We start from the raw sequence: 288358 nt of genomic DNA, 5'->3' as shown, positions 1-288358 counted from the left end.
CCCTTGCAGATTTATATCGGCTGTGTTTTAACATTATTCTGATGAAGTTTGAAGCAAATCGAGTAATAATAAGATGCTGAATTCAAATCATTTTGAAAATGACACACTTCCTTCTGCCAGTTGGTGGCGCTATAACTTTGACTCCTAATAGTCACATATATGCGATCGACATCATACAACGAATAATCTGATGAAGTTTGATTAAAATCAGGAAATGTATGTGGACGGTATTAGACACTTCCTGTTTCTCATTTCTCGCCATAATTTCAACGCCTCGCCACGAGCAAACCGTTCGAGATATCAAAAATCCCCTGGCAATTTTTCATCCCCAGTGTCTTGAGATCATGTTGACCAAGTTTGGCGGCAATCGAGAAAAAAACCTATGACAAGTATTTCAAATTCCAGAGCATGCGCTTTTTACATAACTCTAAAGAGCTGACTTCCTGTTGGGTGGAGCCTATGACATGCAATACGAAAGTTGTTCGGCACGATGAGATCTATATGTGTACTGAGTTTCATATGAATATGTGCAAGTATGTGTGAGCTATACATCAACATTTCTGACTGTGTTCCAGGGGGCGCCGTAGAGCCCCTGTGCCACGCCCGGGTCCCAGCCTCTGCAGGCTCCTAAAGGCCACAGATTCCAAAGTGTGCGCAAATTTTCAAGAGTTTTTGAGTATGTTAAGGACCCCAAAAGCCCCCACAACTTTGACGAAAAATTTGAATACTAAACCCTAAATAGCCAACTTCCTGTTGGGCGGAGCCTATGATATGCAATACAAAAGTTGTTTGGATTGATGAGATTTATATGTGTACCGAGTTTCATTCGTCTACGAGCAAGAATGTATGATATATGGCCCTCCATATTCCAGGGGGCGCTGTAGAGCCCCTGTGCCACGCCCGTGTATCAGTCTCTGCCCGGCCCTAATGGCCGCAGGTTCCAATCTGTGTGCCAATTTTCAAGACTTTTTAAGCACGTTAAGGGCCCCAAAAGCCCCCGAGACGTTGGAAAAAAAAATAAAAAAAAATAATAATAATAATAATAAATAATCCTAAGGAAAACAATAGGCCTCTCGCCCTTTGGGCTTGAGCCCTAATAATAATAATAATAATAAATAATCCTAAGGAAAACAATAGGCCTCTCGCCCTTTGGGCTTGAGCCCTAAAAACAAAGCAGATACAAGAGGGTCCTCGCACCTCGGTGCTCGGGCCCTAATAATAATAAACAGAGCAGATACAATAGGGTCCTCACACCATCGGTGCTCGGGCCCTAATAATAAACAAAGCAGATACAAGAGGGTCCTCGCACCTCGGTGCTCGGGCCCTAATAATAATAATAATAATAAACGGAGCAATTCCAAGAGGGTCCTCACACCATCGGTGCTCGGGCCCTTATAATCCTAAGGAAAACAATAGGGCTCTCGCCCTCCAGGCTTGAGCCCTAATAATCCTAAGGAAAACAATAGGGCTCTCGCCCTCCAGGCTTGAGCCCTAATAATAATAACAGATAATCCTAAGGAAAACAATAGGGCCCTCGCCCTCCAGGCTTGAGCCCTAATAATAATAATAATAAATAATCCTAAGGAAAACAATTGGGCTCTCGCCCTCCAGGCTTGAGCCCTAATAATAATAAGAAGAATAATCCTTAGAAGAACAATAGGGCTCTTTGTCCCTTCGGGCTTGAGCCCTAGTAAGAATAATCCTTAGAAGAACAATAGGGCTCTTCGCCCCTTCGGGCTTGAGCCCTAATAAGAATAATCCTTAGAAGAACAATAGGGCTCTTCGCCCCTTCGGGCTTGAGCCCTTATAATCCTTAGAAGAACAATAGGGCTCTTCGCCCCTTCGGGCTTGAGATCTAATAATCCTTAGGGGAACAATAGGGCCCTGCGCCCATTGGCTCGGGCCCTAAAAATAATAATCCTAAGGAAAACAATAGGGCTCTTGCCCTCCAGGCTTGAGCCCTAATAATAAACGGAGCAATTCCAAGAGGGTCCTCACACCATCGGTGCTTGGGCCCTAATAATAATAATAAACGGAGCAATTCAAAGAGGGTCCTCGCACCATCGGTGCACGGGCCCTAATAATAATAAATGGACCAATTCCAAGAGGGTCTTCGCACCATCGGTGCTTGGGCCCTAATAATAAACAAATTAGATACAAGAGGGTCCTCGCACCTCGGTGCTCGGGCCCTAATAATAATAATAAACAAAGCAGATACAAGAGGGTCCCCGCACCTCGGTGCTCGGGCCCTAATAAACAAAGCAGATACAAGAGGGTCCTCGCACCTCGGTGCTCGGGCCCTAACTAGACGGATGTACTGTTACTTCCTCTACAGTCAGAAATCTGGGTGTTATATTAGACAGCAATTTGTCTTTTGAAAATCATATTTCCAATGTTACAAAAACTGCATTCTTCCATCTTAGAAACATTGCCAAGCTACGAAACATGTTATCTGTTTCTGATGCAGAAAAGCTAGTTCATGCATTCATGACCTCTAGACTGGACTATTGTAATGCACTTCTAGGTGGTTGTCCTGCTTCGTCAATAAACAAGCTACAGGTAGTCCAAAATGCAGCAGCTAGAGTCCTTATGAGGTCAAGAAAATATGATCATATTACCCTAATTTTACAGTCTCTGCACTGGCTACCTATTAAGTTCCGTATCAGTTACAAATTATCATTACTTACCTATAAGGCGTGTTACGACCCTTCTTTAGCTCTTAATAATCTAGGGATTGAGAAGGGGAACATTAAACCAGTTCGGGCACCTGTCAACCATATCACTGAATGAAATGAGAAAACAGAGAGACACGAGAATCACATGAAGTTAATTTTAATAATTGTAAAATAACCATTTTACATCAAGAAAACCAATATTTAAACAAAGATAATTTTTAGGAACTGAGGAGGACAAAGGGGAAACCTGGATTGTGCCAAATAAAACAACAATCAAAAAGGAAACTAACTAAACCATTTCCATCTACTCCTAAACTAAAAACAAAAGATCAAAAAGAAAAAGTCTTCAACGTCCGTGACGTCGTAACTAAACTACTCTAACTAATCAAACCAAAAATACAGAGGGTGGCACAAATCCCTAAACTAGTGTGCATAGACAAAATTAACTCTAAATGTGTGCAAATGTATGTCACGTGACATGCTTACCTAAACCCCTTTTTCTCCTTCCAACTTAACCCAGCTTTGAAGAGTTTTTTAAAACTTCAAAAGCTCACACATAAGGAGTTAAATCACAACAGGCAATATTCACATGACAAACTTACTTAACAAAAGGCACAGCACAAACAAAATCAAAGCAAAAAGTCTCTCTCTTGCACTGGCAGTAGCATCTCACTTAAATAGCTCTTCTCCAGGTGTCAGGCGTTGGGATGATTAGGATCACGCCCTCACAGGGCACATCCAATCAACTCGTCACAGATGATTGACAGGCCAAACAGCAAATCAGCAACGGCCTGTTAGCGACAGTGAAAGAGAGGCAAAAAGACACAGAAGAGAAACAAAACACACAGAAATGCTAACAGTCCCTAAGGATGTAACACCCCCACATTTAAAATCAAACTCATCGTTTGATAAAGAAAACAAACACTAAACAAGGGAATTCCTATCATACCCACATACCTAAAAATCAACCCCTAGAAAGAGCATCGGCAAGGATGTTCTCCGAACCTTTCTTGTGATGAATTTCCAAGTGATAATTCTGAACAAACAGAGCCCAACGCATCAATCGTTGGTTTGCATTGTACATGCGAGACAGAAACACAAGGGGATGATGATCAGTAAACACAATTGTAGGCAAACTGGAAGAACCCAAATAGACTTCAAAGAACTGTAAGGCTAGTAGCAAGGCTAGGGTTTCCTTTTCAATGGTAGAATAATTTGATTGATGTTTATTGAATTTACGTGAAAAGAAACAAACTGGATGGTCCACACCATCTTCACCCTCCTGAATCAGGACTGCTCCAGCGCCTACTGCGCTTGGGTCGACCTCCAGCTTGAACGCACGATCAAATTGAGGAGCCGCCAGAACTGGACTGGTACACATCAAAGCCTTAGCATTCTCAAAGGCCACCTGACACTCTTCAGACCACACAAAAGTCTGCTTGGGGCTGAGGAGGTTAGTAAGAGGAGTTACTACGGTGGCAAAATTCTTACAAAAACCTCGGTAGTAACCAATCATACCCAAAAATCGTCTTAACTCTCGCCGTGTAACAGGTACAGGAAACTTCGTAATAGCCACCACTTTTTCTTCTACCGGCTGTACTTGCCCATTTCCTACCTGCTTTCCTAAATAGGTCACAGTGGCTTGACCGAACACACACTTAGCGAGGTTAAGTGTTAAAGACGCATGTTTTAAACGTTCAAACACCATACGCAACAATGACAAATGCTCTTCCCAGTCATTAGAAAAGATCACCAGGTCATCCAAATATGCCTTACAGTTTGGTACCCAAGCAAGGACGATCTGAATCAATCGCTGGAACGTAGCAGGGGCATTTCGTAACCCGAATGCCATAACCTGATATTGTAAAAAGCAATCCGGAGTTACGAATGCAGATATGTCGGATGCCTGTGGGGTTAATGGAACCTGCCAGTAGCCTTTAAGTAAATCAAGTTTGCTAACAAACCTGGCAGAACCAATACTGTCGACACAATCCTCCATTCTAGGGAGCGGATAACAATCAGGCACTGTGATCGCATTGACTTTTCGGTAATCCGTACAAAAACGAAAAGAACCATCAGGTTTCTTAACGAGAAGACATGGGGAGCTCCACAGACTATAACTATGGCGAGCTAAATCATTCTCTAACAAATAGTCAGTTTCTGTCTTCATAGCAGTTCTCTTAATCTCGTTAACTCTATACGGATGTTGTTTTATCGGTTTCGCACCTCGAACATCAATATCATGCTGTAACACCCTAGTCTGGGAGGGGACATCAGAAAATAGAACGGGAAATGAGGTGATGAGAGCTGCCACGTCATGTCTTTGCCCATCAGGTAGAGAAGATAACTGAGAAGTCAGATTGGATAGAATAACGGAGTTATCCAGTTTACTACACTGTTGAGGAGTATTTCTCACCACCAATCCATCCTCATCAGCATTCATGTCACCTTCTACAACAGACAAATCTTTTGATGTTATCAATACGGCTGAATTGTCAGTGACCAGCTTAACAGGTTTACATACATCCCGATCATGGTATGCTTTAAGCATATTAATGTGGCAAACACGAGTCTTGCGCCGCCTTTCGGGAGTGCATATAACATAATCCGTATCACTTAGTTTCCTAACTATGCTATACGGACCAGTAAATCTAGCAGACAATGCAGACCCTGGTATTGGTAATAATACCACCACCTTGTCATCAGGTTGAAAAGACCGCGCAACAGCGTGTCTGTCAAATCGAGCCTTCATCTCCGACTGCGCATTTTTCAGGAACTTACATGCAAGATCACATGCACTTTGCAGTTTCTCTCGAAATCGACTAACGTAATCTAGGACATTCGTTCGTTTCTCCGTTTTACTCTCTGTCATCTGTTCTTTTAAAACCTTTAAAGGTCCCCGAAGAGTATGTCCAAAAACCATCTCAGCCGGACTAAAACCAAGCGATTCCTGCACACTCTCACGTACAGCAAACAATACTAAGGGAATTCCTTCATCCCAATCTCTACTTGTGTCCATACAGAATTTTCGAAGCATGGATTTTAAGGTCTGATGAAACCTTTCGATTGCACCCTGGCTTTCTGGGTGGTATGCACTAGAAACCCGATGTTCAATAGACAAAGACTTTAGTGTTTGAGTAAAAACTCGCGACAAAAAATTTGTACCTTGGTCTGTTTGGACAACTTTAGGAAGTCCAAAGGTAGAAAAGAACTTAGTCAAAACTTTCAAAATGACAGGAGCCGTAATCTTCCGCAATGGAATAGCTTCAGGAAATCTGGTCGCTCTACACATTATCGTACATAGATATTGATTACCTGCTTTCGTTTTCGGTAATGGTCCGACACAGTCAACCAGTACCTCTTCAAACGCTTCTCCTATAACCGGGATAGGAGACAGTGGAGCAGGTGAGATAACCTGATTCGGCTTTCCTGCAATTTGACAAGTATGACACGTACGACAAAATTTGGCGACGTCCCGCTTCAACCCAGGCCAAAAAAAATGCTGAAGAATACGCTGGTAAGTTTTCGTTACCCCCAAATGTCCAGAGAGCAAATGTTCATGCGCCACACACAATACATGAGAACGATATTTATTTGGAACTACCACTTGATATACCACATTCCAGTCCAAATCCTCCTCAACCTTAGAACACCACTTCCGCATAAGTAAACCATTGTCTATGAAGTATGCAGTATTTTTTTTCTTTGCAGCCTCTGGGCTAATTACAGCTGATAAACATTTACTCAAAGAGGGATCACCGTTCTGTGCAATAACGATTTGAGAACGAGTAACAGGCAGATCTAATGAACTACAACTTTCAAGTAAATTATCAGAATTTTTCACCTTAGAAACATTTTCACCATTTATCTTAGTTCCACAGGGTTTCCCATCACCTGCTAACGCCGATCCCATCAGTGAGTCAGCCAAATCAACTTCGTCCAATCTTTTACCTGACTGAGCACGAGTAACTGCACAAGCAGAAAACACATCAGGATGCAAATCAACCACATCAACAATTGGACAAACCTGCGGAACATCAGTCACCTCTGGAGCTGGCAACACTTTGCCTCCAGCCAAATCGTTTCCTAAGATGAGTGTAATTCCTTTTATAGGGAGTGAAGTACGAATTCCAACTCGCACGACACCTGAAACTAGTGTACATTGTAAATGGACACTATGTAGAGGTACAGACACTACCTGCAATTCTATCCCACGAATCAAAATGTTTGAGCCACAATAGGATTCATCCGAGAACGGTAATACATCAGACAGCATAATTGACTGCATAGCCCCTGTATCTCGGAGAATGCAGATTTCTCTCCAATCCTCTTCCTTTCCAGATAAGGAAACAAACCCTGGCATAACAAAAGGTTTATAATTTGTGTCACAAACATCAGTACAACATGATAATTCAGACGGTGGTAAAGTCTTCACTAATGCAACACTCTTGGGGTTCTTAGACTGCTGCTTACGTATAAGCACCGGGCAATCAGCAATCAAATGTCCGGGTTTATGGCAGTAAAAACAATCCCTTAGCTCTTTCGATTTCGACATCCCAGACTTCTCCCGAACACCCTGAGTTTGAGATGGACTAACAGTCACGCTCTTTTCAGTGCGTGTCACAAAAAAGACACCCTTATGAGTGAGCATGAACTCATCTGCTAAAACAGCAGCTTGCGACAACGAACTAACCTTCTGTTCGTTCAAATAGACAACCACACGTTCGGATAAACATCCCTTAAATTCCTCAAGCAGAACTAATTCTCTTAAGGAATTAAAATCATCAGTTTTAGTTGCACTACACCATTTATCAAAGAGAAGTGCCTTCTCTCGGGAGAATTCAACAAAGGTTTGAGAAGAATTCTTCTTATGGCCTCTAAACTTCTGCCGATATGCTTCTGGAACTAACTCGTAGGCACGTAGAATTGCTAATTTTACAGCATCATAGTTCAAACTGTCCTCTAAGGAAAGGGTAGAGAAAACCTCCAATGCTTTACCACATAAGCGACATTGCAATAACAAAGCCCAACATTCTTTTGGCCACCGAAAAGACATAGCAATGCGCTCAAAGGCACTAAAGTATGAATCTACCTCAGTCTCACGAAAATGTGGCACTAAGGTAATATTTTTACCAACATCGAATGACTCTGTTGCTACGGATGAAGCAGACGTCGGGGCAACAGTAGGAGTAGGCACTACAATGGGAGAACGTTCAACAGTGGCAGCGGGACTAACTCGAGGGAGATCTGGTAGCACAGCGGACCCTCCCACAATTCGCATTGCGTCAAGCTCCAGCTGTCTCATTTTTACCTGCGTCTCCGCCTCGATTTCAAACTTACGAATTTGTAACCGCAAATTCATCTCTGCCTGCCGAGCCTGCACCTTTTCCTTTGAGTCAAGTTGCAAACGGGCCAAACGGACCTTAAGTCTCGTTTCCTCTTTTGAGCAGACAGACATAGGGGAGAATGGTTCAAATGGAGGCAACCCCTCTCTGACCTCAGCCTCCGCCATAGGCGTTAGCTCCTCCTCACTCACATTCTCACTCCTACCAAAAGTATCCACCTCTACACTGTTCCCAACTGTAGCATTCTCCGGCAACACAAGCACATTCAACTCCACTAATCGATTATATACCACAGACTTAATCTCTTTTTTAAGAGCATTTTTATTTACTGAAATCTGAAAATGACTTGCTATCATCACCAAGTCATCCTTCCTACAACTATCTAACTCTTCTAGCGAGGGACTTTCAAGAAACCTTTCCAAACTAAACATAACCATCCTGATGACGCTGTTCAACCGCCATACAAATTCTCAATACACACAGTGATACAAGAGACGGTGTCCTGAACTGGTTCCTTATTAATTCAGTTGAATCCCGGACGAGCCCCCATTATGTTACGACCCTTCTTTAGCTCTTAATAATCTAGGGATTGAGAAGGGGAACATTAAACCAGTTCGGGCACCTGTCAACCATATCACTGAATGAAATGAGAAAACAGAGAGACACGAGAATCACATGAAGTTAATTTTAATAATTGTAAAATAACCATTTTACATCAAGAAAACCAATATTTAAACAAAGATAATTTTTAGGAACTGAGGAGGACAAAGGGGAAACCTGGATTGTGCCAAATAAAACAACAATCAAAAAGGAAACTAACTAAACCATTTCCATCTACTCCTAAACTAAAAACAAAAGATCAAAAAGAAAAAGTCTTCAACGTCCGTGACGTCGTAACTAAACTACTCTAACTAATCAAACCAAAAATACAGAGGGTGGCACAAATCCCTAAACTAGTGTGCATAGACAAAATTAACTCTAAATGTGTGCAAATGTATGTCACGTGACATGCTTACCTAAACCCCTTTTTCTCCTTCCAACTTAACCCAGCTTTGAAGAGTTTTTTAAAACTTCAAAAGCTCACACATAAGGAGTTAAATCACAACAGGCAATATTCACATGACAAACTTACTTAACAAAAGGCACAGCACAAACAAAATCAAAGCAAAAAGTCTCTCTCTTGCACTGGCAGTAGCATCTCACTTAAATAGCTCTTCTCCAGGTGTCAGGCGTTGGGATGATTAAGATCACGCCCTCACAGGGCACATCCAATCAACTCGTCACAGATGATTGACAGGCCAAACAGCAAATCAGCAACGGCCTGTTAGCGACAGTGAAAGAGAGGCAAAAAGACACAGAAGAGAAACAAAACACACAGAAATGCTAACAGTCCCTAAGGACGTAACAAGGCGCTACATGGTTTAGCTCCTGCATACCTAACTAGCCTTCTACCACGCTACAACCCATCACGCACCCTAAGGTCACAAAACGCTGGACTTTTGGTAGTTCCTAGGATAGCAAAGTCCACTAAAGGAGGTAGAGCTTCTCACATTTGGCTCCCAAACTCTGGAATAGCCTTCCTGATAATGTTCGGGGTTCAGACACACTCTCTCTGTTTAAATCTAGATCAAAAACACATCTCTTTCGCCAAGCATACGAATAATGTATCTTTTAAATTGTGAGTGTAGTTGCATCTGATCAAAGGTGCATTTTTATTCATTAGCTTTGGTTAAACTAATTTTACTTTGTTGGATCAGCAGCTATGCTAATGATGTCTCTATTTTGTTTCTATGTTTTATGATTTACATCCCGTGGTAACTAGGATTTACACAAGCTCCAGTCTGGATCCAGAACACCTGAGAAGAGATGATGCTGACCCTCAGAGGATCTCAGATGATGCTAACCCTGAATCAACAAACAGAACTAACAATTATTGCTACATGTGTGACTGCATCATATAATAACTTAATTAATAATATTGATAGTTCATCGTCTAGCTGACTATGTCTTGTATTATTATTATATATTTTTTTTCTAAAATCCTGTCAAATGTGCGCAAACTACTAGCTACTACTAAATATTGTAGAAACATAATTTTCTGTAAAATTGCTTTGTAACGATTTGTATTGTAAAAAGCGCTATACAAATAAACTTGAATTGAATTGAATATTTACAAATGCCACAAACTAAGAGGAAAAGAGTGAACACATCTACATTAGTAGTACCATCAATGTTTATAGAAATGTATATGGATGTATTTTGCATGTATTTTATTATTTTTTTCCTTATGTATATTTGTATTTTTGTTTTGTTTGTTTCGGTTGCACTTTATTTTACAGTACGTCTACTTACATGTACTTATAGTGTACTTACAGTGTATTTATCTAGGAAAGCTCTGGTAATTCAAGGTAACTACATGGGGTAGGGTTAGGTTTAGGGGTAAGTTCAGGGTTAGTACCTAGTTATTACATAGTTATTGTAATTACTATAATAAGTACATAGTATGTACATGGGAAACAGGACTGTAAAATAAAGTGCTACCTTTGTTTCTATTCTGCTATGTACAATGCTTTGGCAATATGTACCTTTGTATGTCATGCCAATAAAGCAATATGAATTTGAGTGTGTGTGTGTGTGTGAGAGAGAGGGAGTGTGTGTGTGAGAGAGAGGGAGTGTGTGTGTGGGAGAGGGTGTGTGTGTGTGAGAGAGAGAGAGAGGGTGTGTGTGTGTGTGTGAGAGAGAGGGTGTGTGTGTGTGTGTGAAAGAGAGAGAGAGGGAGGGTGTGTGTGTGTGAGAGAGAGGGTGTGTGTGTGTGTGTGAAAGAGAGAGAGAGGGAGGGTGTGTGTGATGGGGAGAGAGAGAGGGAGCGTGTGTGTGTGTGTGTGTGTGTGTGTGAGAGGGAGTGTGTGTGTGAGAGAGAGAGAGGGAGTGTGTGTGAGAGGAAGTGTTTTTGTGTGAGAGGAAGTGTGGGTGTGTGTGTGTTAGAGAGAGAGGGTGTGTGTGTGTGTGTGTGTGTGAGGGAGTGTGTGTTGTGTGTGTGTGAGAGGAAATGTGTGTGTGTTTGTGTGAGGGGGAGAGAGAAAGTGTGTGTGTGAGAGAGAGGGAGGGAGAGAGAGAGTGTGTGTGAGAGAGAGGGAGGGAAGGAGTGTGTGTGTGTGAGAGAGAGTGTGTGTGTGAGAGAGAGGGAGGGAAGGAGAGTGTGTGTGTGTGTGTGAGAGAGAGAGAGAGAGAGATAGGGGGGGGGGATTGTGTGTGAGAGGGAGTGTGTGTGTGTGTGTGTGTGTGTGTGTGAGAGAGAGAGAGAGAGAGAAACTTATTGAAAGCGGCATAGGAGGTAAAACCTATGACCCAACGTACGAGGTATCTTTCCCAAGAGCGTGGTGTGAGACAGGGCTGCTGCTTAAGCCCAACATTATTTAACATCTACATCAATGAACTGGCAAGCAGTCTGGAGCGATCCGCAGCCCCTGGCCTCACACTACACACCTCACAGATCAGATGCCTGCTGTATGCTGACGATCTTCTTCTGCTGTCTCCCACTCAACATGGTCTACAGCAGAACCTGGACCTGCTAGAACAATACTGCCAGACCTGGGCCCTGACAGTCAACCTGAAGAAAACCAAAATCATGATCTTCCAGAAAAGATCCAGATCCCAGGGAACACAACACACATTTACATTAGGCACTAACCCGATAACACACACATCACACTACAACTACCTGGGTTTGAAAATCACATCCACAGGAAACTTTAATCATGCTGTGAATGAACTGAGAGATAAAGCACGCAGGGCCTTCTACGCCATAAAACGGCAATGTCCTATAGAAATCCCTATTAGAATTTGGCTGAAAATATTAGAATCAGTAATTGAGCCCATTGCACTCTATGGCAGTGAGGTGTGGGGTCGACTGACCAATCCAAATCAAGATTTCACCAAATGGGAAAAACATCCAATTGAGACCCTGCATGCAGAACTGTGTAAAAATATATTACACGTGCACCGCCACACAACAAATAACGCATGCAGGGCAGAATTAGGCAAATATCCTCTAATCGTAAAGATACAAAAAAGGGCAATTAAATTCTGGAAACATCTGAAACTCAGTGACCCCCAATCATATCATTATAAAGCCCTTCAATACCAAGAGATGAGCAAAGAAAGCAGTCCCCTCCCTCAGCTGATCCAGAGCTTCAGTACTGATGCTCCACTAACATCTACTGATGCTCTGAATCACATCAGAATCAATCAGATTACTGCACAAATCAAACAGAACTACATCACTCACTGGCAAACCCAAACAGATCAACAGAGTAAAATGCGATGCTATCTGACTCTAAAGAGAGAGTACAGTATGGCAGAGTATCTGTACACAGTGTCAGATCAGAAACTGAGGAGCACACTGACCAGATACAGACTCAGCGGACACAAGCTGATGATAGAGACGGGCAGACACAGAAAAACATGGCTGCCAGCGGAGCAGAGACTGTGTTCACACTGTGATCTGAATCAGATGGAAACAGAACTGCACTTCCTAACAGAATGCCCCAAATACACGGACATACGGACAGGGTTCTATGATAAAATACAGCAGATCCATCAGACATTTAAAACTCTTCCGAACCAGGAGAAACTGCCGTATCTGTTAGGAGAACACAAGAACTGCTGTGTATTTGCTGCTCAGTATGTGTCTGCCTGTCATGATGTTAGAGAAAACACTCAACCTGCCCTGACCTGATGTTTCCAGCACATGTAGATTGTGTTATGCCATATTACTGTGTTGTATTACTTGGATGTATATTTTGCCTCTGTAAATCTAATACCATATTCTATTTTATTTTATTTCTAACTTATACATTCACATACACTAATTCACTTTGCACTACATGGTTAATACTTTTTATATATTTGTATTATTACTATTACTCTTTTTCTTTCTGTAAATACATATGTGCACTATTTGTAAGCAGCCCAGCTGCAACTGCTTTGGCAATACAAATGTACAGTTTTTGTCATGCCAATAAAGCTCACCTAAATTGAAATTGAAATTGAGAGAGTGTGTGAGAGAGGGAGGGAAGGAAAGTGTGAGTGAGTGTGTGAGAGAGAGACTGTGTGAAAGAGAGGGGGAAGGAGAGAATGTGAAAAGATTAAAGACAATCAGAACCCCCTGGACTTTCCAATCACAGTAAATGAGCTTACCGATAGACTACATGTGCTAAAACCCAACAAGGCATGTGGCATCGACGGAATATTAAACGAAATGATAAAATACACCAACAACCAATTAAAAAAGGCAATAATCAAATTATTCAACCTTGTTTTGAGAGTAGGATTTTCCCCCGACACCTGGAACCAAGGCTTAATTACACCAATATTTAAACAAGGAGACAAATATGAGCCAAACAATTACAGAGGCATATGTGTCAATAGCAACCTGGGGGAAATATTCTGTTCGATTATCAATATCTTTGCTTGCTTTATTGACTTTGAGAAGGCTTTCGACTCTATCTGGCATGAAGGACTCTTTCGAAAACTCCTGGAGAATGGGATTGGAGGGAAAACTTTTGATTTGATAAGCTCCATGTATAAAAACAATACATGTGCTGTAAAAATAGGAAATAAACAAACAGAATTTTTCTCCCAACAATAAGGAGTCAGACAAGGGTGCCCATTGAGCCCCACTCTATTTAACATATATATATCAACGAATTAGCCAAAGCCTTAAATAATTCGACTGCCCCCGGCCCAACCCTGACGCAATCAGAAGTTAAATGTCTCCTCTTTGCAGATGATTTAGTGATTCTGTCAAAAACGAAAGAGGGACTACAGCAGCTCCTCGACGTCGTACAGACATTCAGTCAAACGTGGGCTCTCAAAATTAACCTCTCAAAAACTAAAATAATGATTTTTCAAAACAGATCCAGATGTAAGGAAAATAAATACATCTTTCGAGCAGGAAACCAAGTCCTCCAACACACCCATGAATACACCTATCTGGGACTAAAACTGAGTTCTACAGGGAACTTTAATCTGGCTGTGAATGAATTGAAGGCAAAAGCACTGAGAGTCTTCTACATGATTAAAAACACTATTCGACATGAAATTCCAATTCAAACCTGGCTAAAAATCCTAAAATCAATAATTGAACCATTTGCTCTGTATGGCAGCGAGATATGGGGACCTCTAAAAACCCAAGATTTTTCAAAATGGGAAAAAGAAGAAATCGAAACTCTGCATACACAAATTTGTAAAAATATCCTAAAAGTAAACAGATCAACGGCAAGCAACTCGTGCAGAGCTGAATTAGGACAATACCCCTTATTGATCAATATCCAAAAGAGAGCGGTGAAGTTCTACCAGCACCTGAAGCACAGCGAGCCGAGCTCATACCAGGCTGAAGCCCTGCAGTGTCAGGAGCAGAACCTGCAGAGGAGCGCTCTCTCAGAGCTGATGCTCAAACTACAGCCAGACCAGCACAGCACCATCCGGCCAAACCAAATTATCCAGTTACAAAAACAGAATTACATCACCTACTGGAAACATGCTACTAAATCACAGAAGAAGATGGAGCTGTATTTAGACCTGAAGAAAGATTATAAACCAGCAGAATACCTGAGCTGTGTAAAAGATCCCAAATTAAGAAAAACACTTACAAAATACAGACTGAGCGATCACTGTCTGGCTGTAGAGAGAGGACGACACAGACAGAGATGGCAGCCGAGAGAGCAGAGAGTGTGTTCACTGTGCTCTCAGAGAGAGCTGGAGACAGAGGAACATTTCTTACTACACTGTGATTACTATCATAACATAAGAGCTGCATATTTCCACAAATTCCAACAAATTAAACCAAATTTTATGGCATTACCAAATAAAAAAAATGTAATCACATTTTAGGGGAAAATTCCAAAATGATCACAACAGCAGCAAGATATGTATCAGCCTGTCACAAACTAAGACTGTCAGCCAGTGGACAAAACTGAAGCAAGAGCATGTAACGGATATGCAGATCATCGATTCATGTGTTTAATTCAGATTTTCCAAATGAAACCCTTTTTGCACTAAATGCCTGGGCCTGGCACCAGCCTGGCTGGACTTAAATTATTTACGATACCCATGCGAGCTTCAAAGGACACCTGAAACCCCCCCCCCCCCAAATTCCTCAAATACACTGGAGACAAAGGAAACCTTTCGTAAAGTTCCTTACTTTTGTAAGTCCTTATTAATATGTATTTTTAATAATTGTGTATTGCATAAAAATGGTTAATCCTGGGTAAATGGTTAAAGTGCTGACTTATAAGTGGAAATGTTCTCCTCAGCCTAACTCTTTCTCAAATAGTCATGTGTATGTAACCCCCACCTTTGCAGGTCGTAAAACTTTACGACCACCCTGGACAACAGGAGAGGAGAGAAGCCAAATCACTGGTTTCTTTTCCCCAATGCATTCTATGGAATGTATTCATTACCTTTTTGTTTTTATGTTTTATAAATGTATTACGTATTCCTTTTTGGTACATTAGATGTTTCCCATATAAATTGGGACTATCTGCAGTGTTATCATGTGTTAAGCAAATCTTTAAATATGTGTAATTCTGCATTTGAATGTAACTTCATGTTTTGATCATTTATATATATATATTATGTTTAGTATTGTTCTAATCGTCATGCTCTGACAGACCCATTTATCTAGAGCAAAGTAATGAAAAATCTATGTAATCTGAATTACAAACTTGCTAGAATAATCCCTGGAAATTGGACAAGCCCTAGATCACCAGGGGGTTGTCTCCACAGAGACAAAGGAACTTTTCCCTCCGCTTCAGATCGCGGACGTTCATTGGCTGTTCACGCGAAAAGAGGCGGGGACCATCTCAAGCCATAAGAACGACCGAACAAGGTCCGCCTTCTCTCTTCTTATGCTGACTCCCTTCCCTCCTGCATCGACCAACGTTGCTTCCGCACGGCCTTAGGCCGCGCTCATAGCACAAGCCCCCTCAGCACAGGGGCTGAGAGAAAAAGCCATATTAATGGCTCCTTTGGAAGCTTTCGTTTTTGTTGTTTCTTTTCTTTTCTTTACTAAGTTTATTCAACTATTCGCCTCTCCACACAAGGAAGACGAATTCTGGAACATTGTTTGTTGAACCTTTCAAATACCGCGCGAGGACAGAACAAAGGACCACGTGCTCCACGCTGATGCCAAGATCCAGCGCAGCGTGAACGCGCGTCACATGGCCTCCAGGACCACGCACGCTGTTTTCAAAAAGGAACAGCGCGCAAAGCTCACACGCGCGACGCCGATCTCACGCCACGCACACTGGGCCATGCAAGTATCAGTTTCTCTATGGAGATTTAAATGCTGCTTTAAATTGTTGCTATGATCTGATCGTTGTTGGCTTCCAAAAGTTACTGACTATGATTTCCATACCTGAGCTCCTTATGTGATCTCATTCTATTCTCTCTCTCTCTCTCTCTCTCTCTCTCCCTATTATCTGTACCAGGATGCTGCTGTTGTTTCCCATGCCGTGCTGTCAGCCAAAGAGAGGACAGCTGCCACCGAGAAAACCGCTGAGACTCCTGACTACCGATGACAGGGCACACTACCCAAGCACTGTAACCGAATACAGCTGTACAAGGTTCCGATGGAGAGAGGACTCCCTCACTCACACTGAGGCCGATGTCAAACACATGTTCAGTCAACATGAGAAAGTGACTGTTACACAAATGGAGTTAAGTGGACACCACCACCGCTCCAAACAGTTCCCGGGAGCTTTGCTTAGAGCCGCTGCTGCCGCCAGAATGTTTAACATTGTTATGTCCAGTGTCAATGCAGCGAACCAGACCGTAAACTCCTTGAAACCACTGTTTACTGTCTTCCAGAAGGACTTTACCCAGACTCAGCTGTTTACAGCGTTAACAACAGACATGCTATGGGAGGTTAGCACAGTTGTGTTAACTGTGCTGGCTTACACCATCACCATGCCAGCTGACCTGCTACACATACACCTGGCCCACTCTCTGGATAGCGCCTTCCTACGGCACGTCAACCCCAAACAGAGAGAAGTGAACGTGCTCCTGAACCAACCCATCAGCGAGTCAAGCCAAGTCTACAGACCTAAAGACATTGTCAGTGTCAGGATGTGGAAAAGCAACACCCACACCAAAACACACATTCCAAATGTGGTGGCCTACCACGACAGCGACACACAGCTGTACCTGGCCCCAAACATGCACATGTGTGCTTTTTCCAAAGACATTCATTATCTCTGCCTTAGCAAACCCTTCCTCAGACACAACTCTGAAGGAATCTGCGAGCTGCAACCCTGGGTCAGCGATACGCGCTGCCCTGCCGAAGCCAAGCCTCGTATACAAGTCACAGAAACGCAAGCAGAGATTGTGGGTAACAGATGGCTCGTCAACACTCCTGTGCGCTCAGCTACGCTGACCTACGACCAGCATGACACCGCCACCCGTGCCAACCTGCTTGACCAAGTACTGAAAGGTACCACCCAACACATTGACATTACTCCTGTCGACACAGCCCTCCAAGCACAGCCTCGACAGCCCGTTCTGAACCCGTCATCTGCGGTCCAAGTCTGGACTGCTCCCGACACTGCACGGTGCATCTCCACCGTCATTGGTCCCGTCCTGACTCGTGGCGTGACCTTCATCCTATACAGGATGGAATCCCCGGAAAGGGGGTGCCAAGTCAAAGACAACACCGAACCTCACCAAGCTGAATCCTCAGCTCCAGGAACCACCTGCCATCTTGAACCACCTGCCGTCATGATCCACCTTTCATCTGCCCATCCTGATGATTGCCGTCCGATGATGTCCACACAGGGACTTCATCTGACGTAAAGGGGAGGTGTAACGGATATGCAGATCATCGATTCATGTGTTTAATTCAGATTTTCCAAATGAAACCCTTTTTGCACTAAATGCCTGGGCCTGGCACCAGCCTGGCTGGACTTAAATTATTTACGATACCCATGCGAGCTTCAAAGGAGACCTGAAACCCCCCCCCCCCCCCCCCAAATTCCTCAAATACACTGGAGACAAAGGAAACCTTTCGTAAAGTTCCTTACTTTTGTAAGTCCTGTAAGGACAAAAGAACCTGAGATACTTTGATCTCCTGAGAAACAGACTATACAAACATACACGAGCATCTTCGAGACACCCCACGGAGTGGAGGAGCAGGAGACCTCCTCCCCTTCTGGCCATTTGTTTCATTATAAATCCCTTCACCCATTCTTCCTTCTACTCAGTCTGCTCAAAATGATTACATGAAAATATCAATGCAAGTGAACTAACATTCATGTCTAGTAACATTGGAAATGTCTCAGTGCAACTGGTACAATGGTCTCAATCTTACAAAAGTAGATTAGAAGATAATACAGATCTGAAGAGTCAAGAGATATCTTGATTACTGTGATGGGAGTGTCCTTTCCTAGGGCCCTCCATGTAAATTACCCGCTTTTCCCATTGAGTTGTAAAACCACCCAGGCTTGGGACCTGAGTTAATGCAAATTCCAATTGTTAGTTTCTGTCTTCATCTCGGGGGATGTTTGTCTTGGTCTGAGGTATTTAAAGGATTGCAGCAAAAGGATCAGGGCGATTTCTGTAGCCAGAAAGCCCGTAGTGTGTTGTGTGTCTCTTCACTTCATACTATGTATTTTCTAAGGTCAGGTATGCATATTTTACTTTTAGATTCATCTTTGAGAATTTGATGTTTTGTATTGATATGATTTGATGTGTTTCAATTGGATATGTAATTGGCAAAATACATATCTACCTGACTGTAAATAAATTGTTACATTTTGATTCTATTCTGTCTTACTCTGTAATTATTGACTAGTAGATTACGTTGTATCCTTGTTAGCAACATGAGCACCCGAATGAATGAGTTAATATAAAAATAGAGTTAACTAGAATAATCAAATGTCAGAAGAATATTAATTAAAAAGGCATACAACCAATTTGCATTTCAACCTAAATTCGAGGTCATACTAAAATGGAGTCAGATTAAATAATAAAATGGGGTCTTCTCTCTTCTTACGCTGACTCCCTTCCCTCCTGCATCGACCAACGTTGCTTCCGCACGGCCTTAGGCCGCGCTCATAGCGCAAGCCCCCTCAGCACAGGGGCTGAGAGAAAAAGCCATTTTAATGGCTCCTTTGGAAGCTTTCGTTTTTGTTGTTTCTTTACTTTTCTTTACTAAGTTTATTCAACTATTCGCCTCTCCACACAAGGAAGACGAATTCTGGAACATTGTTTGTTGAACCTTTCAAATACCGCGCGAGGACAGAACAAAGGACCACGTGCTCCACGCTCACGCCAAGATCCAGCGCAGCATGCACGCGTGTCACATGGCCTCCTGGACCACGCACGCTGTTTTCAAAAGGAAAATTTATCATAAGGATAGGATAATGTTTTCATGGCCAGAGAATATTTTTCCTTGAATTATAAGGCGTGATAACTTTATTGAAAATTGATAGGTCAACAGTGGTTTGCTGGACAAACCACTGTTTGATTTGCAGTAATTTACAGTAAGAGATATCACAATAATTGGTATGAAGAATGGAATATTGACATATTAATGAGTAAGTTACAGTGCCCTGTGATTATTTATTGGTATAGGCAATTGAGCTATTTTTCATAATCAATCAAATTTAATGTAACTGTCATCTGAGATATAAATTAATCATATTCCTGATTAATTATTCAAATTCCCTATATATCATTTGAGTTAATTATTGTGTTAAACTCATTGTTGTTACAGAATGGTGGAGGATAACGCGGCCATTTCAAACTTCGTTTTGTGAGCAATCAATCTGTGTATATAGTATTTTAATAATTTCTGCACGTGCGCTATGAAATTATGTAACGTTACTTGTGAGATAAGTCGCAAGACGCTAACTCACTCAACTGACTAAGGCAAAAAGCTGGTCAGTCAGCGCGCTAGATATTTGTAGAAACTTAACAGTATAGTCACTGTATTTTTAATGAAAGTAAACTGCAGTATAATGTTAAAAAGTATCCTGTTAAGAAAGACCAAAATCTTTTTACAGTGAGAACATTTTAATATGAATAATTAAAAGATAAAGAAATCTTTTATTAGTTGCAACATGTAAATCTGAACATGAGCGATGTTCCTCTATTTCAGTTAAAAAGGCCTTGCTTATTAAATATCGTTATTGAATTCGTGGTAAACCACATGATATTCAAAAAAAAAATAAACGATAAAAACTCCTGGTCTAAAATTGGCTTAGCTACCCGATTTTTAAACCTAAAACATTTAAATCATAAGTGCTATTTTCATAAATGTTTATTGGAGTCAACAGTTGGAAAATTCCTGTTTTTGTTACATTTGTGGGAAATTGTAATTCCGCTATCTAAACACCAGAGGGAACGCGTGGGTTAGAAATTTCAGGGTACGCCCTGCTTTCTGATTCCAGCTTGCATGAGTGCAAAGCTGCCATCCTGTGGCCGTTTCAGATAATGCGCTCTGATTGCTAATTTATAATCCCCTGTGATGTATTTGAATTAGATGTTTAAATTCTCAATAATTATTTGCATTTACAGCTTTGCTCGTGTGAATATTATTACAGGGAAACAAAAGAATTTTCCCTGCCTTTGACTGTTTACATTTACTTTGAGTTTGGTTCAAACATGATTTGAATTAAAATGTAATTGTTTAATAGTGGAAATCTAGATGTTTCAGGTCAACCACTGATTGACCCACTTAGAAGGTAAGCCATCTAGTGGCAGTCTCCTGTTAAATCGACAAACAGACCTCTGTCTTTTCCATTCTGTTTTGAATTGCATGTCCACTTTTACCCTTTTTGATTAATCTCACCCTGTTTGATTAATTTCATAATTATTAATGATAACTTACAAGCTATCATGGGTTATTATAGGATATTATTCAGATTTTCCTTTTAATTCTTACATGCTTATTTTAAATTTTGATTTTAAACCAGTTTTGAATTTTTAATTTGAATTAAGTTTTCTGCTCAGCAGGTTAAAGACAGAGAAGCAGTACTTCCCCCCCCTTGTGGTGAAAACCACCTACTCCTTCTCCCTTGTTTCATTCCTGTCTTTTAATTTGATGTTTATTATTTTTCTTCTCTCTTTTGACTTAGGTTATTTTGATAATTACCATTATTATCATAATTCCTTTGTTTTGTTTTATTATTATTATGTAAAGCTGTTACCTTTCCTCTCTACATATATATTTACTCAATTGATGTTAAACAAACCAAACCTTAATTAACTTTAAGTTTCCTTTGTTCATCCTTTGTGTATTTGATTGTAGAACTCCCTCGGTGATTGGACAGTCATCTCAGGTTTCCAGTGAGCAAGGCTGCCCGACCGGTGTTACCGATACTGGCTGCGAGTGAAACTCGGTTCCTCTTGTCTCAAGAGACATCAGCAATTTTGGCACTCCAAAGGTTGTGCTAAAAGTCACAAGCCGTTCGAGACGGCGCCACGCCAGAGTAACGGAGGACCGGGGACACTGCGGTTGAGTGTTTGGGGAGCACCGGAGAGGTTGACCAAGCCACTGGTTCCCACCTGAATGACTTCAATTCAACCAGGTGAACCAAAAGTGATAAAAACCTATCCACTTATTATAAGCCACAGAATATTAGATATTCCCCCGGATATATTTTAAGTGTTTGACCCTTTTGCTTCTTTAAGCCACACCATATCTCTAGGTTTCCTACCCAGATAGCCCACTCACCTGTTGGCCCTATCTTAAAACCTAGCAGTAGGCTTAGGCCTCCTCATTCTCACTAACACATTGTGTTTCTATTGTTTTCATCTCATTTCAAGTGTTGTGTTTCACTTTGATCTTTTTCTACCCTCTGTTCTGTTGTGATTTGTTTCTTTCATTTCATATAGAGACAGTAACCTGGGAGCCACCAACGAAGTTAAATAGTAGAGCGACCACCAGCAGCCGGTGTCATCACACGACCCGCTAGGCTACTGCCTGTCAAATCTCCATTTCAGGTCCTTCGTTGACCCAAGTTAATTGGCTACTTAACTGTCTGACTGTTTGCATCAGTTAGCCCCAAAATTCTCATAAACGGCACAGCCCGTATGAATATAGCTCGTTAAACGTAGAACGAACTTGCATTGGTCTTTTTGTGTGTGTGTGCTGTGCTTCTCTCACCGACAGAGAATCAGGATGTTCCAGGCATCCAGTCCAGCAGTCCACGGGGGCCACCTCTCGACATAGTTGAAAGCAGTGACGACCCCCTTCCTGCCCAAGGATGCCAGTAACCTGCAGCACCCAGAGCAACTAGACACCGAGCTAGATGAACTGATGGCACGCGATCCAAACCAAAGCGACTACTACAGAGAACTCGCCAGGATCTTCGGAAGCCTAGTTCACATTCTCGTCGCCCAGGCACGGCTCAGTGAATGGAGCAACATCGCGGAGGAGGCCTGGATGGACCAGGCCCCAACCCAGAGTCATCTGGATCAGCTCCTCCTCGAGACCCAGACCCAGCGCGAGAAAGAGGACGACACAGATCCAGAGCTACAGAAAGGAGTTGAAAGACTTCACAATGCCCTGCAAGATCTTCGCCTCGACACAGATCAAAGAGAACAGCTGGAGAGAGAAGCCAGAAAAGAAATCAACAAAAAACTCCAGCAAAGCGACGCTCTCCTAAAAAGAGCAGAGACTGAACTGAAAGAAAGAGACTATAAAACCTGGGGCTGCAAAACACACTTGCAAGCGGCCCGAGCTAAATTCAGCTGGATCAGAGTGGCTGGATCGGAGAAACGCACACCACAAAATTTCTCCCGGGCTGCCACTCCAACCCTTTCAGCCAAGAACCCAGAGCTGGAAAAGGGGGTGTAAGCCCACTTCTAAGGAAATCACCAGCCAGCTTACAAGAACATCTGTCAACAACGGAGGGGACAGAACCCTTCCAGAGAACGCATGTCACTAAACCCTGCACTGCTCACAGAGAACTTCACAAGCTAGCCAGAAGCATCTCTACATTCAATCCAGATCCTGCAGGAGGACATGACGTTCATGCTTCTTTACAAGCCATTGACTTTCATTTGCAAACTGTCGCCAACATGACAGATGTGAACACATTGTACCTGTTAAAAATCACGTCCAGCCGTGATGTGCATTGCTTTCTGGATCGTCAACCAGAGACTGTCAAAGTGTACTACCAGCAACTGCTACAGACTTTGATTCTTGAATTCTCTGATCCAAACTCAGACCATGGGCTCCTTACTGCTATGGACCTCAAACAGGGCCGATTTGAAAACCCACAGACTTTCTGTAGTCAGCTACGAAACACCTACTTTGGAGCATGCAACGAACCAGGTATGGAACAGGATTTCAACTTAAAAACTCTGGTCCTCCTAAACCTACATGCCAGTTGGAGTTTTCATCTCAGAGTCCCAGCGTGTCCCCGTAACAGGACTACACAAGAGTTACTGAACTTAGCCCACAAAGCTTGCACCAAGCAAAAGACTATTTGTGAAAAAACCCAAAGTCTCTGTCTCTGAGCACTGCTCGGAGTTAACCCTAGATGGCGCCCTACAACACCACAGTCACAGACATTTTTACAGAGAGTCAATACCGTTCCAAGCCAGCAGAGGGCAACACAGTGCAGCCACGTCTGAGACAGCAGAGATCCTGAGGGTGCTGAAAGTGCTTCTTCACATGAAAACTCACAAGGAAGATGAGCCAAGCACCCAGAACACTGCCCGTCATCTACAGACCACAGAGCTAACTGTTACAGCACAAAGTGACAACAACACCCAAGCTCCACAGTCAACAGCTGCACACCCTGAACGAGACAGCACAGGTCCTCACACCAGGTACCACAAACACAAGGTACCAGAAAATGTTGTTTTGACTACCTGCCTTTACAGCGAGCAACACAAGACCGGTCCTCACCACCCACCAATCGTCACACCTGCCCTGATGCCAACATTCCTGGGCAGCCTTGTCAAAAAGGGGTGGGCCGAAAAGGAGTCAACAGGGAAGACCTGATCGACACAGGATTAAACCTGACGGTGATCTCATCTCACCTTTTCAAAAGACTCCAATTTGAAGCTAAGAGACAAGATCGAACTCTTACACCTCAAACTTATGAACTGAATGTACAGGTGTACAGACAGGATGACATCCAGTTTGAACAGGTTGTTTCCATTCACCTGACAATCGTTCCGATGAGTCTAATACATCCCATGTATGTCCCACCAATGAACACTCATACATTGCTCATCGACAAAGACCTGCTAGAACACTTTGACCCTTTTCTGAACTTCAAACAGCTAAAAGACTTTGCTCAAGTGCGAGAACCTTTTTCTCTCCAGCCACACAGGTTGCTAGAGCCAGACTGTCAGGTCGCAGAGGTCACGGGAACTCCCACAGAGCCAGACGGTCAGGTCACAGAGGTCACGGGAACCCCAGCAGCCAGCCATGAGTACAACGCCCTAACGACAGGCTCAAGTTCATGCCTCTGTACCTTAGTCAACAAACAGGGTACGGTGGTACCATCTTACACCAAAGGGGTCGCTGTTCGGCTCAACCTGCAATGTGATCAAACCTTACACCACACGCTGCGTTTCTTCCAACCCTCACCTGAATGTGTAGAACTCGGACTCACACTAGCAAACAACAAGCATGTCAAACACCAACACCTGTTCCAGCAAGGTGATTACATCACAAAAACACACAATGTGATCGGGTACTGGAAGAAGGCAAAAGGACACTCGAAGTTACCAAGTCTAGACAAGGACTTTAAAGATCACACTGACACCCTTGCCAAAACTGGCACACTAAACAACATTCTGTGGTCTCTCCCAACCCACCCACCCACATTCAAGGTTGAAGTGATTACACACAGCATAAGAACTTTACTAGCTAAACTGCCTACCTCAGAATCACTCACGCTGGCTCCGTTGTCAACACAGACCAACATAGCGGACATGCATGCTTCTGAAAACTTGATAATGACTTTGCTTTACCACCTTTCAGACCCCTCCATCCACCCTGGCAACCAGTCTACAGTCACTGACAACCAAAGCCCCAGACCACTGCATGATACACAAACCATGCTGCGTGCACAGAACAATATTGTGGGTTGTGCACCGTCTGACATCACAATGCCAGGGCTTGTAATGCCACGGAGCAAAAGGGGGATAATGCCAATATATTTCCATGACGCAGCATGTGCTGCACCACGCAGCACCAGAGCCACTGACAAAACACTGAAGCAAGTGTCATGCCAGCAGCAAGATGTGGCAAAACATGGGCGAGGGCGAGCTAAACCCAGTCGCCGCCCACTAAGCAAAGAGGCTGCCCTGTCCAACCAAAGACAGCCCTCGTTTGTTTCTTTCTCCCCTTTCTCTCTCTCTCTCCCTATTATCTTTACCAGGATGCTGCTGTTGTTTGCCATGCCGTGCTGTCAGCCAAAGAGAGGACAGCTGCAACCGAGAAAACCGCTGAGACTCCTGACTACCGATGACAGGGCACACTACCCAAGCACTGTAACCGGATACAGCTGTACAAGGTTCCGATGGAGAGAGGACTCCCTCACTCACACTGAGGCCGATGTCAAACACATGTTCAGCCAACATGAGAAAGTGACTGTTACACAAATGGAGTTAAGTGGACACCACCACCGCTCCAAACAGTTCCCGGGAGCTTTGCTTAGAGCCGCTGCTGCCGCCAGAATGTTTAACATTGTTATGTCCAGTGTCAATGCAGCGAACCAGACCGTAAACTCCTTGAAACCACTGTTTACTGTCTTCCAGAAGGACTTTACCCAGACTCAGCTGTTTACAGCGTTAACAACAGACATGCTGTGGGAGGTTAGCTCCTCCAATGACAGCCTAACCACGAGTAAAACCCCACCATACATGATACCCTTAAGCCTTGTGTTAACTGTGCTGGCTTACACCATCACCATGCCAGCTGACCTGCTACACATACACCTGGCCCACTCTCTGGATAGCGCCTTCCTACGGCACGTCAACCCCAAACAGAGAGAAGTGAACATGCTCCTGAACCAACCCATCAGCGAGTCAAGCCAAGTCTACAGACCTAAAGACATTGTCAGTGTCAGGATGTGGAAAAGCAACACCCACACCAAAACACACATTCCAAATGTGGTGGCCTACCACGACAGCGACACACAGCTGTACCTGGCCCCAAACATGCACATGTGTGCTTTGTCCAAAGACATTCATTATCTCTGCCTTAGCAAACCCTTCCTCAGACACAACTCTGAAGGAATCTGCGAGCTGCAACCCTGGGTCAGCGATACGCGCTGCCCTGCCGAAGCCAAGCCTCGTATACAAGTCACAGAAACGCAAGCAGAGATTGTGGGTAACAGATGGCTCGTCAACACTCCTGTGCGCTCAGCTATGCTGACCTACGACCAGCATGACACCGCCACCCGTGCCAACCTGCTTGACCAAGTACTGAAAGGTACCACCAAACACATTTACATTACTCCTGTCGACACAGCCCTCCAAGCACAGCCTCGACAGCCCGTTCTGAACCCGTCATCTGCGGTCCAAGTCTGGACTGCTCCCGACACTGCACGGTGCATCTCCACCGTCATTGGTCCCGCCCTGACTCGTGGCGTGACCTTCATCCTATACAGGATACTCAACGAGATGCAAACCTCTACAGCCAAACTCACGACAACTGTGGCTGGAGGTCTCCGATGGAATCCCCGGAAAGGGGGTGCCAAGTCAAAGACAACACCGAACCTCACCAAGCTGAATCCTCAGCTCCAGGAACCACCTGCCATCTTGAACCACCTGCCGTCATGATCCACCTTTCATCTGCCCATCCTGATGATTGCCGTCCGATGATGTCCACACAGGGACTTCATCTGACGTAAAGGGGGAGGTGTAACGGATATGCAGATCATCGATTCATGTGTTTAATTCAGATTTTCCAAATGAAACCCTTTTTGCACTAAATGCCTGGGCCTGGCACCAGCCTGGCTGGACTTAAATTATTTACGATACCCATGCGAGCTTCAAAGGAGACCTGAAATCCCCCCCCAAATTCCTCAAATACACTGGAGACAAAGGAAACCTTTCGTAAAGTTCCTTACTTTTGTAAGTCCTTATTAATATGTATTTTTAATGTTTGTGTATTGCATAAAAATGGTTAATCCTGGGTAAATGGTTAAATTGCTGACTTATAAGTGGAAATGTTCTCCTCAGCCTAACTCTTTCTCAAATAGTCATGTGTATGTAACCCCCACCTTTGCAGGTCGTAAAACTTTACGACCACCCTGGACAACAGGAGAGGAGAGAAGCCAAATTTTATAAATGTATTACGTATTCCTTTTTGGTACATTAGATGTTTCCCATATAAATTGGGACTATCTGCAGTGTTATCATGTGTTAAGCAAATATTTAAATATGTGTAATTCTGCATTTGAATGTAACTTCATGTTTTGATCATTTATATATATATTATGTTTAGTATTGTTCTAATCGTCATGCTCTGACAGACCCATTTATCTAGAGCAAAGTAATGAAAAATCTAATCTGAATTACAAATTTGCTAGAATAATCCCTTGAAAAAGCCCTAGATCACCAGGGGGTTGTCTCCACAGAGACAAAGGAACTTTTCCCTCCGCTTCAGATCGCGGACGTTCATTGGCTGTTCACGTGAAAAGAGGCGGGGACCATCTCAAGCCATAAGAACGACCGAACAAGGTCCGCCTTCTCTCTTCTTACGCTGACTCCCTTCCCTCCTGCATCGACCAACGTTGCTTCCGCACGGCCTTAGGCCGCGCTCATAGCGCAAGCCCCCTCAGCACAGGGGCTGAGAGAAAAAGCCATTTTAATGGCTCCTTTGGAAGCTTTCGTTTTTGTTGTTTCTTTTCTTTTCTTTACTAAGTTTATTCAACTATTCGCCTCTCCACACAAGGAAGACGAATTCTGGAACATTGTTTGTTGAACCTTTCAAATACCGCGCGAGGACAGAACAAAGGACCACGTGCTCCACGCTCACGCCAAGATCCAGCGCAGCGTGAACGCGCGTCACATGGCCTCCAGGACCACGCACACTGTTTTCAAAAGGAACAGCGCGCAAAGCTCACACGCGCGACGCCGATCTCACGCCACGCACACTGGGCCATGCAAGTATCAGTTTCTCTATGGAGATTTAAAAGCTGCTTTAAATTGTTGCTATGATCTGATCGTTGTTGGCTTCCAAAAGTTACTGACTATGATTTCCATACCTGAGCTCCTTATGTGATCTCATTCTATTCTCTCTCTCTCTCTCTCTCTCTTTTATTTGGATTCCGTTATGTCTTGTATAAAGCTTACTGTTTGTAGTGTCGTACGCATATTTACTCTGTGTGATTTGTAGTTTGATGTATTACTAGTTTATTTATTAAAAACCCATATACTTACGATTGGCTTGGACTCCACCCCACTTACATTACGAGTCACTGAGATGTCTGATCTTTAGCTACAAGCTTTAAATTTAGAAACTAAATTTATCATAAGGATAGGATAATGTTTTCATGGCCAGAGAATATTTTTCCTTGAATTATAAGGCGTGATAACTTTATTGAAAATTGATAGGTCAACAGTGGTTTGCTGGACAAACCACTGTTTGATTTGCAGTAATTTACAGTAAGAGATATCACAATAATTGGTATGAAGAATGGAATATTGACATATTAATGAGTAAGTTACAGTGCCCTGTGATTATTTATTGGTATAGGCAATTGAGCTATTTTTCATAATCAATCAAATTTAATGTAACTGTCATCTGAGATATAAATTAATCATATTCCTGATTAATTATTCAAATTCCCTATATATCATTTGAGTTAATTATTTTGTAAAACTCATTGTTGTTACAAGCATTTCTTACATGTACTGTTGTGCAAAGTTATTATTATTATTATTTATTTTATAAATTTTTTGTTATTTGTTGTTGTCTTTTACTTGTTTCTCGTTTGAAGAAAAAAAGGAGAAAGTATACATATACTTAATTATTTTACAAATCTGTTTTTGTTTTATGTATTATATAATTGTTTATTCCTTATTCATGTAATGTACAATGCTTTGGCAATACTGTGCAAGTCATGCCAATAAAGCTCATTTGAATTTGAATTGAGTGTGTGTGTGTATGTTTGTGTGTGTGTGTGTGTGAGAGAGAGAGAGAGAGAGGGAGAGCGAGAGTGTGTGAAAGAGAGAGGGAGGAAAGGAGAGAGTGTGTGTGTGTGTGAGAGAGAGAGGGAGAGTGTGTGTGTGAGGGGGAGAAAGATACAACTTTGCTTACTATGTAATTTTGCTATTTCATTTTGCTCAGTGTACACTATATATGGTTGTCAACATCAAAGCTGAGTAACTGTATATTACTTTTCAGCCATTTCCAGTTCAGTCAGATGGACAGAGCGGTGGGATATTCATGCTTATGGTAAACTTGTACTATTTCTACTGTTCTACGGTTTCCTGTTTGATTCCTAAATCTCCATAATCATTATTTTCTCTTTAACAGTATGCCCTCTGCATCTGTACTGGTGCCATGGTTCACTTTTTTGGATGTAAATTGTAATTCATGGAATGCATTGTATCCAAGAATGTTAAAAAACAAACAATGCAAGACTCCAATATTACATGTGTATTACAGACTGACATACCATCTATTCGTAAGTAGTGGTGTCTCCAGATTCTGGAGAAATTCTCGATTGCAGGGTAGGACACATTTCAAGCAGTGAAACACTGCTCTGCTTTACAATTATGCTGGATTAAAAGTACCATACTTTTGAATAGGCATGGACAGAACTTCGGGCAAGAGCTTTGCCTTCTGGACAGAGGAGGCAGAACAGCTGATGGCAGGCACCCTACCACCTATTTATAGGATTTATTGATCCCAAATAGTCAAGGTATGGCCAAACTAACCAGACAACCATTTTCACATATGCATTCTATATAGGTGGGTCTAAAAAATGAATATAGTGGAAAAGTGTGTGAATTACAGAATTAAATGTAAAACTTGAAACTGGTTGGAAACTGATACATTATTTAGATTTATACAACATGTTACATCATGTGATGTATTCAAAAATAGAAGATCGTAACAAACATTTCAAGTCAAGTGGGTCAAATGTACACCAATAATGCAATTCTTTCCAATCATCAGAGTAAGGAGTAAGATGTTTACATGACTGGAGCAAACCTTTTCACTTCTACATGCAGTTTTTATTTTCTGATTATTCACACATAGCCTAGCCATAGAGAGGTAGTGTGTGTGTGTGTGTGTGTGTGAGAGAGAGGGTGTGTGTGTGTGAGAGAGAGAAAGAGAGGGAGTGTGTGTGTGAGAGAGAGAAAGAGAGGGAGTGTGTGTGTGTGTGAGAGAGAGGGAGTGTGTGTGTGTGTGTGTGTGTGAGAGAGAGAGGGAGGGTGTGTGTGATGGGGAGAGAGAGAGAGTGTATGTGTGTGTGTGTGTGAGAGAGAGAGAGAGAGTGTGTGTGAGTGTGTGTGTGTGTGTGTGTGAGAGAGAGGGAGTGTGTTTGAGAGAGAGGGAGTGTGTGTGAGAGGAAAGTGAAAAAGAAAGTGAAAGTGACATTCAGCCAAGTATGGTGACCCATACTCAGAATTTGTGCTTTGCACTCTCCCCACCCACAATTCCTGCCGGCCCGGGACTCGAACTCACAACCTTTTGATTGGGAGTCCGACTCTCTAACCATTAGGCCACGACTTCCCTAAATGCTTAGTATGTGTGTGAGAGAGGGTTGTGTGTGTATGTGAGGCAGTGTGTGTGTGTGTGTGTGTGCGAGGGGAAGAGAGGGTATGGGAGAGGTAGGGAGGCAGAGAAAGAGATTTTGTGTGTGTGTGTGTGTGTGTGTGTGTGTGTGAGAGAGAGAGAGAGAGAGAAAGAGAGAGAGAGAGAGAGAATTTTTACTCTTTAATAAAACTTCTGTGTGCACACATGCTTCTTTCAAGTCATTTCCATTGTCAGTTTGAAATACTCTATAACGTTTTCCCACATTTGTTTGTCGCTCTTTCTTCTTGTAAGTGCAGACAGTCTTGGCAGAAATGCATATTTTGTTCCTTATTGTCTTCTGTAAACAACATTGAAGGGATTATGTTCCTCATTTAGATATTAGCCTATATATATATATATATATATATATATATATATATATATATATATATATATATATATATATATTAGCCTATATAGACCCATTCTAATACAAAATTACTCAACTTAAAGGTTAACTATTAGTGAAGTCAAGTCAAGTCTGCTTTATTGTCAATTCTTCCATATGTACAGTACATACAGAGAATCGAAATTGCGTTACTCTCAGACACCGGTGCTACAGATACACTAACAGTAGAGCCTAAAAATCTAGATCAAATATAAAATGTAGATACAACTATACAATCAGGGAATGTAAAAAAGACATAATAAAATTAAAAATCAAGTTAAATAAAGCAGCGCAAGGCACATGGCAGATAGAGTGCAAATCAGTGAAGTGAAAAACAAGTGCAGATAAAAGATTTTTTGTGCAAAAAGAAGCTTATTCAGTCTGATTAAATTGACAAAGGGCTCAAGAGCAGTTATTTTATTTAACTGACTGATGAGTTGGTAGAATGACGCCAGTTCGATTAGAAGTTTTTAATAAAAAATAAATAAAATAAAAAAAAAACACACAAACCGCCTTTGACAATACTACTGACCTCAGACCAAAACACGGCAAGTTAAGTAAGTTAAGACTAATACCAGCAATGAATCGCAATGTATGGAACGACTCGCAAATCCTTTATTATTTTGGATTGGCAGCCACGTAAACACATAGTACTGCATAGCGTAAGTTACATTTAAAAGCATCAAACTAGACCCGCTGTTAAATGTTAAACACAATACAACTAACGTTACACAAATTTGCCGCAAGTTGTGCCGCCTTGCTGTTAAGTGTTTCCTTCCTATATACCGATAGTGTAGGGGAAACGGTGACGTTTTCTACTACGTAATTACGTGCATGCGTGAAATGAATCGTGCTGAGGCGACCATGTTTGATAATAATCGGGGGTGCTCCGAATTGTGTTTGAGAAGATCGGGAAGTGCGAGATTCGATCAGTCAACACCTCACATTACCACATAATCCGCGCCGAACATCGGGACAGATCGAGGTGCTCGACAAGTTGTTTGCTCCAATTCTCGGGAGGGGGAGATAGGGGCTAAATCGGGCTAAAAATCCTGTAGTGTAAGCCTTGCTTAAAAGAAATTAATAACTGGGTTCGCACACACAGATAAGCGCGGCATCAGCCCGCTGTCGTGAACCAACTCGGGGCCGACGATTGATGACCTTGAGAAGAGCACTGACCGAATTATATCGGCATCCGCCTGGCTGATGTTTTATAGATGTTTTAAGGCGGGCATACACTGTTCGATTTCTGTGCGATTTCGGCAAGGTACCAACTCACACTGTACGGGTAGATCGCATGCGATGTAAAGCCAAAGCTCACGATTTTTGTGCGCTCACTGTACGGTCCGATTGCCGAGTTGCGATTTGACTGCTCACACTATACGTGAGGAATCAACCAAATCAACACGTAGGATCCCTCAGAACCCGGATGTTTGTGGCTGTTTCAGAATAAACATGCTTTCCCGGGATAAACGCACTGCATATGCGCAAAGCGCAATTATGTGTGCTGAAACGTCCAAAAAAAAAAAAAAAAGGCGTCGGCGTATCTAGACGCGTAGGTGGCTGGGAAGACGTGGCCAATATGATCAATCCATTTTGCAACGCGAACTGGAGGTAAGCAGGCGTTTTTTCCCCTCTTTTATTTTTAATTTTCTTTGCATAACTCCACAAGTTATCCCTCCATCACTTCAGTCCACACTACAAGCTGTGTCAGGTGTCACCATGGTTTCGTTTATGGTTTCGCGCATGTGCAGTGAGGGAAACGCGGAAAATCGGTTCGTAGCCCTGCTTCAATAGTGCGATACCTCACGAGAGGCGACCAAAATTTCTGACATGTCAGAAATCCATCCGACCAACCGATTGCCGGTTGGGAGAGGCTTATCGCCTCTCGTTTCCCCTTGTACACTGCACGAACACTGCACGACAAACGACGCACGAAAATGCTGAAATTCGGCCCGACCTGAAAAAGAGTCACATGAGTCAGAATTCGGCTCAAAAACGGATGAAAATCGCACAGTGTATGCCCGGCCTAAGGAATGATGCCGACGTTTCGACTTCGGCCAGACATGTGCTGTCTATGGAAAAAGTGATTTAGGCCGCTACAGTAAATCACTATTATTTGGTAGGCAAATAATTAAACATATTTCTGTATATTCCACTGCATCTCGCTGTACCAGGGTTGCTGTTTTTATTATTTTTATGTCTTGTAAAAATAATTAAAATTTCTTAATTGGGTTAAATTCCTAATTTGCTCGACAGTAATGAAACTTTTTAAATGCAACATAAAAAAAGCTTACAAAAATAGAGTGTTTGACAAAACAAAAAACAAACAAGAGACAAAACCTAAAAAATAAGCAGTTATAGCCAGCAATTGTTTTGAGCAACTAGAGTAGAGCTAAATACATGTATTTATAAGGTTAAACAATGGCTTTACAATATGAATATTATCTTTCTGGCCACCAAATGCCTCTCTAATTTGACTCTTTTCACTGGAATTTAAAATTGTCTCTATTTTAACCCTAAACACTAAACTAATTATAAATAAATAATAAGCATATTAGAAAATTTTATATTTTAAATGGAATAATGGCATATTATTAAGTACCATAATCTCTTCAAATTAACTAAACAGGTCTGAGCTAAAAATTAGTACACTTATTTTATTGGTTAAATTACACTGAAGGTGTTTGATAACATTTGACTGTCAAAGAGTATAAGAATATAATGATGTTTCATTCCCCAGAATAATGCTATTGTAAAGCATAGTCAGCGTAGTTATCCATGCAAAATCTATGCAAATTAGGCCATGTGTTAATAATTACTAGAGATGACTGCAAATATAGTGAAACTGCTGTCTGTCCCAATCAATCCCATTCAAAAGACAGCGCGATTAGTACTATTGATAGCTCCCTGAACCACGTGACCGCGTGGCGGTGAGATCAAAGCATGTCTCAAATGTTTCTCAGTAGCTCATCTACAGCGAGTTTACTATGTAATAATCAATATGGAAATATGAAATATGGTGCATTATTTTTCTGCCAGATAATAGCCTACCTGAATGACAAAATGAATGCAGTATCTTAAAATACTGTAGAAGCGAAGGATTCAGTGAAAATTGTTTGCCATGTTTTACAAATAATTGATACATATGCATTAAACACGACAATTTTCTTTCTTGGCAAATTGCGATGACTGGCGATGTTCGTCCGGCCATCGACAAATAAAATGTCTTCATTGTCACCAAAGCCCATCCGCTGGCTCTGCGTTGCGTTCTCACTTCTGCATATAAGTGCACGAGTAAGTTTTGCAACAGGAATACTGCAAAAAGAGTAGCAAAAGTCAAAGCGCTAGGATTTGAGAGGTCGTAGGTCAGAGAGGTCGTAGGTGCCGACTTGACGTTGTGCAGCGAAACTGAAGTAAAGTGCAAAAGTAAATATGTCGTAAACATTGTGTTATTAATCTAAAAACTTCCAATTCAAAACAAGATTCAGCTTTTCACATCAGAGCTGTGAGTGTAAATTTCAATTTACAAATACGAATTTTAATATGACAAATTATCACATTCACATTTTCAACCTCTCGAGTTACTGATACACCTCCATGTCATGAATGTCAGGAGGAGGAAACAAGCACATCTATATCATATAAGAAATACAAGGATAGAGTTCAAGAATCACGTACGGGAAATAGGTATAGTTTAGTATAATGTAAAAAATATAGTAACATGTGGAAATAATGACAAGGACAGGAGATATTGGTTTCATTTTTTTAAAGACTGGACTGGAAGGACGAATTTAATTAAGATAAAGTAAGTTAAAGTGAGACAGCAGATGGCAGTAATGCAATATTGGCAACGGCCAAACTGCCGTAAAAATCAAACGAAGAAGAAGAAGAAGAAGAAGAAGAAGAAGAAGAGATCCGGATAGTGGCTTTTGGCTACACAGGAAGTGTGATCGGTGGACGGAGAGCGCGCGTCGGACTGGAGTGTGGTGGCGACTGATGGCAGGAAATGACGCTAGTTCTGGTAGTGAGCCGGAAATGGAGGATGAATCCTGTAGCGGGAATGCTGGGGGAAATAAATGGTGGAAAATAGTTAATCGGAAAAGGAAGAAAACCGGTAGTCAAGGATCATTTACGGATAGTGGAAAGGAGGAAGAAGTAGGTAGGAAAAATGTTGAAGAATTTAAGGTAATTTTGAAATTTGCGGAGTCTGGCATAACAGTAAATCCCATAAAATTGACTAAAGCTCTGAAAAAAGCTGTAGGAGATATAAATAGTGCAAAGACGCTTAGAGATGGAAATTTGGTTATCATGTGCAAAGATGAGAAACAACAGAAGAGGGCCCTCAGTATAAAATCGATGCTTGGATATCAGGTATCATGCACATTGTATAATAGGAAACCTTGGGTAAAAGGTGTGATTACAGGAATCCCAACTGATGTGTCTACTGATACAATTAAGAGCTGCATTGATGGAGGGAAAGTTATTGGAGTGAAAAGGCTTCAATATGTTAAAAATAAAGAAAGAATTGATAGCATGTCGGTCATGCTGCAGTTTGATCAGGAAAGAATGCCAGACAGGGTTAAATTAGGCTACATTAGCTACCTAGTAAGACCATATGTTCCTCCTCCTCTGAGGTGTTTCAAGTGTCAGAAGTATGGGCACGTTAGTGCGGTTTGCAGAGGCAAACTACGATGTGCGAGATGTGGGGGTAACCATGAATATGGTAAATGTGATGAAGGAGCAAAGGTTAAATGTTGCAATTGTGGTGGTGAGCATAGTGCTGGATTTGGGGGATGTAGTGTTCACAAGCATGCAGTAAAAGTGCAGAATGTTAGAATAAATGAGGGAATGACATATGCTGAGGCAATCCAAAAAGTAAAACAAGTTGAGCAGACACAGGGAGTGAACAAAAATAATGAATGGACTAGGAATGTTTTGGTTCAGAGAAAGGTAAATGAGGATAAGTTGGAAGTTGGGAAAATGGAGTTTGTCTCATTTATGGCTGAAGTGATAAACTGTTCTGCTCAAACAGAAAGTAGAACAGAAAGAATTAAGATCATTATTAGGGCAGCAGAGAAATACTTAAATGTAGATGGAGTGACTGTGGAAAAAATAAATGATAAACTGAAAATTCAAACAGTCACTCAAACTCCAGGTAGAATTACATAATTCAATGGTTTTAACAATTTTGCAATGGAATGCGAGAAGTCTTATTGCAAATGGGCTAGAATTTAAACATTTTATAGATCAACTGGATGAGAAACCACATATAATATGCATTCAAGAAACTTGGTTAAAGTCTCATTTAGATTTTGTCATACAAGGGTATGGTGTAGTTAAGAAAGATAGAAAAGTAGGAAATGGGGGTGGAGTGGCCACTTTTATTCAGAATCAGGTACAATACAGAGTCATTAATGAGTTTGAAGAGTATGAAGTAGTAGCTATTGATATATATGCAGAAAAACAGAATATTCAAGTTATTAATTTTTACAATCCTTGTGATAGATTAAATAAAGGTTTAGAAAAGGTTATTGGGTCAAGATCAGGATATAAAGTTATTTGGTGTGGGGATTTTAATGCACATAACACATTATGGGGAAGTATTAATGATGATCATAATGGGGAAGTTATAGAAGAAATTATAGATAGTCATGCACTGGTATTGTAACGCTGAGTCAGGGGCGTTATGATCCATAAGCAGCTTTATTTCAATAATCAACAGAGTAAACAGAAACAGATCAATCAGGGGCATAAGATACAACGTAGACAAATCAGAATCATAAACCTTGACAGAGTGTAGAATCAGGGCTGGCGGTTGGCAGGCAGAGACGAGAGAACAAGGCAGTGGTCGGTAAGGCAGGCGGCAAAGAATAAGAGTCCAATAAGCAGTCCAGGTCATACACGGGAGATCAAACAATGGGAAAACGCTCGGTAATGTCTGCATGGGCAAAACAAGACTTTGCGTTTGAGAGAACAGGGCGAGTTCATTAAATAGGGGATGGAGATGAGCGACACCTGTGCAGGTAATCAGCCCCAGGTACGGGGTGTATTGGGAAATGGAGTTTTGAAAGAGGTTAATACTCGGGCGACGGTTCCCTCTGGTGGTGATCGGAGGGAGCCACAGAGGTTGTGTTTGTGACAGAGCCCTCCCCCTGCGAGCGGCTCCTGACGCGATGAGGTGATCGTCGCCGGGGTCTTCCTCGGGGTCTAGGAGCGGGTCTGTCTGGGTGATCTCGATGGAAGTCCGTGATGAGAGTGGGGTCCAGTATGTCATCAGCATTGACCCAGGACCTCTCCTCCGGACCGTACCCCTCCCAATCGACCAGATACTGTAGGAATCGGCCCCGGCGACGTGAATTCAGGATTTCGTGTACCTGATAGGCCTCCTGGCCATCGATGATGAGGGGAGGCGCTCTCTGGTCACCAGCCTCCTCTAGGTTCTCCGCTCCTCTCGGTCCACCAGCGGGCTTGAGCAAGGAAACATGAAAAGTGGGTGAGATACGGTAATGAGATGGGAGAGATAGTCTAAATGATACTGGGGTGATTTGACGGAGGATTTTGAAAGGGCCCACGTACCTGGGACTAAGTTTCTTGGATGGTAGTCTGAGGCGAAGATCCAATGTGGACAGCCAGACCCATTGTCCGGGCTGGTAATCCGGATGAGCTCTGCGGTGTCGATTGGCCTGATTTCTGGTCCGACGAACTGCTCGGAGAAGGTGAACATGAGCGCTGTCCCAGGTCTCCTCACAGCGTCTCAGCCAAGCATCAACTGCAGGTAATTCGGATGGTTCGCCAGACCATGGGAAGAGAGGAGGTTGAAATCCTAGGATGCACTGGAAGGGAGTCATGCCAGTGGACGGTTTTTGAAGGGAATTTTGTGCGTACTCGGCCCAGAGAAGGAAGCGGCTCCAATCATTTTGATTCTGGTTGCAGTAGGATCGAAGGAAACGGGAGAGTTCTTGGTTCAGACGTTCGACCTGTCCGTTGGATTGTGGGTGGTAACCTGATGTGAGACTAACATTGATGCCCAACTGTTGGCAGAATGCCGACCATACTCTGGAGGTAAATTGGGGACCCCTATCGGAGACAATGTCCTCCGGGAGGCCATAGAACCGGAACACATTCTCACAAAGTGCCTCTGCTGTTTCGAAGGCAGTCGGGAGTTTGGGTAATGGGATGAAGCGGCAGGCTTTGGAGAAGCGGTCGATCACAGATAGAATTGTGGTTTTGCCCTGCGAGAGAGGCAGATCAGTAACAAAGTCGATGGCTATGTGGGACCAAGGACGTTGAGGAACGGGTAACGTGTGAAGACCAGCGGGTAATTGATGGGATGATTTGTTGGTGTTGCAAGTGATACAGTTTCTAACGTAATTGATGGTGTCTGCTTGCATTGAGGGCCACCAGAAGCGGTTAGATAGGAGCTGGATGGTGGCGGTTATACCGGGGTGTCCTGAGCTTGGGGTAGAGTGGACCTGATGTAGTACTCGTTGTCTCAGTGTTTGAGGGACGAATGTGCGATTCTGGGGAGTCTCAGGAGGTGGAGGTTCGATGCGTTGGGCCTCAATGATCTCAGTCATAATGTCCCATTGGATGGGTCCAAGAACGATCGTGGGAGGAATGATGGGTTCGTGGTCTGGAGTTTGGTTGTTGGTTTCGTAGAGACGAGAGAGTGCATCTGCTTTGGTATTCTGGGAACCCGGACGATAAGTGACTTGAAAATTAAATCTTGTGAAGAAGAGCGACCACCTGGCTTGTCTGTGATTCAAGCGTTTGGCTGACCGGAGGTATTCAAGGTTGCGGTGATCCGTAAGGACTGTGGAGGTGTGTTTAGCCCCCTCTAGCCAGTGCCTCCATTCCTCGAATGCTGCTTTCATAGCGAGGAGCTCGCGATCTCCAACATCATAATTCCTCTCGGCTGCGTTTAGTTTCCGAGAATAAAAGGCACATGGGTATAATTTCGGTGGATCTCCCTGACGTTGTGAGAGTACAGCCCCGGGACCTGAACTTGAAGCGTCTACTTCCACAATGAATTCCTGCTCTGGATCAGGATGATGTAAGATGGGCGCTGTGGTGAATCTATCCTTGAGGGCCTGGAAGGCGTTGAGGGTGGCGGAGGACCAGTGGAGACGCTGAGAGCCCTTCTTAACCATAGAAGTCATTGGTGCTGCGATGGAGCTGAAGTCGCGGATGAACCTTCTATAGAAGTTAGCGAAACCCAGGAAGCGTTGTAGTTCTTTGAGAGTCTGGGGTAGGGGCCAGTTGACTACAGCGCGAACCTTCCCCTCCTCCATGGCTACTCCTCCAGCGCTGATTACATAACCCAGGAAGGAGATAGTCTGCTTGTGGAATTCACATTTCTCCAGTTTAGCATACAGTTGGTGCTGGATTAGGCGTTGGAGGACGGCTTTGACCTGTTTCACATGTTCTGTATACGTTTCGGAGTAGATGAGGATATCGTCTATGTAGACTATGACCCAACGATTCAACATATCCCTGAATACGTCGTTCACAAAGGCTTGGAACACGGAAGGACTGTTGGAAAGGCCGAACGGCATGACCTGGTATTCGTAGTGCCCAGTGGTGGTTGAAAAGGCCGTCTTCCACTCATCCCCTTCTCGAATTCGGATCAGGTTGTAGGCGCTTCGGAGGTCCAACTTCGTGAAGTACTTTGCTCGGCGTAGTTGCTCTAGAGCCGCTGGGACGAGTGGCAAGGGATATCGGTACTTCACCGTAACGTCGTTGAGGCCGCGGTAATCTATACAAGGGCGGAGTCCTCCGTCCTTCTTCTTCACGAAGAAGAATCCTGCAGAAGCTGGTGAAGTTGAAGGTCGAATGAATCCCTTGGCTAATTCCTCCTCGATATACTCCTTCATGGCTGCGGCTTCGGGTTGAGATAATGGAAAAACTCGGCCCTTGGGTGGTTGAGCGCCTGGCATCAGCTCAATGGCGCAATCGCCTGGTCGATGAGGAGGTAGTTGCGCAGCCTTGGTTTTACTGAAAGCCTCCTGGAGATCGTCATACTCCTGAGGCAGTTGAGAGGCCGATGAGGAAGTAGGAGTGATCGTGGGTCGGGTGCAGGAATGGAGACAATGTTGTTTGCAGTAATCTGACCATTGTGATATCTGTTTCTTGGACCAGGAGATGATTGGATTGTGTTTTTCCAGCCAGGGCAGTCCCAAGATGATGGGGTTATGAGGAGATTGGAAGCTGTAGAGGTGGATCTTTTCAGAATGGAGGGCCCCGACGGTGAGTTCTAACTCCTCAGTGATGGTTTGGATGCGACCGGAGCCCAGCGGTCGCCCATCTAGAGCTGCCACTGCCAAGTGAGAGGTACATGGAATACAAGGGATGTTATGAGTCTCCATGAAAGTGGTATCAATAAAACTTCCCGCAGCTCCGGAATCAATCAATGCCCTCACCTCGATGCTAATTCCCTTAACATATAACATGACTGGTATTTCTAACATAGAAGAAGATCTAGAAGGATAACTCACCGCAGCTGAATGTCGCGGCGGTCGAGTGGGGCATGAAGCCCGTAGATGTCCAGCCAAGCCACAGTATAAACACAAGTTGTGCTGTCACCTGCGTGACTTTTCCTCCTCGCTTAATCGGGTAACTCCGATTTGCATGGGTTCTGGATCCGGGCTTGAGCTGTTGACTGGGGTGAGTGATGAAGTTCAGTATCGGGGCCGACGTGCCCGAATCAGATTGTCTACCTTGATGGACAGATCGATGAGTTGTTCGAGGGTTTTGCCCTCATCTCGGCAGGCTAGTTCGGTCTGCAGCTCAGCATTCAGTCCCCTCCTGAAGTGCAGGCGTAAAGGGTCGTCTGGCCAGCCAGTTTGTACAGCTAGGGTGCGGAATGAGAGAGCATAATCTGCGGCCGATCTTCCTCCTTGACGGAGTGCAATAAGCTGTTCGCCAACCTCCTTTCCTCCCGCGGGATGTTCGAAAACCTCTCTGAATCGGAGCAGAAATGCTGAAAAGGTGGTGAAAACTGATCGATCACCGTTCCAGATGGCTGTGGCCCACTCTAGTGCTCTCCCCGTGAGCAAAGAGCACACAAACGAAATTCGGCTGTCCACTGTGGGATATAACGAGGGCTGCTGGTTAACAAACATCGAACATTGTAATAGGAACCCCTTGCATCTGGCAGGTGATCCATCGAACTTTTCTGGGAACGCCAAGCGCGGGCTTACTGAAGCGGGAGGTGTGGCCACGGCGGCGGCCATTTGCTGTGGTTGAGGTGCTGCTGGAATATTTCCCTCCGGGGTTTGCAGGCGGAGTGATTGGAGGGTTCGGATCATTTCTTCGGTGAGAGAGGTGAGTCGATTCAGCTGCTGCTGATGGGCTGTCAGCGCCGCGGCTTGAGCGGATACTTCTGCCGTGATCTGGAAAAAAGCCGTTGGATCAATATCTGGCAAAGTCTTCTGTAACGCTGAGTCAGGGGCGTTATGATCCATAAGCAGCTTTATTTCAATAATCAACAGAGTAAACAGAAACAGATCAATCAGGGGCGTAAGATACAACGTAGACAAATCAGAATCATAAACCTTGACAGAGCATAGAATCAGGGCTGGCGGCTGGCAGGCAGAGACGAGAGAACAAGGCAGTGGTCGGTAAGGCAGGCGGCAAAGAATAAGAGTCCAATAAGCAGTCCAGGTCATACACGGGAGATCAAACAATGGGAAAATGCTCGGTAATGTCTGCATGGGCAAAACAAGACTTTGCGTTTGAGAGAACAGGGCGAGTTCATTAAATAGGGGATGGAGATGAGCGACACCTGTGCAGGTAATCAGCCCCAGGTAAGGGGTGTATTGGGAAATGGAGTTTTGAAAGAGGTTAATACTCGGGCGACGGTTCCCTCTGGTGGTGATCGGAGGGAGCCACAGAGGGTGTGTTTGTGACAGGTATGCTTAAATGATGGTAGAAACACAAGAATTGATGTAGTTCGGGGAATTGGATCAGCTATAGATTTAACTCTGGTGTCAGAAGAATTAGCAAGGAGCTGTGAATGGGATGTGTGTGAAGACAATAGTATGGGAAGTGATCATTATATTATCATTTGTAATGTAGGGATGAGTGTGTTAGAACAAAATTTGAAGCCTGCTCCAGGATGGAGATTTAAAAAGGCTAATTGGGAAGCATATGCTTTTTTAAGTGAGGTAGGACTTACAGCAATAGAACCAAAATCAATGGAGGAAGTGGATGAATTTAATGATAGGATTTGCAAAGTATTGTATGATGTAGCTGATACTGTAATAGGAAGAAAAGTACAAAGTAGAAAGAGGAAATCAGTTCCCTGGTGGACAGAACAGTGTAGTAAAGCTGTACAGGACAGAAATAAAGCATTTAGACAAATTAAAAGAACTTATTTATTTGAGGATTTTATTAAATATAAGAAAACACAAGCTGAGGTCAGAAGGACTGTTCGTGCTGCTAAAAAGAAATACTGGAGAGATTGGTGTAGTACAATTGGAGATGATGTTGATATAAGTGAAGTGTGGGGGACAATAAGAAAAATGGGTGGAATATATAGAAGTCAAACTCTTCCAGTTTTAAAAAATGATGAAGGAATAATAGCAGTAACCGACAATGAAAAAGCTGAAATGTTGGCTAAAGTGTTTGTCAGAGTTCATAGTGATGATAATGTATCAGAGGAAGCAAAAAGACTTAGAGAGCAGAATAAGAATCAGCACCCAGATGTGATGATTAAAAGGAATCCTTCTGGAGACGCTTTAGATGCAGATTTCACTTTATATGAATTAAAACGAGCTCTAGGTGGAGTTAAACATACATCTCCTGGAAAAGACTATGTGTGTTATATAATGATCAAGCATTTGACTGACAGATCTTTAAATATGATTTTATGTCTGTTTAATAGGATTTGGAATGAGGGAAAGATTCCACCCTCTTGGAAGCATGGAATAATTGTTCCAATAGGTAAACCGGGTAAAGATAAATCAAACCCAACTGGTTATAGACCAATTGCTTTGACTTCCAATTTGTGTAAATTGATGGAGAAATTGATTATATACAGGCTAAACTATGTTCTGGAAAGTAAAGGACTTATGTCACCATACCAAAGTGGATTTCGGGAAGGGAGAAATACAATGGATGCTGTGTTAAGCTTGGAAGCTGATATCAGAAAAGCTCAAGTAAATAAAGAAGTTCTTGTTGGGGTTCTTTTTGACATTGAGAAGGCATATGATATGCTTTGGAAGGAGGGCCTTCTAATAAAACTTAAATGCATGGGGATCGGAGGGAAAATGTATAACTGGATTATGGACTTTCTTCTTGAAAGAACAATACAAGTAAGGGTAGGAGTAGAGTATTCCAAGACATATAAGATAGATAATGGGACACCTCAAGGAAGTGTTTGTAGTCCAGTGTTATTTAATATAATGATAAAAGATGTTTTTAATAATCTTAAAGGTGATATAGGTAGGGCATTATTTGCAGACGATGGGGCAATTTGGAAAAGAGGACGTAATATTATTTGTGTGTCAAAAAAGTTACAAGAATCAGTGGAAGCTGTTGAAGCTTGGGCAAATAACTGGGGCTTTAGGTTGTCAGTAGCAAAAACTCAAGTTATTTGCTTTACAAAAAAGAAAAGAATACCAGTTGTTAAATTGAAATTATACAAACAGGACCTGGAGCAAGTTACAGCAGTTAAATACCTTGGAGTATGGATGGATCAAAGATTGACTTTTGGTACTCATGCTAAAAAGTTAATAGAGAAGTGTAAAATAGGAGTTAATATACTACGATGTTTATCAGGGGTTGAATGGGGAGCTTGCAGAATATCGCTGAAAAGAATATACTGTACATTAATCAGGTCAAGCCTGGATTATGGAAGTATTATCTATGGATTTGCATCTGAAACCTTACTTAAAAAGATTGAAACTATACAAAGTCAAGCTCTAAGAATTTGTTGTGGTGCCTTCAAAACATCTCCCATTGCAGCCTTGCAGGTAGAACTTGGAGAAGCTCCTCTTTACCTGCGAAGGTATAAGCTTAGAATGAATTACTGGGTTAATATAAAAGGGCATAAGGAAAGTCATTCAGTAAAAGGAGTTATGAAAGAATGCTGGGAACATGGGAATAAGACTATTAAAAGCTTTGGATGGACTGCTAACAGGGAAGCATTAGAAGCTGGTATTGATGGATTAGAAGTTAGCCCAATAGTGTCTGTATCTAATATTCCACCATGGATATTCCCAAAGCCATTAGTTGATTTTCAAATTCAAACGCAAATTAACAATGACAAGGATATCCCCAAGAACATTATTGCACAGCAATATATAGATCAAAGCTATACATCGTGGTTGCACATATACACAGATGGTTCTAAAGATCCTGCCTCTGGAAGAACTGCTTCTGCAGTGCATATCCCTAAATTTCAATGTGATATCAGCAAAAGATTAACTGATAATGTATCGGTGTATACAGCAGAACTTATTGCCATTCTGGTAGCACTTCATTGGGTGGAGGAGGTAAAACCTAGGTTAGCAGTCATCTGTTCTGATTCTTATGCAGCACTTTCAAGCCTTGCAAGTGGACTAAAATCAACTAGGCAAGATATTATTTTTGATATTCTAGCAAGTTTATTGAGAAATAGTAATACTAGTCTTATTATGTTTCTGTGGGTCCCTGCTCATGTGGGAGTAGAGGCTAATGAAGTGGCTGACAAACTAGCTAAGCAAGCTTTAAATCATGCAGATGTTGACATACAAGTGGCTCTTAGTAAAAAAGAGGTTCAGGCTAAAGTGAAAGAAGTCACTCATAGTAAATGGCAAGAAGCATGGGATGTTGATAGCAAGGGCAGACATCTTAATAGCATCCAACAACTTGTAGGAAATGGAAGAAGTGTATATAAGAACAGGAAGGAAGATATTATCATTTCACGTCTTAGAATTGGACATTCTGGACTAAATCATTCCCTTTTTAAAATAGGAAAGCATGCAACAGGTAAATGTAGAAATTGTGATGAATCAGAGACAATAGAGCATATTTTATTTTCATGTCAACTGTACGAAAAGGAAGGAATATTGCTTATTCAAGAAATGGAAAAATTGGACATTAACACTTACAATATACAAAGCTTTTTGGAATGTAATTTTGAGCAATGGAAGAAGTATAGAGCCATTATTAAATTTATTAAAGACATAGGGTTATACGGGATAATTTAGTTTTTTTTTTTTTTTTTTTGTTTCATTTCCTTGCTTGTCTGAGCTCCACACTCCAGTTTGGTAGGTGGCGGTAATGCACCATAAGCTGGTTTGCCAACCGCCATAAAAATTCAGAAGAAGAAGAAGAAGAAGAAGAAGAAGAAATGGAACACCACATACGTAATTTCCCGTGCCAGTAGTAAACAGGAAGCGCACTGATACCGTAAGGAGACGTCGATTGAAAGGTACTTTTTAAATATAATAATATCGAATAATTGTTTCTTCTATGAATTTAACCATATGAGATGTTGTTTTTGCTTGGAGGCAGGTAAGAATCTATATCCTTAGCTATATATTTTGAACTTTATTGAGATCTTGAAAGCTATACATTTTTGTTACAGATAGTGAATGGAGCTAACGTTACTGACAAGGCAAACTTTGATAAATTAAGTCAGAATACGACATAGAACTTTAGTAATCTAGATTTCAACCATGAAAATACCCGAATAAATGTAATATTTGTTAAAGTTATTTGTAATGCCGTTTGAATTGCTATGAAATAAGCACTTGTATATTTATGTATCGAAGCAATACATTTTTGTGCAACATTCTCGAAAATTATTATATGAAAATTAACCATGGTTTTATGCTAGTAAAAGTCTTTTATTTTTATTTTTTTTTAATTTTTTTCCATATTGATTACCTTTTGTATAACCACAGTTTTACAACTAATACTATGGTTAATGTAGCAAAACAATGGTTGATTAGTGCTTACCATGGTTTAACTATAGTTACCATGTTTTTATTTTTTATTTTTGGTAAAACCATGGTTAATTTTAATAAGTACTTTAAATATATGTAAGATAATTGAAATGATTTTAAAATAGCTCGAAATAAATTTAGACATAATAGAAAATTATTTGACAATGTAAAGATTTAGCATTACTATATGGGGAAAAACGTTAGAAACATCTTGGATGTGTGTATGTCTCAATCGTATGTCTCAATTATTAAAAAAATAAAAAATAAAGGTAAATCCTTATCTTAAAGCAAGAGTTGGGATACAGGAAGAAAAAAAAATTCAATGGACAATCAAAATATTTCAGAGGTAGAAACAGAAGAGAATTTTTTTTACAAGGTTATGGTCAGGACTTCTATTCAATTCTAAACAATACAGTATTTCTCATGAACAAATCAAATAAAGATAAATATGAGATGTGTTATATATATATATATATATAATAGAAACAAATGAGAACAATAGAAGCAATCAGACCAACAAGAGAACAACAACAGTATACAAGTTCCACGACAAGTCTCAGTATAGCGCAGTTCACGGAGCTATGATTTTTATTTTATTTTTATTTTTAGAGAATAGAATAGAAATATAAGTGCTAGTATTAGTTGGTCAAGTGCTGGCGATAAATATGTGTCTTTTAGATGTTTTTTGAAAGTGACTGAAGACTCAGCTGTTTGAATTGAGATTGGGAGGTCATCCCACCAGCTGGGCACAGGCCAGGAAGAAGTCAGTGAGAGTGATTTTGAACCTCTTTGGGATGGCAACACAAGGCGCCATTCACTTGCAGAGCGCAAGCTCTGGAGTGCACATCATTTTGAACTAGTGAGTTTAGGTATATTGGTGCCGCGCCAGTGGTGGTCTCGTAGGCAAGCATCAATTCCTTTGATTTTGATGTGTGCAGCTACTGATAGCCAGTGTAACCTGATGAAGAGATGAGTAACATGAGCTTTTTTTTGGCTCATAGTATTATTTTTTACAAAATTATGCAATAATTGAAAAACAAAAACTGCCTGTAGATGGTTGTAGAAATGTCTTAAAAGTCATTCCTTTATTCATATTATTCTTACGACTGATTTATTTAGGAATTAAGTAAATGGCTCTCTTTATGGATGGGCAATTGAATCATTGGTTCTAGGGCTGGGATAAACGATTATTTTTTTAAACGATTAATCTAGCGATTATGTTTTCGATGCATCGATTAATCTAACGATTCATTTTTTCAGACCGATTCGATTTTGATTATCTCCCCATTAATTGACTACTAACAATTTATACATGTTGTTTTACATATCTGAATGAAAAAAAACATGAATTCCTTAACATTGCAATATATGTTTATTGCTCTAAAAATTACAAAATAAAAGACTAAGAATACATTACTTTGCACTTGTATAGAGATATAGCACTCAATAAAACCTTGAAGCCTTGAAAACACATAGCTTACTGAAACAAGCTTACTGAACACATAGGGCCTAGCTTACTGATAAAAAGTTCTTCTTTCAGATGAAAATAACAACAACTTGAAGTCTAGCATTCAATAACAAAGGTCACCCAAAATACTTGTTTAGAGCAATTGAAAGAATACAGTAACCAATGTAAACTTGAGGGCTTTAAGCTAATACAGAGAGTGCTTTTCCAATAAATAAATAAATAAAAATTAACAGTGGGAGCCGGCAGCCTGTCATGGAGAAAAAAAAAATCACCGAATGCTCCACGTGAAAATTTGGCGTTCTGCCCTTTTTCTATCGTGTCTAATGATTTTGGTTAATATGCACGAGGGAGAGAGAGAGAGCAAGACAGCGCTAGTGTAGTTTGAAGACTGTAAGTGTGCGAGCGCACGTGAAACTTTGGCGTTCTGCCCTTTTTCTATCGTGTCTAATGATTTTGGTTAATATGCACGAGGGAGAGAGAGAGAGCAAGACAGTGCTCGTGTAGTTTGAAGACTGTAAGTGCGCGAGCGCGCATTAAACTTTGGTGTTTCGCCCTTTTTCTATCGTGTTTAATGATTTTGATTAATATGCACAAGGGAGAGAGAGAGAGAGAGCAAGAAGTGCTCGTGTTGTTTGAAGACTGTGAGTGCGCGCGCGTAGCCGGGGCTCTCTCTCGTATACGCCCTTGTCAGGCGTAGCAGTCATTCTATTCTACCAAAAAAAAAGATCAATGCAGAAAACCCCCTTGATTGGTTATATAACGTTGGACAGAATGTTGATCCGGTATATTCAGCGCACATAAGGTAAACGTTTTGCAAACGTATTTTAGAGAAATAAAAACAGGTCGACGAATCGATGCGCATATTTTGCGTCGATGTCATCGATGACCTCGACGAGCAATTTCTTCAGAATGCGGATTCATTTAGAAATGAGTCACTGCTGTGTTTTGCTCACAGATGCACAACAGTTCTGCTTTATGGGTAATATTGCTTTATGGGTAATATTGTCATTGGAAAAACTGAGCAAAAACAGACAATATTGTGTCAAAAATATGATACAATATTAACTTCCTGAACTGCATAAAATCAGTATAACATTTGCTCTCAAGCTGTTTTGGATAAAAACAGCATTGATACTGCAACTAAATCATATGGTATAAATATTTTAACTGGATTCTATAGGCTACATCACACAGAGTTGTTTCCCTAAATAATGTTCATCACCAGTCACCTACTTGAAATATAAGATGACCTACGCAGGTCTGGGGCAAGGTGTGTGCGTTAAATGCATTAAAAACATTTTAAATCGACAGCCCTAATTTTTGGGCTGTGGGATGAGTGGGGCGTGGCCGTGGGAATGAAGCGAGTCCCACGAAGGAGATGGAAGGATACAAAAGAGGAGCGACGACAGTGAAGGATGGGAGAGGACCAAGGGCCCATTTCACAAAGGAGGTTAAGTGAAAACTCTGAGTATGTTAACCCTAAAATGAGATGAAACTCTAGGTTTTCTGTTTCAGAATGGGAGGTTTGTTAAACCCGAGAAAGCAGGGTAAGTCGAGCCTGTTTCTGAAAGAGAGGCAACTTATACTCAGAGTTAGTTACTATGGTAACTTACTCTATGAATCTAACCTGGGGCCTGTTCTTCGTACCTCGCTAACTCAGTTAGCTGGATTTAAATGTTGACGCTTCTTCGAAGCTCATCCCGGAGTTGATGTCATAGCAACAGGTCCGTAAGCTTAAACCTGCTTGGGAGCAGGCTTATTTCATGTAAACAGGATTAGATCGCTTCTTTTCAACCAGAACTGATACTTAAAAAATGTCTGCTACCACCGCTACTTTATTACAAGAGTATCGAACTGATCCAGGGATAATAATTTAAAATAATAATCATTAAAAAAATTATTTAAAAATAATATAAAAATGCTGTGTAGTCCATAACAGCCTACCATAGACAGCCAGTTTTACTCACTAAAATATTTATGTCATAAAATTATTACTTCATAATTGTATTAGAGTCTTACACACATGCTATACAGATAATAGAGTCGTGCATTATTTTGAGTGATGACTGCTATTATAAGAGTGGCTTGATGGAGCTCAGGAGATGCAGATAACATGATATTGACCCTTAAGAAACCTTCATAAATGCTGTTACGTGACAAATCTGTCCAAATATAAAATGAAATGAATAGATAATTTCTACATTGAAATAAAAATGTAAAGACTGCACAACTATTATAACTTGCAAATCTAAATAATTGGGAATCATAAAAAAAATTATAATAAAATAAAAACATGTATCTATTATCTGTTTCATGTATCTATTATAACATTTATGTAGTTTTGTTTGCTTGGCTGTTTCCCTATAAAAGTCCAGAAATTTGTCAAGTTTTTCGTCGGGTGTCATTTTAAATTATATGACGTCATTACATTGCCGTCTTGCCACCAGCCAATCGCTGCACTGCTCATCATTGTTTCGAGTATCGATACATATCCCCTTTTAAGCCAACACATGAACACGCAATTATCTCAGATAACTCAATCCAGCGATACTAATCATACACAACATGTGTGTTCGAAGAACCCAATTAGCCGGAACATGATTAGCACGATGATATCATCTTGGATGCGTCATTTGATCTCGGATGTAATAAGCGACGTACGAAGAACGGGCCCCTGGTCAGGAGCAGGTTTTCTTCAGGAAACACAGATTTTCTTTCGGTCTCCTCACCCTTTTTAAACACATTAATGCACGCTGGAAAAATGCTCTTCTTACTAAGTGCCCCCCCAGAAGTACAAATATAAAAGAATTAAATAAAGATTGATTTTCTATATAAGAAAATTTTATAAGATACTTAATCTTGTTTCCTGAGGGGGATCTAAATTAAGTGTTTTTTACTTAAGTAAAATGATATACCAGTGTGGTAATAAAAATAATCTTTATGCAAATGGAAAACAAGATTATTCTGAGTTTCTATTACTAAGTGCAAATCTACTGTAGCTCCGCCCTTCATCGACATCGAAGGTTAAATACGACACATGAATAACAGCTTCAATGGTGTAGGCAATAATGTTTTGGGCACGGAAAACTAGCTTGTAACGTGATTGATTGGGTTAGAGTCCAGCTTTTGCCGAACTATTTGTAATTGTAATAAATATAATCATTTACAATCTGTTATTATTGCATCCTTTTAATGTAAAACAATACTGAGGTGCAAATGTATCTGCCAGTATAAAGTATAACTAGCATCTTATAATTATTTACACTTAGCCTGTTGCAAAGAACTGCTACTTTTACATGGTAAATAGAATATATCACGATTTTCACTGCACATTTTTTTCTGTAAATAGCATCTAGAGCTACTTGCACTTAGCCTACTGTAAATAGGATCTATCACTAAGAAAGTATGTTAATTCCACTTAGTGTAAATAGCCACTGCCGTATTTTTCTTACTCTATTGGCAGATCATTTGTAAAATAAGACAAATGCACTTAAAATATTACTATTAATATTATGTTTTTATATATATTTTTTACCCATGAGATTCCATAAAATGATTAGCTATTAGTTTATTAATCTAACCTTCTGCCAGTTTTCACCTGTGGTATTATAACACTGAGAAGAATTACATTTGTATTGAGTCGGAAGTATGCAGACGGCTTTTTGGTGGGAGCTGTTGCCATGGTGAATCGTAATATTGACGCTCCATTGATAATGGCTTTTTTAAGTTGTGGTGCACGTGCTTAACTCAGAGTCAGTCAATTTAGAGTTGATTAAACCAACTCATTTCAGCTGTTCTGTAACCAAAAGAGTTTCCCATCTCAGGGTAAGTCAACTCAGAGTTGGTTGAACCTCCTTAGTGAAAACGGGACCCAGGCCTGGATTTATTTTATGTTTTGATTTTGTTTGTGCACGGCAGTCGTCCGTAAGGGGCTGCAGCATTGTTTTGTCTTTATTTTATTAAGTTATTATGTTTATCTGCCGGTTCCCGCCTCCTTCTTCCCCTGAATTGTTACATGTATTTAAAATTAAAAAGTAAAATTCTCTTTCACTTGCCCCTTAACAAAATCCACTTGTACACAAGTGCTAATGTTGAGCCCTGTGTGTGTGTGTGTGTATATAATATATATATATATATATATATATATATATATATATATATATATATATATATATATATATATATATATATATATATTATGAACACATAACTAACTAGGTACATATCCTTAAAGCTATTTTAATGGTATGTGTATTATGCTCCCTACAGAAACATGGAGGGTTTGAAGTTTTCTAGCAACACCATGCAGGTGAGTTTTGTGTGTCAGCGCTGCAGTCAGCCACTGAAGCTCGACACATCCTTCAACGTCTTAGACAGAATGACTTTCCATGAGCTCACAGGTATGGCCATACAGCTCATCACAACTTTAAACTGGTCTCTTTCCACAAACAGAGACAGCTGGAGCTAATCAAATAAAACATTTGACTCATCTTTTTTTTTTTTTTTTTTGCAGCTCCATTATTGACTGTGACAGCCAATAAACAGTCAGAAAGCAGTGAGGGCAGCCGTTTTCCTGAGGTGAGTGTATCACACCAGCAAGACTGCTTTGTGATCTTGTTGGCTCTTATGTGTACAGATGCTCTTCCATACAAACAAGAAGTGGTGCGGATGCAGTGGTTGCTTTGGTAACAAACAATGATGCCTGCACATAATAACATCCTGAATCTGACATTATAACCACACACACACACACACACACACACACACATATATATATATATATATATTATATACTGGGCTCAACATTAGCGTTTGTGGACAAGTGGATTTTGTTAAGGGGCAAGTGAAAGAGAATTTTACTGGCTGGCCCAATCACAGGCTCCACCCCTCACCCTCTGTTTCTTGGGCCAGATGCAGTCAGTGCAGTGGCTCAGAGACCGAAATCTGGACTTAGGATGGAGAAACAAAAGCGCAAAGGGGTTGCAGAGAAGTTGCGGGCCAAAAAAATAAAAATTCTAGAGGTTGATGCCTCAACCTGTGCAAAAATAACCAACATGTTTAGGGCTGTAGCTTCAGTTTCCAAGCCTACAGTACCTGACGACATTTTGCAAAAACATGTGAACATAGCACATGGAGGTGACTAGCCATTGCAGCACCGGCGGCACCCAGGCAGAGGAGCAGGTGTCTGATAGTGAAGTCAAGGAGGGACAGAGTGAGCAGAAGAGTGTAATAGAAAAGGTAAGCATGGTAGCTACATGATTAACAGAGAGGGAGTGTTAATCAGGGCGGGTGCAGGAGAATAGTGTGATGATTTAACGTTACCTTAATTAATGAATATTATAATAAGACAACAAAATCGTTGTCGCTATTATAAAGTCTGTCAGATTGTCACCCACTGCACTAGCCACTCAGTCAGCTAAAGTCAAATAACACCGCTTAAGCTATTTTGCATTGTTTTTGTAGCTAGGTTAGCAGCGTTAACTTATTCAATTGCAACTTCGGCTGACTATTCTAATGTTAACCATATAAAACCCATAATGTCCATACGGCCCATCTCTAGAAAAGCTTAAAATGATGCTATTTGATTATTTTAATTATTACTCAGATTGCCTGTGTCAAAGCGCCCACGACGAGTTACGCATTGGAAGAGGTAGCTAACGCTTGATATTTGGGGATTAAAACCGGTCTTGCATTTTGAAAGCTGTTTATTTTTGTTTAGCTGTATATTCAATGAAGTAGATGTTTTTAATGAATTTCCAATATCATTAATATGCAATATTAACGGTGATTGAATAATATGAATATAATATATATTATTATATGTAATTTGGTAGTATAGTTTGTTTTTCTTTTTTTTGATGGGAAGTATCTCAACAATGAGAGGTAAATGTTGTTTGGTGTCATATTAAAGAGGGTTTTGTGCTCTTTAAACCAAAGTACCGGTAGCCTATACTTGCAATTGTAAACTAGTTTTTCTGCTGTCTGGTTCATTGAAAAAAAACAAAAAAACATTTATTTTTAGAATTAGCAGTATTCTAAATCCACATTCTATTGGGTTCTAAATGATTAACTAGTTTTTTAACATGGAGCACATTGTCCATCTTGAAATCCTGCTCTTCAAGAATACAGGACTATATAACCAAAATCGATCCTTACTAAGTGTACTTTTAATAACTCTTCCAAATAATTGTAATCATCTCTCTCTCTGTCCTTATGTATAGTCAAGCCAGGTTGAGTTAGCAGTGGAGGAGAGCACCTTTGATCACCAGGGAGTCAGTCAAGAGAGAGTGAGTACACTGGTCCATCGCACTTAGTTCTCAGCTTTTTAGGGTTTTTTGGGAATGGAACTGTAGATATGCATATCTACAAGGACCGCAAAGATGGTGTACTGGTTGGTTATGTCCGACGGATTGTGGTGGGCCGGTCTGAGCAAAAATGCCAGGGCCCTTTTTTTGTCCCAGTCCAGACCTGACCAGGAGTGATGTTTTCCTGACTTTAAGCTCGATTGCAAATGTGATATTGATTTTATACAACTTTAGTTAAATAAATAAGTAATTTTAACTGACTTAAATTTTAGACAGATAGGATTGTTTTTGCTCCATTTCACTAATAAAAATAGTTCTAAGCAAAGCCACAGCAGCACACTCCCGCATCTCAGAGCAACTCACAACAGTCTTTTGTTACTAATTGATTAATTTTTGAATGAGTCAATGATTCAGTGAGCCATTTATAAAAACGGTTACTTGTTTCATTTATTGAATGAATCAGCAGTTTGAAGGAATCTGTTGAAACAATGATTCACTCATTAAGACTTGCCACCACCTACTGGTGGTTTAATTTCATATTTAAAGGGGGGGGGTGAAATGCTCGTTTTCACTCAATATCCTGTTAATATTGAGTATCTATAGAGTAGTACTGCATCCTTCATTACTCCAAAAAGTCTTTAGTTTTATTATATTCATAAGAGAAAGATAGTCTGTACCGATTTTTCCCGGAAAAACAGGAGTGGCTGGAGGCGTGACGTGTGGGCGGAGCTAAAGAATCACGAGCGCCAGTAGGCTTTTGCGTTGAGCGCGTCTGGAAGCTGTGACACCGTGAGGACAAAACCAACCAAAACAAACCACGGCTAACAGTCAGATTCAGCGTATATTTATGATCCAGAATCAGATCCAGAGGCTGAAATTGAACAAGAGCAGCATCAGCAATCAGTCTCTATGTGGTATGTACTGAAACTGTATATATTTGCTTAGCGGTTTTGGAAAATGACTAAGTTCCACTTTCTTTGTCGTCTTTTTTTTGTTTTTTTTTTTTTTAAGCTGTACATGTGGAAAGTGCAGTTTGATGACAACATCGCATGTTGTTTACTTGATGTGCTTACGCGCCGATAGCTAAGTTAACAACACAGAGATATTTGAAGCAGTTTTACTCGTGCAGTTTGATAACAACATCGCATGTTGTTTACTTGATGTGCTTACGCGCCGATAGCTAAGTTAACAACACAGAGATATTTGAAGCAGTTTTACTCACTGCATGCGGTTCCAACACACGATCGTGACCCTTTTTCGTTGGGACTGCATTATCCTTAAGAAGTAAACGATGTGCAAATCCGGCGTCAAACTGGGCCTTGTTTGTAAAACAAGCATCTTCGAAATGCAGGGAACAAACACAAACACTTGCACAACTCCGTTGATGCTCTGTAAAAATAAACTCCATCCACTGGTCCCTTAATGCTGTTTTTTTTTTTTGGTAATCTATGCAGGGTTGTCTTGCCCTGGCAACCAAAAACACACTTCTTTTATGACATTTCGCGACGCTCTCGCTCTGATCAGTGAATGTCTGTTGTGCTCTCAGTGCTCTGCTATACAGGAGCGTGCGCTTTTCCGGCAGAAGTGCCCTTAGGACCCATATAAGGAAATTCCGCTCCATCTAACGTCACACAGAGCCATACTCGAAAAAAACTTTCCGAAACTTGTGACAAACCGAAAGGAGTATTTTTGGAACAGAAATACTCCTTCAAACGTACAACTTAATTTTTGAAACTTTGTCCATGTTTAGCATGGGAATCCAACTCTTTAACAGTGTAAAAAAATCTGTATGCATGAAATAGCATTTCACCCCCCCTTTAATGTCGAGCCCTGATATACATATGCAGTCATGGCCAAAAGTTTAAGCAGTGACAAAAATGTTGTTTTGCAAAGTTTGCTGCTTCAGTATTTGTCGATAATTTTCCACGTTTCTATGGTATACTGAAAAACAATGATAAGCATATCAGTAGTTTTAAATGGCTTATTTTGGCAAAAAAAAAAAAAATAATTATAAAGTATTTTACCTTAATTATAAATATAATTATAAAGTATTTTACCTTGTTCTTCATAACCCAGATATGGGCAATTAAGTGGTATACGGTGACTTGAGTCAAATTTTTATTGACTTCAGGCTTGGCTCAGACTCAACCTGAAATGACTCCACTGAGCCTGGTTTCTCCCAAGGTTTTTTCTCCATTCTGTCATCGATGGAGTTTTGGTTCCTTGCTGCTTGTCGCCTCTGGCTTGCTTAGTTGGGGTAAACTCATTTACAGCGATATTGTTGACTTGATTGCAAATGATTGCACAGATACTATTTAAACTGAACTGAGATGATGAAATCACTGAATTCAACGATGAACTGCTTTTTACTGTCATTTTGCATTATTGACACCCTGTTTTTCTAATTAATGTTGTTCAGTTGCTTTGACGCTATCTTTTTTGTTTAAAGCGCTATATAAATAAAGGTTACTTGACTTGACTCCAGACTTGACTTGAAAGACACCATCTGGACTGAAAGGGATAACACAGCACCATTTTAAATAAGCAGTGCGTAAAAACAGTGCAGTGGATCACATAACAAGCGTTTAGGGTTGTCCTCTAATATTTTTATCAAAATCCAAATGGGCTTTATTCGAGTCCTTTCAGCTCCGTGTGCTGTCTCTCTTTCTCCGGATGTATGCTGGTGCCAAGTTCTAGAGCTGCAGATGACACCGTTATTTTAACCACAACAACAAACAATCGAACACACCTGGGGCCTGTACCATGAAGCTGGATTAGGTGGCTAGCCAGCTATGTTTCAGCTTAGTTGCCGCCAACCCTGGGTTTTAGGTACTATGAAAGTAGCTCGGCTTTAATCGGTGTTCGTTGCCATGGTATCTTACGCTGCACGGCTAACCTGCTCCGGGGCAGGTTATGTTCTGGATTCAAGATCTCAAACTGAAGGTGAACCAATCAGATGTGAGAGAAGTGACATATGTCTGACACAAAGTCACTCCAGTTTATCTTGCTCCAAATTAAAGGTCACTTATGGTTAAAAAAAATAAATAAAAATTGAAGTCTGGCTTTAATGATAATAGTCATTTTTTGATTTATATAATTATTGTGATTCATATGATTATTTATCTCTTACACGCAAGCAATTTTAGTTTAACAGTTTTTTAAAATTATTTTAAATAAATATTAATGTATACAGATCATGTAATATAAATAAGCTGTAGTATCAAAAGATTGAACTATTTAAAAAATTACAAATCTGAATTTACATGTTCAAGTCTCTATCACTATATATTTTCAAATGTATAAACTAAGTTAACAAGTTCCACTTGTGACTACACTGATGGAGCAAGATCATTTATTTTATTAGTCCTCCGTCATTTTTCATATGACATTTAAATTTGTCATGATCTCTCAACCTTTAGCAAAACCTTTAACTTTTAGTTTTCAATCTCGCTAGGTCTCTCACGAGAAGTAAATCAAACTTGCTTTGTATTGCAAGATTGGCTTTTCGCCAGTGATGTCACGCATTCAAGTGAACGCGCTCCACAAACTCAGGATCAAAGCCTGAATTGACAAAGAAAGTTGACGAACAGCATCATGGTACCAACAAAGCCAGATTGGAGAGGTTTGGTTTTGTCAACTCAAAACTAATCCTGTAACTCTGAATTTGTTCAGCTACCATCATGGTACAGGCCCCAGAAAACAGCAATGCTGCAAATATAGTTATTTTTCATACTCTATTTATCAATCTATAACCTATATGATTCTGACTGTTCAAACTAGATGTGACAAGACTTTTCTGATTTAGCATTATTATTCTGTAGGCCAAGAACATTTCAAATTAATCATGTAATTATAATTTGAATAATTGTTGTTAGATTGCTAATATAGATCTTAAACTTTGAAATTGCTAGTTGTCTTTCTTTTCTGATCAGATGAGAAAGTTTTGATTATTGTAGCTACATTTGTTTTAAGTGAATGCCTTTAAATAGGCTAAAATAATTAAATGGTATAAAATCCAGAACAGAAACTGTATTTTTTTCTGTCACATGGCCTCAAATGTATCCAAATGTAATAATTAGAGGTCGACCGATTTTTGCCGATACCAATAGCTAGGTTGGACCACACTGTCCGATACTGTCTAATTAACTGATAGTTTTTAAAACGGATATTGAACAAAAACTAAAATAGTGCTTTATTAACAAAAAAAAAAAAAAAAAAAAAAAAAAACTACTGAACCGTACTACTAGTAGTAGTAGTAGTAATAATAAATGTTTTTTTTTTTTTTTTTTTTTTTTACATCAATTTAATAAAAGTTTAACAAAAAATACATGTTTAGGGCCCTATGAAATGTTTTATTTTTTCTCACCATATTTTTTATTGTTACCACATTCTTCTTTAGAATGTCTAATTATTTGAATGCATATAACAACTTAAAATTTTTTAATTTTTTCTTAACCCTTGTGCATTGTTCAAATTCACTACCCTTAAGTTATGTTCGGGATGAAAACATCCACTCAATTAAACTGCTGTGAAAATGTATCAGGTTCATTTTTTTTTTTTTCATATTTTTTTTTGTTGCATAAATCTTTTAATCAACTTCAGTCCTGATCAAAACTACCAAATGTTTTTTTAAAAATCCAAGATTTTAACTCTTTGATTGCCAAGTTCATAAATGATGTCACTGATTTGGCGGAAAAAAAACACAAAATGACTTATTTTCAATATAAAAGTAATTGTGGCTGGATTTGTTTTTTACTTTTTATAACAGTCTTGGGAATGTCAAAGATTAATAGTAACATTGGCTTTGATGCATTTTTAGTTTTTGTGCAGCATTAGATTTTTATTTTTTCTCCCTCATTTACTGTACTTGGCTGTTTTTGCCCCATTGACTTCCATTATAAATACATTTTTTGATTGCAAAGCCATGACACCATATAATCATGCATTCTTGATTGTTTGTGGTTTTCCCTTTTGGGAAGAGGTAAATTTTTTTATTTTTACAGTTGATCACTAGGTGGGACCATTAACCCTTTAGATAGACCTGTGCAAAAAAAAAAGGCCTAGATTCTGGCTTGTATGTGGAGTTATATGGAGTATAACAGCAAATTATAGTGTTTGTGTGTGTGTGGGATTCTTGATTGTTGGTGGTTTTCCCTGTTGGGAAGAGGTAACATTTGTAATTTTTACAGTTGATCACTAGGTTGGACCATTAAACCTTTAGATAGGCCTGTGCAAAAAAAGCTTAGTTTCTGACTAGTATATGAAGCTATATGGAGTATAACAGCATGTTATATTGTGTGTGTGTGTGTGTGTGAGAGAGACCTTTGCGCAATTACCTTGATGTATTTGATGTACCTCGGCTCTTAGAACTACATGGAGTAAACAAAAGTGTATTTATGCATCTGCTGCCTTTAAATGGTGGTGATAAGTATAGACTAAACAAAAGCAAAGTATGTAGATTTAAACACTTGCATGCCATCCTGCTGGTCATTTAATGGTGAGAAGAGCAGCAAGCAACACGACAAAGGGCTTGACTTGTACTGAAGTTTTAGAAATTATTATTCATCTTGACCCCTCCAGCGGGCTGCAGCTTATTTGAAGTTGGTATCGCATTTTGGTTCATTTTGGTGCCGCAGCGGTAACTGTAATTCAGTCGCTTGTTAAAATCATTCGCGAAACTACCGCCAGGTGGCGCAAAGGGATGGATTGCGAAATGAATGTAATTGTAAAATTAGATAAAAGGAAGTAAAACAACAATAACATTATGATATAACATTGTAACATTAAAAAAAAAAGTCTTAGGCTACATTCTACTAAACATAAATTAAAAAGACCTTTACACAAAGGATCATATGCATGCTATTTTTATTAAACAGTAAATAAATATAAGGCCTGTGTGTGTGTGTCACATATATATAGGCTAAATGTTTTCATTTTCATTTCGGTTCATTCTTGGTTTAAAAAAAAATCTTCAGGTTCCGTATGAAGAGCGAAATGGGAATGGTCCAGCATTTAGCAATAATTAGTATTAACTCTTTTATTATTCTTGATATTTCAAACTACCAACATTTAGCATTTTTGAATTATGCCTTATGTGTGACCAAAAATTAAGTATTGTTTGTTTCAGCTGTTTGATCGCTCCGGTGCCTCGTGCACATTCACTGGAAACTGCAGTCGTTCACCAGACATTCAGCTTTAGCACTTTGACATATTGTTAATTATGATTTTTTTTCAATCTATACTGAAACATGCGTGAACTACACAACCTATTTACTTCATGAATAATAGTTAAGCTTCAAATGGGCAACATCACGAATATGGAAACGTTTGGATTTCTCCTGAATGAGAAAGCCCAACCTTATGCTTAGCTTTAAATTATTATTATTATTATTATTATTATTATTATTATTATTTATTTATTACTAAACATATATTATTATATACTGCGATTATATTTATCCATTAGAATTATATATTTTTCATCTGAAAATGACTTTGTTCATCACATTTACTTCATGCGCTCTGGCGCAGATCAGCCTCCCGCGATGCTCAGCTGTGGACAATTTAAAAATGTTTGATATAAAGGTTGCTGTCTTATTTTATACAGGAATTGTTAATTTAAAATAATCAAATTTTATTGTTAGTTCTAATTGTATTGTTAACACAAGTTAATTTAGGCTATTTAACATGCATTGTGACATTTTACCATTTTTTACTTATAAACTCCTTGAGAATTTAAAGTTAGTTTAATAGTATTTAAATTCAAGTAAAAAAAAAAAAAAGGTTTTAATTGCTTAAATTATTTTTATTAATTAATAATATGTTATCATTGTTATTCTTTAAGAAAATAAGGGAAAAAATAAGGGATTATCCGAATGCTTTACCTATGTATGGAGGCTACAATTATTCAAAAAAATAAAATAAAAAATAATAAAATGTCATAAAAAAATACCATTGGCCTGAGTAATTTTGACCATTGTAGAATTGTGACTTTAAAGGTTAATTTATGGAAATTACTAATGGCATGGATTTTAGAGCATATAACAACTGAAGGTTTATGAAACAGCCAATTAAGCATTTATTTTTTTTTAAATAACACAACTTAAAGTTGTGAACTAAAATATTATTTCGACCATACAGCATGTGAATAAATAAAATGCATACTTTTCATAACATTTCATTATTCATAAAATGCATAACGTTTCTGGTGTTTGGATTTGTACTTCAATATAATGAGCTCCAAGTTTAAGAATAGCCCTAGACTAGTTTCTCTCTCTTTCTCTCTCTCTCTCTCTATTTAAAGGGGGGGTGAAATGCTATTTCATGCATACTGAGTTTTTTACACTGTTAAAGAGTTGGATTCCCATGCTAAACATGGACAAAGTTTCAAAAATTAAGTTGTACGTTTGAAGGAGTATTTTTGTTCCAAAAAAACCTCTTCCGGTTTGTCACAAGTTTCGGAAAGTTTTTTTCGAGTATGGCTCTGTGTGACGTTAGATGGAGCGGAATTTCCTTATATGGGTCCTAAGGAACTTCTGCCGGAAGAGCGCGTGCTCCCGTATAGCGGCGCACTGAGAGGCTGAGCACAGACAATCACTGATCAGAGCGAGAGCGTCGCGAAAAGTCACAAAAGGAGTGTGTTTTTGGTTGCCAGGGCAAGACAACCCTGCACAGATTACCAAAAGAGAAACAGCATTAAGGGACCAGTGGATGGAGTTTATTTTTACAGAGCATCAACGGAGTTGTGCAAGTGTTTTTGTTTTATTCCCTGCATTTCGGATTGCACATCGTTTATTTCTTAAGGATAATGCAGTCCCAACGAAAAAGGGTCACGATCGTGTGTTGGAACCGCATGCGGTGAGTAAAACTGCTTCAAATATCTCAGTGTCGTTAACTTAGCTATCAGTGCGTAAGCACATCAAGTAAACAACATGCGATGTTGTCATCAAACTGCACTTTCCACATGTACAGCTTAAAAAAAAAAAACATAAAGTGGAACTTAGTCATTTTCCAAAACCGCTAAGCAAATATATAAGGTTTCAGTACATACCACATAGAGACGCCTTTGCTGATGCTGCTCTTGTTAAATTTCAGCCTCTGGATCTGTGTCACAGCTTCCAAACGCTATCAAAGCAAAAGCCTACTCGCGCTTGTGATTCTTTAGCTCCGCCCACACGTAATGCCTCTAGGCGCTCGTGTTTTTCCGGGAAAAATCGGTACAGACTATTTTACTCTTATAAATATAATAAAAATAAAGACTTTTTGGAGTTATGAAGGATGCAGTACTACTCTATAGGTACTCAAGATTAACAGGATATTGAGTGAAAACGAGCATTTTACCCCCCCCTTTAACAGCATTAGCTAAATGATATACGTCTTCCTTCCGTTAGAATGAATGTTTTCCTGATTTGCTAAATGTTGGGCTTGTGATGAATAAGTTTTATTCGCCTCAATTTGATTTAGTAAAGTCAAACCGCAGACAGTGAAGCTGCATCACTGAGCGCGAGTCCCGCTGGCCTGTGAGGCGGGAACAGAGGATTCTGCTTGGTCTTAAAGCCTTCCGCAAACACCCACGATCACAAATAACAATGATTTTCGTAAAATAATGATTAATTATTAATTGATGATTTGTTATTATCATTATGGTCCTGTGAAAATTATAATATGGACTGTGAGAGTGAATACAAAGAGTAGATGGCAACGGAAAGACCACTAATGGGCTCATTCAGCTAAGTTAAACAGTACTGTTCAAAGGTTTCATGAATTCATGCCAAAACATTAATAAATTAACTGTTATAACATTTTAAATCTCATTGAGTCAATGTTTTCCATTTTGTTCATACAGATATATCAGTTTTTACAATTTTGCCACATGATTACAGTTTAACCTGAAAATGACATCTAAACTCTTAAAAAGAGAAGACTTGCAATAAGTTTATTGTCACCTATCACTTATTTAATGCTTATTGAGCAGTGGTTCCCAACCTTTTTCAACTCGCGGCCCACACAACCAAACAAATATGTTTGTGCGGCCCACTGCAAAAAAAATAAATAAATAAATAAAATAATTGACCCCGCTATTGTTGGGTTAATAACTTAGTACTCAGAAGCTAGATTGTTAACTTGTCTTCATTGAATGAACGCTTAGTACAACTGTTGTTGTTCTGTAACATATGCAGCAAAAATATCTAAGATAAATTGGAGATTTATTCTTAAACCAATCAGCGAGCTTGAATAGTGTAATCATAATTACAGTTTAATATTTATTTTTTTGTTATTTAATAATATATATATGAAATGATGTTATTATGTTACAACTTAGACATTTTTACATATATGAACAACATTATTATTTATTTTGATAGTAACTGGCGGCCCACTTGTAATACCATAGGTTGAAAACCAATATTAATTGTCACGCGAGGAGCACAAGACAGACACAGTGGGCGTGGCGTCAGGCCTCGGAGAGGCTTTTATTAACAGAAATCATAAAACAAAGGGAATAAAAGTGGCCAAAGGGGGAAAGTGTCCAAAGTAACAGGGAATCTGGTGTCCTCGTCGTGCTGCGGGATTTGTGTAGGTCGGGCAGTGTTCATCAAGGAAGGGTCCAGGCAAGGGGCGGAGTCCGGCGGCCGCACGCGCTCCCCTCCTTGGTCCGGGGCGCGAGGGGCGGCGGCTTCTCCTAGCGGCCGCGTCTCTCTCGTTGGCCGCGGCGCTGGTAGGGGATGGACGGCCCGGCATCCTGGCCCGTCGGCCGTGTATACGGGTGCGGTTCCCATCCGGATCGCGGGTCCGGCAGCTCACGTCTTGGTGGCGCGGGAGTCCCTCAACGCACCCTTCCTGGACCCACGAGGACACCAGTGTGCATGCACGGGGAAGAGACCGGTCTCCTGAGGAGAGGCGCGTTGGGCTTTTAAACAGCGGCGGTAATGAGGCTCCACTTCCTTCAGGTGTGCCCCATCACACGCCGCCAGCCCTGACTCGTCCAGCGCCCCTCCTCTCACACACCCACTCCAGTCGGGAGCCTGGTGAAGGGCGGCGATTTAGGACGGGGTGCCGGTGACAATCAGGGAGGAGGCAGCTGACTCGTCACATTCCCCCTCCCAAGCGACATCCCCGTCCCCAGGGCGCCACCCACACGGGAGTGCTACCATCCTCAACCAGGCTCCAAACGGTCGGAGTGGGCGGGGCTTCCTCTCCGGGCGGTCCTCCCTCTCGCAGCGCACCAGAACAGGGACAGAGAAACCGGGTTTTAGTGACAGCCTCAACCAACCACAGGGTAAAATGACAATGGAAAAGTCACTTACCCCTTGTGTGGCTGGGAGGCTGTCCCCAGTTTTCCTCCGTCCCAGTCTGGGTTCTCACGAACGTTTGCAAGCGAGAGGGGGGTGACGTCACCAGACGTTTCCCAACTGCGCTGTCTAGGCTCCGCCTGCCCGCATTCTCCACCAGTGTCACGGGAGGAGCACAAGACAGACACAGTGGGCGTGGCGTCAGGCCTCGGAGAGGCTTTTATTAACAGAAATCATAAAACAAAGGGAATAAAAGTGGCCAAAGGGGGAAAGTGTCCAAAGTAACAGGGAATCTGGTGTCCTCGTCGTGCTGCGGGATTTGTGTAGGTCGGGCAGTGTTCATCAAGGAAGGGTCCAGGCAAGGGGCGGAGTCCGGCGGCCGCACGCGCTCCCCTCCTTGGTCCGGGGCGCGAGGGGCGGCGGCTTCTCCTAGCGGCCGCGTCTCTCTCGTTGGCCGCGGCGCTGGTAGGGGATGGACGGCCCGGCATCCTGGCCCGTCGGCCGTGTATACGGGTGCGGTTCCCATCCGGATCGCGGGTCCGGCAGCTCACGTCTTGGTGGCGCGGGAGTCCCTCAACGCACCCTTCCTGGACCCACGAGGACACCAGTGTGCATGCACGGGGAAGAGACCGGTCTCCTGAGGAGAGGCGCGTTGGGCTTTTAAACAGCGGCGGTAATGAGGCTCCACTTCCTTCAGGTGTGCCCCATCACACGCCGCCAGCCCTGACTCGTCCAGCGCCCCTCCTCTCACACACCCACTCCAGTCGGGAGCCTGGTGAAGGGCGGCGATTTAGGACGGGGTGCCGGTGACAATCAGGGAGGAGGCAGCTGACTCGTCACATAATATATTAGTCTAATCATTTACTTTCAGTGTGTGTGTCTGTCTGTGAGCCTATTCTCCATTTTGGATGTGTTTAACTGTCATCCATACATCCAGGTTGGCCGAGACCACCCCAGAGGCCTAAAATACTTGAATCCCGGTAAATGCTGCTTGCAGCTTTAATTATTATTAGGGGTTCAAGCACGCAGTGCTGAAACCCTATTGTAATTGTAAGGCTTTTTATTATTATTAGGGGTTCAAGCACGCAGTGCTGAAACCCTATTGTAATTGTTAGGATTTTTATCATGAAGTTGGCTTGAAAAAGCTAACTTACTGATCTACTATTTATGTTCGCTTGGCAACAAGCCAACATACTGTAATGCTATTTAAACTTATTTTTATTTTTATGTTGGCTTGGCAACAAGCCAACATACTGTTATGCTATTTAAACTTATTTTTATTTTTATTATTATTATTCTTTTGAGACAGAATTACAAACGTATCTCCTCCTAGGGCTTTTAAGCCACAAGCCCCAAACTCGGCAGACACCTGCGGGATATAGCGGTGCAGGTTGCTATATCTTTTCAGAGTGATCAGACTTAAAGTTCAGACTTTTTTTTTAATTAATTTTTAAATGTAAAAATACATTACCCATAGACTTACATTGTCTGAGAAAAATTGCGCCCCTACAGTTGCAATGAAATTTAGGGGAGGAGTCGGGTTTCGTTTCACTTTTAAACCGGTTAAAAATACAAGTAAATAATACAATTTCCTTCAAACTGACAAGCTAGACCAACATATCTGATTAGTACAGGGGTTAGGGCTCATTAGTAATATATTTCTGGGCAGAGAGCAGTCAGAAAGACGGGAGAAGAATCACGGCTGCTCAGCTCAGGCTGTCTCCACGGAGCTCACAACGAGCGAATTCATTCTTATTTAAGAACTTTTAAAACGGCGATTTCACGCAATCCACACGTTAGAACACACCAAGAGCTAAATTCAGATGTCTCGCGGCGTCGAAACGACGTTGATCTCCGACGTCGATCCAACATCGTTTTGCTCATCGGGTTAACGTTGATCCGATGTCAGGCGCGCCATTCAAAAATAACGGAAAATCGACGCAATTGGTTGTCTTACCTAACGTTGAACCGACGTCGATTTTCAGTCAGTTGAAACGACGTCAGAGAATCAATACGTTTTCAACATAAAATCGATCTAATTGGTTTGCTTACCTAACGTTGAAACGACGTTGATTTCATTTTGGTAAAACTACTTTACTATTAACATTTTCTGCTTGTTTTAAAAATCTCACACCTTACTACTAAATAAATTAGCATGTATAAGTAAAACGTTATTAAACACATCACATTCAGTCACAATTTCTTTATTATTTATACAATACAGTTTATACACAGTTACAAATACACAAATAGGTATAAAGTATATTATATGCTAATATAAATTGTGTCAAGTAACAAATTAAAAGCTATATTCACTGAATAAAAAATAAAAAAAGACCAAATGTCTTTGACTTATTTTCAGTGGGTCACAAAAGAAGATGCAAGGCAGAACCTTACAAACTGACAGCCTCAGTCACAGTTCACTATCATTGCTTTTCTAAATATATATTATATATATACACATATAAAAAAATAATGGTGACTGAGGCTGTCACTCTTTGCTTTTGTGTTCCACAAAATAAAAGACATATGAGTGAGATGATGGTTTATAAAGAAGACAGAGGTACATAGATCAATCAGTTTTCATTTGCAATCAAAACTTGAGTTGTTTGTAATATCAGAGATGTGACCTTATCAGGTCAGGTTTGATCGTGTAGGCCACAATTGAGACACTTTGTACATTATTATAACAAATTTGAGCACTTGTGACATTGGAATTTCAATAAATCATAAAGAAAATGTTTTTGGAGTTTCAAGATTGTATTTTGTATCTTTCTCTCTCACAAACACAACAAAACCTTCTCAAAATCTTCATTACAGGTGCATAAATCCTATTCTACAAAATAACAAATTCACAGGCTCAGTTATACCAGATTTTTGCAGGGCTGCATTTCACTTTGCTCATATTATTGAATATTTTTTTCCTGAAATGTGTTTATTAGAACTGGACATATTTACAGACTTTATGAGAATAGTAATATTTGTAGACAAGATCATGGTAGAATGACCAGCCTTTATTAATTTGAACAGCTGAGTCTTAAGACATTTTCCAAAAGCACTTACCTTTTCTATTCAGTTAATTTATATTCACTTTGCTCTAATTTGTAAAAAAAACAAAAACAAAAAAAAACAGTAAACAACTTGTGTAGTGTGCTAGACTAAAGCCCCTTTCAAATGCATGGTGGTCCCCAAAAAAAAGGCAAATCAATGTTTGTGACGAAAAAATATGTGCGAACTGTAATGAAGCAGAGATCAATTAGTTCCTCGATATCCGTTCTGAGGCTGACATCGTTTGCCAGCTTAAGTGAAACAAAACACGTCACATCGTAATGTCGTGTCTTTACGGAATCTTTATGGTTTGTGTGTGAATGCACACACAGATTCAGGAAAATAACTGGCAGTGTGAATGAACCAAAATCTAACGATCCGGGAACAACTGCCAGGACACATTACCCGTGTATTATCTAGAATCTCAGTGTGAAAGGGGTCAGAGGTGGGTAGTAACGAGTTACATTTACTTCGTTACATTTACTTGAGTAATTTTTCGGGGTAACGAATACTTTTCGGAGTATATTTAAAGATGGGTACTTTATACTCTTACTTGAGTACATTTTTTGGGAAAAATCTGTACTTTTACTTCGTTACTGTGGGCGACGCCCCTCTCGTTACTTTATCTTAATGCAATAAATGCTTCAGTTTATTCCAAACGCGCCGTCTACTTTTCTCTGGACAATGAGCGATGCCCATTCGCGAATGATTCATTCTTTTGAGTCAACTCTGTTCAAAGGCTTGATCAAACCAATTGGCAAACGAGTGAATTGGTTCATGAATCAGTTTGATTGAGTCGTTCAGTTCCATGCTGCACGCGCTGAGCTCTGAAGCGGTTCACTCAGAGTTGTAACGTTTAAGAATATTAGCAGCGTTGAAAACGTGGCTATGGAACTGCACTGAATTGAAAGCTAATCTGCAAAGGCTATTCTTTGCTTGCGATGGAGATCCTTATTAGATGAACGCGTGTGCTGTCTACTGTTTAACAGGTAATAACTTGGGCTACATTCGATTACAGTACACGATACCACTGTGACATTAGTTTGTTGTACGTGTGTGGCTTATAACAGGTTGAATGCAGCTTCCAAAAGACAAAGAATAGCCGATTAAGATTTTATTAATTTTAATACAATCACACCAGTGCGAGTACGTTCAGCAAGTCATATCATCAGCTGCTAAATTCAGATCTGTGATCGCTTGCTGGCGCTGAGCCAGAGACAGACGCGTTTTTACAGCGCTGCGCATTAACCAATCACACACGGTTCTGTTGAGCTTTTGAATGCAATGGCCAATCAGAGGTGTTCCGATGAGTCATCGCTGAAATGCCGGTGCTTCCTTCACTCGCTCACTTACTGAATACCTCTTTCTGCCGAATTCTCTCGTCAGAAACAACAAAGTGCAGATGTGTGTACGAATCTATAATTAAGATATTGATTTCACAGTGTTAACAGTTTCAGTGATTTTAATGGTAGTTTCTGAGAGTGAATGAAATCTAGACTGTCAGTGAAAATTATGTTTAATAATGTAAATGTTATTTGCTCTCTTTCTGAACAATGAAAGATTAGTAGCAATATTTATATCACATTAACTTTCAATGTTTAATTCACATTTAAAATAAAGTCAGTCGTATTAAAAATATGTTATGGCATGACACCTATATTTGTTACTTAAATAGACAGGGTTTTATAATAAATTACATAAATTGGATTAAAGGCTGATGAAATATATACATTTATACACACACACATACATTACATACATTATTTGTCTATATATCTATATAAAAAAAGGCTCCGTATATATGACCCAAAGTAACTAGTAACTAACTACTTGAGTAGATTTTTTATCCGATACTCTTTTACTCTTACTCAAGTAACTATTCAAGACTAGTACTTTTACTTTTACTTGAGTAAATATTTCTAGAATTACTTTTACTTTTACTTGAGTAAAGTTTTTGGGTACTCTACCCACCTCTGAAAGGGGTTAAACTGAGCACTTGTATAGACCCTTTGCAAACATGTGACTATGACCACATGCCTACGCCATGACAGACGGCAGAATCACCGGAAGCACAAGCTAAATAGTAGTGGAAGTTTCAATCAGTTTAAAATAAAAAACACTAAACTTTATGACTTCTTCTATTGAACAAGCTGTTCACTGGGTGTGCCAATGCAACTTTCTAATGCAGTTGATCTACTGTATAACGTTTTATACCAAGTACCACCTCAGAAAATATTTGGCTGTCCAAGTACCACCACAATGACCAATATTAAAATTACAGTAGCATAGTAGGCCTAACTATTCAGCTAACGTTACTGCTCTGCACAGTTAAAAAACGATGCAATTTTATTCCTAATAAGAATATTTATTGTTGTCAGCTACTTTAACATTGTAATTACACAGTTTGACCATTATCAAACTGTAGTGAAAAAAAGTAAAAACAAAAAACATTACACGAACGAACACGAACTCGTTTGACTTGCGGTCCATCCTACAGCAAAGCTCTTCTGCCGTCCATCATGGTGTTCACAATTCGCGAGTAGAGGGTGACGTCACATGCAAAGGGTCTATACTGTTGTTCTCTTATTTGTAGAATAGGGTTTGTGCACCTCAGAATATGAAATGGTGTAACTGTTGTGTTGTGTTTGCTGGAGAGAATGTTAAAAAGAAACATTGTTAGTACTAAAAAAAATGTATCTGTGACTTTCAATTTACAAATATGAATGTGTGACTATTCATTACAACATTTCCACTGTCACAGGTGCTCAGGTTTCCTATAATAATACCTTCACAGAACATAATAGTAGTAGTTAGCTATCCATGCAAAGAAGTCAGTGTGGTGTACTGTAGGTACAGCTGTCCAGGCCAACATCTGATGTGCTGATCTCTTCAACGGTCATCCCAGGAAACCTTCAATAAAAACAAAATTCATCATACATTAGCAATATAACAGGGATATATAATCCTGTTCCTGGAGATCTACCTACCTGCAGAATTCAGATCTGACCCTGATCCAACAAACACGTCTGTAACGGTTAACTGCTTCCACTGATGTTCTGTTAAGTAGATTTGCTGACAAGTTCCTCCCTGAAAGTACATTGATAACACTGTGAAACTATATTTTCATAGAGGATCGTTTAATAAAGTGACAATATTACTGTAACGGCATCAGAAATGGGGAAGCGGGAATCGGCGGACAATCAAACATAGCTTTAAAAATAAAATAAAGACAAAACATTGTGCCAGCCCCTCGCAGACGACTGTCACGCACAAACACAAAATAAAGTCCAGGCCTGGTCCTCTCTCATCCTTCACTGTCGTCGCTCTTCTTTTGTATCCCTCCCATCTCATCCGTGGGATGCGAGACCGGTGAGTGGAGCAGGTATCCCTCATTTGTAGGGTTGGGTATCATTTTTATCGATTTCGATTCTGATTCTGCTTCGATTCCGATTCTTATCGATTCCTAGTTTAGATTCCAATAAGATAAAAAATCCAATATTTTAAAAAAAAAAATTAAGTCAAACATTTAGATGTCAAATATGTATTCTGTTTTTTACAATGTATACTGTTGCAGCTGAATAACATGAGCAAAAATCAGCAGCCTACAAAATACTGCAAGATGAATTTTGCCTGTGCGTTAAAAAAAAACCATAGCAAAAACAACTAGATTATTATACATTTCAAATATTAAAACCCCTTTGCGTGCAAACATCGCTGACGGCCCCAGTTTATTATTGTTTCACTTTCACAGCACATTAAACATCACTGTCTTACTTCATCTGGACAAACTATGCATCAATTGAAAGTTTAAAGACTCTAGCTTCGATATTTGACCAATATTTTGATAAAACATTGTTGCAGTGACAGATATTTAGTGATTTATGTCAGGAGTGCAAAATAATAAATCCGTATTATGCCACATTTTGAATAGAAATTCACCTCTCAGTCATATTCAGTCACGTCAAGAGCGGTTTATTTGTGTTCACATAGACTCACTGAACAGCGTCAATAAGGATTTACAGACCAAAGATGCATATCTGCGGAGATATATGGATATATTTACTGATGTTTACTTCATATTTCTTCAGACAGAATCGTCATTTCTATTAATTTTCCACGGATTTACGCGATCAGATGATAAACAGCCTCTCCCAGCGATCTGTGTATGTGTTTGCTGTGCCGGCAGCTCGTGCGGTGTGTGACTCAGACTCTGATTGGGCCTTCCCAAAAGTCAATCTGAGAGTGTAATATCTGGACACCGCCCCATCGTGTCACATGCTTCCTGCACACTTCCTGGTAGTTATCTGGCCAAAACAACACTGAAACACCTCTGTACACACAAAATATCCGAACAATAAACCCGCGATTACGATAGTAAAGCTTGGTATGAGAATTTCTTGAGATCTGGGGCGTTTTTATAAAAAAAATCGAAAATGTACATCGGAAATGCTAACTTGTGCAGCGATGAAAAAGGCTACAAATAACATATTTTTACAACAGTAAACGACCAAATTCCACCCCTGATCGCTAAAGGAAGTTATTATAAACACTCGATCGGGGTTTAAAGTGAGTTTTTAGTAAAAGTGTACTAATAATTTCATAAATTGTCAGATGTAGCTTGATGCTAACGTTAGCACCAATGCTACTAATAGCAGGTGCTTTTCTTCTTCATAATGCATTTTTGTCTCAAGAATTCACGTAAGGTCGTAAGAAAATGTTTTGTTGTATTTTTATAGTAAGACTTTTGATAAATAAGGGCTAAATGCAAACAGAGACTGAAGTGAGATTGCTGCTTTGTGTCTTTGTAAAGCCTGAAAAACCACAATCAAGGCTAATAAAGGTGGAATAAAAACAAAAGAATAATGATAAAAGAATAATGCGGATAATGTGTCATACCTGGCGGAGGTGTGAAAGACTCGTTTGGTGAGAACAATGGAATAACAGATAGGGATTAATCGGGCAGTTTTCACAGCCAAACACACAAAATACACTGGAGAGTTTACATGTGAGATCTCACAGAGATGACAAGGGCCATAAATCAATCTGATTAGCCTTCTCTAAAAACACACATGAAATGGCCTTAGAAAATATTTCATAAAATTCACCGTTTTACAGATTCGATTATGAATTTTTTTATGAAGGTTTGGAAGACTTGTGGCCTTAGCTACACTGTGTTTTCAAACTCATATCCTACATCAACAATTTTTTAAATACATTTAAAACATATGTTTTTTATATTTTTATTTTTGTTTTTATGTTTGAGCTTATATATCTCTATTATCATGACAGTCTGAGTGATTCTGATTCCTGAACAGTAAACTTTAAAGTGTCAGCTTTGTGAACAAAGTTTGATTATATATCTAGTCAGAAAGAATCATGAGCAGAAACCTTTTTATTTTGGGTATGTAATTTCGGTCTCCATGCCAAAAAAGGGGGGTTACTAGTAAGGGGTTAAAGTCTTAAAGACAAGTAAACAGTCAGTAATAAGATAGGAACAAACAAATCAATAAGCAATATCATAAATAAATACAACTAAACAAAATTTCAGGTACAGACACTGTAATTAAAAGTTTAAAAAAACCTCATCGTTTTCTTTTTATAAATAAAATAAAGATTAATCAATTAAAGTTATTAAATATATTCAGTCAAGATCAGTGAATGGTTTTCTTTTGTTCTTTGATTAACATTAATGACAGGCATCGCATTTATTAGGCTGTTGTCTCTTTAAGCAAAAATACTGTACACGTGTGTTTTCTTTCTCATCTGTTTACGTTCACGTAAGACAAAAACGGCTGTGTTTATGATGATATACTGATGTGGTTTTCTGTATATTGGTCAACAAATATGAAAGAAGTCAGTTTCGACTCTGAACAACCTTTTCTACAGTGGAAATACACAGAACAGTCCAAGAGCGGACACAAACCGGGAACCCGCAGCGCGACCGCTGCTCTCTGTGCACGCGCTTGCGCTTCATGCATGCAGCACACAAACAGGGCGCAAATTATTTCTGTTCCTGCACTTAATCGTTTTTAATCAAATTGGAATTCAAACGCTGGAATCGTTAAGCAGAATCGAAATGCACGCGTCTTATTGAATACCCGGTTCTTGGAAATTTGGAACCCGTTCTAAAATGGAACCGGTTTTCGATCCCCATCCCTACTCATTTCCCAATCACTCCACCAGCCTCGCTCCGTTCCCAAGGCTCTTGGCCCCACCCCACTCGTCACAATTACTTTTTTAATGATCTCAGTAATAACCTCTTTAAATAAAATTAGCATTGCTAACAGGCGAGCGCTTATGAGAAAGGCATGCAACAGCTTTTTATGTTCATTTACATTTGTATCATAAATACATAGGAGTACAAGCAGAAAATGTAGGAGCACACCTTAAATCACCCTGAAAACTTACCTTTTAGGGCAATGATTACAATTTAAGGATTATTTATCAGCTTTGCATGTTCATCTATAGTTTCCATCATCTGAAATCTTTGTGAGGTCTGGGATCTTCTGAAGTCTCCACACGCGAGGATGGAGAAACAAGAAAACAAAAGGAGAAAGATTAGCATAGCTGTTCATATTTCACACAAAAGATGATTTATTTCATCACATTTAACAGAAGTGAAACATGAAATGTTTTCTTTGTGAATACCTGTTAAAATGTAATTTAACGTTCACAGTGAGCTTGATTGACAGGTGATCTGACCCATCATAACGCCAATACTGCCATCTTGCCTGACAAAAAAATTTCCATATTTTCCACACTATAATGTGCATCTAAGAGCCTTTCATTTTCTCAAAAATTGGGCGTGCACCTGATAATTCGTTGCGCCTTATGTGTACACTGAGTTCCAAAATCTGTAAAAATGTTGGTGTGCGACTTTGGTAAGCGCTCCGTTTACCTGACTGCCGGAACATTTCCCGTTGACACAGGGACGTAATACATACACTACGTACACTGGCAGCGATCAACCATGATGAGAGGGAACCCGGCATGTTTGATGAAGAAAGCTGTTCAAAAGCTGTTGCCCAGCTGTTCAATTCAGACACAGAAGATGAGGACTTTGATGGATCTGTGGGAGAAGATTGATTAAAAAAATAATGTGAGTGTATTGTTAAATAGTAGAATAAAGTTCAACTGAACTCACTGTTTTGAGACTGTGTATTATAATCCGGTGCGCCATATGGTGCAGAAAATACGGTAGACAGGAGAGTAGATTAACTTCGGTGGACTTAAAACTTGAAAAATGTTGTATAAAGACGTGTGACATCTTTTATTTTGTGCTTCAATTAAATATGAATCAATCGGTTCATGTGTGCTGCTTGAACTGAGGCACTACAGCGATCTGTAACACATTAAATCAGCACAAAACACTATTTATTGTTTGAATTTCTTAAAAAGAAAAAAAAAGAAAAAAGGGGGCCAAATTTAAAAGCTGAACACTTGTTTCATACCAGAAGTGACCTTCTCTGTCTTCTTCTGTCAGTTTCCTATTTGGTCCACGATGTATTTTTCACTGTGTGAGAACAAGGTGTGTACTGTGAGAGCAGCATGGCGTGTCAGACATAGCTACAGTTTTTAAGGAGGGACAGTTGTTTTGCGAAGGGTCAGTTGATTGCTATGATCAAAGCTGATTTTTCAGCATCATTACTTCAGTCTTTAGCGTCATATGATCCTCCAGAAATCATTATAATATGCTGCTATTTGCCAAAGAAACACTTCTGATAAATATGAATGTTAAAAAAACAGCGCTGTTTTATATTTTTGTGTAAACCGTTTATAACAGCATAGAGTTTATTTATTAATTTTAATGCTTGATTGTTATATAGACCCCAGACTTCTAAATGGTAATGTAGACTACATTTTTAAAAATAAATTCATATTTTTATTCAGCAAGGACACATTAATCAAAAGTTAGTGTCAAGAAGAATTTTCTACTTAGCAAAGAATTCTCTCTCTCTATATCTATCTATATATATATATATATATATATATATATATATATATATATATATATATATATATATATATATATATATTAGTGCTGTCAAAATTAGCGCGTTAACGCATTCGGTTAATTTGAAATATTTAACGCGTAAAAAAAAAATAACACAATTAACGCGGTTGCCGTTTTTTTTATTTCCAGTTGTGGCCTATGTGTGTTCAACATGCAAAGAAATATGGTTAAGACCAAGGAAGGACTTTTAGACGGAAAGTTTCAGTATAAAACTCTTCCGGATTACTCTTCAGTCTGCCACAAGAAACAGCAACATTAAAATCATGAACTCAAATGTCATTGTTTAAAAAAAAACAAAAAAACAATGCCTGTAACAGTGCGTAAATCAGACCTTTCTGTAACGCTAACGTTAATAAGCTTAAACGAAAATAACGAAATAATTGTGTAGCGGAGTATTTTTTGTACACAGTGCCGCGAACTGTCAATCACTCCTGTACGCATGCATCACTGTCCTCCTCAGCTGCAGCAACTTGCGCTCTCTCTCTTCATCAAGCTTTAAAACAAAAAGGGGTCAAAAAGATCATATTGTCTTTGTGCATAGGCTATAGATTAATTAGATAAATGAATATCTAAATTTGTGCCTTGCCGTCTACGGTATTTTTTTAGAACTTAGAAAAAAGATGCTGCAGCCAATGAACAGCCAGCGGGGGCTGCAGGACGACTCAACCTCCGCAGGCAGTTTTTAATGTTTTTCAGACAATAAATACTCAAGATTTTGCTTTAGTATAACTCACAACGAGTTTCACACACCTTCTCCGGCCACGTTGAGTTGTTGACACTTAACAGTGGGAAAAGCGACACGTGCGCTATTCACTTGTATAACTTAAGGGTGAATGGGTAATGTAGTTTCTGCTCTGGGTGGGATGAATTAGGAAGCTTGCATTGTGAAGGGCGCTCTGAAAATCGGCAGTGCAGGTAAAAGATTAAAACCTCTATTAAAACAGATGTCCAAATGAGCGTACCGGTACGCTACAAGCATGTTCTGGGCGCACGTAGAGGTGGCGGTACGCTCAAGAGCTATATTTGGATGTGGCGGTACTGAGTACCAGTGCGTACCGGCCCACTTAAAGCACTGGCAATGACTATACTTTGGAATTTTTTTGCAGTCCACTTAGAATTCAACATGGAAATCATTTTTGTTTTTTATTGGCATTGATTGTTTTGAAATTCAAATGGTACTTACATGCCTGTGTTTTTATTTCTGTAATAAATATGGCTTTCAAGCCAACAGTTAATTTGGAGGATATTGATAGTTTATTGCAGGTATGTTGTTTACATGAGAAAATCTGTGTTACAAGTTAAACAAAAATTCCAATAAACAATCATATTTTGAATTTAAATAGTTTCTTTGTCTTGAGTTTACATATCCAAAAAGTTTCAGTCTTTTAATTGCGATTAATCGCGATTAATTTTAAAAAATTTTGCGATTAATTAGTTAATTTTTTTTAATCGATTGACAGCACTAATCTATATATATATATATATATATATATATATATATATATATTGCAGGTATGTCAATCACTCCTGTACGCGTGCATCACTGTCCTCCTCAGCTGCAGCAACTTGCGCAGAAGGGATGCAGAACGCCATCAAACACTAGAAGAATCTAGAAATATAACAAGCAATCTGTCACAGAGACAACAATATTCAGTATACATCGACAGTTTTATCACAATAAACCAAGCAACTAGAAATGTAGAAAATAGAAAGAATATGTATTTAATAAATATTCTGAACAGTTTTTATCAATATTTGTTTATCATTAGACAAGATCAAAATGCGTTTGAACTGTGACGGATGTAATGACGTCACTGATTAACGGTAACGTTAGTGTATATTTAGGTAAAAAAAAAAGCCTATTTTCAATCATCCATTGGAAAATGACCAGAAAATATTTTACAGAACTGTCAATGCCTCTCATCTACACATAAATGTGTTATTAAAATCCCAAACTCTTCATAAAAGCTCAGTTAGCATACGTTACTTCCTCTGATAACGGTTCAGATGCTCACGGGCTTGTTCGAAAACACCTAAACCATTAATATGAAGTAAATTCAACAGTTGCTGGTCAAATACAAGCAAAAGAGATGTCAGGAACAGTGGCATATGATATTTGTGCAATTTTAATTTACTAAACTTACCGAAATCAGTGAAAACAGCAGCGAGACACGGAGCATGCAGCTTGCCAGTGTTGTCGATCGCCCGTTTCCATGCCAACTCCCTCCGCTCCAGTGTTTGAATCTGAATGAACGCGCTCCAATGTTCAGCGCGCGCTCATTAAAACACGCAGAATTTACAGAAACACTCAATCCCCGATGAGCTCATTACAAAATCGGCTTGGGTGTGTGTATACTATGAGACCTAATAGTTGACTTGAACCTCTAACGCTGGCACTCTATTTGTTTGTTGTCAACGCTTGTTTCCTTAAAAAAAAAAAAAGAAAAAAAAAATCCACTTCAGACTTTAAGTAACTTAGCCTATAATATTCAGTGGCAGACGGACAACCCACGAAGCTATATAAAATAATGAATAAAAATACATTTAGTTACTCTTTTTCTTTCTGTGAGAGTGCACACGCAGATCTCCGATGCCTCTGATCAAATTTCAACATAGATCTGACGTTATGATTTCGATCAGATGCGTCGGCTGTGTCGGTTGATGAGTCAATGTGATTTCGACGTTGAATCGATGCTTTATTTTCCACTAAATAACGTTCTGATGTTCCGACCAAATAGTGAACGTTGAGCCAACATCGAAATTTGATCGACGACCGATACTGACCTTTACAACCAAAAATCGACGTTGAATCAACGTCTGCTTGCTGTCTGGGACATGATATATTCGCGGCAGCCAACTGCTCGCGATGTATTTCTCTGAACACTTGAAGTCCACATGACAGCCGCGTTTCGGGGCGAGATCGGACAAATAAATATAGGCTACACATTTCATTCACACTGACAAGCTAAACCAACATATGTTATTATTACCGGGTCAGATCTCTATGTCTCTGGCCAAAGAACAGAGAGAAAGACGAGAGAGAAATGAGCGCTTCATCAGCATTTTTTAAGAGCTTTCAAAAATATCACAGCAAATGCACTAATCCACCCATTAGAACACAACAAGAGCAGAATTCAGGTGTTTTGTAGCTGTTTATGTGTGCAAAATAAAAAATAATTTGACAGCGTGATACAGCTTATGAATACTGGAAGGAAAAAAAGTCACGACAGCCTTTTAACTCTGGAGTCGATTAACGCATATAGCCTACGCGTTTTGAGTCATTTTCTCCTGATAACCCCGGAAATTACTTAAATTACACTTTCAGTTTTAATCGTACAGATAAGAGCAATACATCAATCGAATCTGTAAAGGGTTTACTTTTTTTTTTTTTTTTTGATACAAACATAATAACAACAAAACTTTGTGCACTGTGGCGAGTGGGGCGGGGCCGAGAGGCGTGGGAACGAGGAGTGAGGCCAGGTGTAGTGATTGGAGATGAGCTACACCTGCGCCCCACCGCCGGTCTTGAGTCCCACGTAGGAGATGGAAGGATATAAAACTGGAGCGACGACCGTGAAGGACGAGAGAGGACCAGGCCTGGGATATTATTTTATGTTTCGGCACCACTGTAACGATATGCAAACTTCCTAATCATCCGGAAGAAGGAGGCGGGAACCGGCGCACAATCAAAATACATTTTAATAATCACAAAATAAATACAAAACAGCGCACCAGCCCCTCGCGGACGACTGGTGCGCGCAAATAAAAACCAAAACATAAAATAATGTCCCAGGCCTGGTCCTCTCTCGTCCTTCACGGTCGTCGCTCCAGTTTTATATCCTTCCATCTCCTACGTGGGACTCAAAACCGGCGGTGGGGCGCAGGTGTAGCTCATCTCCAATCACTACACCTGGCCTCACTCCTCGTTCCCACGCCTCTCGGCCCCGCCCCACTCGCCACATGCACAAAATAAAGATAAAAAACAAGGTGTGCTGTCTGCAGCCTTGGTCTGCGCTGATCTTCATTTACAAATACGTCATTAAAATGAACTGTAACTCCATGAATACTCAACGAAGAGACATGGGAGATATATCTATAGAAAGCTTGACATGTCTACTTTTAAACTAAACAAGTGCTCCCGAACAAATATTCTGTGATAAAGTAATCCATATCAAAACAACGCAATGTCATTTTTTCACGTCTCCCTTCATTATATCTAATGTGTATGGAAGGCCAAGAGGGTCAAATACACATGAATTTTAATGCGTCAACAACACGTTAAATACGTGTATTTCATGCGTAGACAACGCGTATTTAATATTATTTATTTATCGGCGCTGCACAACATGGTAAAGTCATTTATATATATTTTTAAGAGCTTCTTAAAATACCATATTACTCCGATATTATATCCAGTATTGTTTAACGCGTTAAATACGTTGTTTACTACGTGTATTTCACGTTTTAAATACACGTGAAATACACGTGAAGTACACATTAAAAATCAGTTTGAAGAGGTCAATGTCATTGGCTGCTGAAGACTTGGGTCAAACCACTTCTGTGAGCTTAGAGGGGTGTACCATTCATAGACAGGCAACCACCATTTAACATGATCAGCTTATTCAGCCTTATTATTTAGTCTTTTTTCTTTTCTGTTTTGTATAGCCTATAGAAATAATATATTTTATTATTTTTATTATATAATAATATTTTATGAAATATTTATTTTATAATAAATATTAACTCAAATTTTGTGGTGATAGTATAAAGTTTATAAAAGTTACAGTATTTTGTAATGAAACAGGACTTTTTGTTTAGCTCTTGACTCGCCGAAGTATACTATATATAGTGTCCCTTCTTTAATTTTTCAGTAATGTGTGATAACTTAAAATATGTTGTCAGTACTATTAAAATAAGATTAAATTGAATGGTATTTAGGAGATTATGGTTTTTGCATGACTTATTTCGCATTCAGCTAGACAACCCTGTCGTAGCTGTTATCATAGCCTAGGCTTTTTATTAAAAAAGAAAACAGCAAGGGACCATGGAAAAAGACTGTTGCAGGTGTTTTTTATGGTATTATTATTTTAACATATGGGAAGTCGTGGCCTAATGGTTAGAGGGTTGGACTCCCAATCGAAGGGTTGTGGGTTCTAGTCTCGGGCCGGACGGAATTGTGGGTGGGGGGAGTGCATGTACAGTTCTCTCTCCACCTTCAATACCACGACTTAGGTGCCCTTGAGCAAGGCATCGAACCCCCAACTGCTCCCCGGGCGCCGCAGCATAAATGGCTGCCCACTGCTCCGGGTGTGTGCTCACAGTGTGTGTGTGTGTGTGTGTGTGTGTGTGTGTGTGTTCACTGCTCTGTGTGTGTGCATTTCGGATGGGTTAAATGCAGAGCACAGATTCTGAGTATGGGTCACCATACTTGGCTGAATGTCACTTCACTTTCACTCACTTTTTTTTATTTATTTTTTTTGCAGCGGGGCAACTCAAGAATGTTGGGCACACAAGTACTGTGGCTCTTTTGCCCCATGGCCAAGATGGCCAAGCCAACATCAAAGTTAGTTCACTAAATTTTAATTCTAGTTCTGTAGAATTTAAAGAATTTAAATAGAACTTCTGCTATTTAAAGAAGAAGTTTAAATAGCATAACAGTATGTTGGCTTGTTGCCAAGCCAACATACTGTTATGCTATTTAAACTTCTTCTTTTTATGTTGGCTTGGCAACAAGCCAACATACTGTTATGCTATTTAAACTTCTTCTTCTTCTTCTTCTTTTTCTTATTATTATTTTTCTGACAGAAATTCTGAACGCTACTCCTCCTAGGGCTTTAAAGCCACAAGCCCCAAACTCGGCAGACACCTGCGGGATAGAGCGGTGCTGGTTGCTATATCTTTTCAGACTGATCAGACTTAAAGTTTTTTTTTTATTAATTTTTAAATGTCAAAATACATTACCCATAGACTTACATTATCTGAGAAAAATTGCGCCCCTAGTTGCAATACCCGAGATTAAGGGAGGAGTCGGCCGGGTTTCGTTTCACTTTTAAACCGGTTTAAAATACCAAGTAAATAATACAATTTCCCTCAAACTGACAAGCTAAACCAACATATCTGATTATTACAGGGGTCAGGGCTCATTAATAATTGATTTCTGGGCAGAGAGCAGTCAAAAAGATGAGAGAAGAATTACTGCTGCTGTCTCCACGGAGCTCACTGCGAGCTAATTCGGTTTACTTTCACTTTTAAATCGGTCAGAAATTCCGTAAATAATACAATTTCCTTCAAACTGACAAGCTAATCCAACATATCTGATTATTACAGGGGTCAGGGCTCATTAATAATTTATTTCTGGGCAGAAGAGCAGTCAGAAAGACGAGAGAAGAATCATGGCTGATCAGCTCAGTCATTGTCTCCACGGAGCTCACAACGAGCGAATTCATTCTTATTTAAGACCTTTAAAAACGGCGATTGCACGCAATCCACACGTTAGAACACACCAACAGCTAAATTCAGATGTTTCTGAACTGTTTAAAGTAATAACATGATATATTCGCGGCAGCTGCCCGCGAGCTCGCGATGTATTTCTCTGAACACTTGAAGAGAATTTACAGCCTGTCACATTAAAACACTGCAGCGAAACGGAACAAAACAATTAGAATAATATATTATACACATGAAAATGAATGTTTATATGTGCTTATGAGATGTTCTCTGTCTGACTGAACGTCACAGCGATTGCTCAGCGTTGCATGACATGGTAAAGCAGGGAGCTACACTGCGACAAAAATGATCGCATATGCATCACTGATTATTTTTGTACCTGCTTATGTGTTATGCTATGATTTAATATGAGCATTTATTAAAACAGAAATGTGTATTTTAAGAATACGTTTTATAACGTGCTCTGAGCATTCAACACATCAAGTTGGCTTCAAGAGATTCCAAAAATAATATCACAGCACTAATCCACCCATTAGAACACAACAAGAGCAGAATTGAGGTGTTTTTGATATGTTTATGTGTGCAAAATGACATATAATTTGACAGCGTGATACAGCTTATGAATACTGGAAGGAAAAAAGTCACGACAGCCTTTTAACTCTGGAGTCGATTAACGCATATACGCGTTTTGAGTCATTTTCTGCTGATAACCCTGACAATTACTTAAATTACATTTTCAGTTTTAATCGTACAGATAAGAGCAATACATCAATCGAATCTGTAAAGGGTCCACTTTTTTGTATAAAAACATAATAACAACAAAACTTTGTGCACTTATAAAATAAAGATAACAAACAAGGTGTGCTGTCTCCAGCCTTTGTCTGCGCTGATCTTCATTTACAAACACGTCATTAAAATGAACTTTAACTCCATGAATACTCAATGAAGAGACATGAGATATATATCTATAGCAAGCTTGACATGTCTACTTTTAAACCAAACACGTGCTGCCGAACAAATATTCTGTGATGAAGTAATCCATATCAAAACAACGCGATATCCTTTTTTCACGTCTAATGTGTATGGAAGGCCAAGAGGGTCAAATATACACGTTAATTTTAACGTGTCTCTGTAAAGGGTCTATTTTTTTTTGGATACAAACATAATAACAACAAAACTTTGGGCACTTATAAAATAAAGATAACAAACAAGGTGTGCTGTCTGCAGCCTTGGTCTGCCCTGATCTTCATTTACAAACGCGTCATTAAAATGAACTGTAACTCCATGAATACTCAAGGAAGAGACATGAGAGATATATCTATAGAAAGCTTGACATGTCTACTTTTAAACCAAATAAGTGCTGCCGAACAAATATTCTGTGATAAAGTAATCCATATCAAAACAACGCAATGTCCTTTTTTTCACGTCTAATGTGTATGGAAGGCCAAGAGGGTCAAATACACGTGAATTTTAATGCGTCAACAACACGTTAAATACGTGTATTTCATGCGTAGACAACACGTATTTAATATTATTTATTTATCGGCGCTGCACAACATGGTGAAGTCATTTATATATATTTTTAAGAGCTTCTTAAAATACTATATTACTCCGATATTATATCCAATATTATTTAACGCTTTAAATACGTGTTGTTTACACGTGAAAAATCAGCGGGTATTTAAGGTGTATTTCACGTGTTAAATACACGTGAAATACACGTGAAGTACACGTTAAAAATCAGTTTGAAGAGGTCAATGTGATTGGCTGCTGAGGACTTGGGTCAAACCACTTCTGTGAGCTTAGAGGGGTGTACCATTCATAGACAAGCAACCACCATTTAGCATGCAGCTTATTCAGACTTATTATTTAGTCTTTTTTCTTTTCTGTTTTGTATAGTCTATAGAAATAATATATTTAAGTTTCAGTTTTATGAAATATTTATTTATTAGGAGGTATTTAGGAGATTATGGTTTTTGCATGACTTATTTCGCATTCAGCTAGACAACCCTGTCGTAGCTGTTATCATAGCCTAGGCTTTTTATTAAAAAAGAAAATGGCAAAGGACCATGGAAAAACACTGTTGCAGGTGTATTTTTTTATGGTATTTTTTTTGCAGCGGGACAACTCAAGAATGTTGGGCACACAAGTACTGTGGCTCTTTTGCCCCATGGCCAAGATGGCCAAGCCAACATCAAAGTTAGTTCACTAACTTTTAATTCTAGTTATGTTGGCTTGGCAACAAGCCAACATACTGTTATGCTATTTAAACTTCTTCTTTTTCTTCTTATTATTTTTCTGACAGAAATTCTGAACGCTACTCCTCCTAGGGCTTTAAAGCCACAAGCCCCAAACTCGGCAGACACCTGCGGGATAGAGCGGTGGTGTGTGCTATATCTTTTCAGACTGATCAGACTTAAAGTTTTTTTTTTAATTAATTTTTGAATGTCAAAATTCATTACCCATAGACTTACATTGTCTGAGAAAAATTGCGCCCCTACAGTTGCAATGAGGTTTAGGGGAGGAGTCGGGTTTCGTTTAACTTTTAAACCGTTAAAAATACAAGTAAATAATACAATTTCCTTCAAACTGACAAGCTAAACTAACATATCTGATTAGTACAGGGGTTAGGGCTCATTAATAATTGATTTCTGGGCAGAGAGCAGTCGAGAGAAGAATCACGGCTGCTCAGCTCAGGCTGTCTCCACGGAGCTCACAACGAGCGAATTCATTCTTATTTAAGACCTTTTAAAACGGCGATTGCACGCAATCCACACGTTAGAACACACCAAGAGCTAAATTCAGATGTTTCTGAACTGTTTAAAGTAATAACATGATATATTCGCGGCAGCCAAATGTCCGCGAGCTCGCAATGTATTTCTCTGAACACTTGAAGTACACATGACAGCCGCGTTTCGGGGCGAGATCGGACAAATAAATAGGCTACACATTTCATTCACACTGACAAGCTAAACCAACATATGTTATTATTACCGGGTCAGATCTCATTTATAAATTATGTCTCTGGCCAAAGAACAGCGAGAAAGACGAGAGAGAAATGAGCGCGTCATCAGCATTTTTTAAGCGCTTCCAAAAATAATATCACAGCGAATTGCACTAATCCACCCATTAGAACACAACAATAGCAGAATTCAGGTGTTTTTGAACTGTTTATGTGGGCAAAATGAAATATAATTTGACAGCGTGATACAGCTTATGAATACTTGATGTCTGGGCAGAGAGAAGTCAGAAAGACGAGAGAAGAATCACGGCTGCTCAGCTCAGGCTGTCTCCACAGAGCTCACAACGAGCGAATTTATTCTTATTTAAGACCTTTTATAATTAAATTATATCGGCGATTGCACGCAATCCACACGTTAGAACACACCAATAGCTGAATTCAGATGTTTCTGAACTGTTTAAAGTCATAACATGATATATTCGCGGCAGCCAAATGTCCGAGAGCTCGCGATGTATTTCTTTGAACAAGTCTAAATAGAGAATTCACAGCCTTTCACATTAAAACCCTGCAGCGAAACGGCACAAAACACTTAGAATAATATATTATACACATGAAAATGAGTGTTTATATGTGCTTGTGAGATTTTATCTGTCAGGCTTAAGTTCTGAACGTCACATCAATTGCTATCCATCGTCACAACATGATAAAGTCATTTATATATATTTTTAAGAGCTTCTTAAAATAAATATTCCTGCGAATGCACACAATCCACCCATTAGAACACACTAAGAGAAAAATCCAGGGGTTTTTGAGCCGTGTATGTGTGCAAAATGCAATATTTGACATCGCGAAGGGAAAAAAAAAGTCACATGACAGCCGCGTTTGGGGCGAGATCAGACAAATAAATAGGCTACACATTTCATTCACTCTGACAAGCTAAATCAACATATGTTATTATTACCGGGTCAGATATCTCATTAATAAATTATGTCTCTGACCAAAGAACAGAGAGAAAGACGAGAGAGAAATGAGCACTTCATCAGCATTTTTTAAGAGCTTCCAAAAATAATATCACAGCACTAATCCACCCAGAACACAACAAGAGCAGAATTCAGGTGTTTTTGAGCTGTTTATGTGTGCAAAATGACATATAATTTGACAGCGTGATACAGCTTATGAATACTGGAAGGAAAAAAGTCACGACAGCCTTTTAACTCTGGAGTCGATTAACGCATACGCGTTTTGAGTCATTTTCTGCTGATAACCCCGACAATTACTTAAATTACATTTTCAGTTTTAATCGTACAGATAAGAGCAATACATCAATCGAATCTGTAAAGGGTCTACTTATTTTTGGATACAAACATAATAACAACAAAACTTTGTGCACTTATAAAATAAAGATAACAAACAAGGTGTGCTGTCTTCAACCTTGTCTGCGCTGATCTTCATTTACAAACACGTCATTAAAATGAACTGTAACTCCATGAATACTCAACGAAGAGACATGAGAGATATATCTATAGAAAGCTTGACATGTCTAATTTTAAACTAAACAAGTGCTGTCGAACAAATATTCTGTGATAAAGTACGCGATGTCCTTTTTTCACGTCTCCCTTCTAATGTGTATGGAAGGCCAAGAGGGTCAAATACACGTTAAATACGTGTATTTCACGCGTAGACAACACGTATTTAAAGCGTTAAATACGCGTTGTTTACTCATGAAAAATCAGCGTGTATTTAACGTGTATTTCACGTTTTAAATACAAGTTAAATACACGTGAAATACAAGTGAAGTATGCCTTAAAAATCAGTTTGAACAGGTCAGTGTAATTGGCTGCTGAGGACTTGGGTCAAACCACTTCTGTGTGCTTAGAGGGGTGTACCATTCATAGACAGGCAACCACCATTTAACATGCTATAGATCAGCTTATTCAGCCTTATTATTTAGTCTTTTTTCTTTTCTGTTTTGTATAGCCTATAGAAATAATATATTTAAGTTTCAGTTTTATGAAATATTTATTTTAAATATTAATTAAAATTTTGTGGTGATAGTATAACGTTTATAAAAGTTACAGTATTTTGTAATGAAACAGAACTTTTTGTTTAGCTCTTGACTCACCGAAGTATACTATATATAGTGTAACTTCTTTAATTTTTCAGTAGTGTGATAACTTAAAATATGTTGTCAGTACTATTAAAATAAGATTAAATTGAATGGTATTTAGGAGATTATGGTTTTTGCATGACTTATTTCGCATTCAGCTAGACAACCCTGTCGTAGCTGTTATCATAGCCTAGGCTTTTTATTAAAAAAGAAAACAGCAAGGGACCATGGAAAAAGACTGAAATAAGGTGTATTTTTTATGGTATTATTATTTTTTATTTTTTGCTGCGGGGCAACTCAAGAATGTTGGGCACACAAGTACTGTGGCTCTTTTGCCCCATGGCCAAGATGGCCAAGCCAACATCAAAGTTAGTTCACTAACTTTTAATTCTAGTTCTTATTATTATTTTTCTGACAGAAATTCTAAACGCTACTCCTCCTAGGGCTTTAAAGTCACAAGCCCCAAACTCGGCAGACATCTGCGGGATAGAGCGGTGGTATGTGCTATATCTTTTCAGACTAATCAGACTTAAAGTTTTTTTAAATTAATTTTTAAATGTCAAAATATATTACCCATAGACTTACATTATCTGAGAAAAATTGCGCCCCTACAGTTGCAATAGCCGAGAGAGATTTGGGGGAGGAGTCGGGTTTCGTTTCACTTTTAAACCAGTTAAAAATACTAAATAATACAATTTCCTTCACACTGACAAGCTAAACCAACATATCTGATTAGTACAGGGGTTAGGGCTCATTAATAATTAATTTCTGGGCAGAAAGCAGTCAGAAAGACGAGAGAAGAATCACGGCTGGTCAGCTCAGGCATTGTCTACACGGAGCTCACAAAGAGCAAATTTAATCTTATTTAAGACCTTTTAAAATTAAATTATATCGGTGATTGCACACAATCTACCCGTTAGAACACACCAAGAGCTAAATTCAGATGTTTCTGAACTGTTTAAAGTAATAACATGATATATTCGCAGCACCCAACTGCCCGCGAGCTGGCGATGTATTTCTCTGAACACTTGAAGTCCACATAGAGAATTTACAGCCTTTCACATTAAAACACTGCAGCGAAACGGCACAAAACAATTAGAAGAATATATTATACACATGAAAATTAGTGTTTATATGTGCTTGTGAGATGTTCTCTGTCAGACTGAACATCATAGCGATTGCTCAGTGTTGCATAACATGGTAAAGCAGGGAACTACACTGCGACAAAAATGGTCGCATATGCATCACTGATTATTTTTGTACCTACTTATGTGTTATGCTATTATTTAACATGAGTATTTATTAAAACAGAAATATGTATTCTAAGAATACGTTTTATAACATGCTCCGAGCTTTCTACACATCAATTTGGCTTCAGCCCCGCGATGCGGGAAAGCTGAACTGAGCAGCTGGTGACTCGCGCTTTGTTCGGTGCGAGAGAGAGAGCCGCATCTCGCGAACAGCAACACTGATCCGAGCTCTCCTTCAGGACGTTCACGTCCTCCGGCACCTGAACGAACAAATACAAATCGCAGTTTAAACATGCAGAAAAGGATGTGAGAGAGATTAATTCAGCACCGCGGTGTTCTGGTGTTCAGGGAGCAAGCAGAGACGTGTCTCAAAGTCTTTTTGCTTTTGTACCGAAAACAAATACATACAAAATATGTCGAAATACCCGTCTTGGAAAGTGTGTTCAAAAAAGTATGTGGTTATGTCTTAAGTGAAAGTAAAGAGTTGCATAAAAAATCGGATGTGTATCATTATAATGGATGCGTTTGTCTCTTAAAGTGACCGCGCCTAATTTACTAGTTCTGCTGTCAGTGTCTTTAATGTATGAAAATGAAAGTAAATCACTCCCTGCTCTTGATTGAATTACTTTGTAGTTTTAACAAGAATTTATCCAAAGTCAATCTAAAAATCTGATAGAATTGTTTTACTAGTGGGTGCAGGCCACTAGTTCATTTATGTAAGTGAGTATGGCAAAATAGTGATCTGTGAAATATTATACCCAAAAATTGTTCATACTGTAGGCTACCAGTGAAAAAAAATAAAAATAATTAGGGACCTGACCATGTTTTGCTTAAGTGTTTCTTTCTTTAATTGCTAATGCAACCTTTTCACACCACAGACTGAACCAAATTAAGCATTGCTTGCTTGGTAACTGTTCAACAAAGTATTGATAGTTGTGTAAATAATGTCATACTGACAGTTGTCTGAATTTTTGGTTGATTCCATTACATATCTTTTTATCAAAGTTATCCGACATTATCAAGATGAATTTGTTCTGAGTTATTGTCATATTACCAATTTCTAAACTACAGCAAATAAACTGTGATAATGTGAGAAATGTTGAAGGTGTCTGAATACACTAAGTAGTAGGGGTGTCACGATTCTCCAAATCCTCGATTCGATTGCATTTTCGATTCTAAGGTCACGGTTCGATTCGATTCTCGATTTTTACATTTATTCTTTTTAAAGCACAGATTGTCATTTTTCAAACTATACTTTTATGTAATATAATATCTGACCTTTGTTTGCAATGTACCACATTACACTGTCAAATTTAAAACTTTTATTAACAACATAATGTAACAATAACTTATATCTTTAGTCAATTGAAAACTTAAAATAAACTGCCATCCAGTTTCTCTTTTGTAAGTGCAGTCACAAAAGATGACATTCAAGTTCACAACAAAACAAACAAAAACAATAAAAAATGACTAAACTAACCTTCAAATATTACGATGTATCTATTTAAAAGATTAAAGATAAAACACTTGTTAAACACGTCACTGTCATTCATTTAGATTTAGATTTATATATATATATATATATATATATATATATATATGTATGTATGTACAGTATGTGTGTGTGTGTGTGCATCATTAAAGTCTGTAAAATATGTGTATTTCTTATTACAAGACTGCAATCACTAGCAATCAGAATAATTCCAGTTAATCAAGTATCTACAAAAGATCTACTCTATAAACAGTGCATTAAATTACATTAAAGACAAAAATAAATTAAACAATCAAAAGAAATGATTACTCGCATGTATCTGGTCCACTGATGAAGTCATGGGTCAAGTCAAGTGAATTATTAATCATTTTCGACGATCCCATCGACGATTCCATTTTTTATTTCGAAGTTTGAGACTGTGACTTAATTTTGATCGATTTCGATTTAAAATCGAAATCGTGACACCCCTACTAAGTAGACATCGAAAACGCCTCTTTTAATGCCAAGGGTACCGCGGCGGTATAAAGTGCATTTGCAGCTTTTGACCACTGAGTGGCGCTTTAACCAAGTTATCAAACAAGCGCATCAAAGCACATTTTCGCAAATAGACATCAGTTTTGCCTCGCTGATGTGTTACATTTGATGGCTTCAGTCATGGAAAATGAAAGAAAAACACTATAGTTTAAATATTTAATATATTTAATATTCACTGATGAAAGTTTGATATTTATGAAGTTATGTGCATTTCTTAGAATGAGAAAGAGAAAGAGTCTGTGCTTATATTTTCTAAGCTACATGGTATTAAACCATATTTTAGATTGGACACATTTAAAAGGTGTGCAGTATTATTTATATTATATTAATTATGCGTTATATTATTCAGAAATTGAGATATTAAGATTAAGAAATTGTTGCATGTTTAAATGTGAAGCACTGTATAATTTCGTTCCCATTATTTAGGCCTAATTTGCCTAAAACAAGAAACTAATTAAATTAAACGGCACGATTAAATCTTTGAAACTCTAAAGAATTAATAAAACGTCCTCACGATTAAACTCAAGTTATCTCATTATAATCAACAACATTCACACGATGTAAAAAAGAGCTTTAGTAATTGACAACTAAAGTAATTTTAATGTAACGTAAGTAATGTTAGAGTCTGCGCTGCAGATCATTTCAGAAAGTTAACCGCTTTAACACCAGTATTAAAGACTTTTTAAAATAAGTTGAGCTCAAAACTCACTCTTAGTTAGCAGCAAGTGTTTTAAATAACTTGATCCGATGTGGATTATAATCACTAAACAAGGCAGAAATATTTAGAAGCGATGTAAAAGACTATGCACGCTAAACATTAACGTTACCATAGTAAACATGGTAAATATGACCGCTTGGATAAATCAGACGTCAGCTTCTTATTCCCTATCACAATTGTGTATTTATTAAGTAACATTTAATCTGTCGTCTTGTTTCGTGAGTTTAGCTCCACGTTACATATCATCAAAAAATATAATAATGATATTTGTTCGGGAGCTTTTATAAAAATAGAGAGTCTGCGCTGCTGATCATTTCGGAAAGATAACAGCTATAACACCAGCATTAAACACTTTTTTTAAATAAATCAAGCTCAAAACTCACTTTCAGTCAGCAGCGAGTCTTTGAAATAACTTGATCCAATGTGTATTATAATCACCATACAAGGCAGAAATATTTAAGCGATGCAAAAGTCTGTGCACGCTAGGCATTAACATTACCATAGTAAACATGGTAAATATGACCGTTTGAGGAAATCAGATGTCAGCTTCTTATTCTGTCACAAGCCTCATCTCCAGAGTTTAGCTCACGTCATAAAAAAATATAATAGCCTAATGTTTTTGTTCGGGAGCTTTTATAAAAATAGAGATATTATCATTCATTCTAAATGTGACTGCTACTGTGGCTAATAAACAGAAACAGACTCAAATGAATAAGCAGGCTATTTTCATAAGCGTTAAAAATAAATAAAATAGAAATAAGTGTATTTATGTGTGATTAATTTTGAGTCCTGATAAATTAAATCAATAGCCTATGATCAATGTATCACTTATTCTACATCGATGCTTTTGAATGTGAATATATAACAAAGCATGCAAACAAACGGCCGCTTTTATCATCTTCGTTTTGTGATACCGCATGTTCCAGTGACTTTTTCTGATAACTTCTCTATGTTGGTGAAATAATAAGGTTGCATGATGTTGAGAGGCATGTAAAGGGCGTGTTTTAGTTATGCGCAGCGGAGCTTCAGGCTCCACTGTGGAAACCCTGCGCTATTCTGGCCTCGGTGCTACTGGCCCGAGGCTATGAGCCCCGCCCGGCCCGCTTTAAGCCCTGGCTCGCACTGGCCCAACAGTGGAAATGCGGCTATTGATACCAGAAACACGCTCCGCCTTCACTCCATGAATAAAGTATTTCAGTATGTTTTGAAATGTTATGTTCATAACATAGCATATAAAATAATGATAATAATTAAAAAAAATAACAGGAGAGTTTCAAAGTGGCTTAAGCTATGTGTAAACTTTTTTCCCTATATCACATGCCAGACTAATCTTTAATTGCTGCTTTCTGCTGTGAAAATTTTGTTTGTGATGAAAATAACATCTTTGTCAGTTATTTTATCTAAACAGATCGATTAACTTCAAGATTTCAAAATCCGATAGCATATGCTGATAATGTAACACTGTAAGATTACATTTGTTTGAACGCATTATTGCGAAAGCGATTGAGTGTGAATCTGTTTAAAATATGCTTTAACCCGAAAATAATCAGTAAAAGAAACAGACAAACTCTTAACATCCCGCTCGACTCTTGCAGTCAACCTTCTGTTCAAGCTAAATGTGTTGGCAGTTGGCATGAATTTTACTTGTGATAAGCTCATATTCAAGTGTTTGTGCAAAAATTATTAATGTGCATTAATGACAGGGAGGCGCCATCTAATCACTTTAATTTTTCATGATAATGAATGTATAATTTTTTAATTAACATAATATCGTGGTGTCTCACATAGGTACATTAAAAATATATCTACAGAAAGCTTTAAAATGTTTCTAAGCGAAAACAAATTGTGTAATCTGTGAATGTTGCATTTCTCTCATCGGAGAGAGCCAGCACTGTGAATATAACCAAAACAACAGTCCTATATAAACCGTTTCAGCAAGTGAAAGCCTCATTAGACACTGTCCATATGTAAGAGCAATTCACACCTTTATCTCGACCGCACAAGCCATGAATAACTATCCAAAACCCAACCCCCTCCTGCTGAACAGAATTCGGTCTGTGTTTTGGCTCTGTGGAACGGTGTGTTACTGGGCTGAAACATGCCTGCACTCAGCAGCACTAGGCTACTATTTGTATTCAGAATTTTCTCGCAGCCCATATTATTATTTTCACAAGACCATAATGATAATAACAAATCATCAATTAATAATTAATCATTATTTTACGAAAATCATTGTTATTTGTGATCGCAGATGTTTGCGGTAGACTTTAAGACCAAGCGGAGTCCTCTGTTCCCGCCTCACAGCGCGCGGGTCTCGAGGCTTCACTGTCTTTACTGTTTGACTTTACTGAATCAGATTGAGGCGAACTTACTGATCATGAGCCCAACATTTAGCAAGGCAGGAAAATTCTAACGGAACGAAGACTTATATCATTGAGCTAATGCTGTTAAAGAGAGAGAGAAGTCTAGGACTATTCTTAAACTTGGAGCTCATTATATTGAAGTACATATCCAAACACCAGAAACGTTATGCATTTTATGAATAATGAAATGTTATGAAAATTATGCATTTTATTTATTCACATGCTCTATGGTTGAAATAATATTTTAGTTCACAACTTTAAGTTCCGTTGTTTAAAAAATGCTTTATTGGCTAATGTTTCATAAACCTTCAGTTGTTATGCTCTAAAATCCATGCCATTATTAATTTCACAGCATTTTTACCACTTAAATGACTAATCTTTAAAGTCACAATTCTATAATGGTCAAAATTACTCAGGCCAATGGTATTTTTAATGACATTATTTTATTATTATTATTATTATTATTATTATTATTTGAATAATTGTAGCTTACATAAATAGGTAAAGCAAAACAAATATTTGGATTGTCCCTTATTTTTTCCCTTGTTCTCCTAAAGAATAAACACATTTTTTACAAGAATAAACATAACATATTATTAATTAATAAAAATAATTTAAGCAATTAAAACCTTTTTTTTTTAACTTGAATTTAAATACTATTAAACTAACTTTAAATTCTTAAGGAGTTTATAAGTTAAAAAAAAAGTGAACTAAATGAACTTGTGTTAACAATATAATTAGAACTAACAATATAATTTGATTTTTTTAAATGAACAATTCCTGTATAAAATGGGACAGCAACCTTTATATCAGTGGTTCTCAACCTTTTTTCCAGCGGGCCGCACTATGGTCTAAGTGCAAGTCTACGCTTATAATTTACATATTACGTCAGCAATACAAACCAACCTGATTTATAATATTATAGCCTAACTATTATGATATATAATCTATTACATTCATTGAAATAAACAATTCTACTCCCCATAAATAAAACACCTGATGCTGTCGGGAGCTGACCAATTTTGTGAGATTCAGCTTGAAAGGAGTAACACAAAGAAGTTGCGATTTGTAACGCCTGTGTTATACTTTCCGTATGAGCAATCCGGACGCGTACACGGCCAGCGCGGACGCAGACTTCTTCAATTTATACTTCTGAATGCGCAGGCTGATGGCCAGCTCTGCAGTTGCCTAGAATTATTGCACATCGCTGTCTTTATATTCTTTTATTGACGGATTGCACAGGCTCGAGTAGCAACGAGCTTCTTCACTCTGCCTGCACATGTGCAATTTTGCTTTTGGAGCCTACTGACCACGCACACCTGTCCGCCTGGTCGTCGGCTCAGAGCCTCGGCACACACTCTCCAATGACGATTTTTACGTCACGCCTACCTAGCGGTCCATAGCGGACTCGCGGACGCAGAAAGTTTGACAGAGGGTTTAAGATTGCATGACCTGACGCACAACATTTCAGAAAATGTGCATTCACAAATGTAGCCTATTTTGATCCAAATATGGAAAGTACTTTTGAATTTAATAATATGAGGTTCTCTCTTGAGATATTTTGCCACATTTCTTCAATTAAGGATTGTTACATAGTGTATGGTGTTTCCATTTATCTGAACTTTAAATGAGTTGCGGGGCAAAAAAAAAAGAAAAAAAAGAAACGAAAATCCAGCACTTCTCCTTCAATACTGATACTGCAACTATTTACAGTTTGTACATGTTCACTGCTGGCATTTTTTGAATTTCTTTTTTTTCTCCCTTAAAAAACTAATTTGTCCATTCTGATGCACTATTTTACCTTAAAGGCAATTTACCTAATGGCTGTTGATGACTATTTGAATTGAATTCTGCCAAAGGTTATGTGTTCGTTAAATGCTTATGCCAGTGCTCATGTTAGGATATAGCTTATATTTCATTAGTAGCATATATTTGTTTTTTAAATTGATGTAAACAATAAAATTTTACAAATTGAGTTTTTTTTTTTTTTTTTTTTTCAGCATGTGGTGCAGGCCGCATTAGAATTCGTGACGGACCACGGGTTGAGAACTACTGCTTTATATCAAACATTTTTAAATCATCCACAGCTGAGCTTTGTGGGAGGCTGATCTGCGCCAGATCACGTGAAGTGAATGTAATGAACAAAGTAATTTTCAGATGCAATGAAAAAAAAACAAAAAAAACATGGATAACCTAGATTAGTCCCAGGCTCTGTTCTGAAGTAAAATAATTATAATTACTGTTAACCACAAGTAACACATTTTAACAGATTAATCGCCTATTTTCATTTGCTGAATGTTTTCTTTATTTTTTATTTTTTAAACATGCTAAAAAATAAATTACGTTTGTCAGAGGAAAAAAATATGAGTCGTGTATAGGTTTCATTTTAACGGATCAATCACCTATTTTCGTTTGCTGCATGTTTTTTTTTTTTTTTTAAACACGCTATAAAATAAATCAGAGTTTCTGAGAGGAAATAAATAGGCTATTAGAAAATATTTTACAACAAATCCTTTAAATTTAAAAAATTTATCAGAACAAAACAATAATTAAAAATATATAATTCTAGTGGATAAATATAATTGCAGTATATAATAATATAGGCTTAGAAATAAATAATAATAATAATAATAATAATAATAATAATAATAATAATAATTTAAAGCTAAGCATAAGGTAAGCTTGGGCTTTCTCAATCGGGAGAAATCAAATGTTTCCATATTTGTGATGTTGCCCATTTGAATCTTAACTATTATTCATGAGGTAAATAGGCTGTGTGCCTTTCAGTATTGATGAAAAAAAAAAAATCATAATTAACAATATGTCAAAGTGCTCACGCCAAATGTCTGGTGAAGGACTGCTGTTTCCAGTAAATATGTGCGCGAGGCACCAGCACGATCAAACAGCTGAAACAAATAATACTTAATTTTTGGTCACACATAAGGCATAATTCAAAAATGCCGGTAGTTTGAAAAATCAAGAATAATAACGGAGTTAATACTAATTATTGCTAAATGCTGGACCGTTCCAAGAATGAATCGAAATGAAAATTAAATTAAAACGTTTAGCTTATATATATATATAAACCTAACTTGTATGCATGAGTTACAACTTCCTGTTTCATAGTATTAATAGCATCCTTTAGCACATAGCAAGAGTTGTTAGAATGTTTGAAAATATTTCTAGCATGATAAGCACTCAATGGCAAATTTTATTGTGTTGCAAATAGTGCATAAAATTTTTAAACATGACACTTCCTGTTGCCAGCAGGTGGCGCTATGACTATAACCGAATCGGGGTGTTGATGTATTCAGGACAGGACCCTTGTCAAACGTGTGAAGTTTGGGGAAGATCGGACGTTGCTAGCCTGAGTTACAGCAACTTCCTTATTCACTACATTAGTAGCATGCTTTAGCACTTAGCTAAGCATGTTTTAATATGTATCTGTGAGTGCACAGGACACAGTTTGAGCAAAGGAAGCAGGTTTTAAGTGCGCGCACGCTCTCCGAGCAAAAGCAGCATGTATCAGAGGACGCGTTTTGTGACAAAGTAAAGGAAATGTGCATGCAAGCGGAGAGATTCATGCTCGCGCATTATTTTAATGTGTTTTTGCGTTACAATAACATGCTCTCGCTGCTGCGTCTGCACGACATACACATACTGTATACACTGTGCAAACATTGAACCTGTATAATGTATAACAAATCTATTTCAACACCTGAAGCATCGCTTCAATGAGCTCTATGACCAATGCATGACAAGAAGACATGCCTAAAAATTCAGCACTCCTGAATATGAGCTTTTCACTTCCAGCCTTCGAGGACTATATATATATCACTCATAAATCATGAAATACCAAATCTATAGTATTTATTAAAGATTGATGTGATTTGAAATTGGTAAAATGTGCTTGGAAAAAAAAATTCATCAGAATATCAACGTGCCTTATTATTATGCACTTTGTGAAAAAGCACTTTTAACAATTTTATTGATCTATAAGTATTTGTAAAATATTTTTGCCTGCATTACAGCTTAGTCTTTATCAGTGAGCTGAACTGTTTTACTGTTAAATCAGCAAGATTGTGTAAATTCAGGTCATGTCATGTCATGTCACACAATGTCTGTCATAGGTCGGTATCAAATAAGTTTAAAATAATCAGAATAAAAAAATATAAACAAGTCAACGTGTATGTATTTAAAAAAAAAAAAAAATTTTGCAATTAACAAAATTCTTAACCTAATTATATAAAATCATTTTGTCTGAGCCCTACAAATTGTACTAGGTTTTTTTTCGTCCCTAAAACTGACAGAAAATGATAGAAAGAGTTCTTAAGCTGTAATGATGAAAAAATCAACAACACACAATGATTCTGGTGATTAAAGAGATGTTAACTCTCTCTCTCTCGCGCTCTCTCTCTGTCAGGCAGGCCATCAAGCACCCCACCCTTCCCTCACACAGAGAGAATGCCTCAGAGTGAGATCAGATGTCTGGCAGTTTTATAATTTTATTTTAATCATACAGTGTTGTAAAGTTGTGCAACTATGCATATTTCTTCAGAATCGCATGTTCTCTAAATGAAAAATGGTTTTGAAATGTTTGGAAGCTGAAATGTAAAAATACAAGACAATTAATGTTTCCCTTTTTAATGTTATTTCAAAAAATCACCACGGCAAAACCGTTCAAGCTATCCAAAATCCATTCGCAATTTAAGTTCCACAATGTTTTTTCAACATGTATACAAAGTTTGGTGTGTATAGTTCACGTCCCCTGTGAGGAGTATGCATTAATTCACAGCCGAATTTGCCCAAAAATACATATTAAAATAAAAATAGCTGACTTCCTGTTTGTCGTAGCTTATGACTGTGAATTAGAAAATTGTCCATCTTAATAAGAACAATTTATGTACCAAGTTTGGTGTCTGTAGCTAAAACTAACCCCCCCACTTTTGACAAAAGGTGGCGCTATAGTGCCTCCTTTACGCCCTTTTAAAAGCTTGTAAATCTGAGCTTGTTGTCTGCCTCAAAATCACCATAACAGAATATTCAAGTTTGACACGTTGCCATGGCAACACTATATTAGATATCAGTATACCCATAACAGATTTACATCGGCTGTGTTTTGTCATCATTCTAATGAAGTTTGAAACAAATCAAGTAAAAATAAGACGCTGAATTAAAAGCATTTTGAAAATGACACACTTCCTGCTGCCAGTTGGTGGCGCTGTAACTTTGACACCTTATAGTTACATATATGGAAGCAACATATTGCAATGAACAAACCGATGAAGTTTGATGAAACTCATGAAATGTATGTGGATGTTATTAGGCACTTCCTGTTTCTAATTTTTTGTCCTAATTTCAACGCCTCACCACGGGCGAACCGTTTGAGATATCAAAAATCCCCTCACAATTTTTCATCCTCAATGTCATAAGATCATGTTCACCAAGTTTTGTGGTGAACGGGTGGAAAACCTCAGAGGAGTATTTAAAATTCCAGAGCATGCTTTTTTTAAACAGCCCTGAATAGCTGACTTCCTGTTGGGCGGAGCCTTTGACATAGAGTGCAAAAGTAGTTCAGCTCAATGAGATCTGTAAGTGCACTGAGTTTCATTTAAATCCATGCAAGTATTTGTGAGCTATGGTTCAAGGTTACTGACTGTGTTCCAGGGGGCGACGTAGAGCCCCTGTGCCACGCCCGGGTCCCAGCCTCTGTGGCGTCCTGATGGCTACAGGTTCCAATGTGTATGCCAATTTTCAAGAGTTTTTGAGTATGTTAAGGCCCCCAAAACCCCCCCGGAAGGTTCATAAAAAATACAAATAATAATAATAATAATAATCCTTAGGGGAACAATAGGGCCCTGCGCCCATTGACTCGTGCCCTAATTAAAGCTGCAAGCAGCGATGAACGGGCCCTCGCACCCGGGCTCACCGGCAGCGATTGGCTTTAGTAAATAGGTGAACGGTGAGAAATATGCATTTAAACTCATAAATATAAGTGGAATAAATCCAAGTTTATTCCATATATGTGACAATTTTCCTGTTTCCAGCAGGTGGCGCTATCATTATAATGAAATATTGGCTTTCAGATGTGTTCAGGGCAGGACTCTTATCGAACGTGAAGTTAGGGGAAGATTGAACCTTTTTATGCCTGAGTTACAACAACTTCTCTTGCTGTGGCGAGACATCAAATATTGTCACAGCGCCATAGACACGCCTTTTTACAAAAACTCAAAATCTCCACAATATAACATTGCACAGGCCTTTATATTAGACTGACCACAAAAAATACATTAATGTCAAAACAATACTAGGAGTAGTTTGTTGAAGCATAAAAGATATCACTTCCTGTTGCCAGCAGGTGGCGCTATGACTATAACTGAATATGGGCATGTAGATCTGTTTAAGTCAAGAGTCTTATCAAACATGTGAAGTTTGGGGCAGATTGGACATTGTATGTCTGAGTTACAGCAACTTCCTTTTTCATGGCGAAACATCAAAATTTGTCAGGCCGCCATGGACACGCCCTTTAACGGAACCTCAAGATCTTCGCAATTTAACATCGCAAAGGGCTTAAGATTACACTGACCAAGTTTGGTGTTGATCTGAATAAATCTCTAGGAGGATTTCGTCAAAGTACAACCCCTGAAAATGGCAAAAACAACACCAATTTTGCAGGGAAAATTCAAAATAACCGACTTCCTGTTGGGATTCGGATTTTGTACCAAGATACTTTTTTGTAGCTATTAGTGTGTTACATATTTGTACCGATTTTCATACATGTTTGTGACACGCAGCTCGAGGCGCACTCCATTGAAAGTGTATAGGTGGCGCTATAGAGCCATTTTGCCACACCCAATGGAATATTGGTCTCCAGATGTGTGCAGGTCAGTACTCTTATCAAGCATGTGAAGTTTGGGCAAGATCTGATATTTTAATCCTGAGTTATAATATCTTTTATTCCCTTGGCTAGACTTAGAACTTTGTCACGGCGCCATGGACACGCCCCTTAACGAAAACTCAAGATCTTCACAATTTAACATTGCACAGGCCTTTATATTAGACTGACCATAAAAAAGACATTGATGTCAAAAAAATTCTCTGAGTAGTCTGTCGCAGTGTAAAATATGTCACTTCCTGTTGCCTATAGGTGGCACTATGACTATAACTGAATATGGGCATGACAATCTGTTTAAGTTCGGAATCTCATCAAACATGTGAAGTTTGGGGAAGATTGGACATTGTATGTCTGGGTTATAGCAACTTCATTTTTCATGGCGAATCATCGAAATTCGCCAGGCCGCCATGGACACGCCCTTTGACGAAAACTCAAGATCTTCGCAATTTAAAGGGGGGGAGTGAAATGCTATTTCATGCATACTGGGTTTTTTACACTGTTAAAGAGTTGGATTCCCATGCTAAACATGGACAAAGTTTCAAAAATTAAGTTGTACGTTTGAAGGAGTATTTTTGTTCCAAAAAAACCTCTTCCGGTTTGTCACAAGTTTAGGAAAGTTTTTTTCGAGTATGGCTCTGTGTGACGTTAGATGGAGCGGAATTTCCTTATATGGGTCTTAAGGGCACTTCTCCCGGAAGAGCGCGCACTCCCGTATAGCACAGCACTCAGAGCACAACAGACTTCACTGATCAGAGCGAGAGCATCGCGAAAAGTCACAAAAGAAGTGTGTTTTTGTTTGCCAGGGCAAGACAACCCTGCACAGATTACCAAAAGAGAAACAGCATTAAGGGACCAGTGGATGGAGTTTATTTTTACAGAGCATCAACGGAGTTGTGCAAGTGTTTTTGTTTGTTCCCTGCATTTGGAAGATGCTTGTTTTACAAACAAGGCCCAGTTTGACACCGGATTTGCACATCGTTTATTTCTTAAGGATAATGCAGTCCCAACGAAAAAGGGTCACGATTGTGTGTTGGAACTGCATGCGGTGAGTAAAACTGCTTCAAATATCTCTGTGTTGTTAACTTAGCTATCAGCGCGTAAGCACATCAAGTAAACAACATGCAATGTTTTCATCAAACTGCACTTTCCACATGTACAGCGTAAAAAAAAAAAAAAAAAAAAAAAAAAAAAAAAAAAAAGACGACATAAAGTGGAACTTAGTCATTTTCCAAAACCGCTAAGCAAATATATACAGTTTCAGTACATACCACACAGAGACGCCTTTGCTGATGCTGCTCTTGTAAAAATTTCAGCCTCTGGATCTGTGTCACAGCTTCCAAACGCTCTCAACGCAAAAGCCTACTCGCGCTTGTGATTCTTTAGCTCCGCCCACACGTCACGCCTCTAGGCGCTCGTGTTTTTCCTGGAAAAATCGGTAAAGACTATCTTTCTCTTATAAATATAATAAAAATAAAGACTTTTTGGAGTTATGAAGGATGCAGTACTACTCTATAGGTACTCAAGATTAACAGGATATTGTTCAGGCATACCAAATTAGGTGTTGATCTGAATAAATCTCTAGGAGGAGTTCGTTAAAATACAACGCACGGAAATGGCAAAAATGACACGAAATTTGCTCATAAAATAAAAAATATCTGACTTTCATGTCGGGTTTAGAATTTTGCTCCAAGAGTCTTTTTTGTAGGTCTTGGTGTGTTACATGTGTGTACCGATTTTCATAGATGTACGTGAAACGTAGATCTAGGCGCACACCGCTGAACGTGTATAGGTGGCGCTGTCGAGCCATTTTGCCACGCCCACTTCTGAAACCCATATCAGACATAAATTTTCGCCAGTTCGGAGGTGTGTGCAAATTTTCCTGACTTTTTGAGTATGTTTAGGCCTCCAAAAATGCGATTCATTGGGGAACGGAATAATAACAATAATTATAATTATAATAATAATAAACGGAGCAGATACAATAGGGTCCTCACACCATCGGTGCTCGGGCCCTAATAATAATAAACAAAGCAGATACAAGAGGGTCCTCGCACCTCGGTGCTCGGGCCCTAATAAACGGAGCAATTCCAAGAGGGTTTTCGCACCATCGGTGCTCAGGCCCTAATTAAAGCTGCAAGCAGCGATGAACAGGCACTCGCACCCGGGCTCACTGACAGCGAGTGGCTTTAGGTGAACGTTGAGAAAAATTTATTTAAACTCATAAATATAAGTAGAATATATCAATGTTTATTCCATATATGTGCCAATCTTCCTGTTGCCAGCAGGTGACGCTATCATTATAATGGAATATTGGCCTTCAGATGTGTTCAGGCCAGGACTCTTATCACACATGTGAAGTTTGGGGAAGATTGAACATTTTATGCCTGAGTTACAACAACTTCTTTTGCTGTGGCGAGACATCAAATGTTGTCATGGTGTTAAGGACACGCCCTTTAACAAAAACTCAAGATCTCCACAATTTAACATTGCACAGGCCTTTAGATTAGACTGACCACAAAAAATACATTAATGTCAAAAGATTTCTAGGAGTAGGTTGTCGCAGTGTAAAAAATGTCACTTCCTGTTGCCAGCAGGTGGCGCTATGACTATAACTGAATATGGGCATGTAAATCTGTTAAGAGCAGAAGTCTTATCTAACATGCAATGTTTGGGGCAGATTGGACATTGTATGTCTGAGTTACAGCAACTTCCTTTTTCATGGTGAAACCTCAAAATTTGTCAGGCCGCCATGGACACGCCCTTTAACGAAACCTTAAGATCTTCGCAATTTAAGATCGCAAAGGGCTTAAGATTATACTGACCAAATTTGGTGTTGATCTGAATAAATGTCTAGGAGGAGTTCGTTTAAGTACAACCCCTGAAAATGGCAAAAACAACACCAATTTTGCAGAGAAAATTCTAAATAACCGACTTCCTGTTGGGATTCGGATTTCGTACCAATAGACTTTTTTGTAGGTATTGGTGTGTTACATGTGTGTACCGATTTTTGTACATGTACGTGAAACATAGCTCGAGGCGCACTCTGTTTAAAGTGTATAGGTGGTGCTATCGAGCCATTTTGCCACACCTGATGGAATATTGGCCTTAAGATGTGTTCAGGCCAGGACTCTTATCACACATGTGAAGTTTGGGGAAGATCGGACATTTTATGCCTGAGCTATAACATCTTTTATTCCCATGGCGAGACATTGAACTTCGCCACGGCGCCATTGACATGCCTTTTAACGAAAACTCTAGATCTTCAAAACTTAACATAGCACAGGCCTTTAGATTAGACTGACCACAAAAAAGACATTGATGTCATAAAATTTCTAGGAGTAGTTTGTTGCAGTGTAAAATATGTCACTTCCTGTTGCCAATAGGTGGCGCTATGACTATAACTGAATATGGGCATGTCAATCTGTTCAGTTTGGGAGTCTCATCAAACATGTGAAGTTTGGGGCAGATTGGACATTGTATGTCTGAGTTATAGCAACTTCATTTTTCATGGCGAATCATCGAAATTCGCCAGGCCGCCACGGACACGAACTTGAACGAAAACTCAAGATCTTCGCAACTTAACATCGCAAAGGCCTTTAGATTAGGCTTACCAAATTTGGTTTTGATCTGAATTAATCTCTAGGAGTTCGTTAAAATACAACACATGGAAATGGCAAAAATGACAAAAAAATTGCTCATAAAATAAAAAATATCTGACTTCCTGTTGGGTTTAGAATTTTGCTCCAAGAGTCTTTTTTGTAGGTCTTGGTGTGTTACATGTGTTTACCGATTTTCATACATGTGCGTGAAACGTAGCTCGAGGCGCACACCGCTGAACGTGTATAGGTGGTGCTATCGAGCCATTTTGCCACTGCCACTTCTGAAACCCATATCAAACGTAAATTTTCGCTAGTTTGGAGGTGTGTGCAAATTTTCCTGACTTTTTGAGCATGTTTAGGCCTTCAAAAAGGCGATTCATTTGGCACCGTAATAATAATAATAATAATAATAATAATAATAATAATAATAATAATAATAAACGAAGCAGATACAATAGGGTCCTCACACCTTCGGTGCTCGGGCCCTAATAATAAACGAAGCAGATACAATAGGGTCCTCACACCTTCGGTGCTTGGGCCCTAAAAACAGAGCAGATACAATAGGGTCCTCACACCATCGGTGCTCGGGCCCTAATAATAATAAACGGAGCAATTCCAATAGGGTCCTCGCACTGCAGTGCTCGGGCCCTAATAATCCTTAGGGGAACAATAGGGCTCTTCGCCCCTTCGGGCTTGAGCCCTAATGATTACTTTTATTCAGCAAGGACATATTAAATCAGTGGTCTCAAACTCAATTCCTGGAGGGCCACAGCTCTGCAGAGTTTAGCTCCAACCAGCTCCAAATCACACATGCTCAGAAGTTTCTAGTAATCCTGAAGACCTTGATTAGCTGGATCAGGTGTGTTTGATTAGGGTAGGAGAAAAACTGTGCAGAGCTGTGGCCCTCCAGGAATTGAGTTTGAGACCACTGTATTAAATTAATAAAAAGTGAAAGTAAAGATGAATTTTTACTTCTATTTTGAATGCTGAGAACACAGTAACACTCAAACAACTGCCTAGCCACCAGCCAGAACACACTAGTGTCACGCTGTCTAGTCTCAGTTTCTCTGGGTGTCCACTAGTGGGCTCACTTCCCGTTAGGCACTTCACCCTAGGCACTAGAATTCCTCTAGTCTGGTCCTGTCTTCACGGTAATTGCACTCCTGTTAATTGCACCAGGTGCAGGTACTCTATTGTCATTAGCCTCCCTATATATTCCAGTCTTTCCTGTTGTTTGTATGGGGTCCTTACCCTTTCGTGTGTCCAGCTTTCTCGTCCCCCGAGATTCCTCCTGTCTGCTCGTCCTCCGAGTCATCTCGCATTCTGAGTTCCCTTTTTCTGTCCCTTTTATTTGTTTTTGTTGGGACTGTCTTTTTGGTTTTGACCTTGGCTGTATTCGACTACCATTTGGATTACCTTATTAAATACCTGCAATTGGATCTCTCGCTCTCCCTGTGTCTTTCTGGGTACACGGTCGTCACAACTAGCAAATGCATAGTAACACACTGGCAACTATTTATATTACCTTAGCAACTGCCTAGCACCACCCAGAACAACCTAGCAATTTTTTTTAAATGTTTAAACTTTCAAACTAGGCTTAGACACACTAACACCAAAATCGGTTTACAAACTTTACTCTTCTAATTGTGTAATTTAATATATAAAAAAATATTGTTATCTTGAATAAACTAAATTTTTAATACGTTAAAAATCTTTGTGTGTTATTTTAGGAGACCTTTTTGGAGAGCAAACAGGATGGTGTGTCTCGGAAATACATCCCACCCGCAAGGTATGATGAGCTTGATGACACCTTTTTTTAGACAAACACACACACATTCTAGTTAGAGTTGCATGATTAACCATTTAAAGATTACAATTATGATTTAAACAACGGAGTTTCCTACAGGTAAGAAATATATTTGTGATTTTAGCCAGTGGAAAAGGATGCCATTATATCACAAGCAATGTGACAAACATCAATTTGTGCTAATTTTGTCAGTTGCATTTTTAGACACTGAAAACAGTAGACATTTAAGTCACAAGTTTTAAGTATTAATGATTATCATTTCAGTCAATCTTGTCTTCAGAAAAAAAACAATATTTGTTTGTCTTATTTCCCATTTTTCACATAAGAAGCTGCTTCTAAAGATAGAGATGTTTTTGCACAGATTGTTTAATGCAACTCAGAAGTCATGAGCACGTTGACTCTGCAATTAAAATTTCTTGTTACATGTGACAAACAGCAAATAATGTGCATAATTTAACAAACAATATTGTAAAAAGAATTACTGAACATTTACAATTTGTGCTAATTCTGTCAGTTGCATTTTTAGACACTGAAAACCGTAGACATTTAAGTCACAAGTTTTAAGTATTAATGATTATCATTTCAGTCAATCTTGTCTTCAGAAAAAACAATATTTGTTTCTGATTTCCCATTTTTTGCATAAGAAGCTGCTTCTAAAGTGACAGATGTTTTTGCACAGATTGTTTAATGCGGCTCAGAAGTCATGAGCTATTGTCTCTGCAATTACAATTGCATAAATAATGTTTTGAGATTAATGTTTTATAAAGTGTAATATTGTGAATATAGAAATGAAATTATGGAAAAAGTAATGCTATTTTGAAATATGAAACTGAATCAAGGGAACTGATTCTAAAATTGGTCTTTGAATCTTTGAGAATTGTTGAAAATGTTTATTTAATTAGAAAGTTATCACCTAAATGTATTGCTCATAGACTCACAGTGCTTCTGCTATAGCTTTGTTTGGAAATATTCTCATAAATGAAATATAAAAATAGACAATGGTGTGTCTAAAGTGTAAGCCAATTGCGCTTACTTTCAGAAAAAAAACAACAACATTATTTGTGTGATTATTGCTTACAGGGTTAGTTCACCCAAATAGCAAAATTATGACATTAATAACTTACCCTCATGTTTTTCCAAACCTGTAAGACCTCCGTTTATCTTTGGAACACAGTTTAAGATATTTTAGATTTAATCCAAGAGCTCTCAGTCCCTTAATTGAAGGTGTGTGAACAGTATACTGTCCATGTCCAGAAAGGTAAGAAAAAAATAATCAAAGTAGTCCATATGACATCAGAGGGTCAGTTAGAATTTTTTGAAGCATCGAAAATACATTTTGGTCCAAAAATTGCAAAAAAATACGACTTTATTCAGCATTGTCTTCTCTTCCGTGTCTGTTGTGAGAGAGAGTTGTGAGAGAGAGGACTAAAGATGAACACTGAGCCAAGCTAGATAACGAAACAACAGACGGACTCGTTGATTTTGATATTCTAGGTATTATCAAAGTTTTGTAATGTATAATGTAACAGGAGCTCATTCAAATACTGAGGTGCTAAACCATTCAGGGCTTTATACACTAAGTAGACATTCAAAAGGCCCTTTTTACCGCCGCACGTACCGCTGTGGCGGCGGTATAAAGTGCATTTGCAGCCTTTTACCACTGAGTGGCGCTTTAACCTTTTTATTTTAGTGGCGCTTTTTATATTATTCAAAAGAAATTGTGGTTTACTTTGTATCAGAGCATTAAAAGTGGTAGCCTATTTTAGGGGGGTTGGCTTCATGGATTAATATGCAAAATGTCTATTTTCATACATTATACCTATAATTTATATTTTCAATATAAATATATTTTTCCTTTAATAAAACAACATGCATTTTTGTTATTCATTACCTGTCCTTTAACTTATTGGGGAAAATACATTTGTCTGTAAACTGATTAAGAAATTGTTGCATGTTTAAACATGAAGCACTGTATGTAAATCTGTATGTAAATCATGTAAATCTGAGTTTATCTGCCTCAAAATCACCATAACAGAATATTCAAGTTTGACACGTTGCCATGGCAACAATATATAAGATATCAATATCCCCACAACAGATTTACATCGATGAAGTTTGAAGCAAATCGAGTAAAAATAAGATGCTGAATTCAAAGCATTTTGAAAATGACTCAATTCCTGCTGCCAGTTGGTGGCGCTATAACGCTGACTCTTAATAGTCACATATATGCGATCGGTATCATACATCGAACAAACTGATGAAGTTTGATCAAACTCAGTTAATGTATGTGGATGTTATTAGGCATTTCCTGTTTCTAATTTTTTGCCCTAATTTCAACGCCTCGCCACGGGCAAACCGTTCGAGATATTAAAAATCCCCTGGCAATTTTTCATCCCCAATGTCTTGAGATCATGTTGACCGAGTTTGGTGGCAATCAAGTAAAACACCTATGACAAGTATATCAAATTCCACAGCATGCTTTTTTTAAACAGCCCTGAATAGCTGACTTCCTGTTGGGCGGAGCCTATGGCATAGAGCGCAAAATTTGTTCGGCCTAATGATATCTATAAGGGTACTGAGTTTCATATAAATACATGCAAGTGTGTGTGAGCTATGGTTCAAGATTTCTGTCTGTATTCCAGGGGGCGCTGTAGAGCCACGCCCGGGTCCCATCCTCTGCGGCGTCCTGATGGCCGCAGGTTCCAATGTGTGTGCCAATTTTCAAGAGTTTTTGAGTATGTTAAGGCCCCCAAAAACCCCCGGAAGATTCATAAAAAATAAAAAATAATAATAATAATAATAATAATAATAAGAATAATCCTTAGGGGAACAATAGGGCCCTGCGCCCATTGGCTCGGGCCCTAATAATAATAAACGGAGCAATTCCAAGAGGGTCCTCGCACCATCGGTGCTCGGGCCCTAATAATTAAAGCTGCAAGCAGCGATGAACGGGCCCTCGCACCCAGGCTCCCCGCCAACGAGTTGCATTAGTAAAAAGGTGAACGGTGAGAAATATGCATTTAAAGTCATAAATATAAGTGGAATATATCAAAGTATATTCCATATACACTGTTCCAATCTTCCTGTTGCCAGCAGGTGGCGCTCTCATTATTATGGAATATTGGCCTTCAGATGTGTTCAGGCCAGGACTTTTATGGAACATGTGAAGATTGCGGAAGATCAAATATTTTATGCCTGAGTTACAACAACTTCTCTTGCTGTGGCGAGACATCAAATTTTGTCATGGCGCCATGGACACACTCTTTAACAAAAACTCAAGATTACCACAATTAAACATTGGACAGGCCTTTGGATTAGACTGACCACAAAAAAATACATTAATGTCAAAAAATATCTAGGAGTAGTTTGTCTCAGCGTAAAATATGTCACTTCCTGTTGCCAGCAGGTGGTGCTATAGCTATAACTGAAAATGGGCATGTAGAGCTGTTAAGGGCAGAACTCTTATCTAACATGTGAAGTTTGGGGCAGATTGGACATTGTATGTCTGAGTTACAGTGTCACAGGTTAGCCTGGTGACTATATAAACTTGGACTTTAAAACATATACCCATTTCACTGAAACTGTGCATTGCCGGCATCATTAACATCTGTGTACACCTCAGGAAAGTTTTATGGAGTTGTTGTTTTATTTAATCTAAAGTTTGTTGCATCTGTGTTAGTCATAGTTTTCAAATCTTGATAGTTTTCCTTAAAGTTTGCTATCATTTTTCTAAAAATAACAGAATGCCAGGACACTTAATAATTCATAGGATAATTACCTTTATTTTTCACATATTTTCCACAAACCTTTTTGCAGTTAAACTTCCAGGTTCACCCTCTGTACGACCAAACCCATAATCCAGGTCAATCTGTCTTTTTAAAGCAATAGCCACATCACTTCCTGTGGAAGATACCATTTTGGTGTGATGTCAGAGGGGGATGGGATTTAGGAAAATCTTCTTTTGCCATTTGATTAGTTGTTCAGCTCTGTCTCTGTTAATGGTTGTTGTTTTACCTGTTTGCAAGGTTTGATTGTTGTGTTGGGTGTTTATATTATTTAATTTGATCACTCAAAGACTAAAACATTTGTACGTAGTTGGTATGCTCTATAGGCGGGGCTTCAGCCTATAAATAGGCTGTATGACTGAAAGAAGTTCAGTTCTGATTGTGGACTCTAATGCTGAGCAGTGTTGCAAACTTGGGCCGTTTGGTTTAGCCAGAATTAGCACATTGTTGCTGTTTTCTTTTCTTTTTGTACAGTTTTTGTTTATTTTTGTTTTCTCTTTTGCACTGAAAATATTTTTGCACCTTCCAATAAAACAACATTTTTGGATTTGCATCAACTTTTTGTACAGCACGTCATTTCCCTTTTCCACTCCAACTGGTCGGCCTCCCTACATATGGTGTCAGAAGTGGGATCCTCCCACCAGTGAGTGACGTGCTTACATAAGGTAATGCCCTGCTGACATGCCACCTAAAACGAGGGGTCAGCCTGTAGAGGGCACAGATGCAGTAATGGATCAAACTGCTGCTGGAGGTGCTGATGAGGAGAGATTGTTGCCTGCAGAAATCCCAATCACTGGGGGAGATGCTGCCATCACAGCGCTGGCACAAATGTTTCAGTCATTCATGCAGTATCAAAAGGACCGGGATGAAAGGCAGGAGAGGGAGACTTCTCGCCGTGAACAAAATTACAAGGTCCTCAGCCACCAGGTCACCCAAATGCAGCTAGACATGGAGCGGACAAGAACTGGAGCTTCGGCAGGAGCTGCTAATCGGGTGATAGACCATGAACCTCGAATAGCCAAGCTGGAGGACAGTGATGATATTGAACACTACCTTACAACTTTTGAAAGACTTGCAGAGGTGTATCAGTGGCCAAGGGATGACTGGGCCGTTCGTCTTATTCCCTTATTAACTGGCAAGGCCCGAAGTGCTTTTGTGGCTATGAACTCCTTACAAACCAGAGACTATGACCAAGTGAAAGCTGCAATTCTAAAAAAATATGAAATTGGTGCAGAGACATACCGGTTGAGATTTCGGTCCCTTAGTACCCCTGCCGATGAAACCCCTACGGAACTCTACATCCGACTGAAGGACTTGTTCTCCAAATGGGTACACTATGAGCAAAGTAATAAGATGGATATTATGGAGTCCCTGGTGCTGGAGCAGTACCTGCGAGTGTTGTACCCTGAGGTGAGGACTTGGGTAAAGGAAAGAGATCCCGACACCGCTGCAGAGGCTGCAACATTGGTTGAGGCCTACATTGCTGCCCGGAAGGGACCTGGAACTACTCGATATGCTGGCATCTTGCACCCTTTGCAGGGTAAGTCTGATGGGTTGGGGGGAGGTTCACACTCTCAAAGAGGCCCTAAAATATTTAAGCCCAGTCATTTTAAACCCCCAACATTGGCCACAATGCCCCAGACAACAGTTAAGGGAGAGATTGTCATATGTTATAACTGTGGTGAGCCAGGTCACACTAGGCCCCTTTGCCCACTCAAGAAGCCCAAGACAGCTAGTCTTTGTTATATGCCCCGGCCAGAACAGTTAAGAACACAGCCCGATCGAGAGCCAGTCATCACTGTACTGTTAAATGGTAAACCCCTTTCTGCGTTGGTGGACACAGGTTGTTCCCATACACTGGTCCAGGCCCAATATATACCCAGAGATTCCTGGAGTGAAGGAGACGCAGTGATAGTTTGCGGTGTGCATGGGGATAGCACTGAGTTGCCTACTGCTGAGGTTTATATTGAGGTCTGTAATCAGTCCTATCTGATGAATGTGGGTGTTGCAAGCAAGCTGCCCTATCCTGTACTGTTAGGTACTGACTTCCCTGTATTAGCTGAATTGCTGCAAGAGACTGTATGGTGTGGCGTTGTCACAAGGGCCCAAGCCAAGCAGCTTAGTCAGATTCCACAGCCCCAAGAAATAACACCAGACATTCTGCACGAAATGCCCTTCAGCTCTGAGACTAGCTTAGGTGAGTCACGGCCTACAGAGCAGGAAAGGCTGCAGAAACGCAGGGAATGGGTTGAAGGGTTGTTGGAAACTTCAGAGCAAGCTGAGGAAGGGGTAGAAGAACCCGAACTCACTGAAGCAGACTTAGTTTTCCCTGGTAATCTAGCCCAACTTCAGCGTAAGGACTTAACCTTGACTGAATGTTTTAAACAGGCTGAGGAAAATGATGGTGTTCTGTCTTTGCTTGGTGAGACTTTTGTTGTACAAAATAGTCTTTTGTACCGACAGAGTAAGGAAGAGGGACTGCAGCTAATAGTACCTAAAGCATACAGGAAGGAGGTATTAGAACTTGGGCATTCTATTCCCTGGGCAGGTCATTTGGCTTTTATGAAGACATTAATGCGAATTGCAAAAAGATTTTACTGGCCAAAGATGTACAGTGAGGTTAAGGAGTTCTGTAAATCTTGTCCAGAATGCCAGCTCACTACGGGCCGTACTCCTGCCTACGCACCCCTTATACCACTTCCTGTAGTTGACACTCCTTTTAAGCGAATAGGGGTGGACATAGTTGGGCCTGTGGAAAAGAGTCAGAGAGGGAACCGATTTATTTTGGTTATTTGCGATTATGCTACCAGATACCCTGAGGCATACCCACTAAGAGAGGTCACAGCTAAGCAAATAGCCACTGTACTCCTACGTTTTTTCTCGCAGGTAGGCATACCTCAGGAAGTGCTCACAGATCAGGGCCCAAACTTCATGAGCCACACCCTACAAAAGGTATATCAATTGCTAGGCATAAAAAGAGTACGGACCACCCCCTACCATCCACAGACTGATGGTCTTGTTGAACGTTTTAACCAGACCTTGAAAACAATGCTGAGAAAATATGTGTCTGACACGGGCAAAGACTGGGACAAGTGGCTTCCATTCCTCCTGTTTGCATATCGAGAGGTGCCTCATGCCTCCACAGGGTTCTCGCCATTTGAACTGTTGTATGCTCACGATGTCAGAGGGCCTCTGGATGTACTGAGGGAGAGTTGGGAGGCTAATGATAAACCAGACAAGAAAAATATTATCTCCTATGTGCTAAAGATGAGAGAGCATCTGCAAAAGACAACAACCCTTGCACGAGAAAATCTCCTGCAGTCCCAAAAACGGCAAAAAGAGTGGTACGACAGATCAGCCAGATCCCGTGCATTTGAACCAGGTGAAAAGGTATTGTTGTTGTTACCAACGAGTGAGCATAAACTGCTGGCTAGGTGGCAGGGCCCCTACCAAATAAAGCGGAAAGTGGGTCCTGTGACATATGAGATAGAGATCCCCTCCAGGACCCAGCCCTTGCAAATCTTCCATGTTAACATGTTGAAGAAGTGGTATTCTCGTTCAACACAATTAGAACCTATGTCTGAGGAAGAAGTGGGAACCGCAACTGCTTTGTTCGTGAGATCCATTGAGGGAGAGGAGGAAATCGAGGAACAATACCTGCCTGGGCGTCAGGGGAACAGTCAGCTGAATTTTGAGCACCTGGAAGATGGTAAAAGACAGGAACTTCTACAATGTATTCCAGCCCAACTTTTTATGGAAACACCTGGCAGAACAAGTGTTATCCACCACCACATAACTCTCAAGGATCCCAAACCCATTTGTCAGCCAGTATATCGGGTCCCAGAAAGACTTCTGCCAGTTATGAAGGAGGAGTTGGAGACCATGCAAAGCCTTGGTGTGATTGAACCTTCATCCAGTGAATGGAGCAATCCCATTGTCCTAGTGCCCAAGAAGGATGGCACTCTTAGATTCTGTCTGGATTTTCGCAAACTCAATAGTGTGAGCAAATTTGACCCGTATCCCATGCCAAGAGTGGATGAGGTAGTAGAGAGTCTTGGCAGAGCAAAGTATCTCACCACACTCGACCTATGCAAAGGATATTGGCAGGTTCCACTAAGTCCAGAGAGCAAGGAGGTGACCGCATTTAAAACACCCTTTGGACATTTTCAGTTCTGTGTCCTACCCTTTGGCCTTCATGGAGCTCCAGCTACTTTCCAAAGGATGATGGACCAGATCCTTAGGGGGACTGAGAGGTTTGCTGCTGCATACTTAGATGACATAATCATCTATAGTCAAACTTGGCAGGAACATATGTGTCATCTGAAGGACGTACTACTGAGAATTAAGAATGCTGGTTTAACCATCCGGCCAGACAAATGCACCCTAGCCAGGGCTGAAACACAATACTTAGGGTATGTGCTAGGTCATGGAGTAATACGTCCCCAGGTGGGCAAAGTGGAGGCCATCAAGAATGCTGAACGGCCAGTGACCAAGAAACAGGTCCGTTCTTTCCTCGGACTGGTGGGGTGGTACAGGCGTTTTATCCCCAACTTCTCTGAACGAGCCGTTACCCTAACTGATTTAACTAAAAAAGACAAGCCAAGTAAAGTTAACTGGACTCAGGACTGTGAAAGGGCTTTTCAGGACTTAAAGAGCTCTTTATGCACAGAGCCTGTTTTACAGAGTCCCAACTTTGAAAAGACTTTCACTGTACAGACGGACGCCTCTGAGCGTGGCCTTGGGGCTGTACTGCTTCAGGAAGGTCAAGGGCAGCTCCAACCAATTGCCTACATCAGCAGAAAGCTCCTTCCCCGTGAATCTAGGTATTCTACAGTAGAAAAGGAGTGCCTGGCAATTAAATGGGCATTGGATGCTTTAAGATACTACCTGCTGGGACGCAAATTCATACTTGAGACTGATCACAGGGCATTGACCTGGTTAGGCCGTATGAGAGACACAAATGCTCGTATCACCAGATGGTTTTTAGCCATCCAACCATTTGATTTTGAAATTTTGTACAAAGCTGGGTCACAAAATTGTGCTGCAGATTACCTCTCTAGGACACCTCAGGTGTCTGAGGAAAGGGGGGGAAATGTCACAGGTTAGCCTGGTGACTATATAAACTTGGACTTTAAAACATATACCCATTTCACTGAAACTGTGCATTGCCGGCATCATTAACATCTGTGTACACCTCAGGAAAGTTTTATGGAGTTGTTGTTTTATTTAATCTAAAGTTTGTTGCATCTGTGTTAGTCATAGTTTTCAAATCTTGATAGTTTTCCTTAAAGTTTGCTATCATTTTTCTAAAAATAACAGAATGCCAGGACACTTAATAATTCATAGGATAATTACCTTTATTTTTCACATATTTTCCACAAACCTTTTTGCAGTTAAACTTCCAGGTTCACCCTCTGTACGACCAAACCCATAATCCAGGTCAATCTGTCTTTTTAAAGCAATAGCCACATCACTTCCTGTGGAAGATACCATTTTGGTGTGATGTCAGAGGGGGATGGGATTTAGGAAAATCTTCTTTTGCCATTTGATTAGTTGTTCAGCTCTGTCTCTGTTAATGGTTGTTGTTTTACCTGTTTGCAAGGTTTGATTGTTGTGTTGGGTGTTTATATTATTTAATTTGATCACTCAAAGACTAAAACATTTGTACGTAGTTGGTATGCTCTATAGGCGGGGCTTCAGCCTATAAATAGGCTGTATGACTGAAAGAAGTTCAGTTCTGATTGTGGACTCTAATGCTGAGCAGTGTTGCAAACTTGGGCCGTTTGGTTTAGCCAGAATTAGCACATTGTTGCTGTTTTCTTTTCTTTTTGTACAGTTTTTGTTTATTTTTGTTTTCTCTTTTGCACTGACAATATTTTTGCACCTTCCAATAAAACAACATTTTTGGATTTGCATCAACTTTTTGTACAGCACGTCATTTCCCTTTTCCACTCCAACTGGTCGGCCTCCCTACATACAGCAACTTCCTTTTTCATGGCGAAACATCGAAATTTGTCAGGCCGCCATGGACACGCCCTTTAACGAAACCTCAAGATCTTCGCAATTTAACTTCCCAAAGGCCTTTAGATTACACTGACCAAGTTTGGTGTTGATCTGAATAAATCGCTAGAAGGAGTTAGTTAAAGTACAACCCCTGAAAATGGCAAAAACAACACCAATTTTGCAGAGAAAATTCTAAATAACCGACTTCCTGTTGGGATTTGGATTTCAAACCAAGAGACTTTTTCGCAGATATTGGTGTGTTACATGTGTGTACCGATATTTGTATATGTACGTGAAACATAGCTCGAGAGGCACTCCGTTAAATGTGTATACGCACTCCGTTGAAAGTTTATAGGTGGCACTATCGAGCCATTTTGCCACACCCGATGGAATATTGGCCTTCAGATCTGTTCAGGCCAGGACCCTTATCACACATGTGAAATTTGGGCAAGATCGGACATTTTATGCCTGAGTTATAAAATCTTTTATTCCCATGGCGAGAATTTGAACTTTGTCACTGTGCCATGGACACGCCTTTTCAAGAAAACCCAAGATCTTCATAATTTAACATTGCACAGGCCTTTAGATTAGACTGACCATAAAAAAGACATTGATGTCAAAAAATTTCAAGGAGTGGTCTGTCACAGCTTAAAATATGTCACTTCCTGTTGCCAATAGGTGGCGCTATGACTATAACTGAATATGGGCATGTCAATCTGTTCAGGTTCGGAGTCTCATGAAACATGTGAAGTTTGGGGCAGATTGGACATTGTATGTCTGAGTTATAGCAACTTCATTTTTCATACAGAAATATCGAAATTCGCCAGGCCGCCACGGACACGCCCTTCAACGAAAACTCAAGATCTTCGCAATTTAACTTTGCAAAGGCCTTTAGATTAGGCATACCAAATTTGGTGTTGATTTGAAGAAATCTATAGGAGGAGTTCGTTGAAATACAACGCTCATAATATTAAAAATAACCGACTTCCTGTTGGGTTTAGAATTTTGCTCCAAGAGTCTTTTTTGTAGGTATTGGTGTGTTACATATGTGTGCCAATTTTCGTGCATGTACGTGAAACATAGCCGGAAGGCTGTTGATTTTCTTAGTATAGGTGGCGCTGTCGAGCCATTTTGCCACACCCTCTTCTGAATCCTATATCAGACGAAAATTTTCACCAGGTTTGACACGTGTGCAAAGTTTCATGACTTTTTGAGTATGTTTAAGCCCTCAAAAATGCGATTCATTTTGGAGAAGCGGAAGAATAATAATAAGAAACAGAGCAGAGACAATAGGGTCCTCACACCATCGGTGCTCGGGCCCTAATAAACAGAGCAATTCCAAGAGGGTCCTCGCACCATCGGTGCTCGGGCCCTAATAATAATAAACAAAGCAGATACAAGAGGGTCCTCGCACCTCGGTGCTTGGGCCCTAATAAACAAAGCAGATACAAGAGGGTCCTCGCACCTCGGTGCTCGGGCCCTAAAAACAGAGCAGATACAATAGGGTCCTCACACCATCGGTGCTCGGGCCCTAATAATAATAATAAACGGAGCAATTCCAAGAGGGTCCTCACACCATCGGTGCTCGGGCCCTAATAAATGTGGTGGTACACCAAATACACTTTGGTGTGACCATTAATGTGCCTTGTCAGCCACTAAACCTTCCCTGAATGGCTTTTAGGTACCATGGAGAACAAAGCAAACCAGACAAACAATTAGGCAGATACACAGAAAGCACATTTATCAGTGACACAGATTGATGCAGTAATGGAGAAAGGTAAACTGACTGATTGATGATTCTCTGTGTCGTGAATTCTAGCAGTGGGTTTTCAGGGTGACATAAAAGAGACAGAGATTCATGCATCAATGTCGAGTAGTTTGGCTTCTTAGTAGCTTTATGGAACAAAAAGGGGAAAGGTTTCTTTATGCCTTAAAATGGTCTTTAAAAGCCTTTTTTTTGTTTACCCTTCCAAAATTTATTCGGAGCAGAAAATCATGAAGTAATTTAGGGTTGGATGGTATGACAATACAGTATATGTGACCCTGGACCACAAAACTTTATGTCTTAAGTCGCTGGGGTGTATTTTTAGCAATAGCCAAAAAAAAAAAAAAACATTGCATGTGTCAAAATTATAGATTTTCTTTTATGGCAAAATTCATTAGGATATTAAGTAAAGATTATGTTACATAAAGATATTTTGTAGATTTCCTACTGGATATGCACTGCCACGGTTTGTGTGAAACAACGTGAAACCAGACCTCATTTGCATAAATAAAAGCATATATACACTGTCTGAATCATTCCCTGTCACCTACACTGTGCACTACGAAACGTTCACTGTGCAGGAAATACTACACTGTGAACAAGTGACTCATCTTAGCTGGCGTGTCAGTGTCTATAGTTATAGTGCAGGAGATGGGTGCTTAAGATTCTAGAGAGTATTTAATTGGTCAGAAGATTTGATGAGAAGATGAAGTATGATGTAACATCAAAAAATTTGTTGAGATGAACTGCAAGCTTTGAATTCTTATATCTTCTAAAAGCAAATATTGTCACCGTTTTGGAGCACACTGCCTTATAGATAATCATTATGCAGGCCTTTGTCTTCTCAGGTGTAAATCACAACAATATTCATGATAGTTGACGCCTACTCGCATATGACTATTACCAACAAAAGGTGTCTTAGAAAATTTTAATCAATACATTGTTTTCTGTGAGTGATTAAACAAGATGATTTTCACATCATTTAGAAAGAAAGATTCTAGGCTACAAGCTCCTGTTATAAAAAATCCCGGGAACCATTGTTCTTTGTGTTTTGTGGCCTTATTCAAGTGTTTTAAAATTTTTAGTTTTTCACTAACCACGCATAACATTTTTTTTTTTTTTTTCAGAAATACAATCATGTACAAATTACCAAAAATATTGTAAAAATATTTCAAAATTTTATTTTTCTTGCTGTATTTTGGATCCAATAAATGCAGAATTGGTGAGCAGAGGATAATTTTTTTAAAAAAACATTACAAATCTTACTGTTTCAAAAACTTTTGACAAGTAGTGTATATTAGCCTATAGTTTAAAGTTTAAGATATTAATATTAATTAGGTGAGACGATTATTTGAAAGTGACTTCACATTTATTGTTTGTATGAAGGCTAAATACAATAATACGAAAAAAAAAATATATATATATATATATTTATATATATATATATATATATATATATATTCAACTAAAGGATTATTAGGAATACCATACTAATACTGTGTTTGACCCCCTTTCGCCTTCAGAACTGCCTTAATTCTACGTGGCATTGATTCAACAAGGTGCTGAAAGCATTCTTTAGGAATGTTGGCCCATATTGATAGGATAGCATCTTGCAGTTGATGGAGATTTGTGGGATGCACATCCAGGGCACGAAGCTCCCGTTCCACCACATCCCAAAGATGCTCTATTGGGTTGAGATCTGGTGACTGTGGGGGCCATTTTAGTGCAGTGAACTCATTGTCATGTTCAAGAATCCAATTTTGACAAATGATTCAAGCTTTGTAACATGGTGCATTATCCTGCGGGAAGTAGCCATCAGAGGATGGGTACATGGTGGTCATAAAGGGATGGACGTGGTCAGAAACAATGCTCAGGTAGGCTCTGGCATTTAAACGATGCCAAATTGGCACTAAGGGGCCTAAAGTGTGCCAGGAAAGCATCCCCCACACCATTACACCACCACCACCAGCCTGCACAGTGGTAACAAGGCATGATGGATCCATGTTCTAATTCTGTCAACGCCAAATGAGTCGGCCAATTCTCCTCTGACCTCTAGCATCAACAAGGCATTTTCGCCCACAGGACTGCCGCATAATGGATGTTTTTCCCTTTTCACACCATTCTTTGTAATCCTAGAAATGGTTGTACGTGAAAATCCCAGTAACTGAGCAGATTGTGAAATACTCAGACCAGCCCGTCTGACACCAACCAACCATGCCACACTCAAAATTGCTTAAATCACCTTTTTTTCCCATTCTGACATTCAGTTTGGAGTTCAGGAGATTGTCTTTACCAGGACCACACTAGGGCTGTCACTTTTAGTTCGAAAATCGATTGCACAATCGATCGGACCAACCAAAAAAGTTTCGAAAATGAAAATAGGGAATCGATTTTAACCAAATATGTATACTATTAATTTTAAAAGAATAAAACAATTAAAAATATAGATGTAACAAAACTCACAAACAAGCAGAAAAAGAAAATAAAGAATTCCGAAAGTGCAATATATGTTGCGAAAGCTACACAGAAAATACCAGCAATTTTACGCGCCTTAATCGCGTCACCACTGTAGCTGGAGGCAAAACATAAGGCAGAACTCATTGCAGGTGCTCTAAAAGTGTGAGGTTTTGACTTTAAAATGTCTTCTTGTTGGGTTTTTGGCTGACAGAATAGAAGGAACTGCACTTTTTTTTCAAAACTAAAGTTTTACCGGATCCCGGCAGATATTCCTTCACGGAAATCAAGACAATTGTGGTTGAATGCAATACGGCGTACAGACTGGACGGAGTTGATCATAAATAATGCTTGTGTTTGCAGTGCACACTTCATATCAGGTAAAATAATCTATGCATATGAACTGGTGTGTTGGTTTTATCTAGTAAATCAGCAAGATTCTGTTTTATAGGTGAAAAGTCGCCAACCTTTAGCGCACTAGCTAGTTTAAATGTTAAACAAACATACAGCGATAGATGTGTGTGCCATCCTTTGAATGGTCTCTTAAAATAATACACATTGCTAATCATAGTTAGCCCAGCGATAGGTTACATTAGAAAATTCCCCATACCACCCAAAAGTAATTCATATGGCTGTATGGCATATGGACAAGGTAGCCTGCTTCCATCCGCAAGAGTTAATAAAAAAAACGGTCCTGCAGAGTCAGGGACTGTACATATTCGGACAATAGGAAATATTGCTGACTTGTGCGTTTCCATCGCTCTCTTTACGTTCGTCCGTTATTTGACTTTGAAAAAGGAAACGTCTTTTTTTTTTTTTTAGACATGAAAAATCGATTTTACAATCAATTCAATAAACACTTATGTCTTAAAAATCGAAAATGATTTTTTTCACAAAAGTGACAGCCCTAGACCACAGCCCTAAATACATTGAAGCAACTGCCATGTCATTGGTTGATTAGATAATTGCATTAATGAGAAATTGAACAGGTGTTCCTAATAATCCTTTAGGTGTGTGTGTGTGTGTGTGTATATAAGCGGAACATTAATTATTATTAACTTTATTTGTGCTGTTTTTTATATATATATATATATATATATATATATATATATATATATATATATATATATATATATATATATATATATATATATATATATATACAGTATTGTTCAAAATAATAGCAGTACAATGTGACTAACCAGAATAATCAAGGTTTTTCGTATATTTTTTTATTGCTACGTGGCAAACAAGTTACCAGTAGGTTCAGTAGATTCTCAGAAAACAAATGAGACCCAGCATTCATGATATGTACGCTCTTAAGGCTGTGCAATTGGGCAATTAGTTGAATTAGTTGAAAGGGGTGTGTTCAAAAAAATAGCAGTGTGGCATTCAATCACTGAGGTCATCAATTTTGTGAAGAAACAGGTGTGAATCAGGTGGCCCCTATTTAAGGATGAAGCCAACACTTGTTGAACATGCATTTGAAAGCTGAGGAAAATGGGTCGTTCAAGACATTGTTCAGAAGAACAGCGTACTTTGATTAAAAAGTTGATTAGAGAGGGGAAAACCTATAAAGAGGTGCAAAAAATGATAGGCTGTTCAGCTAAAATGATCTCCAATGCCTTAAAATGGAGAGCAAAACCAGAGAGACGTGGAAGAAAACGGAAGACAACCATCAAAATGGATAGAAGAATAACCAGAATGGCAAAGGCTCAGCCAATGATCACCTCCAGGATGATCAAAGACAGTCTGGAGTTACCTGTAAGTACTGTGACAGTTAGAAGACGTCTGTGTGAAGCTAATCTATTTTCAAGAATCCCCCGCAAAGTCCCTCTGTTAAAAAAAAGGCATGTGCAGAAGAGGTTACAATTTGCCAAAGAACACATCAACTGGCCTAAAGAGAAATGGAGGAACATTTTGTGGACCGATGAGAGTAAAATTGTTCTTTTTGGGTCCAAGGGCCACAGGCAGTTTGTGAGACGACTCCCAAACTCTGAATTCAAGCCACAGTACACAGTGAAGACAGTGAAGCATGGAGGTGCAAGCATCATGATATGGGCATGTTTCTCCTACTATGGTGTTGGGCCTATTTATCGCATACCAGGGATCATGGATCAGTTTGCATATGTTAAAATGCTTGAAGAGGTCATGTTGCCCTATGCTGAAGAGGACATGCCCTTGAAATGGTTGTTTCAACAAGACAATGACCCAAAACACACTAGTAAACGGGCAAAGTCTTGGTTCCAAACCAACAAAATTAATGTTATGGAGTGGCCAGCCCAATCTCCAGACCTTAATCCAATTGAGAACTTGTGGGGTGATATCAAAAATGCTGTTTCTGAAGCAAAACCAAGAAATGTGAATGAATTGTGGAATGTTGTTAAAGAATCATGGAGTGGAATAACAGCTGAGAGGTGCCACAAGTTGGTTGACTCCATGCCACACAGATGTCAAGCAGTTTTAAAAAACTGTGGTCATACAACTAAATATTAGTTTAGTGATTCACAGGATTGCTAAATCCCAGAAAAAAAAAAAAAAAAATGTTTGTACAAAATAGTTTTGAGTTTGTACAGTCAAAGGTAGACACTGCTATTTTTTTGAACACACCCCTTTCAACTAATTGCCCAATTGCACAGCCTTAAGAGCGTGCATATCATGAATGCTGGGACTTGTTTGTTTTCTGACAATCTACTGAACCTACTGGTAACTTGTTTGCCACGTAGCAATAAAAAATATACTAAAAACCTTGATTATTCTGGTTAGTCGCATTGTACTGCTATTATTTTGAACAATACTGTATATATATATATATATATATATATATATATATATATATATATATATATATATATGCTTTTAAATGAGGCATAGACTTGGCAAATTAATTTTTCATAAGTTTGTATGCACAGGCATCTGTTGTGGATGTTCTTAGCAGTTTTTACAAGGCTTTTTATAGTGTTCATATCGATATTGGAATTATCTTGTATCAACTGAAATATATTGTGATATAAATTTTGGCCATATTGTCCAGCCCTAAGGTTTTTATTATATTTAATTAGATACTAATGTTATTCATTATTATATTTATTGTAAATTATGCAAAATTACAGCATTTAAACTGTAGAGTTCCCCTTACTTTGTCATATTGTGTCTCTCTTAGTGAATGGGACACAGATTATACTGATACTTTTAAAATCTATATATTGAATAATACATTTACATTACATTTATTCACTTAGCTGACGCTTTTATCCAAAGAGACTTACAATTGCTATATATGTTAGAGGTCGCACGACTCTGGAGCAACTAGGGGTTAAGTGTCTTGCTCAGGGACACATTGATGTCTCACAGTGGATTCGAACCCGGGTCTCTCACACCAAAGGCATGTGTCTTATCCAATGCGCTAACACCACCCCCAATAATACAGGTGCATCTCAATAAATTTTAATGTTGTGGAAAACTTCATTTATTTCAGTAACTCAACTCAAATTTTGAATGCTGGGATCGACCTCCAGAGGGTTAATAGTGTCCTTCAGTGATCGGAGAGAGCCACAGAGGTGTGATCTATAACAATTAAACAGTCTGTATAAACAAATGCTATGTCAGAGGTAGTTTATGTTCACCTTTGCAGTGTAATGTTGAAAAAATGTTTATTGGTAGCAGTCTATATTATTGTGATTGAAGTAACTGGTTCAATCTATTTCACATAAAATAACAATACAGATACATTCAATAAGATAATTAAAAAATGCATAAAGAAAATAAAGAAATGGGAAATTCAAGTAAAGTGTTCACTTTAAATATTAGAATAGAGACTTAAAGTATGTGATATCTATTGTACTTAAATACAAAAAGTATATTTAGATTTTTAAACATACTTAAGTATTGAAAGTAAAAGTACAAGTAAATGCAAAATGGAAAAGCAAATAAATATATATATATATATATATATATATATATATATATATAAATATATATATATATATATATATATATATATATATATATATATATATATATATATATATATATATATATATATATATATATAAATGTTTAATACTCATACACAGCTTCAGTAGATTTTGTTCAGTTTTAACTCTTTTTATCTATTTTCTATTTTTGGATAAAGAATAAGAAGCACTTCATCTGTACCTGGTGTCTTTCGTTTCAACATAAGAAAACTTTTTTGGAATCTGCATCTGAAAAAGAGTTTAGGTTTATTTACATTTTATGTATCTCAGAGGGACATGGATGCATTTAACCTGCAGTTACAGATGGATAAATAATGTTTGTTTTTTTACATAAAACATTGAATACTAATATTTTAAATAATTTAAAACATGAACAAAATAGTCAAAATTTGAAATTAAAACAGCCAGTAGGTGCCAACAAGTGACTGTCAATGAATGAGCCATTGAGATTCAACTGATTCATTCAAACGGCTGATTCATTCAGAAACAAAGCATTTGACTGTGTTAATGAGTATTCAACCGATTCGTTCAAAAAGCTGGTTCATTCAATAAGTAAACACTGTCCATTACTTGGAGATGCAAAGCAGTGCTGTGATCTTTGTTTGGAAATATTTTCGTTGGCAAAATTTAGCAAAAACAAGCAATACTATGTCTAAAACGTAAGTCACTTATTGCTTTACTAAGCTTGTATAAAATGATTATTAAATGTCTTCATGCTGATATTTGCAGAAAAAGGGTACTTTTTGTGTGATATAGATTAAGTTAACTATATTAAATTATATAAACATAAAAAAATGCAGAATACATTTTTCTGTCTATAATTTAAAATGCCTGGATTTTTAAATTTTAATAGACTAATAAATCAAGCGAGTGCACTCTATGTGATTTGGTGATATACCTGATAATGTCAGATCACACATCATTACAACAAATCTTACCATATTATTGCAGACGACGCTGTCGCACACCCCTGACTTGACTTGTCAGAAGTGAGAAATGAATCATCCACGGTTGTGTGTATACTTGTTCGCACATGAGCAAAGGTGTTTTTAAAATCTTAACTTGCAGACACCAGGCCACTGATTCATCAAACCTGCTTTCCTGAAGTCCGTGTTCTTCAGATTTCTGAATATTTTGTAGTAAGTGACGAATATATACATATACCTTCTTGTGTGTATGTGTGTGTGTGTGTATATATATTAGGGGTGTAACGATACGCGTATTCGTATTGAACCGTTCGGTACGACGCTTTCGGTTCGGTACGCGGTACGCATTATGTATACCGAACGGTTCGTTGGAGTAATTAATTATATTTGAAAAAAAAAAAAAAAAGAGAGAGAAAGAAATATAATGATATGCGTTCAACAAGGTAGCCCAATAACCCAAACAACGTAACAGGCAACGCCCCTGACACTCCCGAAGAAGAAAAAAACACCATCTTATATGTTTATGTTAGGCTACTCAGCAGGCGCTCGCTCACTCAGTACACGCTGAAGGCTCGTTGCAAAATAGCCAATGCGTTTAACAGACTAGAAATGAGAAGATCCTCCAATAACCAACAGGTCTGGTGTTTGGGTGCACTTTGGATTCCCTTTAAGCTATAATGGTGATGGCAAGAGAGTGGTGGATAAAAAAACAACGGTATGTCGCATCTGCAACATGACAGGGTACACCAGCGGGATTACAAAAAAAAACAAAAAAAAAAAAACAGCGGGAATATCTGGGATATATGCGTCAGTACTATCTGGGAAAAGACGAAAAAAAGGAGAAACATGCACGCAGCAAACTATCCCTGCAGCATTTAGACACTATCTTACAGGGAATCCAACCCAAACACCAGACCTGTTGGTTATTTTAGGATCTTATATTTCTGGTCTGTTAAATGCATTAGACATTTTGCAACGAGCCTTCAGCGCGTGCTGAGTGAGCGAGCGCCTTAGGGGCCGTTCACATATCGTGCCTAAAAACGCATGGAAAACGCTAAGCGCGTCTTTCTCCTCCTTTCCAAAGCGCTCGGGCAGAAGCGCTCATGAGGCGTCTGTCTTTGCTAAGCAACAATGACGTGCTCTCTCCATGAGACGCGGAAATTTCAGCGAAGGATAAATGGATTTGCAGCTCTAAAGATCGCTTGCAGTAGCTCTGCTACTGAATTTATTTCAAAATTGCAATCCATATACAACTATGATCAGCTGTTCCTTCATCTTGGCTGAGCTCTCAACGTTGTTACGGGAAAGGATGAAGCTGATTGGTTGGTTCTTGTCACATGACCCGCGGTGCGCTTGCGGCATTCTGAAAAGTTGAGAGGTTTTACATTTTGCTGTATCTAAAACGTATCGAACCGAACCGAACCGAACCGTGACATCAGTGTATCGTATCGAACCGAACCGTGAATTTTGTGAACCGTTACACCCCTGATATATATATATATATATATATATATATATATATATATATATATATATATTAGGGCCGTTGCACCAACAAAATAATATATAGTTCAACATAAAGTGTAAAGTCCACGCTAGCTGCTATATGTTTTGCTTGAGGTGATACTTGAGGCTCGATGTGCTGCAGACTGCAGTGATATGCGGAGCGAACGCTAGTTGGTGCTTCAGTATAATCGGTCCGCCGAAACAAATCCAGTGAGAAACGTTCCTCGGTGCAAAAATTAAGTAATTAAAAATGCGGGAATTTTTTTTTTCTGTAATTAATTAATCTTAGTTAACGCGTTATTTTTTGTGTAATTAATCTCAATTAACGCGTTAAAGTCCCAGCCCTAATATATATATATATATATAGTGATAATGTTAAGTGGTGGGCATAGAATATTTTTTTTTAAATCTAGATTAATCTCACTGTGATCTTGAAATTAATCTAGATTAATCTTGATTAAAATGGCTCATTTTAATTCTGCCGAAGACATTCAGAATATGTGTGTTACCCAAATAAAATTGACAAACAGTAAGTCTTTGAGCAGGGGTTTATCAAGCTAGGTGGTGCATTAGAAAAGGGGCTCATCTCCTGTTTCCAAAATGCATCACAACGTGCTTAAAAAAAAGCTGTAAACTAATTCTACATTGCACAAGGTGCAAACAACCTTACGCCTAAGTTTTTTTCAAGTTTGTAGGTGTCAAGGTACAGAAACCAAATAATTAAATGTAAAATAGCACTGGATAGTCTTCAATGTAAAAATGAAATGTACAATCAAACCTAAATTTTTTCAGACACCTTCAACATTTCTCACATTATTACAGTTTTGCTATATATAACAAAAATTATATCTGGTGTCTGAATAATTTTGGGTTTGACTGTTAAAACTACAAATTCAGTCAAGAGCAGTGAGTGATTTTCATTTTCTTGGATTAACATTACAGCAGCTAGTAGCTAAATTAGGCGCGGTCACTTTAAGAGACCATGAACGCATCCAATATAATACACATCCCATTTTTTTCCTCAACTGTTTACTTTCACTTAAGAAATAACTGACAGTTTTTGCAAGCATAATTTACAAGGTGGATATTTTGACACATTTTGTATGTATTTGTCGGCACAAGAGCAAAAATAAGCAAATTCGATGATCAAGTGTTTTGAGACGCCTTTCTCTGTGTGAGCCCTGAACACCAGAACACCGCGAGTACTGAATTGTGCTCTTTCACATGTTTGTGTTTGTTCAAACTGCAATTTGTATTTGTTCGTTCAGGTGCAGGAGGGAATTCAAGGAGAACTTTGCAGAAGAGAGCTCGGTTCAGTGTCGCTGTCCATGATACGTGGTTCTCTCTCTCTCTCCGCACTGAACACAGCGCGAGTAACCAGCTACTCTGTTCAGCTTTACCGCGTCTTGTGTTTGGATGCTTTAATGTTTAAATCGACAAGCGGTAAGGCTTAAAAACATGTGAAAAAGATAAGCTTTCGTGACGATGCGCAGCAGTGGCCCGTAAACCGTCCTGAGCATCTTTTTAGGCTGGCCTCAGCAGGTTAACGCCGATAACGGCCCACCACTAATTAGACTTGATATGGTGCATGACTAGCCATTCAAAGCACTTCATAATAATAGGAGTAAGGTCAACTGGACCGTAGTCATTGAAGCAGGATGGAGAGGGCTTCTTAGGGACTGGAATGTTGGTGGTAGCTTTGAAACATGGGGACACCAGCCTGACTAAGTGAGATGTTGAAAATGTCTCTCAGTACACGCCCAAATTTGTAGGCTCCTCTCATCGCTCCTGTTGTTGTTGTTCGGAGGAATGTAAACAGCAACTAGCAGTATGGCAGTATATTCCCTCGGCAGGGGCAGCTGGCAGCATGAACAAACAATGAACAATACAGGGAACTACACTAACCTTTTCCACTGGTGGCACTTGCGCGACTAACTTTTTCAGTTACTGGCGCAAAACATGATTTGGTCGCACAAATTTTTAATAGTAAGCCGCTCTGGATGATAATGAAACTGTATTACATACAAATGTGCTTTTTATTTTACTTGCCATCTTTTAAACCACATGCCTTCTTGTTTTATTTCTTACAGTACACACAGTGCATTGCTCAGTCTTGTTACCTTAACCCAGGGCTGCAGCTGGGGTTAGAGGGGCCCTGGTGCAGGTTGTACCAGTGGGCCCTGTTTGAAATTGTTTAATAAAGTTAAAGTTAAGTTTGTAGGTGTCCAGAAACTAATTTAAAATAGCACTGCACAGTCTTCACTGTAAAATAAAATACACGATCAAACAAAAATTTATTCAGACACCTTCAACATTTCTCACATTATCACTTATCATTTTCACATTATCATTATCACATTATTAGTTTATTTGCTATAGTTTAGAATTTGGTAATAAAATATGACAAGAACTCAACTGTTTAACCGTGTCAGAACAAATTCCTCTTGATAATGTCAGATAACCTTGATAAAAAGATAATTAATGGAATCAACCAAAACTTCAGATAACTGTCTGTGTATGACAATATTTACACAACTATCCATACTTTTTTGAACAGTTACCAAGCAATGCTTAATTTTGTTCAGTCTGTGGTGTGAAAATGTTGCATCAGCAATAAAAGAAAGAAACCCTAATTTATTTATTTATTTATTTATTTATTTATTTGTGATCAGTTTCACTGGTAGTCTACAGTATGAAGAATTTTGGGTAGTATGAATTTGGTATAATATTTCACAGATCACTGTATTTTGCTATACTCGCTTACATAAATGAAATCGTGTCCTGCACCCACCAGTAAAACAATATAATCAATTATATCAGATTTATGGGTTGACTGTGGATAAATTATTGTTAAAAATACCAAGGAATTCAATCAAGAGCAGTGAGTGATTTACTTTCATTTTCTTGGATTAACATTAAAGACACTGACAGCAGAGCTAGTAAATTAGGCATGGTCACTTTAAAAGACAGTGCTTCCATTATAATGATACACATCCAATTTCTTTTCAACTCTTTACTTTCACTTAAGACATAACCACAGACTTTTTCGAACACACTTTCCAAGGTGGGTATTTTGACATATTTAGTATGTACAATTGTAAAGTACAAAAGCAAGAAGACTTTGAGACGCGTCTCTGTGTGCGCCCTGAACCACCAGAACACCGCAGTGCTGAATTGAGCTCTTTAGCATCTTTTTCTGTTTGTATAAACTGCGATTTGTATTTGTTCATTCAGGTGCAGGAGGATGCGAATGTCACAACTTTTGATTTGAATAATGTGTTAGTACATGTTGAAATTAACATTACGATTAATAAATGCTGTAGAAGGATTATTCTTGCTTAGTTCATGTTAACTAAAGTAGTTAACTGACATTAACTAATGGAACTTTATATAAGTGTTACCCATTCAGTGTAACAGGAACAAAAAGCCATTCTGAAATCACATAAAAAACTAAAAGCCATTTGGCAGTCTGTGACATCATCAGATGGCATGGTGAAGACTGTGTGGTGCTGCGAGAAAAGTGAGTTCATTGCTCTTTAATATTTCATAATTTCACCTTTTCATGGTGTGGTAACCTAAGTTACAAAAACAAATGTCATTCAGTGAAATGCCACTGAATGACATGACACTTTTTATTTTTTATAAATATATTGTGATGTTGTGAATATATTGTGATTACTGGTCAAGCTCAGTGTTTCAAATACATGGCCAGTTGATTGTTTGAGCTGAAGTAGAAATTTTGTCTTTCAGGGTAATGTTTTTGTGGTTTAATGCTAGGGTTACCACATGCGCCGTTAATATGGGACACGTCCCAGCCATGATTTTAATATTGCATAAAATATCCAGGTTTTGGCTATTTGCACTATGCAGGTTGATCATTGTGTAACATTCATGAGAGCTATAAAGAGCAGAGCAGATGGCTCCTTATGCTTTCGAATCACTTTCACATGGTTGTTCGTTCATTTGACTTGAAGCACTGTAGCTCACTAAAGAATCACGAGCAAGAGTAGGCTTTTGTGTTGAGAGCGTTTGGAAGTTGTGACATTACCGTGAGGAAAAAAAAACCATCATCCAAAACAAACCATGGCTAACAGTCAGATTCAGCCGTTTATTTATGATCCAGAATCAGATCCCGAGGCTGAAACTGAACGAGAGCAGCAGCAGCAACGACTCGCTCCGAGCGGGGCTCGAACCCGGGTCTCCGGCATGGGAGGCGGACACACTAACAAGGAGGCAGAGATATTTTAGGCAGTTTTACTCACCGCAGCTCCAACACATGATCGTGACCCTTTTTCGTTGGGATTGCATCATCCTTAAGAAATAAACGATACGCAAATCCGTCGTCAAACTGGGCCTTGTTTGTAAAACAAGCATTTTCGAAATGCAGGGAACAAACAAAAACACTTGCACAACTCCGTTGATGCTCTTTAAAAATGAACTCCGTCCACTGGTCCCTTAATGTTTTATTTTTTTTATTTTTTTTGGTAATCTGTGCAGGGTTGTCTTGCCGTCGCAACCAAAAACACACTTCTTTTGTGACATTTCGCTCTCGCTCTGATCAGTGAATGTCTGTGCTCTCAGTGCTCTGCTATACGAGAGCGCGCGCTCTTCCGAGAGAAGTGCCCCTAGGACCCAAATAAGGAAATTCCGCTCCATTAAACGTCACACAGACCCATACTCGAAAAAAACTTTCCGAAACTTGTGACAAACCGGAAGGAGAAACGTACAACTTAATTTTTGAAACTTTGTCCATGTTTAGCATGGGAATCCAACTCTTTAACAGTATAAAAAACGCAGTATGCATGAAATAGCATTTCACCCCCCCTTTAAGAAGACTTCCTGTCTGAGCAAGCCACACAACTTCTTGTCCAAGCTCTTGTTCTCTCCAGACTGGACTATTGTAATGCTCTCCTGATGGGCCTTCCCGCATGTACAATCAAGCCTATACAACTGATCCGGAATGAAGCAGTGAGGGTTGTCTTCAATGAGCCAAAAAAAGCTCACATTACTCCTCTCCTCATCAGGTTACACTGGCTACCAAAAGCCACTCGCATCAAATTCAAGGGACTGATGCTTGCCTACAAGACGACTACTGGTGCGGCACCAATAAACTCACTAATTCAAACTTATGAGCCCTCCAGAAGCTTGCATTATGCAAGTGAACGATGCCTTGTGGTGCCTTCCCAAAATCACTCTCACGGAGCTTTCCCTGGACTGTTCCCAGTTGATGGAATGACCTCCCAATCTCAATTCGAACAGCTTTGTCTTTACTCATCTTCAAAAGATATCTAAAAACTCATCTTTTTTCACCAGCACTTGACGAACTAATACTAGCACTTACCTTTTCTTGTCTATCCTATTCTCGAAGAAAAAAACAAAAAAACGTAACTACGGGTTCTGTTCTTGTCATGACACTTGTATACTGTTGTTGTTCTCTCATTGCTCTGATTGCTTATATTCTCATTTTTAAGTCACTTTGGATAAAAGCGTCTGCTAAATGATTAAATGTAAATGCAATGAATATTATTAAAAATCATTTAATGATACAGACTAATACAAAAACATTGCAGTTATGGGAACAATGACAATATTATTTCCCTTTTTGACAAAACGTCATTCAGAGTAACAAACCATGGTCACTTAGCATATTGGATATATTTATGTAAAAATTAAACAATATACTTATTCTTACATGTACTTATTAAAATACATAAAATAATATGTACAGGCGCATCTCAATGAATTCGAATGTCGTGGAAAAGTTTATTTCAGTAATTAAATTCAAATTTGAAACAAGTGTATTAAATTCAGTGCACAGACTGTAAGTAGTTAAGTCTTTGGTTCTTTTAATTGTGATGATTTTGGTTCACATTTAACAAAAACCAACCAATTCACTATCTCAACAAATTTGAGTATGGTGACTTGCCAATCAGCTAATCAACTCAAAACACCTGCAAAGGTTTCCTGAGCCTTAAAAATGGTCTCTCAGTTTGTTTCATTAGGCTACAAAATCATGTGGAAGACTGCTGATCTGACAGTTGTCCAGAAGACAATCATTTACACCCTTCACAAGGAGGGTAAGCCACAAACATTCATTACCAAAGAAACTGGCTGTTCACAAATTGCTGTATCCAAGCATGTTAAAGAAAGTTGTGTGGAGGGAGAAAATGTGGAAGAAAAAGATGCACAACCAATGCCCATGGTGTTGGCGTGCTTGACTGGCCAGCAAACTCACCAGACCTGAACCCCATACAGAATCTATGGGGTATTGTCAAGAGGAAAATGAGAAACAAGAGACCAAAAATGCAGATGAGCTGAAGGCCACTGTCAACAGTGCCACAAACTGATCACTTCCATGCCACGCCGAATTGAAGCAGTAATTAAAGCAAAAGGAGCCCCTACGAAGTATTGCGTACATGTACAGTAAATGAACATACTTTCCAGAAAGCCAACAGTTCACAATTTTTGTATTTATTTATTTATTTATTTATTTATTGGTTTTATGAAGTATTCTAATTTGTTGAGATAGTGAATTGGTGGGTTTGGTTGGGTTGATGGTTAAATGTGAGCCAAAATCATCACAATTAAAAGGACCAAAGAATTAAACTACTTCATCCTCTGTTCATTGAATTTATTTAACACACAAGTTTCACAATTTGAGTTGAATTACTGAAATAAATGAACTTTTCCATGACATTCTAATTTATTGAGATACAGCTGTAATCACATTATATTTTAAATGACTTTCACTTCCTTACAAAAAACGTTTTGCTGACAAATGTGCCCCCTGACCAAGTGATGTGACATGACCAAGTATGGTGATCCATACTCTGAATTAGAGCTCTATATTTAACCCATCCAAGTGCACAGCCATATTGCTGTTGCGCCTGGGGAGCAGTTATGGTGCCTTGCTGAAGGGTCTCACCTCAGTCCATGGTATTGAGGGTGGACTGCCTCAACAGTCATGTTACACTGAATGACATTTTTAGTGGCTTTCTTCTGTATGATATGTATGATACTCATTTTTTTTGCTTAGAAAAACAACATTAAATAGGATAAATTCTAACGTATATGAAATTACAGCTGCATTACACCCTTAATTTTTAATGCTTGAAACCCCCTTTTCATGTTTCACCCCATTACAAAAGTAATTAAAGCTGCAAGCAGCGATGAACGGGCCCTCGCACCCGGGCTCACCGGAAGCGTGTGGCTTTAGTAAATAGGTGAACAGTGAGAAATATGCGTTTAAACTCATAAATATAAGTAGAATATATCAATGTTTATTCCATATATGTGCCAATCTTCCTGTTGCCAGCCGGTGGCGCTATCATTATAATGTAATATTGGCCTTCAGATGTGTTCAGGGCAGGACTCTTATCGAACATGTGAATTTTGGGAAAGATTTTATGCCTGAGTTAAAACAACTTCGCTGGCTGTGGCGAGAAATAAAATTTTGTCATGGTGTTATGGACAAGCCCTTTAACAAAAACTCAAGATCTCCATAATTTAACATTGCACAGGCCTTTAGATTAGACTGACCACAAAAAATACATTAATGTCAAAAGATTTCTAGGAGTAGTTTGTCGCAGCGTAAAACATGTCACTTCCTGTTGCCAGCAGGTGGCGCTATGACTATAACTGAATATGGGCATGTAGATCTGTTAAGGGCAGAAGTCTAATCTAACATGTGAAGTTTGGGGTAGATTGGACATTGTATGTCTGAGTTACAGCAACTTCCTTTTTCATGGCGAAACATCAAAATTTGTCAGGCCGCCATGGACACGCCCTTTAACAAAACCTCAAGATCTTCACAAATTAACATCGCAAAGGCCTTTAGATTTAACTGACCAAGTTTGGTGTTGATCTGAATAAATCTCTAGGAGGAGTTCGTTAAAGTACAACCCCTGAAAATGGCAAAAACAATGCCAATTTTGCAGAGAAAATTCTAAATAACCGACTTCCTGTTGGGGATCGGATTTCGTACCAAGAGACTTTTTTGTAGGTATTGGTGTGTTACATGTGTGTTTCGATTTTTGTAAATGTACGTTAAACATAGCTCGAGGCGCACTCTGTTGAAGAGTTTATAGGTGGCGCTATCGAGCCATTTTGCCACACCTGATGGAATATTGGCCTTCAGATCTGTTCAGGCCAGGACCCTTATCACACATGTGAAGTTTGGGGAAGATCAGACATTTTATGCCTGAGTTATAACATCTTTTATTCCATGGTGAGACAACGAACTTCCTCACGGCGCCATAAACACGCCTTTTAACGGAAACTCAAGATCTTCACAACTTCGCACAGGCCTTTAGATTAGACTGACCACAAAAAAAGACATAAAATTTCTAGGAGTAGTTCGTCACAGTGTAAAATATGTCACTTCCTGTTGCCAATGGGTGGCGCTATGTCTATAACTGAATATGGGCATGTCAATCTGTTTAGGTTCGGAGTCTCATCAAACATGTGAAGTTTATACAGTATGTGAGTTATAACAACTTTATTTTTTCATGGCGAATCATCGAAATTCGCCAGGCCGCCACAGACACGCCCTTCGACGAAAACTCAAGTTCTTCGCAATTTAACATCGCAAATGCCTTTAGATCAGGCATACCAAATTTGTTGTTGATCTGAATAAATCTCTAGGAGGAGTCCGTTAAAATACAACGCATGGAAATGGCAAAAATGATAAAATTTGCTCATAAAAGAAAATCTCAGCTTGTCTAACAGTTATTTCTTCCTGGATGATGGACCATCACCTTCAACTCAACCTTTCCAAGACAGATTATTTGTGATTCCAGCAAACCCATCGTTTCATCACAATTTCACCATCAAGTTAGGGACATCAACCATAACTCTTTCAAAAACAGCTAGAAGCCTTGGAGTTATGGTTGACGATTAGCTGATTTTCTCAGACCACATTGCTAAAACTGACCGATCCTGCAGATATGCTTTATTCAACACCAAGAAGATCAAGCCCTTTCTTTTGGAACAAGCTGCACAACTCCTTGTGCAAGCTCTTCAGGCTGGACTATTGCAGTGCCCTCTTGGCTGGTCTTCCAGCCAGTTCTGCAAGTGAACGTCGCTTGATTGTGCCATCCCAAAGAAGCACAAAGTCACTTTTACGGACTTTTAAATGAAATGTTTCCCTCCTGGTGGAATGACCTCCCCAACTTAATCCAAGCAGTCCTTAGCCATCATCTCTTCCATCTTTATTTGACCCTTTAACACCCACTATTCTAATTCTATTCTACTCAATCAAAAAAAAAAAAAAAAATCGATCTACCTTTCTAATCTTTTTGTATTGTATTTTCTTTTCATTTCTTATGCAATTGTGTGTGTGTGTCTAACAATAGCTTGCTCTATTCTTTTTTTATTTTATCGGTTTTCTTTTTATTTATTATATTATTTAAAAGCCCATGGTACGTGTACTGTGTTAACCTAACTGAGACTTGTCTAAGGGAAACAGGTCAATTTAGCTCAAAGGGAATCATTTAAGATTTTAAAGGGAATTTGAACAGAATCACTGTTTCACGGCTGTTCACTGAGACGCGCTGCGATACACTGAACGAGGCGTTTAACATCAAATCTGCGCTGGATATTAAAGGTCCCCTTCTTCGTGATCCCATGTTTTAAACTTTAGTTAGTGTGTAATGTTCTTGTTATAGTATAAATAATATCTGTAAAATTCTAAAGCTCGAAGTTCAATGCCAAGCGAGATATTTTATTTAACAGAATTCGCCTACAAAAAACGACCCGTTTGGACTACATCCCTCTAGTTCCTTCAGTAATGACGTCACTAAAACAGTTTTTTGACTAACCTCTGCCCACATGAATTCACAAATAGGGGGCGTGGCCTTGTTGTGCTCCGACGGAGAAGGAAGAGCTGCGTTTGTGTTTGCCATGTCGTCGAAACGCTGTTATTTTCATCTCGGAGTCCAATTATCTTTGTTTGGGCTTCCCAGGGCACTGTACTTGAAGATTAATGGTTACAATTTATGTTTAACTCAGTTCCTGAAAATTATAATCCACATGTAAAACTATGTGCAGCACATTTTGCTGAGGACAGCTTGCTGAGGACAACTTCCTCAATCTCAATCAGTTTAATGCCGGATTCGCACAAAGATTATTTTTGAAAGATGGAGCAGTTCCCTCTTTGTCTGGAGAAGGCGTTGTTTATGGACCACAACCGGTAAGTGTATTTTAATATTGAAGTTTAACAGTTTCTGTAACTTATTACACAAAGGGCATCGCTGTTTAGCTTTGTTAACCCTCTTGGCGCCACGGTCGAGTTTACTCGACAAGATGCGGCACTGAATAAAACGGACGATTTTGTCAAATATGGTGTCAAATTTCATGCAACCTCCCCTGCACTAGATAGCAGACATGTAATACTTCATCTCTGACTGAAAAAAACGCCATGCTCCTATACAAAATCTTCGAGATAGAGTGCATTGAATCAGTGCGAAAAAAAGCAGAGCTTGTGTGAGAGTGAGCCATTTTATCTGAACAATATTGTCAACGTCAGCGAGAATTGGCATTAGATTATTATTATTTTCATTATTATTATTATCTAGTGGCATCAATAAAGTTTCAATAAAGCCGCAATGAGGTGTTGGAACTTTTATTCGCGGACACTCATTCTGAAGGGGAATATCTGTATTCAGAAGATGACGGTGATATTGAAAGTGAAAGTATAGCCCTACACCAAGCACAAATGGTGAATCCTTTGCCCAATGTAAATAAATGGTCATTTGCCAAATGTCAGAGGTGTGAACAATGTTTGCCAGGGTCGGAGTGTTCATCGTGAAATTAGCAGGCAAGTTATTGTTGCGGGGACGAGGCGGGAGATTTTTACCGCGCTAGACATGTATATTTGTCTTCTGACCGCACCACTCCGCAATCGCGGCGACAGTATTGTAGTGGAGACTTTGTCTAATGCCACTGGGTATGTTAGACGAGGTCGAAGTATTCATAGGACAGTTAGGAGGCAAGGTGGGAGTCGCGATGACACTGACAGTAGTCCGAGCTGTGCACATTCAGCGCGTGCGCGAGGCAGATCTGGCCGCGCTGCTCTTAGCAGAAGCAGAGGCGATGCGACACGGGGCATAGCTTTTGAACTAAACAGGTCTTGTCTACTTGTGTTTGTGTGTCATATGAGTAATATATATGTGCCCCATACATGGAATCAGAGTGCCTGCTGCATGTAGTAAATTGAAAATCCCAACCGCTACATGCATTCGGTTTGTTTCTACCATTTATTAGTAATGATTTACAGTTTGTTTACTGCTTACTATTTACCTGAGCATTCAGTATTGTGCAATATAGCACACAGAAGGTGAGGGAAAATTTTTTTGGGGAAAGAAGTGCTCCATTTTATCATTTAAATATGTGACTTTTCATGAAAATTCTATAATTCAAGATGACCACCCCATATGACGTCATAGTATGCAAATTAGATGGGAAAATAAAATCCCTACATAAACATTGGGTCATCCTTAATATTTTTATAATTGACAGAAAGTCTCTATCTTTTATAAATTTTAAGATATAGCCTTTTGAAATTAAGATGTCAAAATCGAACGTTTTAGGAAAAAACCTCTGGCGCCTAAAGGGTTAACTAGATGTTAGGGCTGTGCAAAAAAACGAATGCGATTTTCATGTAAAAACGCTGCTGTGATTATAAGTACATCTCCAGCACGTGCGTTCTAGCCCAATCGCGTTACCAGTAGGTCAGCCTGCTCTAAGCTGGTGTCTAATCACAACACAGGAACTGCTGGCCCAATCAGAACGTTACGAATTTTTGAAGGAGGGACTTTATAGAACAAGGAAGTCATCAGCCCATTTTTATGACAGATAGGTGAATTGTGTGACAAATACTGTTTTTTTACACGCGAAACATGAACACATGTTATATTGTACACTGTAAACACAATCAAAGCTTCGAAAAAACGCGAATAACGAGACCTTTAATATCCAAACTATAGTGAAAACACTATCAATTAGCACAGTAACAAGATCGGCAGTTTAAGACATTAATACTTCTCTTTTTAATATGAATAAGACTTTATTAGATAAATCGAAGACGTATGAACTAATCTAACACATAAACGCACGCACGCACACATTCACACAAGTTGAAGGAATGGAACTGTGGAATCTCAAGTTCAAAGCAGTACGTTAAAATGCATAGACATGAACAACCATCAATCACTTAAATAACCCTCGCATTGAGTTCCTCAATGAGGTTAAAATTATATTAGATACACCAGTACAAATGTCTGAAGGTACATTGCCTGTGTTCCCTTTGTTGGAAGTTCAGTAGTTGTTGAAGTGACGCCTTCAATGGGAAGCCCGTGGTTAGGCGTTGGCTGAAGATGCAGAGTTGTGTGGCTAGTGGAAGTTGAACGGGCAGTCGAGGTCAGACTCATAGACACAGCGTTACAAAACTTAACTCAGAACATGAAACTCTCAAACAGAAAAGAAAAGAAATAAAGTTTGACGAAACTAGGTGGTGTTTCTTCTCATCGTGGCTAAGTAGCAGCAGGCGTGCAGGCTGAAGCACGCTGGAACTGCTCTCAAAGAACAGTGATGACAAACAGCATGGCTAAAAGCTAAAGCTAAGAAGCAAAGCTAAAAGCAGGCATGACTGATAGCAAAAGCAGAGCTAGAGACTAAAAGCAAGATTTTATGGGGTCCTGAGTATTTAAACTGGCCCGTTGGCCACACCTCAAATGCTGTCTTGACCAATCAGATATTGTCTTGGCTCGGGGGGTATCATAAATCATATGTTATCTTATCAAGCATGTGGTCCGCATTTTCCCGCTCTTGCAGGGTATAAATTTGGACATGATTCCTATAACAAGAATATGATACATTTGTAAAATAACTGATGGTCAGGACTATTTCAAGCAAGCAGATTCAATCAAACACATACCAAACATAATTAAAGCTGCAAGCAGCGATGAACGGGCCCTCGCACCCGGGCTCACCGCCATCGTGTGGCTTTAGTAAAAAGGTGAACGTTGAGAAATATGCATTTAAACTCATAAATATAACTGCAATATATCAAACTTTATTCCATATGTGTGCCAATCTTCCTGTTGCCAGCAGGTGGCGCTATCGTTATAATGGAATATTGGCCTTCAGATGTGTTCAAGCCAGGACCCTTATCACACATGTGAAGTTTGGGCAAGATCGGACATTTTATGCCTGAGTTATAACATCTTTTATTCCCATGGCGAGACATCGAACTTCGTCATGGCGACATGGACATGCCTTTTAACAAAAACTCAAGATCTTCACAACTAAACATCACACAGGTCTTTAGATTAGACTGACCACAAAAAAGACATTGATGTCATAAAATTTCTAGGAGTAGTTTGTCACAGTGTAAAATATGTCACTTCCAGTTGCCAATAGGTGGCGCTATGACTATAACTGAATATTGGCATGTAGATCTGTTCAGGTGTAGAGTCTTATCAAAAATGTGAAGTTTGGGGCGGATTGGACATTGTATGTGTGAGTTATAGCACCATCATTTTTCATGGCGAATCATCGAAATTTGTCAGGTCGCCATGGACACGCCCTTTAACGAAACCTCAATTCCTTCGCAATTTAACATGGCAAAGGGCTTTAGATTACACTGACCAAGTTTGGTGTTGATCTGAATAAATCTCTAGGAGGAGTTCTTTAAAATACAACCCCTGAAAATGACAAAAACAACACCAATTTTGCAGGGAAAATTAAAAATAACCGACTTCCTGTTGGGATTCGGGTTTCGTACCAAGAGACTTTTTTGTAGCTATTGGTGTGTTACATATGTTTACCGATTTTCGTACATGTATATGACATGTAGCTCGAGGCGCACTCCATTGAAAATGTATAGGTGGCGCTATCGAGCCATTTTGCCATACCCAATGGAATATTAGCCTCCAGATGTGTTCAGGTCAGTACTCTTATCAAACATTTGAAGTTTGGGCAAGATCTGATATTTTATGACTGAGTTACAACAACTTCTACTCCCATGGCGAGACATCGAACTTTGACATGGCGCCATGGACACGCCCTTAAACGAAAACTCAAGATCTTCTCAATTTAACATCGTACAGGCCTTTAGATTAGACTGACGACAAAAAAGACATTGATGTCAAAAATTTCTAGGAGTAGTTTGTCGCAGCTTAAAATATGTCACTTCCTGTTGCCAATAGGTGGCGCTATGACTATAACCGAATATGGTCATGTCAAACTGTTCAGGACAGGAGTCTCATCAAACATGTGAAGTTTGGGGCAGATTGGTCATTGTATGTCTGAGTTATAGTAACATCCTGTTTCATGGCGAATCATCGAAATTCGCCAGGCCGCCACACACAGGCCCTTCAACGAAAACTCAAAAGCTTCGCAATTTAACATCGCAAAGGCCTTCAGATTAGGCATACCAAATTTGGTGTTGATCTGAATTAATCTCTAGGAGGAGTTCGTTAAAATACAACGCATGGAAATGACAAAAATGACACAAAATTTGCTCATAATATTAGAAATAACCGACTTCCTGTTGGGTTTCGGATTTTGCTCCAAGAGACTTTTTTGTAGGTATTGGAGAGTTACATGTGTATACCGATTTTCATACATGTACATGAAACGTAGCTCGAGGCGCACACCGTTGAACGTGTATAGGTGGCGCTGTTGAGCCATTTTGCCACACCCACTTCTGAAACCCATATCAGACGTAAATTTTCGCCAGTTCTGAGGTGTGTGCAAAGTTTCATGACTTTTCGAGCATGTTTAGGCCCTCAAAAATGCGATTCATCTTAGAGAAGAATAATAATAAATATAGCTGCAAGCAGCGATGGCGGGCTCAAGCCACCAATGCCATCGCCACCCCGGTGGCATCAGGTAAACTGTGCCCAGCGGGCACATGCATTCACAATATCCCTCTGGCAGTGAGGTTTTAAAGGATACGGCAGTTAAAGGGTTAATCCGAATCATCTAGACTTTAAAATCACATTCACAGAACAATATATATATTAGTAACACTGTACAATAAGATTTCATTTATAAACATTATGTTAACATGAACAATATTTATATAGCATTCATTCATGTCAGTTAATATTCCAAACTTAAACATGAAAACATTGTTTTATTGTGATTTTTTTCCAAGTACATTTTACCAATTCCAAACCATATAAATCTTAATAACTACCATTATTTTTTATTTAATCATTTATGAGTGCTATACAATAGTCCAGGAAAGCTGGAAGAGAAAAACTCCTTATATTCATGTGTGCAGAATTATTAGGCATGTTTTCTTTTACAGATGAAATGCGCTAAAATAGACTTTTAACTCAAACTGTAAGGTCGAAAATTATGAAATACCCATGAGAAATATCAAACACAAATGCAATACAGAAATGGATAAGTTAAGACTTGACCATTGTACAAAAAATACTGACTGGGTCATGAGGTCAGAAAAGAAGAAGAAAAAAGCAGGTCAAGAAGAACTGACAAAAAGAATTGCAAAATAATTAGTAATTAATGTGAAGATTAATTTTTAGTCAATTCTGCAAGACAGACTTTTCAGGAAAGGAGGTGGAATAAAAATGAGCTCCTAAATCTTAATCCCGGATTCTGGAAGATATATTCCTCAAACCATCGAACAAGAGGAGGTGGTGCTGGTCCTTCACGAGTCACTCTAATCTGTGCATAAAGCCTATATATAAAGCCTTAATATATAGTATTTCACAATACTTCATGGTATTCTAATTAAATCATTTTTTGGAATCTTAAGTCTCTCAGAGTCCGACACCGAGTAATTCTGGAGACTCCAGGAAAGTGGCAGTTCTGTAAAATGTTGGCGCTGGAGACTAAATGCACCCTGATAGTTTCACACCTAATTCACTTAACACACACACACACACACATTACCCACAGTGACAGTGGGACTGAGTGACATCAGATGTATGATAGTTTTTTTTTAATTTTCTATCATCCATATAGTTTTGTATAGTCATGAAACTATGGTCATGAGACCAGTCATTCTGAGGAAATATGCCTCAGAATGACTGGTCTTCTATGTGTACTTTTTTTTTTTTTAAAGTGTTTAGAAGCTGCACTTTAAAAAAATAAAAAGACATTTACTGGTTCCTTTTTTACTATTATTTCAAAAAACATCACGGCAAAACCATTCAAGCTATCCAAAATTCATTCACACCTATTCTGTAAGATTAATTCTTTAAACAGTGGTAAAAGAGGATGTGGTGCTGATCCTTCAAGAGTCACTCAAAACGTATCTGTCCATAAAGCCTATAAAGAATTATTCTTAATATACAGTTCAAAATACTTCAGCTTGTTATTCTAATTAAGTGAGGGTCATTTTATCAGTAAAATATATACAATTCATTTTTTTTGAAAGATTTCTATAAATGATTTAAATCATACTCGTTTCTACAATAATTATTTAAAAGTAATCCTATAGCTCCCTCTGGTGGCCATTATAGGTACTAAGAATTGCAAGCTTGATTTATAAGTTATGATAGTTTAAATTTTATGCTGGCTCTTGAAAGTGATAAAGCTATGAAACTTACTGTGCTTCCTTCAAATGAGGACTTCTACTTATATAAAAAATTATGAAGATTTAGAATGAAAAATTGTAAAGATATAGTAAAATAACTATTGTATTTTTTTATGTTACTTTAATAAATCTCTATGGCAACACCATTTAAGCTATCCTAAACCCATTCACAATTTAACATCTCAGTATATAGGCATAATGTTGAAAAAGGAGTATGGAGTAGTATGAGTAGGAGTATGAATTCATTTGCAGGCTTTATCATAAATCCACAATAAAATTTCTGAGTTCTGTATCAATCTGTGTTGTTGTTTGTTTATTTTTATCTTTTATTTTTCATAGGAAGATAACTTACTCTCATTTTTAATAAATGTGCTTATAAACCAAGGACAAGCTATTTATAGCTGTATTTATAAACTGCTTACTACTGACTATTAATATTGGGACAAGGCTTTATAAAGCATGAACTGACTATTTAATAATGAGTGCAGTTATTATAAAGTGTTATCAATGAATTTGCTAATGTTAACAAATTAGACATTATTTTACAGTGTTATCAAATCCTTAAATGACTCATAAGCATTTGTGAAAGTTCTGCTTGTATTACAGCTTAGTATTGATCTGTGAGCTGAACAGATTTACTGTTACATCCATGAGATTATGTAAATTAAAATAAATATAATGTCACAGGATGTCATAGGTCAGTATCAAATGAGTTTGAAATTATTATTTGCAGCACAAATAAGGTTTTTTTAGGATTTTTAAAAATCCCTAAAACTGTCAGAAAAAGGTTAAGGCCTAAGCTATTTCTATGTGAGTGGCTAATTTTATTTTTGTTTTTATAATTGTAATACACAAACTATGAAATTATACAAAATGTATAAAAAGATAAATAAATAAATACGCACACATTAAAAAAGCAGCCAAGTCGAATGAGTTTCCTTTTTTATATAGATTAAAATTGAAGACAGAAGCAAGTGGTAAATGTGGTCACTTTAATATTCAAATCCAGTAGATCCAGTTTATGTTCACGTGGCTGTTTTCGTTTATAGTCGCCAAGCTATTATGTGTTTTGAAATAATCTTGTCCGTTATGTGTTCGTTCGTACGACGAAAGCCAGAATCCTGCAGCTCGAGAGATATGTTATTCTGCCAGTCGCGCTTTCAAATAGTCTTGCACACTTAAACAGGTCACAAACACCTGCATTTAGCTCTTGTTGTGTTACAATGGGTTTATTGTGTGCATTTGTGGTAATATTTTATTTAAAAAAGCTCTTAAACAAGAATAAATTCGTTTGTTTTGAGCTGGACACTGTACGCGCTGATCGGAGGCGTGATTTCAGATAGGCAGCTGCAAATATTTCATTTTCACACAAACAGTTCAAAAACATCTTAATTTAGCTCTTGGTGTGTTCTAATTGGTTGATTGTGTGATATCGCTGTAATAATTTATTTTTAAAAGCTTTAAAACAGGAATAAATTCGTTTTCTCTGAGCTCTTTACTCCAGACGCTCGTGGTCACAGCGGTGATTCATCTCTCCTATTTCTCACGTATCTCTGGCCAGAAATAATTTATCCATGAGCCCTGAACCGGTAATAATCAGATATGTTGGTTTAGCTTGTCAGTGTGAATTAAATCTAAGTATTTGTTTGTATTTTTAACCGATTTAAAAGTGAAAGTAAAAGTCCGGGAATTGAACCTGTAGGGGCGCTATTTCTCTCAGACAATGGAAGTCTGAAGCACATATACTCAAACAGAGGGACAGAGTGAGATGAGATGTCTGACAGTTTTTTTAATTTTCTGTTATCCATACAGTGTTGTAAAGTCGTGAAACTATGCATATTTCCTCAGAATGACTTTTTCATCTGTATGAAAAAATTCTTTGACGTGTTTGGAAGCTGCAATTTAAAAATACAATAATGATTCCCTTTGTAAGGTCATTTAAAAAAATCACCACGGCAAAACCATTCAAGCTATCCAAAATCCATTCACAATTTAAGTTCCTATCAGAAATACTGATGTGTGTTCAGAGTTTTGTGAAATTCTAAGTATGTTATTTGCCTCAAAATCACCTGAGAAGTATTCCAGTTTGACATGTTGCCACGGCAACAATTTTTTAGATATCAATATCCCCCTTGCAGATTTATATCAGCTGTGTTTTAACATTATTCTGATGAAGTTTGAAGCAAATCGAGTAATAATAAGATGCTGAATTCAAATCATTTTGAAAATGACACACTTCCTTCTGCCAGTTGGTGGCGCTATAACTTTGACTCCTAATAGTCACATATATGCGATCGACATCATACAACGAATAATCTGATGAAGTTTGATTAAAATCAGGAAATGTATGTGGATGGTATTAGACACTTCCTGTTTCTAATTTCTCGCCATAATTTCAACGCCTCGCCACGAGCAAACCGTTCGAGATATCAAAAATCCCCTGGCAATTTTTCATCCCCAGTGTCTTGAGATCATGTTGACCGAGTTTGGCGGCAATCGAGAAAAAAACCTATGACAAGTATTTCAAATTCCAGAGCATGCGCTTTTTACATAACTCTAAATAGCTGACTTCCTGTTGGGTGGAGCCTATGACATGCAATACGAAAGTTGTTCGGCACGATGAGATCTATATGTGTACTGAGTTTCATATGAATATGTGCAAGTATGTGTGAGCTATACATCAACATTTCTGACTGTGTTCCAGGGGGCGCCGTAGAGCCCCTGTGCCACGCCCGGGTCCCAGCCTCTGCAGGCTCCTAAAGGCCACAGATTCCAAAGTGTGCGCAAATTTTCAAGAGTTTTTGAGTATGTTAAGGACCCCCAAAGCCCCCACAACTTTGACGAAAAATTTGAATACTAAACCCTAAATAGCCAACTTCCTGTTGGGCGGAGCCTATGATATGCAATACAAAAGTTGTTTGGATTGATGAGATTTATATGTGTACCGAGTTTCATACGTCTACGAGCAAGAATGTATGATATATGGCCCTCCATATTCCAGGGGGCGCTGTAGAGCCCCTGTGCCACGCCCATGTATCAGTCTCTGCCCGGCCCTAATGGCCGCAGGTTCCAATCTGTGTGCCAATTTTCAAGACTTTTTAAGCACGTTAAGGGCCCCAAAAGCCCCCGAGACGTTGGAAAAAAATAATAATAATAATAATAATAATAAAAAATAATCCTAAGGAAAACAATAGGCCTCTCGCCCTTTGGGCTTGAGCCCTAATAATAATAATAATAATAATAATAAATATAGCTGCAAGCAGCGATGGCGGGCTCAAGCCACCAGTGCCATCGCCACCCCGGTGGGATCAGGTAAACTGTGCCCAGCGGGCACATGCATTCACAATATCCCTCTGGCAGTGAGGTTTTAAAGGATATGGCAGTTAAAGGGTTAATCCGAATCATCTAGACTTTAAAATCACATTCACAGAACAATATATATATATATATATATATAACTTTAGTAACACTTTACAATAAGATTCCATTCATAAACATTATGTTAACATGAACAATATTTATATAGCATTCATTCATGTCAGTTAATATTCCAAACTTAAACATTAAAACATTGTTTTATTGTGATTTTTTTCCAAGCACATTTTACCAATTCCAAACCATATCAATCTTAATAACTACCATTATTTTTTATTTAATCATTTATGAGTGCTATACAATAGTCCAGGAAAGCTGGAAGAGAAAAACAGGTCAAGAAGAACTAACAAAAAGAATTGCAAAATAATTAGGAATTAATGTGAAGATTAATTTTTAGTCAATTCTGCAAGACAGACTTTCAGGAAAGGAGGTGGAATAAAAATGAGCTCCTAAATCTTAATCCTCAAACCATCGAACAAGAGGAGGTGGTGCTGGTCCTTCACGAGTCTCTTTAATCTGTTCATAAAGCCTATATATAAAGCCTTAATATATAGTATTTCACAATACTTCATGGTATTCTAATTAAATCATTTTTTGGAATCTTAAGTCTCTCAGAGCCTGACACCGAGTAATTCTGGAGACTCCAGGAAAGTGGCAGTTCTGTAAAATGTTGGCGCTGGAGACTAAATGCTCCCTGATAGTTTCACACCTAATTCACTTAACACACACACACACATTACCTACAGTGACAGAGGGACAGAGTGACATCAGATGTATGATAGTTTTTTAATTTTCTATCATCCATATAGTGTTGTATAGTCATGAAACTATTGTCATGAGACCAGTCATTCTGAGGAAATATGCCTCAGAATGACTGGTCTTCTATGTGTACATTTTTTTTGAAGTGTTTAGAAGCTGCACTTTAAAAAAATAAAAAGACATTTACTGGTTCCTTTTTTACTATTATTTCAAAAAATCACCACGACAAAACCATTCAAGCTATCCCAAATTCATTCACACCTGTTCTGTAAGATTAATTCTTTAAACAGTGGTAAAAGAGGATGTGGTGCTGAACCTTCAAGAGTCACTCAAAACGTATCTGTCCATAAAGCCTATAAAGAATTATTCTTAATATACAGTTCACAATACTTCAGCTTGTTATTCTAATTAAGTGAGGGTCATTTTATCAGTAAAATTCCTAAAATACATATTATTTTATTTGAAAGATTTCTATAAATTATTTAAATCATACTCGTTTCTACAATAATTATTTAAAAGTAATCCTATAGCTCCCTCTGGTGGCCATTATAGGTACTAAGAATTGCAAGCTTGATTTATAAGTTATGATAGTTTTAATTTTATGCTGGCTCTTGAAAAGGATAAAGCTATGAAACTTACTGTGCTTCCTTCAAATGAGGACTTCTACTTATATAAAAAATTATGAAGAGTTAGAATGAAAAATTTTAAAGATATAGTAAAATAACTATTGTATTTTTTATGTTACTTTAATAAATCTCTATGGCAACACCATTTAAGCTATCCTAAACCCATTCACAATTTAACATCTCAGTATATTGGCATCATGTTGAAAAAGGAGTATGGAGTAGTATGAGGAGGAGTATGAATTCATTTACAGGCTGATTTTATCATAAATCCACAATAAAATTTCTGAGTTCTGTATCAATCTGTGTTGTTGTTTGTTTATTTTTATCTTTTATTTTTCATAGGAAGATAACTTACTCTCCTTTTTAATAAATGTGCTTATAAACCAAGGACAAGCTATTTATAGCTGTATTTATAAACTGCTTACTACTGACTATTAATATTGGGACAAGGCTTTATAAAGCATGAACTGACTATTTACTAATGAGTGCAGTTATTATAAAGTGTTATCAATGCATTTGCTAATGTTAACAAATTAGACATTATTTTACAGTGTTATCAAATCCTTAAATGACTCATAAGCATTTGTGAAAGTTCTGCTTGCATTACAGCTTAGTATTGATCTGTGAGCTGAACAGATTTACTGTTACATCCATGAGATTATGTAAATTCAAATAAATATAATGTCACAGGATGTCATAGGTCAGTATCAAATGAGTTTGAAATTATTATTTGCAGCACAAATAAGTTTTTTTTAGGATTTTTAAAAATCCCTAAAACTGTCAGAAAAAGGTTAAGGCCTAAGCTATTTCTATGTGAGTGGCTAAATTTATTTTTGTTTTTATAATTGTAATACACAAACTATGAAATTATACAAAATGTATAAAAAGGTAAATAAATAAATACGCACACATTAAAAAAGCAGCCAAGTCGAATGAGTTTCCTTTTTTATATAGATTAAAATTGAAGACAGAAGCAAGTGGTAAATGTGGTCACTTTAATATTCAAATCCAGTAGATCCAGTTTATGTTCACGTGGCTGTTTTCGTTTATATTCGCCAAGCTATTATGTATTTTGAAATAATCTTGTCCGTGATGTGTTCGTTCGTACGACGAAAGACAGAAACCTGCAGCTCAAGAGATATATGTTATTCTGCCAGTCGCGCTTTCAAATAGTCTTGCACACTTAAACAGGTCACAAACACCTGCATTTAGCTCTTGTAGTGTTACAATGGGTTTATTGTGTGCATTTGTGGTAATATTTTATTTAAAAAAGCTCTTAAACAAGAATAAATTCGTTTGTTTTGAGCTCGACACTGTACGCGCTGATCGGAGGCGTGATTTCAGATAGGCAGCCACAAATATTTCATTTTCACACAAACAGTTCAAAAACATCTGAATTTAGCTCTTGGTGTGTTCTAATTGGTTGATTGTGTGATATCGCTGTAATAATTTATTTTTAAAAGCTTTAAAACAGGAATAAATTCGTTTTTTTCTGAGCTCTTTACTCCAGACGTATCTGGAGTAAATAGCTCACGTATCTCTGGCCAGAAATAATTTATCCATGAGCCCTGAACCGGTAATAATCAGATATGTTGGTTTAGCTTGTCAGTGTGAATTAAATCTAAGTATTTATTTGTATTTTTAACCGATTTAAAAGTGAAAGTAAAAGTCCGGGAATTGAACCTGTAGGGGCGCTATATCTCTCAGACAATGGAAGTCTGAAGCACATATACTCAAACAGAGGGACAGAGTGAGATGAGATGTCTGACAGTTTTTTAATTTTCTGTTATCCATACAGTGTTGTAAAGTCGTTAAACTATGCATATTTCCTCAGAATGACTTTTTCATCTGTATGAAAAAATTCTTTGACGTGTTTGGAAGCTGCAATTTAAAAATACAATAATGATTCCCTTTGTAAGGTCATTTAAAAAAATCACCACGGCAAAACCATTCAAGCTATCCAAAATCCATTCACAATTTAAGTTCCTATCAGAAATACTGATGTGTGTTCAGAGTTTTGTGAAATTCTAAGTATGTTATTTGCCTCAAAATCACCTGAGAAGTATTCCAGTTTGACATGTTGCCACGCCAACAATTTTTTAGATATCAATATCCCCCTTGCAGATTTATATCGGCTGTGTTTTAACATTATTCTGATGAAGTTTGAAGCAAATCGAGTAATAATAAGATGCTGAATTCAAATCATTTTGAAAATGACACACTTCCTTCTGCCAGTTGGTGGCGCTATAACTTTGACTCCTAATAGTCACATATATGCAATCGACATCATACAACGAATAATCTGATGAAGTTTGATTAAAATCAGGAAAAGTATGTGAACGGTATTAGACACTTCCTGTTTCTCATTTCTCGCCATAATTTCAACGCCTCGCCACGAGCAAACCGTTTGAGATATCAAAAATCCCCTGGCAATTTTTCATCCCCAGTGTCTTGAGATCATGTTGACCGAGTTTGGCGACAATCGAGAAAAAAACCTATGACAAGTATTTCAAATTCCAGAGCATGCGCTTTTTACATAACTCTAAATAGCTGACTTCCTGTTGGGTGGAGCCTATGACATGCAATACGAAAGTTGTTCGGCACGATGAGATCTATATGTGTACTGAGTTTCATATGAATATGTGCAAGTATGTGTGAGCTATACATCAACATTTCTGACTGTGTTCCAGGGGGCGCCGTAGAGCCCCTGTGCCACGCCCGGGTCCCAGCCTCTGCAGGCTCCTAAAGGCCACAGATTCCAAAGTGTGCGCAAATTTTCAAGAGTTTTTGAGTATGTTAAGGACCCCAAAAGCCCCCACAACTTTGACGAAAAATTTGAATACTAAACCCTAAATAGCCAACTTCCTGTTGGGCGGAGCCTATGGTATGCAATACAAAAGTTGTTTGGATTGATGAGATTTATATGTGTACCGAGTTTCATACGTCTACGAGCAAGAATGTATGATATATGGCCCTCCATATTCCAGGGGGCGCTGTAGAGCCCCTGTGCCACGCCCGTGTATCAGTCTCTGCCCGGCCCTAATGGCCGCAGGTTCCAATCTGTGTGCCAATTTTCAAGACTTTTTAAGCACGTTAAGGGCCCCAAAAGCCCCCGAGACGTTGGAAAAAAAAAATAAAAATAATAATAATAAATATAGCTGCAAGCAGCGATGGCGGGCTCAAGCCACCAATGCCATCGCCACCCCGGTGGCATCAGGTAAACTGTGCCCAGCGGGCACATGCATTCACAATATCCCTCTGGCAGTGAGGTTTTAAAGGATATGGCAGTTAAAGGGTTAATCCGAATTATCAAGACTTTAAAATCACATTCACAGAACAATATATATATATATATATATATATATATATATATATATATATATATATATATATATATATATATATATATATATAACTTTAGTAACACTTTACAATAAGATTCCATTTATAAACATTATGTTAACATGAACAATATTTATATAACATTCATTCATGTCAGTTAATATTCCAAACGTAAACATTAAAACATTGTTTTATTGTGATTTTTTTCCAAGAACATTTTACCAATTCCAAACCATATCAATCTTAATAACTACCATTATTTTTTATTTAATCATTTACAGTGTTGGGTATAGTTACTTTGGAAAGTAGTTAGTTAGGTTACAACGTTACCATCAATTAAAAGTAATCAGTTATGATACAGCGTTACCTATTCATAAAAGTAACGCGTTAGAGTACTCATGCGTTACCAAAAATTAAAAGCAGTTCGCAGCGGCTCACACATGACAGACACAGCCCCCGGCCCCTTTAAATGCACCTAGAAGTCGTGACTCCCGACAATGAATAACGTCAGTCATCCGACTAAATTAACACTGCAGGATAACAATAACAGGAAAGACAGTCAGCAATCGGCTATTCCACATGGCGTTTTATTTATTTATTATCACAGAACATATTATTAATCAAAATTCGCACCTACCCAGCCTGGGTAGCTACTTTATATTATGAGCACCACAATATAACTCCTGATTTTTCTTTAACTTTAAATAATGCAGTTATCAAAGTACAAGTATGCTTACTTGTAAACACAACCTTAAACAGGCTTGCAGATTTAAATTCATTTAAAAATGATGAACAACCAGCCAGCCAATGATCTAACAGAAATTAACAGCTGCCTGTCAAACAAAAATTATAACAAACCGAATTAAATCCTTCACTGCCACACAGGCAAATGACAAATTGCTTAATAGCCGAACTAATTATTATTAAAGTGTCACTCACAGTCACAAGCCTAAATTCGCTTTAACACAGTCCTCTTACATTTACTCTTCAAAGTAGTGATTAAAACCTAGCGTTAAATTTGAGGTAGAATTTTTGGCGGTCGACAGAAGCTTTTCACCAAAGCAGAGTGTGCATTTTACCGTTATGTTCTTTTCTTTTTCGTTGACAAATTGAAAATAATGTGCGTACTTCCATAAACCAAACGCTGTCCTCTCTGCTATCTTGCCGGGAGTTCGAAAAAAAAAAAAACCACACACACACAGGGTCAGGCGCAGGGCACAGACGCATCACAGCCATTGACTTTACGATCACAGAGCTTCGGCTCCGCTGATACATCCGCAGGTGGCACAGTAGACCTAGGACTACTGTCTGACAAAAAGCAGGCTGCAGTCGGGATTTTCCTTTACTTAAAATAACGGATTACTTTTTTAAAAAAAATAACGAAGTTACTGATTACTTACGCACGAAACTAACGCGTTAAGTTACAAATTTCAGGAAAAAAGTAATTAGAGTACTCTAACGCGTTACTTTGTAACGCGTTACCCACAACACTGATCATTTATGAGTGCTATACAATAGTCCAGGAAAGCTGGAAGAGAAAAACAGGTCAAGAAGAACTGACAAAAAGAATTGCAAAATAATTAGGAAATAATGTGAAGATTAATTTTTAGTCAATTCTGCAAGACAGACTTTCAGGAAAGGAGGTGGAATAAAAATGAGCTCCTAAATCTTAATCCCAGATTCTGGAAGATATATTCCTCAAACCATCGAACAAGAGGAGGTGGTGCTGGTCCTTCACGAGTCACTCTAATCTGTGCATAAAGCCTATATATAAAGCCTTAATATATAGTATTTCACAATACTTCATGGTATTCTAATTAAATCATTTTTTGGAATCTTAAGTCTCTCAGAGTCCGACACCGAGTAATTCTGGAGACTCCAGGAAAGTGGCAGTTCTGTAAAATGTTGGCGCTGGAGACTAAATGCACCCTGATAGTTTCACACCTAATTCACTTAACACACACACACACACACACACATTACCCACAGTGACAGTGGGACTGAGTGACATCAGATGTATGATAGTTTTTTTTTAATTTTCTATCATCCATATAGTGTTGTATAGTCATGAAACTATGGTCATGAGACCAGTCATTCTGAGGAAATATGCCTCAGAATGACTGGTCTTCTATGTGTACATTTTTTTTTTTTTTAAAGTGTTTAGAAGCTGCACTTTAAAAAAATAAAAAGACATTTACTGGTTCCTTTTTTACTATTATTTCAAAAAACATCACGGCAAAACCATTCAAGCTATCCAAAATTCATTCACACCTATTCTGTAAGATTAATTCTTTAAACAGTGGTAAAAGAGGATGTGGTGCTGATCCTTCAAGAGTCACTCAAAACGTATCTGTCCATAAAGCCTATAAAGAATTATTCTTAATATACAGTACAAAATACTTCAGCTTGTTATTCTAATTAAGTGAGGGTCATTTTATCAGTAAAATATATACAATTCATTTTTTTTTTTTTGAAAGATTTCTATAAATGATTTAAATCATACTCGTTTCTACAATAATTATTTAAAAGTAATCCTATAGCTCCCTCTGGTGGCCATTATAGGTACTAAGAATTGCAAGCTTGATTTATAAGTTATGATAGTTTAAATTTTATGCTGGCTCTTGAAAGTGATAAAGCTATGAAACTTACTGTGCTTCCTTCAAATGAGGACTTCTACTTATATAAAAAATTATGAAGATTTAGAATGAAAAATTGTAAAGATATAGTAAAATAACTATTGTATTTTTTTATGTTACTTTAATAAATCTCTATGGCAACACCATTTAAGCTATCCTAAACCCATTCACTATTTAACATCTCAGTATATTGGCATCATGTTGAAAAAGGAGTATGTAGTATGAGTAGGAGTATGAATTCATTTGCAGGCTTTATCATAAATCCACAATAACATTTCTGAGTTCTGTATCAATCTGTGTTGTTGTTTGTTTATTTTTATCTTTTATTTTTCATAGGAAGATAACTTACTCTCATTTTTAATAAATGTGCTTATAAACCAAGGACAAGCTATTTATAGCTGTATTTATAAACTGCTTACTACTGACTATTAATATTGGGACAAGGCTTTATAAAGCATGAACTGACTATTTAATAATGAGTGCAGTTATTATAAAGTGTTATCAATGAATTTGCTAATGTTAACAAATTAGACATTATTTTACAGTGTTATCAAATCCTTAAATGACTCATAAGCATTTGTGAAAGTTCTGCTTGCATTACAGCTTAGTATTGATCTGTGAGCTGAACAGATTTACTGTTACATCCATGAGATTATGTAAATTAAAATAAATATAATGTCACAGGATGTCATAGGTCAGTATCAAATGAGTTTGAAATTATTATTTGCAGCACAAATAAGGTTTTTTTAGGATTTTTAAAAATCCCTAAAACTGTCAGAAAAAGGTTAAGGCCTAAGCTATTTCTATGTGAGTGGCTAATTTTATTTTTGTTTTTATAATTGTAATACACAAACTATGAAATTATACAAAATGTATAAAAAGATAAATAAATAAATACGCACACATTAAAAAAGCAGCCAAGTCGAATGAGTTTCCTTTTTTATATAGATTAAAATTGAAGAAAGAAGCAAGTGGTAAATGTGGTCACTTTAATATTCAAATCCAGTAGATCCAGTTTATGTTCACGTGGCTGTTTTCGTTTATAGTCGCCAAGCTATTATGTATTTTGAAATAATCTTGTCCGTGATGTGTTCGTTCGTACGACGAAAGCCAGAATCCTGCAGCTCAAGAGATATGTTATTCTGCCAGTCGCGCTTTCAAATAGTCTTGCACACTTAAACAGGTCACAAACACCTGCATTTACCTCTTGTTGTGTTACAATGGGTTTATTGTGTGCATTTGTGGTAATATTTTATTTAAAAAAGCTCTTAAACAAGAATAAATTCGTTTGTTTTGAGCTGGACACTGTACGCGCTGATCGGAGGCGGTGATTTCAGATAGGCAGCTGCAAATATTTCATTTTCACACAAACAGTTCAAAAACATCTTAATTTAGCTCTTGGTGTGTTCTAATTGGTTGATTGTGTGATATCGCTGTAATAATTTATTTTTAAAAGCTTTAAAACAGGAATAAATTAGTTTTCTCTGAGCTCTTTACTCCAGACGCTCGTGATCACAACGGTGATTCATCTCTCCTATTTCTCACGTATCTCTGGCCAGAAATAATTTATCCATGAGCCCTGAACCGGTAATAATCAGATATGTTGGTTTAGCTTGTCAGTGTGAATTAAATCTAAGTATTTGTTTGTATTTTTAACCGATTTAAAAGTGAAAGTAAAAGTCCGGGAATTGAACCTGTAGGGGCGCTATTTCTCTCAGACAATGGAAGTCTGAAGCACATATACTAAAACAGAGGGACAGAGTGAGATGAGATGTCTGACAGTTTTTTTAATTTTCTGTTATCCATACAGTGTTGTAAAGTCGTTAAACTATGCATATTTCCTCAGAATGACTTTTTCATCTGTATGAAAAAATTCTTTGACGTGTTTGGAAGCTGCAATTTAAAAATACAATAATGATTCCCTTTGTAAGGTCATTTAAAAAAATCACCACGGCAAAACCACTCAAGCTATCCAAAATCCATTCACAATTTAAGTTCCTATCAGAAATACTGATGTGTGTTCAGAGTTTTGTGAAATTCTAAGTATGTTATTTGCCTCAAAATCACCTGAGAAGTATTCCAGTTTGACATGTTGCCACGCCAACAATTTTTTAGATATCAATATCCCCCTTGCAGATTTATATCGGCTGTGTTTTAACATTATTCTGATGAAGTTTGAAGCAAATCGAGTAATAATAAGATGCTGAATTCAAATCATTTTGAAAATGACACACTTCCTTCTGCCAGTTGGTGGCGCTATAACTTTGACTCCTAATAGTCACATATATGCGATCGACATTATACAACGAATAATCTGATGAAGTTTGATTAAAATCAGGAAATGTATGTGGACGGTATTAGACACTTCCTGTTTCTCATTTCTCGCCATAATTTCAACGCCTCGCCACGAGCAAACCTTTCGAGATATCAAAAATCCCCTGGCAATTTTTCATCCCCAGTGTCTTGAGATCATGTTGACCGAGTTTGGCGGCAATCAAGAAAAAATCCTATGACAAGTATTTCAAATTCCAGAGCATGCGCTTTTTACATAACTCTAAATAGCTGACTTCCTGTTGGGTGGAGCCTATGACATGCAATATGAAAGTTGTTCGGCACGATGAGATCTATATGTGTACTGAGTTTCATATGAATATGTGCAAGTATGTGTGAGCTATACATCAAAATTTTTGACTGTGTTCCAGGGGGCGCCGTAGAGCCCCTGTGCCACGCCCGGGTCCCAGCCTCTGCAGGCTCCTAAAGGCCACAGATTCCAAAGTGTGCGCAAATTTTCAAGAGTTTTTGAGTATGTTAAGGACCCCAAAAGCCTCCACAACTTTGACGAAAAATTTGAATACTAAACCCTAAATAGCCAACTTCCTGTTGGGCGGAGCCTATGATATGCAATACAAAAGTTGTTTGGATTGATGAGATTTATATGTGTACCGAGTTTCATACGTCTACGAGCAAGAATGTATGATATATGGCCCTCCATATTCCAGGGGGCGCTGTAGAGCCCCTGTGCCACGCCCGTGTATCAGTCTCTGCCCGGCCCTAATGGCCGCAGGTTCCAATCTGTGTGCCAATTTTCAAGACTTTTTAAGCACGTTAAGGGCCCCAAAAGCCCCCGAGACGTTGGAAAAAAAAAAAAAAAAATAATAATAATAATAATAATAATAATAATAAAAAATAATCCTAAGGAAAACAATAGGCCTCTCGCCCTTTGGGCTTGAGCCCTAATAATAAATATAGCTGCAAGCAGCGATGGCGGGCTCAAGCCACCAATGCCATCGCCACCCCGGTGGCATCAGGTAAACTGTGCCCAGCGGGCACATGCATTCACAATATCCCTCTGGCAGTGAGGTTTTAAAGGATACGGCAGTTAAAGGGTTAATCCGAATCATCTAGACTTTAAAATCACATTCACAGAACAATATATATATTAGTAACACTGTACAATAAGATTTCATTTATAAACATTATGTTAACATGAACAATATTTATATAGCATTCATTCATGTCAGTTAATATTCCAAACTTAAACATGAAAACATTGTTTTATTGTGATTTTTTTCCAAGTACATTTTACCAATTCCAAACCATATAAATCTTAATAACTACCATTATTTTTTATTTAATCATTTATGAGTGCTATACAATAGTCCAGGAAAGCTGGAAGAGAAAAACTCCTTATATTCATGTGTGCAGAATTATTAGGCATGTTTTCTTTTACAGATGAAATGCGCTAAAATAGACTTTTAACTCAAACTGTAAGGTCGAAAATTATGAAATACCCATGAGAAATATCAAACACAAATGCAATACAGAAATGGATAAGACTTGACCATTGTACAAAAAATACTGACTGGGTCATGAGGTCAGAAAAGAAGAAGAAAAAAGCAGGTCAAGAAGAACTGACAAAAAGAATTGCAAAATAATTAGTAATTAATGTGAAGATTAATTTTTAGTCAATTCTGCAAGACAGACTTTTCAGGAAAGGAGGTGGAATAAAAATGAGCTCCTAAATCTTAATCCTGGATTCTGGAAGATATATTCCTCAAACCATCGAACAAGAGGAGGTGGTGCTGGTCCTTCACGAGTCACTCTAATCAGTTCATAAAGCCTATATATAAAGACTTAATATATAGTATTTCACAATACTTCATGGTATTCTAATTAAATCATTTTTTGGAATCTTAAGTCTCTCAGAGTCCGACACAGAGTAATTCTGGAGACTCCAGGAAAGTGGCAGTTCTGTAAAATGTTGGCGCTGGAGACTAAATGCACCCTGATAGTTTCACACCTAATTCACTTAACACACACACACACACACACACATTACCCACAGTGACAGTGGGACTGAGTGACATCAGATGTATGATAGTTTTTTTTTAATTTTCTATCATCCATATAGTGTTGTATAGTCATGAAACTATGGTCATGAGACCAGTCATTCTGAGGAAATATGCCTCAGAATGACTGGTCTTCTATGTGTACATTTTTTTTTTTTTAAAGTGTTTAGAAGCTGCACTTTAAAAAAATAAAAAGACATTTACTGGTTCCTTTTTTACTATTATTTCAAAAAACATCACGGCAAAATCATTCAAGCTATCCAAAATTCATTCACACCTATTCTGTAAGATTAATTCTTTAAACAGTGGTAAAAGAGGATGTGGTGCTGATCCTTCAAGAGTCACTCAAAACGTATCTGTCCATAAAGCCTATAAAGAATTATTCTTAATATACAGTTCAAAATACTTCAGCTTGTTATTCTAATTAAGTGAGGGTCATTTTATCAGTAAAATATATACAATTCATTTTTTTTTGAAAGATTTCTATAAATGATTTAAATCATACTCGTTTCTCCAATAATTATTTAAAAGTAATCCTATAGCTCCCTCTGGTGGCCATTATAGGTACTAAGAATTGCAAGCTTGATTTATAAGTTATTATAGTTTTAATTTTATGCTGGCTCTTGAAAATGATAAAGCTATGAAACTTACTGTGCTTCCTTCAAATGAGGACTTCTACTTATATAAAAAATTATGAAGAGTTAGAATGAAAAATTTTAAAGATATAGTAAAATAACTATTGTATTTTTTATGTTACTTTAATAAATCTCTATGGCAACACCATTTAAGCTATCCTAAACCCATTCACAATTTAACATCTCAGTATATTGGCATCATGTTGAAAAAGGAGTATGGAGTAGTATGAGTAGGAGTATGAATTCATTTGCAGGCTTTATCATAAATCCACAATAAAATTTCTGAGTTCTGTATCAATCTGTGTTGTTGTTTGTTTATTTTTATCTTTTATTTTTCATAGGAAGATAACTTACTCTCATTTTTAATAAATGTGCTTATAAACCAAGGACAAGCTATTTATAGCTGTATTTATAAACTGCTTACTACTGACTATTAATATTGGGACAAGGCTTTATAAAGCATGAACTGACTATTTAATAATGAGTGCAGTTATTATAAAGTGTTATCAATGAATTTGCTAATGTTAACAAATTAGACATTATTTTACAGTGTTATCAAATCCTTAAATGACTCATAAGCATTTGTGAAAGTTCTGCTTGTATTACAGCTTAGTATTGATCTGTGAGCTGAAAAGATTTACTGTTACATCCATGAGATTATGTAAATTAAAATAAATATAATGTCACAGGATGTCATAGGTCAGTATCAAATGAGTTTGAAATTATTATTTGCAGCACAAATAAGTTTTTTTTAGGATTTTTAAAAATCCCTAAAACTGTCAGAAAAAGGTTAAGGCCTAAGCTATTTCTATGTGAGTGGCTAATTTTATTTTTGTTTTTATAATTGTAATACACAAACTATGAAATTATACAAAATGTATAAAAAGATAAATAAATAAATACGCACACATTAAAAAAGCAGCCAAGTCGAATGAGTTTCCTTTTTTATATAGATTAAAATTGAAGACAGAAGCAAGTGGTAAATGTGGTCACTTTAATATTCAAATCCAGTAGATCCAGTTTATGTTCACGTGGCTGTTTTCGTTTATAGTCGCCAAGCTATTATGTGTTTTGAAATAATCTTGTCCGTTATGTGTTCGTTCGTACGACGAAAGCCAGAATCCTGCAGCTCGAGAGATATGTTATTCTGCCAGTCGCGCTTTCAAATAGTCTTGCACACATAAACAGGTCACAAACACCTGCATTTAGCTCTTGTTGTGTTACAATGGGTTTATTGTGTGCATTTGTGGTAATATTTTATTTAAAAAAGCTCTTAAACAAGAATAAATTCGTTTGTTTTGAGCTGGACACTGTACGCGCTGATCGGAGGCGGTGATTTCAGATAGGCAGCTGCAAATATTTCATTTTCACACAAACAGTTCAAAAACATCTTAATTTAGCTCTTGGTGTGTTCTAATTGGTTGATTGTGTGATATCGCTGTAATAATTTATTTTTAAAAGCTTTAAAACAGGAATAAATTCGTTTTCTCTGAGCTCTTTACTCCAGACGCTCGTGGTCACAGCGGTGATTCATCTCTCCTATTTCTCACGTATCTCTGGCCAGAAATAATTTATCCATGAGCCCTGAACCGGTAATAATCAGATATGTTGGTTTAGCTTGTCAGTGTGAATTAAATCTAAGTATTTGTTTGTATTTTTAACCGATTTAAAAGTGAAAGTAAAAGTCCGGGAATTGAACCTGTAGGGGCGCTATTTCTCTCAGACAATGGAAGTCTGAAGCACATATACTCAAACAGAGGGACAGAGTGAGATGAGATGTCTGACAGTTTTTTTAATTTTCTGTTATCCATACAGTGTTGTAAAGTCGTGAAACTATGCATATTTCCTCAGAATGACTTTTTCATCTGTATGAAAAAATTCTTTGACGTGTTTGGAAGCTGCAATTTAAAAATACAATAATGATTCCCTTTGTAAGGTCATTTAAAAAAATCACCACGGCAAAACCATTCAAGCTATCCAAAATCCATTCACAATTTAAGTTCCTATCAGAAATACTGATGTGTGTTCAGAGTTTTGTGAAATTCTAAGTATGTTATTTGCCTCAAAATCACCTGAGAAGTATTCCAGTTTGACATGTTGCCACGGCAACAATTTTTTAGATATCAATATCCCCCTTGCAGATTTATATCAGCTGTGTTTTAACATTATTCTGATGAAGTTTGAAGCAAATCGAGTAATAATAAGATGCTGAATTCAAATCATTTTGAAAATGACACACTTCCTTCTGCCAGTTGGTGGCGCTATAACTTTGACTCCTAATAGTCACATATATGCGATCGACATCATACAACGAATAATCTGATGAAGTTTGATTAAAATCAGGAAATGTATGTGGATGGTATTAGACACTTCCTGTTTCTAATTTCTCGCCATAATTTCAACACCTCGCCACGAGCAAACCGTTCGAGATATCAAAAATCCCCTGGCAATTTTTCATCCCCAGTGTCTTGAGATCATGTTGACCGAGTTTGGCGGCAATCGAGAAAAAAACCTATGACAAGTATTTCAAATTCCAGAGCATGCGCTTTTTACATAACTCTAAATAGCTGACTTCGACTTCCTGTTGGGTGGAGCCTATGACATGCAATACGAAAGTTGTTCGGCACGATGAGATCTATATGTGTACTGAGTTTCATATGAATATGTGCAAGTATGTGTGAGCTATACATCAACATTTCTGACTGTGTTCCAGGGGGCGCCGTAGAGCCCCTGTGCCACGCCCGGGTCCCAGCCTCTGCAGGCTCCTAAAGGCCACAGATTCCAAAGTGTGCGCAAATTTTCAAGAGTTTTTGAGTATGTTAAGGACCCCAAAAGCCCCCACAACTTTGACGAAAAATTTGAATACTAAACCCTAAATAGCCAACTTCCTGTTGGGCGGAGCCCATGATATGCAATACAAAAGTTGTTTGGATTGATGAGATTTATATGTGTACCGAGTTTCATACGTCTACGAGCAAGAATGAATGATATATGGCCCTCCATATTCCAGGGGGCGCTGTAGAGCCCCTGTGCCACGCCCGTGTATCAGTCTCTGCCCGGCCCTAATGGCCGCAGGTTCCAATCTGTGTGCCAATTTTCAAGACTTTTTAAGCACGTTAAGGGCTCCAAAAGCCCCCGAGACGTTGGAAAAAAAAAATAATAATAATAATAATAAAAAATAATCCTAAGGAAAACAATAGGCCTCTCGCCCTTTGGGCTTGAGCCCTAATAATAAAAAAATATAGCTGCAAGCAGCGATGGCGGGCTCAAGCCACCAATGCCATCGCCACCCCGGTGGCATCAGGTAAACTGTGCCCAGCGGGCACATGCATTCACAATATCCCTCTGGCAGTGAGGTTTTAAAGGATACGCCAGATAAAGGGTTAATCCGAATCATCTAGACTTTAAAATCACATTCACAGAACAATGTATATTTAACTTTAGTAACACTTTACAATAAGATTTCATTTATAAACATTATGTTAATATGAACAATATTTATATAACATTCATTCATGTCAGTTCATATTCCAAAATTAAACATTAAAACATTGTTTTATTGTGATTTTTTTTCCAAGCACATTTGACCAATTCCAAACCATATCAATCTTAATAACTACCATTATTTTTCATTTAATCATTTATGAGTGCTATACAATAGTCCAGGAAAGCTGGAAGAGAAAAACTCCTTATATTCATGTGTGCAGAATTATTAGGCATGTTTTCTTTTACAGATGAAATGCGCTAAAAAAAGAGTTTTAACTCAAACTGTAAGGTCGAAAATTATGAAATACCCATGAGAAATATCAAACACAAATGCAATACAGAAATGGATAAGACTTGACCATTGTACAAAAAATACTGACTGGGTCATGAGGTCAGAAAAGAAGAAGAAAAAAGCAGGTCAAGAAGAACTGACAAAAAGAATTGCAAAATAATTAGTAATTAATGTGAAGATTAATTTTTAGTCAATTCTGCAAGACAGACTTTTCAGGAAAGGAGGTGGAATAAAAATGAGCTCCTAAATCTTAATCCTGGATTCTGGAAGATATATTCCTCAAACCATCGAACAAGAGGAGGTGGTGCTGGTCCTTCACGAGTCACTCTAATCAGTTCATAAAGCCTATATATAAAGACTTAATATATAGTATTTCACAATACTTCATGGTATTCTAATTAAATCATTTTTTGGAATCTTAAGTCTCTCAGAGTCCGACACAGAGTAATTCTGGAGACTCCAGGAAAGTGGCAGTTCTGTAAAATGTTGGCGCTGGAGACTAAATGCACCCTGATAGTTTCACACCTAATTCACTTAACACACACACACACACACACATTACCCACAGTGACAGTGGGACTGAGTGACATCAGATGTATGATAGTTTTTTTTTAATTTTCTATCATCCATATAGTGTTGTATAGTCATGAAACTATGGTCATGAGACCAGTCATTCTGAGGAAATATGCCTCAGAATGACTGGTCTTCTATGTGTACATTTTTTTTTTTTTAAAGTGTTTAGAAGCTGCACTTTAAAAAAATAAAAAGACATTTACTGGTTCCTTTTTTACTATTATTTCAAAAAACATCACGGCAAAATCATTCAAGCTATCCAAAATTCATTCACACCTATTCTGTAAGATTAATTCTTTAAACAGTGGTAAAAGAGGATGTGATGCTGATCCTTCAAGAGTCACTCAAAACGTATCTGTCCATAAAGCCTATAAAGAATTATTCTTAATATACAGTTCAAAATACTTCAGCTTGTTATTCTAATTAAGTGAGGGTCATTTTATCAGTAAAATATATACAATTCATTTTTTTTTGAAAGATTTCTATAAATGATTTAAATCATACTCGTTTCTCCAATAATTATTTAAAAGTAATCCTATAGCTCCCTCTGGTGGCCATTATAGGTACTAAGAATTGCAAGCTTGATTTATAAGTTATTATAGTTTTAATTTTATGCTGGCTCTTGAAAATGATAAAGCTATGAAACTTACTGTGCTTCCTTCAAATGAGGACTTCTACTTATATAAAAAATTATGAAGAGTTAGAATGAAAAATTTTAAAGATATAGTAAAATAACTATTGTATTTTTTATGTTACTTTAATAAATCTCTATGGCAACACCATTTAAGCTATCCTAAACCCATTCACAATTTAACATCTCAGTATATTGGCATCATGTTGAAAAAGGAGTATGGAGTAGTATGAGTAGGAGTATGAATTCATTTGCAGGCTTTATCATAAATCCACAATAAAATTTCTGAGTTCTGTATCAATCTGTGTTGTTGTTTGTTTATTTTTATCTTTTATTTTTCATAGGAAGATAACTTACTCTCATTTTTAATAAATGTGCTTATAAACCAAGGACAAGCTATTTATAGCTGTATTTATAAACTGCTTACTACTGACTATTAATATTGGGACAAGGCTTTATAAAGCATGAACTGACTATTTAATAATGAGTGCAGTTATTATAAAGTGTTATCAATGAATTTGCTAATGTTAACAAATTAGACATTATTTTACAGTGTTATCAAATCCTTAAATGACTCATAAGCATTTGTGAAAGTTCTGCTTGTATTACAGCTTAGTATTGATCTGTGAGCTGAAAAGATTTACTGTTACATCCATGAGATTATGTAAATTAAAATAAATATAATGTCACAGGATGTCATAGGTCAGTATCAAATGAGTTTGAAATTATTATTTGCAGCACAAATAAGTTTTTTTTAGGATTTTTAAAAATCCCTAAAACTGTCAGAAAAAGGTTAAGGCCTAAGCTATTTCTATGTGAGTGGCTAATTTTATTTTTGTTTTTATAATTGTAATACACAAACTATGAAATTATACAAAATGTATAAAAAGATAAATAAATAAATACGCACACATTAAAAAAGCAGCCAAGTCGAATGAGTTTCCTTTTTTATATAGATTAAAATTGAAGACAGAAGCAAGTGGTAAATGTGGTCACTTTAATATTCAAATCCAGTAGATCCAGTTTATGTTCACGTGGCTGTTTTCGTTTATAGTCGCCAAGCTATTATGTGTTTTGAAATAATCTTGTCCGTTATGTGTTCGTTCGTACGACGAAAGCCAGAATCCTGCAGCTCGAGAGATATGTTATTCTGCCAGTCGCGCTTTCAAATAGTCTTGCACACATAAACAGGTCACAAACACCTGCATTTAGCTCTTGTTGTGTTACAATGGGTTTATTGTGTGCATTTGTGGTAATATTTTATTTAAAAAAGCTCTTAAACAAGAATAAATTCGTTTGTTTTGAGCTGGACACTGTACGCGCTGATCGGAGGCGGTGATTTCAGATAGGCAGCTGCAAATATTTCATTTTCACACAAACAGTTCAAAAACATCTTAATTTAGCTCTTGGTGTGTTCTAATTGGTTGATTGTGTGATATCGCTGTAATAATTTATTTTTAAAAGCTTTAAAACAGGAATAAATTCGTTTTCTCTGAGCTCTTTACTCCAGACGCTCGTGGTCACAGCGGTGATTCATCTCTCCTATTTCTCACGTATCTCTGGCCAGAAATAATTTATCCATGAGCCCTGAACCGGTAATAATCAGATATGTTGGTTTAGCTTGTCAGTGTGAATTAAATCTAAGTATTTGTTTGTATTTTTAACCGATTTAAAAGTGAAAGTAAAAGTCCGGGAATTGAACCTGTAGGGGCGCTATTTCTCTCAGACAATGGAAGTCTGAAGCACATATACTCAAACAGAGGGACAGAGTGAGATGAGATGTCTGACAGTTTTTTTAATTTTCTGTTATCCATACAGTGTTGTAAAGTCGTGAAACTATGCATATTTCCTCAGAATGACTTTTTCATCTGTATGAAAAAATTCTTTGACGTGTTTGGAAGCTGCAATTTAAAAATACAATAATGATTCCCTTTGTAAGGTCATTTAAAAAAATCACCACGGCAAAACCATTCAAGCTATCCAAAATCCATTCACAATTTAAGTTCCTATCAGAAATACTGATGTGTGTTCAGAGTTTTGTGAAATTCTAAGTATGTTATTTGCCTCAAAATCACCTGAGAAGTATTCCAGTTTGACATGTTGCCACGGCAACAATTTTTTAGATATCAATATCCCCCTTGCAGATTTATATCAGCTGTGTTTTAACATTATTCTGATGAAGTTTGAAGCAAATCGAGTAATAATAAGATGCTGAATTCAAATCATTTTGAAAATGACACACTTCCTTCTGCCAGTTGGTGGCGCTATAACTTTGACTCCTAATAGTCACATATATGCGATCGACATCATACAACGAATAATCTGATGAAGTTTGATTAAAATCAGGAAATGTATGTGGATGGTATTAGACACTTCCTGTTTCTAATTTCTCGCCATAATTTCAACACCTCGCCACGAGCAAACCGTTCGAGATATCAAAAATCCCCTGGCAATTTTTCATCCCCAGTGTCTTGAGATCATGTTGACCGAGTTTGGCGGCAATCGAGAAAAAAACCTATGACAAGTATTTCAAATTCCAGAGCATGCGCTTTTTACATAACTCTAAATAGCTGACTTCCTGTTGGGTGGAGCCTATGACATGCAATACGAAAGTTGTTCGGCACGATGAGATCTATATGTGTACTGAGTTTCATATGAATATGTGCAAGTATGTGTGAGCTATACATCAACATTTCTGACTGTGTTCCAGGGGGCGCCGTAGAGCCCCTGTGCCACGCCCGGGTCCCAGCCTCTGCAGGCTCCTAAAGGCCACAGATTCCAAAGTGTGCGCAAATTTTCAAGAGTTTTTGAGTATGTTAAGGACCCCAAAAGCCCCCACAACTTTGACGAAAAATTTGAATACTAAACCCTAAATAGCCAACTTCCTGTTGGGCGGAGCCCATGATATGCAATACAAAAGTTGTTTGGATTGATGAGATTTATATGTGTACCGAGTTTCATACGTCTACGAGCAAGAATGAATGATATATGGCCCTCCATATTCCAGGGGGCGCTGTAGAGCCCCTGTGCCACGCCCGTGTATCAGTCTCTGCCCGGCCCTAATGGCCGCAGGTTCCAATCTGTGTGCCAATTTTCAAGACTTTTTAAGCACGTTAAGGGCTCCAAAAGCCCCCGAGACGTTGGAAAAAAAAAATAATAATAATAATAATAAAAAAATATAGCTGCAAGCAGCGATGTCGGGCTCAAGCCATCAGTGCAACGCCACCCCGGTGGCATCAGGATAACTGTGCCCAGCGGGCATAAGCATTTACAGTAACCCTCTGACAATCAAGCTTTAAGGGATGCGGCAGTTAAAGGGTTAATCCGACCAATCTAGACTTTGAAATCACATACACAGGACAATATATATAACTTTAGTAACACTTTATTTTAATATTTATAAAAAATGTATAAGGTGTGCATTGTAGCTGACACCTATATGAACACATTACAATTGTTTTATGACTGCAAGTCTTTCTTCTCAAATGCTATTGAGCTTCAAATTTGCATTTGAGCCCATGTGAAAAAGTAGCATAATTTACATATGACTTACAGTTTGTTGTAATAAATATCAAACATTCAATTTAATTGTGCATTATAGCTGTCACCTAGATGAACAATTACAGTTGTTTTTATGACTGTAAGTCATTCTCTTCAAATGCTACTGACGTTAGAAAAGTGTATAACAATATCACATGTAACTTTAGAGACCGGCCCTAAATTTGAGACTCTAGAAAGTCCAATGTCAAGACAACTTTATGCCTGTTTTATTTTCTTTAGTTTTCTTTTCTCTGTGCCGGATTGCTGATGTCCTATACCCAGGCATAGATGTCCATCCATCAATTACGAACATTCAGCCGCAAACATGAGGTGTGAGCGGTCGCGAGCGCAGATGGGAGAATGGCGCATGTTTTTTTTTTTTTTTTTTGAGCAACTGGGATGGTGCCCCCTCTGGGAGTTGGTGCCCTACGAAGACTGCATACTATGCATATAGGGAGCGGCGGTAAAATCTCGAAGATATATTCCTCAAACCATCTTACAAGAGGAGGTGATGCTAATCCTTCAAGAATGTACAGTGTACAGTTGGATTCTGAATTCTGAATCAAACTGGGTTGTGTTTATTTATTTATTTTATAAGACAACTGAGACTTTAATCTCCTTTGTAATATATGTGCTTTTAAACCAAGAACAATTTATTTATAGATGTATTACTGCTTAATAATGACTATTATTAAGAGAAAAGGCTTTATAATCATGAACTATTTACTAATGCTTAGCTAATGAGTGCAATTATTATAAAGTGTTACCATTGCATATACTAATGTTAACAAATTAGACATTATTTTACAGTGTTACCAAATCCTTAAATAATGTATTAGTGTTTTGTAATGATTTTAATGACCTATAAGCATTTGTGAAATAGTTTTGCTTGCATTGCAGCTTTATCTGTCAGTTGAAGAGTTTTACTGTTACATCCATGAGATTAATAAATGTCATGTCACGTCACAGGTTGTCATAGGTCAGTATCAAATGAGTTTGAAATTATTATTTGCAGCACAAATTAGGGTTCTTAGGATGTTTTTAAATCCCTAAAACTGTCAGAAAAGGATAAGGCCTAAGAGATTTCTTAACCTGTAATGAAAAGAAAAAACACCACCATTAGCAACAACAAAAACAAAAACAATTTAAAATACAGATTTTTTTTTTCCTGATTATTAAAGGGATGATTAGGTCTCTCTCTCTCTCTCTCTGCCAGACAGCCCCTCCCTACAGTCCACACACACTGTCACAGTCACCAACCCCCTCACACTCCCCCTCCCTCTCCCCCTCCCTTCCCTCACACAGACAGGGTGGCCAGAGTGAGATCATGTCAGTTGAGAAGTCTGACAGTTTTTTAATTTTCTTTTATCCATACAGTGTTGTAAAGTCGTGAAACTATGCATATTTCCTCAGAATGATTTGATCTTTGTATGAAAAAATGCTTTGAAGTGTTTGGAAGCTGCAATTTAAACATACAAGACAATTAATGTTTCCCTTTTTACTGTCATTTCAAAAATTCACCACGACAAAACCGTTCAAGCTAACCAAAATCCGTTCGCAATTTAAGTTCCTCAATGGTTTTTCTTAATGTAGACAAAGTTTGGTGTGTATAGTGTACTTCCCCTGGGAGGAGTATGCATTAATTCACAAAAGAAAATTCCCAAAAATCCATATTCAAGTCAAAATAGCCAACTTCCTGTTGGTCGTAGCTTATGACTGTGAATTAGAAAGTTGTCCGTCTTGATAAGAACAATTTATGTACCAAGTTTGGTGTCTGTAGCTAAAACTAATCCCCCCACTTTTGACAAAAGGTGGCGCTATAGAGTGCCTCTTCCACGCCCTTTTAAAAGCTTTTGCCATGGTCTAGCTATCTTTAATACTGATATCTGTTTCGAGTTTCATGTAAATCTGAGCTTGTTGTCTGCCTAAAAATCACCAGAACAGAACATTCAAGTTTGACACGTTGCCATGGCTACACTATATTAGATATAAATATCCCCACGACAGATTGTCTTCGGCCGTGTTTTGTCATTATTCTGATGAAGTTTGAAGCAAATCAAGTAAAAATAAGATGCTGAATTCAAAGCGTTCTGAAAATGATTCACTTCCTGCTGCCAGTTGGTGGCGCTATAACTTTGACTCCTAAAAGGCACATATATACGATCGGTATCATACAATGAACAAACCAATTAAGTTTGATCAAATTCAGCAAATGTATGTAGATGTTATTATACATTTCCTGTTTCTCATTTCTCGCCATAATTTCAACGCCTCGCCACGGGCAAACCGTTCGAGATATCAAAAATCTCTTCGCAATTTAGCATCCCCAATGTCTTGAGATCGTGTTCACCGAGTTTTGTGGTGAACGGGTGGAGTTCCTCAGAGGAGTATATCAAATTCCAGAGCATGTGTTTTTCATAAAACCCTAAATAACCAACTTCCTGTTGGGCGGAGCTTATGACATGCAGTGTGAAAGTTGTTTGGTTTGATGAGTTATATATATGTACCAAGTTTCATATGTATACGTGCAAGTATGCATGATATATGGCCCTCGGTACTACAGGGGGCGCTGTAGAGCCCCTGTGCCACGCCCGTGTATCAGACTCTGCCCGGCCCTAATGGCCGCAGGTTCCAAGGTGTGTGCCAATTTTCAAGAGTTTTTGAGCATGTTAAGGACCCCAAAAGCCCCCGAAACCTTAGAAAAAAATTAGAAGAATAAAAAAAAAAAAAAAAAAAAAAAAAAATAATCCTAAGGAAAACAATAGGGCTCTCGCCCTCCAGGCTTGAGCCCTAATAATCCTAAGGAAAACAATAGGCCTCTCGCCCTTTGGGCTTGAGCCCTAATAATAAAAAAATATAGCTGCAAGCAGCGATGGCGGGCTCAAGCCACCAATGCCATCGCCACCCCGGTGGCATCAGGTAAACTGTGCCCAGCGGGCACATGCATTCACAATATCCCTCTGGCAGTGAGGTTTTAAAGGATACGCCAGATAAAGGGTTAATCCGAATCATCTAGACTTTAAAATCACATTCACAGAACAATGTATATTTAACTTTAGTAACACTTTACAATAAGATTTCATTTATAAACATTATGTTAATATGAACAATATTTATATAACATTCATTCATGTCAGTTCATATTCCAAAATTAAACATTAAAACATTGTTTTATTGTGATTTTTTTTCCAAGCACATTTGACCAATTCCAAACCATATCAATCTTAATAACTACCATTATTTTTCATTTAATCATTTATGAGTGCTATACAATAGTCCAGGAAAGCTGGAAGAGAAAAACTCCTTATATTCATGTGTGCAGAATTATTAGGCATGTTTTCTTTTACAGATGAAATGCGCTAAAAAAAGAGTTTTAACTCAAACTGTAGAGTCGAAAATTATGAAATACCCATGATAAATATCAAACACACATGCAATACAGAAATGGATAAGTTAAGACTTGACCATTGTACAAAAAATGCTGACTGGGTCATGAGGTCAGAAAAGAAGAAGAAAAAAACAGGTCAAGAAGAACTGACAAAAAGAATTGCAAAATAATTAGGAATTAATGTGAAGATTAATTTTTAGTCAATTCTGCAAGACAGACTTTCAGGAAAGGAGGTGGAATAAAAATGAGCTCCTAAATCTTAATCCCGGATTCTGGAAGATATATTCCTCAAACCATCGGACAAGAGGAGGTGCTGCTGGTCCTTCACGAGTCACTCTAATCTGTTCATAAAGCCTATATATAAAGTCTTAATATATAGTATTTCACAATACTTCATGGTATTCTAATTCAATCATTTTTTGGAATCTTAGATCTCTCAGAACCTGGCACATTGTAATTCTGAGACTCCAGGAAAGTGTCAGTTCTGTAAAATGTTGGCGCTGGAGACTAAATGCTCCCTGATAGTTTCACACCTAATTCATTTAACACACACACACACACACACACATTACCCACAGTGACAGAGGGACAGAGTGACATCAGATGTATGATAGTTTTTTAATTTTCTATCATCCATATAGTGTTGTATAGTCATGAAACTATGCATATTTCCTCAGAATGACTTGTCTTCTATGTGTACATTTTTTTGAAGCATTTATAAGCTGCACTTTAAAAAAATAAAATACATTTACTGGTTACTTTTTTACTGTTATTTAAAAAAAAAAATCACCACGACAAACCATTCAAGCTATCCAAAATTCATTCGCACCTCCTCTGTAAGATAAATTCTTTAAACAGTGGTAAAAGAAGATGTGGTGCTGATCCTTCAAGAGTCTCTGAAAACGTATCTGTCCATAAAGCCTATAAAGAATTATTCTTAATATACGGTTCACAATACTTCAGCTTGTTTTTCTAATTAAGTGAGGGTCATTTTATCAGTAAAATACATAAAATACATATTATTTTTCTTTGAAAGATTTCTATAAATGATTTAAATCATACTTGTTTCTACAATAATTATTTAAAAGTAATCCTATAGCTCCATCTGGTGGCCATTATTGGTATTAAGAATTGCCAGCTTGATTTATAAGTTATGATAGTTTTAATTTTATGCTGGCTCTTGAAAATGATAAAGCTATGAAACTTACTGTGCTTCCTTCAAATGATGACTTCTACGTATATAAAAAATTATGAATAGTTGGAATTAAACATTTTAAAGATATAGTAAAATAACTATTGTATTTTTTTATGTTACTTTAATAAATCGCTATGGCCACACCATTTAAGGTATCCTAAACCCATTTGAAATTTAACATCTTCAGTATATGGCTTCATGTTAAAACAGTTTGGTGTGAACTACTTGTGTCTTCTTGGAGGAGAATTAATTCATTTACAGGCTGAGTTTATCATAAATCCACAATAACATTTCTGAGTTCTGTATCAATCTGTGTTGTTGTTTGTTTATTTTTATTTTATTTATTTTTCATAGGAAGATAACTGACCCTTTACTCTCCTTTTTAATAAATGTGCTTATAAACCAAGAACAAGCTATTTATAGCTGTATTTATAAACTGCTTACTACTGACTATTAATATTGGGACAAGGCTTTATAAAGAATGAACTGACTATTTACTAATGAGTGCAGTTATTATAAAGTGTTATCAATGCATTTGCTAATGTTAACAAATTAGACATTATTTTACAGTGTTATCAAATCCCTTAAATGATTTGTAAATGTTTTGTAATGATTTTATTGACCTACAAGCATTTGTGAAAGTTCTGCTTGCATTACAGCTTAGTCTTGATCTGTGAGCTGAACAGATTTACTGTTACATCCATGAAATTATGTAAATTCAAATAAATATCATGTCACAGGATGTCAGAGGTCAGTATCAAATTAATTTGAAATTATTATTTGCAGCACAAATAAGGTTTTTTAGGGATTTTTAAAAATCCCTAAAACTGTCAAAAAAGGATAAGGCCTAAGATTTCTATGTGAGTGGCTAAATTTATTTGTTTTTATAACTATAATGCATAAACTATAAAATTATACAAAATGTATAAAAAAGTACAACAGTTATTCTTTTCCAATGTTTTTTATTTATTTAAACTTATTTTTTTTTTTTTTTTGGATTTACATTTAAAAAAATTAGCCTACTGCATTCATTCTAAACAGCTTGAATAAAACCTGTTAATATTTATTATAGACCACTGTAACTGTGTATAATCTAACAAACAAGTTTATTATGAAAATAAAAGTGTACACCAGATAAATTGGACGATAAAGAAATTGCTAACAATAGTATAATAGAGCATGTTTTAGGTTTTTAGGCGTTTAGATGCAGAAATGGACAAATCAAATGTAAAATAAAATGTAATTGATTTAATTAAATATAGATTAAGTCTTGTTAGAGCAAAATAATAAATAAATACGTACACACATTAAAAAAGCAGCCAAGATGAATGAGTTTAATTTTTTATATAGATTAAAATTGAAGACAGAAGCAGCTGGTATATGCGGTCACTTAATATTCAAATCCAGTAGATCCACTTCAGATTTATTTCTTAACAGTTTATGTCCACGTGGCTGTTTTCGTTTATATTCGCCAAGCTATTATGTATTTTGAAATAATCTTGTCCTTGATGTGTTCGTTCGTACGACGAAAGGCAGAATCCTGCAGCTCGAGAGATATTCTTCCAGTCGCGTTTTCAAGTAGTCTTGCACACTTAAACGGGTCACAAACACCTGCATTTAGCTCTTGTGTTATAATGGGTGTATTGTGTGCATTTATGGCAATATTTTATTTGAAAAAGCTCTTAAACAAGAATAAATTCGTTTGTTTTGAACTTGTGACACTGTAAGCGCTGATCGGAGGCGGTGATTTCAGATAGGCAGCCGCGAATATTTCATTTTCACACAAACAGTTCAAAAACATCTGAATTTAGCTCTTGGTGTGTTCTAATTGGTGAATTGTGTGATATCGCTTTAATATTTTATTTGTTAAAGCTATAAAACAAAAATAAACTCGTTTTTCTGAGCTCGTCATTCCACACGCTCATGCTCAGAGCGGTGATTCATCTCTCGTGTTTCTCACGTATCACTGACCACACATCAATTATTAATGAGCCCTGACCCGGTAATAATCATATATGTTGGTTTAGCTTGTCAGTGTGAATTAAATCCAAGTATTATTTTGTATTTTAACCGATTTAAAAATGAAACTAAAAGAGAGTCTCCTCCCTTTCAGTCAAATTTCCCTTTAAGGAATTGAACCTGTAGGGGAGCATTTTCTCTCAGACAATGTAAGTCTCAGCACATAATACTCAAACAGATGGACAGAGTGAGATGAGATGTCTGACAGTTTTTTAATTTTCTGTTATCCATACAGTGTTGTAAAGTCGTGAAACTATCCATATTTACTCAGAATGACTTTTTTTTGTATGAAAAAAGGTTTTGAAGTGTTTGGAATTTAAAAATGCAGGACAATTAATAATTCCATTTTTACTGTCATTTAAAAAAATCACCACGACAAAACCGTTCAAGCTATCCAAAATCCTTTGGCAATTTAAGTTGTTTAAAATGTTTTGGCATCATGTAGACAAAGTTTGGTGTGTATAGTGTTACTCTCCTCTGAGCAGTATGCATTAATTCACAGCTAAATGTAAAAAAAAATCCACATTCAAATCAAAATAGCTGACTTCCTGTTGATCGTAGCTGATGACTGTGAATTAGAAAGTTGTCCGTCTTGATAAGAACAATTTTTGTACCGAGTTTGGTGTCTGTAGCTAAAACTAACCCCCCCACTTTTGACAAAAGGTGGCGCTATAGAGTGCCTCTTCCACGCCCTCTTATGAACTTTTGCCAGTGTCTAGTTATCATAAATACTGATATGTGTTCTGAATTTCATGAAATTCTAAGCATGTTATATGCCTTAAAATCACCTGAGAAGTATTCAAGTTTGACATGTTGCCACGGCAACAATATTTTTAGATATCAATATCCCCCTAGCAGATTAATATAGGCTGTGTTTTAACATTATTCTGATGAAGTTTGAAGCAAATCGAGTAAAAATAAGATGCTGAATACAAAGCATTTTGAAAATGACACACTTCCTGCTGCCAGTTGGTGGCGCTATAACTTTGACTCCTAATAGTCACATATATGCGATCGACATCATACAATGAATAATCTGATGAAGTTTGATTAAAATCAGGAAATGTATGTGGATGGTATTAGACACTTCCTGTTTCTCATTTCTCGCCATAATTTCAACGCCTTGCCACGAGCAAACCGTTTGAGATATCAAAAATCCCCTGGCAATTTTTCATCCCCATTGTCTTGAGATCATGTTGACCGAGTTTGGCGGCAATCGAGTAAAAAACCTATGACAAGTATTTCAAATTCCAGAGCATATTGCTTTTTACATAACTCTAAATAGCTGACTTCCTGTTGGGCAGAGCCTATAACATGCAATACGCAAGTTGTTCGGCACGATGAGATCTAAATGTGTACTGAGTTTCATATTAATACGTGCAAGTATGTGTGAGCTATACATCAACATTTATGACTGTGTTCCAGGGGGCGCTGTAGAGCCCCTGTGCCACGCCCAGGTCCCAGCCTCTGCAGGCTCCTTAAGGCCACAGATTCCAAAGTGTGCGCAAACTTTCAAGAGTTTTTGAGTATGTTAAGGACCCCAAAAGCCCCCACAACTTTGACGACAAATATGAATAATAAACCCCAAATAGCCAACTTCCTGTTGGGCGGAGCCTATGATATGCAATTCGAAAGTTGTTTGTATTGATGAGTTCTATATGTGTACCGAGTTTTGTGCTTCTACGTGCAAGTATGTATGATATATGGCCCTCAGCATTCCAGGGGGCGCTGTAGAGCCCCTGTGCCACGCCCGTGTATCAGTCTCTGCCCGGCCCTAATGGCCGCAGGTTCCAATGTGTGTGCCAATTTTCAAGACTTTTTAAGCATGTTAAGGGCCCCAAAAGCCCCCGAAACCTTGAAGAAAAATAATAATAATAAATAATAATAATAATAAATATAGCTGCAAGCAGCGATGTCGGGCTCAAGCCATCAGTGCAACGCCACCCCGGTGGCATCAGGATAACTGTGCCCAGCGGGCATAAGCATTTACAGGAACCCTCTGACAATCAGTTTTAAGGGATGCGGCAGTTAAAGGGTTAATCCGACCAATCTAGACTTTGAAATCACATACACAGAACAATATATATAACTTTAGTAACACTTTATATTTATAAAAAATGTATAAGGTGTGCATTGTAGCTGACACCTATATGAACACATTACAATTGCTTTGTGACTGCAAGTCTTTCTTCTCAAATGCTATTGAGCTTCAAATTTGCATTTGAGCCCATGTGAAAAAGTTGCATAATTTACATATGACTTACAGTTTGTTGTAATAAATATCAAACATTCAATTTAATTGTGCATTATAGCTGTCACCTAGATGAACAATTACAGTTGTTTTTATGACTGTAAGTCATTCTCTTCAAATGCTACTGACGTTAGAAAAGTGTATAACAATATCACATGTAACTTTAGAGACCGGCCCTAAATTTGAGACTCTAGAAAGTCCAATGTCAAGACAACTTTATGCCTGTTTTATTTTCTTTAGTTTTCTTTTCTCTGTGCCGGATTGCTGATGTCCTATACCCAGGCATAGATGTCCATCCATCAATTACGAACATTCAGCCGCAAACATGAGGTGTGAGCGGTCGTGAGCGCGAATGGGAGAATGGCGCATGTTTTTTTTTTTTGTTTTTTTTTTGAGCAACTGGGATGGTGCCCCCTCTGGGAGTAGGTGCCCTACGAAGACTGCATACTATGTTATACTGCATAATGTTAACAAATTAGACATTATTTTACAGTGTTACCAAATCCTTAAATAATTTATTAGTGTTTTGTAATGATTTTAATGACCTATAAGCATTTGTGAAATAGTTTTGCTTGCATTTGAAGCTTTATCTGTCAGTTGAAGAGTTTTACTGTTACATCCATGAGATTAATAAATGTCATGTCACGTCACAGGTTGTCATAGGTCAGTATCAAATGAGTTTGAAATTATTATTTGCAGCACAAATTAGGGTTCTTAGGATGTTTTTAAATCCCTAAAACTGTCAGAAAAGGATAAGGCCTAAGAGATTTCTTAACCTGTAATGAAAGGAAAAAACACCACCATTAGCAACAACAAAAACAATAATAAAAATACAATTTTTTTTTCCTGATTATTAAAGGGATGATTAGGTCTCTCTCTCTCTCTCTCTGCCAGACAGCCCCTCCCTACAGTCCACACACACTGTCACAGTCACCAACCCCCTCACACTCCCCCTCCCTCTCCCCCTCCCTTCCCTCACACAGACAGGGTGGCCAGAGTGAGATCATGTCAGTTGAGAAGTCTGACAGTTTTTTAATTTTCTTTTATCCATACAGTGTTGTAAAGTCGTGAAACTATGCATATTTCCTCAGAATGATTTGATCTTTGTATAAAAAAATGCTTCGAAGTGTTTGGAAGCTGCAATTTAAACATACAAGACAATTAATGTTTCCCTTTTTACTGTCATTTCAAAAATTCACCACGACAAAACCGTTCAAGCTAACCAAAATCCGTTCGCAATTTAAGTTCCTCAATGGTTTTTCTTCATGTAGACAAAGTTTGGTGTGTATAGTGTACTTCCCCTGTGAGGAGTATGCATTAATTCACAACTGTAAAATCTCAAAAATACACATTCAAATCAAAATAGCCAACTTCCTGTTGATCGTAGCTTATGACTGTGAATTAGAAAGTTGTCCGTCTTGATTAGAACAATTTATGTACCAAGTTTTGTGTCTGTAGCTAAAACTAACCCCCCCACTTTTGACAAAAGGTGGCGCTATAGCGTGCCTCCTTCACGCCCTTTTAAAAGCTTTTGCCATTGTCTAGCTATCAATAATACCGATATGTATTTTGAGTTTCATGTAAGTCTGAGCTTGTTGTCTGCCTCAAACTCACCATAACAGAACATTCAAGTTTGACACGTTGCCATGGCAACGCCATATTAGATATCAATATCCCCACAACAGATTTACATCGGCCGTGTTTTGTCATTATTCTGATGAAGTTTTAAGGAAATCGAGTAAAAATAAGATGCTAAATTCAAAACATTTTGAAAATGACTCACTTCCTGCTGCCAGTTGGTGGCGCTATAACGTTGACTCTTAATAGTCACATATATACGATCTGTATCATACAACGAACAAACCAATGAAGTTTGATCAAATTCAGGAAATGTATGTGGACGTTATTAGACATTTCCTGTTTCTCATTTCTCGCCATAATTTCAACGCCTCACCACGGGCAAACCGTTCGAGATATCAAAAATCCCCTCGCAATTTTTCATCCCCAATGTCTTGAGATCATGTTCACCGAGTTTCGTGACGAACGGGTTGAAAACCTCAGAGGAGTATTTCAAATTCCAGAGCATGCTTTTTTTAAACAGCCCTGAATAGTTGACTTCCTGTTGGGCGGAGCCTAAGACATAAAGTGTGAAAGTTGTTCGGCTTAATGAGATCTATAAGTGTACCGAGTTTCATATAAATACATGCAAGTGTGTGTGAGCTATGGTTCAAGATTTCTGAAGGTGTTCCAGGGGGCGCTGTAGAGTCCCTGTGCCACGCCCGGGTCCCAGCCTCTGCAGCGTCCTGATGGCCACAGATTCCAATGTGTGTGCCAATTTTCAAGAGTTTTTGAGCATGTTAAGGCCCCTAAAAACCCCCGGAAGGTTTAATAAAAAATAAAAAAAAAAATAATAATAAGAATAATCCTTAGAAGAACAATAGGGCTCTTCGCCCCTTCGGGCTTGAGCCCTAATTAAAGCTGCAAGCAGCGATGAACGGGCCCTCGCACCCGGGCTCACCGCCATCGTGTGGCTTTAGTAAAAAGGTGAACGTTGAGAAATATGCATTTAATGTCCTAAATATAAGTGGAATATATCAAAGTATATCCCATATATGTGCCAATCTTACCATTGCCAGCAGGTGGCGCTATCATTATAATGGAATATTGGCCTTCAGATGTGTTCAGGCCAAGACTCTTATCAAACATGTGAAGTTTGGGGAAGATTGAACATTTTATGCTTGAGTTACAATAACTTCTCTTGCTGTGGCAAGATATCAAATTTTGTCATGGCGCCATGGAAACGCCCTTTAACAAAAACTCAAGATCTCCAAAAGTTAACATTGCACAGGCCTTTAGATTAGACTGACCACAAAATATATGTTAATCTCAAAAAAATTATAGGAGTAGTTTGTCGCAGCGTAAAACATGTCACTTCCTGTTGCCAATAGGTGGCGCTATGACTATAACTGAATGTGGGCATGTAGATCTGTTAAGGGCAGAAGTTTTATCTAACATGTGAAGTTTGGGGCAGATTGGACATTGTATGTCTGAGTTACAGCAACTTCCTTTTTCATGGCGAAACATCGAAATTTGTCAGGCCGCCATGGACACGCCCTTTAACGAAATCTAAAGATCTTCGCAATTTAACATCGCAAAGGGCTTAAGATTACACTGACCGAGTTTGGTGTTGATCTGACTAAATCTCTAGGAGGAGTTCGTTAAAGTACAACCCCTGAAAATGGCAAAAACAACGCCAATTTTGCAGAGAAAATTCTAAATAACCGACTTCCTGTTGGGATTCGGATTTCATACCAAGAGACTTTTTTGTAGGTATTGCTGTGTTACATGTGTATACCGATTTTTGTACATGTACGTGAAACATAGCTCGAGGCGCACTCTGTTGAAAGTGTATAGGTGGCGCTATCGAGCCATTTTGCCACACCTGATGGAATTTTGGCCTTCAGATGTGTTCAGGCCAGGACTCTTATCACACATGTGCAGTTTGGGGAAGATCGGACATTTTATGCCTGAGTTATAACATCTTTTATTCCCATGGCGAGACATCGAACTTCGTGACGGCGCCATGGACACGCCTTTTAACGAAAACTCAAGATCTTCACAACTTAACATCGCACAGGCCTTTAGATTAGACTGACCACAAAAAATACATTGATGTCATAAAATTTCTAGGAGTAGTTCATCGCAGTGTAAAATATGTCACTTCCTGTTGCCAATAGGTGGCGCTATGACTATAACTGAATATGGGCATGTCAATCTGTTCAGGTCAGGAGTCTTATCAAACATGTGAAGTTTGGGGCAGATTGGTCATTGTATGTCTGAGTTATAGCAACTTCCTGTTTCATGGCGAATCATCGAAATTCGCCAGGCCGCCACGGACACGCCCATTAACGAAAACTCAAAAGCTTCGCAATTTAACATCGCAAAGGCCTTCAGATTAGGCGTACCAAATTTGGTGTTGATCTGAATGAATCTCTAGGAGGAGTTCGTTAAAATACAACGCATGGAAATGACAAAAATGACACAAAATTTGCTCATAATATTAGTAATAACCGACTTCCTGTTGGGTTTCGGATTTTGCTCCAAGAGACTTTTTTGTAGGTATTGGAGAGTTACATGTGTATACCGATTTTCATACATGTACATGAAACGTAGCTCGAGGCGCACACCGTTGAACGTGTATAGGTGGCGCTGTTGAGCCATTTTACCACACCCACTTCTGAAACCCATATCAGACGTAAATTTTCGCCAGTTCTGAGGTGTGTGCAAAGTTTCATGACTTTTCAAGCATGTTTAGGCCCTCAAAAATGTGATTCATTTTGGAGAAGAATAATAATAATAATAATTAAAGCTGCAAGCAGCGATGAACGGGCCCTCGCACCCGGGCTCACCGCCATCGTGTTGCTCTAGTAAAAAGGTGAACGTTGAGAAATATGCATTTAATGTCCTAAATATAAGTGGAATATATCAAAGTATATCCCATATATGTGCCAATCTTACCGTTGCCAGCAGGTGGCGCTATCATTATAATGGAATATTGGCCTACAGATGTGTTCAGGCCAGGACTCTTATCAAACATTAGAAGTTTGGGGAAGATTGAACATTTTATGCTTGAGTTACAACAACTTCTCTTGCTGTGGCAAGACATCAAATTTTGTCATGGCGCCATGGAAACGCCCTTTAACAAAAACTCAAGATCTCCAAAAGTTAACATTGCACAGGCCTTTAGATTAGACTGACCACAAAATATATGTTAATCTTAAAAAAATTATAGGAGTAGTTTGTCGCAGCGTAAAACATGTCACTTCCTGTTGCCAATAGGTGGCGCTATGACTATAACTGAAAGTGGGCATGTAGATCTGTTAAGGGCAGAAGTCTTATCTAACATGTGAAGTTTGGGGCAGACTGGACATTGTATGTCTGAGTTACAGCAACTTCCTTTTTCATTGCGAAACATCGAAATTTGTCAGGCCACCATGGACACGCCCTTTAACGAAATCTAAAGATCTTCGCAATTTAACATCGCAAAGGGCTTAAGATTACACTGACCAGGTTTGGTGTTGATCTGAATAAATCTCTAGGAGGAGTTCGTTAAAGTACAACCTCTGAAAATGTCAAAAACAACGCCAATTTTGCAGAGAAAATTAAAAAAAACTGACTTCCTGTTGGGATTCGGATTTCGTACCAAGAGACTTTTTTGTAGGTATTGGTGTGTTACATGTGTATACCGATGTTTGTACATGTACGTGAAACATAGCTCGAGGCGCACTCTGTTGAAAATGTATAGGTGGCGCTATCGAGCCATTTTGCCACACCTGATGGAATTTTGGCCTTCAGATGTGTTCAGGCCAGGACTCTTATCACACATGTGAAGTTTGGGGAAGATCGGACATTTTATGCCTGAGTTATAACATCTTTTATTCCCATGGCGAGACATCGAACTTCGTGACGGCGCCATGGACACGCCTTTTAACGAAAACTCAAGATCTTCAAAACTTAACATCGCACAGGCCTTTAGATTAGACTGACCACAAAAAATACATTGATGTCATAAAATTTCTAGGAGTAGTTCATCGCAGTGTAAAATATGTCACTTCCTGTTGCCAGTAGGTGGCGCTATGACTATAACTGAATATGGGCATGTCAATCTGTTCAGGTCAGGAGACTCATCAAACATGTGAAGTTTGGGGCAGATTGGTCATTGTATGTCTGAGTTATAGCAACTTCCTGTTTCATGGCGAATCATCGAAATTCGCCAGGCCGCCACGGACACGACCATTAACGAAAACTCAAAAGCTTCGCAATTTAACATCGCAAAGGCCTTTAGATTAGGCATACCAAACTTGGTGTTGATCTGAATAAGTCTCTAGGAGGAGTTCGTTAAAATACAACGCATGGAAATGGCAAAAATGACACAAAATTTGCTCATAATATTAAAAATAACCGACTTCCTGTTGGGTTTAGAATTTTGCTCTAAGAGACTTTTTTGTAGGTACTGGAGAGTTACACATGTGTACCGATTTTCATACATGTACGTGAAACATAGCTCGAGGCGCACACCGTTGAACGTGTATAGGTGGCGCTGTCGAGCCATTTTGCCACACCCACTTCTGAAACCCATATCAGATGTAAATTTTCGCCAGTTCTGAGGTGTGTGCAAAGTTTCATGACTTTTTGAGTATGTTTAGGCCCTCAAAAATGCGATTCATTTTGGAGAAGTATAATAATAATAATAATAATAATAATAAACGGAGCAATTCCAAGAGGGTCCTCACACCATCGGTGCTCGGGCCCTAAATATAGCTGCAAGCAGCGATGGCGGGCTCAAGCCGTCAGTGCAACACCACCCCGGTGGCATCGGGAAAACTGTGCCCAGCGGGCATAAGCATTTACAGTAACCCTCTGGCAATCAAATTTTAAGGGATATGGCAGTTAAATGGTTAATCCGACCCGTCTAGACTTTGAAATCACATACACAGAACAATATATATAACTTTAGTAACACTTTATTTTAATATATATAAAAAATTTATAAGTTGTGCATCGTAGCTGACACCTAAATGAACACATTACAATTGGTTTATGACTGCAAGTCTTTCTCCTCAAATGCTATTGAGCTTCAAATTTGCTTTTGAGCCCATGTGAAAAAGTAGCATAATTTACATATGACTTACAGTTTGTTTTAATAAATATCAAACATTCAATTTAATGGTGCATTATAGCTGTCACCTAGATGAACAATTACAGTTGTTTTTATGACTGTAAGTCATTCTCTTCAAATGCTACTGACGTTAGAAAAGTGTATAACAATATTACATGAAACTTTAGAGACGGCCCCTAAATTTGAGACTCTCGAATGTCCAATGCCAAGCCAACTTTATGCCTGTTTTTGTTTTGTTTTTTACTTTATTTTTCTTTTCTCTGTGCCAGATTGCTGATATCTTTTACCCGGGCATAGATGTCCATCCATCAATTACGAACATTCATCCGCAAATGTCCGAGCGGTCGCGAGCGCGGATGGGAGAATGGCGCATGTTTTATTTTTTTTTAGCTACTGGGATGGTGCCCCCTCTGGGAGTTGGTGCCCTACGAAGACTGCATATTCTGCATATAGGGAGCGGCGGTACTATCTGGAAAATATATTCCTCAAACCGTCGTACAAGAGGAGGTGATGCTAATACTTCAAGAATCTCTCAAAACCTATCTGTTCATAAAGCCTATATATAAAGTCTTAATATAGTATTCCACAATATGTTGTGCTATTCTAATATTATTGTGGTTTTTTACTGACATTGTTATTTGCTGTTATTTTTTGTTTTAATATTGTTACTGTTGTTGCTTGTTGTACGGTGACCTTGAGTGGTTTGAAAGGCGCCTTAAATAAAATGCATTATTATTATTATTATTATTATTAGCTGTACACTTGATAAAAAAAAAATAAATATAAACTTATGCAATTGTGTGTATATATATATATATATATATATATATATATATATATATATATATATATATATATATATATATATATATATATATATATAGTGTACAGTTTTCTTTTATTGCATCTTGAAATAAATGTTTCTGAGTTCTGTGTTTGTTTGTTTTTTTTTTTTGTTTTTTTTTTCTTGTTTTTTTTTTAGGAAGATTACAGCCTTTAATCTCCTCAAAATAAATGTGCATATAAACCATGAACAATTTAATTATAGTTGTATTTATAAAATGCTTACTAATGACTATTAATTTTGGGAGTAGGCTAGCAACAGTTGATGTTGAGGCCTAAGATATTTCTTAAGCTGTAATGATGAAAAAACAACAACAACACAAAATTGCTTTTTTTTCTGCTGGTGATTAAAGAGATGATTAAGTCTCCCTCCCTCTCTCTCTCTCTCTCTCTCTCTCTCTGACACCAAGCCCATCCCCTCTCCCACACATTCACACAAACTCAGCACACACACTTAACACACACACACTTAACACACAAAAACACACACACACACACACACACATTATCCAGAGGGACAGAGTGACATCAGATGTATGGTAGTTTTTTTAATTTTCTATCATCCATATAGTGTTGTATAGTCATGAAACTATGCATATTTCCTCAGAATGACTTGTCTTCTATGTGTACATTTTGTTGAAGTGTTTAGAAGCTGCACTTAAAAAAATAAAAGACATTTACTGGTTCCTTTTTTACTGTTATTTCAAAAAATCACCATGACAAAACCATTCAAGCTATCCAAAATTCATTCGCACCTGTTCTGTAAGATAAATCCTTTAAACAGTGGTAAAAGAGGATGTGGTGCTGATCCTTCAAGAGTCACTCCAAACTTATCTGTCCATAAAGCCTATAAATAATTATTCTTAATACACAGTATTTCACAATACTTCAGCATATTATTCTAATTAAGTGAGGGTCATTTTATCAGTAAAATACATATTATTTTTCTTTGAAAGATTTCTATAAATGATTTAAATCATACTTGTTTCTACAATAATTATTTAAAAGTAATCCTATAGCACCATCTGGTGGCCATTATTGGTACTAAGAATTGCAAGCTTGATTTATATGTTATGATAGTTTTAATTTTATGCTGGCTCTTGAAAATGATAAAGCTATGAAACTTACTGTGCTTCCTTCAAATGATGACTTCTACGTATATAAAAAATTATGAAGAGTTGGAATTAAAAATTTTAAAGATATAGTAAAATAACTATTTTTTTATGTTACTTTAATAAATCGCTATGGCCACACCATTTAAGGTATCCTAAACCCATTCGCAATTTAACATCTTCAGTATATGACTTCATGTTAAAACAGTTTGGTGTGAACTACTTGTGTCTTCTTGGAGGAGAATGAATTCATTTACAGGCTGAGTTTATCATAAATCCACAATAACATTCCTGAGTTCTGTATCAATCTGTGTTGTTGTTTGTTTATTTTAATTTTTTTATTTTTCATAGGAAGATAACTGACCCTTTACTCTCCTTTTTAATAAATGTGCTTATAAAACCAAGAACAAGCTATTTATAGCTGTATTTATAAACTGCTTACTAATGACTATTAATATTGGGACAAGGCTTTATAAAGCATGAACTGACTATTTACTAATGAGTGCAGTTATTATAAAGTGTTATTAATGCATTTGCTAATCTTAACAAATTAGACATTATTTTACAGTGTTATCAAATCCTTAAATGATTTGTAAGTGTTTTGTAATGATTTTATTGACCTACAAGCATTTGTGAAAGTTCTGCTTGCATTACAGCTTAGTCTTGATCTGTGAGCTGAACAGATTTACTGTTACATCCATGAGATTATGTAAATTCAAATAAATATCATGTCACAGGATGTCAGAGGTCAGTATCAAATGAGTTTGAAATTATTATCTGCAGCACAAATAAGGTTTTTTAGGATTTTAAAAAAAAAAACCTAAAACTGTCAGAAAAGGATAAGGCCTAAGATTTCTATGTGAGTGGCTAAATTTATTTGTTTTTATAACTATAATGCATAAACTATGAAATTATACAAAATGTATAAAAAAGTACAACAGTTATTGTTTTCCAATGTTTTTAATTTAATTTATTTTTTGGGATTTACATAAAAACAAATTAGCCTACTGCAATCATTCTAAACAGCTTGAATAAAACCTGTTAATATTTATTATAGACCACTGTAACTGTGTATAATCTAAGAAACAAGTTAATTATGAAAATAAAAGTGTGTACACCAGATAAACTGGACGATAAAGAAATTGCTAACAATAGTATAATAGAGCATGTTTTAGGTTTTTAGGCGTTTAGATGCAGAAATGGACAAATCAAATGTAAAATAAAATGTAATTGATTTAATTAAATATAGATTAATTCTTGTTAGAGCAAAATAATAAATAAATATGTACACACATTAAAAAAGCCGCCAAGATGAATGAGTTTCCTTTTTTATATGTAGATTAAAATTGAAGACAGAAGCAGCTGGTATATGCGGTCACTTAATATTCAAATCCAGTAGATCCACTTCAGATTTATTTCTCAACAGTTTATGTCTACGTGGCTGTTTTCGTTTATATTCGCCAAGCTATTATGTATTTTGAAATAATCTTGTCCGTGATGTGTTCGTTCTTACGACGAAAGGCAGAATCCTGCAGCTCCAGAGATACATGTTATTCTGCCAGTCTTGCTTTCAAATAGTCTTGCACACATAAACGGGTCACAAACGCCTGCATTTAGCTCGTGTTGTGTTATAATGGGTGTATTGTGTGCATTTATATTTTATTTGAAAAAGCTCTTAAACAAGAATAAATTCATTAGTTTTGAACTTGTGACACTGTGCGCGCTGATCGGAGGCAGTGATTTCAGATAGGCAGCCGCGAATATTTCATTTTCACACAAACAGTTCAAAAACATCTGAATTTAGCTCCTGGTGTGTTCTAATTGGTGAATTGTGTAATATCGCTTTAATATTTTAATTTTAAAAGCTATAAAACAAGAATAAACTCAATTATTAATGAGCCCTGACCTGATAATAATCATATATGTTGGTTTAGCTTGTCAGTGTGAATTAAATCTAAGTATTTATTAGTATTTTAACCGATTTAAAAATGAAACTAAAAGAGAGTCTCCTCCCTTTCAGTCGAATTTCCCTTTCAGGAATTGCACCTTTAGGGGCGCATTTTCTCTCAGACAATGTAAGTCTCAGCACATAATACTCAAACAGAGGGACAGAGTGAGATGAGATGTCTGACAGTTTTTTAATTTTCTGTTATCCATACAGTGTTGTAAAGTCGTGAAACTATCCATATTTACTCAGAATGACTTTTTTTCTGTATGAAAAAAGGTTTTGAAGTGTTTGGAATTTAAAAATGCAGGACAATTAATAATTCCATTTTTACTGTCATTTAAAAAAATCACCACGACAAAACCGTTCAAGCTATCCAAAATCCTTTGGCAATTTAAGTTGTTTAAAATGTTTTGGCATCATGTAGACAAAGTTTGGTGTGTATAGTGTTACTCTCCTCTGAGCAGTATGCATTAATTCACAGCTAAATGTAAAAAAAAATCCACATTCAAATCAAAATAGCTGACTTCCTGTTGATCGTAGCTGATGACTGTGAATTAGAAAGTTGTCCGTCTTGATAAGAACAATTTTTGTACCGAGTTTGGTGTCTGTAGCTAAAACTAACCCCCCCACTTTTGACAAAAGGTGGCGCTATAGAGTGCCTCTTCCACGCCCTCTTATGAACTTTCGCCAGTGTCTAGCTGTCACTAATACTGATATGTGTTCTGAATTTCATGAAATTCTAAGTATGTTATATGCCTTAAAATCACCTGAGAAGTATTTGTTTGACAAGAAGTTTGACATGTTGCCACGGCAACAATATTTTTAAATATCAATTGCCCCCTAGCAGATTAATATAGGCTGTGTTTTAACATTATTCTGATGAAGTTTGAAGCAAATCGAGTAAAAATAAGATGCTGAATACAAAGCATTTTGAAAATGACACACTTCCTGCTGCCAGTTGGTGGCGCTATAACTTTGACTCCTAATAGTCACATATATGCGATCGACATCATACAAAGAATAATCTGATGAAGTTTGATTAAAATCAGGAAATGTATGTGGATGGTATTAGACACTTCCTGTTTCTCATTTCTCGCCATAATTTCAACGCCTCGCCACGAGCAAACCGTTTGAGATATCAAAAATCCCCTGGCAATTTTTCATCCCCAATGTCTTGAGATCATGTTGACCGAGTTTGGCGGCAATCGAGTAAAAAACCTATGACAAGTATTTCAAATTCCAGAGCATGCGCTTTTTACATAACTCTAAATAGCTGACTTCCTGTTGGGCGGAGCCTATGACATGCAATACGCAAGTTGTTCGGCACGATGAGATCTATATGTGTACTGAGTTTCATATTAATACGTGCAAGTATGTGTGAGCTATACATCAACATTTATGACTGTGTTCCAGGGGGCGCTGTAGAGCCCCTGTGCCATGCCCGTGTCCCAGCCTCTGCAGGCTCCTAAAGGCCACAGATTCCAAATTGTGCGCAAACTTTCAAGAGTTTTTGAGTATGTTAAGGACCCCAAAAGCCCCCACAACTTTGACGACAAATATGAATAATAAACCCCAAATAGCCAACTTCCTGTTGGGCGGAGCCTATGATATGCAATACGAAAGTTGTTTGTATTGATGAGTTCTATATGTGTACCGAGTTTCGTACGTCTACGTGCAAGTATGTATGATATATGGCCCTCCATATTCCAGGGGGCGCTGTAGAGCCCCTGTGCCACGCCCGTGTATCAGTCTCTGCCCGGCCCTAATGGCCGCAGGTTCCAATGTGTGTGCCAATTTTCAAGACTTTTTAAGCATGTTAAGGGCCCCAAAAGCCCCCGAAACCTTGAAGAAAAATAATAATAATAATAACAAATAATCCTAAGGAAAACAATAGGGCTCTCGCCCTCCAGGCTTGAGCCCTAATAATAATAATAACAAATAATCCTAAGGAAAACAATAGGGCTCTCGCCCTCCAGGCTTGAGCCCTAATAATCCTAAGGAAAACAATAGGCCTCTCGCCCTTTGGGCTTGAGCCCTAATAATAAACGGAGCAATTCCAAGAGGGTCCTCACACCATCGGTGCTCGGGCCCTAATTACGAATCCTTAAGCTATCCAATAGCTATTAAAAGACATACACAATAAGTGATTATAACATGATAGGCAAATGGACTGCTAAGCGATGGACTGATATTAATTTAGAAGTCTTTTTGAGTTCATTTAGGTCCATGTATATGTAGAAAAGACAGTTTCTTTGCCATTGTCTTGACAAAGATTTCTGTGGAGACCAAGAGGTTCAAGGTTATGTATAATATATATATATATTTAAATCAGGATTTTTGTATGAATCATTTGAATAAATGGATGGTGAATTACTTATTCTTAATGGAAATCACTTGTCACTACCTTAAAAGTGAAGCTGTTCCATACATGCACAATAGTGGTTTTCCACTGACATCCAAAAGGCCAACATTTGTGTAAAGTGTAATGTAAATCACACAATGTACACAGAAGATATGAGACACTACGCGTTTTCAAAATGTCTGGCAAGTTATATTAGCAAAAAGATCATGAAAATATTACTAATTTTAAATCTGTACTTTCTTGACATCATTATAATAAACATCTGTATCAATTTAGAGAAAGAGCAAAACAGGATTTTCAAAGTTAAAAACATTGAAAAACACAAGGTTAAAAAACATTGTCATTTTGTCAAAATATCATTTTAAAATTACCTAAATTCTCATAGATCCCCAAACGGTTCGCGCAAAGCTGTTCAAAAGATTCAGTTTCCTTAAAGCCCACCTTTCGGTAGCATACTGTGTTCTGATTGGTCAACTGACATAGTTTTGATTGGTTGTTCCGCACACAACTTCATGGTAAACAATGCGTTAGCATCTTTTTGGGGTGAATTTTGTCTTATTCCTCTTATCGCGAAGCAAACAGTAAAATAAAAAACTTGAACAGTCTCGCTGCTTTTTCTTCTGTGTGGGTGTATTCAAACTGCGTGCTTCAGTTTGAATCTGAATAGCGCGTTCAGCGCGGGGGCGTGGTCACATTAGATATAATGAAGGGAGACGTGAAAAACGGACATTGCGTTGTTTTCATATGGATTACTTTATCACAGAATATCTGTTAGCAGCACTTGTTACGCTTCATTTTAATGACGTGTTTGTAAATGAAAATCAGTACAGACAAAGGCTGCAGACAGCACACATACTGATAAGACGCTCGGGAGAAAACAAACACATAACTTCATAATCATACTTCGCGTTGTGATTCGGAGATGCTTGTTGGTCCAGAGTTCCGTTTCTCCCAAGACGGTAGGCAGAGATTATTATGCAAAGTGTTCCTAGTGACGTACATAGAGATGGGCAAAATATTTGAAATCTATAACGACTCGTTACAGCGATTCAGAGTCGACTCCTTACTTTAGAAGCCAATAACTTTATAAATCGTGTACTTTTTGGTTTAATTACTTTGCACATTGTTTACACTGATGGACAGCTACATCATACACTGTAACACAGGTAATTTTTGATTTCCCATCTGTGTGGCTCTTTAATGTAAATCACAGGATGGATGCAGAGAATATAGGACCCTTTTTGTTTCCCATTCTTACGTTTTTAACGCATCAACATGGCAACACAGTTCGAAGTAAAAAATCTAAATCTAGTTAGCTTTCTGCTGGCTGGAGCTAATTAAAGTTCTAGCTTAAGTTCTAGTTCTAATAAAAGCTAGTGCTGGGTACCACTGGCCACAGCCAAAACAAATGCCCACAGAATAAATAAATCTTGCTAAGCTTCTAAAGGGTGAAAAATATCTTGAGTTTTAATGTATTCTGAGAACAAGAAATATGCATGGAATGTTGTGGAGCTGATGAGCCACATCTCTCCTTGAATTGCAGTATCAAATTAAAAGAATACTGCTTAAGACAAATTTGTCTTATAGCTTTCATGAGTTTTTAACCATGGTACAGTGCAGGAAAATTGAAAAATTACACATTCCATCCAACATGGTGAACTTTGTTACAATTTCAGTGCACATCAGAGAAACTTCATCCTGACCATATCCTGTGTTTGGGGGAGCTGTAGAGCCCCCTGACCAGGGCCTAGCCCAAGCACAGCAATTTTTTATTTTTATTTGCAGGAGTCTGTGATGTGATGTGTGACCAAAAAACATTTTTAAACACTTTTTTAAGGTTATTTACATGAAATTATGCATAATTTATTGTTATGTAGCCACACTGGGTTGTACATAATTATTAACTCAAATGATATATAGGGAATTTGAATAATTAATCAGGAATATGATTAATATATATATATATATATGTATTAGGGGTGTAACGTTTCACAAAATTCACGGTTCGATACGATTCACTGGTGTCACGGTTTGGTTCGGTATGGTTCGGTACGTTTTAGATACAGCAAAAAGAAAAAATTGGCAGATAAATGTCCTTGATTTTTAAAAAATGTTTTATTTATTAAAACTAACAAAGTATGTTTCTTGTTTTTTTTTTTACATTGAACAGTGATGGAGCTATTCTTTACCCATCTTCTATGGTGTTTTCTTAGCAGCATACTGTATAAAACAAAAAGCTCCTTGTAAAAAAAAAAAAGAAATGTTATATTGTTGTAGTAGTTATGAACAAATAAAAGATGTAACTTTTTATATGGAACTCTAGAACTCTTTATATTGAGTGTGTTTTTACTCAATTGGTTCTCTACAGGGCTTATGTTTTTTGGAACAAAGCAGGAATTACGGTCTGGCTGAAATGGGTTTGTGAAGGAATATTGTAAAGGGGCTCAATTACATGTTCTTAAAACCTGCGTTTTCCACTATAGGCGCTCGCTCACTCAGTACGCGCTGAAGGCTCGTTGCATATGGCTAAAGGGTCTTTCACATAGGACGCGGTATGCGCGGCGCAGGACCCTGGGCTCAGCGTTGCCCTTCAGATACAACGCGATTCGCGCTGCACTATGCCAAGAGCAAACTAGGTGGAGTTTTCAAAACTGCCCATGCATACGTTCTATTTATAACAGTTCTTCTATATAATAACATGCAGGCCTGTTAATTGTATCGTACTGCTCAGGAAATTCCGACAAAGTACAGTACTAGTCCATTTTGATTTCCGTGCTTGTTTGGATGCCCCGATCGATTGGTAAAGTGCACCCAAACACCAGACCTGTTGGTTATTGGAGGATCTTCTATTTCTGGTCTGTTAAACGCATTGGCCATTTTGCAACGAGCCTTCAGCGCATACTGAGTGAGCGAGCGCCTGACTGAGTAGCCTAACATAAACATATAAGCTGGTGTTTTTTTCTTCTTCGGGGGTGTCAGGGGCGTTGCCTGTTACGTCGTTTGGGTTATTGGGCTACCTTGTTGAACGCATATCATTATATTTCACAATTTTTTTATTATTTTCCAAACATAATTAATTAGCCCAACGAACCGTTCGGTACATAATGCGTACCACGTACTGAACCGAAAGCCTCGTACCGAACGGTTTAATACAAATAAGCGTATCGTTACACCCCTAATATATATATATATATATATATATATATATATATATATATATATATATATATATATATCATATGACAGTTACATTAATATTATTGATTATGAAAAATAGCTCAATTGCATTTATCAATAACTCATTACAGGGCACTGTAATTTACTCATATGGCAATATTCCATTCTTCATATCAATTATGGTGATATCTCTTACTGTAAATTACCACAAATCAAACAGTGGTTTGTCCAGCAAACGGCCGTAAGATTAACTTGTCAATTTTCTATAAAGTTATCACTTCTTATAATTCAAGGAAAATATTATCTGGCCATGAAAACATTATCCTATCATTATGATAAATTTAGTTACTCAAAGTAAACAGCATGTAGCTAAAGATCAGACACTTCATTGACTCGTAATGTGAGCGGTTCAGAGGCAATCATGAATATATATGGGTTTTTAATAATTGAACTAATAATACATCAAACTACAAATCACACAGAGTAAATACGCGTACGACAATACAGACAGTAAACTTTGTACAAGACATAACGGAATCCAAATGAGGGAGAGAGAGAGAGAGAGAATGAATGAGAGAGAAAGGAAGAGAGAGAGAGGTGAATGAGAGAGAATGTGGCCACAGAATGAGCTCAGTTATGCAAACTCACAGACAGTAAGCCTTGAAAGACAACAACGAATCAAATCATAGGCAAACTTTAAACAGCATTTAAATCTCCATAGAAAATGATATTTGCAAGTGTCTCTCGTGATGCTTTGTGCGTGGTCTTTTGAAACCAGCGTGCATGTGGTTCTGTTCTGTCTTCCGGGGGTTGCTGCGGAATCGCACGTTTTTTGAAAAGTCCAACAAAACAATGTTTCGGAATTCGTCTTCCTCGTGTGGAGAGGCGAATAGCCGAATAAACTTAGTAATGAAAAGAAACAAAAACGACGAAAATGGAAGGTCCTGAAGGAGCCATGAGAACGGCTGTCCTCTCAGCCTCCGTGCTGAGAGGGGACGGCGATAGGAGGGCGGCCCAAGGCCGCGCAGAAGGACGAGCAGGGTCCGAGGCGTGGAAGCGAAGAAGCGAAGAGTAAGAGAGTAAAAGGAACTTCCTGGGTCAGCTCTTATGGTTCATGCCTCTGTTCGCGTGGTCAACCAATGAACGTCCGTGATCTGAAGTGGGAAAAAGTTCCTTTGTCTCTGTGGAAACACCCACCCTAATAAATTAGGGATTATCAGATTTCAGCAGTGATATTCTAGCAAGTCCGTAATTCAAGATTAATACATTTTTCATTAATTTGCTTTATATAAGTGGGTCCGTCAAAGCATGACAATTAAACAGATACCAAAAATAACATATATAAATGATCAAAACATAAAGTTGCATTCCAATGCAGAATTACACACATTTAAAGTTTGAAATTTAAAGTATATAGTGTGTTAATCACACATTTTGATTAACACACTATATAAACTGCAGACACTCCAGTTTATATGGGGGAAAATCTAATGCACCAAAAAGGTAATACTCTATACATTTAGACTACATTTGAGTACATTTTACCATTCTCTTTCCTAAGAGTTAGCTTCCCTGTCCTGTTTGTTAGGTCATAAAGTTTTACGACCTGGTCAGGAGTAGTGTTACAACCCATGGTTCTATTTGAGAACATTCATTCCAAAAACATTTCGCCTTTACAATTCAGCAACTTTAACCATTTACACAGGATTAACCATTTTTATGCAATACACAAACATTCAAAATACATATTATTAATAAAATGACGAAGGTAAAGAACTTTAAGAAAGGTTTGTTTGTGTGTGTGTTGTGGAATGTGTTTCATTTCTCCTTTGAGGCTGCTCACGGGTATCCCTGGACAGTCTCAATAGGTGTAAAAACTGTCATCCACGGCAGGATGTTACCGACTTCACGGCGCCCCAAATGGTGAATTATGTTGTAAAACGAAGGTCCTTGTTTACTCACGTTCTGGTCTTTGAGTGCAGAATGTGTTAGAGTCAGGATTCATTAATATGGAACAGATGGCTGAAATACCATCAGCTCATTAGTGTTACAGTTATTAGTAAATGCATGTAACGTGTAACAATGACACAGTAAAATAAAGTATTACCGCATTGTCTGTCTCACACACTTTGCCATGTTTATTATTATTATTATATATATTTTTTTTAGTTCTGAACTTTTTTAGTTAACAGAAAAATACACATATCATTGCATGCTATTTTCTCAAGTAGGGTAATGTTCCTGTTCTGTAAATCCCTTTTTTAAAATCACATTTGTGATTCTCAGTTAATGCATAATTGTGTCTCTAGTCCGTTTTTTTTTATATCTTTGTATCTCTATTATATGCATATTTATCTATATTTATTGATATCTATTTATTATTTATTGATATTCATGTGATGTGTTATATGCAACTCTTGTGAACTGTAACAGCAATGTGCTGAGCTTAAAGATTAAATATTACAATTGTATGATGGTGTATTAATTAGCTGTTTGTGTTCTTTAGGATGATGTCAACCGAAAGTGCAAATAGTTTCACTCTAATTGGAGAAGCTTCAGATGGAGGAACCATGGAGAACTTGAGTCGCAGGCTGAAAGTATGGATTCATTAATACAAAACTGCACTATACAACTATACACAATTTCATATTTACATCATATTTACATCTTGGCAGACACAAAAGTAGTACAATAAAGCAGAGGATTTATTAGTTACAGTTGATTTCATTTATCTATAATCGATCTGATAATTTTTGCATTGCTGTTGATATTGCTATTTTAAACCATTAGTCAGAACAAAAAGCATTTGAAGGATGATGTGCACAATTCTGTTATTTGACACCAATATACCAATATGACACCAAAGCAAAACAAAACAACTATGTGTGTATATATACACACATAGTATTAACCAGACTTCCCAAGTTTTCAAACATATCAAAGTGCATTTCATAATATTTCATTCCCATAATTTAATAAAATGCGACACAAAATGTGGCCACTATTTAAATAAAACAATGGGACTTAAAAAGATAGGACAGATTATTAAAATGTCCTAATGTTTAAACTCCCGTTCTCTCATTATGATCAACGAAGTGCACACAGGATGTAAATGACATTCATTGTGTAATGTAGTCAACTTCATTGATTTATATTTAAATAATTGACAACATAGGTGATTTTAAAAGCAGTGCTGTTTACTTGCTTTCTATATTTAGTCCATTCACAATTCATGTAAAACCTTTATTTTTCATGCACACACATTTAAATGCAAGTATGATTATGCTAAATTATAAGTCAGAAAATTATTGGGGATTGACAGTGATAATTATAAAAATGGATGGAAAAAATTTCAACATTTGCAAATCCGTGTTGGTTGAGCATATGTTTAATATAGTTTAAAAAGCATCTAAACATTTTTGTTCCTATTGTGATTAGAAACAAATTTATCTCTATATTGTTGTTAGCATGTTGCATTGCTTATGCATATAATAATTCATATATCAGTTAAATCTATATATCTCAGTTAATAAGTAGACAAAGTAGGCTATTACAGATTACTTATTAAAACTATAACTATAATGGCTAAAACTTAAAAAAAAAAAAGGAATAACTAAGTAGTATTTTTAGTGTGTGTATATATATTCACAGCCACCGTGTGGCTTTAGTAAAAAGGTGAATGGTGAGAAATATGCATTTAAAGACATAAATATACTTGGAATATGTCAAAGTCATTTATATGTGCCAATTTTCCTGTTGCCAGCAGGTGGCGCAATCATTATAAGGAAATATTGGCCTTCAGATTTTTATGCATAAGTTAAAACAACTTCGCTGGCTGTGGCGAGAAATCAAATTTTGTCATGGCGTTATGGACAAGCCCTTTAACAAAAACTCAAGATCTCCATAATTTAACATTGCACAGGCCTTTAGATTAGACTGACCACAAAAAATACATTAATGTCAAAAGATTTCTAGGAGTAGTTTGTCGCAGCATAAAACATGTCACTTCATGTTGCCAGCAGGTGGCGCTATGACTATAACTGAATATGGGCATGTAGATCTGTTAAGGGCAGAAGTCTTATCTAACATGTGAAGTTTGGGGCAGATTGGACATTGTATGTCTGAGTTACAGCAACTTCCTTTTTCATGGCGAAACATCAAAATTTGTCAGGCCGCCATGGACACGCCCTTTAACAAAACCTCAAGATCTTCACAAATTAACATCGCAAAGGCCTTTAAATGATTTTAAATTAAGCAACACATGAGGCAGAACCTTCAAAATACCAACAAGGTAGGCAGATATCTTCATATTGTTCCAGTTAAAAGTGTGAAATTCTCTTGTCAGAACGTCTACACGACAAATTGATTATCATCACCGAAACGGGTAGTTTTCCACATTTAGAAAAATATTAGATTACAAATTTTCTATGAAAATATACTTCATTAATGCCTGATTATATCTACTGAGTAAAAAATTTGCTAAATCATCATGGTTTCTCTGTTGTTAGCAAAACATACTAAGACACCTCATCCTCCGCAACACCATTTTCACTCACCGCAACAATTTAAGGCCAGTTGGTAATGAGAATTTAATCATACAGACTATTTTTAAATGTATAAAATTAGTTATTAAATTAAATATTATTTAATAACAAAACAAAAAAGCTTAAGCAAAGGCTAGGGTGACCAATTTCAGAGAAAACGTTTATACCAACCCACCAAACCCCAGGAAGTAGAGAGACATTGTGGGTTAGAGGTTACAGCAGGAGTAGTTATCAAAAATTGTTGGGAAGCCTACACAAATGTTGGTGCATCTATCATTATGAGGACTTTCTATAAGTGTAATGATTTTTATACTGAGCAACAGAACTATGTGTGTGTTTTTGTGTGTGTGTGTGTGTGTGTGTGTGTGTGTGTGTGTGTGTGCGTTTGCGCGCACTGCTGTGTGTGTGCACTTTGGATGGGTTAGATGCAGAGCACAAATTCTGAGTATGGGTCACCATACTTGGCTGTATGTCATATTGGAATAATTTCTAAAGGATCATTTGACACTGAAACCTGGAGTAATGATGCTGAAAATTAAGCTTTGTCACCACAGAAATAAAATTCTGGTTTAAAGTATATTAAAAAGATAACCATCACTTTATCATAATATTACTGTTTTTACTGTAGTTCTGATCAAATAAATGCAGCCTTGATGAGCAGAAGAGGCTTTAAAAAACTTTTATTATTTTTTATTATTGATGCTAAACTTTTGAATGGCAGTGTATTTAGATATGACAAAATGCAGCAGTTTTAAATTCTAATTCAAAAACAATTATTAAAGAATGGTTAGGTTAAATTGAAGGAGAACATCTTTATGGAAATAAGAAAAATATATTGTGAACCATCTTTTTAGGAATGAGCGATTTTTGAAAAACTTTAGGTAAACACTTGGGTGTACTCTTTACCAGAACCAACTCTTTCAGTAGAAAGAAAAAAATCCACTTGAGTTACCATAGACTACATTCCCACTGTCAATGACAATTAATAAATAGTTATTACATAATTATATGATTATTACATAAAATATAAAATAAAATAAGAAACATTATTTTGTAATAATGTATTGTGAATATTTTTTTAATAATAAAACTAAAATTACAAAACTAATATTAGTCTGGTTTGTTTTCTAACATTGCACTATTAAGTATTTATTTTTGTGGAAAACCACAGGGTCCCCTTTAAACAGCTTCTCTTAAAACTTATTCATAAAGCAGCTGTGACAGAATTTTACTAAGGAATGGGGAGAAATCTTAAGCTAAGAAAAAGAGTGAGGATGACCTTTTTGGTATGGATGATGTCAGCATGATTACTAACTACACCCACAGTGATTGGCTGATAAGGGATGGGTCTCTGTCAGTTATTTTATAATAGAAATATTGTAGAATGAGATATCATGTTGCCATAATCAAATAAAGATTGAACTAGAGTGTCACTAATTAAACAAGCATATGTTCAGCTAATTGTCAGCCTCTACATGTCTGCATCTTATAAATAATTGTTATATGTATAAGCAGCCTTTTAATTAACAGACTAGAATTATTATGGCTTATAAAACAGTAAGATTTAGTACAAAGGTAAAATAAATCCAAACTGGATTGCTGTGGAAACAGCCATTTTAGGATTGTGTATGATTTGGTCTTTGTGATTTAGCTGTCCTCTTGATTACCACTAACTTTTCACAGATTTAAGAGCTGATTTTTACATAAAAACACTTTATGAAGTACTTGAAGAAGAGTCAAAGAGTCCTAAAGATGTGGAGTTAGGAGCAACATTTAGTTTCACTTAAAATATTTTGTGAAAATGGCCCCTGGTGTTTTTACCCTATGTTATCTAGTTATGAAGCACTGCAAAATAATTTATGCCAATATTATCTAATTTATTTTCTACATTAAATATTATTTGTTTGACTATACCACATACTTAATATTCCTATTATCATTACCGAAATCATGAACCTCATCTCCGTAACCTATGTATCATTACCGCAACATGCATTCTTTTAAGATTTATTTAAGAAATTGAAAAATTTTAAATGTATGTGCAGAATCTATACATTATGTTCTTTCAGGTTTGGCACATCATTTTGAAAATATTTCAGTTTTTAAAGAAAAAATTTATAAAAATGGGTTGCAAAATGCAGAAGGTGTTGCGGTAATGAGAGAAATAATTGAAAAACACACAAAAATGTTATTATAAAAATATATTTTATACCAAAGTTTCAAGTAACTGTGCATGACTGTTAATAAACCATGTGAAAATGTATTATTTTTCCCCATGGCACTGGACTTTTCAGAGTGTTACGGTAATTAGATTTTTAACAACATGTTTTGGAAAATATGTTCAAAAAATTGTTAAATTGTCAGTAAAACTTATTTCAATTTATGGTCACCGACACTTCAGACCTGGCTCTTAATGCTTAAAAAGAAAATTTGTTGATACAAACATTTTTTAAAATGTCATATATGAAATCTTTGAAACTACGATTTCGTGAGAATCACCCATTTTAGTGAGCTAGGCTACATATATAAAAAAAAAAAAATCTCACATACACCTTTTATGCTCCGATGAAAAGGATAATATAACACATAATTCATATTATATAAATAATAGTTCACGGCTGTTAATGTTTCAAATCTAAAAAAAGTTGTAGTACTGTGTAGCTTAAAGAAAATATAAGCACAGGCACAGACATTTATCCTGCTTTAATTTGTTCTAAGAAACACACATAACTTCATAAGTACTAAATTTTCACCTGTGAATATTAAATATTTTAACTACAGTGTTGCTCTTTAATTTTCCCTGATTGCAGCTGTCAAATGTAAATCATCTGGCAAAGCTGACAGCTATTTGCAAAAATGTGCTTTGATGCATTTGTTTGATAACTTGTGGTTTAAGCACCACTCAGCAGTCAAAAGCTGCAAATGCACTTTGCAGAAGCAGCAGTGACGGCGACCACCGTGATAAAAGGCTCATTCTTGTTGGCCACCTACTGTAACATAGGTTGAGTGGATGGATGGAAAAGAATCTAGGGTTCATGTATGTGTTTTTCCTGCAGGTGACAAGTGATCTGTTTGATATCATGTCTGGTCAGACAGACATTGATCACCCACTGTGTGAGGAGTGCACGGACACACTACTCGACCATCTGGACACTCAGCTAAGCATGACAGAAAATGAATGCCAGAATTACAAGTTAGTGTCACTCACACTCAAAACATCTCAAGTAACTTAAAGCTGCTTTACTTTATTATTATGTAAGTGGGATGTGTTATTTGCCTGGTTTAAAGGGTTTGTATCATTATTTTTGTCATTAAACATTTTTAGTCAGTACATGACTGACATCATTGACTTCAGTGGGACACTCAATTGGCTCTTAATTGTTAGGAGCTGTTTAGAGTTGCTGTCTCAACTACCAGAGGAGGAGGAAGCCAGTCTACTGAATGCATTGCAGCAGTTGAAACAAGAGGAGGAATCTCTGATCCAGGAGCTTGAGAGCATTGAAGTGCAGCGTGAAGCCGTGGCCAAAGAGCTGGCTGAGGGACGCAACCATAACCAGCTGATGGAAACCGAAGAACTTCAGTACATACGAATGAGAATATTTACTAAGAATTCATATCTTTCTTTCTTTCTTTCTTTCTTTCTTTTTTTCTTTCTTTCTTTCTTTTGCCTTTATTTTACAGAATAGTGGAGAAGTTACAGGAAAGTACAGGGAGGGGTGGGGGGACGGGATTGAGACATGAGCCAGTCTGAACGTAAACCAGGGTCTCCATAAGCTTAACAGCTCTTTATATATTATATATGGGAGCAACACACTTAAAATGATTGAAAAATGCAGATGGATCAGTTACATCTGCATATATATATATATATATATATATATATATATATATATATATATATATATATATATATATATATTACCATTAGCATCTTGGAAACAGAGCTTACTTGTGTGTTTGCCCTGAGAGCCATTTTATTAATTTCTTTGAGGTCTTGTTCAATGGTGACAATCCCACTAATGTATAGTATGTGAGATGCCCACAACTACACAGTGATTTTCCTTGCTCACACATGAGCTGCAGATTTGCTGTTATTACATGTCTTTCAATAACAGCCTCTTTGCAAAACTTGTATTACTTTGCTTGTATTATAAACTATTAATAATGTATTCTGAAATGTACTTCTCAAACTGTTAAGAACAGACTTCTGTCAAAAAAAAAAAAAAAAAACTGATAGCTTTGGGAGAAGCTAGCTATTTTTAATATAAAATATGAGGGCTGTCTGGAAAGTATCCAGCCATGTAATTTGAAAAATAGAGACATTCATCCCATAATACCATTGAACATCACCTTTGAAAGCAAAGAGATTTCAGACCGTCTGTGAGATTCGAGAAATCAGATGAGGCAGCTTTTGGTTTTTGATTCCAACAAAGGATTTTGCTGAGTACTTTGAACAGTGGATGAGATGCTTGGAAAACTTTGTGAGGTATCAAGGTGCCTACAATGAAGAGGACTGCATTGAAGAGTACTACATTGAGGAATACATTTAAGTGGACATTGTCTTGTGTACAGTGGTTCTTGTATCTTATATTTTTTTTGAGAAAAGTCTCTATTTATCTTATTAAATGGCTGGATCCTTTCCTGACAGCTCTCGTATGTCATACATGATTTGCAGTTATAGTTGTATTAGAAGCATGTTTATAGTGCATTGAACATATTTTTCTTTAAAGATTGAGGAAAAATGTATTCCTCATGATGACACTTTTAATTTATTTTTTTTTGTCAGTTTCCAAGTAAATGCCCTCATCTTTGTCTGTTTCTGTCTCAGGTATCAGAAGGAGTACTGCGAGTTTAAGAGACAGCAGTTGGAGTTGGATGATGATCTTAAGAGTGTGGACAATCAAATGCGTTACTGTCAGATTCAGTTGGACAGACTCAAGAAGACCAACGTTTTCAATGCCACCTTTCATATCTGGTTTCAAATCTCTTTATAAAATCTCTTTAGTTTTAGGACCATCATCCAAATGGTCCCACTTTATAGTATGTGCCCCTACTACCTGTGTACCTGCATAGTAACTGTTTGTGTACATAGTATGTAACCACAGTGTAAGTACATAGTATCTACAGTTCTAGTGTTTGTGTAACTACACATGTGTAACAACCCTCAGGAAGGTTTGCTTAAGTACAAATTTGTAACAGGACATTGGTAACAACACTTTTTTCACTTCATCAAGTACTCGTGTAACAGGAATTATATAACTACATTTTGTAACAACTTGTATAAGAGTCATTGGAACCATTTGATCCAGGGGGTAGGTTTAGGGGTGGAAATGGGATCCAGGGGGTGGAAATTGGTAGATTTAAGGATACGTAAAGTAGAAGGAGTTGGATCTCAACTTGGAGTTGGTGCAACACTATAATACCAGTGTACTTACATGGGAACTGTCCACAATATATAGTGTAACATTCTGGACACCAACCACAATTTATATGTAAAGCCTAACTTACTGGCCACTGCTGTGTAACTTCAGAGTAATTACATGTTAAATCTAGTGTAACACTTTCTTTTAAGTGCTGTTAGTCCTGTGACACATTTGTACTTTCATTAACAAAGTGTTATCAAATTCCTGTTACCCAGTTGTACAGTCGTGGCCAAAAGTTTTGAGAATTGCATAAAAATTAGTTTTCAAAAAGTTTGCTGCTAAACTGCTTTTAGATCTTTGTTTCAGTTGTTTCTGTGATGTACTGAAATATAATTACAAGCACTTCATGTGTTTCAAAGGCTTTTATTGACAATTACATGACAAAGAGTCGTGTGTTGGCCCTTCTTTTTCAGGACCTCTGCAATTCGACTGGGCATGCTCTCAATCAACTTCTGGGCCAAATCCTGACTGATAGCAACCCATTCTTTCATAATCACTTCTTGGAGTTTGTCCGAATTAGTGGGTTTTTGTTTGTCCACCTGCCTCTTGAGGATTGACCACAAGTTCTCAATGGGATTAAGATCTGGGGAGTTTCCAGGCCATGGACCCAAAATTTCAACATTCTGGTCCCAGAGCCACTTAGTTATCACTTTTGCCTTATGGCATGGTGCTCCATCGTGCTGGAAAATGCATTGTTCTTCACTAAACTGTTGTTGGATTGTTGGAATAAGTTTCTGTTGGAGGGTGTTTTGGTACCATTCTTTATTCATGGCTGTTTTTTGTTTTTTTTGGGCAGAATTGTGAGTGAGCCCACTCCCTTGGATGAGAAGCAACCCCACACATGAATGGTGTCTGGATGCTTTACTGTTGGCATGACACAGGACTGATGGTAGCGCTCACCTTTTCTTTTCCGGACAAGCCTTTTTCCAGATGCCCCAAACAATCGGAAAGGGGCTTCATCGGAGAATATGACTTTGCCCCAGTCCTCAGCAATCCATTCACTGTAATTTCTGCAGAAGATCAATCTGTCCCTGATGTTTTTTTTGGAGAGAAGTGGCTTCTTTGTCCCTTCTTGACACCAGGCCATCTTCCAAAATTCTTCGCCTCACTGTGCGTGCAGATGCGCTCACACCTGCCTGCTGCCATTCCGGAGCAAGCTCTGCACTGGTGGCACTCCGATCCCGCAGCTGAATCCTCTTTAGGAGGTGATCCTGGCGCTTGCTCGACTTTCTTGGATGCCCTGAAGCCTTCTTTACCAGAATTTAACCTCTTTCCTTGAAGTTCTTGATGATCCTATAAATTGTTGATTTAGGTGCAATCTTAGTAACCACAATATCCTTGCCTGTCGAGCCATTTTTATGCAACGCAATGAACATTTCAAGCCTGCAATTCTAACCCAATCAGCCTGACATAATGATCTCCAACCTTGTGCTCGTCAACATTCTCACCTGAGTTAACAAGACGATTACTGAAATGATCTCAGCAGGTCCTTTGATGATAGCAGTGAAATGCAGTGGAAAGGTTTTTTTGGGATTAAGTTCATTTTCATGGCAAAGAAGGATTATGCAATGCATCTGATCACTCTTCATAACATTCTGGAGTATATGCAAATTGCTATTATAAAAACTTAGGCAGCAACTTTTCAAATTTCCAATATTTATATAATTCTCAAAACTTTTGGCCACGACTTACTTGCACATTGTTACACGTTGTAGTTACACAAACATTAGAGCTGTAGATACGATGTACCAATGTGTACTTACACTGTGGTTACATACTACGTACACATTTAGTTATTATGTAAGCACACATGTATTAGGGATACTTAATATAAAGTGGGACCCAAAACGGAAATATGTGCATACTGAATAAGCTTTTTTAAACATTTATATGCAAAATAGAATAGTGTAATCTCTAAAATCAGGTTTTGCTTAACCTGCTTATGATGTAGAATTTTGTATATAACACTTTTTTTTTTTTTTTACATTTTTTTTTCTTCTACCTTTTTCTCAGGCACAGTGGGCAGTTCGGAACAATAAATAACTTCCGCCTAGGAAGATTACCCAGTGTACCAGTGGAATGGAATGAGATAAATGCAGCCTGGGGTCAAACTGTACTTCTGCTGCATGCACTTGCAAACAAGATGGGACTATGCTTTCAGAGGTGGTTAGATAAGAAAAAAATATTTACAACTAGATAGATAGAGCTTGTAGACAAACTTCGATCCCTTGACTGAAAGTACAAGATTAAGCGATGAAACTGCATTAGACATCAGCAGACCTTTAAGAAACCTCTTTAGATACAATTAGAACTGATCAGACCTTAATAAACCGAATAAAACCAAGTCAGGCTGCTTTAGACCACATCAGAACCCAAATGAACTACGATTTACTACCTTAAACAATTTATCAATTTTAAATTTGATCAAGTTGCATCCGTAATGTATCCCAATCCACCTCCTGAAGTGGTTTGATTGATCTGATTATTCTCAAATACGTTTCAGAGAGCATTGTAGGTGCTTGCTGATAATGATCATAGATCTAAAGTCTGCATTCTGTAGATTTATTTGCATGTGAAACAAAGTTGTGCATCAAATACATTCCATAATTGTTTCACAGGCATACAAAATGATGTCCAAAATTCATGATAAACAACATTAAACAGTATTTTAATCATTTTAGGAGTCAGCCAATATAAGACTTTCCCCGTCACCCCCTCTTTCCATACCCCAAACACACAGGTGGACAGATGATATATTCTTAGTACTTCCGCCACCAACAGGTGTTGCATTTAATGCAAAAATGTGTTCAAAATAATAAACTATACCTGGTTCTTACATTCTAGCTCCTAATTATTGCAGTTAATAATTACATATGCATTACACATACAGGAGAATAAAAAATATATATTTATTTATTCACAGAGGTAAAGGTGAATTATAAAGAGTTCAAGTGCTCAGTGTATCTTCGGTGGTAGTTGCACAGTAAAGTTCCGTTCATTTAGTGCATGGAGTATTGTTCGTGGAACGGGGACATCGCACAGGTCGAGAGTTTGGAACTCAGATGTCACAGCCACAATTATAGATCTCACTGTTCTTCGCTTCCTTCTCACAAGCCAAAGACAGTATCCACTCGGAATGTTCATGGGAGAATACAGCGACCATAGAATCACATGGCATCGCACGGTGATCCACAGTCCTGGGAACAGCAGAACAAGAAGACAGGTTAGCGTAACACTGAGATGAGTATATGTTACTTCTGACTTGAAGGCGCTGGGAGAAACTATGCAACAATCTTTTCTGTTGGAGGCTTGACAGGGAACTGAGGTGCAGGTGAGTGTATTTATAGTGCTCTTGATTGGTTCCGTGATACGTGGCAGGTGTGGCTGGTTAATAGTCAAGTGATTGAGAGCATTGGTGATTGGTTGGGCCTAGGCTTGCCAGATCCCTGACACTAGTCTCCCCTTCCAGGGTCCGCACCAGCGGACCTAACTCTCCAACGTCATGGGTCATATTATCCAAAAGATCTTGGTTACCAGCCTGCATATACGCTTGGTTTGGGTCTTGATCCAGATTTGTCTAATGGGTCGTCTTCTGTCTGGAACCACTTCAGTTATCTTTCCAGTGATCCAGGAGTTGGGGGGCACAGAATCATCCACTACCAGTATGATGTCTCCAGGAATTAAATTCCGCTTGATCTTTGTCCATTACTGTCATTCCTGCATTTGTGGTAAGTATTCCTAATGCTCCTCCATGATGTGACCAGTGGGAGGGTTGAAGGTCCATTTAATTCCTTTAATGAGAGTGCATCATTGATCTGTTCCAAGTTCCATCTTTCAATGTCTCGTCTCAACTAGTGCTCTCCACCGACAAAGTTAGTGCCATTGTCTGACCATAACTCTTTAACCTGGTTTCGTCTTGCAATAAAGTGTCATAATGCATTACTCCAAGAATCTCTGTCCAGTGATGAAGCAACTTCAATGTGCATTGCTCTTATTGCCAAATACTTAAAGATAACTCCATATCTTTTCCCATCTCTCTTCCCATGTTTGACTTCAAATGGTCCAAAGTAGTCGACTCCAACATGACTCAAGGGAGGTTCTTCTGAAAAACTCTATCTTCAGGCAATTCTGCCATCTGTTGTTGACCTGCAGCTCCATGTAGCTGTGGACACACCACACATCTTGCCAAGATCTTCCTTATAGAACCACTAACACCAGTATCCAGTATCTCTGGCGTAGTCTTGACAACATATTATTTCTACCTCCATGGCCAACCTCTCGATGATTATGTTGTAAGATGAGTAAAAATAGAGGTCTTTAGCTAATATGGCAGGAAGTTTTAACTCCTCAGGCATGGTGGCCTTACTTAGCCTTATATATATACTATTTCTTTTCACAACTTCGCCCCTTGTGGAGGAAGAGGGGGGCGGGGGTTGGGAGAGGAGAACTTGAGAACCATAACAACAATAGTATGCATATATTTATGTTTTTCTAGTGTAATGTGAGTCTGTGTCTTTGTGCATTTCTTAGTGGGCGTTTGTCCCTTGCCCACTTCTTTTCCATCACAGTGGTAAAACTGCTGTCCTCAGTCTCTCCTTGGTTCTTTTTTCCAATGCCCATTCTTTTCAGTTGGGAAGAGTCCTTCTGAATGAAATACTCAGTGTTGTTGTGGTGGCCTTTAGCATTGGTGGGTCTCAGGGTTTCTAGATATTTTAGGCTTGGAGTTCTTTCAAGTCTGGAAATCACTCAATTTCTGGTTCTAATGATCACCCTGTCCTTTAAGAAGTCCTTTCTCTTGTGGAAATCCCCTAGCTCCACTGTGTCTGGCAAGGTGTGAATATCTTCTTCCTTATTCCCTTACAACAGTGCCAATTGGGTTTCTAAACTGCCTATTTTGTTAAGCAAACCGCAATAGCTCATCCTTCTTTTGCGTGAAAATTGACACTGTCTTGCCTTGTGTCCCATCCTTCCTCAAGCAAAACAATCATCTTCCCAATCTTTTCTACCTTTATTCAAACAATGCCTTGCTATGTGCCCATCCTTTCCACATGCATGACAGACAAAGCTTCTCATTTTCTCATTGTCTTGACAAAGTCTAGCAATGTGACCAGCTTTTCCGCAAGCATAACAGAGAGTGACACCTTCTGAAGTTACTCTTTCTAATTTCTTTTGTCTCTGATGGAAACCATTAGATAATCTACAACATTCTCTCCTGCCAAAGGCAGCAACTGGATGTCTACATTCTGAAGCTTTAATTCGACTTCTTGCATTGAAATGCTGTGTCATTTTTTTAAATGATTAGCTCGTATGGTGTTTACATCTACATGCATAGCAATGGCTTTTTGTATGTGTGAACTACTCTGTGCAATTAATGTAGACTTAAACATGAGGTTTTGTTTAGTTGCATTTGAAAAAAAAACAAATGTAACAGCTGAACAATTCCCACAACCTGAATGCAAATGCTAGAGGATGCTCTCCAATTTGCATTGTGACCTCGGTTATCTTTCTCAAGTTAACAAAATTAGTTCCAGTAAGTTTAAGTAGATAATCTCTCCTTGCACTCTTGTCTGCTCTTTTGTCATGAACTTCCAATGAGAGAGCATTAGTTAATGAGTGAAGAATGCAGATCATTAGAAGTCTACAAGCATCTTTTTTTGACACACTATAAACATCCACTACCTTCTCCAGTTTTGACAAAAACTCTACAGGATCCATGTTATCAGGGTCAAAAGTATCTACTGCTGTAACAAGACTTTGAAAGTCCATAAAAGACTGGTCCATTGTCATTTCTTTGATCAAGAACTCTCTCATTTCTAGTACGTCTTGTTCGCACTGGTGCTACTGTGAACCTTACAGAACCATCTGACGAATTATGTCATTGACTAAAGGCTTCCTTGCAGTTATTCTCATTATATTAAAAATTGGATTGAGCATGTACTAACTGTCTAGCTTTCCCTTCATACAAACATCTAAATGTTTCCCTCTCTGTTTTGGACTTTGAAATTCCTTTTCCCAATTTCACTATCTGTTCCTTCAAAATGATCTCTTCAGCCTCACAATTTCTCAATGATATGACATAGCCTCTGACTTGAGAATTTAACAACTTGTTTTCAGTTTTAATGTCCTATGATATTTTCTTAGTTACCTTGTATGAGGCATAAAGAGCTTGAAGTGCATTGGTAACTTTTCCCTCTTTGTCTTTGGCCATTTTGGGACAATTTTTGAATTGGGATAAAGCCCACTCATAGGGGTCATCTGCCTTCTCTATCCCATCAAATATTCTCACCGAGCCATGCTTTAGCGATGTATTTAACTCTCAGCTCTTCCATTTTCACAATCTTATTAAATTGTCTTCAGCAATTCAATAGGCTTTATTCCTTCACTGACTGAACATTATCTAGTTACTTTGAGATACTCTAATTATTCACAGCTCCTGTGCTTTGGATGCAAATGAATAAAACAGCCACTCTACGTCGGGCTTCTGAACTAAACTGTTCACTTTTCCGGACATGGCCACACTCCTTTGGGCCTTACTCTTCACTACACTGTTAAAAACGTAACACTTCCGGCTTTATGTTATATTTTTACAAGTTTACTGAGCCACAGTACGATGGGCAAATAAACACTGATTTTGGGCTTCAAACGTCACAGAGTTCATTGCATTGGATTTACTACACTATAAACACAACAGTTATGAAAGAATTCTGTGACCACACTGCTGGTCAATTCACTTACTTTATAATTTCATCAGAATTATCACAACTTCACAGTCAGCTTCAATTACGTTATTATGGTATTACATAATTACTTACAACTCCGTTTCAGTTACTTTAGAAACAATAGATCTAATACAACTCTGCCACCATAATATGTCGGGTTTGTTCAATTACATTAGAATCCTAACAGAATTATAACAGACCAAAACAGAGTTTCAATTACTTTATAAACTTTAAACTTAAGAACTTTGCTTCAGTTACTTTAGAAACAACAATTCCCAATACAACTCTGCTACCACACTGTGTCGGGCTGATTCAGTTCCATTAGAATCTTAAACAAAATTTGTACAGAATAGGCTTAAGAACTCCTCCTGCCAATACAGATTAAACTAGATTCTCTTCTATCCTTACAATTTTTTTTCCAAATCTTTTTTTAAAACGAGGGGGTTCCCTGACAACATCAGAAAAAAGAAAGAAATTGCTTTTCTTACCTTTTTCTGCTTTTTAGAAATCCCTCGGTGGGTGGCTTGCCAATGTAAGAAAAAGTGATGAGGACTGTGACGAGTGGGGCAGGGCCAAGAGCCATGGGAATGGAGCAAGGCCGGTGGAGTGATTGGAAAAGAGCGACACCTGCGACACTCACCGGTCTCGAGTCACACAGAGGAGATTGGAAGGATACAAAAGAGGAGCGACAACCGTGAAGGACCAGAGAGGACCAGGCCTGGGCTTTATTTTGTGTTTGGTCTTTATTTGTGCATGATAGTCGTCCGCGAGGGGCTGACGCGCTGTTTTATGTTTATTTGATCATTAAAGTCTCATTTGATTGTCCGGCGGTTCCCAAGTCCTCCTTCCCGTGACCATGGAGTTTTTGCCTTTGTTACAAGGACATTGTTGATCTTGATGAAGATGTTTATTGGAGCATAGTAGTGACAAAGTACATGTAGTACCTTGGGTTCAACAGAGTCAAAATGAACCCAGAACATACGAAGTTCAAAACTTTTATACATTTTCAGTTTACAACCCTTGATGTAAATAGAGTTGCTCCTGTTGTAACAGCTGTAGTCTGTATGTTAATTAAGTTCCGGCACTCCTTTGTCTGAGGTGGTTCTTAGTGTCCCACATCATTCACATTCTACAATTGGTCACCATTTGCTCAGCATGTCATCATCCCAAATGTTTCAAACAACTTAACTGTTGACTTTATTCTTCTCTGTAATAATTAAGACATTTTGGGAAATGAGCATGATCAAACATATTGTAGAGTGGAAGCTTGGTCGAGGCAGAATATAAATTCTTGGTGGTGTGCAATATACCAAATTCTCCATGGTGTGGGATCGATGTACCAAACCTTTCCGTCACTGCATGCCAGATCTGTGGTTGGCACTCTCTCTGCATAGCCACTGGATATAAGGTTATTCATGAAAGCAGTGTAATCCTTATGAATTAGTGCATCTCTGGTAAACCTTATCTTCAGGTTAAGAGTGCATTGTTCTGCAATGTTACGGTTGTTAGGCATACTTATCTTTCTGTCCTTCAGAGGTAAAGCCAAACTGTCTTGAACTGTTGTTTCCAGAGTTCATCAAGTGTTACAGCAAAAATTCTGTTGATGGTATCTGCAGAATGATACAAGTCAGGTTCATCACAGCATCCTCCACCAAGAGGTCCATTTACCATCCAACCATGATGGTACAGGGCCCTTTATCCACACTCCTAAAGACTTCAAGTGGTTCCTAAGCTCTGAACAGAAGCTCCACATCTGAGGCCATTTATGCAGATCTTCCTGTCCTGGGATGTTACTCATATTAACAAGCATCCTAAGTTGTGTGAAGATATCTTCCATTTCACAGTACCAGCCACTGTCCAGTCCAGCCACTTCCAAATCTGTCTCTTGGTCTGTGGTGCGCAGAAGAATCTTTGTTATTCTCCCAGAGAGATTCAGTCTATCCATCAAACCCATTGTGTAGAAGGATCCTTTGACCTCTCTTTGATTTTAAATTCACTGGTACGATGGCGAGCTTAAAGTCTTTGAATTGTAACCAAACAACTGCACTGCATTCTCTGAGTTGCTCTTACCTTTCTTTTTACATCTGCTACCTTCTCCTTGTGGTGGATGTGAAGCATACTAAGGTCCCTTAAACCACAAGTTTAGCAAAAGAGATGTTCTCTACACTCCTTTCTGATGTTACCAGTTCAGAGACAGTCAAAACAAACGCCAGTGTTTTTTTTTTTTTGTTTGTTTGTTTTTTTTTTAGAAAAAAAAAAAAATCTGTATTCTCAACTCTGAGCTCTCTTCTCCAACAGAGTACAAAACTCCAGCATGTGTCCACCTTTGCAGTACAGACAAGTCTTTTCAGGTAAAGTTTCATCTTTAATCTTGTGTTCCATGTATGTTTCTTTTCAACTGTGATAGGAACAGGTGAGGTGATTTCTTTAATTGCATCCTGTAGGTTTCCAAACACAAGATCTGTCATCTTTTTCACTTGTCGCTCAATGAAAGTCACAATATCAACAAACGCAGCTCTCTGATGTTGCTTTTCCTGGATGTTACATGACACTGTTTGCCCCTTGTCTCTCATTTTGTAAGGTAATCTTTTAATCACAGTGATCATGTTGGCAGGTGTTTTCAATTCACACAGACTATGAACCTCATCCATGACATTGCAACATCCATGCAAGAACAGACTGTATACACGTAAAGTTTTTCCATTTTCTGACTTAAATGATGGCCATTAAGATATCTTATTCAAATAGTCAGATGCAATCATATGTTTGTTTCCAAAATGTTCATGCAGTAAGGTCTTTGCCTTTGCATATCCTGAGCCATCAGTTACATGCATCTTCAGCATTATAAGTCTTTTCCTTAATTACTTGTTCAAGAGGCCACAAGAAAGCATGGTAATGTAGAGGGTCACCATCAAATATTTGGATATCTCCCTTAGGCAGCATTGATGTTATCTCATTCTGTTTTTCCATTATAGACAACACAGGGTTCTGTTCACTGTTAATGTTTATGGAATTAGAGTGTATGGAAATATCTACGATGAGACACTGCAGGTGCGGTAGTATTTGAAACTGATGAACTTTGTCTGATGAACTCTGTGGGGCATCTGCTGGAGATTCATGGCATTGTCTGCCTTTTTCTGATTTGGCCTTCAAAAATGTAAATCAGCATTTCCAGTTGCTGTTTTTCCCTTTTTATCCTTTCCAAGGTTTCATGGAACAAAAGTCTCTGCATCAAGAGCTTCAACTGTTTTTCCTTTTATCATAAAATATGACTCCATGCCATCAGATCGTTAAGAAAGCCGCACTCTGTGCTCCAGATCCAGAGTTCTTTAAAGCATTCACTTTTGCCATTGATGTGGCTATATCAACCTTAAGCTAAAGTTATTTTTGTTGTCTTAATTTCTTTTCCTGCTCCTCAAGGTAATGTTTTTGCTTTAGCAAACTTTGACAGAGAAGCAGAGCAGCTATTTCAACCTCTGCTTTAAGATGTGCTGATGAAGTAAAAGAAACATTTGATTTTGAACCTTGTTTTCTACTGCTTAGGTTTGCTATGCTGTCACATGGCAATATGTCATCCTGATCATCATGTTGAGAAGATAGTTGCTGTTGTAACCTTTTTTACATCCTCATGAATGCTACTTTTTTCCCTTGACAAAACATCCTGGTAAAAGTCAATGTCATGAGTTAGCTGTGAAGGAGACCTATTAAGTTAAGTTCTGAATTCCACACTTCGGCATCATTAGTTAATCCTTGTTTGTTTTCGGTGACATTTGTGAACCATGCATTTTGTCTTTTTTGTTCATCTTTGGAATTAAAGGCATCAGAGGTTTGTGCAATGCCGTGGCATTTTCAGATAATTGCAGCAGAACATCAAACTTTGCTTTCACTTGTGAAACAAAGACAAAATCTGGCTATTTCATTTGTTTACTTTCTCTTTATGCTGTTTCTAAATTGACTCAGTCTTGCTTGCCAAAACCTTTGCAGTCAGAGTGAATTTTCTTTTCTCCATTTTAGATTAGGTTGAGCAACCCCTTGATCCACTCATTTTGTGTTTACAGACAGCTGCAAATAATCAACAATGTATGAATCCAACCACACACACACCAGTCATCCACTTCAAACACAGCGAACCCAAGCCCGATCAGCGGCAATGAACTCTTGCTATAAACAACAGTAACATCAAACTTCAATATGTAGCTATAACCCCTGCAAACTGTGTTCACAAAAACCATAACACAGTACAAAACACAGGTTACATACCACTGTTTGTGTGCGATGCTATCGGGTGGCTGCCGCTCTCCAGATAATCAAGCCGTGACTTCATGTGTGGTCTCAATGGCTGATAATCCGTTTTGTCTTGGACATAGAGTAGATTTTTCTGACAAATGTAGGCAACTATCTTGAAAACTAAATTTTGCTGCAGAGAGACTGAGTAAAAGAAAGCTTACTTGTCAGAAGGGCTTCCTGATAATGATCATAGATCCAAAGACTGAATTCTGTGGATTTATTTGGATGATAAACAATCAAGGTTGTGCATCCAATACATTCCAAAATTGTTTCACTGGCATACAAAATTGTGTCCAAAAGTCAAGATAAATGATATTAATCAGCATTAGAAGCCTTTTAGCTGTCAGCAAAAAATAAGCCTTCCCCCTTCACCCGTCTCTCTATATCCCAAACACACAGGTGAAGAGATGATATATTCTTACTAAATCTGCCACTACCAGGTCCCTCAATTAATGCAAAAAAAAAAAAAAAAAAAAATGTGTTGAAAATAATAGACCTGAACCTGGTTCTTACAGGCATTTACACTTGGTCATTTCATGAATGCTATCCAATAAGTAAAAGCAAGTATAAACAAGCCCTAAGAAAAAGTGACCACATCAGTCTTTACAGAATTTTCTGATGCTTGTGAGGTGTTGCTTCCATGTTCATATAATATCACTAGTGTGACTAGGTATGCTTCTGCTAACACTTGACCTAACACCTGAGGCTTCGCTTTCTGAGCAGGTTGTTGAAATCAAACAAGACTTGAGGTAGGGAGGCATTACCATGACATATAGGTAGTAAGTACGGAGTCACTGGATATAAGTCTGCAACATCTGAGCACACACAGCCTTGACCTCGGGTTTTCGAATCCAAGTGGACCCGTGAAGACCTGAAATATGTTGCCTTTATGATGGCCTGGTCTAGATCACCAGCACAATATGGTCATCCACCTACTGTAATAAGTTCAGTAGCCCCATTATACTCTGGTACAAGAGACTATCCAGTATTTAAAGCCCTGACTTCCAATGGAAATGAGTCACCTTGGAAATGAGTCACCTTGGAAATTAGAAGGAGCTTCTCTGCTTAAATGTAATTAGATGCCTTGCCATGGGATGTGGCAGCTGCTACCCCATGCAGGGACCTAACGGTCTCCTGTACCAGTTCTTGATAAATTTCTTGTGAAATAAGGCACAAGGAGTGAACAACTAGGCACAGAAACTGTTAAAAAAATAAAAGCAGCCTTCTTTAATTAAATTAGTTGCCATACCCAATTTTGGGAATGGACTGCTACTTGTTGACTGGTTGAATCAGGAAGGCTGGTCCTGAGCTCCTCTGATAAGGGCCTGCCAACTTTTTTAGTACAAGAATCATACCTCCATTTATAAATATTTGTGTCTGTGATTGGTGTGCTGTGAAGGGAGTAATCAATTTGGAATTAATCTTCCACTATGTCATTTAAGTCAGCCATATCACTTCTGTGCTCTTGTACGTGGTATTGGAGGGTATAAGAAATACAACATGGGCTGCAAGTGGTAATAATTTGAATCAAATCTCCTGATAATCCCAATGCATTGTCTCTCCAAAGAAACCACAGTACTCGCTTGCATACCTGTTGCAACATACCTTTGACGTTTTTGCTAATGGCAATGGTATGCTGACGGAACCTCAGGAGGACATCTCAGGGTCATTCAGAGATTATCTCTGATGTTGAAAAGAACAGTTAAAGAGAATTCTGCCTTTACAATCATGTTGCACCATAAGGTGTGGAATGAACCGAGACTTTGCTATTTTGCATTCCTCTTCTAGTAATCTTAGCCAAATTCCTGGCTGAGTTCAACTTTACAATTTCAGTGCAATTTCAGTGCAAAGCAGTTTATGCTTCATAAACTGGGGAGCACAGCCACTTTACCTGGCATAGCGTAGTACAGCAGTTCTCAATTCCAGTCCTCGCGCTCACCTGCTCTGCACATTTTGCATGTTTCTCTTTGTTAACACACCTGATTCAGATAATCAGCTCGTTAGAAGTGAGCTCCGTGCATGAACTGTGTTCCAATTGACATGGTCTCTACACAGTGTTTATTGCTCCCTTCTCACTGTGCAGGGGAAATCTGTTCGTTTACTTCACTTCGGAAAATTCTTTCATGGATTTGCGCTGTGCAACGTCTGCACATACGGATCATATACCTTACATCATATAAGGTAGTCTTACATCATATACCGCTGTAAATAGATACAATTAAAATCAATGTCTCACACACTCCAATGCACTTTGAATGGAACATATACATTCACTTCGAACTGGAATCATGATGGAATATCCTTTGATGTCCCCTTCACAGGGCACTTAGGTTTGAATAGAACAAATGTCTGAAGTGATAAGAGCAGCATACAAAATGTGCAGAGCAAGGAGGTGCGAGGACTGCAATAGAAAACTGCTGGTGTAGTAAATGTAGACCATCCACATTCACTCTGATGGTTGCATTTTGCAGTAGGGTTGTAAGGGTTTTGATCCTGTTTATACCTAGTGACCATCTTGTCACTGTACAGGAGAGTATAAACTTGCTGGATAGTTGTGATTTGCAAGACACAGACCTGAGGGATTGAATGCGTTATGTATAGCAAACATCTGTTTGGGCTTAGAGACTGAGAAAGTGATGACCCTTCAACTTTAGTAAAGTCAAGTCACATTTATATAGCGCTTTAAACAAAATATATTGCGTCAAAGCAACTGAACAACATTCATTAGGAGAACATTGTGTCAATAATGCAAAATGATAGTTAAAGGCAGTTCATCATTGAATTCAGTGATGTCATCTCTGTTCAGTTAAATGGTGTTTGTGCATTTATTTTTTCAATCAAGTCAACGATATCGCTGTAGATAAAGTGACCCCCAACTTAGCAAGCCGGGGGCGACAGCGGCAAGGAACCGAAACTCCATCGGTGACAGAATGGAGAAAATAACCTTGGTAGAAACCAGGCTCAGTTGGGGGGCCAGTTCTCCTCTGACCAGACGAAACCAGTAGTTCAATTCCAGGCTGCAGCAAAGTCAGATTGTGCAGAAGAATCATCTGTTTCCTGTGGTCTTGTCCTGGTGGTCCGAGGTTTTTACAGGGGATCTGTATCTGGGGCTCTAGTTGTCCTGGTCTCCGCTGTCTTTCAGGGCAGTAGAGGTCCTTTCTAGGTGCTGATCCACCATCTGGTCTGGATACGTACTGGATCCGGGTGACTGCAGTGACCCTCTGATCTGGACACAGACTGGATCTGGTGGCCACGGTGACCTCGGAACAAGAGAGAAACAGACAAATATTAGCGTAGATGCCATTCTTCTAATGATGTAGAAAGTACGGTGTTATGTGAAGTGTTCCGGTTCCAGTTTACCTAATTAATGCAGCCTAAAAATCCTTTAACGGATTTGGATATTAAAAGCATATTAGTATGTTATGTGTATGCCAGGTTAAAGAGATGGGTCTTTAATCTAGATTTAAACTGCAAGAGTGTGTCTGCCTCCCGAACAATGTTAGGTAGGTTATTCCAGAGTTTAGGCGCCAAATAGGAAAAGGATCTGCCGCCCGCAGTTGATTTTGATATTCTAGGTATTATTCTAGGAGTTTTGAGAACGTAGCGGACGTAGAGGAGTATAATGTAAAAGGAGCTCATTCAAATACTGAGGTGCTAAACCATTCAGGGCTTTATAAGTAATAAGCAATATTTAAAAATCTATACGATGTTTGATAGGGAGCCAGTGCAGTGTGGACAGGACCGGGCTAATATGGTCATACTTCCTGGTTCTAGTAAGAACTCTTGCTGCTGCATTTTGGTCTACCTTTAGTGTCTACCTTTGACTGTACAAACTCAAAACTATTTTGTACAAACATTTTTTTTTTTCTGGGATTTAGCAATCCTGTGAATCACTAAACTAATATTTAGTTGTATGACCAGTTTTTTAAAACTGCTTGACATCTGTGTGGCATGGAGTCAACCAACTTGTGGCACCTCTCAGCTGTTATTCCACTCCATGATTCTTTAACAACATTCCACAATTCATTCACATTTCTTGGTTTTGCTTCAGAAACAGCATTTTTGATATCACCCCACAAGTTCTCAATTGGATTAAGGTCTGGAGATTGGGCTGGCCACTCCATAACATTAATTTTGTTGGTTTGGAACCAAGACTTTGCCCATTTACTAGTGTGTTTTGGGTCATTGTCTTGTTGAAACAACCATTTCAAGGGCATGTCCTCTTCAGCATAGGGCAACATGACCTCTTCAAGTATTTTAACATATGCAAACTGATCCATGATCCCTGGTATGCGATAAATAGGCCCAACACCATAGTAGGAGAAACATGCCCATATCATGATGCTTGCACCTCCATGCTTCACTGTCTTCACTGTGTACTGTGGCTTGAATTCAGAGTTTGGGGGTCGTCTCACAAACTGCCTGTGGCCCTTGGACCCAAAAAGAACAATTTTACTCTCATCAGTCCACAAAATGTTCCTCCATTTCTCTTTAGGCCAGTTGATGTGTTCTTTGGCAAATTGTAACCTCTTCTGCACATGCATTTTTTTTAACAGAGGGACTTTGCGGGGGATTCTTGAAAATAGATTAGCTTCACACAGACGTCTTCTAACTGTCACAGTACTTACAGGTAACTCCAGACTGTCTTTGATCATCCTGGAGGTGATCATTGGCTGAGCCTTTGCCATTCTGGTTATTCTTCTATCCATTTTGATGGTTGTCTTCCGTTTTCTTCCACGTCTCTCTGGTTTTGCTCTCCATTTTAAGGCATTGGAGATCATTTTAGCTGAACAGCCTATCATTTTTTGCACCTCTTTATAGGTTTTCCCCTCTCTAATCAACTTTTTAATCAAAGTACGCTGTTCTTCTGAACAATGTCTTGAACGACCCATTTTCCTCAGCTTTCAAATGCATGTTCAACAAGTGTTGGCTTCATCCTTAAATAGGGGCCACCTGATTCACACCTGTTTCTTCACAAAATTGATGACCTCAGTGATTGAATGCCACACTGCTATTTTTTTGAACACACCCCTTTCAACTAATTCAACTAATTGCCCAATTGCACAGCCTTAAGAGCGTGCATATCATGAATGCTGGGTCTCATTTGTTTTCTGAGAATCTACTGAACCTACTGGTAACTTGTTTGCCACGTAGCAATAAAAAAATATACGAAAAACCTTGATTATTCTGGTTAGTCACATTGTACTGCTATTATTTTGAACAATACTGTAAGTATGATTTAAACCATGCTAATGCACTTCCATTAATGCCAACAAAGTGTTCAAGTCTATGCAGAATAATGTTGTGGTCAATTGTTTCAAACGCAGCACTAAGACCCCATAAAACTAATAGAGAGATACACCCACGATTAGATGATATGAGCACATCATTTGTACATCTAAGGAGAGCAGTCTCAGTACTGAAAATGGAGATTTGAGATTGGTCTATAATTAACTAGTTCTTTGGGGTCAAGTTGTGTTTTTTTTTTTTGATGAGAGGCTTAATAACAGGCAGTTTGAAGGTTTTGGGGACATATCCTAGTGACAATGAGCAATTAATAATAGTCAGAAGACGATCTATGACTTCTGAAAGCACCTCTTTTAGGAGCTTAGATGGTATAGGGTCTAACATATACAGTACATGTTGTTGGTTTAGATGATTTAACAAGTTTATACAATTCTTCCTCTCCTATAGTAGAGAGTGAGTGGAACTGTTCCTCAGGGGTTCTATAGTACACTGTCTGATGTGATACTGTAGCTGACGGCTGAATGGTTGCAATTTTATCTCTAATAGTATTGATTTTAGAAGTAAAGAAGTTCATTAAAGTCATTACTGCTGTGGTGTTGGGAAATGTCAACACTTGTTGAGGCTTTATTTTTCGTTAATTTAGCCACTGTATTGATTAAATACCTGGGGTTATGTTTGTTTTTATTCTAAAAGAGAAGAAAAGTAATCAGATCTAGCAGTTTTTAATGCTTTTCTGTAGGATAGGTTACTTTCCCGCCAAGCAATACTAAATACCTCTAGTTTTGTTTTCCTCCAGCTGCGCTCCATTTTTCAGGCTACTCTCTTTAGGGTGTGAGTATGCTCATTATACCATGGTGTCAAACTGTTTTTCTTAACCTTCCTTATGCGTAAAGGAGCAACTGTATTTAAAGTGCTAGAAAAGAGAAAGTCCATAGTTTCTGTTACATCATCAAGTTGTTCTGAGGTTTTGGATATGCTAAGGAATTTGGATACATCAGGAAGAAATCAGGTATAAACACTTTGACTATTTGCCATATTTCTAGAGAGAATAGCGGCCGTCACCCCAGGAGGGATGAAGACCATCTCTTTCCAACAGGTCAGGTCTGCCCCAAAAGCTCTTCCAATTGTCTATGAAACCTATGTTATTCTGTGGGCACCACTTAGACATCCAGCCATTGAGTGATGACAATCTGCTATGCATCTCATCACCATGGTAAGCAGGGAGGGGACCAGAGCATATTACAGTGTCTGACATCGTGCTTGCAAGTTCACACACCTTTTTAATTGTTATTTTTAGTGATCTCCGACTAGCGAAGTCAAACATCATTTGCGCCTGCAAATGAATGGCAATCTTACTGTATTTACGTTTAGCATTAGCCAGCACCCTTAAATTTGCCAAGATGTCAGGTGCTCTGGCTCCCGGTAAACATTTGATAATGGTGTCTGGTGTCTCTATATTCACGTTCCATACAATAGAATCACCAATAACTAGAGCACTTTTATCAGGTTTCTCAGTGGGTGCATCACTGAGTGGGGAGAACCTGTTTAATGTTTTGATCGGAACAGAAGAGCGGTGTTTTGACCCACAACTATGCTGCCTCACTGTCACCCAGTTGCCCTGCTGCAATTAATGTTTGAATGTGTGTCTCTAATTCTGAAATCTTCTCTGTCAGCCTAACTATTTCCCTGCATTTATCACATGTGGATCCCTCATCTGCGACAGAGATAGATAAACTGTACCTGTGCCAAGAGGTGCAAATAACAATAGCAGGAGAAGCCATTACTCACCATGCTTGATGAAATATTATACGTTTGTTTGATTAACTTGTGAAAAACAGGAGTGAGAGAGAGGAGATGAGAAAAGAAAACAGCGATGGGTTCGAATGAAAACGTTAATGACAAGCTAACAAGTGCTAACGCTTTGTAGGTGTACTGCACTCACGGATATAAAATAAAAGTGAACGATCAAAATTAATCTGATAAGATTGATCGATATTAACAGAAATATGGTGTGGATTGTTATATTTTATCACTTTAAAAAACAGAGAGTGATAGGAAGATAAAGATTCTAGAGAGAGGGAAAAAAACAGCTACACGGAGCTACGATTAGCTACGGAAGGCCAACAGGAAGTAGAGAAAACACTGTCCAACAGCGACACCCGCAGTCAGGAAGGCCATTTGTGAGTTTTTGTGTGACATTGCAAAATTGTCTGCAAGGGAAGCAACTCAGGAGTACTTGGGAGGCTTACCATAAGAACAGCCCTGGTGATTAGGGCAGAGACAAAAAAATTGATGAGATTCGTGGATTGATTGTGAGATTTTCGGAATGCATCATGATTCTCTCTCAAATCAATTCTGAGCTTAATTTTTAACAGTAGATAGCGCTCTAGGCTAGTTTTTATTCACAAAGTCAAATGCTCATGAAGCACAGCTCTTATGCCTTCGGCTAAGTAATGTAGTCTTTTATGCTTTTATGATGCAAGATTAATGTAAACAGCCCATTGTGAACATCCTTGTAATTCACTTAACCTTTTCGCTCTACATGAATGATTATTTTAGGTTAAAATTGTGCGTGTGTAAGGAGCGCCAACCTCCCGATCTCTCTTGTGAGGCCAATAAGGACGTGACTAAAACTGTAATTCATCGACTGGCCGCTTGAGGCTGGCTGCAAAAGGGAGTCAGTCCCATTGATGACATGACAACTGTGAGGGGCGTGAATTTTTTTTATAACTCATCCGTTTAAATTATATTAAGACTTAAATTTCTGCATAATTAAGGGCGTATCCACTTGAGTGTCAGGTGGATTGCAGCTGCTGACACTGCCATCGTGCTAGGTGGGTGTGGCTTCAGCAACTAGCTCCCGCTAGGGCTGGGACAACGCGTCGAGGTCATCGATGACGTCGACACAAAAAATATGTCTACGCAAAATATGCACATCGATTCGTCGGCCTGTTTTTATTTCTCTAAAAACGTTTGTAGAATGTTTACCTTATGTGCACTGAATATACGCGATGGCCGGATCAACATTCTGTACAACGTTATATAACCAATCCAGGGTTTTTTCTGCATTGATCTTTTTTTTGGCGGCTGTCAAAGCCTTATTTGATCGGTGAGCGATGACAGGGCGCGTACGAGAGAGAGCCCCGGCTGTGCGCGCGCACTCACAGTCTTCAAACAACACGAGCGCTTCTTGCTCTCTCTCTCCCTTGTGCATATTAATCAAAATCATTGAACACGATAGAAAAAAGGCGAAACACCAAAATTTCACGCGCGTTGGCGGACTCACAGTCTTCAAACTACACGAGCACTGTCTTGCTCTCTCTCTCTCCCTCCCTCGTGCATATTAACAAAAATCATTAGACACAATAGAAAAAGGGCGGAACGCCAAAGTTTCACATCGAGCTTTCGTAGATTATTTTTTTCTCCATTACAGGCTGCTGGCTCACACTGTTAATTTTTTTTTTTTTTTTGAAAAAGCACTCTTTGTATTAGCTTAAAGCCCTCAAGTTTACATTGGTTACTGTATTCTTTCAATTGCTCTAAACAAGTATTTTGGGTGACTTTTCTTATTGAATGCTAGACATCAAGTTGTTGTTATTTTCATCTGAAAGAATAACTTTTTTTTCAGTAAGCTAGGCCCTATGTGTTCAATAAGCTTGTTTAAGTAAGCTATGTGTTTTCAAGGCTTCAAGGTTTTATTGAATGCTATCTCTATACAAGTGCAAAGTAATGCATTCTTAGTCTTTTATTTTGTAATTTTAAGAGCAATAAACATATATTGCAATGTTAAGGAATTCATGTTTTTTTTTTTCATTCAGATATGTAAATCAACATGTATAAATTGTTAGTAGTCAATTGATGGGGAGATAATCGAAATCGAATCGGTCTGAAACATTAATCGTTAGATTAATTGATGCATCGAGAAAATAATCGCTAGATTAATAGTTTAAAAAATAATCGTTTATCCAAGCCCTAGCTCCCGCCTTTTTGCCCATTGTTGATTGTCCGGGAGTCGCGCGGTGACGCGCTGCCAAAATTGCGACGGCCCTCTCTACACACTTTAGGCTTCAAAAACACACTTCAGGGAGGCTACGGGTGACGTCACGGACACTACGTCCATGTTTTTATACAGTCTATGGTGTGTAAGGAACTGGAAGCAAGCAGAATATGGCTATTTCTAAAGCATTCAGTCCCATCTGCTGTTAAAAACTAAGCTCAGAATCAAATCAAGAGAGACTCGGGATGCCTTGGGAAAATCTCAGAATCAATGCAGGATCTCACAATCAATGCAAGATGAATCAATTTATTGTCCCAGCCTTACTGAAGATGTCATTGGTGTCATGAAGAACTCTTTTCAGAACGTTCATGCATTCTTGAGGTTGCAGGTGCCTACTACATTGTCCAAGCCACATCTCCAGTATCTATTGTATTAGTGTAACAATAAAAACGTTCATAGTCACGGGAAGGAGGAGGCAGGAACCGGCAAACATTCAAACGAGACTTTAATAATAAAATAAACACAAAACAGCGTGACAGACCCTCATGGACGACTGTTGTGCACAAATAAAACCAAAACACAAAGTAAAACCAAGGCCTGGTCCTCTCTCATCCTTCACTGTCGTAACGCCTCCCTTTATCCTTCTGGAGCTCTTCCGTGGGTATCGAGACCAGTGAGTGGTGCAGCTGTCGCTCATTTCCAATTTCTCCACTGGCCAAACTCCATTCCCATGGCTCTCAGCCCCACCCCACGCTTCACAATAAGCTATTGCAGCTTTTTTGTATTGTAGTTATTGCAGCTATTGTTAATGTATGTAGCGATTGTAAATAGTTTAACATTAAATAACTTTGTAAGTAGTAAAACAACACAAACGCAAATGGGGCAAAAATTTGTTTTAAGTTTAGAAACTTTTTGAGTCTGCCCCTCCCTTTCCTCAGAGTGCTTTTGTCCAAATCCTTGCTTTCCTCTTTTGCATCAATCATTGTTTTCAAATTCACAGTTTTCCCATGTAATTGGGCTACTTAAACACTGTGGCCTTAGGTTGTCTTTTCATTTGCACGGGTTGAAGCACCCCCTAACATGGTATTTAGCTCCTGGAATGCAAATTTTATTGGTGGAACTCCACTGAAACGTGATTGAGCTACTTTTGGGCTACTTTAGAGTAGCAGTTGGGGTGGGATGGTTTTGCGAAAACCTTGCAACCCTGCATCACCTACACTACGGCTATTCAATTCATTTAATTTGAGGGCCAGATTATTGAATTGAAAATTTCAAGGGGGCAAAGGGGGAAGGGCATATAAAATTAGAAATTAAATTTAAATTTCACACTGAAACTCCAAAGTAATGTAGAAACTAAAGGTGGTATATTTTAAATGTTTAATGTCACTTCTTTGCTAATTAGCCTATTATTAACAAAGTCCACTATTTTTGGTACCAATACTGCTACTGATCTCTCTTTTAAATGCATTTTCACCTCAATTTTAGCCATTAATTATAGCCATTCAACATTAAAGTATAATTGAAAGACATAATTTTTAAAATTTAGTTGGCTCCGAAAAATCTAACTTTTAATTTAGGTGAACTTAAAGAAATCTTCACAAACTATAAATTATATTTGATAGTTTTGGCATAATTGCGTGTTTTTGTCAGTTGAAGAGGAGCTACTGGTGTGCTGTCTGAAGCTGCTCAGTGTGTGCCTACAGCCGAATGCACAGCCTTTCAAACTGTACTTCATTATCCCGCTTATTACATGGCTACTTTCCACATAAATAAATAATTAGACGCGAAATATTGATTTAGTTTAAATATTTTAATGCAAAGCTCCCGTGGAGACAGCAGTTGCAAGCAAGCGGCAAATTCAAACTAAACTGACATTTATGGCTGTGCAGGCAAACTTTGTATTATGCAACATTTCACCACAAAATAATTAAGGCAATAAAATAAGATGAAAATGTTTGAAAACATACAAAACAAGCGTACAAAACCATTGTAGAAGAAATGGCAGCAGCTGGGTTGACATACCGTAATTCCTCAAATAAAAGCCGGGGCCTTTATTTACCTGAACTGCAGAAAGTAACAGGCTTTTATTTGAGGCAGGCCTTTATTTTAAATTCCATTTGTTTGATAAGTAATTGTTTTAAATAACCCGTTTTAAATTAAAAGTGATAGCGTTCCAGTGGAGAGAGATCATAACATTAGCACAGAATAAGTTCAGAACCTATAACCAAAAGAACCAGTTCGGTTCAGACGCTCTGTGTGTCAGTCTAATTCACGCTGAATCATGCATGTGCAGTATCATCAGCTCCTCGGTTCTCGAATCGGACTCATCCAACAGAAACGGTTCTCGGTTCAGTGTACGATTCAACCGGTTCTTGACTTGAGAACGAGAAACGCTCCAGCAGTGGGTGTGTACGTTAGTTATCTGGCTCTGCTGCACAATTTTTCCCCCGGCCTTTATTTAAGACCGGCCTTTATTTGTCCGTGTTGACCACGCCCCCGGCCACTATAAGAGACCCGCGATTATTTGACTACCGGTTTTTATTTGAGGAATTATGGTAATTAAACAATTATACACCATATTAAATCGAGTTTTAATATTTTATTAGCTAAACAGACGCAAAGCTTCCACCAAGAAAAAACAAATAGTTCAAGCAAGAGTATAGCACCGACTGCTGTTACCCGGATAAACCTGTGTTATTAGCTTTTACAGCTTGTTATCCAGGGATAACACCTCGGAGTGTCGCGACTGACCAATCAGAATCAAGTATTCCACAGAGCTATGTAATAAACTCATTTAAACTAGAGTTGTGAATATCTCATAACCCCCTCACACAAGCGCTTGTCAATGCTGCTGTCTACTGCTATTGCAGTCTCCGGTAGATTGTTGTTGTTGCATCTCTTCCTTTTCTTTTTTGGCTGTGTGAAACAATGACCTGCGCCATTGATGCCCCCTTGTGGACAAATTCAATAGTGCAATTCAAGGCATATGTGCGTTCTGCGTATACTCTTCCCTAAGGCCAGATGAAGATAACTGGCAGTTCGGATTGGGCCCGTGGACCGCCAATTGAATAGTGACACACAAATCCAATGAGTGAGAAAAATTCAATAGTTGTGGGACTCGGCCATCACACAGGAGATCTGTTTTTTTCCTTAGTTATGTAAATGTCTGTTTCTTGAAGCTTATGTATAAAATCAATATCACACTTCAGCTTGTGTGATATAGATCATGTATGAATAAATGTATCTGCAATAATCTTTAGCTGCTAATGTTCGCCGGATTTAATTTATTGTTAGATAATTCTGTATATGGTAAATTATGCCATTTTCAATAAAAATTTAAAGGCGATTGGACTTATATAGGGTATAGTATAGCAGCTTAAAGTAGTCTAAAAATCTATTTCAGTTTACATTTGTAATATGATTGTTACAGCATTCTGTCAATGTAAGGGTCCATTCGCAGCAAAAAAAAAAAAAAAAAAAAAAAAAAACATTATAACTGTAATATTAACTACATTAGCGTCCTCACTCATGTTTACCAACTCTGTTTATTCTGGTGCTCTATTTATGCTGGTGCTGCAGTTAAGCTCTGTGAAGAATAGATATGTGTACTTCTCTTAGAGTTAGGAGTCTCTTAGTTATAACTTTATCGTTATCATTTTAGTTATCATTGTAGTATAAACATGTTATGTGAATTTTAGATTGTTTTTAATTCTGTAGGGTCTGATGTATGTATGACAGATGTAGCTTGAAAACGTTACACGTTACAGACGCAGAAATAAAACACAACACAACTCAATGCATCTAGTATAGACAGCATAATTTCCAAGCCACTGTCAAGCCAACATGATAATCATAAATTATGAAAACTCCACTCAAATGGTTTATGTTCTCTTTGTAGATATCGACTAGTTCCTTATGGAAACCATTCCTATTTGGAATCTCTCACAGATAAGTCCAAGGTAGGTACCACATATATATATACTGTGAATAATATATGAAGGAGAAGGAAAAACTATTTTTATGAGAGCACAAGTTTTGGAGCAATAGTGGTATTGGAATTTATACTGGGCTAAAATTGTAAAAGTGCATGACTGGTTCTTGTTCTAGAGAGAGTCTTATTTACGTCTTATTTAATGGCAGGGCAGGTGATTTGATTCAAAAATATTTTTTGTTAAGCTGGTTGACAGTCTCTTCACATCCTGATAGCAATCACTAAGTTTTCTAAATGTATTTAGATGTATTTATATTGGCTGTGGAAAGTGTAGGACCATATAATATTAATCCAGTCATATCTCTCGGTCTGAGGGCTATGATAGGCTGTCCTACATGCCTGTCAATATATGTATTTGCATACCTCCATGCTCTCTGTTTGTGCAGCCATGATATGTCATCAGCATGTTCAATTACGCTATTGCAGACTGAGCGAGAATGGAAGGCGTTATTTTTGTAATAAAATGTGATTTGTACTGTAATGTTTTCACACAGGTGAATGAGACACGAGGTAATCTGACAGTGTTGCATTGAATCCTCCTCCAACACCATCTCTAATCATGACACTGGTTAGCCTTTACTTAGCTTGCATGTGTTCATGTGTTTTGGAGGAGGCAAGGCTTTGGATAGTAGTAATGGGAAGTTTGGCTCATTTTACCAACTCAGACCTTTGAGTCTCATTTAACAAAATGAAGAAGTCTTTTTTCAAGTAATTTCAATCATTTTTGCAAAATGTAATTAAAATGTTACGTGTAACTTCCCTAACACACCTACTACTACAGTGTTGGGGGTAACGAGTTACAAAGTAATGGATTACAGTAACTATATTACTTTTTTGTGTAACGAAGTAAAGTAATGCATTACCCTAATAATACTGGTAACTACACTACTTTACTAAACTATAGGAACGCGCTTTTCTGCGCTACACAAGCCGTGTTTGCATCTGTGTAAAGTTCTGGGCCGGGTTTCTCGATAACAATTTATCTTAGCGCTTAAGAGCGTTTTCTTCATGTAATTGTATGATCGTTCGTTATTTTTTCACGTATGTTTCCCAACAATCACCTAGCTGTGCTTTAAGTGCTGCATAGAGGAGTCGCTGTCCATTTGTCAAGTGCTGAAATGTCACCTTATAGAATGACTTGTAATTGTAGTACACACTCATTTATTGACGTTAACTTAATGCTGCATTCCAGACAGACTTGGATATAATAACTATAATACAATACTATATTATATTGTAGTGTACAATATTATACTTTAATAATATATAATGTACTTTTTATACAGTAGAGAGAGGGAGAGAGAGAGAGATGTTATTTCCGGTCTAATACATACATAGCTGGTTTTCATGCACTTCAGCAAGTCATTGACATATTTACATGCATAAAACAACTTAATTTATTCAATTATATCTTAAAATAGCCTTATGAAATGTTTTCCTCCAGAACTGCACTGATAGTCATGCTGCATTCACTTCATGTGCATTTGACCGTTTGATTTGAGTAAAACTAGCGTCACATCACATACACGGAACTGTAAAGGTATTCATGTTAATGTCAAAATAAGAGTCCGGTTTAATTTAAAGACAAGTATTTGATTAATACATTTAAATAACCATTAAAAAGGAGTTGAGAGAAAAATATACAGAAAAAAATTTAATCCAGAAAAATTAAAACGGAAAAACTGTATTTGGAAGAAAATAAAACTGAATTTGGGAAAAAATAAAACTGATTTCATAGGGCCCTAAAAAGGTAAAGTAATAAGTAGTGAAGTTACTTTTCAAATGCAGTAACTAGTAATCTCATTACAATTTACAGAAGTAACTAGTAACCAATTAATTTTTTTTGAGTAACTACCCCAACACTGTACTTTCACAAATGTTGACCACACTACAAACATTGCAAAAATTTTATCCTATAAGAAAAATAAAATATTAATTCACTATTTTCCTGGGTTTTTAGCCTATGATTAGCTCACCTTACCTCTTATCTGACAAGTCTTCGGGTTTGAGTTGTTCCTTCATTACGTGACAGCCCCATAAACTAAACCTATGCTGTCTGAGCCAGAAAGACAATTGATTAGTCAACCTTTTCAAGTAATTCGTTCTTTTGTCACGTGACCTGACAACGATTGATAGAGAAATTAATTTCCTTACAAATGGGTATAATGTTACTCTTACATTTACATGATGTGTTTCTGGTCTCAAATTGTAGCTTTTTATTTCTTACAGTATATAAATGTGTGAATTTCTGTTATGATGTTTTTTTTTTTCCATTACACTGAATGTGGTAACCAAGGTAATAAAGAGTTGGTTATTATTATTAAGTCTCTTTCCGGCTCAGACTGCATTAGTTAAGTATGGGTCTGTCATGCGATGAACTAACGACTCGGAAAACCCAAAGACTCAAGAGATGAACTAATCAGTTCTCTTTCTGCCTCAGACTGCCTTGGTTAAGCTATGAGGTTATCACGTTATGTACAAACAACTTGAAAAACCTGAATGCTCGAAACAGGTGAACTAATTTCAGTACAGAAATTACTAGTTTGTCCCAAGTTAAATTATTGGATAGTGATTTGCAAGGAGGATGTGATCTTATGCTATCAAAGCTAGCTTGCTCTTGCTAACCTTTTTGAAATCACCTACCCTACAGTTAAGTCTTATTTGCCCTTGTTATATCACAAATCCCACAAGCCATTTTTCGAGATTTTTCTTACAGAATGTTTATGTCAAAAGTTATAGAAAAATATTAATGTCGTGACATATCTGGCTGACATTAAGACTTGTCTGACAGTGTTTACATTGATTTTGCATCATAATTGTATTCAACAAATGCAATTGCATTTGTGGTAAGCTGCATTCCATGAGCACTCTTAAAGAGAGCATGTGCACACATATGCACTTAAGCATTAATGGAAATGAACAGGTGATGAAGAGGTTATTTGCATTACCTAGTATGATTAAGTCAATTATCAGGAGGACACCATCTTCCCTTTAAAACTGTATTGTTTTAATGTTTTAATGAGGAAATGTACTGTTAACATCAGCATATTTTTCTTGTTCCCTGTTTGTAGGAGTTGCCGTTGTATTGCTCAGGTGGTCTCCGATTTTTCTGGGATAATAAATTTGACCATGCTATGGTGGCCTTTCTAGACTGTGTCCAGCAGTTTAAAGATGAGGTGGAGAAGGGCGACACAGGCTTTTGTCTGCCATATAGGTGAGAATGTTCAGAACACACACATATACACTCCATTATAAGTGGCATGTCATTATAGACCATCAGGCTTTTGCAAGATGTAAATCTAGCTGATGCAAGGGAGAGCTAATGAACAGGGAAGTTTCTGACCATTTTGGAGCCCTAGGAGAGATCCCCGTAGGCACATTTTTACAAATTCAATTCATTTTACAAGTTTTCTCTCTTAATAAGCATTAAAATTATAAACCGTCTGTACATGAATGATTTTTATTTTCTATTTAAAAAGCATTTGCAAATCCATATTGGCTGAAATGAAAATAAGTGGATATATTTAGATCTGCAAACATTTCTTTTATACTGAATAACCCAGTCTAATTCACTGTTTGGTTCTTCAGGATACCTGTGTGAAGTCTCGATTTTATAATGCATAAAAATCTATAAACTAGACTTTTAGTTAGTTTAAGAAGCTCACAGTATTTTCAGTTTACTTTCACTCCTGGGTGAGCATTTCTGTATCTCTACCACTCGATTACCATCTGATCACTAAAAACCTTGCTCCATATTCACTCCAATGGCAATATTCATTCCATGCTCTCAGTCACTGCTGTGTGTGTGCACTTGGATGGGTTAAACACAGTGCACCAATTCCAAGTATGGGTTTCCATCGGCTATTAGTTGGCATTTGTATCATGATGCATTGTTTCTAACATGTTTGCATCTGTGAAAAACAATTTATTTATATAATTATTAGTGGATGCGCTATACTTTTATGCTTTAGAAAGTGAACAAAAATCTGAGACCAATATTTTATATGTAGATTGATTTCTCCTCTCTAAACTGTTTATCAAGCGTGTTCTACCTCTCATTACTGCTGCTGCTGCTGCTGCTGCTGCTGCATCAGTACCACCACTCCCTATATGCAGAGTATGCAGTTTGCAAAGGGCACCAACTTCCAGGGGTACACCATCCCAGTTTCTCAAAAAAAAAAAAAAAAAAAACACGCCATTCCCCTGGCCGCTCGCACCTCATGTTTGCGGCTCAATTTCATAATTGATGGATGGATTTCTATGTCCGGTTAAAAGACATCAGCAATCTGGCACAGAGAAAAGATAATGGAAGAAAGTAAAAAACACATGCATAAAGTTGCTTGACGTTGGACATGCGATATTTGCAAATTTAGGGACCATCTCTAAAGTTACATCCGATATTGGTATACAGTTTTCTAACGTCAATAGCATTTGAGGAGAATGACTTAGTCATAAAAACAACTCTAATGTGTTAATTTAGGTGTCAACTACAACGTACATCTTAATATTTTTTTCATATTAATTCAAATTAATTATAAATCATTTAGGTATAAACGAGGTACGTGTATTACTTCCAGGCACATTCCTGTAAAAGGTTTTTGTCTGTTGACATTAAAGGGGGGGTGAAATGCTCGTTTTCACTCAATATCCTGTTAATCTTGAGTACCTATAGAGTAGTACTGCATCCTTCATAACTCCAAAAAGTCTTAAGTTTTATTATATTCATAAGAGAAAGATAGTCTGTACCGATTTTTCCCGGAAAAACACGAGCGCCTAGAGGCGTGACGTGTGGGCGGAGCTAAAGAATCACGAGCGCCAGTAGGCTTTTGCGTTGAGCGAGTCTGGAAGCTGTGACACAGATCCAGAGGCTGAAATTTAACAAGAGCAGCATCAGCAAAGGCTTCTCTATGTGGTATGTACTGAAACTGTATATATTTGCTTAGCAATCCCAACGAAAAAGGGTCACGATTGTGTGTTGGAACTGCAGGCGGTGAGTAAAACTGCTTCAAATATCTTTGTGTTGTTAACTTAGCTATCGGCGTGTAAGCACATCAAGTAAACAACATGCGATGTTGTCATCAAACTGCACGAGTAAAACTGCTTCAAATATCTCTGTGTTGTTTACTTAGCTATCAGCGCGTAAGCACATCAAGTAAACAACATGCGATGTTGTTATCAAACTGCACTTTCCACATGTACAGCTTAAAAAAAAAAAATAAAAAAGACGACAAAGTGGAACTTAGTCATTTTCCAAAACCGCTAAGCAAATATATACAGTTTCAGTACATACCACATAGAGGATCCTTTGCTGATGCTGCTCTTGTTAAATTTCAGCCTCTGGATCTGTGTCACAGCTTCCAGACGCGCTCAACACAAAATCCTACTGGCGCTCGTGATTCTTTAGCTCCGCCCACACGTCACGCCTCTAGGCGCTCGTGTTTTTCCGGGAAAAATCGGTACAGACTATCTTTCTCTTATGAATATAATAAAACTAAAGACTTTTTGGAGTTATGAAGGATGCAGTACTACTCTATAGGTACTCAAGATTAACAGGATATTGAGTGAAAACGAGCATTTCACCCCCCCTTTAAGAAATAAACGATGTGCATATCCAGCGTCAACCTGGGCCTTGTTTGTAAAACAAGCATCTTCAAAATGCAGGGGAACAAACACAAACACTTGCACAACTCCGTTGATGCTCTGTAAAAAATAAACTCCATCCACTGGTCCCTTAATGCTGTTTCTCTTTTGGTAATCTGTGCAGGGTTGTCTTGCCCTGGCAACCAAAAACACATTCCTTTTGTGACATTTCGCGACGCTCTCGCTCTGATCAGTGATTGTCTGTGCACAGCCTCTCTCTGCTCTGCTATACGGGAGCGCGCGCTCTTCCGGCAGACGCGCCCTTAGCACCCATATAAGGAAATTCCGCTCCATCTAACGTCACACAGAGCCATACTCGAAAAAAACTTTCCGAAACTTGTGACAAACCGGAAGGAGTATTTTTGGAACAGAAATACTCCTTCAAACGTACAACTTAATTTTTGAAACTTTGTCCATGTTTAGCATGGGAATCCAACTCTTTAACAGTGTAAAAAACTCAGTATGCATGAAATAGCATTTCACCCCCCCCTTTAATAACAAGTTTTAATGTCGGAAATAATTACACCACTACCAACGCATCTAATATTCTCTCTGACTTTCGATGTTCCCTTATGAAACTTATCCATGGTTTTAACAAGAATAACACCAAAAATCATTGTTTTTGTAGCCTAGGTAACTGCAAATTAACCATGGTTTTGTTAATTCAAATAATAATTTACAAAAAAGTATTAATATAGTATTTTTGTTGTTGTTATTATAAAAACAGACCTAAGCCACCAATAGCCTTTAACATGAATTATATAATAGCCTTAAAATGCATTATATAAAAACAATAATGACTGGTTAATAACACTGTTAAAATACATAATGTAGCCTTATACAAAATAAACAATTTGTGTACATTACATGTTATTACAAATGCCTGCAAAGGAAGTCAAAGGGTAATTGCTGCTGTTACGCTTACAAGATGATCAAATCCCTGTTTAGGCAATTGGTCAAATATTTAATTCAAATATTCACTTAATCTTTCATTTTTGGACCAATACCAATATGATTTTCACCAATGTCCCAGAGTAATTCATGTACTCAAACAGTACACTGACTGAAATACTGTGAAGAGAGAACTGAAGATGAACGCTGAGCCGAGCCAGATAACGAACAAACGATTGACTCAATCGTTCTCGAGTCAAAGAACCGTTTCTGTCAGACACATCTGATTCGAGAACTGAGGAGCTGATGATATGGCACATTTACATTACATTTAATCATTTAGCAGACGCTTTTATCCAAAGCGACTTACAAATGATAAACGTGACATTCAGCCAAGTATGGTGACCCATACTCCGAATTCGTGCTCTGCATTTAACCCATCCGAAGTGCACACACACAGAGCAGTGAACACACACCCGGAGCAGTGGGCAGCCATTTATGCTGTGGCACCCGGGGAGCAGTTGGGGGTTCGATACCTTGCTCAATGGCACCTAAGTCGTGGTATTGAAGGTGGAGAGAGAACTGTACATGCACTCCCCCCACCTACAATTTCTGCCGGCCTGAGACTCGAACTCAAAACCCTTCAATTGCGATTCCGACTCTCTAACCATTAGGCCACGACTTGCCGCATGTGTGATTCGGCATGAAGCAGTCTGAACTGAACTGATTCTTTTGGTGATTGATTGTGAACTGATTCTGTGCTAGTGTTATGAGCGCAGGTAAACCGAAGGCTTTAATCAAGGGCAATCATCGCCAATGACGCTATTACGTTGAGCGCAAAAGAAATGGTGAACTGTTTTCTTCAACCAGTTTATTGAATCGAACTGTCCGAAAGAAGTACTGGTGATCCGAAAACCGATGCAACCGGTTCTTGACTCGTGAACGAGTCAGTCTGTTGTTCGTTATCTGGCTCGGCTCAGTGTTCATCTTCAGTTCTCTCTTCACAGCAGTTCAGTCAGTGTACTGTTTGAGTGCATGAATTATTCCGGGATATTGGTTTGTTTACACTCGGAGGGAGTGTCAGCCACATTAAAAAAGTTAACAGCTTGAGTCATTTGTGTATTAATGTGTATTGGAGACGCGAACCGTTTCTGATGATTTATTTCGATTTGGTGAATTGTTTAAAAAAAATCTGGTTACATTTACAAACTGCGTAGTTGTTTTAAGTGAACCGGTCGAACCAGTTCACCAAATTGGAGTGAACATTGGTCAAAACAGTTTGCATCTCGAGTCAGCCCTTATCCACAATTTTCAACAAATTTTCACTTTTAGACATGCCTGACAAGTCCCTACGACTCAAAATAAGTACCATTATCCCGGAGTATGTTACTCCTGTAACTCCAGTGTTCCTGTAGCTCAACTGGTAGAGCACTGCGCTAGCAAGCAAGCAAGCACAAGGTTGGGGGTTCAATTCCCCGGGAACACATGATATGTAAAAATTGATAACCTGAATGCACTGTAAGTCGCTTTGGATAAAAGCGTCTGCTAAATGCATAAATTTAATTTAATTAATTTTTTTATTTAACTCCAACAGCACTGAAACATTTGAACATGATGAACATGCAACAGTCAAAATTTACTATTTAGTATTGTGAAAAAATTAAAAATAAAAACTACATACTCATTTTAGTTGTAATTAATTTATTTAAATGTAATTCTCCAGGCATTTCTTTCAACAAATTCATCCACAGTGTCCCTTTTAAACAGTGTCCTGTTTAATTTAAGGCTTTGTGTATTCTCAGTGGAAAGAATGGTGACTTTCGATAAAACAGAAGTAAAATGAAAGAGAGTTAAAACGGCGCAGGTGTCGCTAAAGCTAGATGTGATACAGTTGTGATACAGTGTTTTTAACTAGCTTGCTACCAATTATTAATTATTAGCTAGTTAACAACCAATTATTGATGATTATTGTACAGTATGTGGCCGTGGCAATGCAGCATTTGCAAGTAGTTAAAAAAAAAACGAGACAGTTCTACAACAGCAATATAACACATGCACACAATAAATTACATAGCCCTGCACATGATGTGCAGACAAAATGTTTATTTATTTAGGCCATGAATTAAGAATTTGTTCCCTCGTTTAATTAAATGGCACCCCTTGGTGGGCCCCCAATCAGCCCAGGCCTATGTACATGTGCCTACCCTGCATACCCTTGCCCTGTACATTAAAAAGTGATGTCAAAGGGCCCTGACTAAGCATCAATATGTGAAGAGATGGAAGTGAGAAAGTTTTGACAAAGCTCATCAATATTGACTGTGTATGTATGTACACTGCAGTGAGAGAAGTCACTCTGTTTGGTGTTTTGAGTGGTATAACTGAGCGCATTTCTGTGGGTTTTTCAAGTTTTGTTATGTTTATTTATTTATTTATGCATTTTTTTTTTCACAAGGACCTCCAAATTAAGGATAACAGTCCTGGTTCTGTGGGGGTCCTGGTTGTCAAACACCCTTAAAAAATAGCAAAAGGCACCTTCAGCTGAGGCTGTAATAATAACACAGTTTTTACGCTCTGGAGAAGACTAAAATGTGTCTATTTACAACGTGATATTACAGTGCAGAGCAATACAGCCAATTATATTCATACCTGTTGATTTCTTGAATGCAATGGCCAACCAAACATCTTATCACCACTTTAAATCACAGAAGTTTTTTTCAAGTGCTGAGTTATTAGGGTGACCAGATTTCTCATGGTGAAAATATGGGACAGTTGGGCAATATATGGGGACAAATTTTTTTCATTTAGAAATTGTAATGTTATATATATATATATATATATATATATATATATATATATATATATATATATATATATATATATATATATATATATATATATATATATATATATATATATATTAGTTATTTTGTTATATTACTGAATATAACTTTTCACAATATATACAAATTGAGATTACCACTATCATGTATTTGTGTTTGCACTGAATGTTGTTTTTCTTTCGTATTCAGAATGGATGTGGACAAAGGAAAGATCGAGGACACAGGTGGCAGTGGAGGTTCTTACTCTATTAAGACTCAGTTTAACTCAGAGGAACAGTGGACCAAAGCCCTCAAGTTCATGCTCACTAACCTGAAGTGGGGTCTGGCCTGGGTCTCCTCGCAGTTTTACAACCGTTAGATTTGATCTCAACTCTTGATACCTGATCAGTGATACCAGGAAATCGCATGAAATCTTCACAGTACTAAGATCATAATTTACCTAATTAAAATATTTTTGTGTGTGTTTATGTTTTGTGTTTAACTGTTAAACACCATTAAATACCAGTGATATGAATTTGTGTTTGGTGTATTTAATTTGCATCACTAGAAATATTAGAGGTGAGAAAGGGATAGTGGAAGTTTTATTTTATTTTCGTCCTATTCCTGAATGTTTTCTTGTCTAGAACTGCCCAGGAGTCAATTGCAACCTTAATGGTTATTCTTAATCAGCCTTGTAATAAGACAGAGGTAAGAAAATATATACTGTATAGATTTACAAAGGTTGAAAATTGGCTACTCATTGGTATTTCTGTTTATTATAACAGCATATAATAACAAGCAGTTTTAAAGTTTTATGATAATGACCCTTTTATTTTTTTAAGCATATGTTAATGAACTGACAAGGCTGTTTTTATAATTATATAAAATTAAGTTATGGTTTTTCATACATTGTATGATGGTTTACCCATAACATGATTCGAATACACTACATGACTTTTCAAATCAAAAACCGTTAAAAATATGAAACATATTTGATATCCTGTTACTGGTTGGAATCATAATCTGAAGCTAAAAAATACATTTGTGGCCATCATTTCACCACCTGAAATCTGTCAGATCAAATCTGCAGACGGGATCTTATCTTCAGCAACTAAAAGTCTTGGCAAAAATATGGGAAAATTATCTTGTAGTCTGTTCTAGCCATAAATGGTCTAAATACCCTAGATACAACAATACCACTTTTTCCAGAAAGCTTGCAATAACGATGGTTTAACTGTTGGTACTTACTGATATATACAAGTATTTGCAATTTTTATTATTGATCTAAGAAAAAAAAAATAAAACATTCAAAAGCACAGTGCACAAGAGCTGCTCCAGTGCAGCCAAATTGTAATCACATAAAACTTTCCTGTGATGATAATGCAAAATGATTATCACATTGATTCAACGTTGAAACAACGTCAGTTATAGTTGAATTAACTTACAATTTAGCAAATTGGATCAACGTGGATATTGGATATTGTGACGTAGTTGCACCTTTTAAGTCGCGAAAAAAAAATTCACCATCATACTTTTCAGCATGGGTAAATACACAACTGTACGTTAAATAAGAGCATAGTTTGCATTTAGATAAACACTGTACATTATAAAGGTTAAAAATCAAATGACTGGCAGCAATGGCTTCACAGTCAACTTCAATAAACTACCACATGCTCAAATTGTAAAACAGCAGTTTTATTTTGGAAACATTTGGAAACAGATGAAAATAACCCCAAACTTTAGCTTGCAGTGTTTGTGCATGTATTGTTAAAAACCTGTAGAAGAACAATTCAAATACAATAATATTTATTCCAATATTTTTTATATAATATGCATATTTTGTTCTGCACTTGCAAGAGAAACCATTACTATTATGATTGAAAGCAGTTGATCTTTTATTTAGGTGGAAAACTATAGTTTCTCTAAAAACTTGTATACTAATGTGTCTCATTACAAGTTTGCACATTTGTACAGGGAAAATGTGTTGCACAGTTTGAGAATGGAAGCTGCAACCAGGGGCACTGTAAGAGGAGGGAAAGTTAGGACAATTCCAAGGGCCCACCGTTAGAGGGGGCCCCCCGAGAGGGGAATGTGATTTCTAACAAAGGGACCATAAAGTGTTAGAACCAACAGCCATGTGCATATAGTGTGGTTGTGCTTACGGTGATCCTTGAGAGTGTCCCAGTTCTAGGTCCTTTCTAATGCCATCCCCTCCACTCTCTCCCATTTGTGTGCTTTCTGTACTGCCTTGTATAAACAAAAACCCAAAAAATAAATTCTAATAAAATATCAACTTTGATGTTGTGAAATATTTTTTTTTACTGAAAACTGAATGCAAAACAAATCACACAATATTTTTCACTTTAAAGTTCAATAACAGTGGTGTTGGAAAGAAAAAGGCACAACACTATTCATTAAATACTTATTAAATGTAATCAAATGAAAGTTTACAATATTAACAAATTATTCACAAGCAGTGTCCTCCCCTATCCTAGACCCTATCTATACAGTGTATTTAGTGAATCAAGTAAAATCTAATTAAGTACATTTTATTAAACTAAGTAAAATCACAACCTATCGCAAAAGGTAAATTAATCTCTACCAGTGCAACAGTGCAATGTAGCAGATGGACAATTCCTTACCAATTTGCCAATAATAAGCTGGATCCTTGATGACTCTACAAGGGAAAGAAGAAAAGGTTTACTGTAAGTTCTTAAAAAGCAGGATTAAAAACAGTGGTATACTTCAGAAAATATTTGGCTCTCTAAGTACCACCATAATGACCAAAATTTAATTTCAGCAGCATAGTAGTCCTAACTATTCAGCCACAGCTCTGCACAGTTCAAAGATGAGGCAGTTTTACTCCTAAAAGGGCGGTCACACTAGACTTTGAACGTGCTAAATGTTTTCGGAAGCTGCTGCGAATATGGGCGGGAGCAGGATATAACATCAGGCCCCAAGGTTTACCCTAAGTTATCACAACATGGATTCCGATGTGCTTGTACGGTTTATTTTGCAACGGAGAGAAAGAGAGAGAACAATATAAGACATGGTACAAGCACATTGCAAAAATACAAATTCAAATGTACCATCTGTTCCTGTTTCCACTGACACCGCAAACCATTCTGCTATTTTTATTTTATTTTTATAATCTTTTAAAGATGTTACGCTGCGCTATGGTTAAAATTAGCGCTTCCTCCATTTTTGAATTTCTGTACAGAGAGGTCACGCAGTGACGTATCGATCTTCTACTTGTCACACGTCTTCACATGATGCGAATTCGCAAGTCAGAGTTCACCAAACTTGAACTTTGGAACGCAGCAAAATTTTTAGCATGAGCTTGCGTTTCCGGTCTGACCGTCTGACGCATTCACATGCGTATGAATGGAAGTCTATGGAATGAAAAGTACAGTGTGACCGCCCCTTAATGACAATATTTATTGTTGTCAGCACCTTTTACATTCTAAATACACAGTTTGAACATTAACACTGCACTGTGCTTACATACAGGTAAATGAAAAATTTTAAGGTACAATTTGTAAGATTTTTGGAGTAAAAGATCCAAAAACCACTAGGCTAGTGTTATATATTTTGTCCAGCTTATTACTAACAATATATCTATTGTTTTCAACTACTTGTAAATAATGAAACATTCTCATTCTAAACATGAGGCAATTGCCTATCAATGACGTTAGTTACCCTTTGTTACTGCCTTTACTGACGTAGAAACCACATGACAGAAGTGTTGTGGACAAATGCGGAAGTAGCTTCGTGCCAAACTTCAATTAGAAAGAGATGCTGATCTTTCTTGTGTTTTACTCGACAGGTGAGTTGTTTTGATTCATATCTTTACAGAAAACATATGCTATTAGACCCGGATAGTCTGATTGCGTCTTTACATTAGGCCTGTTTGAAATGAGCAAAATCTCTGCAGAACCGATCACAGGTGATCACCGCAAGATGCATGCCGGTTAGAAAAGTGTCCGAGTTACGTCCGCCTCTGATGTCATGCTGACGTGTGCCAAAAAACTCTCGCAATGGCAAGGCGGCTGTGTCGGATTGAGCAGTCGAGCGCAGTTGATCATAAGCATGATGGGAAAAACGGCTGACGACACATCTTTACGGCATGCTCATTAGCTGAGAATTTCAACTGATACATTTTCTCTTTATTCTAAGAATTAGATTACCCATTTGTTTAATTATATTTACATGTGAACTGAACAAAAACAAAACACGCCTAGTGAAGTTAAGAATTAGGACATGCGTTTATTTTATTAGGGCCCGAGCACCGAGGTGCGAGGTGCGAGGACCCTCTTGTATCTGCTTTGTTTATTATTATTAGGGCCCGAGCACCGAAGGTGTGAGGACCCTATTGTATCTGCTCCGTTTATTATTATCAGGGCCCGAGCACCGAAGGTGTGAGGACCCTATTGTATCTGCTCCGTTTATTATTATTAGGGCCCGAGCACCGAGGTGCGAGGACCCTCTTGTATCTGCTTTGTTTATTAGGGCCCGAGCACCGATGGTGCGACGACCCTCTTGGAATTGCTCCGTTTATTAGGGCTCAAGCCCAAAGGGGCGAAGAGCCCTATTGTTCCCCTAAGGATTATTAGGGCTCAAGCCCGAAGGGGCGAAGAGCCCTATTGTTCTTCTAAGGATTATTCTTATTATTAGGGCCCGAGCACCGATGGTGCGAGGACCCTTTTGGAATTGCTCCGTTTATTAAGGCCCGAGCACCGAGGTGCGAGGACCCTCTTGTATCTGCTTTGTTTATTAGGGCCCGAGCACCGAGGTGCGAGGATCCTCTTGTATCTGCTTTGTTTAATATTATTAGGGCCCGAGCACCGATGGTGCGAGGACCCTCTTGGAATTGCTCCGTTTATTATTATTATTATTATTATTAGGGCCCGAGCACTGCAGTGCGAGGACCCTATTGGAATTGCTCCGTTTATTATTAGGGCCCGAGCACTGCAGTGTAACTCAGGCAAGCAATGTCCAATCTTCCCCAAACTTCACACGTGTGATAGGTGTTCTGTTCTGAACAAACACCCATGACCAAATTCAGTTATAGTCATAGCGCCACCTGCTGGTAACAGGAAGTGACAAGGTTAACACTGTTATTGACTTCTAAGAACAAATTAAAAAGTGTCAGTAAGTGTTAAATAGGCTAGCAGCATGCTAGAAACATAACAAAAGATGCTAGCAACACTTAGCTAAGTGTTATAGCATTCTTCTAAGGCAGTGAAAAAGGAAGTTGCTGTAAAAAAGGCAAGTAATGTTTGATCTTCCCCAAACTTCATACGTGTGATAGGTGTTCTGTCCTGAACAAACAACCATGACCAATTTCAGTTATAGTCATAGCGCCACCTGCTGGTAACAGGAAGTGACATGGTTAACACTGTTACAGACTTCTAGGAACATATTAAAAAGTGTAAACAAGTGTTAAATAGGCTGTCAACATACTAGATACATACTAATACATGCTAGCAACACTTAGCTTAGTGCTAAAGCATGCCAATAATGTATTGAAAAGGGAAGTTGCTGTAACTCAGGCAAGCAATGTCCAATCTTCCCCAAACTTCACACGTGTGATAGGTGTTCTGTTCTGAACAAACACCCATGACCAAATTCAGTTACAGTCATAGCGCCACCTGCTGGTAACAGGAATTGACAAGGTTAACACTGTTATGGACTTCTAAGAACAAATTAAAAAGTGTCAATAAGTGTTAAATAGGCTGGCAGCATGCTAGAAACATAACGAAAGATGCTAGCAACACTTAGCTAAGTGTTAGAGCATTCTACTAAGATAGTGAAAAAGGAAGTTGCTGTAAAAAAGGCAAGCAATGTCTGATCTTCCCCAAACTTCACACGTGTGATAGGTGTTCTGTCCTGAACAAACAACCATGACCAAATTCAGTTATAGTCATAAGCCGCGTTTCCACTGCAGGAACTTTACCAAGGAATTAGGGTCTTTGGCCAGGAACTAAATAAAGTTCCGGGTAAAAAAATGCCCCTCAGAAAGTCCCTGCTGGCGAGGTGGTACTTTTTCAAAGTTCCGGAACTTTCGCGGGCGGGACTTTGGCGCTAAACATTCTGATTGGTTGAGTTCATGCAGCATTGGTTGAGTTCAACCACCATTTATTTGGATCAACATTTTCAAAATATTACTGTTATTGTGTCATGAAATTTAATTTTAAAAGTATTTCAGGCGAGAATGTAATTGTTTAAAACTCAAATCTGTTGTTTATTTATAAAGACAGCGCCTATTTAAAAATGTGTTTCGCCGATCTCTGAGACGGTAAGCTCCACTCGATCAGCGGGAGCCCAGTCCTCATGTATCCGCCGAGAAGCAGCCTCACCTGGGATAGACCTTCTGATATGTGCCGCTGGCTCTGATGTCTGTTTAGTGGTTAAACATAAAATATAATTCAGCTGCGGGGTAAATCAAACAGGTTTTCTTTGGTCTGTATTCAACTTATCTATATGTTAAAATGAAAATAAAAAAGGCAAGTCTATATTTCGTTTCATTGTAATGGCTGTATATAACGTTACACATATCCCTGAAGTAAGTACATTTCTGCAGCTGTTATTATGTTTAAATGAAAATGAAAGGAGGCAGTGGTATTTTATATCCTATTTCGTGTTATTGTAAATATACTGAGGGGAAAATTGCTGTAGCCAAAGCCATCTGAGTTCACGCAGCATTGGTTGAGTTCAAACACCATTTATTCAGATCATTTTCAAATATTACTGTTATTGTGTAATGAAATGTAATTTTAAAAGTATTTCAGGTGAGAATGTAGTTGTTTAAAACTCAAATCTGTTGTTTATTTATAAAGACAGCGCCTATTTAAAAATGTGTTTCGCCGTTCTCTGAGACGGTGAGCTCCACTCGATCAGCGGGAGCTCAGTCCTCATGTATCCGCCGAGAAGCAGCCTCACCTGGGATAGACCTTCTGATATGTGCCGCTGGCTCTGATGTGATGTGTTATTATGCTTAAATGAAAACCAAAGGAGGCAGTGGTATTTGATATCCTATTTCGTTTTATTGTAAATACACAGTAAGGAAAATTGCAGTAGCCAAGACGAGCTGACTGAAGTTATCAAGTACGCTGCTGTTTATAGATTTACCGGACTTGCGTCGTTGCGGACATCACACTCCCCAGTCGAATGCACAAAGTCTGAACTAACTACCGATGATGCACGTCCAAAATCAGGGTACCTTTTTTTTTTTTTTTTTTTTTTTTTTTTTTTTTTAAATCAGCGTACTTTGTATTGAGAAACGCGCGCGGACCTACGTCACCACACCAGTCATTTGCCTAATCTTCCCGGTACTTTACACCACGGTGGAAACACATAAAGCAACAGGTCTGGGGTGGAAAAAGTTCCTGGGAAAAAAGTTCCTGGTAAAAATGTTCCGGGTAATTTCGGTAGAAACGCGGCAATAGTGCCACCTGCTGGTAACAAGAAGTGACATGGTTAACACTATTACAGACTTCTAGGAACATTTTAAAACGTGTAAACAAGTGTTAAATAGGCTGGCAACATACTAGATATATACTAATACATGCTAGCAACATTAGCTAAGTGTTAAAGCATGCTAATAATGTAGTGAAAAAGAAAGTTGCTGTAACTAAGGCAAGCAATGTCCGATCTTCCCCAAACTGCACACGTGTGATAGGTGTTCTGCTCTGAACAAACACCCATGACCAAATTCAGTAATAGTCATAGCGCCACCTGCTGGTAACAGGAAGTGACAAGGTTAACAATGTTATGGACTCCTAGGAACAAATTAAAAAGTGTAAACAAGTGTTAAATAGGCTGGCAACATACTAGATACATACTAATACATGCTAGCAAAACTTAGCTTAGTGCTAAAGAATGCTAATAATGTAGTGAAAAAGAAAGTAACAATGTTCACACTGTTATGAACTCCTAAGAATAAATTAAAAAAGTGTCAAAAAGGGTTAAATAGGCTGGCAACATGCTAGAACCATAATAAAACATGCTAGCAACACTTAGCTAAGTGTTAAAGCATGCAACTATGGCATTGAATAAGGAAGTTGTTGTAACTCAAGCTAGCAACATCCGATCTGCCCCAAACTTTTGACAAAAGTCCCGTACTGAACACATCAGCATGCCCGTATTCAGTTATAGTCATAGCGCCACCTGCTGGCAACAGGAAGTGTCATGTTTAACAATTTTATGCACTATTTGCAACACAATAAAATTTGCCATTGTGTGCTAATCATGCTAGAAATATTTTCAAACATTCTAACACTTACTATGTGCTAAAGGTTGCTATTAATACTATGAAACAGGAAGTTGTTGTAACTCATGCATACAATTCCCAATCTGACCCAAACTTCACATGTTTTATAAGAGTCCTGGCCTGAACACAACTAAAGTCCAATATTCAATTATAAGTATAGCGCCGCCTGCTGGCAACAGGAATGACTTATTTCATACTAACTTAAACATGAGATGTCTGATCTGCCTGAAACTTTGCATGTTTGGTAAGAGTCCTGGCCTAAAGACATTTACATGGCGATATTCAGTTATAATCATAACGCCACCTGTTGGCAGCAGGAAATGTGGCAAAAATATTTACTATTTTATAAGCATATGGACCAACGTTCACGGTTCCTCCTATGGGCACCGGGTGGTGGTGAGCCCAGGTGCGAGGGCCCGTTCATCGCTGCTTGCAGCTTTAATTAGGGCTCAAGCCCAAAGGGCGAGAGGCCTATTGTTTTCCTTAGGATTATTTTTTATTATTATTAGGGCTCAAGCCCAAAGGGCGAGAGGCCTATTGTTTTCCTTAGGATTATTTTTTATTATTATTATTATTATTATTATTATTATTATTATTTTTTTCCAACGTCTCGGGGGCTTTTGGGGCCCTTAACGTGCTTAAAAAGTCTTGAAAATTGGCACACAGATTGGAACCTGCGGCCATTAGGGCCGGGCAGAGACTGATACACGGGCGTGGCACAGGGGCTCTACAGCGCCCCCTGGAATATGGAGGGCCATATATCATACATTCTTGCTCGTAGACGTATGAAACTCGGTACACATATAAATCTCATCAATCCAAACAACTTTTGTATTGCATATCATAGGCTCCGCCCAACAGGAAGTTGGCTATTTAGGGTTTAGTATTCAAATTTTTCGTCAAAGTTGTGGGGGCTTTTGGGGTCCTTAACATACTCAAAAACTCTTGAAAATTTGCGCACACTTTGGAATCTGTGGCCTTTAGGAGCCTGCAGAGGCTGGGACCCGGGCGTGGCACAGGGGCTCTATGGCGCCCCCTGGAACACAGTCAGAAATGTTGATGTATAGCTCACACATACTTGCACATATTCATATGAAACTCAGTACACATATAGATCTCATCGTGCCGAACAACTTGCGTATTGCATGTCATAGGCTCCGCCCATCAGGAAGTCAGCTATTTAGAGTTATGTAAAAAGCGCATGCTCTGGAATTTGAAATACTTGTCATAGGTTTTTTTCTCGATTGCCGCCAAACTCGGTCAACATGATCTCAAGACACTGGGGATGAAAAATTGCCAGGGGATTTTTGATATCTCGAACGGTTTGCTCGTGGCGAGGCGTTGAAATTATGGCGAGAAATGAGAAACAGGAAGTGTCTAATACCGTCCACATACATTTCCTGATTTTAATCAAACTTCATCAGATTATTCGTTGTATGATGTCGATCGCATATATGTGACTATTAGGAGTCAAAATTATAGCGCCACCAACTGGCAGAAGGAAGTGTGTCATTTTCAAAATGATTTGAATTCAGCATCTTATTATTACTCGATTTGCTTCAAACTTCATCAGAATAATGTTAAAACACAGCCGATATAAATCTGCAAGGGGGATATTGATATCTAAAAAATTGTTGGCGTGGCAACATGTCAAACTGGAATACTTCTCAGGTGATTTTGAGGCAAATAACATACTTAGAATTTCACAAAACTCTGAACACACATCAGTATTTCTGATAGGAACTTAAATTGTGAATGGATTTTGGAAAGCTTGAATGGTTTTGCCGTGGTGATTTTTTTAAATGACCTTACAAAGGGAATCATTATTGTATTTTTAAATTGCAGCTTCCAAACACGTCAAATAATTTTTTCATACAGATGAAAAAGTCATTCTGAGGAAATATGCATAGTTTCACGACTTTACAACACTGTATGGATAACAGAAAATTAAAAAACTGTCAGACATCTCATCTCACTCTGTCCCTCTGTTTGAGTGTGTGTGCTTAGACTTCCATTGTCTGAGAGAAATTGCGCCCCTACAGGTTCAATTCCCGAACTTTTACTTTCACTTTTAAATCGGTTAAAAATACAAACAAATACTTAGATTTAATTCACACTGACAAGCTAAACCAACATATCTGATTATTACCGGTTCAGGGCTCATGGATAAATTATTTCTGGCCAGAGATACGTGAGAAATAGGAGAGATGAATCACCGCTGTGATCACGAGCGTCTGGAGTAAAGAGCTCAGAGAAAACGAATTTATTCCTGTTTTAAAGCTTTTAAAAATAAATTATTACAGCGATATCACACAATCAACCAATTAGAACACACCAAGAGCTAAATTAAGATGTTTTTGAACTGTTTGTGTGAAAATGAAATATTTGTGGCTGCCTATCTGAAATCACCGCCTCCGATCAGCGCGTACAGTGTCCAGCTCAAAACAAACGAATTTATTCTTGTTTAAGAGCTTTTTTAAATAAAATATTACCACAAATGCACACAATAAACCCATTGTAACACTACAAGAGCTAAATGCAGGTGTTTGTGACCTGTTTAAGTGTGCAAGACTATTTGAAAGCGCGACTGGCAGAATAACATATATCTCTCGAGCTGCAGGATTCTGCCTTTCGTCGTACGAACGAACACATCACGGACAAGATTATTTCAAAATACATAATAGCTTGGCGACTATAAACGAAAACAGCCACGTGAACATAAACGGGATCTACTGGATTTGAATATTAAAGTGACCACATTTACCACTTGCTTCTGTCTTCAATTTTAATCTATATAAAAAAGGAAACTCATTCGACTTGGCTGCTTTTTTAATGTGTGCGTATTTATTTATTTATCTTTTTATACATTTTGTATAATTTCATAGTTTGTGTATTACAATTATAAAAACAAAAATAAAATTAGCCACTCACATAGAAATAGCTTAGGCCTTAACCTTTTTCTGACAGTTTTAGGGATTTTTAAAAATCCTAAAAAAACCTTATTTGTGCTGCAAATAATAATTTCAAACTCATTTGATACTGACCTATGACATCCTGTGACATTATATTTATTTTAATTTACATAATCTCATGGATGTAACAGTAAATCTGTTCAGCTCACAGATCAATACTAAGCTGTAATGCAAGCAGAACTTTCACAAATGCTTATGAGTCATTTAAGGATTTGATAACACTGTAAAATAATGTCTAATGTGTTAACATTAGCAAATTCATTGATAACACTTTATAATAACTGCACTCATTATTAAATAGTCAGTTCATGCTTTATAAAGCCTTGTCCCAATATTAATAGTCAGTAGTAAGCAGTTTATAAATACAGCTATAAATAGCTTGTCCTTGGTTTATAAGCACATTTATTAAAAATGAGAGTAAGTTATCTTCCTATGAAAAATAAAAGATAAAAATAAACAAACAACAACACAGATTGATACAGAACTCAGAAATTTTATTGTGGATTTATGATAAAGCCTGCAAATGAATTCATACTCCTACTCATACTACTCCATACTCCTTTTTCAACATGATGCCAATATACTGAGATGTTAAATTGTGAATGGGTTTAGGATAGCTTAAATGGTGTTGCCATAGAGATTTATTAAAGTAACATAAAAAATACAATAGTTATTTTACTATATCTTTAAAATTTTTCATGCTAACTCTTCATAATTTTTTATATAAGTAGAAGTCCTCATTTGAAGGAAGCACAGTAAGTTTCATAGCTTTATCATTTTCAAGAGCCAGCATAAAATTAAAACTATCATAACTTATAAATCAAGCTTGCAATTCTTAGTACCTATAATGGCCACCAGAGGGAGCTATAGGATTACTTTTAAATAATTATTGGAGAAACGAGTATGATTTAAATCATTTATAGAAATCTTTCAAATAAAATAATATGTATTTTAGGAATTTTACTGATAAAATGACCCTCACTTAATTAGAATAACAAGCTGAAGTATTGTGAACTGTATATTAAGAATAATTCTTAATAGGCTTTATGGACAGATACGTTTTAAGTGACTCTTGAAGGTTCAGCACCACATCATCTTTTACCACTGTTTAAAGAATTAATCTTACAGAACAGGTGTGAATGAATTTTGGATAGCTTGAATGGTTTTGTCGTGGTGATTTTTTGAAATAATAGTAAAAAAGGAACCAGTAAAAAAAAGTGCAGCTTCTAAACACTTCAAAAAAATTTACACATAGAAGACAAGTCATTCTGAGGAAATATGCATAGTTTCATGACTATACAACATTATATGGATGACAGAAAATTAAAAAACATACATCTGATGTCACTCTGTCCCTCTGTCACTGTGTGTGTGTGTGTGTGTGTGTTAAGTGAATTAGGTGTGAAACTATCAGTGAGCATTTAGTCTCCAGCGCCAACATTTTACAGAACTGCCACTTTCCTGGAGTCTCAGAATTACAATGTGTCAGGTTCTGAGAGATCTAAGATTCCAAAAAAATATTTAATTAGAATACCATGAAGTATTGTGAAATACTATATATTAAGACTTTATATATAGGCTTAATGAACAGATTAGACTGACTCGTGAAGGACCAGCACCACCTCCTCTTGTTTGATGGTTTGAGGAATATATCTTCCAGAATCCGGGATTAAGATTTAGGAGCTCATTTTTATTCCACCTCCTTTCCTGAAAGTCTGTCTTGCAGAATTGACTAAAAATTAATCTTCACATTAATTCCTAATTCTTTTGCAATTCTTTTGTCAGTTCTTCTTGACCTGTTTTTCTCTTCCAGCTTTCCTGGACTATTGTATAGCACTCATAAATGATTAAATAAAAAATAATGGTAGTTATTAAGATTGATATGGTTTGGAATTGGTAAAATGTGCTTGGAAAAAAATCACAATAAAACAATGTTTTAATGTTTAAGTTTGGAATATTAACTGACATGAATGAATGCTATATAAATATTGTTCATGTTAACATAATGTTTATAAATGAAATCTTATTGTAAAGTGTTACTAAAGTTATATATATATATATATATATTGTTCTGTGAATGTGATTTTAAAGTCTAGATGATTCGGATTAACCCTTTAACTGCCATATCAAGTTCAAGTTCAAGTTCAAGTTCAAGTTCAATTTATTTGTATAGCGCATTTACAACAGCCTCCTGGCTGACCAAAGTGCTTTAACATAAGAGCAAGAATATTACACATACATACAAATAGACCAGACAAAAAATTTAAAACCACCCATTTCAAAATGTAGCATAACACAGTAGTCAGTACACTAAGGAAAATAAAAAAGTTTTTAGCAAAGATTTAAAAATAGACAAGGAAGGGGCCAGTCTGATCTCTAAAGGCAGGGTATTCCAGAGTCGTGGCCCAGCCACTGCAAATGCACGCTCCCCTCTACGCTCCCCTCTATCCTTTAAAACCTCACTGCCAGAGGGATATTGTGAATGCATGTGCCCGCTGGGCACAGTTTACCTGATGCCACCGGGGTGGTGATGGCATTGGTGGCTTGAGCCCGCCATCGCTGCTTGCAGCTATATTTATTATTATTTTTTTCCAACGTCTCGGGGGCTTTTGGGGCCCTTAACGTGCTTAAAAAGTCTTGAAAATTGGCACACAGATTGGAACCTGCGGCCATTAGGGCCGGGCAGAGACTGATACACGGGCGTGGCACAGGGGCTCTACAGCGCCCCCTGGAATATGGAGGGCCATATATCATACATTCTTGCTCGTAGACGTATGAAACTCGGTACACATATAAATCTCATCAATCCAAACAACTTTTGTATTGCATATCATAGGCTCCGCCCAACAGGAAGTTGGCTATTTAGGGTTTAGTATTCAAATTTTTCGTCAAAGTTGTGGGGGCTTTTGGGGTCCTTAACATACTCAAAAACTCTTGAAAATTCGCGCACACTTTGGAATCTGTGGCCTTTAGGAGCCTGCAGAGGCTGGGACCCGGGCGTGGCACAGGGGCTCTACGGCGCCCCCTGGAATACAGTCAGAAATGTTGATGTATAGCTCACACATACTTGCACATATTCATATGAAACTCAGTACACATATAGATCTCATCGTGCCGAACAACTTTCGTATTGCATGTCATAGGCTCCACCCAACAGGAAGTCAGCTATTTAGAGTTATGTAAAAAGCGCATGCTCTGGAATTTGAAATACTTGTCATAGGTTTTTTTCTCGATTGCCGCCAAACTCGGTCAACATGATCTCAAGACACTGGGGATGAAAAATTGCCAGGGGATTTTTGATATCTCGAACGGTTTGCTCGTGGCGAGGCGTTGAAATTATGGCAAGAAATTAGAAACAGGAAGTGTCTAATACCATCCACATACATTTCCTGATTTTAATCAAACTTCATCAGATTATTCGTTGTATAATGTCGATCGCATATATGTGACTATTAGGAGTCAAAGTTATAGCGCCACCAACTGGCAGAAGGAAGTGTGTCATTTTCAAAATGATTTGAATTCAGCATCTTATTATTACTCGATTTGCTTCAAACTTCATCAGAATAATGTTAAAACACAGCCGATATAAATCTGCAAGGGGGATATTGATATCTAAAAAATTGTTGCCGTGGCAACATGTCAAACTGGAATACTTCTCAGGTGATTTTGAGGCAAATAACATACTTAGAATTTCACAAAACTCTGAACACACATCAGTATTTCTGATAGGAACTTAAATTGTGAATGGATTTTGGATAGCTTGAATGGTTTTGCCGTGGTGATTTTTTTAAATGACCTTACAAAGGGAATCATTATTGTATTTTTAAATTGCAGCTTCCAAACACGTCAAATAATTTTTTCATACAGATGAAAAAGTCATTCTGAGGAAATATGCATAGTTTAACGACTTTACAACACTGTATGGATAACAGAAAATTTAAAAACTGTCAGACATCTCATCTCACGCTGGCCCTCTGTTTGAGTATATGTGCTTCAGACTTCCATTGTCTGAGAGGAATAGCGCCCCTACAGGTTCAATTCCCGAACTTTTACTTTCACTTTTAAATCGGTTAAAAATACAAACAAATACTTAGATTTAATTCACACTGACAAGCTAAACCAACATATCTGATTATTACCGGTTCAGGGCTCATGGATAAATTATTTCTGGCCAGAGATATGTGAGAAATAGGAGAGATGAATCACCGCTGTGATCACGAGCGTCTGGAGTAAAGAGCTCAGAGAAAACGAATTTATTCCTGTTTTAAAGCTTTTAAAAATAAATTATTACAGCGATATCACACAATCAACCAATTAGAACACACCAAGAGCTAAATTAAGATGTTTTTGAACTGTTTGTGTGAAAATGAAATATTTGTGGCTGCCTATCTGAAATCACCGCCTCCGATCAGCGCGTACAGTGTCCAGCTCAAAACAACCGAATTTATTCTTGTTTAAGAGCTTTTTTAAATAAAATATTACCACAAATGCACACAATAAACCCATTGTAACACAACAAGAGCTAAATGCAGGTGTTTGTGACCTGTTTAAGTGTGCAAGACTATTTGAAAGCGCGACTGGCAGAATAACATATATCTCTTGAGCTGCAGGTTTCTGCCTTTCGTCGTAAGAACGAACACATCACGGACAAGATTATTTCAAAATACATAATAGCTTGGCGAATATAAACGAAAACAGCCACGTGAACATAAACTGGATCTACTGGATTTGAATATTAAAGTGACCACATTTACCACTTGTTTCTGTCTTCAATTTTAATCTATATAAAAAAGGAAACTCATTCGACTTGGCTGCTTTTTTAATGTGTGCGTATTTATTTATTTATCTTTTTATACATTTTGTATAATTTCATAGTTTGTGTATTACAATTATAAAAACAAAAATAAAATTAGCCACTCACATAGAAATAGCTTAGGCCTTAACCTTTTTCTGACAGTTTTAGGGATTTTTAAAAATCCTAAAAAAACCTTATTTGTGCTGCAAATAATAATTTCAAACTCATTTGATACTGACCTATGACATCCTGTGACATTATATTTATTTTAATTTACATAATCTCATGGATGTAACAGTAAATCTGTTCAGCTCACAGATCAATACTAAGCTGTAATGCAAGCAGAACTTTCACAAATGCTTATGAGTCATTTAAGGATTTGATAACACTGTAAAATAATGTCTAATTTGTTAACATTAGCAAATTCATTGATAACACTTTATAATAACTGCACTCATTATTAAATAGTCAGTTCATGCTTTATAAAGCCTTGTCCCAATATCAATAGTCAGTAGTAAGCAGTTTATAAATACAGCTATAAATAGCTTGTCCTTGGTTTATAAGCACATTTATTAAAAATGAGAGTAAGTTATCTTCCTATGAAAAATAAAAGATAAAAATAAACAAACAACAACACAGATTGATACAGAACTCAGAAATTTTATTGTGGATTTATGATAAAGCCTGCAAATGAATTCATACTCCTACTCATACTACTCCATACTCCTTTTTCAACATTATGCCTATATACTGAGATGTTAAATTGTGAATGGGTTTAGGATAGCTTAAATGGTGTTGCCATAGAGATTTATTAAAGTAACATAAAAAAATACAATAGTTATTTTACTATATCTTTACAATTTTTCATTCTAAATCTTCATAATTTTTTATATAAGTAGAAGTCCTCATTTGAAGGAAGCACAGTAAGTTTCATAGCTTTATCACTTTCAAGAGCCAGCATAAAATTTAAACTATCATAACTTATAAATCAAGCTTGCAATTCTTAGTACCTATAATGGCCACCAGAGGGAGCTATAGGATTACTTTTAAATAATTATTGTAGAAACGAGTATGATTTAAATCATTTATAGAAATCTTTCAAAAAAAAAATGAATTGTATATATTTTACTGATAAAATGACCCTAACTTAATTAGAATAACAAGCTGAAGTATTTTGAACTGTATATTAAGAATAACTCTTTATAGGCTTTATGGACAGATAACGTTTTGAGTGACTCTTGAAGGTTCAGCACCACATCCTCTTTTACCACTGTTTAAAGAATGTATCTTACAGAATAGGTGTGAATGAATTTTGGATACCTTGAATGCTTTTGCCGTGATGATTTTTTGAAATAATAGTAAAAAAGGAACCAGTAAATGTCTTTTTATTTTTTTAAAGTGCAGCTTCTAAACACTTAAAAAAAAAAAAATGTACAAATAGAAGACCAGTCATTCTGAGGCATATTTCCTCAGAATGACTGGTCTCATGACCATAGTTTCATGACTATACAACACTGTATGGATGATAGAAAATTAAAAAAAACTATCATACATCTGATGTCACTCAGTCCCACTGTCACTGTGGGTAATGTGTGTGTGTGTGTGTGTGTGTTAAGTGAATTAGGTGTGAAACTATCAGGGTGCATTTAGTCTCCAGCGCCAACATTTTACAGAACTGCCACTTTCCTGGAGTCTCCAGAATTACTCGGTGTCAGGCTCTGAGAGACTTAAGATTCCAAAAAATGATTTAATTAGAATACCATGAAGTATTGTGAAATACTATATATTAAGTCTTTATATATAGGCTTTATGAACAGATTAGAGTGACTCATGAAGGACCAGCACCACCTCCTCTTGTTCGATGCTTTGAGGAATATATCTTCCAGAATCCGGGATTAAGATTTAGGAGCTCATTTTTATTCCACCTCCTTTCCTGAAAAGTCTGTCTTGCAGAATTGACTAAAAATTAATCTTCACATTAATTACTAATTATTTTGCAATTCTTTTTGTCAGTTCTTCTTGACCTGCTTTTTTCTTCTTCTTTTCTGACCTCATGACCCAGTCAGTATTTTTTGTACAATGGTCAAGTCTTAACTTATCCATTTCTGTATTGCATTTGTGTTTGATATTTCTCATGGGTATTTCATAATTTTCGACCTTACAGTTTGAGTTAAAAGTCTATTTTAGCGCATTTCATCTGTAAAAGAAAACATGCCTAATAATTCTGCACACATGAATATAAGGAGTTTTTCTCTTCCAGCTTTCCTGGACTATTGTATAGCACTCATAAATGATTAAATACAAAATAATGGTAGTTATTAAGATTTATATGGTTAGGAATTGGTAAAATGTGCTTGGAAAAAAATCACAATAAAACAATGTTTTAATGTTTAAGTTTGGAATATTAACTGACGTGAATGAATGCTATATAAATATTGTTCATGTTAACATAATGTTTATGAATGGAATCTTATTGTAAAGTGTTACTAAAGTTATACATATATATTGTTCTGTGAATGTGATTTTAAAGTCTAGATGATTCGGATTAACCCTTTAACTGCCATATCCTTTAAAACCTCACTGCCAGAGGGATATTGTGAATGCATGTGCCCGCTGGGCACAGTTTACCTGATGCCACCGGGGTGGCGATGGCACTGGTGGCTTGAGCCCGCCATCGCTGCTTGCAGCTATATTTATTATTGTTCCCCTAAGGATTATTCTTATTCTTCTTATTATTATTAGGGCTCAAGCCTGGAGGGCGAGAGCCCTATTGTTTTCCTTAGGATTATTTGTTATTATTATTATTATTATTATTATTATTATTATTTATTATTATTATTTTTCTTCAAGGTTTCGGGGGCTTTTGGGGCCCTTAACATGCTTAAAAAGTCTTGAAAATTGGCACACACATTGGAACCTGCGGCCATTAGGGCCGGGCAGAGACTGATACACGGGCGTGGCACAGGGGCTCTACAGCGCCCCCTGGAATATGGAGGGCCATATATCATACATACTTGCACATAGACATACGAAACTCGGTACACATATAGAACTCATCAATACAAACAACTTTCGTATTGCATATCATAGGCTACGCACAACAGGAAGTTGGCTATTTGGGGTTTATTATTCATATTTGTCGTCAAAGTTGTGGGGGCTTTTGGGGTCCTTAACATACTCAAAAACTCTTGAAAATTTGCGCACACTTTGGAATCTGTGGCCTGAAGGAGCCTGCAGAGGCTGAGACCTGGGCGTGGCACAGGGGCTCTACGGCGCCCCCTGGATCACAGTTATAAATGTTGATGTATAGCTCACACATACTTGCACGTATTAATATGAAACTCAGTACACATATAGATCTCATCGTGCTGAACAACTTTCGTATTGCATATCATAGGCTCCGCCCAACAGGAAGTCAGCTATTTAGAGTTATGTAAAAAGCGCATGCTCTGGAATTTGAAATACTTGTCATAGGTTTTTTACTCGATTGCCGCCAAACTCGGTCAACATGATCTCAAGACATTGGGGATGAAAAATTGCCAGGGGATTTTTGATATCTCAAACGGTTTGCTTGTGGCGAGGCTTTGAAATTATGGCGAGAAATGAGAAACAGGAAGTGTCTAATACCATCCACATACATTTCCTAATTTTAATCAAACTTCATCAGATTATTCATTGTATGATGTCGATCGCATATATGTGACTATTAGGAGTCAAAGTTATAGCGCCACCAAGTGGCAGCAGGAAGTGTGTCATTTTCAAAATGCTTTGAATTCAGCATCTTATTTTTACTCGATTTGCTTCAAACTTCATCAGAATAATGTTAAAACACAGCCGATATAAATCTGCTGGGGGGATATTGATATCTAAAAATATTGTTGCCGTGGCAACATGTCAAACTGGAATACTTCTCAGGTGATTTTGAGGCATATAACATGCTTAGAATTTCATCAAACTCAGAACACATATCAGTATTAGTGACAGCTAGACACTGGCAAAATTTCATAAGAGGGCGTGGAAGAGGCACTCTATAGCGCCACCTTTTGTCAAAAGTGGGGGGGTTAGTTTTAGCTACAGACACCAAACTCAGTACAAAAATTGTTCTTATCAAGACGGACAACTTTCTAATTCACAGTCATCAGCTACGACCAACAGGAAGTCGGCTATTTTGATTTGAATGTGGATTGTTTTTTACATTTCGCTGTGAATTAATGCATACTGCTCAGAGGAGAGTAACACTATAAACACCAAACTTGGTGTACATGTTGAAAAAACATTGAGGAACTTAAATTGTGAATGGGTTTTGGATAGCTTGGATGGTTTTGTCGTGGGGATTTTTTAAAATGACAATAAAGATGGAATTATTAATTTTCCTGCATTTTTAAATTCCAAACACTTCAAAACCTTTTTTCATAAAGAAAAAAAGTTATTCTGAGTAAATATGCATAGTTTCATGACTTTACAACACTGTATGGATAACAGAAAATTAAAAAACTGTCAGACATCTCATCTCACTCTGTCCATCTGTTTGAGTGTGTGTGCTTAGACTTCCATTGTCTGAGAGAAATAGCGCCCCTACAGGTGCAGTTACCGGAATTAAAAAGGGAGGAGACTGTCTTTTGGTTTCGATTTTAAATCGGTTAAAATACAAATAAATACTTGGATTTAATTCACACTGACAAGCTAAACCAACATATATGATTATTATAAGGTCAGGGCTCATTAATAATTGATGTGTGGTCAGTGATACGTGAGAAACACGAGAGATGAATCACCGCTCTGAGCAGGAGCGTGTGGAATGATGAGCTCAGAAAAAAACGAGTTTATTCTTGTTTTATAGCTATTAAAAATAAAGTATTGCAGCGATATCACACAATTCACCAATTAGAGCACACCAAGAGCTAAATTAAGATGTTTTTGAACTGTTTGTGTGAAAATGAAATATTCGCGGCTGCCTATATGAAATCACTGCCTCCGATCAGCGCGCACAGTGTCACAAGTTCAAAACAAACGAATTTATTCTTGTTTAAGAGCTTTTCAAAATAAATTATTGCCATAAATGCACACAATACATCCATTATAACACTACACGAGCTAAATGCAGGTGTTTGTGACCCGTTTAAGTGCGCAAGACTATTTGAAAGCGCGACTGGCAGAATAACATTTCTCTCTCGAGCTGCAGGATTCTGCCTTTCGTCGTAAGAACGAACACATCACGGACAAGATTATTTCAAAATACATAATAGCTTGGCTAATATAAACGAAAACAGCCACGTGAACATAAACTGTTGAGAAATAAATCAGAATGGATCTACTGGATTTTAATATTAAGTGACCGCATATACCAGCTGCTTCTGTCTTCAATTTTAATCTATATAAAAAATTAAACTCATTCATCTTGGCTGCTTTTTTAATGTGTGTACGTATTTATTTATTATTTTGCTCTAACAAGACTTAATCTATATTTAATTAAATCAATTACATTTGATTTTACATTTGATTTGTCCATTTCTGCATCTAAACGCCTAAAAACCTAAAACATGCTCTATTATACTATTGTTAGCAATTTCTTTATCGTCCAATTTATCTGGTGTACACACTTTATTTTCATAATAAACTCGTTTGTTAGATTATACACAGTTATAGTGGTCTATAATAAATATTGACAGGTTTTATTCAAGCTGTTTAGAATGATTGCCATAGGCTAATTTTTAAAAATGTAAATCCCAAAAAAAAAAAAAAAAATGTAAATAAATAAAAAACATTGGAAAAGAATAACTTGTACTTTTTTATACATTTTGTATAGTTTCATAGTTTATGCATTATAGTTATAAAAACAAACAAATTTAGCCACTCACATAGAAATCTTAGGCCTTATCCTTTTCTGACAGTTTTAGGGATTTTTAAAAATCCTAAAAAACCTTATTTGTGCTGCAAATAATAATTTCTAACTAATTTGATACTGACCTCTGACATCCTGTGACATGATATTTATTTGAATTTACATAATCTCATGGATGTAACAGTAAATCTGTTCAGCTCACAGATCAAGACTAAGCTGTAATGTAAGCAGAACTTTCACAAATGCTTTTAGGTCAATAAAATCATTACAAAACACTTACAAATCATTTAAGGGATTTGATAACACTGTAAAATAATGTCTAATTTGTTAACATTAGCAAATGCATTGATAACACTTTATAATAACTGCACTCATTAGTAAATAGTCAGTTCATGCTTCATAAAGCCTTGTCCCAATATTAATAGTCAGTAGTAAGCAGTTTATAAATACAGCTATAAATAGCTCATTTATTAAAAAGGAGAGTAAAGGGTCAGTTATCTTCCTATGAAAAATAAAAAAATAAAAATAAACAAACAACAACACTGATTGATACAGAACTCAGAAATGTTATTGTGGATTTATGATAAACTCAGCCTGTAAATGAATTCATTCTCCTCCAAGAAGACACAAGTAGTTCACACCAAACTTTTTTAACATGAAGCCATATACTGAAGATGTTAAATTGCGAATGGGTTTAGGATACCTTAAATGGTGTGGCCATAGAGATTTATTAAAGTAACATAAAAAAATACCATAGTTATTTTACTATATCTTTAAAATTTTTAATTCCAACTCTTCATAATTTTTTATATACCTAGAAGTCATCATTTGAAGGAAGCACAGTGTGGTGTATTTTGCCGGTTCTCCCAAGGATCAAACTCAGTCAGGGATTTTTCTCTCAGAAGAAAAGACTTTATTTTAAGCAAAACAAAGTCGAGAGCTTGTTGCAAGAAGTTCTGTCGAAATGCTAGGTTGCATCTCATTATATACCCTTTACAGGGCGTTTCCAAATAGTCAAACTTTTCCTTAGGCTTGCAATTTTGATCCCTCCCTAGGGAGACGCTATGGTAAAGAGAAGAGACCCATTGCATGTTTTTCCAGATGTTTCCTGAGACTTGCTATGGTAAAGAAAAGTGGTGGTCAGGATGTTTTTTGCAGACATAGGCACATTCCTTTCACACAAAGGCTATATGATTCTAATGGAATAAAACACGTATGTATAAGTATGACTAGATTCATCTTGATCATACTTGATTGAGCAAAATCCCACCAATAAAAATCTTCCACATATTCTCCCCTTTGAGACTTAATAAGTCTCACATTTGATTATTTTTATCCAGAGTGCTACTCCATAATCCAGTCATATTAGTTACACTACCTAGTGACTAAATAAGTCACATTGTATTATCTCCAGTGACTAGATTATGAAATTCCACTCTGAGGGATTACTGGACCAAACATCTCCCTCCTAATTTGACATGGAGTGAGTAAAAGATCCAGTCTCCCTAACCCCTCTTTAATAGTAGACATTGTTAAAAACATGAATGTGCAATTGGTTCAGCATTTGCCTGGTTATCACAGTTTTGTATAAAAGGCGTAAAAATACATACACATACAAATACAAATCACATCAAACATTGAATATCACAAGATTATAAGAGTTGATCTTCAGCTTAGATACCTTATGTATCAATTTCCCATTATTTTGATATCTTTGAATTTAATTTGCTTAACTGTGGCTTTGACTAGTGACCTCAATATAGGAAGTAAAATAGTAAATCTCCTGTCATTAATGCAATTCCTGAAAACTTTCCCTATTTAGTTGTAAACTATGCTCCACATGTTCCTAATTGTAAATCAAACCAGTCTTACATTTTATTATCTTTTCCAACATTTTCTTTATCTATCATTCTTAGCCTTTTCAATTTGATCAGTTCTTCATTAAATGCTCCCTTCTATAAATACAGCATTTTCCCCAAACATAACACATACTTTTCCTTCTTCAATTCACAAATCTTGAGCTTTTCTATTTTGCTCTTTTCATTCTATTTGTTGCATCAAATTGCTCTATTTTCCCTTCAAATCTTCCTACATCCATATTTCCCTTCTCATAACCTTCAAATTCTTCATCTACCATTACTTAAGATTATCTTTCCACTTTTTCTTTTCTATTTCTTGGCTCATATCTGCACCCAAGTATTTTGATCTCAGTAGCAGTCCCATCACTCTCTCATTCCATCTTCACCAGGGAGACTCTTTGCGAGTCGTTGCAATGGTCTTTCCCTCGTTGGCAAGGGTGGGTCGTTACTAGCACACCCTTCATCCCTCACTTCATGCTGTGTGGAGTTGTTGAAGCTGGTTGGAGTATTTTAAGGTTAGAGATGTGAACTCAGGTGTCACTCTGTAACTGTTTTTCTGATTCATGCAAGGCTCTCGAGATCATTTCTGCGCCCTCACTGGTTCTCTTTAATGGAGCGAAGCATTCCTTGGTCTTACTGGAACTGCTGTCACCTGTAAATGGAAAACTTAAGAATTTTTTGTTAGTGTTATCAAGCATGCTAATTTGTTCCTCTTGTTAGTTGTCCTTCTTGGTGTGACCTGTGGAATTGTAATGTGGGTTGAGGGCTGTCTTGGCCCCTTTTTGAGTTTTCACAATCCCTGTGCTGTCTTTACTATTTTTTAATTCCTTTTAATTTTATTCTCAACAATTTGCTTATTTAGTTATCTTTTTATTTTGTAAACTGAGTTCCACTATATCACTGGATAATTTATCTAGGCCTATGTTGCTCAGTAGCATAGGTCTTTTGCCCTGGAAAACACTCAACCCACTGTATTTATTTTAACAGTCATTTAACAGACAATATTTCATCCTTTTGACACAATCAGCTCCATCATGATATGCTGAAAAGGAAGTTAGATGTGGGGTGGACAGAGCAAGCTTGCTTTGCTCTGCCTTCCCATGTTATACGCTGCGCATGTGTGGCACTGTTTTTCTTTCTGCCACAACAAAGACCTAGGTACTGACCAGGAAACTTAACCAAATTCATCCATGGTCATTATTTTTCTGGGCATAAATTTGCCCTGTGGGCCCACATTCAAATTTGTATACAGCTGTTTGGGCAAATTGATTAAATTGCCTCAGTGTCTCGTCAGACACTCTCTTTCATGCCATACAACACCATCATTCATACTTTTTCACACTCTTTCACTCCCCCCCTTTTTTTTTTTTTTTTTTTTTTTTTTGCCAAAAACTTTTCTTTTCTTTCTTTCCTTCCTTTTTCCAAAATCTCATAGATTAATTTGTTTAGAATATTAGGCCTAGGCATTGGGCATTTGAGAGAGCCAATTAACATTTCTCAAATGTCATGTGTTTGTCTAATTTAAAGTTTAGTCAAATACTTTTTTGTTATTGCTCATGAGCGACTGTGAGAAGAGGATTGGAGATCTCTGCATATCTTGGATCCATGGTCATCAACATTTCCATCTGGTTATCCCCAGTGATGACAGTATATGTGATTTCATGATTTTGGATCTTTGGAATAATCTTTTATTCATTATTATTTTATTCAGTTACCTTAGAAAATTACCTTAAAACAAAATGGAGTGACCAATATTTCTATTTTTTCAACCATATATATTTTTCCTATTGTTCATCAGGATACCCTTTTTTATTTATTTATTTATTCTCTTCTTTCCCAATGCGCTCAGCATTGATGTCAAGTATTTAGTTGTGCATTTCCCCCTAGTTGTTTAATGAAACAGTCTTACTATGCCAAATCCAGCTCCATGTTTATCTGATTGGTGAGTCAAGTACTCACTTCTGTCTGTCAAAGTTATTATTTTTTCTTTAAGACATGAGGCTGGACTGGTACCTATTGAAAAGCAGATTGAGAGAGTTAGTTAAAACACAGAATTTAAGGAAGTGCTGTGAGACCAGTGAATAATCAAGATTAAAACATAGTAAATAAAATAATTAATAAAATAATTAACATTTGAAGCAGTCTCTATAGTGTTCATTGAATATGCAGGACCTGTGCACTGAAGGGATGGAAGTCCTTCTGGTTAGATCATCAGCCTGGGCTGTTGTACTGGGTCATCAGTCTGTGATGGCACTCAAAGACCTGATGTTGTGGTGTACGGTCTCCGTTGTTTCTCTGCTTCTTCTCAGTCTGGCTTCTGGTTTCTTTCTGCCAGACTTTTGCATTTCATAATGTTCTTTTCAACCTCAGGAAAAGTCTCAAGTGAAAGATTCACCTTTTCCTACTTTAATTTCAGTCTTTCCCCTTGCTGAAGTGTGTTCTTCTCTTTCAGGAGGGGAGGGGAACATCCATCAGCCCCTCCCTCTTCTTCTCTCTGCAGCTGTGTTTGCTGCTTTGCCATTCCTCGACAGACTCCATTTCATTGCTTTCCTTTGTCAAGGCTTTGTTCCAGAAGTCATCTGAAAGTTTAACACTCGGAGACTGCATTAATCAAATGTACCTATGTAACTTCTGACCAAATTGTTTCTGAGCAATCAGCTCTTTTTATTATTTTCACTTTTCAACCTCTTCTTTCAGTGGTCCCTTAATAAAAACTAAATCATCTGGTTGAAAACAGCAGTTCTCTTATTCTATGTTAGTGAAGCAAGTTCTTCATTGCAGGAAAATAGCAAGCATTTTTTCTTCTTTGCAAAATGCAGAAATCAGCTACCTTTATTATCTAAATATACTGCAATAAAATAAAATAAACCTTTTTTTATAACAGCATGACATGCATATGGTAAAATAAAGACTTCAATCATAATTTTTCTTCTATATTTGCATACATGATTCAGAATAATCTAGTATTTGTGAATTAATGTTTCCTAACCAACATAAAATAATTAAATCTAATTCTTTAAGCAACTAATTCCCTTTCCTATTATAAAATACCTATAGCTTTTGAATCCAAATGTCTATTAACTTGGTCACCCAATCTTGCTTTCATTCCACATTGCACAAGTTATTTCTTTTATTTTTACATTTACACAAGCCCAATCTCTGAAACTCTGTAATGGATTAACTTTCATACTGTCCCAGGGATAACAAGAAACAAATTTTAGATGTCTTCACGTATTAAAAAAAGTTTTAAGCACGTGCATCCTTTAAATTCATCTATTAATATAAGTTATTAAATAATAAATGCATATCTTATTTTAATTAATTTATCATTATATCTATATTCCACCATATCTGCCATTTCTATATTAGTCCATTTCTTGGAACATTTGTATTTATTTTTCTCTAAAACAACCTTCATACAGTTGACTTTATTGTTTTAGGGCTTCTGCACTTATCCTTTCTCAACACCAGTCTCTGTAACCTGATCACTCCCAAGTGATGGTCCAGGAGGGGAGAGCACCTCTTGCTCCCCCCATGTAATACAACTTTACTGTGGAAACGTCCTCCTTTGTTCTCACTCCCACTACACTGGGCTCAGAAAATTTTCTCCCCTTTCACCCAGACATCCTAAATGCAAAAATCTATTATAGATCTTGGTTCAAACTTTATTGATGCTATTTTCCTAAACCCATTCACACTTGCTACACTCTTTATTGAGCCAGAGTGCTTATTCTTGCATACTTTTTCCCTTTATCTAAGGGATAATCAGTCATTAATTGTCCTTTTATTATCAAGGCTCATCATACATTCATCCCTCTCAAGTGGATACTAGCTGCGTCCAACTCCACCCAGCCACCCTGAAGTGACGGTCCAAGAATGGTGCGCAACTTTTACCCACCCAACGAGGAATTTCTTTGTTCACACATACATTCAGTCCGGACACAGATACATTCACACAACAAAACACAGCTCTTCCTAGAGCTCGCTCTACCTAGAGCGTCCTTAAGGGCCCATCTATTCAGTCCTTCAAGAATTTCACTTATACATTCTCAAAGCGGTATCCATGGGACTTTTCCTCGCGATTCCTTAACTAATCTGCTTATCCGTTTATCACTGTCCTACCTAGGCACAGCTATCCAATAAACACAGACCACAGCATGCCATGTCTTTCTGCCTACACCATATTTGTCTTAAATCGAGGTTGCCTTCCAAGGCCTTCCTATTAATAACCCAAATATGTGCATGCAGTTATTTCTTCTGGAGTAAAACCCCTTTTTCAATTTAGATATCATATTATTTTTCTAAATTTGGAAGAGCAGATTTTAAGTGTCCTTACCACTCAGAACTGACCAGTCAACAACACACACTAATTATATAAGCAAAAATGCTTACCTTATTCTATGGTGGCCACCACTGTGTGTGTGTTGCTCATCAGTCAGCTCAAGAGCAGTCGTCCACTCTGCTCCTTTCCAGTCCCATCTGGGTCGCCAAATCTGTGGTGTATTTTGCCGGTTCTCCCAAGGATCAAACTCAGTCAGGGATTTTTCTCTCAGAAGAAAAGACTTTATTTTAAGCAAAACAAAGTCGAGAGCTTGTTGCAAGAAGTTCTGTCGAAATGCTAGGTTGCATCTCATTATATACCCTTTACAGGGCGTTTCCAAATAGTCAAACTTTTCCTTAGGCTTGCAATTTTGATCCCTCCCTAGGGAGACGCTATGGTAAAGAGAAGAGACCCATTGCATGTTTTTCCAGATGTTTCCTGAGACTTGCTATGGTAAAGAAAAGTGGTGGTCAGGATGTTTTTTGCAGACATAGGCACATTCCTTTCACACAAAGGCTATATGATTCTAATGGAATAAAACACGTATGTATAAGTATGACTAGATTCATCTTGATCATACTTGATTGAGCAAAATCCCACCAATAAAAATCTTCCACAACAGTAAGTTTCATAGCTTTATCATTTTCAAGAGCCAGCATAAAATTAAAACTATCATAACATATAAATCAAGCTGGCAATTCTTAGTACCAATAATGGCCACCAGATGGAGCTATAGGATCACTTTTAAATAATTATTGTAGAAACAAGTATGATTTAAATCATTTATAGAAATCTTTCAAAGAAAAATAATATGAATTTTATGTATTTTACTGATAAAATGACCCTCACTTAATTAGAACAACATGCTGAAGTATTGTGAACTGTATATTAAGAATAATTCTTTATAGGCTTTATGGACAGATAAGTTTTGAGTGACTCTTGAAGGATCAGCACCACATCCTCTTTTACCACTGTTTAAAGAATGTATGTTAAAGTACAGGTGCGGATGAATTTTGAATAGCTTGAATGGTTTTGTCGTGGTGATTTTTTGAAATAACAGTAAAAAAGTAACCAGTAAATGTCTTTTATTTTTTTAAGTGCAGCTTCTAAACACTTCAAAAAAATGTACACATAGAAGACAAGTCATTCTGAGGAAATATGCATAGTTTCATGACTATACAACACTATATGGATGATAGAAAATTAAAAAACTATCATACATCTGATGTCACTCTGTCCCTCTGTCACTGTGGGTAATGTGTGTGTGTGTGTGTGTGTGTGTGTGTGTGTATGTGTGTGTGTGTGTGTGTGTTAAGTGAATTAGGTGTGAAACTATCAGGGAGCATTTAGTCTCCAGCGCCAACATTTTACAGAACTGCCACTTTCCTGGAGTCTCAGAATTACTCGGTGTCAGGTTCTGAGAGATCTAAGATTCCAAAAAATGATTTGATTAGAATACCATGAAGTATTGTGAAATACTATATATTAAGACTTTATATATAGGCTTTATGAACAGATTAGAGTGACTCATGAAGGACCAGCACCACCTCCTCTTGTCCGATGGTTTGAGGAATATATCTTCCAGAATCCGGGATTAAGATTTAGGAGCTCATTTTTATTCCACCTCCTTTCCTGAAAGTCTGTCTTGCAGAATTGACTAAAAATTAATCTTCACCTTAATTCCTAATTATTTTGCAATTATTTTTGTCAGTTCTTCTTGACCTGTTTTTTTTTTTCTTCTTCTTTTCTGACCTCATGACCCAGTCAGCATTTTTGTACAATGGTCAAGTCTTAACTTATCCATTTCTGTATTGCATTTGTGTTTGATATTTCTCATGGGTATTTCATAATTTTCGACTTTGAGTTAAAACAGTTTGAGTTAAAACTCTTTTTTAGCGCATTTCATCTGTAAAAGAAAACAGCCTAATAATTCTGCACATGAATATAAGGAGTTTTTCTCTTACAGCTTTCCTGGACTATTGTATAGCACTCATAAATGATTAAATAAAAAATAATGGTAGTTATTAAGATTGATATGGTTTGGAATTGGTAAAATGTGCTTGGAAAAAAATCACAATAAAACAATGTTTTAATGTTTAAGTTTGGAATATTAACTGACATAAATTAATGCTATATAAATATTGTTCATGTTAACATAATGTTTATAAATGAAATCTTATTGTAAAGTGTTACTAAATATATATATATATGTTTGGGGAATATATATATATATATTGTTCTGTGAATGTGATTTTAAAGTCTAGATGATTCGGATTAACCCTTTAACCGCCATATCCTTTAAAACGTCACTGCCAGAGGGATATTGTGAATGCATGTGCCCGCTGGGCACAGTTTACCTGATGCCACCGGGGTGGCGATGGCATTGGTGGCTTGAGCCCGCCATCGCTGCTTGCAGCTATATTTTTAATTTTAATTTTTATCTCACAAATACTTGCATAGATTTAAATGAAACTCAGTACACACTTATAGATCTCATTGAGCCGAACAACTTTTGCACTCTATGTCATAGGCTCCGCCCAACAGGAAGTCAGCTATTCAGGGCTGTTTAAAAAAAGCATGCTCAGGAATTTGAAATACTCCTCTGAGGACTTTCAACCGTTTCCTTCGAAACTTGGTGAACATGATCTCAAGACATTGGGGATGAAAAATTGCCAGGGGATTTTTGATATCTCGAACGGTTTGCCCGTGGCATGGCGTTGAAATTAGGGCAAAAAAATTTGAAACAGGAAATGCCTAATAACATCCACATACATTACCTGAGTTTGATCAAACTTCATCGGTTTTTTCGATCTATGATAGCGATCGTATATATGTGACTATTAAGAGTCAACGTTATAGCGCCACCAACTGGCAGTAGGAATTGAGTCATTTTCAAAATGCTTTGAATTCAGCATCTTATTTTTACTCGATTTGCTTCAAACTTTATCAGAATAATGACAAAACATGGCTGATGTTAATCTGTTGTGGGGATATTGATATCTTATATATTGTTGCCATGGCAACGTGTCAAACTTGAATATTCTGTTATGGTGATTTTGAGGCAGATAACAACCTCAGATTTACATGAAACTCAAAACACATATCAGTATTATTTATAGCTGGACAATGGAAAAATCTTTTAAAAGGGCGTGGAAGAGGCACTCTATAGCGCCATCTTTTGTCAAAAGTGGGGGGTTAGTTTTAGATAAATTGTTGTTTTTGTTGCTAATTGTGCTGTTTTCATTACAGCTTAAGAAAACTCTTAGGCCTTATCCTTTTTCTGACAGTTTCAGTGATTAAAAAAAAAAAATCTAAAAATAATTATTTGTGCTGCAAATAATAATTTCAAACTAATTTGATACTGACCTCTGACTCCCTGTGATTTACATTAATCTGAATTTACATAATCTCATGGATGTAACAGTAAAACTGTTCAGCTCACAGATGCAGACCAAGCTGTGATGCAAGCAGAACTATTTCACAAATGCTTATAGGTCAATAAATTTATAACAAAACTTTTAATTATTTAAGGATTTGGTAACAATTTAAAATAATGTCTCATTTTTTAACATTAGTAAATGCATCGGTAGTTACCTACAAAAAGGTCTCTTGGTACGAAATCCGAATCCCAACAGGAAGTCAGTTATATTGAATTATCCCTGCAAAATTGGTGTTGTTTTTGCAATTTTCAGGGGTTGTACTTTAACGAACTCCTCCTAGAGATTTATTCAGATCAACAGCAAACTTGGTCAGTGTAATCTAAAGCCCTTTGCGATCTTAAATTGTGAAGATCGTGAGGTTTCGTTAAAGGGCGTGTCCATGTCGGCGTGACAAATTCCGATGTTTCGCCATGATAAAGGATGTTGCTGTAACTCAGACATACAATGTCCAATCTGCCCCAAACTTCACGTTAGATAAGATTTCTGCCCTTAACAGATCTACATGCCCATATTCAGTTATAGTCATAACGCCACCTGCTGGCAACAGGAAGTGACATGTTTTACGCTGCGACAAACTACTCCTAGAATTTTTTTGAGATGAATGTATTTTTTGTGGTCAGTCTAATCTAAAGGCCTGTGCAATGTTAACTTGTGGAGATCTTAAATTTTTGTTAAAGCGCGTTTCCATGGCGCCATGACAAAATTTGATGTCTCGCCACAGCAAGAGAAGTTAACTCAAGCATAATTTGTTCAATCTTCCCCAAACTTCACGTTTGATAAGAGTCCTGCCCTGAACACATCTGAAGGTCAATATTCCATTATAATGATAGCACCACCTGCTGGCAACAGGAAGATTGGCACATATATGGAATAAACTTTGATATATTCCACTTATATTTATGAGTTTAAATGCATATTTCTCACCGTTCACATATTTACTAAAGCCACTTGCTGCCGGTGAGCCCGGGTGCGAGGGCCCGTTCATCGCTGCTAGCAGCTTTAATTAGGGCTCAAGCCTGGAGGGCGAGAGCCCTATTGTTTTCCTTAGGATTATTAGGGCTCAAGTCTGGAGGGCGAGAGCCCTATTGTTTTCCTTAGGATTATTTGTTATTATTAGGGCTCAAGCCCAAAGGGCGAGAGGCCTATTGTTTTCCTTAGGATTATTTTTTATTATTAGGGCTCAAGCCCAAAGGGCGAGAGGCCTATTGTTTTCCTTAGGATTATTTTTTATTATTATTATTATTATTATTATTATTATTATTATTATTAGGGCTCAAGCCTGGAGGGCGAGAGCCCTATTGTTTTCCTTAGGATTATTTTTTATTATTATTATTATTATTATTATTTTTTTCTAACGTTAAGGGGGCTTTTGGGGTCCTTAACATGCTCGAAAACTCTTGAAAATTGGCACACAGATTGGAACCTGCGGCCATTAGGGTCGGGCAGAGACTGATACACGGGCGTGGCACAGGGGCTCTACAGCGCCCCCTGGAATACTGAGGGCCATATATCATACATACTTGCACGTAGACACATGAAACTCGGTACACATGTAGATCTCATTAAACCAAACAACTTTCGTACTGCATGTCATAGGCTCCGCCCAACAGGAAGTTGGCTATTTAGGGTTTATTATTCATATTTTTGGTCAAAGTTGTGGGGGCTTTTGGGGTCCCTAACATACTCAAAAACTCTTGAAAATTTGCACACACTTTGGAATCTGTGCCCTTTAGGAGCCTGCAGAGGTTGGGACCCGGGCGTGGCACAGGGGCTCTACGGCGCCCCCTGGAACACAGTCATAAATGTTGATGTATAGCTCACACATACTTGCACATATTCATATGAAACTCAGTACACATATAGATCTCATCGTGCCGAACAACTTTCGTATTGCATGTCATTGGGCTCCGCCCAACAGGAAGTCAGCTATTTAGAGTTATGTAAAAAGCGCATGCTCTGGAATTTGATATACTTGTCATAGGTTTTTTACTCGTTTACCACCAAACTCGGTCAACATGATCTCAAGACATTGGGGATGAAAAATTGCCAGGGGATTTTTGATATCTCGAACGGTTTGCTCGTGGCGAGGCGTTGAAATTATGGCGAGAATTGAGAAACAGGAAGTGTCTAATACCATCCACATACATTTCCTGATTTCAATCAAACTTCATCAGATTATTCATTGTATGATGTCGATCGCATATATGTGATTATTAGGAGTCAAAGTTATAGCGCCACCAACTGGCAGCAGGAAGTGTGTCATTTTCAAAATGCTTTAAATTCAGCATCCTATTTTTATTCGATTTGCTTCAAACTTCATCAGAATAATGTTAAAACACAGCCGATATGAATCTGCTGGGGGAAATTGGATATCTAAAAATATTGTTGCCGTGGCAACATGTCAAACTGGAATACTTCTCAGGTGATTTTGAGGCAAATAACATGCTTAGAATTTCATCAAACTCAGAACACATATCAGTATTAGTGACAGCTAGACAATGGCAAAAGTTCATAAGAGGGCGTGGAAGAGGCACTCTATAGCGCCACCTTTTGTCAAAAGTGGGGGGGTTAGTTTTAGCTACAGACACCAAACTCAGTACAAAAATTGTTCTTATCAAGACGGACAACTTTCTAATTCACAGTCATCAGCTACGACCAACAGGAAGTCGGCTATTTTGATTTGAATGTGGATTGTTTTTTACATTTAGCTGTGAATTAATGCATACTGCTCAGAGGAGAGTAACACTATACACACCAAACTTTGTCTACATGTTGAAAAAACATTGAGGAACTTAAATTGTGAATGGGTTTTGGATAGCTTGGATGGTTTTGTCGTGGGGATTTTTTAAAATGACAGTAAAGATGGAATTATTAATTTTCCTGCATTTTTAAATTCCAAACACTTCAAAACCTTTTTTCATACAGAAAAAAAGTTATTCTGAGTGAATATGCATAGTTTCATGACTTTACAACACTGTATGGATAACAGAAAATTAAAAAACTGTCAGACATCTCCTCTCACTCTGTCCCTCTGTTTGAGTGTGTGTGCTTAGACTACCATTGTCTGAGAGAAAATGCGCCCCTACAGGTGCAGTTACCGGAGTTAAAGAGGGAGGAGACTGTCTTTTGGTTTCACTTTTAAATCGGTTAAAATACAAATAAATACTTGGATTTAATTCACAGTGACAAGCTAAACCAACATATTTGATTATTATCAGGTCAGGGCTCATTAATAATTGATGTGTGGTCAGTGATACGTGAGAAACACGAGAGATGAATCACCGCTCTGAGCAGGAGCGTGTGGAATGATGAGCTCAGAAAAAACGAGTTTATTCTTGTTTTATAGCTATTAAAAATAAAGTATTGCAGCGATATCACACAATTCACCAATTAGAACACACCAAGAGCTAAATTAAGATGTTTTTGAACTGTTTGTGTGAAAATGAAATATTTGCGGCTGGCTATCTGAAATCACTGCCTCCGATCAGCGCGCACAGTGTCACAAGTTCAAAACTAACGAATTTATTCTTGTTTAAGAGCTTTTTTAAATAACTTATTGCCATAAATGCACACAATACATCCATTATAACACAACACGAGCTAAATGCAGGTGTTTGTGACCCGTTTAAGTGTGCAAGACTATTTGAAAGCGCGACTGGCAGAATAACATATATCTCTGGAGCTGCAGGATTCTGCCTTTCGTCGTAAGAACGAACACATCACGGACAAGATTATTTCAAAATACATAATAGCTTGGCGAATATAAACGAAAACAGCCACGTGAACATAAACTGTTGAAAATTAAATCTGAAGTGGATCTACTGGATTTTAATATTAAGTGACCGCATATACCAGCTGCTTCTGTCTTCAATTTTAATCTATATAAAAAATTAAACTCATTAATCTTGGCTGCTTTTTTAATGTGTGTAGGTATTTATTTATTATTTTGCTCTAACAAGACTTAATCTATATTTAATTAAATCAATTACATTTTATTTTACATTTGATTTGTCCATTTCTGCATCTAAACGCCTAAAAACCTAAAACATGCTCTATTATACTATTGTTAGCAATTTCTTTATCGTCCAATTTATCTGGTGTACACGCTTTTATTTTCATTATAAACTTGTTTGTTAGATTATACACAGTTACAGTGGTCTATAATAAATATTAACAGGTTTTATTCAAGCTGTTTAGAATGATTGCGTAGGCTAATTTTTTTAAATGTAAAAAAAAAAAAAAAAAAAAAAAAAACATTGGAAAAGAATAACTGTTGTACATTTTTATAAATTTTGTATAATTTCATAGTTTATGCATTATAGTTATAAAAACAAATAAATTTAGCCACTCACATAGAAATCTTAGGCCTTATCCTTTTCTGACAGTTTTAGGGATTTTTAAAAATCCTAAAAAACCTTATTTGTGCTGCAAATAATAATTTCAAATTAATTTGATACTGACCTCTGACATCCTGTGACATGATATTTATTTGAATTTACATAATCTCATGGATGTAACAGTAAATCTGTTCAGCTCACAGATCAAGACTAAGCTGTAATGCAAGCAGAACTTTCACAAATACTTGTAGGTCAATAAAATCATTACAAAACACTTACAAATCATTGAAAGGATTTAATAACACTGTAAAATAATGTCTAATTTGTTAACATTAGCAAATGCATTGATAACACTTTATAATAACTGCACTCATTAGTAAATAGTCAGTTCATGCTTCATAAAGCCTTGTCCCAATATTAGTAGTCAGTAGTAAGCAGTTTATAAATACAGCTATAAATAGCTTGTTCTTGGTTTATAAGCACATTTATTAAAAAGGAGAGTAAAGGGTCAGTTATCTTCCTATGAAAAATAAAAATAAACAAACAACAACACAGATTGATACAGAACTCAGAAATGTTATTGTGGATTTATGATAAAATCAGCCTGTAAATGAATTCATTCTCCTCTAAGAAGACATAAGTAGTTCACACCAAACTGTTTTAACATGAAGCCATATACTGAAGATGTTAAATTTCGAAAGGGTTTAGGATACCTTAACTGGTGTGGCCATAGCGATTTATTAAAGTAACATAAAAAAATACAATAGTTATTTTACTATATCTTTAACATTTTTAATTCCAACTCTTCATAATTTTTTATATACGTAGAAGTCGTCATTTGAAGGAAGCACAGTAAGTTTCATAGCTTTATCATTTTCAAGAGCCAGCATAAAATTAAAACTATCATAACATATAAATCAAGCTTGCAATTCTTAGTACCAATAATGGCCACCAGATGGAGCTATAGGATTACTTTTAAATAATTATTGTAGAAACAAGTATAATGATTTAAATCATTTATAGAAATCTTTCAAAGAAAAATAATATGAATTTTATGTATTTTACTGATAAAGTGACCCTCACTTAATTAGAATAACAAGCTGAAGTATTGTGAGCTGTATATTAAGAATAATTCTTTATAGGCTTTATGGACAGATACGTTTTGAGTGACTCTTGAAGGTTCAGCACCACATCCTCTATTACCACTGTTTAAAGAATTAATCTTACACAACAGGTGTGAATGAATTTTGAATAGCTTGAATGGTTTTGTCGTGGTGATTTTTTGAAATAATAGTAAAAAAGGAACCAGTAAATGTCTTTTTATTTTTTTAAAGTGCAGCTTCTAAACACTTCAAAAAAAAATGTACACATAGAAGACAAGTCATTCTGAGGAAATATGCATAGTTTCATGACTATACAACACTATATGGATGATAGAAAATTAAAAAACTATCATACATCTGATGTCACTCAGTCCCACTGTCACTGTGGGTAATGTGTGTGTGTGTGTGTGTGTTGTCAGTTCTTCTTGACCTGCTTTTTTCTTCTTCTTTTCTGACCTCATGACCCAGTCAGCATTTTTTGTACAATGGTCAAGTCTTAACTTATCAATTTCTGTATTGCATTTGTGTTTGATATTTCTCATGGGTATTTCATAATTTTCGACCTTACAGTTTGAGTTAAAACTCTATTTTAGCGCATTTCATCTGTAAAAGAAAACATGCCTAATAATTCTGCACACATGAATATAAGGGCCCTATTTAAACGATCTGAAACGCAAGTGTCAAAGCGCGAAGCGCAAGTAACTTTGTGGGCGGGTCTCGGCGCTGTTGCTATTTTCCCTGGCGGGATAAATGGCTCTTGCGCCCGGCGCAAATCTAAAATGGGTTGGTCTGAAGTAGCTTCATTATTCATAGGTGTGGTTTGGGCGTAACGTGAAATAAACCAATCAGAGCGTCATCCAACATTCCCTTTAAAAGCAGGTGCGCAAGTTCCATTATGGATTGCTATTATGGCGTATTTACCAGGCGCACGCCAGGAGCGGTTCACAGCCGAGGAGACTGATGTTCTTGTAAGAGCAGTGAAAGACAGAGAAGTTGTGTTGTATGAGGATGGGAGAAACCCACCCAAAATAGCGTCATGATTTCCGTCATCTCATGTGTTAATATTTTTTTAGTGTAACAATTTATGATTTGCAAAAATAACTGTTGCATCTGTGTAGATTACATGAGCAAAGTGTATGCGCGTTGTGCACGCTATACATTATGGTCAAGCATGCGCCCTTAAAATAGCATAATGAACAACGCGTTTGACTTTAGACTAGGTTTTTTCTGGTCAGTGGCGCAATTGTTTAATGGAACAGCAAAATAGCACCAGGGATTGTTTGCGCCGGAACAAGCCTCCTTTTTTGCGCTGAACCGCCCAGGGAGCGCAAGTTCATTCACTAGTTTAGCGACGTTCTTCTGTGGAGGGAAAAGCGCACTTTGCGCAGGTGCAAAATAGGAATGACACATGCGTCGGTGTACAAAGTCAATTGCGCTGGGTGCAAGATAGGGCCCAAGGAGTTTTTCTCTTCCAGCTTTCCTGGACTATTGTATAGCACTCATAAATGATTAAATAAAAAAATAATGGTAGTTATTAAGATTGATATGGTTTGGAATTGGTAAAATGTACTTGGAAAAAAATCACAATAAAACAATGTTTTCATGTTTAAGTTTGGAATATTAACTGACATGAATGAATGCTATATAAATATTGTTATGTTAACATAATGTTTATAAATAAAATCTTATTGTACAGTGTTACTAAAGTTATATATATATATATATATATATATATATATATATATATATATATATATATATATATATATATATATATTTACATATACATATACATATACACATATATATATATATATATATATATATATACATATACATATATATATATATATATATATATATATTGTTCTGTGAATGTGATTTTAAAGTCTAGATGATTCGGATTAACCCTTTAACTGCCGTATCCTTTAAAACCTCACTGCCAGAGGGATATTGTGAATGCATGTGCCCGCTGGGCACAGTTTACCTGATGCCACGGGGGGGTTATGGCATTGGTGGCTTGAGCCCGCCATCGCTGCTTGCAGCTATATTTATTATTATTTTCCAACGTCTCGGGGGCTTTTGGGGCCCTTAACGTGCTTAAAAAGTCTTGAAAATTGGCACACAGATTGGAACCTGCGGCCATTAGGGCCGGGCAGAGACTGATACACGGGCGTGGCACAGGGGCTCTACAGCGCCCCCTGGAATATGGAGGGCCATATATCATACATTCTTGCTCGTAGACGTATGAAACTCGGTACACATATAAATCTCATCAATCCAAACAACTTTTGTATTGCATATCATAGGCTCCGCCCAACAGGAAGTTGGCTATTTAGGGTTTAGTATTCAAATTTTTTGTCAAAGTTGTGGGGGCTTTTAGGGTCCTTAACATACTCAAAAACTCTTGAAAATTTGCGCACACTTTGGAATTGGTGGCCTTTAGGAGCCTGCAGAGGCTGGGACCCGGGCGTGGCACAGGGGCTCTACGGCGCCCCCTGGAACACAGTCAGAAATGTTGATGTATAGCTCACACATACTTGCACATATTCTTATGAAACTCAGTACACATATAGATCTCATCGTGCCGAACAACTTTCGTATTGCATGTCATAGGCTCCACCCAACAGGAAGTCAGCTATTTAGAGTTATGTAAAAAGCGCATGCTCTGGAATTTGAAATACTTGTCATAGGTTTTTTTCTCGATTGCCACCAAACTCTGTCAACATGATCTCAAGACACTGGGGATGAAAAATTGCCAGGGGATTTTTGATATCTCAAACGGTTTGCTCGTGGCGAGGCGTTGAAATTATGGCGGGAAATGAGAAACAGGAAGTGTCTAATACCGTCCACATACATTTCCTGATTTTAATCAAACTTCATCAGATTATTCGTTGTATGATGTCGATCGCATATATGTGACTATTAGGAGTCAAAGTTATAGCGCCACCAACTGGCAGAAGGAAGTGTGTCATTTTCAAAATGATTTGAATTCAGCATCTTATTATTACTCGATTTGCTTCAAACCTTATCAGAATAATGTTAAAACACAGCCGATATAAATCTGCAAGGGGGATATTGATATCTAAAAAATTGTTGGCGTGGCAACATGTCAAACTGGAATACTTCTCAGGTGATTTTGAGGCAAATAACATACTTAGAATTTCACAAAACTCTGAACACACATCAGTATTTCTGATAGGAACTTAAATTGTGAATGGATTTTGGATAGCTTGAATGATTTTGCAGTGGTGATTTTTTTTAATGACCTTACAAAGGGAATCATTATTGTATTTTTAAATTGCAGCTTCCAAACACGTCAAAGAATTTTTTCATACAGATGAAAAAGTCATTCTGAGGAAATATGCATAGTTTCAAGACTTTACAACACTGTATGGATAACAGAAAACTAAAAAACTGTCAGACATCTCATCTCACTCTGTCCCTCTGTTTGAGTATATGTGCTTCAGACTTCCATTGTCTGAGAGAAATTGCGCCCCTACAGGTGCAATTACCGGACTTTTACTTTCACTTTTAAATCGGTTAAAAATACAAATAAATACTTAGATTTAATTCACACTGACAAGCTAAACCAACATATCTGATTATTACCGGTTCAGGGCTCATGGATAAATTATTTCTGGCCAGAGATACGTGAGAAATAGGAGAGATGAATCACCGCTGTGACCACAAGCGTCTGGAGTAAAGAGCTCAGAAAAAAACGAATTTATTCCTGTTTTAAAGCTTTTAAAAATAAATTATTACAGCGATATCACACAATCAACCAATTAGAACACACCAAGAGCTAAATTAAGATGTTTTTGAACTGTTTGTGTGAAAATGAAATATTTGTGGCTGCCTATCTGAAATCACCGCCTCCGATCAGCGCGTACAGTGTCGAGCTCAAAACAAACGAATTTATTCTTGTTTAAGAGCTTTTTTAAATAAAATATTACCACAAATGCACACAATAAACCCATTGTAACACTACAAGAGCTAAATGCAGGTGTTTGTGACCTGTTTAAGTGTGCAAGACTATTTGAAAGCGCCACTGGCAGAATAACATATCTCTCGAGCTGCAGGATTCTGGCTTTCGTCGTACGAACGAACACATAACGGACAAGATTATTTCAAAACACATAATAGCTTGGCGAATATAAACGAAAACAGCCACGTGAACATAAACTGTTGAGAAATAAATCTGAAGTGGATCTACTGGATTTGAATATTAAAGTGACAACATTTACCACTTGCTTCTGTCTTCAATTGTAATCTATATAAAAAAGGAAACTCATTCTTGGCTGCTTTTTTAATGTGTGCGTATTTATTTATTTACCTTTTTATACATTTTGTATAATTTCATAGTTTGTGTATTACAATAAAAACAAAATCTCATGGATGTAACAGTACATCTGTTCAGCTCACAGATCAATACTAAGCTGTAATGCAAGCAGAACTTTCACAAATGCTTATGAGTCATTTAAGGATTTGATAACACTGTAAAATAATGTCTAATTTGTTAACATTAGCAAATGCATTGATAACACTTTATAATAACTGCACTCATTAGTAAATAGTCAGTTCATGCTTTATAAAGCCTTGTCCCAATATTAATAGTCAGTAGTAAGCAGTTTATAAATACAGCTATAAATAGCTTGTCCTTGGTTTATAAGCACATTTATTAAAAAGGAGAGTAAGTTATCTTCCTATGAAAAATAAAAGATAAAAATAAACAAACAACAACACAGATTGATACAGAACTCAGAAATTTTATTGTGGATTTATGATAAAATCAGCCTGTAAATGAATTCATACTCCTCCTCATACTACTCCATACTCCTTTTTCAACATGATGCCAATATACTGAGATGTTAAATTGTGAATGGGTTTAGGATAGCTTAAATGGTGTTGCCATAGAGATTTATTAAAGTAACATAAAAAAATACAATAGTTATTTTACTATATCTTTACAAATTTTCATTCTAACTCTTCATAATTTTTTATATAAGTAGAAGTCCTCATTTGAAGGAAGCACAGTAAGTTTCATAGCTTTATTTTTTTCAAGAGCCAGCATAAAATTAAAACTATCATAACTTATAAATCAAGCTTGCAATTCTTAGTACCTATAATGGCCACCAGAGGGAGCTATAGGATTACTTTTAAATAATTATTGTAGAAACTAGTATGATTTAAATCATTTATAGAAACCTTTCAAATAAAATAATATGTATTTTAGGAATTTTACTGATAAAATTACCCTCACTTAATTAGAATAACAAGCTGAAGTATTGTGAACTGTATATTAAGAATAATTCTTTATAGGCTTTATGGACAGATACGTTTTGAGTGACTCTTGAAGGTTCAGCATCACATCCTCTTTTACCACTGTTTAAAGAATTAATCTTACAGAACAGGTGTGAATGAATTTTGGATAGCTTGAATGGTTTTGTCGTGGTGATTTTTTGAAATAATTGTAAAAAAGGAACCAGTAAATGTCTTTTTATTTTTTTAAAGTGCAGCTTCTAAACACTTCAAAAAAAAAAAAAAAAAAATGTACACATAGAAGACAATTCATTCTGAGGCATATTTCCTCAGAATGACTGGTCTCATGACAATAGTTTCATGACTATACAACACTATATGGATGATAGAAAATTAAAAAACTATCATACATCTGATGTCACTCAGTCCCACTGTCACTGTGGGTAGTGTGTGTGTGTGTGTGTGTGTGTGTGTGTGTGTGTGTGTGTTAAGTGAATTAGGTGTGAAACTATCAGAGAGCATTTAGTCTCCAGCGCCAACATTTTACAGAACTGCCACTTTCCTGGAGTCTCCAGAATTACTCGGTGTCAGGCTCTGAGAGTTAAGATTCCAAAAAATGATTTAATTAGAATACCATGAAGTATTGTGAAATACTATATATTAAGACTTTATATATAGGCTTTATGAACAGATTAGAGTGACTCGTGAAGGACCAGCAGCACCTCCTCTTGTTCGATGGTTTGAGGAGTATATCTTCCAGAATCTGGGATTAAGATTTAGGAGCTCATTTTTATTCCACCTCCTTTCCTGAAAGTCTGTCTTGCAGAATTGACAAAAAATTAATCTTCACATTATTTCCTAATTATTTTGCAATTATTTTTGTCAGTTCTTCTTGACCTGTTTTTCTCTTCCAGCTTTCCTGGACTATTGTATAGCACTCATAAATGATTAAATAAAAAATAATGGTAGTTATTAAGATTGATATGGTTTGGAATTGGTAAAATGTGCTTGGAAAAAAATCACAATAAAACAATGTTTTAATGTTTAAGTTTGGAATATTAACTGACATGAATGAATGCTATATAAATATTGTTCATGTTAACATAATGTTTATAAATGAAATTTATATTATAAATTTATATTTATACTTATTGTAAAGTGTTACTAAAGTTATATATATATATATATATATTGTTCTGTGAATGTGATTTTAAAGTCTAGATGATTCGGATTAACCCTTTAACTGCCATATCCTTTAAAACCTCACTGCCAGAGGGATATTGTGAATGCATGTGCCCGCTGGGCACAGTTTACCTGATGCCACCGGGGTGGCGATGGCACTGGTGGCTTGAGCCCGCCATCGCTGCTTGCAGCTATATTTATTATTATTATTATTATTTTTTTCCAACGTCTCGGGGGCTTTTGGGGCCCTTAACGTGCTTAAAAAGTCTTGAAAATTGGCACACAGATTGGAACCTGCGGCCATTAGGGCCGGGCAGAGACTGATACACGGGCGTGGCACAGGGGCTCTACAGCGCCCCCTGGAATATGGAGGGCCATATATCATACATTCTTGCTCGTAGACGTATGAAACTCGGTACACATATAAATCTCATCAATCCAAACAACTTTTGTATTGCATATCATAGGCTCCGCCCAACAGGAAGTTGGCTATTTAGGGTTTAGTATTCAAATTTTTCGTCAAAGTTGTGGGGGCTTTTGGGGTCCTTAACATACTCAAAAACTCTTATAAATTTGCGCACACTTTGGAATCTGTGGCCTTTAGGAGCCTGCAGAGGCTGGGACCCGGGCGTGGCACAGGGGCTCTACGGCGCCCCCTGGAACACAGTCATAAATGTTGATGTATAGCTCACACATACTTGCACATATTCATATGAAACTCAGTACACATATAGATCTCATCGTGCCAAACAACTTTCGTATTGCATGTCATAGGCTCCGCCCATCAGGAAGTCAGCTATTTAGAGTTATGTAAAAAGCGCATGCTCTGGAATTTGAAATACTTGTCATAGGTTTTTTTCTCGATTGCCGCCAAACTCGGTCAACATGATCTCAAGACACTGGGGATGAAAAATTGCCAGGGGATTTTTGATATCTCGAACGGTTTGCTCGTGGCGAGGCGTTGAAATTATGGCGAGAAATGAGAAACAGGAAGTGTCTAATACCGTCCACATACATTTCCTGATTTTAATCAAACTTCATCAGATTATTCGTTGTATGATGTCGATCGCATATATGTGACTATTAGGAGTCAAAGTTATAGCGCCACCAACTGGCAGAAGGAAGTGTGTCATTTTCAAAATGCTTTGAATTCAGCATCTTATTATTACTCGATTTGCTTCAAACTTCATCAGAATAATGTTAAAACACAGCCGATATAAATCTGCAAGGGGGATATTGATATCTAAAAAATTGTTGGCGTGGCAACATGTCAAACTGGAATACTTCTCAGGTGATTTTGAGGCATATAAAATGCTTAGAATTTCATCAAACTCAGAACACATATCAGTATTTATGATAACTAGACACTGGCAAAAGTTCATAAGAGGGCGTGGAAGAGGCACTCTATAGCGCCACCTTTTGTCAAAAGTGGGGGGGTTAGTTTTAGCTACAGACACCAAACTCGGTAAAAAAATTGTTCTTATCAAGACGGACAACTTTCTAATTCACAGTCATCAGCTACGATCAACAGGAAGTCAGCTATTTTGATTTGATTGTGGATTTTTTTTTACATTTAGTTGTGAATTAATGCATACTGCTCAGAGGAGAGTAACACTATACACACCAAACTTTGTCTACATGATGCCAAAACATTTTAAACAACTTAAATTGCCAATGGATTTTGGATAGCTTGAACGGTTTTGTCGTGGTGATTTTTTTTAATGACAGTAAAACTGGAATTATTAATTTTCCTGCATTTTTAAATTCCAAACACTTCAAAACCTTTTTTCATACAGACAAAAAGTCATTCTGAGTAAATATGGATAGTTTCACGACTTTACAACACTGTATGGATAATAGAAAATTAAAAAACTGTCAGACATCTCATATCACTCTGTCCCTCTGTTTGAGTATATGTGCTTCAGACTTCCATTGTCTGAGAGAAAATGCGCCCCTACAGGTGCAATTCCTGAAAGGGAAATTCGACTGAAAGGGAGGAGACTCTCTTTTAGTTTCATTTTTAAATCGGTTAAAATACAAATAAATACTTAGATTTAATTCACACTGACAAGCTAAACCAACATATATGATTATTACCAGGTCAGGGCTCATTTATAATTGATGTGTGGTCAGTGATACGTGAGAAACACGAGAGATGAATCACGCTCTGAGCAGGAGCGTGTGGAATGACGAGCTCAGAAAAAACGAGTTTATTCTTGTTTTATAGCTTTTAAAATTAAAATATTAAAGCGATATTACACAATTCACCAATTAGAACACACCAGGAGCTAAATTCAGATGTTTTTGAACTGTTTGTGTGAAAATGAAATATTCGCGGCTGAAATCACTGCCTCCGATCAGAGCGCACAGTGTCACAAGTTCAAAACTAATGAATTTATTCTTGTTTAAGAGCTTTTTCAAATAAAATATTGTCATAAATGCACACAATACACCCATTATAACACAACACGAGCTAAATGCAGGTGTTTGTGACCCGTTTAAGTGCGCAAGACTAAAGCGTGACTGGCAGAATAACATGTATCTCTCGAGCTGCAGGATTCTGCCTTTCGTCGTAAGAACGAACACATCACGGACAAGATTATTTCGAAATACATAATAGCTTGGCTAATATAAACGAAAACAGCCACGTGAACATAAACTGTTGAGAAATAAATCTGAAGTAGATCTACTGGATTTTAATATTAAGTGACCGCATATACCAGCTGCTTCTGTCTTCAATTTTAATCTACATATAAAAAAGGAAACTCATTCATCTTGGCGGCTTTTTTAATGTGTGTACGTATTTATTTATTATTTTGCTCTAACAAGAATTAATCTATATTTAATTAAATCAATTACATTTTATTTTACATTTGATTGGTCCATTTCTGCATCTAAACGCCTAAAAACCTAAAACATGCTCTATTATACTATTGTTAGCAATTTCTTTATCGTCCAGTTTATCTGGTGTACACACTTTTATTTAAATAATAATAAACTTGTTTCTTAGATTATACACAGTTATAGTGGTCTATAATAAATATTAACAGGTTTTATTCAAGCTGTTTAGAATGATTGCAGTAGGCTAATTTGTTTTTATGTAAATCCCAAAAAATAAATTAAATAAAAAACATTGGAAAACAATAACTGTTGTACTTTTTTATACATTTTGTATAATTTCATAGTTTATGCATTATAGTTATAAAAACAAATAAATTTAGCCACTCACATAGAAATCTTAGGCCTTATCCTTTTCTGACAGTTTTAGGTTTTTTTTTAAAAAATCCTAAAAAACCTTATTTGTGCTGCAGATAATAATTTCAAACTCATTTGATACTGACCTCTGACATCCTGTGACATGCTATTTATTTGAATTTACATAATCTCATGGATGTAACAGTAAAACTGTTCATCTCACAGATCAAGACTAAGCTGTAATGCAAGCAGAACTTTCACAAATGCTTGTAGGTCAATAAAATCATTACAAAACACTTACAAATCATTTAAGGATTTGATAACACTGTAAAATAATGTCTAATTTGTTAAGATTAGCAAATGCATTAATAACACTTTATAATAACTGCACTCATTAGTAAATAGTCAGTTCATGCTTTATAAAGCCTTGTCCCAATATTAATAGTCAGTAGTAAGCAGTTTATAAATACAGCTATAAATAGCTTGTTCTTGGTTTTATAAGCACATTTATTAAAAAGGAGAGTAAAGGGTCAGTTATCTTCCTATGAAAAATAAAAATAAACAAACAACAACACAGATTGATACAGAACTCAGAAATGTTATTGTGGATTTATGATAAAATCAGCCTGTAAATGAATTCATTCTCCTCTAAGAAGACATAAGTAGTTCACACCAAACTGTTTTAACATGAAGCCATATACTGAAGATGTTAAATTTCGAAAGGGTTTAGGATACCTTAAATGGTGTGGCCATAGCGATTTATTAAAGTAACATAAAAAAATACAATAGTTATTTTACTATATCTTTAACATTTTTAATTCCAACTCTTCATAATTTTTTTTATACGTAGAAGTCATCATTTGAAGGAAGCACAGTAAGTTTCATAGCTTTATCATTTTCAAGAGCCAGCATAAAATTAAAACTATCATAACATATAAATCAAGCTTGCAATTCTTAGTACCTATAATGGCCACCAGATGGCGCTAAATGATTACTTTTAAATAATTATTGTAGAAACAAGTATGATTTAAATCATTTATAGAAATCTTTCAAAGAAAAATAATATGAATTTTATGTATTTTACTGATAAAATGACCCTCACTTAATTAGAATATCAAGCTGAAGTATTGTGAACTGTATATTAAGAATAATTCTTTATAGGCTTTATGGACAGACACGTTTTGAGTGACTCTTGAAGGATCAGCACCACATCCTCTTTTACCACTGTTTAAAGAATGTATCTTACAGTACAGGTGCGGATGCATTTTGAATGGCTTGAATGGTTTTGTCGTGGTGATTTTTTGAAATAACAGTAAAAAAGTAACCAGTAAATGTCTTTTATTGTTTTAAAGTGCAGCTTCTAAACACTTTTAAAAATTGTACACATAGAAGACAAGTCATTCTGAGGAAATATGCATAGTTTCATGACTATACAACACTATATGGATGACAGAAAATTAAAAAAACTATCATACATCTGATGTCAATCTGTCCCTCTGTCACCGTGGGTGATGTGTGTGTGTGTGTGTGTGTGTTAATTGAATTAGGTGTGAAACTATCAGGGAGCATTTAGTCTCCAGCGCCAACATTTTACAGAACTGCCACTTTCCTGGAGTCTCAGAATTACAATGTGTCAGGTTCTGAGAGATCTAAGATTCCAAAAAATGATTTAATTAGAATACCATGAAGTATTGTGAAATACTATATATTAAGACTTTATATATAGGCTTTATGAACAGATTGGAGTGACTCGTGAAGGACCAGCACCACCTCCTCTTGTCCGATGGTTTGAGGAATATATCTTCCAGAATCCGGGATTAAGATTTAGGAGCTCATTTTTATTCCACCTCCTTTCCTGAAAAGTCTGTCTTGCAGAATTGACTAAAAATTAATCTTCACATTAATTCCTAATTATTTTGCAATTCTTTTTGTCAGTTCTTCTTGACCTGTTTTTTTTTTTCTTCTTCTTTTCTGACCTCATGACCCAGTCAGCATTTTTGTACAATGGTCAAGTCTTAACTTATCCATTTCTGTATTGCATTTGTGTTTGATATTTCTCATGGGTATTTCATAATTTTCGACTTTGAGTTAAAATAGTTTGAGTTAAAACTCTTTTTTAGTGCATTTCATCTGTAAAAGAAAACATGCCTAATAATTCTGCACATGAATATAAGGAGTTTTTCTCTTCCAGCTTTCCTGGACTATTGTATAACACTCATAAATTATTAAATAAAAAATAATGGTAGTTATTAAGATTGATATGGTTTGGAATTGGTAAAATGTGCTTGGAAAAAAATCACAAAACAATGTTTTAATGTTTAAGTTTGGAATATTAACTGACATGAATGAATGCTATATAAATATTGTTCATGTAAACATAATGTTTATAAATGAAATCTTATTGTAAAGTGTTACTAAATATATATGTTCTGTGAATGTGATTTTAAAGTCTAGATGATTCGGATTAACCCTTTAACTGCCATATCCTTTAAAACCTCACTGCCAGAGGGATATTGTGAATGCATGTGCCCGCTGGGCACAGTTTAACTGATGCCACCGGGGTGGCGATGGCATTGGTGGCTTGAGCCCGCCATCGCTGCTTGCAGCTATATTTATTATTATTATTTATTATTATTATTTTTCTTCAAGGTTTCAGGGGCTTTTGGGGCCCTTAACATGCTTAAAAAGTCTTGAAAATTGGCACACACATTGGAACCTGCGGCCATTAGGGCCAGGCAGAGACTGATACACGGGCGTGGCACAGGGGCTCTACAGCGCCCCCTGGAATATGGAGGGCCATATATCATACATACTTGTACGTAGACGTATGAAACTCGGTACACATATAGAACTCATCAATACAAACAACTTTCGTATTGCATATCATAGGCTCCGCCCAACAGGAAGTTGGCTATTTGGGGTTTATTATTCATATTTGTCGTCAAAGTTGTGGGGGCTTTTGGGGTCCTTAACATACTCAAAAACTCTTGAAAATTTGCACACACTTTGCAATCTGTGGCCTTTAGGAGCCTTCAGAGGCTGGGACCCGGGCGTGGCACAGGGGCTCTACGGCGCCCCCTGGATCACAGTCAGAAATGTTGATGTATAGCTCACACATACTTGCACATATTCATATGAAACTCAGTACACATATAGATCTCATCGTGCCGAACAACTTTCGTATTGCTTGTCATAGGCTCCGCCCAACAGGAAGTCAGCTATTTAGAGTTATGTAAAAAGCGCATGCTCTGGAATTTGAAATACTTGTCATAGGTTTTTTTGCCGATTGCCACCAAACTCGGTCAACGTGATCTCAAGACATTGGGGATGAAAAATTGCCAGGGGATTTTTGATATCTCGAACGGTTTGCTCGTGGCGAGGCGCTGAAATTATGGCGAGAAATGAGAAACAGGAAGTGTCTAATACCATCCACATACATTTCCTGATTTTAATCAAACTTCATCAGATTATTCATTGTATGAGGTCGATCGCATATATGTGACTATTAGGAGTCAAAGTTATAGCGCCACCAACTGGCAGCAGGAAGTGTGTCATTTTCAAAATGCTTTGATTTCAGCATCTTATTTTTACTCGATTAGCTTCAAACTTCATCAGAATAATGTTAAAACACAGCCGATATAAATCTGCTGGGGGGATATTGATATCTAAATTTATAGTTGCCGTGGCAACATGTCAAACTGGACTACTTCTCAGGTGATTTTGAGGCATATAACATGCTTAGAATTTAATCAAACTCAGAACACATATCAGTATTTATGATAACTAGACACTGGCAAAAGTTCATAAGAGGGCGTGGAAGAGGCACTCTATAGCGCCACCTTTTGTCAAAAGTGGAGGGGTTAGTTTTAGCTACAGACACCAAACTCGGTACAAACATTTTTCTTATCAAGACGGACAACTTTCTAATTCACAGTCATCAGCTACGACCAACAGGAAGTCGGCTATTTTGATATTTGATATTTGATATTTGAATGTGGATTTTTTTTACATTTAGCTGTGAATTAATGCATACTGCTCAGAGGAGAGTAACACTATACACACCAAACTTTGTCTACATGATGCCAAAACATTGATGAACTTAAATTGCCAATGGATTTTGGATAGCTTGAACGGTTTTGTCGTAGTGATTTTTTTAAATGACAGTAAAAATGGAATTATCAATTTTCCAGCATTTTTAAATTCCAAACACTTCAAAACTTTTTTTTCATACAGATGAAAAAGTCATTCTGAGGAAATATGCATAGTTTCATGACTTTACAACACTGTATGGATAACAGAAAATTTAAAAAACTGTCAGACATCTCATCTCACTCTGTCCCTCTGTTTGAGTGTGTGTGCTTAGACTTCCATTGTCTGAGAGAAATAGCGCCCCTACAGGTGCAATTCCCGCAAAAAAAAAAAAAAAAAAAAAAAAAAGGGAGGAGACTCTCTTTTATTTTCACTTTTAAATCGGTTAAAATACAAATAAATACTTAGATTTAATTCACACTGACAAGCTAAACCAACATATATGATTATTACCGGGTCAGGGCTCATTAATAATGGATGTGTGTTCAGTGATACGTGAGAAATACGGGAGATGAATCACCTCTCTGAGGATGAGCGTGTGGAATGACGAGCTCAGAAAAAACGAGTTTATTCTAGTTTTATAGCTTTTACAATTAAAATATTAAAGCGATATCACACAATTCACCAATTAGAACACACCAAGAGCTAAATTCAGATGTTTTTGAACTGTTTGTGTGAAAATGAAATATTTGCGGCTGCCTATCTGAAACCACCGCTCCGATCAGCGCGCACAGTGTCACGATGTCAAAACACGCGAATTTATTCTTGTTTAATATTGCCACAAATGCACACAATGCACCCATTATAACACAACTAGAGCTTAATGCAGGTGTTTGTGACCCGTTTAAGTGTGCAAGACTATTTGACACCGCGACTGGCAGAATAACATTGATCTCTCGAGCTGCAGGATTCTGCCTTTCGTCGTACGAACGAACACTTCACGGACAAGATTATTTCAAAATACATAATAGCTTGGCGAATATAAACGAAAACAGCCACGTGAACTTAAACTGTTGAGAATATTAAGTGACCGCATTTACCTGCTTCGGTCTTCAATTTTAATCTATACATATAAAAAAGGAAATTCATTTGTCTTGGCTGCTTTTTTTAAATGTGTGTGCCGTATTTATTTATTTACTTTTTTATACATTTTGTATAATTTCATAGTTTATGTATTATAAAAACATAAATACATTTAGCCACTTACATAGAAATATCTTAGGCCTTATCCTTTTCTTACAGTTTTAGGGATTTTTAAAAATCCTAAAAAACCTTATTTGTGCTGCAAATAATAATTTCAAACTCATTTGATACTGACCTATGACATCCTGTGACATGATATTATTTGAATTTACATAATCTCATGGATGTAACAGTAAATCTGTTCAGCTCACAGATGAAGAGTAAGCTGCAATGCAAGCAGAACTTTCACAAATGCTTATAGGTCAATAAAATCATTACAAAACACATATAAATCATTTAAGGATTTGATTACACTGTAAAATAATGTCTAATTTGTTAACATTAGTAAATGCATTGGTAACACTTTATAATAACTGCACTCATTAGTAAATAGTCAGTTTATGCTTTATAAAGCCTTGTCTTAACATTAACAGCACATCTATTACAAAGGAAAGGGTCAGTTATCTTCCTAAGAAAAATTAAAATAAACAAACAACAACACAGATTGATACAGAACTCAGAAATATTTATTTCAATATGCAATAAAAGTAAACTGTACACTTGAATTATATATATATATATATAAATATATATATATATATATATATATATATATATATATATATATATATATATATATATATATATATACACTTGATAAAAAAATGAAATATAGACGTATGCAATTATATATATATATATATATAGTTGACCATGAAGACTGGAAGAGAAAAAAATAACTATAAAGGCACTTTTCCTTTACTGATAAAATTAGCCAAAAAAAAAGACATTTCACTCAGACTGAAAAAAACCCCCAAAATTATTAAATCCTCATGAGAAATATTCAAAATTAGATCACTACAGTAATTACAAAGTAAAGACATGACCACTGGACAGCAAAATGCTTACTGGGTCAGAAGGGTCAGAAAGATAAAAAAAACAGGTGGAGAAGAACAGAAACACCTAAACTGCAAAAGAATTAAGAATTAAAGTGAAGAATTAGGTGTGACACTATCAGGGAGCATTTAGTCTACAGTGCCACCATTTTCCAGAACTGCAACTTTCCTGGAGTCTCAGAATTACAATGTGTCAGGTTCTGAGAGACGTAAAAGATCCCAAAAAATGACTTAATTAGAATAGCATGATGTATTGTGGAATACTATATATTAAGACTTTATATATTGGCTTTATGAACAGAATATTTTGAGTGATTCTTGAAGGACTAGCATCCCCTCCTCTTGTACGACAATTTGAGGAATATATCTTCCAGATAGTACCGTGACTCCCTATATGCAGAGTATGCAGTCTTCATAGGGC

The 288358-nt window shown here is 37.6% G+C and overlaps 1 protein-coding gene across 3 annotated transcripts; it reads left to right on the top strand.

Moving 5' to 3' along the window:
- Window positions 1-45498: 45498 nt before the first annotated feature.
- On the top strand, window positions 45499-235725 carry becn1 (beclin 1, autophagy related). Of its 3 annotated transcripts, XM_052612180.1 has the most exons (13): window positions 45499-45610; window positions 51865-51995; window positions 52109-52173; window positions 53817-53882; window positions 105352-105410; window positions 194139-194229; window positions 199233-199369; window positions 199562-199756; window positions 201005-201151; window positions 203613-203762; window positions 225748-225808; window positions 228912-229054; window positions 235401-235725. In XM_052612180.1, exons 2-13 carry the CDS (start codon window positions 51869-51871, stop codon window positions 235567-235569), a joined length of 1410 nt encoding a protein of 469 aa, XP_052468140.1. In that variant the 5' UTR covers window positions 45499-45610; window positions 51865-51868; the 3' UTR covers window positions 235570-235725. The 3 variants fall into 3 exon arrangements, with proteins under 3 accessions (XP_052468140.1, XP_052468141.1, XP_052468142.1); XM_052612181.1 differs by lacking the exon at window positions 53817-53882 and having other exon boundaries at window positions 45545-45610; XM_052612182.1 differs by lacking the exons at window positions 45499-45610; window positions 51865-51995; window positions 52109-52173 and adding an exon at window positions 52399-52833.
- Window positions 235726-288358: the final 52633 nt, after the last annotated feature.

Source organism: Carassius gibelio, chromosome A12 (assembly GCF_023724105.1).
Source record: "Carassius gibelio isolate Cgi1373 ecotype wild population from Czech Republic chromosome A12, carGib1.2-hapl.c, whole genome shotgun sequence".
Lineage (NCBI taxonomy): Eukaryota > Metazoa > Chordata > Actinopteri > Cypriniformes > Cyprinidae > Carassius > Carassius gibelio.
The sequence above is the reverse complement of the archived record's forward strand: the minus strand, read 5'-3'. Positions and strand labels throughout refer to the sequence as shown.

What these genes read in the sequence shown, in the direction of transcription:
- becn1 (XM_052612180.1), top strand. Translation starts at nt 51,869, where the DNA reads ATGGAGGGTTTGAAGTTTTCTAGCAACACCATGCAGGTGAGTTTTGTG. An exon ending in AAATACATCCCACCCGCAAG is followed by an intron (nt 105,411 to 194,138) that starts GTATGATGAGCT and finishes TGTGTTCTTTAG; the next exon opens with GATGATGTCAACCGAAAGTG. An exon ending in AATGCCACCTTTCATATCTG is followed by an intron (nt 201,152 to 203,612) that starts GTTTCAAATCTC and finishes CCTTTTTCTCAG; the next exon opens with GCACAGTGGGCAGTTCGGAA.